The sequence below is a fragment of the Dama dama genome, chromosome 7, assembly GCF_033118175.1.
Source record: "Dama dama isolate Ldn47 chromosome 7, ASM3311817v1, whole genome shotgun sequence".
In the NCBI taxonomy this organism is placed as follows: domain Eukaryota; kingdom Metazoa; phylum Chordata; class Mammalia; order Artiodactyla; family Cervidae; genus Dama; species Dama dama.
Window position 1 is genome coordinate 16,082,713 of NC_083687.1, and position 288,358 is coordinate 16,371,070.

At 46.6% G+C, this 288,358-nt stretch overlaps 2 protein-coding genes and 2 non-coding genes across 10 annotated transcripts; 1 reads left to right on the top strand and 3 right to left on the bottom strand.

Annotated features, from left to right (window-relative positions):
- Positions 1–16,765: 16,765 nt before the first annotated feature.
- DAAM2 (dishevelled associated activator of morphogenesis 2) lies at positions 16,766–143,461 on the top strand. Of its 5 annotated transcripts, none has more exons than XM_061146625.1 (25): positions 16,766–16,836; positions 91,991–92,216; positions 100,421–100,510; positions 103,585–103,659; positions 104,216–104,310; positions 107,394–107,727; positions 109,046–109,156; positions 110,323–110,426; positions 111,553–111,619; positions 112,661–112,778; positions 114,990–115,128; positions 118,951–119,009; positions 119,343–119,527; positions 120,062–120,361; positions 124,618–124,725; positions 128,099–128,205; positions 129,378–129,462; positions 132,464–132,570; positions 132,683–132,771; positions 136,395–136,563; positions 136,964–137,071; positions 137,945–138,005; positions 138,972–139,103; positions 140,130–140,300; positions 140,464–143,461. In XM_061146625.1, the coding sequence occupies exons 2-25, from the start codon at positions 92,049–92,051 to the stop codon at positions 140,683–140,685; spliced, it is 3,204 nt and encodes a 1,067-aa protein (XP_061002608.1). In that variant the 5' UTR covers positions 16,766–16,836; positions 91,991–92,048; the 3' UTR covers positions 140,686–143,461. The 5 variants fall into 5 exon arrangements, with proteins under 5 accessions (XP_061002608.1, XP_061002607.1, XP_061002611.1 ...); XM_061146624.1 differs by lacking the exon at positions 16,766–16,836 and adding an exon at positions 17,451–17,597; XM_061146628.1 differs by lacking the exon at positions 16,766–16,836 and adding an exon at positions 18,960–18,979.
- Positions 51,940–52,012, bottom strand: TRNAG-CCC (transfer RNA glycine (anticodon CCC)). Its single transcript has one exon. It is a non-coding gene; the product is annotated as a tRNA-Gly (tRNA).
- A 670-nt stretch (positions 143,462–144,131) lies between the features above and the next one.
- Positions 144,132–177,853, bottom strand: MOCS1 (molybdenum cofactor synthesis 1). 3 transcript variants are annotated; one of them, XM_061146630.1, is made up of 11 exons: positions 177,663–177,853; positions 169,489–169,615; positions 167,886–168,053; positions 154,814–154,978; positions 152,371–152,432; positions 151,974–152,085; positions 151,445–151,557; positions 150,853–150,933; positions 148,290–148,410; positions 147,744–147,791; positions 144,132–145,621 (listed from the first exon to the last, which is right to left on the bottom strand). In XM_061146630.1, the coding sequence occupies exons 1-11, from the start codon at positions 177,774–177,776 to the stop codon at positions 144,861–144,863; spliced, it is 1,872 nt and encodes a 623-aa protein (XP_061002613.1). In that variant the 5' UTR covers positions 177,777–177,853; the 3' UTR covers positions 144,132–144,860. The 3 variants fall into 3 exon arrangements, with proteins under 3 accessions (XP_061002613.1, XP_061002612.1, XP_061002614.1); XM_061146629.1 differs by having other exon boundaries at positions 150,853–150,963; XM_061146631.1 differs by having other exon boundaries at positions 145,489–145,621; positions 147,729–147,791; positions 150,853–150,963.
- A 29,576-nt stretch (positions 177,854–207,429) lies between these two features.
- Positions 207,430–207,537, bottom strand: LOC133060016 (U6 spliceosomal RNA). The gene has a single exon (XR_009693685.1). It is a non-coding gene; the product is annotated as a U6 spliceosomal RNA (small nuclear RNA).
- Between the last annotated feature and the right edge of the window lie 80,821 nt (positions 207,538–288,358).

The following is a 288,358-nucleotide window of genomic DNA, read 5'->3' on the forward strand; positions in this document are numbered from 1 at the left end:
ACAAGGAAACACAAACCTTAAATGACACAATGGACCAGCTAGACCTAATTGATATCTATAGGACATTTCACCCCAAAACAATCAACTTCACCTTTTTCTCAAGTGCACACGGAACCTTCTCCAGAATAGATCACATCCTGGGCCATAAATCTGGTCTTGGAAAATTCAAAAAAATTGAAATCATTCCAGTCATCTTTTCTGACCACAGTGCAGTAAGGTTAGATCTCAATTACAGGAAAAAAATTGTTAAAAATTCAAACATATGGAGGCTAAATAACACACTTCTGAATAACCAACAAACCATAGAAGAAATCAAACAAGAAATCAAAATATGCATAGAAATGAATGAAAATGAAAACACAACAACCCAAAACCTATGGGACACTGTAAAAGCAGTGCTAAGGGGAAGGTTCATAGCATTACAGGTTTACTTCAAGAAACAAGAAAAAAGCCAAATAAATAACCTAACTCTACACCTAAAGCAATTAGAGAAGGAAGAAATGAAGAACCCCAGGGTTAGCAGAAGGAAAGAAATCTTAAAAATTAGAGCAGAAATAAATGCAAAAGAAACTAAAGAGACCATAGCCAAAATCAACAAAGCTAAAATCTGGTTTTTTGAAAAAATAAACAAAATTGACAATATGCCGATAAAATGGACAACTTGAATGAAATGGACAAATTCTTAGAAAAGTATAACTTTCCAAAACTGAACTAGGAAGAAATACAAGATCTTAACAGACCCATCACAAGCAAGGAAATCGAAACTGTAATCAGAAATCTTCCAGCAAACAAAAGCCCAGGACCAGATGGCTTCACAGCTGAATTCTACCAAAAATTTAGAGAAGTGCTAACACCTATCTTACTCAAACTCTTCCAGAAAATTGCAGAAGAAGGTAAACTTCCAAACTCATTCTATGAGGCCACCATCACCCTAATTCCAAAACCAGACAAAGATGCCACAAAAAAAGAAAACTACAGGCCAATATCACTGATGAACATAGATGCAAAAATCCTTAACAAAATTCTAGCAAACAGAATCCAACAACATATTAAAAAAATCATACACCATGACCAAGTGGGCTTTATCCCAGGAATGCAAGGATTCTTTCATATCTGCAAATCAATCAATGTAATACACCACATTAACAAATTGAAAGATAAAAACCATATGATTATCTCAATAGATGCAGAGAAAGCCTTTGACAAAATTCAACACTCATTTATGATTAAAACTCTCCAGAAAGCAGGAATAGAAGGAACATACCTCAATATAATAAAAGCTATATATGACAAACCCACAGCAAGCATCACCCTCAATGGTGAAAAATTGAAAGCATTTCCCCTGAAATCAGGAACAAGACAAGGGTGCCCACTCTCACCACTACTATTCAACATAGTGTTGGAAGTTTTGGCCACAGCAATCAGAGCAGAAAAAGAAGTAAAAGGAATCCAGATAGGAAAAGAAGAAGTGAAACTCTCGCTGTTTGCAGATGACATTATCCTCTACATAGAAAACCCTAAAGACTCTTCCAGAAAATTACTAGAGCTAATCAATGAATATAGTAAAGTTGCAAGATATAAAATTAACACACAGAAATCCCTTGCATTCCTATACACTAACAATGAGAAAACAGAAAGAGAAATTAAGGAAACAATACCATTCACCATTGCAACAAAAAGAATAAAATACTTAGGAGTATATCTACCTAAGGAAACAAAAGACCTATACATAGAAAACTATAAAACACTGATGAAAGAAATCAAAGAGGACACAAACAGATGGAGAAACATACCGTGTTCATGGATTGGAAGAATCAATATTGTCAAAATGGCTATACTACCCAAAGCAATCTGTAGATTCAATGCAATCCCTATCAAGCTACCAACGGTATTTTTCACAGAACTAGAACAAATAATTTCACAATTTGTATGGAAATACAAAAAACCTCGAATAGCCAAAGTAATCTTGAGAAAGAAGAATGGAACTGGAGGAATCAACCTGCCTGACTTCAGACTCTACTACAAAGCCACAGTCATCAAGACAGTATGGTACTGGCACAAAGACAGAAATAGATCAATGGAACAGAATAGAAAGCCCAGAGATAAATCCACGAACCTATGGACACCTTATCTTTGACAAAGGAGGCAAGGATATACAATGGAAAAAAGACAACCTCTTTAACAAGTGGTGCTGGGAAAACTGGTCAACCACTTGTAAAAGAATGAAACTAGAACACTTTCTAACACCACACACAAAAATAAACTCAAAATGGATTAAAGATCTAAATGTAAGACCAGAAACTATAAAACTCCTAGAGAAGAACATAAGCAAAACACTCTTCGACATAAATCACAGCAGGATCCTCTATGACCCACCTCCCAGAATATTGGAAATAAAAGCAAAAATAAACAAATGGGACCTAATGAAACTTAAAAGCTTTTGCACAACAAAGGAAACTATAAGCAAGGTGAAAAGACAGCCCTCAGATTGGGAGAAAATAATAGCAAATGAAGCAACAGACAAAGGATTAATCTCAAAAATATACAAGCAACTCCTGAAGCTCAACTCCAGAAAAATAAATGACCCAATCAAAAAATGGGCCAAAGAACTAAACAGACATTTCTCCAAAGAAGACATACAGATGGCTAACAAACACATGAAAAGATGCTCAACATCACTCATTATTAGAGAAACGCAAATCAAAACCACAATGAGGTACCATTACACGCCAGTCAGGATGGCTGCTATCCAAAAAGTCTACAAGCAATAAATGCTGGAGAGGGTATGGAGAAAAGGGAACTCTCTTACACTGTTGGTGGGAATGCAAACTAGTATAGCCACTATGGAAAACAGTGTGGAGATTTCTTTAAAAACTGGAAATAGAACTGCCATATGACCCAGCAATACCACTTCTGGGCATACACACCGAGGAAACAAGATCTGAAGGAGGCACGTGCACCCCAATGTTCATCGCAGCACTGTTTATAATAGCCAGGACATGGAAGCAACCTAGATGCTCATCAGCAGATGAATGGATAAGGAAGCTGTGGTACATATACACCATGGAATATTACTCAGCTGTTAAAAAGAATTCATTTGAATCAGTTCTAATGAGATGGATGAAACTGGAGCCCATTATACAGAGTGAAGTAAGCCAGAAAGATAAAGAACATTACAGCATACTAACACATATATATGGAATTTAGAAAGATGGTAATGATAACCCTATATGCAAAACAGAAAAAGAGACACAGATGTACAGAACAGACTTTTGGACTCTGTTGGAGAAGGCGAGGGTGGGATGTTTCAAAAGAACAGCATGTATATTATCTATAGTGAAACAGATCACCAGCCCAGATTGGATGCATGAGACAAGTGCTCAGACCTGGTGCACTGGGAAGACCCAGAGGAATCGGGTGGAGAGGGAGGTGGGAGGGGGGATTGGGATGGGGAATACATGTAAATCCATGGCTAATTCATGTCAATGTATGACAAAACCCACTGAAATGTTGTGAAGTAATTAGCCTCCAACTAATAAAAATAAATGAAAAAATAAATAAATAAATAAAAAAGAAAATCAGCTATACTTTTGTCCCTCACTGACCTTTCGCTCCTGCCATGTGGTAGGTGTCTTATCCCTCTCACTAGGTAAAATCTCAGGTCAAGTGACTTTTCTGGGCATTAGTAGGCAGTATAAAGTTCTATAAATATGTTAGAGGGTAAAACATAGACTTGGTTTAAAATCCAATCCTGTATATTAATTAGCACTTCAATTTATTCAGAGTACTTTTTTCTCTGAACCCCCTACACCCACCTCCTCCCCAGCTAAATTAGCTGCAGTCTAACTGCTTACCTTTGGGGAAAGGATGTGGTTTACATTCTCTTCTCTTTCTGGTCTGATTCTACCCCTCCTCCTCTCCTCCCTCAGGTTTAAAGTTGGGAGGAAGTAGGAAGAGGCAGGAAAGTGAGTTTGTTCTTTTATAAAAACAGTTTTGCATTTTATAATATTCACCCATTGTAAGTGTATAACTCAGTGATATTTAGTAGATTTATAGAGTTGTGCAACCACTATGATTTTAACTCTTCTAGAAATTTCCATCACCCTCAAAAGTTCTCTTGTGCCCATTTGCAGTCAACTCTTATTCCTTTCCCCAGTCCAAGGCAACCACTGATCTCATTTCTGTCTTTGTAAATAATTTGCCTTTCTGGATATTTCCTATGAATGGAATCCTACACTATGTACTCTATTGTGTCAGATTCTTTCATTTGCATCAAGTTTTTAATTTTTATTTTTGTTGCAGTAGAGTAGATTTACAATGTTGTGTTAGTTTCAGGTGTACCTCAGAGTGAACCAGCTACACATGTACACACAGCCTTTCTTTTTTAGACTCTTTTCCCATATAGGTCGTTACAGAATGTTGAGTCGAGCTCTCTGTGCTCCGTAGTAGGTCCTCCTTAGTTATCTATCATACATGTATTAGTCTGTATATGTCAATCCCAAGCTCTCAATTTATCCCTTCCCTCTACCCCTGGTGGGGATAAATCTTAAGTTTGTTTTCTATGGTACATATACATAATGGAATGTTACTCAGCCATAAAAAAGAATGAAATAATGCCATTTGTGGCAACATGGATGGACCTAGAGACGGTCATATTGAGTGAAGTAAGTCAGACAGAGGAAGGCAAATATCACATGATATCACTTTTGTGTGGAATCTAGCATAAAGGTTTTGAAGATCATCCATATTGTGGCATGAATCAGAAATCTGTTCCTTTTTGTCAGTGAATAGTATTCACTTGTATGGATATATCACGTTTTATTTACCCACTCACCAGTTGATGGGCATTTGGGTTATTTCCAGTTTGGGGCTATTATGAACAATGTTGTTACATACATTCACTTACATGTCTTTGTGGGGATACATCTTTTTACTTCTCTTGGCTTTCTTCCTAGAAAAGGAATTTCTGAGCCTAATGGTAAATTTATATTTAAGTTTTTAAGAAATATACTAACTGGTTTCCAAAAGGATTGTACCATTTTACATTCCCATCAATAATGTATGAAAATTTCACTTTTTTCACACTTAGTTTTCTATCTTCTCTATTGTAGCCACTCTAGTAGATGTATAGAGGTATCTCATTGTGATTTCAACTATTTCCCTAATGACTAATCATGTTTAGTATCTCTTTATGTACTTATTAGCCATCTGTGTACCTCCTCTTACAAAATGTCTGTTCAGGTATTTTGCCCATTTAAAAACTGGGTCGTTTGTCAACTACTTATTGAGTTGTAAGGGTTCTTTATATGTTTGAATATTAGTCCTTTATCAGATAAATGATTTGTACATATTTTCTTTACATATGACTTGTCTTTTCATTTTCATAGTGTCTTTTGAAATGTAAGACTTTAAAAATTGACAAGGTCCAGTTTGTCATGTTTTTCTGTTACAAATTATGCATTTAGTGTCATATTTAAGGTCTCTTTGCTAAACCTAAGTTCACAAACATTTTCTCCTATTTTTATTCTAAGAAGTTCAATAGTCTTAGTTCTTTCATTTATTTATGATTAAACCTAATTTTTTTCATATTTGATATCTAGGTGCTCAGCAGCATTTGTTGAAAAAAATTATCCTCTTCCCATTGAATTGTTGAAAATCATTTGTACAGAAGTGTAAGGTTTTATTTCTGAACTTTTAATTTCATCCTGATGATCTACAATATAGATCATATGTAGATTCTATATGTCCATTCTATGTCAACACCACACTGTCTTGATTATTGTAAATTTATAGTAAGTTTTTTAATTGGGGTAATATAAAAACTCCAAATTTGTTCTGCATTTTCAAATTTGTTTTCTTTTTTTTCAGTTCCTTTGCATTTCTGTATACATTTTAAGATAAGCTTGCCAATGTAACTTTTTGCCAAAGACAAAGAAACCCTGCTTAGTTTTTGATAGAAGTGCATTGAATCTATACATCAATTTGGAGATAAATGCCAAATTTATCCCCAACAATACTGAGTCTTTCAATCTAGAATAGTTAAAAGTATGTTGTTTAATTTCCAAATATTTGGGGATTCCCAGATTTCCTTTTGTTGTTTTTTTTTTATAATTTATTTTAGATGATCTGTGATCAGATGTCATATTTCATATAATTTCAATCCTTTACAATTTATTAAAATTTGTTTTATAGCCATGGTATTTTCTAGAGAAGGTTCCAGGTGTGGTACACTAGAAATAGAATTTTAGATAAGGAAAATATTTCCTAATGATAAAATAATCACCCAACGGCTGCAGGTTATCAAGCATGCTTGAGACATTCTCTAGCAAAGACCATAAATTAGGCCATAAAACAAGTCTCAAACAATTTTAAAACATTGAAGTTATACAGAGTATAATGTTTGGTCACAAGGAAATTATAGTATCAGACAAAATAGACTTTAAGACACACATACATACAAAGTGTTTGTTATATCAAGTTGGTTGATAGAGTTGTTCAAGTCTTCTATATCCTTTCTGGTTTACTGTCTGGTGATTTTATTAGCTCTTGAGGGTGTAATAGTGAAGTCCCCGATTGTTATTATTGAGTTTTCCGTCTCCCTGTTCAACTCTGTCACTTCTTACTTTATGTATTTTGAGGTTCTGTTGTTATTCAATATATCTTTCTGATGATTTGACCATTTAGTAATTATGAAATATGCTTCTTTGCCTCATACTATTTCTGCTTTTGAAGTCTATGTTATCTGATATTAATACTACTCTAGATTTTTTTGTGGATGCAGTTTGCACCGTGTATTGTTTTTTTCCAAACTTTTGTTTTCAACCTGTTTGTGCAATGTCATCAGGTTTGTTTGGATATCCTTACTTTCATTTATAAGCTTGGCTTCCTAAAGATCACACTTGTATCTTCCTGGTGTAGTGATAAGTCAATTTCCCACAGCCTCAAGTCAGAACATTAAAGAATCCCCAAATTCTTACCCAAAGTTCATCAGTTTGTAAAGTATTATGTAAAGTGTATGAACACTTCTCAGATTGTCTTTTGCATTTGGTTGATTTCCATACTGTCAAAATGGTTGTTTTTGTTAATTTAATCCCAGTTTGTAGTTGCTTTGTGGGGGGATGAGTTTTGCTGATCTCCTTACTCAGCCATAGGTGGAGGTCCCCTCTTCTGCAGAGAATTTTTTGGCATGGTTGCAAAATGGTTTGCCTATATCAGACTCTTTTCCCTGTGAGCCTTTGGTGTGGGGTGTTTTTTTTTTTTTTTCATTTATTTTTACTAGTTGGAGGCTAATTACTTTACAATATTGTAGTGGTTTTTGCCATACATTGACATGAATCAGGCATGCATTTATATGTGTTCCCCATCCTGATCCCCCCTCCCACCTCCCTCCCCATCCCATCCCTCTGGGTCTTCCCAGTGCACCAGCCCTGAGCACTTGTCTCATGCATCCAACCTGGGCTGGTGATCTGTTTCACACTTGATAATATACATGTTTCAATGCTATTCTCTCAGATCATCCCACCCTTGCCTTCTCCCACAGAATCCAAAAGTTGGTTCTATACATCTGTGTCTCTTTTTCTGTCCTGCATATAGGGTTATCATTACCATCTTTTTAAATTCCATATATATGCGTTGAGTGAGTGAGTGAGTGAAGTCGCTCAGTCATGTCCGACTCTTTGTGACCCCATGGACTGTAACCTACCAGGCTCCTCCGTCCATGGAATTTTCCAGGCAAGAGTACCAGAGTGGGTTGCCATTTCCTTCTCCAAGGGATCTTCTTGACCCAGGGATCGAACCCGGGTCTCCCGCATTGTGTGCGGGCAGATGCTTTACCATCTGAGCCACCAGGGAAGCCCATATATGCGTTAGTATACTGTATTGGTGTTTATCTTTCTGGCTTACTTCACTCTGTATAATGGGCTCCAGTTTCATCCATCTCATTAGAACTGATTCAAATGTATTCTTTTAATGGTGGGTTCTTCAAAGACCATTCAGTTGGGTCTCTCCAACTGCAACTCCTGTGATATGGGCTGTGTATTCTCTTCCTTCAGCTGATTTTCTCCCATTTAGTTGGTTTGCCAGTGGCCCACTCTGTACCAACCCTTGATATCATGGGTCCACAGTTCTTCCAGGTAGTTCTCTTTGATAAGGTCTAAATATGTCTTCTGGCTCACTTTTTCACCCATGTGGCTCACATATGGTTGTCGGGACACATGTATTAATTCTTGTCCTCACAAATGTAGAGTGCCAGCCTTCTCAATAAAGCAACTTCTCTCCTTTGATCCACCACCAAATCAATTTACCATCTGTGTCTTGCCTTCTAGATTTCCAGGCTGGAGTCTGACACTGTCCACAATTCCCAATTTCAGGAATCACTTAGGTCCTTGAGTCATCCCCCTCAAGCTGTTCTCACTGCGGGGGGTGGGGGGGGAGGGGTAAAGGGAAGGAATTTTGGTGCAGGCATCTCAGAGAAATCTTCCTCATTACATTTTTTCTCAACTTCCATGCTTCTGATGCTTCCTATAGGAAGGAGTTTTTGGAGACATGAAAGCACTTCGCAGATACTTCCTTTTGAAAATCCGCTTCTCACTATGAAACATTATTTAAGAATTTCTTATCTATTGCATCTTGCTGCCTCATTAAAAATTCCAATTCAGCATCCCATTACACTTGTGTTTATTTTTAGAGACTTCTTCTGGTCCCCTTCAGACTAAACAATGTTTCTGAAAGTTACGGGATGTTCATAGATGTTATGTGAAAAACAGGTCCTGTGAGGAAAGAACTTTGGGGAGCACTGTGCTGAGCTAAGTTCGGGAGATCTTGTTTGCTGTGGACCTTCTAGAATTTTCCATATGCTAACAGGCACTGTGAAGTTTCAAGGTGTGTGTGTGTGTGTGTGTGGAGTTTTTCTCGAGCTTATTTGATCATGAAAAACACTCCCTCTGCCTTGTTTGGCAAGCCATTTAAAGGAATTAGCATTCTATAGAATGCATTTTGGAAATTGCATTTTGGCCTGGAATCGCAATTGGCCTGGAAGTTACCAGTGGAAAGGGAAGGTATTTTCTTCTTCATCCAAAGGCAGGCAATCTACTACTGACCTTCACTGCATTCGATCCACCATGATTCTGAAAGTTTCATGTGCTTTCATTTATTTTTTAACCTGCATGAAGTTGAGCTTTCTTTCCCACTAGATTAAAATCCTAATTGATGGAAACCCCATCCAGTGCAACTTTGCATCTCCAGGGCTTATCACAATGCCTGAGACTTAGGATGAGTGAATAAACAGCATTAGTGAAGGAGTTCTTTGCTGCTGCTTCTGCTCCTGCTTCTTTCTTTTAAAGAAAGTAAGAAAAAGTCCCTACACTAGAGTCCAAAACCACATATATGCATCCATCAAATATGCCTATTTTGTGTTTATGAAATTCCCCCAAAATATCTAAAAATCTGTGCTCATGATTATCTGCAGGAGGATTCATTAGATGTCCTTGCTTTTTCCAAGGGCAACCAGGGTGGGTTTTCTCTTTCTTTATTTCTGTGTATGATTGTGTACACACAGCTGAAGAGACGAGTCACTGAGAACTTTCCAAAAGAAATGAATGGGATAAAACAGATTGCCAAGTTACTGAGTGGTAATTAAGAACAGATTCCTAACATCATCACTTTACCATGTTTAAGGTCTTTCCTTTAAAAGACAAAACCACTGAATGATGAAACGTGTTATGCTTCTTCTGATGTCCCTTGGCCTCCCCCAAGTCCCTGCTCAGTTGCATATACACACATGTGCCAGCCCAAAGTCACACAGACCTGACGATTCCAAGCAGCCTCCATTTATTCTTCAACGGAGAAAAATGAGTGTGTGTGTGTTTTCCCCATCTCCATTCCCAGTGTAGATCAGGTGGGAAGATTTCTTTCTCTCAAACATTTCAAAAGACAACTTCACCTTGAACTTGATTGCAGCACTCAGCCCTGAGCATGATTCTTCAAAGAGTCTTGAGCTACTGAAGCCGAGACCATCATGGGAGTTTGTATGCAGCCCCAGCTACAAGGACTCTGTCTCCAGAAATAACATAAGCTGCTGTGGCTACCAGTGCCCACTGGTAATGGCCTTTCCCCTGGCTGGGGACCCTAGACTCGGATCACACATTGTCTGGGGGGATCAGAAAGGAATTCCACCCCCTTTCTCAGCTGCTGAAGTACTTTGCACACTGGGCCACATCCCATCCCACATCTGGCCAGGTGTGGAGCCTGTCTGGCCTCTGCTGGGGATAGGAGTAGGGGCACATGCCGGATTAGATGCACGCACGGCCTGCCTTGCTGTGGGGGTGGATGGCTGCCGCCACAATGTCCCAGGATTGTGTGTCTTGTGGTTAAACACTTAGGGTTCTGACGTAGGCAAGGCAGCAGAGCTGACCCTCAAAGCCGCTGCAAACAACCTGAGCAGGCTTCTCAAAAATGCTGTCCTGCGTCTCGGAAGGAGACGGCTTTTATGGGCCCAATTTTCCAATCGCTGCCTATTTGGTGTGGTCATGTCCAAGCCAGGGGAGGTTTCTTAACTCCAGGCAAAGATATTTGCAGAGAGCTAGATGCCAGGAACCTGGTGAATTGTACATTAATGTTAAGTGCATTCTTGGTATTAACTAACAGAAGAGCTGTGTGTGGTGGGGGGTGGGGGTGGAGATGGAAAAGGGCAAAGAGAGGAAGAGGCTTGTAAGAATAATGGCCATCTGTAATTACAAACATTCTGCAATTCAATCCTCACTCCAGCACCATGGGCTTGATCCTCCTATTATTCCATATTTTTCCAGAGAAACTAAATGATGCTCTTAATTAGCTGTAAGATCTTGAACTGGGGTTAGAAACCAGGCTTTTACTGATGCCATATTCTGAGGCCATTCTACAACCCCACCCCATGATGAGAACCTAAAACATCTTTCAGGCAGTTCATGTCCTAATTTCATGTCCTTTCCAGGAAGAAATTGTGGAACCTGACCTTTCTTCTTTAGTTATAGTCTCAGAAGTTACTGTTGGCTAAGTGCGATATTTGAAATGGATAATCAGCAAGGACATACTGTATAGCATGTGAAACTCTGCTCAGTGTTATATGGCAGCCTGGATAGGAGAGGAGTTTAGGGGAGAATGGGTACATGTAAACACATGGCCGAGCCCCTTTGCAGTTCACCTGAAACTATCAAAACAATTGTTTGCTATTCGGCTATACCCCAGTACAAAATAAAAAGTTTTTTAAAAAAGAAGTTACTGCTGGATAATGGAAGTTCAGGAGGCTGGTTCTAATCAATGGAGATTATATGCCTAAATATAAGTGAAAGAAACAGAATGGTCCATGATCAAAACACCTGATGTGTTATATATCTGTGCTGACCTGGGCCCAGTTTACCACCACCTTCTTCTGCCCTCTCGACATTACCAACGCCCTTGAGAGAGAGTTTGGCATTTTCCTGAGCAGAGCCTTGGGTCCGAAGGTGGATTCTGATGGCCTCAGGGGTGGGATGAGAGGGACCTCATGACTCTGAGGGTTCCTCTTTCTCCCCTGTCTTAGAAGAACTCACTGGAGTAGGGACTTTCAATCCATTTGCCTCATTTAATCTTGTCAACAATCCTTTAGGGATAGAATGTTCTTCATTCCATGATATTGTTGAGAAACTGTATTAGTCAAGGTTCTCTGGATAAACAGAACCAATGGGTGTGTGTGTGTGTGTGTGTGTGTGTGTGCGTGCGTGTGTGTGTGTATAGATAGACAGGTAGATTTTTAGGAATCGGCTCACTTAATTGTGGGAGGCTGGCAGGCTGGAGATTCAGGGAAGAGTTTCAGTTCAGATCTGATATGTCATTCTCTGGGAGAATCCTGGAAGTCATGCTTTGTTCTATTATGACCTTCAGATGACTGAATGAGGTCCACCTACGTTATAGAGGTTCCCCAATTTAAATGTTAATCTCATCCAAAAAAACACCCTTATGAAAACATTTAGAATAATATTTGACCAAATACTCGAGTATGTGGCCCAGCCAAGTTGACATGTAAAATTAACCATCAAACACCAAGCTTCAGAAAGTTACCTGTCACACGGCAGTGAGAGGCAAGGTGGGGATTTAACCGGGGTCTCTAACACTTGAGTCCTTATCACCACCTTCTTTAGCCTGTCAGTGTGATTTGGGGAAGGTGATTTTGTACTGATTGGATGGCTATTCATGGGGTTCTCACTGATCCTTTACAAGGTCGTTGCTGAGTGCTCCTGGGGCCTGTACGGTATAGGACCAGGAGGTCTGGCCCTGGAAAGAGGGTGAGGAGGGGCAATTGTGACGCTTACTTCTCCCATGAGTTAGCCGGGCCTCGGAAGTGTACAGTTGGCTTTGGATGCAGGGACAAGCTCCCTGAATTGTTTGGGGGTCCCTTAGGAAGCAGGTGGAATTTTCTAGATGAACAGTGTGTCACACAGAGCCATATTCCTGGGATATACAGGTGACTGACAGGTGAAGGAAGATGGGCCCCACCCCACCCTTGGGGCAGTCTTGAGCATAAGCGATTACCCTCCGTCCTCCCTACATTAGGGTTCTGTGTGCAATAATGTTGGGTGTAGGGGGAAAATAGATGATCTTGGAAGGGCCCCTTCCACTTTATGGGTTCTTCAAGACTCAACAACCTCAAAAACAGTCTCTTAGCATGGAGGGCCATGTATTTTATAAGCTTCACCTGCTTCTGTTCCCAGTAGAACCTGAGTAAGCTTACCTGGGGAGGGATGGAGTCTTTTTTTCCTTGTCTCCTCAGACCTGGAATATTCTGGTGCATGGCCTCTTCCCCTGATCCCATCCTCCTCATGCTTCCCACCTACCACCTCTAAGTCTCCAGCTCTATCTCAGTTCAGTTCAGGTGAGTCACTCAGTCGTGTCCAACTCTTTGCAACCCTAAGGATGCCAGGCTTCCCTGTCCATTACCAACTCCCGGAGCTTGCTCAAACTCATGTCCGTGATGCCATCCAACCATCTCATCCTCTGTCATCTCCTTCTCCTCCTGCCTTCAATCGTTCCCAGCATCAGGGTCTTTTCCAATGAGTCAGCTCTTCGCATCAGGTGGCCAAAGTACTGCAGTTTCAGGTTCAGCATCAGTCCTTCCAATGAATATTCAGGACTGATTTCCTTTAGGATTGACTGGCCCTATCTCACCTCATCTTTAATCCCTTCCTGTCTCTCACTTTGCCTGGAAGAAGTTAATAAGGCTATTCTAAAAGGAGTTAATTCCAAAAGGAGTAAATTCTTTTTTTGACATTTTATCAGACTTTTAATTTTATATTGGAGTCTAGCCAACTAGCAATGTTGTGATGATTTCAGATGGAGAGCAAAGGGACTCAGCCATACATATACATGTAAAAAGGAGTAAATGAGGCTATCTCTCATTAGGTCTGCCTTTTTATCGGGTCTGCTCCTGCTAACTTCCATTAATTCTGCTGCATTTCCTTGTGGCTGGAGACAAGTAGATTGGCTTGTGGCATGATCTTCAAGGTAGGATGATCACACCAAGGCTCCTAATCCTAGAAATGAGTCAGTCACAAAATCCTCTTATGCTTTAGTCACTTCTCTGCATCTTCTTTATAATAATAATTTAAAACATATACCAATTATTTACTACTCACCATATGCTGGGCAATATGGACAAAAACAGTTGGAAAAGCAGGGTTAAGATTGAGAGGAAAATGGTGGTTGGAATGTAGATTTGGATGTCAAGATGATGGTAGACCTTCTCAGACTGTCACAGAGCCTATGGTACAACTAACAAGAAAGGATGAAATCACGTAAGATGGGTTTCATTCTCCTTCTTGGCAAGAGAAGGAAGATGACTGGCAGATCCCTGGGGAACATCCACAGTCAGGTGGAAGAAGGACCTGGAAGAGAAACTGCACAAAGGAAGTTGTTGTGCTGAGATGTCCCTGAAAGAGGGGAGTGCTTCAAAAAAGCGGTGCTCTAAGCATCTTACAGGACATGACCATGAAGATGCCAAGACTTGATTCAACTAAAAGGTCATGTGACCTTAGCAAGAGCAACTATGGGGATTCAGGGCAGGATATCAGAGGGTAGCTGGAAGGTGATGGGGATTAGGGGAGACAATGGACTGGACTCAATTCCCCAAGTGGACTGCAGCACTTTCTAGTTCCAGAATTTACTTTCAGTCTCTTGCATCTTGACATAGACTTAGTATGCATTAGGCATCTTCACTGGGCTTCTTGGTTTTATTATTTAAGGTGTTGCAGAAAATACGCAGAATTGGAATTAGAAGAACTAGGCCAGGGTTCAAGGGTCCCTTATTTTGTAGACTGTGTTATCTTGGGCAGGATATCTATTAAATCTGGCTTCTTTTCTTATATGAAAAATGCAGGTTATTGTGATACTTCTCCAAATTGTGAAGTTTGCCGGGGAATATATGTGGATAGGCTTTGAAAACTATTAAGAGTGATGTCAGTATAAGGTTAAATGGAGGAGGAAATGGCAACCCACTCCAGTATGCTTGCCTGGAGAATCCCATGGACAGGGGAGCTTGATGGGCTATAGTCCACCTCTGTGGCTACAGGGGTCACAAAGAGTCAGACACGACCGAGTGACTAAGCACACATACGGTTAAAAGGAATTATCATACTTGTGAGCTAATCTTCAGGAATCCTTCCAATATTGCATTTTGGTGGATTGATGGAAATGTGTCAGGTAAGGCTGTATTTGACTGTCAAAAAAAAAAAAAAAACATAAGACAACTATTATAACAGGAACACATAGGAGTTTATTTTTCTCGCCTGACAAGAAATCAGAGGAAAGTTCAGCCACTTACGGATGTCATCAAGGGCCCCAGTTCCTTTTACCTTACTGCTCCAGCATTCTTAAGTGAGTGGTTTTTGTTCTCAAGGTTGCAAGATGGTTGCTGTATCTCCAGACATCATATTTACGTCCTAAGAGAGAAGAAATGGAGGAAGGAGAAATAGGGGCTGTCAAGGGGTTGAAGGGGCATGACATCCGAATCTGACTTTTTCTTAAAGAATATTTGTGGAAGCTGACCCCAGCCTTCTGCATGCCAACCTCACTGGATGGAAATCGGTTTCACAGCTATTTCCAGTTACAAGGGTGTCTGGAATGGTGACTACTGTAGACCTCCAGTTTCTTTAGTTGAGGAAGGCAAGGGAGAAGGGGATTTTGGAAGCTAATGTGCAGTGTCCACCACAAAGCAGAGTTCACCGTGGAACCCTGATGGGAGGAAGGGGACTGAGAGATGTTGCTGTGGGGTATGATGCTCAGGAGGACAGCCAGACAGTGACCAAACTGCAGGGCTCTGAGCTCTCTGTGGCTTGGACCAAAACATCTTGGCTGTCTCCCACCAAGAGGCCCAGTCCCAAGACTTGGCTCCTTCTGGCAATCAGCCCTAACCAGCTGCTGCCAAAGGGGTAAACACATTCCAAGTCCTTGAGTCCCTGCTGCACTGTAACTGTGGTTAAGACACACCCCCACCTTTACCCCATCTGGGCTAACGGAATGCTCGCTAGGGCTGTGTTGTTTTAGTGATGATTTGTGGTTATCCTCCTTCTCCTTAATGGGGAGTTGAATACCTACACACTTATGTTATCCAACTGAACAAGCGATTTGCATCCCATGCATCTCATTTTTCAGTTCATTCTCCAGCCCTGGGGCACCAAGTAGGATAAGGCATTACGCTCTCTTTTTTTTCTCTACTCTGGAAAGATGGCCATTAAACCAAGTCATGTCCCCAAACCTCTTCAGCTAGGTAGAGAAACAGACAACCATCAGAATCCAGACCTGAACAGCGAGAAAATCCCACCTCCCGGCTCATCACCCAACGCCAGCTCCATCTGCTTGCTCACTCCTGGGAGAGTGAAACAATGCAGACTCCATCCTGATGATGGTGCCAGTCATGGAGGAGACTGTTGTTCTTGATTAAGGCAACTTCTATCCAGACAAGGAGATGGATCACAATCACATTTAAGGAAAAAAAAAAAAGAAAAGAAATTAAAAGCCATTATATAAAGTATGAATAAGGACTATTGTAAATGGCTCAAACTGTACATGTAAGCAATGAAGTAAGATGAATTGACTGGTACTGAGTTGGAAAAGCTATACAGGGGCAGGGAGTGTGGAACATACTTTAATAAAAATAAACTTTTTTTTTTTTTTTAACGCGCCCACTCCCAAAGAAGAAATGGAAAAGTTGTTGGGGTGTGGACCAGGGCTTCTAATTAGCTGTTCTGTTCTTCCTGATTTATCTCCTTTCTTGCCCTAGCACCTCTTGGGACTTAGTGTCCCGTGAAGGGACTTGGTCGAAGGGCAGAGCTCCCGGTCCCGAGCACCTGACCTCCCAGCCCGCTCGAACCAGGAGAGAAACGATGAGAAACCCACCGCCTCAGGTCACCACTCCCGCCTGCTTGACCCCTTCCCTGTTTCCAAAACAGAGGAAGCCCTGAGAAGGCTCTTTGCCAGAGTTGGAAAACAGCTACCCTCATTGTCTGCCTCGCCCTGCCGGCTGCGTTCTCCTCCCTCCCTCCGCTGCTTTCTGCCTGAAAGTGTGAAAATTACAAATCCCAAGGAACTGCAATCAGAACTCTACCTAGGGAAAATTCAGAGTATCCTGGCCATAAATATCCCGCTCCAAAACGCCTGACGTCAGAGCGGGGCGGGCGGGCGCGAGGCCGGCCCAGGGGGAGCGGCGAGGTCTCGGTCGGGAGACGGCGAGCTCGGCTCGGCTCAGCGCGGAGCGGGCGCGGCGGGCGGGCGGGCGCGCAGCCGGGCGCGGGGCTGCGGGAGCCGAGGACGCGCCATGGGCGGCCCGGGGTGAGTACGGCCGCCCGGCTCTCCTCCCCGCTTCGCATCCGGGGGGCCAGGGGACCGCGGGAGGCTTTCCGGGCCACTTCCCCACTTCTCTCCTCCTCTACTTTTCTTTCCGAGGCTGAAAGGGGATTTGGCGAGGCAGCGGCTCCACCGGCTGCCTGTTTTTGTGTTTCCAAAGTGCTTTGCAGGAGCGACCGGGGATCCCTGAGCGGGGTTCCGGCGGGGGGGGGGGGGGGGGGGGGGTGCGTGCGCCTCGGTGCCGGCGGGTGTGATGTGCGTGTCTGCTCTGTCTGGATGGGCACATCTGGACACAGGAAATGTCTTCGGAAAACTTAAAAAAAATGTTTATGGCTTTGAAATCCGATTCCTTCTTGTCATAAGTGGACAGACAGAGCCAGTGCCCTCCAAACGGACAACTTTTTGGTGGTGGCTTTTCCTGGTTCGCTTGTGCCTGCCTTTGGGTGATTTAACTCTTCACACGCCCCCAGCTCCCACTTGCAAGCCTGGCCCCTGGCCAGCAGGCCAGGCCCGGGGGGTGGGGGTGGGGGTGGGGGGGCTTCTGGCTCTCAGAGCAAACTCTCAGAGCTTCTTGCTCTCAGAAGCAGCGGGACCTGGGAGAGGGAAGGAGCGTCCCAGGACAGGCGTCCTGAGTAGGGATCCCAGCACCTGCGGCTGCTGCCCGTCCGTCTGCCTGCTGGGGCCCTGACAGCGCCGGGCAATGGGGCTTTGACTTAACCCGAATGAAGGAGCTGGGCTGGAGGCAGGTAACTGCAAGGGGGAGGAGAAGAAGGAGGGGGTGGGCAGGACTGAGACTCTGTGTCCAGCCGTGCCGGAGAGTGGAATGGATGTGTCTGCCACATGTGCCCACTGTGGGGGCCATTGGGGGTTTTCTGGGAGCCCCTCGGTGCCCCCAAACAAGATGCAAGCTCGTAACATAAAGAGACATGTCTGAGTTGTGGGGTGGAGGAAGGGGGGTGGTGGGGGAGAGGGAGAGAGATTTTTATCAAAATTGAACACAGATTGTTGAGGTCTGGGCTTGATTTAACTCTTCTCTCTCTGCCTTGGCCACTTTTCCAAAGTCCTGTGGTGGTTTTGCAAAGTTCCTAGGAAGATGGGAAAGGGGTGGGGGTAAACCACCTCTCCAGTAAAGAGTCCCTGGAGACTTTCCTTGAACCCTACAAGGGAAAGAGAGCAACTTTCTATCTTTAAATAGTTTCAGGTTTTGTGTCCCCCTCCTCCTTCCGAGTTTGGTGTCAGTTTCTTGAGTTTCTCTGAAAAGTTGGCTGAAGAAGGGGATGGATTTTCCCTAGGTCTTAGAGGGGGAATTGTGCTCTTTGAGTGTGGGAGGAAGTGGGCCGTATGGACCCACCAGCCGGGGGTTGCCCAGTGCACACATTGGATGTCCATAGCTGTTCAGCAAACCAGTGACCACAAAGAGAGCCCTTGCAGCGTCATCCTACCCGGGTCTCTGGTTTTATATTTTGCAATAGAACCAACCTGCAATATTTGGGTGGGAGGAAGATTACTGGACTCTCCCTGTGTCCTAGAAAAAAGGAGAGAATTAAAAAAAAATGGGACAGGGAGGAAATGTGGATATAAAAAAACGGACCCACAGGAAGTTGAAGATTTGGGAAGGGTTTTAGAAATTATACAAATTGACCCCTGGAGAAGAGCTGCAAGAGACGGAGCAGACTGCAAGTCAGCTCTAGACTCCTTTAACTTCAGGAGTATGTCTTTAACTTGAGTGCAGTGAAGGAGGAGGAAATCACGCTAAGGGCCGTCTAAACAAAAGTGCTTGTAAAGGGGTAGTGGGGTGCCCGCCGCGAAATGCATGCGTAGGCGCCTGTTTATGCACTGGCGACTGCGTGGGGATGGTCGTGGCCTCAGGCCTGGAAGCATGAACGGGCCATTTCTCGGTTGCTCTGGGAGCTGCATCGACCTTCATCTCTCCATTTAAAAAAAAAAGAAAAAAACAGCTGTGCTATTATTGTCTGGTTCCCTGGTAGCTGCACAGTCCAGCTCCTAACTCTTAGCTGCGTTTCCAGGGTTTTTCCTCCAGATCCTCAGATGCCGAGGGAATACTCGTGCCCCCATCAGGACAAACAGAGGAGAGGAACTTCTCCTGGACCTCAGAACTGAAAAGAGAGTGAGGAGTTCAGGAAGGGGGAGGGTGTGTGTGGGGGGGGGCACCAGTAGAAAGGCCGGTGGAGGTGGAGGGTTTTATTTATTTATTTATTTATTTTAGGTGGAGGGTTTTAGTATTGGTGATTGTGGGGGAGGTTGAAAAGCCACGGCCTTCTGTGGAAAAAAGTCTCCTCCCCAGTCTTCTTCCCCAGCCCCTTGTCACCAAAGTTTTTTTTTTTTTTTTCTTTTTTTAACACAAAACAGGTTAAACTGTTGCCATGACTGAAGAGCCTGGGATCCAGGGCAGGGTGAAGTGTAGGTGGTCAGGAGGATGCAAAGATAATCAGTGAGGCAGAGGCTGGCCTCACAGTGGAGCTGATTGAAGTAACGACTAAAATGTCCCCACTCATTCCCACCATGTACAAATAGAAGACTGACTATCCAGGGGTGGAGGGGACCCATCCTGGAGTCTTGTTCAGTCGCTCATTCATGTCTGGCTGTTTGTGACTCCATGGCAGACTTCCCTGTCCTTCACTATCTCCTGGAGCTTGCTAAAAAAAAAAAAGAAAAAAAAAAAAATTTGGAGTCTAGGGTGGCCTCTTGTCCCAGCACAGGACCCCTTAGGGACAGCTGAGGTTGAGATCTGGCCTTTCAGCTCTTTCATCACCCTCTCTGGAGGGTCATTGGGATCCTGACCCTTTAGAGTTTGCTCAGGGGGACATTTCACCAGATTCTCAGACCACTGATGCTTGGGCTGATAATGGAAGCCTTCTCATTGGCCCTTCTATCAGCTTCTGACCAGCTCATTGGTCATCTCTGAGATCAGAATACTTAGGGTACATTCTCAGGCTTTCCAGAAGGTCGAAAGGTCAAAGGCACCTGGCAGAAAGAACCACTTGGAAGGTGTCCTTTGCTTTGACAGCCGTTGACCTAAGTCTCCACAACTAGGGTCTCTGTGTTCAGGGATCTGGTGTCCTTCAACTCTGGACTTCAGATGCAGCCTGGCGCAATGGAAAGAGGACCGACATCAGAGCAGTCTGCCTGGGAGAGAATTAGTAACCTGGGCATGCGTGCTCAGTCGTGTCACTCTTTGCAATCCCGTGAACTGTAGCCCGCCAGGCTCCTCTGTCCATGGGATTCTTCAGGCAACAACACTGGAGTGGATAGCCATTTCCTTCTCCAGGGGAATCTTCCTGACCCAGGGATCGAACCTGCATTTCCTTCTTTGCGCTTGGATTCTTTACCACTGAGTCACCAGGGAAGCAGTAACTTGGGCTACATTACTTATTCTTTCTGAGCTTAAGTTCCCTCACCTGTAAAACGAGAATGATACTTACTGCTCAAGGTTGTTACAAATATGGTATTTATGCAAAGGGGCTAAAACAGGGCGAGGAATGTCATAGACCTTTCATAAAGGGAATCTAATAATTTTATTTTCTAGTTTTTTTAGCCATCAGCCACCCACGTGGTTTGGAAAGGACCTCTCTCCAAATCTGGCTGTGTTGTTTTCTGTTCTTGAAGACACCTGGGTGGAGATTCAAGGGCTCAGGTCACCCTTACTTCCTCCCTGTAGAAACAGTAGCCAGCGGGGATTATCCAGGAGCATGGCTGCTCCGTTATCCTGAGGGCTGGGAGGGGGCACCAGGCATCCTGGATATCTGGCCTGGACACCACTCTTGTGTTTGAGTTTTTGGGAGGGAGGAGGCCAGCAGAGCCAGTTGTATGGATGGGGTGGGAAGGTGGGAGTGGGGTGGGAAGATCAAGGAGCAAAGGCATCCTGAAGGACAAGCCCCAGGTCAGAGACGGTCACTGCTCCTCAGGGTGAGAGGGGAGAATCTGATGGGTGGTAAAAATGGAAGCTTTAGCCATTTGTAAACAGCTTGGCGGGTATGGGCTGGGGGGGCTGCCCTCTCCCTGATGGACATGCCCTCCAGCTGTGTGGGGTGGCTGATCCAGAGGACTGAAGGACCATCTGATGTGGGGAAAGCAGCTGCAGGTTCTCTTGGCCCATCTCAGCGCTTCTCAGTTATCCTTCAAGTTGACATTTAAGACTTTGAAGATCACATTTGTTTCTGTTTTGTTCAAGCTCTCTCTTTAACCGTGGCCTGGGATGACTTTTCAGCTTTTAAGAGGCTCAGCCAGTGGCCAACTTCTCTTGAGATGGCCCAGATTGGGGGTCGGTGAATTCCTCACTCCTGGCAGTATCTATTTCTCCAAACTCTCTCCTCACATTTTTTTGGTTTGTTTGTTTTTTTGTTTCATTATGAGGTTATAAAACTGCACCATCCGAATGCTGTGCAGGAAGGAAATGCCTTTTTCTCTGGACCCGTGGGTCATCCTGCTAGTGCTGAGTGAGGCTATCGGAGTATGGGCATTAGCAGGTGTTGTGGGGTTCTTTCTGGGTTCCCCACCACCCCCCCCCCCCCCCGCACCTGCTCCAGAAAAAGAAAAGGAAAGGAAAAAGAAAACCGAGAAAAATAAACCTGAGGCAGTTGGGTAGCTCTTTGAATCCTGGCTACAGAGGAGCTGAATTTGTAGGATGCCCCATGGGTCTGTGCAAAGCGCTGCAGAATCAACAAGACCCAGGTGTGAGTCCAGTCCTGGAACCATGGGGTCACAAGCTGTTCAGCCTCTCTGAGTCTTCTTCTCCTGTCAAATGAGAGCAAGATGTGTTCTTAGGGGTTGTTCTGAGGATGAAATGAAATAGTATGTGGGAAGGACCTAGCACACTGATCAGAGTTCAGCAAAATGGTAATGCCCTTCACTTTCTAGGTCTTAAGCTCTTGAAAGTACCTGGATTTGGACATTTGTCCATGAGTCACAGTAAATAAGCCACTTATTCAAGGCTTCACAGCAGTGCTCAAAGGTCAGCTGTCTCTGCCTGGAGATGGAGACCTTCACTACAAAAGTGGGGCACGGACCAGCGCTCCCCATGCCAGACAAGTGGCAGCTCCATGCGAGGCTCTACTAGCATAAAGGAAAAGGCCACCCACTTGCTCACCCATGAACCCGGGCTATTAGTGAGCTACCACTCGAGCTTGGTTTAGAAGTCCCAAACACTGTCTTGGTTCAAAGAATTGAGGTCAAAACTGGAGAGGGAAACCACTGATGTAGGACCCAGCATTAAAGTTGAATGATAATGGCACAATGACAGTCGTACCTCACGGTTGAAAAGCATGTAGCCTCATTTTATCCTCATGACAATCCTATGAGACAGGTATAATCCACATTTTACAACTCAAAGCGGGAGGCTTAAAAGACTTCCCCGATTTCAGATCATAAATAAGTGGAAAAAACAGGAGGCAAACAGCTATCCAAGCAGTAGGTCTCAACCCATCACCTTGGAAGCTTGTAAAATTATCAGTACCTGGGCCCACCCCAAGCTGATTGAATGAGAATCTCTGGGGTGTGGGGCCCAGGCACTGGTTGTTCTGCAAGGTCCCCAGGTGATGTGGGGTATGAGTTGAGAGCCATGGGTCTAAGGGAAGCGAGAAGTGGACCAAGGTGAGGAATTAGTCTTATCAGGCAGAGGTGAAACACAGAGTCAGATCTTTACTAGGGCTTCAGCTCCGTGGTGGTGGAAACTTGTGTGGTTCTCCCTCTGCCTGGAACCTAGAACATGCCAGATACAAGGTAGACATTCGATCCATGTTGGCTGAAGGAATGAACAAACTGCTGTAGATTAGGAGCTGACAATCTCAGCAGCCAAGTCCAGCCTGTCATCTTATTGTGTAAGTAAAACAAGCCTTGTGTGTTACTGGAACACAGCCATGCTGTTTGTGTATGTGTTATCTGGGGCTCCTTTCTTGAGAAAAGGGTGGAGTTGGAGTGTTGTCATCGAGGCCGTATGGGTTGCAGAGCTGAAAATATTTACTGTCCGGCCCTCTAACAGACAAAGTTTGATGGCTCCTGCCCTGGTTCTTAGCGTGAACAGACCAAGTACAGTTTAGGGAAGGTTGTTGTAGCTTGGTGGTCAAGAATATGGCTTCTAGAATCAGATCTATGTTTGAATCCTGGCTCCGCCACTTAACCTGTTGTAAGACCTTGCATGTTATTTCACCTGAGCCTCAGTTTCCTCATCTGAAAAATGGGGATAATAATAAATGCTACCATTCTCAAAGGATGGTTGCCAAGATTGCCAGCCCCTGGCTTAGAGTAAGCACTCAATCATTGTTAACTATCCCTATGGTGGTGGTAAGTGGTTGTAATTCCTGGCAACTAGCCAGCTAGAGGGAAAACAAAAGTCAAAATCTAAATCCAGTATCACTAACAGAATAAGGGATGTGGTGGGAAAAAGTAATCAGTTGGTAAGCTGGTGTGAGGAAGAAGGAATGATGTGAGGTTTTTGAGGCAAAGGGAATCTGTTTAAGATAACACAAGACAGGCTCCTGGTGTGCGAGTTAGGTGCGGTTTGGCTGATGGCTACGTGGCTGTCAGCCGTCAGTCCCATCATCCTCAAGGGTTAGAGTTGTGCTGTATTCAGTGGCTCACTCGTGTCTTCCTCTTTGTGGCCATTTGGATCGTAGAATTGCCAGGCTTCTCTGTCCATGGAATTTTCTACGCAGGAATACTGGAGCAGGTTGCCATTTCCTACTCCGGGGGATCTTCCCAACCCAGAGGTTGAAGCCTCATCTTCTGCATTAGCAGGCAGATTCTTTACCAGCTGCACCACCTGGGAAGCCCCTTCTCTCCCAACCCTGCCCTAAAAGGGTTAACTTGGGCTTTATTGCACTGAGCTTAGTTACAGGCATGTCCCACCTCTATTCCCGTGCTTGTAGTTTGTTCTGCCTGGATGGCCCGTCTTCCTGGGACTACTTGTCCTACCAGACCTGCTCTGGTGCCCCCTTCTCTCCCCCTTTTCCAGGCTTCCCCTTCCCGCCCAGTCACTCCCTCCTCACTCTGCAAACTTAGCAGGCAGCTCTGACATGACATCTCACACGTGGCATCAGAATCCCGGAAGGACTGAGTCTCTGTCTTGCCTTCTTTGTATTTGGAGCTCATAAAAGCCGAATTACATTGTAGAAGCCACACCTGGTAGCCAGTGTCAATTAAACCCTTGGTTCGACTCTGACAGCTGAGTTAACTCTTGAGGAATGCCTATGGTACGTGCCTGGGTGCTGATAGGATGGCAAGAGCAAATCCCCAGAGCCAAGCAGATGGCGAAGAGTGGTCCAGTTTATAGACGACGTGGAAGCTTTGTGTCCTTAGCCTCTGTTCCATGGTGGCTCCTGCCCTCTGGAGCACCTCTCCTAAGGGGTAGCCGGGGACAGGGAAAGGAGGAAGAAACTTGAAACCAACCAACCCTCTGACTTCTTGTCAGCAGATGCGGTGAGAAGTTGGGTTTTGGCTTCTCTGGGCTTTTCATGTGTACGTGCCAAGATCATTGGGAATTGGCTTGGGACGGTCAGCTTTCATTATCACGGTAACAAAGAGAGGCATGGTCATGCATAATAGCAAAACAGCAGATAATTCACAATGTTGCCATCTGAACGCAGAATGTGTTGCGTAATTTTTAGGGATTTTAGTGGCAGATGTATACTCATGGCAAATGTGTGTCATATATGGAATAATATTAAAGTTGTTATTTCCTAATGATGGAGAAGGCATAGAAGAATGTTGGCCTTAAATTAAATATTCCTCTTTGAGCAACCCCAAATGGACAATTAGGAGCTGATTTCTAAGAGGGCAAGGAAGACAGGGAATGAAATCGTATTGTTAGTAGGTCCCACTATGCACATAGCACCATGTTGATAATTTTTTTAAAACGTATTTCTTATTTGATTTTTCAAAATTATGATGGTAATTCTCCCTTGTTTAACCATGTGAATCAATATCATGCAGAGATACAAAAGGACAAGTGGAAAGCGAACAGCATCTCCATCCCTCCTCCACACCCTGGGAATTAATGTTTACAGCCTAGAATTAATCCTTATCTTTTCCTTTGTCCATACAACTACTATAGGTGTGTATACTGTTATGGTGGGGTCTTGGCCCAGACGGTAAAGCATCTGCCTGCAATGCAGGAGATCCGGGTTCAATCCCTGGGTTGTGAAGACCCCCTGGAGATGGAAATGGCAACCCACTCCAGTACTCTTGCCTGGAAAATTCCATGGACGGAGGAGCCTGGTAGGCTACAGTCCATGGGGTCGCAAGGAGTCGGACACGACTGAGCGACTTCACTTTCACTTTCTTGTTGTTTGACTGTTTTGCACTGAAATCGAATCTCTGTGTATTACCCTGCAGCATACATTTCTTCTCTTTGGACCATTTATCAGGGTCATCCCTATGGTGAATGGAACCTTTATTTTTTCTGATTTCTTTATATGCCTAGACACACACAGGCGCTTCCTAGGTGGCTCAGTGGAAAAGAATCCCTCTGCAATGCAGGGCACACTGATCCCATCTCTGCTGCAGTATTCTTGTCTGGGAAATCCCATGGACAGAGGAGCCTGGAGGGGTTGCAAAAGAGGCAGACATGACTGAGCGACTGACTATACAGACACACACAGCTCTATATATCTGAGGTCATGCCATTCTTGCAGCAAAGCTCATTATTATTATTTTTTTCATCAGTCAGCTGTTACATGTGATTTCATCCTGGGTGACCACCAGCTTGGGTACCTGAGTCTAACATACCAAGCATCCATCACCCAGGAAAGATGAGTGACTGTTGTACCCTAGCCGGTGACCATCCTGGGTGCGCCTCCATGCTGTCTGTGGTCTTTGTTTGTCTTCTAGGAAAGCTCTTGAGCATCAGTCCCTGTGGCTGATCCCTCCTTCTCATCAGATTTAGTCTTCCCTCCTTGGGTCTCCTCAATCACTGAATATGCAGGAAGAGCCGGAGGAAACGTCAAAGACTGATACATTGGATTGGAGAACAACGGTGATAGAGCAAGTCAGGCAGTGCAGGCTAATGGTCATGTGTGTGGACCCTGCCTTCAGATCACCAGCCCCCAGCAGGACTGGTTCCCAGCAGCAGACAGTGCTGGCCCTGGTCAGCCCTCTTTAGAATTGCCTCAGCTTCAGTCTCTCCTACTGGGTCCCCTCCGCCCCAGTGTGGGGGAAATTCTAAAGGGCATCCTGGCTTCAGAGCTCCCCATGGGGTTGGCTGAGGCCTTCACTGATACTGCGTGACCACTGTACTTCCCCTCCTACCTGAACCTCGCTCCCATGACTGGTTAATTTAAGAACCCTTCCTAATAACCCGCTGCCTGCCCCCAGAAGTTTTACTTACTTTACATGAAATCGCTTTGGAGCAGCCCATTATTATCCAGATAATTGTTCCACGGCATGCAGGATCTTAGTTCCCCAACCAGGGATCGAACCCGTTCCCCCTGCAGAATCCTAACCCCTGGACCACCAGGGGATTCCTGAGAGTGGGAACTGGGAATTTATGAGGGTGTCAGAGAAGAGGGCGTCAGAGGAGAAGATGGGTGGATGGTATCACCGATGCAATGAACCAGAACTTGGGCAAACTTCAGGAGATGGTGAGGGACAGGGAGGCCTGGCGTGCTGCAGTCCATGGGGTCGCAGAGAGTCGGACACGACTGGGTGACTGAACAACAAAAATGTCACTATATGAAAAAGTACATTTTTTTTTTTCTTTTTTCCCTTGTGCTCTATTTTGTATGTTTTCTAGGTGGGACCCAGCTGATTTCTCTTCAGTAGAGTTGTGTTATAATTGGGAAGGCTGAGTACATGTTTTGATTTTATTGCCAGATTTGCATTGGCGCCTGCTGCCTCCCTCAGATCCTCAAGTCTAGGCTAAGAGGTGTGGGTATATCAGGTCGGAAGCATGACCGGATAGCTTTGTTGCTGTCCTGCCTGGAGATAGGATCTGGACAAGCTGACCTTTGGGAATTCTTCTCCATCTTACCAGTGCATCTGCTGTATAAAGGGGGTGGTCTCAAGGGGCTCTGTTGGCTCACTGGGAGCCAGCTTCCTGCCTGTCTAGGTTTTCATGCCTGCCTGGGTCTCTGCCAGATCTGATTTGTTCTTATGGGGGTGTTTGTTTTTTTGCTGCTTTGTCCCAAGCAAGGGAGGTCTTTGGGGCTGTGCATTGAACATTCCACCTTCTGCGTTGTGTACACTGATCGCCTGCCCCAGTGCCAAAGCAAAGCTTGCCTGCATCGTGGATTCCCGATGTGCCAGACTGACAGTTCATGTCTGACCGAGTTCCTGGGGGTCAGTGTCAACACTCCCTCCATCACTTCCTCTTGGACACCATGGCCCCCAGCCTCAGGTTCCCCTGATAAGGTAATGAGGGGAGGGAGTGATTCCAGGTCAGTGAGGAGACCCATCAGCATTTCCACAGTGCCAGAGGCAGCTCTGAAATTCGTTTGAAGCAAATTCAGAGTTTCTGTGGACTTTGGGCAATAGAAAGGCCCAGCCATTTTAACTTTTCTCTTTTTAAAAAAGTCTCCATCAATATATTTATCAGTCTGTTCCCGATCATGTGACACTGAGCTGGCAGCTGCCCAGAGAAAGAGAGTTAGGAATTGCCTCTGCCTTTCTGAGACACTCGGTTGATAACTTAACCATTACCACTTCCCTGAACAGAGGTGATGTTATTGATGACTGTGGTTCCTACATGGGAGCTGGGACTGACAGCTGATAAACAGACCAGACTTCTGAATATAAAGCTGTGGGTCAGAGCACGGGCACCGGCTTCAGGTTCTGGGTCTACTTCATACTAGCCGTGTGGCCTTGCATCAGTTACTTCATCTCTTTGTGCCTAAATTTCCTTATCTGTAAAATGGGCTGTTATGAAGGTAAAGTTAATGCGTGATTTGGTAAAAAGAAAAAAAAAAACAGAACTTGAAACCATGGCTGTCACATAGCACTAGGAAGTATTAGTGGTGGAGGTGATGGTGGTGAGCACGAATCCAGTCTCATTAGCCCTGTTCGTCCTTCATCCCCCACGGTGCTTGGCACAGATCTGGGTCCCACCAAGCATGTATCAAGTGAAACACGCCACTGCCTTCTGCCGCGTGTCCACTGCCTGGTTAGTCTGCTCAGCTCTCTACTGAAAAAATGTTTTCCATTTAATATTTTTATTTCAGCTGTATTAAAGGTCGACATGGTTCAGAAAAGTGCAGTTTGTAAGTGTATATCTCAGTGGGTTTTTACACCTGTGTAACCAGCATCTAGATCAAGAAACACAACACTCCAAAACTCCTATCTCTCCTGCCCCGATAAGTCCCCCAGGTCCCTTTCTGGTTACTCCCCTTTCATAATCCTAACTTCTAATGTCAAAGATTAGTTGTGCCTGTTCTTGAACTTCATGTAAATGGAATCATATGTTGTGTACTTGTTTGTAGGTGTCTATGTTTGTTCAGCACGATGTGTGGATGACTCATTCTTGTTGTTGTGTAGTATTCCGCTATGGGGCTATCCACTATGATCCACTCTTCGGTTGGTGAGCATTTGGGCGGTTTCCAGGTTTGAGGCTGTTGTGAATAGCCTTGCTGTGAACACTCGTGCACTTGTTCTCGGATGAACATAGGAATGTTTCTCTGTTGCTGTGTTCCCGGGACTGGGACAGCTGGGTACTAGGGACTACATATATTCAACTTTAGGAAATATTGCCCCGCAGCTTTATGGAGCGGTTGTACTGTGTTTTCCATTTCCTGTGAAGATGAATAAGCTGTTCCAACTTGGTAGTGTGGGGGCATGAGGCCTGGTCGTATCCTGGGGCTCCTGAAATGTGCATCTTCTCCAAGCTCTTGGTTGTAGAAACCTTGGGGAGGGAGGCATGTCCTTTTTAACCAGGTGTATCACTTATGTTCCTTCACCAAATCCTCTCAACCATTCCACGAGCTGAGACGCTGTTATCAACCCCTCTTACAGATGAGGCAACTGAGGCTCAAAGCAGTTGAATGAAATCCCTGAGGTCCTTCAGGAAAAAACTGTGAGGACGGAAAACAAGTGTGCCTGCATCTGAAACATGTGCCTTTTAGGATCCGACGGTGCATTGTTTTGCTTTTGGTGCTAACAGCAGAGAGAAACACAGACCAGTCTAGAAACCTGTGCCAGCTGTGAGTGGTGGTCATGAGAAGATGGTCTGTGAGAGGGAGCAGAAATAAGCAACTTGGTGACCTTGGGAGGTCAAATTGTTTTCCTGCCCAGGGATGGTTGGAGAAAGTCATAACTTTCCTGGAAGGCAAGGGCGACCATGTAATTTACTGTCTAAACCAGGACTCGTTCAAGAGTGAAAGCGTGCTATCCGGATAGGACGCTGGGGAGGCAGGCGTAAATTGGGACCCTCCCAGTGTTGCGCTCCCCCACCCCCCAGAAGTCTAAGTGGGGGCGGGCGGGGGGAATGGCTCTCCTGCTAAGTGGGGCCGCAGAGGTTCTTTTTAACTCTTTCAGAACACTGTCTGTCTGCACTCTGCCCTGATGTAATGTCTTCTGGCCGCCTCTGTTTATACTAAAAGCAAGTCTGGTTTTCTTCTTCCCTTCTATACAACATTCCCTGCCCAAATGGGGCTCTGACAAGGTAAGCTTCCTTTAAAACAGATCCTGTCACACTGAGATGCATACGCCAACAGATGAGAAGCTTCTAGAAGCCTCGGACTGTGCCTTAGTCACTGTGCTTTCTACAGCACTTAGCTGGGTGACAGACGTAGAGTGAGCACTCCAGGAATGCTTGACTGTATATGATGTTTATCCATGTGCTTCTTCGTTCATTCTTAGTTCATTAAGAAAGAGCTTAGTTTAGATCCTAGCCTCTTTTTTAAAATTTATTTTTAGTTGGAGGATAATGGCTTGACAATGCAGTGTTGGATTCTGCTGACAACCACGTGAATCAGCCATCAGTATACATACATCCTCTCCCTCCTGAACCTCCCTCCCAATCCCCACCCCATCACGGAGCACTGGATTGAACTCCCTGTGTTATATAGCAGCTTCCCACAAGCTGTCTATTGGAAAAGACCCTGACGCTGGGAAAGATTGAAGGCAGGAGGAGAAGGGGACAACAGAGGATGAGATGGTTGGATGGCATCACTGACTCAATGGACATGAGTTTGAGCAAACTCTGGGAGATGGTGAAGGACAGGGAAGCCTGGCGTGCAGCAGTCCATGGGGTTGCAAAGAGTCAGACACAACTGAACAACAACAACGTATATGTTGATGCTACTCTTTCAATTCATCCAACCTTCTCCTTCCCTTTCTGTGTCCACAAGTCCATTCTCTCCTTTTGCATCTCTGTTTGTGTCCTGTGAATAGGTTCATCAATATCATTTTTTTAGATTCCACATATAGGTGTTAATGTACCATATTTGTTTTTCTAACTGATTTCACTCCGTATAACAGGCTTTAGGTTCATCCAGCTCAGTTCAGCTGACTCAGATTTGTTCCTTTTTATCCTAACCTCTTCTTTTTTTTATCTGACTCCGATTCCACTGATGCAGAAAGATGTCAGGGGTGTGTGTGTGTGTGTGTGTGTGTGTGTGTGTGGTGGGGCGGTGCATGCACACAAAGAATGAAGAATCAAAGGGATCAACTTAATGAATAGCAAACACATCATGGAATTTGATGTCAGGATCTAGGTTTGAGTTTCAGCCATCCACTAATGAGCTGCAATGGCTTAGATAAGTGATACAGCAGTTTAACGTTGCTGAGCCTCTGTTTCGGCCATGTGTGGAGTAGAAACACAGTAATGCCAGGGGTAAAGGAGTGAAATGTGTCTGTGGAGCAGGGTATAGGAAACGCTCTGAGTATGCTGTGAATCATTGTGTAATTCCTCGTTGTTAGTGGCTGTAGTGGTTCGGCCGCTCTCTGAGGAGCACCAGTCTGGGAGGTACTGTGTGCTGAGGCAGGTCCTCCATCAGCTGAATGAATCCCCCATCAGCTAAATCTATTTCTGCCCCCCAGGGCCTCTGGTCTCTCAAAGTGAGGCATCAGCGTGTACGTGGCAACCCCATGTGTCTGGGAACTCATATTAATAAACCAGGAAGCACTCAGCAAATTCTTCAAGGTCTTAGGGGTTTGATGTGGGTGTCGAAAGATAAGGATGCAAAGGATGATTAATTTCTCATTAAGCCCACAGCTGCATTTTCCCCAGAACAACAGAAAGAAGCATTTAAGGGCTTAATGTGTATCCCGCAGTATCTTTGGCATGGTTTCTCATGTAGATTCTGGGGTCAAAACTGCTGGGACCCAAATTTAAGATTCCACTGTTTATTAGAATTGCAGCCTCGGGCAAGTATTTACCTCCCCTGAGATGCAGTTTCCTCATCTGTAAAAGGGTGATAGTATTATAATAGTACCTACCACTAAATGGGGTTCCCTTGTGGTTCAGCTGGTAAAGAATCCACCTGCAATGCAGGAGACCTGGGTTCGATCCCTAGGTTGGGAAGGTCCCCTGGAGAAAGGAAAGGCTACCCACTCCAATATCCTGGCCTGGAGAACTGTGTAGTCCATGAGGTCTCAAAGGGTCAGACACAACTGAGCGACTTTCACTTTACCGCTGAATGAGGACAAAAATAAGACTTGAAAAGTACTTAGAGCAGTGCCTAGAACGCAGTATATACACTGTAAACCTGTGTTGTTATTATTGGCCGAATAATATGTGGTCCATTGGAATATGACGTGCTGATGCAATACATAGTTAGAGAAGGGAAGGTCGTTTTGTGATGGGGATATCTGGGAAGACTTCATGGAAAAGAAGCATCCTCAAGGTTGATTCTTTTACCCTCAGAGCAGAAAGTTCATGCCCATGATTTCTCTGTTCTTTAAGCTTGGAAAAGAAGATTTAGTGTAGAAAAAAATCTTTCCTTAAGAGACATAAGTTTAGACTTCCCTGGTGGTCCACTGGTTAAGTATCTGCCTGCCAATGCAGGGGACACGGGTCTGATCCCTGGCCCGGGGTGATTCTGCATTCTGTGTGGCAACTAAGCCTGTGTCACAACTGCTAAAGCCCGCATGCCTAGAGCCTGTGCTCCACAGCAAGAGAAGCCACCGCGAGAAGCCAGTGCACTGCAACTAGAATGTAGCCCCTGCTCGTTCCTTCCAAATTAGTTCCTCCATCCTTGTGTCAGGGATGGGGGGATATTCAGATGAGTCCTGCAGGTACTAACAGTGTTGTCAAGAAAGGATCTAGAAGTGAAGAATACTATCCCATGTCATCAGTGCCGTGAGTGGGAGATGCTCAAAGCTGAGAAATTTAGGTTCCACTTAAGAGTGTTAGGTTTCACCTTCCAAGTTTCTGTTGTGATGATGGGATGGTAAATGTATGGTGCTTCCTGCAGCAGCAGCAGGATGGACAGATAGTACCTGTGGTTCCTTCGGTATGTCTGTGATGTCCCACAGGTAAAGGGCACGATGAGAAAACACTCTGAACTTTTCCTAGACAGTGTTGACAAAGTGAAAGTGAAGTCGCTCAGTTGTCTCCGACTCTTTGCAACCGCATGGACTGTAGCCTTCCAGGATCCTCAGTCCATGGGATTTTCCAGGCAAGAATACTGGAGTGGGTTGCCATTTCCTTCTCCAGGGGATGTTCCCGACCCAGAGATCGAAGCCAGGTCTCCTGCATTGTAGGCAGACGCTTTACCATCTGAGCTACCAGGGAAATGCCCCATATTGTTGTTGACAAGGTCTACACAAATGTGTTTGTCACAGTGCCCAGGGACTGTTGGAATTTCTGCTTCATGGGCTTCATCTCTAACACTGTGACTTATTTTAAAATTGTCTATCTCATTTTAAAATTGCCAGTTTAACAAAAGGAAGTCTTCCTGCTGGCTCCAGCCATAGATCTTTCTCCCTCTCCCAAGTTTCCTAGTGAAGAAGTGATGAAATACTATCCGACTTATTCAAACTTTCATAAATTAAAAATTCTTGGGGTTTTCCAGAGCATGCATATGCAGTGCTAACACTGCAGCGATGCTGTAGAATAATAAACATATGAAAAAATGTTCAACTTGACTTGGGATCAGGGAATTACCCTCAACTGAAGTCTTTGGGAGACAACCATTTCACACTCATCAGATTGGCCCCCAAATTATACTCCTCCCATTGTATGTAGTTCAGTTCAGTCTCTCAGTCGCATCCAACTCTTTTCAACCCCGTGGACTGCAGCATGCCAGGCTTCCCTGTCCATCACCAACTCTCGAAGTTTACTCAGACTCATGTTCATTGAGTCGGTGATGCTCATCCTCTGTCGTCCTCTTCTTTCCCAGTATCAGAGTCTTTTCCAATGAGTCAGCTCTTCGCATCAGGTGGCCAAAGTAATGGAGTTTCAGCTTCAGCATCAGTCCTTCCAATGAATATTCAGGACTGAATTCCTTTAAAGAAACCTCCCATTCACTCATGGTAGGCATTAAATTGTTATAGACAGTTGGGGGAGCTATTTGGTGCTATTCAGCAAAACCAACGATATACTTACCCTACAACCCAGGAATTTCATTCTTAGGTAAGTCTAATACATGTGAAAAAAGAAATATCCAAGAATATTCATGATAGCATGTTTTTTAAGAGCTAGAGAACTACCCAAATATCTATCATCAACCAGAAAACTGGTTACATAATTTGATATTTATGTGTGATGAAATGTGGTGAAAAAAAATGCATAGACTGTGCTATGGAGACATAATCTCCATAATCTCAGAAACAAAATGAAGTGAAAAAGGCAAGTCACAGAAGGATGCCATTGCTATGAAGTTTAAATCATACACACTAATACTTTTATTTACATATATTTACCTGTGTAATTAAAGTATAAGAAACACATTATGTTGGAATAAACACCGAATTCAAAGAAGTAGCTCCCTGCAGGGAAGACAGGAAGGAAGAGCTGGGAGGGTCACATAGGGCCTTTGGGCCTATGTGACCCTATTTGTGTCCTTGATATCTATGGCTTGTGATGGCTACACAGATGTTTATTTTATTATTATCTACATTATTATATATATTTTGTAGATATGTAAAATATTTTCTAATCTAAAACAAGGTAACTTTATAAAATGGGCACAAACTCCTGTTCTGTCTCCTCTGCCTGTTTGCACAGAGATGCTGTCCAGTGAGTGACTGGGAAGTTCTCCCCATTTGCTCTAGGTCCATATGGGAAATTTTAACTAGATGTGACCATCTTCAAAGGTTTCCCTGGTGGCTCAATGGTAAAGGGTCTGCCTGCAGTGCAGGAGACACACAAGAGACACAGGTTCAATCCCTGGGTTTGAAGATACACTGGAGTAGGAAGTGGCAACCTGCTGCAGTATTCTCACCTGGAAAGTCGGATGGACAGAGGAGCCTGGTGGGCTACAGTCCGTGGGGTTGCAAAGAGTTGGACATGACTGAGTATGACCATCTTCAAATGGAACATTCCCCACACATCTACACTGGACCCTGTGTGCATGTGGTAGTCACTATTTTTTGAACTAAACATCTTTTTTTCCCTGACTTGTGGGGTTTTGGAGATCTTATTTTGATTTGTTGGTGGAGATGCAGAACAGGGCCATAGTAATAGAAACCAAATGGCATCTCTCTGGCTTATTCTCCAGCTAGCAAATCGTTGGAGCCTCCTCACATGCCATCTCTTCCTTGTTACTGGGATGCCTTGCTAGTGCTGGCAAGTGACGGCCATCCTGACATCCCTTTGACAAGGACATGGCACTGACATTCATAAGTGTTTCTGATTGCCCAAGGTTGGGGGGGGGAGTCCCCCCTCCACCATAACTGCCTGGTTCAGTGAGGCTCTCCAACCCTTCTAAGTTCCATTAGTACAGCCCCAGCTCTGTTCCTGTTGCAAACATTGTGAAATGGGAAAGTACCCACCACTGGGAATTGCTTCACTTTCTTTTGCTTGCCAGTGAAGCCATGCTGACTTCTCCTCTGGGTGCTCATTGACATGCAGTTGATCCGTCTCTTTTATGTGCCTCTCTTTTTATTGCAGCCCCGTCTCCCTTGGAATCTGGTCCAAGTTCAATCCTGGTGACACATACTGCGTTGCCCTTGAGTGCCCTGTCTTGTATTGTGCAGGCGCTGTCCTTGACCGAGCCCGTGAACCTCACTGCTCGGTGGTTCTGCAACAGTGAGCCCCTTTCTGTAGTTCCCATGGTGTTTGCAGCTAGGGATTGTGACTTTCCTCTCTGCCTTCGGCTTATTTATACATCATATAATTCATCTTCTTTAAATGGGAGAAAGTCGCTCAAAGCTAGGACTTTGGGGAGCAAGTCCTAGGTTGCTCTGAGAATGGACACTATAGTCCACATCACTCAGGCTCCAGGCAGAAAGCAGTTGGCATGCCCCAAAGGGTTAAACTGATAAGAATGTAATGAGAGGGATATTTGCAGAGAGATAAAGGGCTAAGGAGATGATGAGGCACCCAGGGGCCATCAACAGCAAGAAGCTCTTAACACTCCTACGCCTGCAGAGGCCAGAGGAAGTTCTGGTGTTATCACTGAGCCCTGTGCCAGCTGAAGCCAAGGAGGAGGGGCTGCATGGCTGGAGATGTGGCCCTAGAGGAACACAGCCCCTGCCAGAGCCGTGGCTTAGCAGAGACCTGAGATCTCTTTCCCTCTGCCCTCCAGCCACCTGCAGTTGCTTCCCACTGGTTGAATCCCACTGGGTACCAGAAGCCCAGGAAGCTGAGTGATGCATTCTGGAACAGTCAGCCCCCAGCCACCCCGGGCAGGAGCATGGCAGAGAAGGGCAGGGAGTAGGCAGAGGAGGAATGTATATTTCTCTGTGCTGTTACCATGTAACTAGGAAGACCAGGAGTAACTGGTGTTCAACCAGTAATAGCATTTTGGGCGGCTTGGGCTATGGTTCTGGGACTGGTTGACTCCTGCCTAGGTGGGTGAGCCAGGAAGGAGATCTGGGAGGGAAAGGGACTGATATTCAAGGATATGGGTCATGTTCTTTGTTCTGTGCTTTGAAAAAGATGATTTGAATGAGACCCGAGGATTGGCTGTTTTTCATGCTCCAGGTGGTTGTTATACCTTAAAAATGATTGAACTTGGTCATCTCAGGTGGCAAATTTTAGCCTTGAGACCTTTTCTGAGCCTAACCTAAGTAACACACACCAGGCTGGTCATGAGTGCCCAGACTATACGCATGCACGTGAGGCTGATGATGCTCTGAACTGAAGATGATCTTCCTGGAGTTTTCCTCCTGGCTCCACCTTCATTCACGTTATTCATTACCTTCACCTGGAGGCTCACTTGAGCACGTTTTACCTGTGAAGGCTGTGATACATGTCAGAAGGGCAGCTTTGATCAAATGACCCTGATTACGTAGACAAGGTCTCTAAACATTGTGGCAGGATACCCAGGAAGGAGAAAATAAGATAGCTGAACTCGGGGGGATACAGGACCTGCCCTCGAGAATTCCAAATGTAGTATGAGAATTGGGATGTACCCACCAAAGATAAGGAACCCCTGTGAAGGAATACATCATGAGAAAGTTCACAATATGCAAGCAAAATGTGTGCTTGGTAAAAGAGGGTCGGAGATAGAGCCAATGGGAGCAGAGAATAATAGCCCTGTGGGGGGGGGGGCTGGTTTAGTTGCTAAGTTGTGTTCAACTCTTGCTACCCCATGGATTGTAGCCCACAAGGCTTCTCTGTCCGTTGGATTTCCCTGACAAGGATACTGGAGTGGGTTGCCATTTCCTTCTCCAGGGATTGAACCTAGGGATTGAACCCAAGTCTCCTGCATTTGACAGGTGAAATTTTTCCTGCTGAGCTTCCAGGGAATCCCCCTTGCCCTGTAACCTTAATTAAACATTTGACATCTCTCAGCAGGCCTCAGTTTCCTCATCTGTAAAATGGGCAAACTAAAGGTCTATTTCTCATTAGGCAGTTGCAGGGGTTACATGGGAACATCATATGAGGCACAGGGCCTAGTACACAATAAATGCTCCATAAAGGTTGGTGATTATCAGCACCATCATTATTCCTGGAGGTGAATACCAATCACCACTTGGGAAAAGGAGTAAGGACTCCAAGATTCCAGAGGACTTGGCACCTCTTTGAATCTTTTAACTGACCTAGGTCAATGCCCTTTTCCAGAGCACCTTGCAGCCCTCAATTCTTTGACTCCCACTCACATCCCATCACAGGTGACATGGGTGCTTGTGGACCTGGCCATCAGCTTGGTCCCCTCTAGGTGGGGAATTGTGAAGTGTTTGGAAGGAAAAGTCTGAAGGGCCATCTTGACTTGTGTTTCCCAAACCTCATTTGATAAACCACTGGGTTCCCACAGTGGCCCTGGGAAGAAAGTTCTGTGGTCAAAGAAACTGAAGCAGCCATTCCATCTTTGCCCTTCTTTTGCTCACAGAGCCACAATTCTCAGAGAGGCACTGTAGTCAAATCTGGTTTCACATTGTTTAAATAGTGTTCTCCCAATTTCTTTATCTGAAGAGGACTTTTTCCATAGGACACCCCATAGAACTAGTGTTTTTAGACGTGTATCAGTTAGAATTTTTGTTCAGCTATGTGGTGATGGTGGTGGTGGTTTAGTTGCTAAGTCATGTCCGACTCTTGCAACCCCATGGACTGTAGCCCCACCAGGTTCCTCTGTCCATGGAATTCAGAAGCCCCACTAGAGTGACTCCATCAACTTGGGTTCTGTATTTTTCTCATTTTCAGGACAGTAGATGCAGTCCTGAGTTGGCAGAGTAGCACCACAGTGCTATGAGGGACATGAGCTCCTTCTGTCTCTCTACTTCAGCCTTCCTTAGAATAGATTTTTGTTTTTGTGCTTATTGTCTCATGGTTACAAGATGGCTGCATCACCGCTAGCTTCACATCTGCATCCCAGGCAGGAAGAAAGAGAAGGGCAAAGTACAAAAAGTGCCTATCAGCTAATTCGTTCCCTTTAATAAGCTTTTCTGAAAAGCTTTTAACAAGCTTTTTTCCAACCTCTAGAAACTGGTTGAAACTCTGTTAAGGGGACTTCAAACTGCAAGAGTCTGAGGAGAAGCTAAAAACTTTTAAAATGGGTATTTTGATGCTTCAAACCAGACCAGGGACCTATTAGTATGGAAAAAGGAGAGAATTAATGTTAGGTGGGCCGTTCACATCATGCGCCACATTGATTGATCAAATCTTTGCTTCTCTCTTCGGCGGATTTATTCTAAAAGCATCCCATGCCAAAGAAATAAAAGCAAGCAAGGAAACCAACTACTCTTTGTAATCAATAGAAAATACTCTAAGCAATAAAGCGCTTGGGCTCACCGACTCATTGGGAAGATGCTGTTGGTGCCCTGTGCAGGTCCCTCTGCCCCTCCGGCCGCCGTGGGTGTTCCAGCTAATGGCTCACACCTGTGGGGACTGCCTTGGGGTTATTGAACCTTCTCACCCCGAGGTGCCTGGGAATTACATCATACTTACCACCACCTTCCCCTGCATCCTGTGGCCAATGACTAACTGGGGAAAAGGTACAAAAGCCCCACTCCCTCGCCCCAACTGGGGTAGATATGGCAATTCCCTTCCTTCTCCAGAGCTCCCCCTGAATTGGGCTGAAGCTCGACTTCTCCTAAAACCACATTCTTGGCAGATCCTTCCCCCTTCTTTCCCTTATTCCCTTCCTGGTTTCTCCTGAGAGCATGACCTCAGTACATGCCATGTATACGAACCTCTGTCTCAGGCTCTGCTTCCAGGGAATTGGATCTAAGGTGTCCTGGGTCAAACAGCTTGAGGGGTGGGTAGGGTCTCCACTTCCTTCTGAGGGATTTGGTATAAAACCTGACCCCTCAGCCCTGTCTGTGGCCTCTTTGGCTTGGCCTGGAGGCTGTGGGGACAGCTCTGCATTTCACCCTGGTGATGACTGTGCGGCCGCATCTTTGCCAGTCCTGTCCAGTATGTTTGGGGAGGACTCGGCACAAGATGGAATCCAGTACTGTTATCTTCTCAAGGCAGATATTCTTAGAAACATTGATTTGCATTCTTAAGCCCACGAACTGTTTGAGAAGGCTTGTCTTGTGTGTGTGTGTGTGTGTGTGTGTGTGTGTGTGTGTGCGCGCGCGCGCACGCATGTGCGCGTGCACGATTTTCCATCTTGCGGCAATGGCAGTGGGGTATTTATAGCTGGATCTACAGGGCCATTCTCACGTGGCTAAAGCAAATGAAAACCTCATGTGGATTTTGTTTTGTTTTCCCCCCTCTGCCTTTGCCATTGCAAACTCTCCTGTTCTTAAACCCTTGTTGTTGTAACCAGAGCCGCGCGGAGCATCGCTGCAATGGGGAGGTTATGTAAATTTACTATTTCAGGCAAGAGTGCCCATTCTCCTGCAGTCGGGCCACAGGGCCTAAGAGAGGGGACTTTGGGGGGGAGCTGGTGGGTGACCCTGAGTGGCTGCCCCACCCAGCTCCGCTCCCCCTTGAAAGTCTCCCCAGATTAACCATGTGGACTGTGGATTCCCCAGGTCAGCTCATGATCCCTCTGCGTACATGAGTGCCTTGGAAAGACAACTGTTTTCTTTCCCCCTTGTTTTTCTGTATTTCTTAAGCCTTTCATGTCTATGTTTTGCCTTCTCAGTTAGACAGAAAACACCCTGGGGGCCTTGTCTGTTTGCCCAGGTTGTAGAGCTTTTGGCAGGAGCTGGGGGGGGGGGGGGTGGGGGGCAAACACTCAGGCCCCTGCTTTCTCTGGTTGGATGAAGAGCTCCTGGGGTTCTCTAGACGGCAAGGTTGGAGTGTTGGCCTGATCTTTATGGAGAGGCCAGCATTTTAAGCTGAGGAGGCCAAGGGACCCAGGACCCCTGTAGACCATCTACCATTTCTTTCTGGTGACCTGGAACCCACACATTAGCACTTTAGATGAAAGCAGCTGGGGCTGCACTGTGGCCTGGGGAGGGGTGGCCTGGCCCTAACCTGTCAGAGCATCTGGAGCCCCCGAGGGGCTGGAGGACGCGTAGGAAGCTTGGCTGCGCTGACCCCGGGAGCTGCATCTTCCTGCTGCTGGGCCTCCTGCAGCTGGCCTGCCACACAGAGAGCTTTCCAGACTCTTCCTCCTCAAACTCCCTGAGTGATACCTGCCATACGTCCAAGGCCTCCTCTGTGCCAAGCACTGGGCTCAGGACTTGCACACTTCAGCACGCCTCATGCTCACAACAGATGTGCAAAGCGGGTGTTATCCCATCTTACAGAAAAGAGAACCAAGTTTCTGAGAGTTAGGCACCTTTCCTGAAGCCACACAGAGGGCCTGACTTGAAGACCCTAGTCCTCTGTACTACTCCCTGATATGTCATAACCCTCTCCTTTAAAAAATATATATATATATTAAATATTTATTTGGCCATACCAGATCTTTATTTGCGGTACTCAGGATCTAGTTTCCCGACCAGGGATCAACCCTGGGCCCCCTTCATTTGGAGCATGGAGTCTTAGCCGCTGGATCACCAGAGCTAGATCACTGGATCCCCATCTCCTTTTATAGTGAACTCCCCACTGACCACCAGATCAGAAGGCACCTTCTGCACTGTGATTAGACAGGTGCCTGGGCAAGGGGCATGCGTGCTTAGTTGCTAAATTGTGTCTGACTCTTTGCAACCCCTTGGACTATAGCCCGCCAGGCTCCTCTGTTCACGGGATTCTTCAAGCAAGAATACTGGAGTGGATAACCATTCCCTTCTCCAGGGAGATCTCACCAACCGTGTTACTTTCACCTTGCTATAACTCTGTAGCAACAGCAAGCATTATCCTGTATTTCTACCTTTCCACCCTTCCCGGAGGCTTCCCTGGTGGCTCAGTGGTAAAAGAGCCTGCCTGCTAATGCAGGAGATGCAGGTTCGATCCCTGGGTCAGGAAGATCCCCTGGAGAAGGGAATGGCACCTCGCTCCAGTATTCTTGCCTGGGAGATCCCATGGTCAGCAGAGCCTGGTGGGCTATAGTTCATGGGGTCTCAAAGAGTTAGACACGACTTAATGACTGAGCCCACACCCGGGTGGCCATCTAGTCACAGCATGGAAGGTGTCTTCTGATCCAGGGGTTAGTGGGGAGCTTCTGGAGAACCTGGGGCTTTGAACCCTTGGGTCCTGCATCTCAGTCCTGCCATTGCCTCCCTATGGTGCTCCCCATTTCCACCTCCCCTTCTCTTTCTACTCCTGTGAGTTCTAGAGGGTTTGCAATCCTAGGATAGAGCCAGCAATCTGTTTGTGTTTGTCCTGATTCCAAGAATCCCAGATATACAAGAATTCCTCACTGAAAAGTCAAGCATTCTTGGGGAAAGTGTGTGTCACCAAGAGAGCGAGATTCCTCTCATTGGGAAATGAGATCCTAGGCCAGTCCAGGCAAATAACTGTGGATTTCAGAGCCAGAGGGAAGTGGATTGGCTCCCCCCCGACACCCATCTCCCTGGCTACTCACCCCCTCACAAACCACAACTGGCGAATTTGCCTCCCCAGTTCATCTGAGGGCACTAACCAGATGATAATTTCCTCCAGATACAGAAGGAAGGAAGAGGCAGATTGGGGTGTTGCATGCATATGTGTGTGTACACAGTTCTCCTCACTGCTGGTCTCTTTCATGTAGCTGCTCTTGGCTTGAGCCACTCACCTCATGAAGAACATGCTAGTGAGGTTTTTTTTGGGGGGAGGTGGGGGAGTGGATCCCAGGATACCGACAGTTAGATCAGCTGCTCATCTTCTCCTACTTTGGGGCAGCTGTGCTTTCCAGAACATCTCAGGTCAGTGCAAGGAAAGATGCTCAGTTGAGAAAGGAACCTCTCGTGGCTGCAGATTCAGGTGGTGGTGTCGCTGAGTTGTGTCTGACTCTTTGTGACCCCATGGACTGTAGCCCACTAGGCTTCTCTGTCCAGGGGATTTTGCAGATGAGAAAACTGGAGTGGGTTGCCATTTCCTTCTCCAGGGGATGTTCCTGACCCAGGGATCGAACCCACATCTCCCGCACTGTAGGCAGCCTCCTGCATTGCAGATGGATTCTTTACCACTGAGCCACCAGAGAGGACAAGTGGTCCCAGGGAGGGCACGTGACTGAATGATGGTGTTTTCCCTAGGGAGGGAACTCGAGCGCCTCAGTCCTGGTGTCTAGAGTGGGCATCAAACCAACAAGTCCAGTGTCACCACTTCTCACCTCTCGGCTCTTCCTCCAGGAAGTCTTCCGGGCTGAAGTCTAATTGCCGTCCGTCTGTCCCTTCGTCCATCCTCTTCAGCATTAGCCTTCTTCAGTTTCCAGCTACACAGTAGACAATACTGTGGCCAGATGTCACCTGGGCAGCCCTGTCTCTGAGACTCAGAATAAATTAGCTGGATCCAGCCCCCCAAAGCACAGGGAGCCCCACATCCCTCCTAAGCAGCGGTGTTTCTTAAAGAGTGGTTCTGGACCAGCAGAATCAGTATCCCCTGGAGCTTGCTAGAAACGCAAGTCCTTTCCCTGCCCCCCCCCCCAACCCCCACCCCAGATCTGCTACATCAGAAGCAGCAGGTGCAATCTGTTTGTGTTTTATCAAGCCCAGGAGGTGATCCTGATCACAGTAAAGATTGAGAACCACTGGGCTAGAGATTCCCAAGTAAGAGGTGATGGCTTCAGTTTTTCCTGTCACCTCCAGCTCTGAGTTCCTATTTCCATCCAACTAGTATGGAACAGTGGTAAAGAATCTGGCTGCTAAAGCAGGAGACTCAAGAGACATGAGTTCAATCCCTGGATCAGGAAGGTCCCCTGGAGACGGGATTGGCTACCCACTCCAGTGTTCTTGCCTGGAAAACGCCATGGCCAGAGGAGCCTGGTGGGCCACAGTCCAGGGGGTCGCGAAGAGTTGGACATGACTTAGTGTGTGTGTGCACGCACACACACAGTTGAGATTATTAATTACTGTGAGTCATGAGCAAGGGTGGCTGTGAGGTTAAGAACTTGGGCTCTCGAGCTGGACCACTTCGATTTGAATTCTTGACCTCTACTCACTGTGGTCCCTGAGTGAGTGGCTTACATTCCCTCTCCTTCAGACCGCTTATCCCTAATAAGGTTAACATCACATTCCCCACAAGGCAGCTGGGAGCCTTTGGTGTGTTTACATGTCAACTATTTGAACAGTGCCTGGTGCATAGTAGGACTGCAGTCAACATTCACTTTTTTTTTTATTGCTGGTTTTGTGCAGGCGGACTCTCTTTTGCAGTGTGTTGACCCAGATGTGAAATTTAGTGCTTATACCCTGATTTACACAACACACACACATACACACACACACACACACACACACACACACCATTTACACAAGGGCTTTGTGAACATGGTAAACTTGAAGGAGATTTGAGGAAATGGATGGTGTTTACATTACAACACTGCACACAGTTGAAATTGAAGATTGGACAGCCTTGTTCTAAGAGGCTGATGGCTTGGTGAGCAGTCTTATGGTTTGGACTTTTTAACTTGCTCCTTTCTTGGGCTCATCAGAAACTTAACCAGCTCCCTCTTTATTTTGCCGAGTGGTTTGGCTGCCGTTCCTCCAGCCCCACTTGTAAACTTTTCTCTTTGCCTCCTTTGTAAATCAGACAGCTTTTGAATAACGGACCTTCTCATCTGACCTTTCTGCCTTTCTGCCTCTCGGGGAAGAGAGAACAGCAGGGAAATATATTTCCCTTCGCATGTAAACTACATCATAGTACCTCTCAGAGTGCCTTAGTGGCACAGCCAACTTTGGTTTATCTACATATGTGTATGAATATTGAGTTGGATCTGCTTATCTTATCTGTCAGAGCATGTTGTGAATGTTTTCACAGACAGAACATCTGTGAATGTTTGTCCTGCTGTTTCTTGTAAACCATCACGCCTGTCCAACTAGGGGTTTAGTCTCAACCAGGATCTCTCAACCTTGACGCTACCTGGATAATCCTTTGTTGAGGAGGGGTGGTGTCTTTCTGGGCTTTATAGGATGTTTAGCAGCATCATTGGCCTCTGCCCATCAGATGCCAGTAGCGTTCCCTGGTCGTGACACCAAAGTTGTCTCTAGAATTGCCAGGTGTCTCTGGAACTGCCCGCCACTGCCCCTCACCCCCGACACACACTCAGTTAAGAATGGTCTAAGCTAAATCTTCTGTAGTAGTTTAAGTCCATTATACCTTACTCTCTCCCAGAGTTTACCTCTGATAGTGTATTTATGGTTGTTGATGTTGGTTAGTTGCTAAAATGTGTCTGACTCTTTTGCGACCCCGTGGACTATAACCCACCAGGCTCCTCTGTCCATAGGATTTTCGCTGGCAAGAATACTGGAGTGGGTTGCCATTTCCTCCTCCAGGGATCGAACCGCGGTCACCTGCATGAGCAGGCAGATTCTTTTCCGAGTCACCAGGGAAGCCCTATATACATGGTTACTGGACTGGATTTATCCATTGAGTAGAAGGATGCAGAGTTCCAGCAGGTCCTGGGTCACCAGCGATTCCTAGGGAGAATTACCAACACTTTGTAGCTGCATCTCCTGGAAGGCTCCACACTTAACCCACCTGCATTTGAGCCAAGGACATCTCGCTCTCTCCCCAGTACCTGTTTAATCTGCTTCTTGACTCCCAAGCCCCCACCCCACCCCCCTGCGACAGCAGGAAACCTCACAGGAACTAGGAATGGCCTTTGGGTTTTGGCTTATAAATACTCATGGTCTCATTTTTCTTACTGAGAAAAAAATTTTTTATCGTGTTTAACATTCTTGTTGCCGTAGTGGAAACTTTTGTTCTTTGGCGAGTTTCCCATTTCAGGCATAGGGTCAGATTCCTCAGTGGAACTCTGAACATTTTCTAGGGAAGTTTCTTTCACCAGGGAGATTGTACCTTTGGTGCACTTTCATGATGGAGGTTGTATTCTGCGTTAAGACTTTGCAGGATCTAAGGCAGATGAAGAAAACTAGAGGAAGAGCCGTGTGTCTGGGGCTCCGTGGGAGGCCATAATGAAAATCCTTTTATGGCTCCATTACTTTTCTGATTTTTTTTTTTCTCCCTTATATTCTAGCATCTCAAATCTAAGAGGAACAGCCAGTAGTACTTCAGCCGGTATGAGTTAGACTATGCTGTGGTAACGCAGAGTCCCCAGAGTTCAGTGACATCAAACAGAGGTTTCTTTCTTACTCACACTACTTGTTTGCAGTGGGTCAGCGTAAGACCTGCACTCATTATAATAAAACTTAGGAACCAAGCCTGGCAGAACAGGCACCTCCCCAAGTGTAGGTGATCGCTGTGCCAAAGGGGAAGAGGATCCGGTTCTGACAATTAAATGCTCTAGAATCAAGATCACTAATGACACTTGTATTGGTCAGGGTTGTCCAGAGAGAATTAATAGGATGTGTATATCTCTATCCCTGTATCCCTTCCTCTCTCCTCCCTACCCTTCTCTTACTTACCCTCCCTCCTTCCTGTCATTAATTTATTTTAAGGAACTGGCTCACTTGACTGTGGGGGCAGGGAAGCCCCTGCAGGCTGGAGACCCCAGGAAGAGTCAGTGTTGCAGCTCAAATCCAAAGACAGTCTAGGAGCAGAATTCCTTCTTGGAGGGTGTCCATCTTTTCTTTAAGGCCATTTCATTTCAGATGATTAGATGAGGCCCACCCACATTAATTCATGGGGTTGCAAAGAGTCGAACACAACTGAGCAACTTAACTGAACTGAATCCACATTATGGAGGGTAATCTGGTCTACTCAAAGTCTACCAATGTAAATGTTTATCCTATCTAAAAAAAAAGTTACTTTCATGCAGATATCTAGTTTTATCAAATATCTGGGATCATACCATGGTCTGACCCAGTTGACACATAAAATTAACCATCATAATTAACCATCATTAACACTCAGCATCTATTGTCAAGTCATGGGCCAGAATTAGTCACATGGCCCCACTTAGACACAAGAGTCCAGGATGCACGATCTATTATGTGCCTAGAGGGAGGAGTGGAAACCAGTGATGCTTGATGAAGCAGCAGTAACGATCACAGCTGTGAATTCGGTTACCTGAGAGTGAAAGCAAGCCTCAGTCCATGTGGTCCCCATTCCAATGCATTCTGCAAGGTTGATGTAGAAATCGTTTTATTTTTCAGTTGTTTTATTTTATTGGGATATACTTGATTAACCTGGTTTCCCTGGTGGCTCAGTCAGTAAAGAATCTGCCTGCAATGCAGGAGACCTGAAATCAATCCCTGGGTCAGGAAGATCCCCTAGAGAAGGAAATGGCAACTCACTCCAGTACACTTGCCTGGAAAATCCCATGGACAGAGGAGCCTGGCAGTCTATAGTCCATGGGGTCACAAGAGTTGGACATGACTTAGTGACTAAACCACCACTTGGTTTACAATCTTGAGTTAGTTTCAGGTGTGGCAGAGTGAATTAGTTACACATATACGTATATCCATTCTTTTTCAGATTCTTTCTCATATAGGTCATTATGGAATATTGGGTAGAGTTCCCTGTGCTATATAGTAGGTCCTTATTGGTTATCTGTTTTATAGATAGTGCATATATGTTAATTCTGAACTTCTGATTTATCCCTCACCCCCATCTTTCCCCCTTGGGTAACCACAACTTTGTTTTTGTGATTTCTGAGTCTGTTTTTGTTTTGTAAATAAGTTTATTTGGATCACTTTTAAAAATAGATTCCACATATGAGTGATGTAGTGATATTTGTCTTTCTCTAACTTATTGCACTTAGTATGGTTAGCTCTGGGTTCGTCCATGTTGCTGCAAATGGCATTATTTCATTTTTTATGCCTGTTGTAGTTATTTCATTGTACATATGTACCACATGTTCTTTATGCATTCCTCTGTCAATGGACATTTAGGTTGCTCCTGTGTCTTGGCTATTGAAAACAGTGCTGCAGTGAACATGATGGGGGGCATGTATCCTTTCAAATTATGGTTTCCTCCAGATATATGCCCACGAGTGGGATTGCTGGATCATATGGTAACTCTCCTTTTAGTTTTTTAAGAACCTCCATACTGTTCTCCGTAGTGGCTATACCAATTTTCATTCCCACCAACAGTGTAGGAGGCTTGCCTTTTCTCCACACCCTCTCTAGCATTTATTCAGTTCAGTTCAGTTGCTCAGTCGTGTCTGACTCTTTGCGACCCCATGAATCGCAGCATGCCAGGCCTCCCTGTCCATCACCAACTGCTGGAGTTTACTCAAACCCATGTCCATCGAGTTGGTGATGTCATCCAGCCATCTCATCCTCTGTCATCCCCTTCTCCTCCTGCTCCCAGTCCCTCCCAGCATCAGGGTCTTTTCCAATGAGTCAACTCTTCACATGAGGTGGCCAAAGTATTGGAGTTTCTGCTTCAGCATCAGTCCGTCCAATGAACACTCAGGACTGATCTCCTTTAGGGATGGACTGGTTGGATCTCCTAGCATTTATTAATTGTAGACTTTTCAATGATGTCCTTTCTGACCAGTGTGAGATAATACCTCATTGTGGTTTTGATTTGCATTTCTCTAATAATTAGCAGTGTTGTGGGTCTTTTTATGTGCTTTTTGGCCATCTGTATGTCTTCTTTGGAGAAATGTCTATTTAGATCTCTGATCACTTTTTGATTGGGTTGTTTGTTTATTTTTGATGTGGAATTAGTTTTAGACTGAGACCTGCCTGCCCTTATCACTCACAGGAGAGGTTATGAGAGGTAGGTTATGACACGTCCTGGCCTCCAAGAGTACTACATTTTAAGATTCCTCTGTTAACATCTTCCTCTGTTACTTCTTCACTATTTCCTTTACTGTTTTCTGTGTGTGATGTTGCATTCAAGAATCCTTGCATGTTGTGAAGAATGCCCTGAAACAGTAATTTGGCCTTTGTGGCTTTCTTTTAGTACAGAGTCTTCAGGTTGTGTTTTTTCTTGCTTGGATGAGAAAAGGCTCAATTGTTAGCCCTCAATTTGCCACTCACGCACGCTATACTTCTGACAAGTCCCTCCCTAGTCTGGGCCTAGTTTCCCCAGCTACCTAGAGGGGCACTGAGCCCTGGGATCTCAAAGTTTCCTTCTGGATCTAATGTTGTGGGCATCTTTGGTGCATACCCTCTCCTCATGACCCGCCCCCTCCAGAGCCAGGGTTTGTGGACTGGCTGCCTGGTTGGGTCCAGTGGGGGCTGCATGACAAGGTTCTCCTCCCTGAAACTGGCAGGATCACTCTGGGTTCTCACTTGAAGCTGTGGCCTCATTAGTGCTCTGGCCATGCTGTGTCCATGAGCCCAGAGAGAATCCACTCTTCAGCCCAGCGTGGAAGCACCATCCCCCTTCCTGGTTGGTGGGGGAGCCCAGGGCGAGGATGTGTCACACTGGAGCTCTGGGAAGCATGCAGAGGACAGGACCAGGAGATGGGAACCATCCGTCTTACCTAAAAGTGGGGTCTGGGAGCCAGGCCAGTCCTTTATGGCCATCCAGGCAAACCTAACCCCCAGAGAGCAGACTTTTAGGGGCCTCAACATGACTTGGTGTCACAGTCTTCTTATTTGATGCTTCCAGTACCACCAGTTGTGTTGTAGCTCAAGTGAGATAATGTTGGAGAAAGGACCTGGAAAGCTATACATGCTATTCAAACATTAATTAATATTATCTATCAGGACTTCCCTAGGGGTCCAGCATTTAAGAGTCCGTTGTGAAACGCAGAGAATGCAGATTCAATCCCTGGCCCAGAAACTAAAATCCCACATGCCACGGAGCAGCTAAGCATGTGCACCCCAACTGGCGAATCTGTGTGCCATGTTGCCCTGCATGATGCAACCAGGACCCAACGCAGCCAAGTAAATATTAAAAAAATAAAAAGAATGTTTCCTCTGAAGGAACCTGTTTCTTTCAGTCAGAAACTAGAGGATCACAATAGCCTCCTTAAAAAAAAATCAATATCGTGTGCTGCCTTATTCCATAGATATTTTGGCGCTAGCAATGGAAAAGTGAACAGAGACACTAAGTTCATTAGAATACACCGTAATGCCAGATCTCAGCATGCTCTGGATGGGCAAAGCTTATAGGAGCTCAGAGAAGGGATCAATCGATTCTGCTCGTCAGGGTGGAAGCCTCCGTAGGAGCGGTGACTGTAAGCTGGGTCTTAGTGTCAAGGACTTTGTCGGAGGAGATGAACGGCACCGTAGGCAGAAGGCTCAGCAAGCAAAGGTCAGAGTGCTGGCTAGGCTTAGGCAGACCTTGGGAAGTCTGAACTGGCTGCTGGGTGAGGCCAATGGGACCAAGTGAGGGGCAAGCAGCAGGGTGCTGGTGATCACGTTGTGAAGGGTCTGGAAGAGCTTAGGAGTTGGGTCTTTGCTGAGTCTTGTTTTCTTTTAATTACCAGATGCGGAAAAACTTTCTAATTTTGGTTTTGGTTGGGGAAAAAAAAAAAAAGCTATTGCTCTAATTCTATCTACAAGCTATTGCTGCCTGTAGATTGATAATGGGTAAAATGTAGATTTCATTACAGAGTTGCTGCGCTGTCCTATTCATTTTGCTACTCTCCTACCTCTTAGAACTTCCACTATTCTCTGGTCATTTGAAATATTCAAGTAGGAGATAGGAGGCAGAATCTTATTTTAAAATTTTCTCTTTAAAATTTTGTTCAGTTGCTAAGTCATGTCCGACTCTTTAAGGAATAAGTGCTTATTTTAGAAAGTGTAGGAAATAAAACAGTAAAGAAGAAGAAAAAAATACAAGTAATTCCACCTTCCAGACAAGTTTGGTGCTACTATCTGGATAATTCTTTCCAGAGAGCATTTGAGGGCGGACACCTCGTCTTGCATGTTGCCTTTCTCACTGCATGAACCTGACCCTGGTAGGAGCTTCATCTGCGCTGTCGATTGATATCGGGAGGTTCCCCTAGACCCCTTTAGGGAAAACTGGTTGAGTAGAATCAGATATGTTCAAACCCAAAATATTTCCATTTACTACCCGCAACATTTGGCAGCTTTCTCTCTAGGCCTCAATTCTTCATCAGTAAAATAGGAACAATGAAAATAGCAGCATCTCCACACTCAAGTATGTGTGTGCTAAATCACTTCAGTTGTGTCCAGCTCTGGGCAACCTTATGGACCGAAGCCTTCCAGGCTCCTCTGTCCATGGGATTCTCCAGGCAAGAATACTGGAGTGGGTTGCCTTGTGCTCCTCCAGGGGATCTTCCCGACCCAGAGATGGAGCCCCATCTCTTACGTCTCCTCTTTGGCCGGTGGGTTCTTCACCCCCGGCCCTACCTGCTTGTGTATACAAGTGGAGACCAAATAAGTTCTTTGGTGCAAAGGACATAGGAAGGGGTCTTGCACACAGGAAGTGGTTCACATTTGTTAAGGGTTTTTGTACTGCCCTCTGGGTGAGTCCAGCCCCCCAGCCGGGGTTGGGGGGGGGGGAGGTTTGGTGGGGGGTGTTGCAGGTGGAGAAGTCAGACTGTGAGAACTGTCTTTCAGTCTCATTGTCCTACACAGCAGGAGAGGGTCAAGCCTTTTAAGTCCCAGGATTAGGTTTGTGAACAAGCCAGGGTCCTAGTGCTTGTTGCCAGCTTTTCTCTGAGTGGCTCCACCATCCCCACAGCCTCCTTCCTCTGTATATTTCTCCCCATGGGCTTTTCAGGCAGGCTGTCCCTTTAAGAAAGCAGCCGCAAGCTGTGTACTCCACTGGTAGTCCTGCCTCCCCTGCTGGGTGCCTCCTTAGGCTGCAGCTGGGACCCTCCTGGGCTGGATTTGTGGGCTGGACCCTCCCTAGGAAGGAGGCTGCTTTGTGTCAAGTGCACACCCCCAGGAATCCATGCCCAAGGAAGGACTTTCTGGCCAGAGCCCCCCACTGCAGCCCTGGGCTCCCATCCCTCTGCCCTGGCTCTGGGACATACAAGGATCATTCTTAAAGGCTGAGCTCAGGATCCCTAAAAAGAAAGTTAGAAAATAGCTGGATAAACTTGGGAAGTGAGAGAAACCTCCGATTGTGGATTGCAGTTTTGGGATTGAGTCTGGTGATTCTTGCTGGATGGAATCTGATGGGTAAATGTGGGAAGGAGGAGATGGGGGCGGGGGGAGGGCCGGCTGGGATTCCCAGTGGGTAGGGAGCCTTGGACTTGGGGCTAGCCCCACCCCTCTCCTAGTGGTTGTCACCCCTGAGGCAGGGAGCTGAGGATTGACATCTGGAAACATCTGGAGCCAGGCCCGAGGGGTGAAGATCAAGGAGGGGCAGATGTCAGTTTTCTCTCATTTGGGAGAGAAATGTGGCCTGGGAGGGCTGTGTGCGAAGATGCTCCAGGCCAAAGGCAGTGAGTGACACTGTGATTCTGTCTCAGCTGGGGACTCGGGCGGTGGGGACAGACCAGGCCCTGGGCTTGGTCTCCAGGTCCCTTGGACCCGGTCAGCTGCCCGAGCTACAGTAGGCAGGGCTGGAGCGGGAGGAGGCAGGTCTACTCAGGGTTGGGAAGAATGAAGGCCTGTTGTTCTGAAGCCTGGGAACGTTGCCCTGGGCTGCCCCAGCTCAGCCTGAGAAGGCATGGGGGAGGGTTCCCCAGGCAGAATGGGACTGAGCTGGTGCCTCCCCACTTTGCAGGTCCCCCAGCCCTGTTTCCTGAGGCCTGGGCACAGGTGAGCTGCCTCGCTGAGAATGCGCAGATGTTATAGTTGGGAGGGCTGGGGTCTGTGACCCCCACAGAGGATGCAGGCTACAGAAGCAGGTTCAGTCCCTGAGCCCCAGATCAGAGATGCTACTGCCGAATTCTGCTCCAAGAGTCCTTTCCTCTGTTCCATCTTGTGCCAGGCTGTGGCTGAGGGTTTACTGAGATTAAAAAAAAAAAATGCCATGATGGAATTGGCAGGGTGTGAAGATCTAGAAAGATGTTTGGATATGAGATTAAAGCTGTCTTTGACAAGTGACAATAATAATTACCATTTATCCTGTAGCTTGAATGTGCCAAGCACAGTGCCAAGGGCTTTTGGGGTACCATTTCGTTTCATCCTCGAAGTAATTGTTTGAGTCATGAATAGTTTTGGAGATTTTTTTTAGAAATATATCTATTTTATTTATTATTTATTTGGCTGCGCTGGGTCTTGTGGGATCTTTCAGTTGAGGCATGTGAACTCTTAGCTGCGGCATGTGGGATCTAGTTCCCTGACCAGGGTTTGAACCAGGGCCCTCTGCATTGGGAGTGCAGAGTCTTAGCCGCTGGACCACCAGGGAAGTCCCTGGAGATTTTTATGGATGAATTAACTGAGGCTCAGAGAGGCGAGGGACCTTGCCTAGGGACACAGAGCTGGTAAATTGCAGAACCAGGACTTCAACGTCTTCATTCATTCAATCATTCATTCCTGTGTTGGTTTAAAAATGTTGAGCCTGAGAGCCTTCTGTGTGCCAGCGATTCTGATGGGCACTGAAGACACGGCTGGGCACTAGGCTGGGGAAAGCCTGACCAGCCTGACTCCACAGCCCAGTGCTCAGCCCGAGGCAGAGTCTTCCAGATGAACCCAGAGACCCTGGGAGAGAGTCGTGTTGAGAACTCTGCTTGTGAATGTTCTTTGCCTTAAATGTTTCATTTTGTTTTCACTTTAATAGTCATCTTAAAAATGAATGCGTTCATTCTGAATCATCTGAATAGGCATCACAGAACCTACTACTGGCCTGAGATTTTAGTCCCCAAGTTTATGCTTCTGTGCGAGTTGGCACCAAGTGGTTTCCTAAAATGATAGTGTTTAACGTTAATGCTTTGTTTCTTAAACCGGACTCTGCATTGTGTGCTTGGAAGGCCCAAACACCCAAGATTAAGAAAGGCTACACTGACTCTGCTGCAGGAGGGGGAGGTGCAGTAAGGGTATCCCGGAGGAGACGGTTTAACCTCCCTTCTCCCCCTCAGGACAGAGTGAACTGGACTCCGTCCAGGGCAGGGGGAGTGAAGCTGCATGGATTTCTGATCTCGCAGGATCAGGGGGGACCCAGTCCAGAGATTCAGAGAAGAACATGCAAGTCAGGAAAGAGGAAAGTCCCTGAATTAGGGGCAGGGAGCCCCATTTCCAACACACCCTCTCTGACCTCTAGCAAATGGAAGCTCCTCTGTAAGTCTTTCCAGATGGGGCAGCTTGTGCCGAGGCTGGGAAGGGAAAGTGCCAGGCCTCCTGAGAGCGCTGTGTGGTTTCCTCCCAAAGAGGGGTGTTCTCTGGCCACCCTAGAACTTCAGACCTCTCCCAGGGTCCAGCCCTTGGGTGAGAAGGCCAGAGCAGGCTCCCTGACATCCGGAACTGTGGATGCAACCCAGGCCTCAACCCCCTGGACACGAGCAGGCGCACTGTGCTGGCCTCGAGCCTCGGGCCTTGGATGTGGGGCTGGGTGGCCGGCCCCCCATGTGGATCGGAGAGCCCCCCAGCACAGGTGGTCAGAGATGAGACCCAGGACCCAGACCGCCCCCTCCTCCTCATCCACCTCTTGTTCCTCCTCCTCCTCTTCCTGCTGAGGTCTTGGGTCTTGCTGTGAGGTCACTTGTGGTCACACCTCCCTGTGAGCAATGCTCTCATTATCTTTATCCTCCGGTTCCTGTCCTTTCCCTGGATCCTGACCGATCATCCCGGGTTTCCTTTCGCAGACCTCTCTCTGGCCCCATCCAGCTCCTGCGTTAGTAGTCGGTGAGCCGGGAAGACCTGAGGGCACAGAGTTTGACTTTGGGGGCCACAAGGTCTTTGTTATTCTCACTTGGCTCTAACAAGTTGGTTCCCTGTGGCTAGCTGGACTCCTTAACGTGTTGCGCCCACCCGCTTCTACATCTCTGGGCCCAGCTTCAGCACTGAGTCCTTCTCATCCCCCCATGAGCCCCACTCTCCAGCCGCCCCACCCAGCCTGCCCTTCCTTGAACTTACTCGTCTCTTCCCTGCCTCTGAACCCCTGTCTGTGCAGTCCCCCCAATCGCTGCCACCCTCCACCCCTCCCAGTCCTATCTACTCATAAGATTTTGATGCCTTGTTCAGGCCAGCTGTTCCCTCTTTTTGTCCTGCCATGACCCTGCACCCCTGAAACCTCTCCAACACAGCGAATGCTCCTCTGTGACTCTGTCACTTCATACTTGCCTTCACACCCTGCACTTTAGTTATTTGTCCCTCACTGTATCTTTTCAAGGGCAGGAATCAATAGACTTGGCTATTTCCACTGCCTCCCCCATCCCTGGCTCCATGCCTGCCAGGCAGCAGGCGGGCAGGAAGTCCTGTTGGCACAAAGGCTTATGACCTGTCCTTTCCCCACCTCCAGAGCCCCTGCCACAGCTGGTGGCTTTCTGGGGTTTAGCAGAGCCATTTTGGGAAATCAAGATCTCGTCACATGTCAGGCCTTGAAACATCCCAGAGCCAAATCCATCTCTGGGCCTGTAACCTGAGCCTCCCCATTCCCTGCACCCCATGATCAGGTGGCCCTGTTTGTTTTGACATCCCGTGAGGGGCCCAAGTGGGGACACGAGAGATCCTGATTTCAAAGCAAGAATTTTCTCTGGTAGCCGCTGTAGGCCAGGCCCCTGCCAGCTCCCGGGCTCCTGTGTTAGCATTTTCAGTTAATTAAGAAAACAAGCCCTGAATCCCTCGCTGCGATGGTTCTGCAGATTCAGGGCAGAAGGTGCATGTCAGCGTGCAGCAAAGGCCTCCCAGCTTCTGTAGGCAAGGTGAGCTGGAGAGGTGCTGACGTGCCTTCTCAGGAAGAGAAGATGCTCTGAAACTGCATCCTGGGCAGCCGACTCCAGGCAGGGCCCAGAGTGTGAATTTCTGCCCTACCTGCCCCTCTCAGGGTGTTTTCTGAACGGATGGAGGATGGATCCAGGCCAGAGGGATGAGGGTAGCAGAGGAGGATTCAAGAGCCCGGAATTCGCTGGTCGTCTTCTCCAGAACTAGGTTATTCCATCTTCCTGGCTGGTGGAAGAGAGCAGTGAGGGGTGGGTCAGGGATAGCTTTAGCTGGGCTGACCTGCCAGGGGGTCAGGGTTGTTGCTCACCCATGCAAAGCCTTGGTGTGAATTTAAAAGGGTATCTTTTCTTAAGGGAAATGTAGCTAAATATCAATAGATTGCTGCAGAAGCTGCCCAGCCCACCCTCTTCCTGGCCCACACTCCCTAGGGTACCTGGAAGTAATGCGAGGCCTCCACCAGTGCCCTTCCCTGACATAGGCGTCATTTGACATCTGTGGGGATTGGACTTGGGCTTCTGGGCGGTACAGGAGAACAACTGCCTTCGCTTCAGCCCCCGTGAAGTCACACAGCCCCGTGGAAGGGGGATTCTCTTGCACAGCCTGGACACTGCATGCAGTGGTCCTGCTGCCCATGGGCCAAGGGTGGCAGGATGGAGACCCAGTCCTGCACTACCGCTACCAAACAGTCCAGGCAAATCATTTGGGCTTTGTGAACCTGGTTTCTAATGGGAAATGGGGATGAGGCACACATAGAATGTGTGTCCAGAAGGTGTAGGTGTGTGTAAATGTTGGATAAAGTGTTGCTCAGTCATGTCCAATTCTTTGTGACCTGTGGACTGCAGCCCACCAGGCTTCTCTGTCCATGGAATTCTCCAGACAAGAATAATAGAGTAGGTAGCCATTCCTTTCTCCAGAGGATCAGTCTTCCTGACCCAGAGATCGAACCCGAGTCTCCTGCTCTGCAGGCAGATTCTTTACTGCCTGAGACACTGGAGATGTTCCACATATTAGATAAGACATATGCATACCCGTCCTGGGTCAGGGAACCTGGCTTCCTCCCCCACTGGATGTCTGTCTTATTCCATCCTGCCTACTGGCCAGGTATCTGGCTCCCTGAAAAGATGCTGGGGAGGAATAACAAAGATGTGATTAGCTCCTGCTCAGCCTGGGGATGGAGGGGTTGTAGGGTGAGCTCTCTGTATCTGGTTTAACTGTCCAAATGATCAACAGTTGGTGGCAGATATTTTTTGACTTTTGAGACCCTTGCCTTTATCCCCTGGGGAATCTCAGGGCTCCTTGCCTTCCCCAGGTAATGACTACTTCACCCACAGGGAAGGCCATATTCGCAAGAAGGTGGGGTCATTTGGGGAAAGCACATCTCTCAAAAAGTGAGAATCCTTGTGGTGCTCTAAAGTGGGATACAAGTCATTTGAGGTTTTGAGGGGGAGTTTCCGATCTTTCTCTGTTTTTTTTAATTTCCTCCCTCTTTCTCTTGCTCCTCCCGTGTCCCACTTATTTTCCCTTTTAATTTCCAAATCAATCCTTATGTTTTATAGCTGATATGACCAATAGCTCTTATTTCCTGGAAAACCTATTCAAAATGCCACCTGATCCTCCCCAACCTCCCAAATCCCTGGACACCAGGTGGATTTGTTTGCTTTCAGCTTCTGTTGCTAATTTTTCTCGCTTTGCCTTAGGACCATTTGCATGCAAAAATTGAGGAAATTTTTTTTTAATTAAGGAAAATATACTATAAATCAGGCGTGGAATATGAGACCGTGTACTGATGGTAGATGAATAAAGCTAATTGTGTACGAAGTCACAGCTTTCTATAACATTGACTTGGCAGGTCAGAACCTTTTGGACTGACTGTTGGGAAGACCATCTCTTCTTTAAAGAGTTTCTGAATATCCTCCAGGCTTTGAAGAGAACGTTTGAGATAAAGACCAAAAGAAGTTGTGAATTTGTTTCTAGACTATTAGGGAACATCTTCCAGAGGGAGAGGCCCTCACAGGATTCACAGTCTTTAGGGAAGTATTCATTGAGGAATCTGGGTGAAGGTTTTCAGAGTTTTTTATTTACTACATTGTTGTAGTTGTTGTTTCATATACACTATCTTCAGGAGAAACTATTTAGAGGAAACCAAGAACTGAAGAACCAAGCCAGTGTTTGTCCGCTGCTGAGAATTTGAGGATGGAGTTCTAGCTGTGGGGTCTCATGAGTTTGCTTTTTCCCAGGGGCAAGTGGCCTTGCTTCTCAGGCCTCAGTTTTCTCCTCTGTAAAGTGGGCTTGAAAAGGAGAGTCACCTCCACTCTCAGCACCCTGTGCTTCTGCGAATTTGAGTCAGTTCTAAATGAGGTGGATGAACTGGAGCCTATGATACAGAGCCAAGTCAGTCAGAAAGAGAAAAGCAAATATCGTGTGTTAATGCATATATATGGAATCTAGAAAGATGGTACTGATGAACCTGTTTTTGGGGCAGCAGTGAAGATGCAGACAGAGAGAACAGACTTGTGGACACAGTGGGGGAAGGAGAGGGTGGGGTGAATTGAGAGAGCAGCATGGAAGCATACACGTTATCATATGTGAAATAGACAGCCAGTGCGGATTTGCTGCATGATGCAGGGAGTTCAGACCAGCGCTCTGTGACAACCTAGAGGGGTGGGAAAGAGGTTTAAGAGGGAGGAGACCTGTGTATACCTATGGCTGATTCATGTTGATGTACAGCAGAAACCAACACAATATTATAAAGCAGTTATCCTCCAATTAAAAATAAATTTAAAAAAAAATCCTGTGGTTCCCCAAATCCTTGAGAGAGCCCCCTGCAGGATGGTCAGAGAAAAGAGGAGTCCCGTTCCTTACCCAAAGGCTGGGGGAGTGGGAACGGTGGAGAGGGAGGTGGAACCATCCAGAAGCAGAACAGAGTAGTCTTTCCCAGGGTCAGATTTTTGCACCTGAGCTTGTGGAATGGCACTTGGTCACTCCAGAGACAGTGGCCCTTTTGCCTTGGCTCTCTGAGTGGGGTTCCACTGAGACATCCCTGTGCTGGCTGATTGTGGGGCGTGAGCCTGGGCTGCCGTTCAGGGCCTCTGTGTGCTTCCCCTTGACCTCCTTGGTTTGAGCATGGATCCTGTTAGGACCTAAGGAGAGTTTGGAAAATCCCAAACCCAGTTTCAGAGTCCAAGGAGGGTGGTCCTCTCAAGACCAAGTCCTGGGCTGCTTCTCAGGTCTGGCCACACCCATCTCTGCACGCCCCTCCTCTCACCGGCTGTATCTTCACTATTGCCCTTCCATCCCCTCTGCCTGAAGATTGATACCTGGTGAGGTATCTAGCCCTCCCTCAAGGCTCAGTTCAAACACTCCTCCCACTTCTATAAAGTCTCCTGCACCCCCTTCCCCTGGTTTCAGGGAGATGAAGTTCTCCGTCTGCCAGCCAGACCTACCACTGATGTAGCACTTAGCAGGTTGCTTGAAAACCACTCTTCTGCTTGACTCTCGTAAACCAGGAGCTTCCAGAAGGCAAGGATTCCAGTAGCTTCCACTGGGCTTTCCTAGTCCCAGTGACAGGTTCTAGTCCATAGTAGGTAGGTCTTGGTTAAACATTGGCCAAATGACAAGTGAAGGGAACCTGTGCTCTTTGCGGTTTTTTTTGCAAATAGGTTCACCAGTACCATCTTTCTAGATTCCATATATTTGCGTTAATACACGATACTTATTTTTCTCTTTCTGACTTACTTGGCTCTGTATAATAGGCTTCAGATGCAAGCAGGCAGGAGTGGCTTGTGTTTGGGCCATCTCCCCAGGGCCCAGCTCCATGGTGGTGTCTGAACAGAGCGTGCTGATCAGCCCCCTGCTCCCCTATATCCCTTCCATGCCCGGGACTGAGAGCTGGGCTGATGGGCGTGTAGGGAGCCCGGGGCTGGTGTAGGTGGCAGCACCGTGCTGTCCTTCTCTAGGGACCAAGGTGTGACAACATGCGGCTCTTCCTTGCCATCGTCCCCAGGGGCCTGTGATTCCAGCAGCACTTGGGGAAAACCACACGGTTTGTGCCTGTGATAGACACCTGTGTTGGAGGCTGAGGAGACAACTTACTGGGTACCAGTTAGAGAGTTCTAGTGGGTCAAGCTTTACATGCTCATCAAGAGAAACCTGGGCAATGTCAACCTGCATGAAGGCCAGGGGGATCAGAGGAGAGCAGGGGTTGCTGAGAGTCAGGAGTGAGTTTGTTTACACTCCAGCATTTTCAGACCCATTTGCTGAGTGCCTCGTATGTGTGTCCATCACTGTTCTAAGCTCTGAGGGAGCAACCTGACCATGTCCCTGCCTTCAGGGAGGCTTACTTTCCAGTGAAAGTCCCGGAAGACCAAGAGGATGGGAGCTGAGGCCCGTGCCCCGCTCCAAGGCTATTCTGAGCTGGCCTCTTGGTGAGGGGTATCCTTTCTCCATTCATTAGTCCCTGCATTCTTCCCCAAGATGTTGCCTGCTAGAAGCACCTTGGTATCACTCTTGCAGATTATCAGCCCTCCCTCCTTGCCCAGGGAATGTTAGAGACCCCTCCCCTAGACTCCCACCATGCCCTGCACAACTCTGCCCCCTCCCCAACCTGCTTACCTGTGGACCTTTTTTCCCTGACCAACCGAGAGCCTTTTTGGTAACCAGGTCTATGCTTGTTTTGTTTGTTTCTTAAAAAATATTTATGTATTTGGCTTCAGTGAGTCTTTTTTGCAGTATGTTGTTTAGTCGCTAAGTTGTTTCCACTTCTTGGCAATCCCATGAACTGCAGCACACCAGACTTCCCTGTCCTTCACCATTTTCCGGAGCTTGCTCAAACTCATGTCCATTGAGTTGGTAATACCATCCTACCATCTCATTCTCTGTCGCCCACTTCTCCTCTTGCCTTCAATCTTTCCCAGCATCAGGGTTTTTTCCAGTGAGTTGGCTCTTGGCATCAGGTGGCCAAAGTATTGGAGCTCCGGCTTCAGCCTCAGTCCTTCCAATGCAGCATGCGGGGTCTTTTAGTTGCAGCCTGGACCTATAGGGTCTAGTTTCCTGACCAAGGATTGAAGCCAGGCCCCCCTGCACTGGGGGCGCAGAGTCTTACCCTGGACCACTAGGGAAGTCCCCAGGTCTGTCTTCTATTCATGACCACACCCCTGCAGCATGCTGTGCCTGGCACGGAGTGGGGCTTCCACATGTGACTAGAATTAATGACCCATGGGGCAAACGCTTGGTTTCATTTGTCCATCTTCCCCATCCACGCTCAGCTTGCACATCTGTTCTCCTCTCTTTCCGGGTGAGCCTTGGAACAGGGTGAACTCTTGGGGAAGCTGTCAGAAAGTTGGAAAACTGGGGGAAATGGGACAAGACTCTGGCTGGAGTCAGCTCCTCTGAGTGTACTCTCTGCGATTTGGCCACTTGAGGCTCATCTGCCTTTGAACTCGCTCCCTCCCCCGGTCTGGGAAGGCGGGTAGGGTTCAGGGCCGACAGAGCTGAGCCATGAACGTGGACCCTCCTTGCTGAGGCCTGTGTCTCCCTCCTTGTGGGTGGGGACGAGGCAGTGCTGAGGGACAGACCTGCCCCAATGGGTCTCCGGTTCAGTCCACCCAGCTGGGCCTGCTGGAGAGCAGGCGCCTGGGAACGGCTGGGAAGTCAGGCCCGGCCTTGGGCCCACTTCCCCCAAGGCCAGGATGTGGCGTGGGACCCAGGCAGGCGGAGGTTCCCACCACTTGGCTCCTGCACCCGAAACGCTCCAAGCCCAGGCGGTGTCTCCCAGCAGGAGGGGGTGGGGGCAGACTCCAGCTGCCTGGGTCAGGACCCAGCGTCAGGACCAGGGCAGCTCCATAGGCGCCCACCTCTGACATCTCTCCGCCACCTGGACAGCTGCCAGTGGCCCTCCAGTCCAGCCTTGCCTTGCCACAGGGGAAGAGATTTGGGGATTAACCATTGCAGGCCCTGCCTGAGCCAGGCTGAGACTGGTCCTCCCAGATCAGCTGGCATCCATCCACCATGTGCCAAGGACTGGGGAGGATGTATTCGCAAATGTCATCTCATTTCATCCTCATGTCAGTCCCATTTTCCTGATGAGTAGACTGAGGTGTGTGGAGTTACATAATCTGCTTATGCTGGTGGTGGTGCTCAGTGGTGTCCAACTCTGCGATCCCATGGACTGTAGCCCGTCAGGCTCCTCTGTCCATGGGATTTCCCAGGTAAGAATACTAGAGTGGGTTGCTGTTTCCTACTCCAGGGGATCTTCCCAACCCAGGGATTGAACCTGTGTCTCTTGCGCCTCCCACATTGGCAGGTGGATTCTTTACCACTGTGCCACCTGGGAAGCCCCTGTAATCTGCTTAAGGTTATACAATTAGTAAGAAAATTTCCTGGATTCATCCTTTGTTACAGAGTCTGCTATGTGCTAGGCAGTAATTCTGGGCCCTGTGGATATACAATGGATGATGGACAAAAAAATGATGGACAAACAGGGAGAGATAGAAAATAATATATATAGCATCTCGTTTGGTGATAAGTCTATGTGGAAGATAGGAGGAGGGAAAAGGGAGTGGATGGTGTTGGAAGAGGTTTGTTTTTTTTTAATTTTAAACTTTTATTATTTCTGTTGTTGCATATTCATCATTGACTATATTTGTTGCATTTAAATTTTTTTTCATTTAAAAATATTTTTATTTTATATTGGAGTATAGTTGATTTACAATGTTGTATTAGTTTCAGATATACAGAGAAGTGATTCAGTTACACATATACGTATATCTATTCTTTTTCAGATTCTTTTCCCATATAGGTTATTATAGAATATTGAGTAGAGTTCTTGTGCTAGGCAGTAGGTCCTTGTTGATAATCTTTATTATCTATACTAGTGTGTATATATTAATCCCAAACTCCTAATTTATTCCCTCCCCACCTTTCTTCTTGGAAACCTTACATTTGTTTTCTGTGTAAGTCTTTCTTTTTTGTAGATCAGTTCATTTGTATCATTTTTTAAGATTCCACATTTAAGTGGTATCATATGATATTTGTCTTTCTCTGACTTACTTCACTTAGTATGATAATCTCTTGGTCTATCCATGGTGCTGCAAATGCATTATTTCATTCGTTTTTTATGGCTGAGTAATATTCCATTGTGTGTTTATATGTCACATCTCTTTATCCATTCCTCTGTTGATGGACATTAGGTCGCTTCCATGTCTTGGCTATGGTCAATAGTCCTGCTATGAACATTGGGGTGCATGTATCTTTTCAAATTTATGGCTTTCTGCAGATATATGCCCAGGAGTGGGGTTGCTGGATTGTATGATAGTTCTAGTTTTAGTTTTTTAAGAGACCTCCATACTGTTCTCCACCGTGGCTATACCAGTTTATATTTCCACGAGTGGTGTGGAGGGTTCCCTTTTTGCACTGGAAGAAGGGTTATTTTAAGTAATCTCATTGAGAAGGTGAGTAGTTATTGCTACTTACACAGTATTTGCTGGGAGCCAGGCATGACCCTGATCACCGTGTATAAGACCACTAACCCACTGACTTAATCCCTGCAACTACCTTCGGAGGCAAATTACTATTATTTACATTTTCAGAAGGGCACAGAGAGGCAGAGGGAGGCAAAGTAACTTGCCAGAGACAACGCAGCCGATCAGTGGTGCTGGGATCTGTACTCATGCAACCTGAGTTCTGGCTCGTTACCACTATGCTGTCCTTATAGGGCTTCGCAGACAGTAAGTGGGTGGGCAGAAGAGTGGGCCTGCAGGACCCTATTACAAGGCCGGCAGGTGCTAAGTGAGTAAGTGTCCTGGTGCCCCCTCCTCTGTAGCCCTTTTGAGGGGGAGGAAAGGGCAGAACGATAGGCAGATTCTTTAGAGTTAAACCTGACTGAGAAGGGAGGGCTTGAGTATGTTTGCATATAGAAACGTAATATAGAAAATAATAGAAGGTAATAGAGGGTAAACACTCCAGATGCAGCTCTCCCTCCCCTCGCTCCCAGTTCTTTCCTTGGTCCCTCCAGGCTCCTTCAGCTCCAACTCAGATCTGAAACAAGTAGGACTGTTTCTTGCTCTTGTTCTAACCTGCCCTCCCTCCATACCAGTCTGGGAAGAACTTACTTAGTTATGATGATGAAGGCAGCTAATATTTATTGAAGACTTCTTGAAATGGTTGGGGAACATGTGTACATTACAACTCACATGTGCAAGAAAAATAATTACTTGCTGGAATTGATCACTTGCAATAAAAGAAATCTTAGCCTAGTCAATAAAGGTCTCTTCGTCTTTTCTGTGATGTGAAACAGAGACTTATGGTCCAGTGAAGTCAGGATTCAGTCTTCCAGGGCCCCCCTCCTTAGTGATCTGCTCGCTGGGGAAGCTACAGTTTTCTCAAGGCCGCAGGTTCCCCGCTGATATGCACTGACACGTGTTCTGTGTTCCCTCTGTGTCTAGGGTCCTGGTGCTTGTCAACTCAAAAAAGATGCACAGCTCGGGAGTTATGAATTCAGTTTTATTGGGGGCAAAATGAGGACTGCAGCCCAGGAAACCACCTCAGAGTGCTCCGAGAGACCACTCCAAAGAGGCAGTGGGGGAAGGTAAACATATAAGATTTTGGTGAAGGGGGAGTTCAGTACAGTCAAGTGCTTACTTTACAGAAGGTTTTCTGCTAGTCATGAGGAGCTGATGTTACCATGAAGGGATTTCGTGCTTTTCTAGTTACGAAAAGATGCAAAGATTGGGATCATGCAATCAGTTCCTGAAGATATCTGCCTATCTAAACAACTGTTGCACCAGCTTCCGTGGAGCCCAGAGCGCCTCACTGCACCCTGAACTCTCTCCGGGGGTGTTGAAGGTCAACAGCTGCAGCGGCACAGGGTTTAGTCTCTGCGGCGGCACATGGCAGATGCCTGTGTTGTTGTTCAGTTGCTGGCAACTGTTCTTGGCAAGTGCCAGTTTGTAGTCGACGTACTGAAATCCACTGAAGGGGCCAGGTCTGCTCTTGTCCCTGGGGCTTTTGAAGGGTTCCCTGACACCTGTTGCTGAAGCCACGGCTTCTTTGGGTCCCCCACTCTCCCAGACACCCACCTTCCCCTGGAGGGCTCGAGTGTCCAGCTGTTGTGGGAGAATGGGAAGGCCCATTCTTGTGCGGGTCCGAGGACAGCCCCTGGTCCTTCCCAACCTACCCCTGGCAGAGCCCTGTTGCTCTGAGCCCAGTGGAAGGTGGGGCTTCTCCAAGGGGCATGGTGTTTCCCCAGGCATGCGGTCCGTCAGGTGTGGAAGTGAAATCCTGGTCATTCCTCCCCCTCCTACTCCTAGAAAGCTTCTCTATTGCCTCCTCCTGTCCAGAGTAAACAACATTGCCTCTCAGTGACCCTTCCCTGCTCAGCTGGCCTTTTTGTTGGGGCGGGGTGGGGGGGTTTATAAATCTTCTCTGACCAGAGAAAAGGCTGTGGCTTAGCTCTCATATTAATAGAAGGATATAGGAGGGACTTCCCTGGTGATCCAGTGATTAAGACTCCTGGCTCCCAATGCAGGGGGCACAGGTTCGATCCCTGGTTTAGGGACCCTGCGCTGCTGCATGAGGCGGCCCAAAATCAACAAACCCACAGCAACAATCAGAAGGATACAGGAGAAAAGGGAAAAAAAAATTAAACATCTGGATTTCCCAGAGGCAAAATATATTGGGAAATATTTTCCTCCTAAAATACTCTGTTATACAGACCTGCAATATTATTCCTGAATTTGTCAGTTACTCCTCATGACAACCCTGTGGGGTGTGTCCTGTCCTGATAAAGAAAGTGAGGCTTTGGAGGAAGCAAGCTTTCCCAAGGTCTTAGAGTGGGTTACTGGCAGAGCCAAGTTTAGAAGTTCAAATTCTGGATTCTCGGCTCCATTCTATTCCTAGGGCCTTTGCTTCTCAGAAAGGAGTCTTGCGGTCGAAGTTTGTTAGCCCTCAGTAAAAATAAAATGTTGCCCCTTGAATGACATATAATCCTCCCCAGAGAAAGGGGGATTGGCTTCAAGTTGACTCAGCTAAGGGTGAATATCAGGGCAAACCTCTCATGTCATAGACAATCTCACTCCATGTTAGCAAAGGCTGTCTTCAGATTCTTTCCTATTCCTAGGGATGTAAAAACTTTCATCCTTCTTGTTTTTTCTTTTCTTTTTTTTTTGCTGTGTTCTGTTGGTTGTGGGATCTTAGTTCCCCGACCAGGGATCAAACCTGTGCCCCCTGCGTTGGAAGCAATGATTTTCACTACCTGTTGGGATGATGACTTTGCTTGACAAAAAGTGTGATGTGACCGCCTCCTTCTCACTCAGCTTCCCTAGCTAAAGAGGCCTTTGACTCACAGCTGTAGCTGCTTTGTGCAGAGCCTGGTACAGCCCTGACTCAGCTCACAAGTCAGCTGAAGCCCTGCCCTTTTCCATCTGCCAGTAGCTGTTTTCCGGCTCTGAAGACCGCGGTGCAACATTTGAAAATTCAGCTCTGGCCCCTGGTTGCACTGGCGTTGAATAGGCCGAGGCGGGTATCTGAGCACCACCTAAAAATAGCCAGGGGAAATAACCTTTTGCTTTATATATTTAGCTTTTATGACATAATGAAGTTATTGGTATTGTAACATTTTTTCCCTTTGACCACATGCACATGGATTCATTTTCCCAGAAGTCCCAATACCCGCGACATTCTGAGATGCAGGGACAAGGAAGGGAAGGGAGCGAAGTCAGTGAGACGTGGTTAAGATGATCTGAAATGGCAGGAGCCAAGCCACTGCACAGGCTCAGTTGAAGACTGACTACTTCTCTTCATTGCCTCCTCCAGGAAGCCTCCCTGGCATCCTCCAGGTCAACAACCAGACTGTAGCAGATGCCTCTCTCCACTCACATCACAGTGCCTTACCTGTGTCCATCCCATATAGTGCTAGACTAGCTATTTGCATACCTGGCTCTCCCACTAGACTGTCATCATTAGGTACCTTATTCAGCTCTTATCTCCCATGCCTGGTACATCCAAGCAGGTTAATAGATGTCGGTTAAGATGGTCCTTAAGGTGCCAGATACAGAGACTGAGTGAGTTACTGAAGATGACATGCACTGAGGCTCATGTTTCTAAAGTCAGACATGTTTCTAAAGTCCACAGGATGGAAAGCAACATGGAACCACGAAGGACGTTATATGGGTGTATTTTCTTTGGTGTGATTTTTGTGTGTAAGCAAAGAAGATGCTGTCTCACCTCTGCCTGGGAGGTCTTTTCTGATGCCAAAAAAGAGGATTGAAGAGCATGACCGTGAACTTGAAGATCATGTCAAAGGGACACTGTTACCTCCTTTCAACTGTGAGCTCCCACTCTAGTGCTCTTTTCCTTAGGCTGTAGGAGGGCAGGGACTGGAGTCCGGGCTACCCAGCACGTGCCTAGTCAGAGGGTCACCAGGTCCAAACACCAGGTCACCAGCTTACTGTACAACAGGTCAATAAATCAAGAGATGATTTTGGGGGGTAAGGAATAGAGGTTTTATTCAGAAAGCCAGAAAATTGAGAAGATGATGGACTAGTGTCCCAAAGAGCTATCTTACCTGAGTTAGAATTCGGGCTTGTTTTATACCCCAAGAGCAGAGGGTGTGTCTGGTCGTTGCAAATCTGGTGCAGTAATCCTTCGTTCTTGCAGTGGTCCATGTAGGTCTGATCATAGTATTCCTATAAATATCCAACATTAATTGGATATTTATTGATAATTGTTTTCTGTTCTACTTTTTATCTCTATATAAATGGAAAAGTATTATACCTGTAAACATCAGAGCCTTGAGAATGGGCTGTTATGTATATTTCAGGCTGTAGGCAACATTCTTTTACAAATGTACAGAGTCATCATGACTAAGCTCCGGCAACAGCGCACAAGGGTTAGAGCTAAAGAAACAGATCCAATATGGAGTCAGGTTTGTTCTCTGTTACAAGAGCAGATGCTGAGTAAACATTTGTGGAATGAATGGATGGGTGGATGGATGCATACATGGAGGAAGAAGCTCTTACAATCAAGTGAAGTTCATCTAGGGAAGGCTTCAGGGAGATGAGCTTTGAGTCTAGTTATGAAAGAGGGAAGGACATGGGTTGGCAGAGATGGCAGGGAGGACTTTGTGGTTGGGTGAGGGGAGGCAGGCCATTGGTACCAGTTAGCTTGGATACTTCTAACCAGATGCTGACTCTGGATGCCCATCTCTTAGGGGAGTGGAAGACTTGGGGGGCTCTGGGAAGCCATACAAAGACACAAGCCTAGAGAGAGGGTTTTTCCCTTTTTACTGCGCTTCTTTTCCTCCAGCACTTGGAACTGAACACATTGCTAAAATTCCTTGAGTCCCTAGGGCAGGGGTGGGGGTGCAGTTGGGGGGGGTCAGTTCTAACAAATGAGTCTGGACAGAGGCATGTGGAGTGTGGCCCAGAGAGATGGGGAGGGGAGGGGGAGAGCATTGAGGACTTGGAGAGAAGGGAGTTCTATTTTGGGCAGCTCTGACTCCCAGCCTCTCTCCCAGCCAGGTCTGCAGCGGACCCCCACCCTCTGCACACAGTCTGCCTGTCCCTTCCGTGCACCGGCTTCTGCTCCATTTCTGGCTCCCCTCCTGCATCCTTTCAGACTTGGCTGTTTCTCTCTTTGGTGTTCTGCCTCTTGGTATTCTCGCTTGCCTCCCAAAACCTCCTCCCAGTCTTTTCAAAGAAGCCATCCCTGAAAAACATCATCATCTACAAATAATAATCAACATCGACAACTTATCTTCCGTCCTACTAAGTGCCAGGCGCCACACCAGGTGCTCCACGCGTACTGGTTCAGCTCACAAGAAACACACGAGGTCGTTGTTCCGTTGTGATGGCTGTTTGAAGAAACCGAGCCCCAGAGAGATTGCGTGAACCCCAGGCGAGGCCATCGTTAATGCTGGTGCCAAAGATCTCCCCAGCTGGGAAACCTGTGCCCTTCTCTTCTCACAGCTGCCCAGCCCTCCCTCTGAATCAGAAACTCTGGGACTGGCGCCCATTGAGCTGCATTTAACAATCCCTCCAGGAGATTCCAGAACCACTGGTTTAGCTGATCTGGCTCCAACCTGGCTGATCAACCTCCAGGTCTACCCAAGATTTGGAGAAAGCTGATTCATTCCCTGCTATTATTCATCCTTAGGATTCTGGTGACTGGCTCTGGGCAGAAGGCTAGATGCCCAAGTTTCCCCAGACCTCGTTTCCCTGGTTGAGAAATAGGAGCAACCTCCACCCTTGGAGGGGAGCATCTCTCTGGCTTCTCATTTCCAGAAGAGGATCTCCCCAAGAGTGGTTACTCAACACAGCACCTTAGCATCACCCAGAGAACTTTTATAAACATAAGATATTAAAGCCACTCATGCCCTGATCCCACCTGCAGAGATGCTGGCTTGGTCCGAGGAGGCAGCCAGGCTTTAATGGACATAGGGGTGGAGAACCTTGGCCTCTCCCTCCCCATCACTTCCCCAGGGGAAGAGGCGAGGCATCTTTGACCAGTGACTCTGGGAGGTAACGAGCTGGGCTGGCCAACACTCCTCCCTTCTCTGGGTTCTGCTGTGTGCAGGGTGGGCGCATCTGGCCAACTCTGGGTGGTGAGGTTGGAAACCTCCTCCTATGGAAGGGTCCATGGTCACCCTCCTCTGCCAAGGACTGGACACGTCAGCTGGCCTCACTCATGGGTGAAATATCAGGAAGTCCATTTGTCTAAAGAGACAGCCGCACACTCCCACAGCTTTATCAGGAGCGTGGCTGATACTGTGACCTCCATCTATTTGCTCCGTGTATCTCTTTCTCAACTGGCCCTGAACTTGAGCCAGAAGAGGAAAGTTTCATAGATGGACCCTGCAAAACCCCAATACCATAGGCTGGACAGGGTTAGTGTTGAATTTCATGAGACGTCATGAACACGCCAGCTAGTTTAGTTAGTGGTCAGTAAAGGGTCAGTGCGTTTGAATCAAAACGCAGCCCACTGTGGTCACCACTACACCTCTCCAGGGAGAACTGAAACCTCCCAGCCTCAAACCTCCACCACCAGTTAACTCCTTGGTCCTCACTTAAGTCAATGAATGTCGGTGGCTCTGGGTAGGGTATCAGAGGATCCCTCTGTAGCTGTCTGTTGTTGTTATTGTTGTTTGGTTGCTTTAGTTGTATCTGACTCTTTACAACCCCATGGACTGTAGCCCACTGGGCTCCTCTGTCCATGGGATTTCCCAGGCAAGAGTACTCGCGTAGGTGGCCATTTCCTTCTCCAGGGGCTCTTCCTGACCCAAGGATTGAACCTGTGTCTCCTGCTTGGCAGGCAGATGCTTTAGCACCCAGCCACCAGGACAGCCCTCTGTATTCTATTTAGAGTTGGCTCTACCTTTTTAAAACAAGTTCGCAGTTGACACTGGTGCTGCTGGCCTAGAGACATATTTTGAGATTAGGTGAGCTGAGTGAAAGCAAAAGGCAGGTGAGCGCAGATAAGCTCCAGTGTTTGGCGAGCTTGGCTGCAAATTAGAATCACCAGGAAAGATTTACACCTCGCCCCACCCCACTCCCACCCAGAGCCCTGTAGGGTAAATGACTGATCCTGTTTTCCTGGGACTCAGAACTTCCCAGGGATGTGGGACTTTCAGGATTAAAACTGAGACAGTGTCGAGCAAAGGAGGATGAGCTGCTCACCCCAGTGGCTCCCCAGCACCAGCCCAGAGATTCTGTTTTAATTGGTGGTTGGGATTCAGGCATAAATATTTTCAGAATGCCCTGTGATTCCACTGTGCAGCCAGGGATGAGAACTTGGGGGATTTGAGCACTACTCTGGACAGTAGGGTGAATTGTGGGAAAAAAAAAAAAAAAAGAGAAGAATCACATCTCTTTACAGATGTGACAGAAGGGAAGGGGATGAAGGGTCGATGAAACCACCTGCATCCCAATCCCTTGAAGAACTTGTTAAAATGCAGATTTAGGTTTACCCAGATCTGCTGATTGAGAAACTCTGAGAGCAGGGCCCTGGGATCTGCATTGTTGAGAAGCCCCTTAGGATGGGATCCACTGTCCTTGGGGTTCTTCTGTGGCGAGTGGGAAAACCAAGAGCTAAATTGAGGGAAGAGACCTGGAAACAGTGTGTGCTCCAGGTGGGGAGGCTGTTGACGACTTTGGGCCTGAGGCCAAGAGGAGCAGTGAGTGAGGTGCAGGTCCAGGGAAAAGGGGTCAGCCTCTGCCTGGGCTGGAGGTCAGCCAAACTGGTAAGAAAGGATGGAGCCTTGGAAAAAATCCTTCCAAGCTGTGAGCACAAGGTGAGGTCAGCGCTGCTGGCCAGACGGGCAGGACCCATGGCCTCCCATCTCCCCCCTGCCCTGTGTCTCAGTTGGGTCCACATGGGAGATCAAAGGGCCCATGAAGGAAGCATTTCCAAGTGGAAATTGTCTGGGCTTGGAGATTGATTGGATAATTATAGCGTAAAGGAGGGAACATCGTGCATTTGTGTGTGTGTGTGTGTGTGTGTGTGTGTGTGCGCGCACACGTGCTATGTGGTCTTTTGGACAGCCCGTCAGAACCTGCCTCTCATCCCAGCTCAGTCAGTTACGTGCTTGTGACCTTGGGCAGGTCACCAGACTTCTCTTGGCCTCAGATGTGAAAGAGAAGGGAAGGGGATGAAGAGTTTCCCAGTCTAAACTCAGGAGGCTGATACCCACTTCTCAGAGATTGATGTGGTCAAGAAATGAGATAACACGTGTAAAGGCCTGGCATGTGGCACTTCTCAAGACAGAGGAAGTTAAGGATGAGTCTGTGGTTTGAACCTTGGACCATGGCATCACTCACAGAGGAAGGCTGAAGTGGGCTACGGGCAGGAGGAGTGAAGACGGTTTGAGAGGAAGTTGGTGGGAATGGTGCCCGCATTTCAGAGCAGACCTGTGGGTCGTTGGAAATAAGGAGCTGGAGATGGGGAGACGATGCTTTGGGAGTGACCACTGGCTGAATGCATCTGAAATGAGATGGAAGGTTTGCTGGGAGGGAGAAGGGGTGAGGGAGAAGGACAGAGACCGGAGGTGTGACCCTTGGCCAAGGCCCAGCACACCAGCTTCGGGACCAGCTCTGCTGGGTACAGGGCTCCCAAGAGACCATGCGACACTGGTCCAGAACTCAAGGATGTCGTAGCCCATTGAGAATGACACTATTTAGGAAGCAGAAGCGGCAGCGGCAGCTCTGATGTCTGATGGGAGAAACACAGGATGCTAAGGAGGGGCGCCTCACCACACCTGTGGGCAAGGGCGCAGGCTGCCAGGTGGGTGGCCGGGAGGAGGGGGAGGGTCCAGGAGGGGTGCTCCAGGCAGGGGGACTAGCTGTTTGAAATCAAGGAGAGGAGAGAAAGTGGAGTGTGGGGAAAGCTGGGTTGGAAGTCACATTGTTCTGAAACACCATGGAGAAGAAACTGGGAAGACAGCCTCTGGTCGGGGGCGGGGAGACAGGCTGTATAGAAGCGATGCTGATGTGCAGAAGTACAGTTTCCAGGCGAGGTGGACGCTGAGGAGGGAGGCGAGGGGCACGTGAGGGGCCCTCGGGTGAATAAAGTTCCTTCAGTGGAGAGAATCCGGGCACAGCTTACAGGGGTATCTGGGTCAAAGGAACGTGACTTAGGGATGGGGGAGTCCACGCAGAGACTGGGCTTGAAGCTATGGAGGGATGGTCTGGGTTCCAAAGGGGAAACCCCAGCTTCTAGAGCCTGAGGTCTCCTAGCCAAGGTCTCACTTCCCTTGGAGGAAGTATCCCGTTCTAGAAGCACAGGGGGCAAAAATATCTTACGCCTTTTACATACGAGATGTCTTTGGTTCGCTGGAAGGGAGTGAGGGCAGCAGAAACAAACAGGAATGAAAATGGCCAGCGTTTCGTCTGGGAATGCCAAGACCTCATTTAGCCACACAGGTCTGTCAAGGCGCACGCTTTTGCCTCTTGCTAAGTGCCACTTGAGACACCTCTTGATGATGTCTGGCCAAGGTCTGGATGCCTTTGACCTCCAGTGAACTCTTAAGAAGAGAAATGGTTGAAGGACCTGAGTTCACTGGGTTTGCTGTGAAGATTTTATTTCTGGGGTTAATAACTTTCTCCTCTCTCTATTCCCTACCCACACTCCCTGCCGTCAGATGGCTTTCATTCATGGCACACATGGCATTGTGTCATGTTCCTGGGGCACTCAGTATAGATGGTGGAAAAGCTCATTGGCATAAAAAAGATAAATGAATTCAAGACGTCAAATAACAGGAAGGGCCACAGAGTAGTATATGATGCAGCATCCTTTAAAAAGGGTAGAGAGCAAGGGCTCTGAGTTTATTTGGAAGAATTCAGATAGCTGAGGATGGTTAAGAAGGCTGCTTGGAGAAGGTGAGACCTGCACAGGGAAGGGAGAGGAGGAGGAAGCAGAGGTAGGCGTGGGCTGGGGGACAAATGTTGCAAACTCAAATGTAGAGCAAGCAGAACCAATTTTTTTTTTTTTAACTCTAGTTCAAAGCTAACACATTTTTCTGGCTTTTAATATTTATCCAATTGCAGAAGGACCCACAATCTTTGTGTCTGAGTAAAGTCATCACATTGATGATAGATCCTGTAACTGATGGGGTCAAGAATTCAGGAAATACACACTGCAGTGTATCTAATCCCTCCGCTCCCATCAAGTTCCTGCTGTGTGTGCAGAAAGAGCCCGGGTCAGGGGAGTTGGAGATAGAGCGGAAGTGTCCATGCCCTCCAGGAATTTTAATCCCTTGAGCAATGGTGTGTTTAGGGAGGAGTGACCAGGGAGCATGCGGCCGGAGGGGTGAGGTGGAATGGGGAGGAGAGAGCAGGGTGGGGAGCAACCCAGCAGTTCCTGCATTGCCCCATCAAGGCCGTTAGGGCCAGGAAGCCACCCCAGATTAAAGTAACTTCTGTCCTGACCATTCGGGGACTGTGGGTAACATTTTTGGAAACACGCAGGGAGTGGCTGGCTGGGCTGCTCTTCCTGGGAAAGGCTGCCCGAACTGGCTTCCTTGGAAGATGGGCAGGACCAGCTGCAAGATTCATGGGCCCTAGCGCAAAATGGAGAGGCAAGGCTGCTTGTTCAGAAATTACTGAAGATTTCAGGACAGCGGCGGCAGAGCCTTAAACCAAGCCAGCGGCCTTTGTGAGAGTGCCTGGCGCTCATCCTCAAGAGGCTGGCCCTGAAGATGGGTAGCCTGGATCTTTCTGTGGCTCAGCGTGGGCGGTAAGATGATGGGGCCCGATTGTTGCCTGCGGCCGGGGCACAGGGCTTCTCTGTGCCAGTGCTCAGTTCTTCCCTGGGAGTTGGGGTGGGTGATGGGGAAGGGATGGGAAGGCTTCCATGGCTGGGGGGCGGCGGGGGGTGGGGAACGACAACTGTTTACCATGATGCTGCCATCTCTGTGCAGTGGGAAGGCTGTGTCTGAGTTTTGGAATCCATTAGACTGAGGTTCCCGTGTTTTATGAACTCTGCTAACTTGGGCAAGTTGCTTACCTTCTCTTAAGCTTTAATTTCCCTATGTATAAAAATGCCTAAGATCACCTTTGCAGGCTGCTGGGATAACTAAGTGAAATAAAAAAGGCGACTGTTTGAGCCCAGCCTCGCTCTTAGTAAATGTTAGCATCCTTCTTTCTAAAAGTGTGCTGAATGTCTATCTTGTAAACTATGGAGTGTGGTATAGTTTGAGGACACATTATTGTCAGCAATTTTTTTTTTTTTTTTTTCCATCTCAGGCTTATTGGGGGAAGGGCTAAACTATAACACCAGAATTTCAAATAGAGGCAGAGGGAGTATACACATTGTCTGTTTTTTTTTTTTTTTTTAAATTGGAGGATAATTGCTTTACATCCTTGTGCTGGTTTCTGCTGTACCACAGCTAGAATCAGTTGTAACTGTATCAGTCAGCTTCCTCCTGCGCCTCCCACCCCTCTAGTTTATCACAGAGCACCGATTGAGCTCCCGGTGCTATTCAGCAGCTTCCCACTAGCCAGCTCTTTCACACGTGGTGGTATATTCATGTCAGTGATGCTTTCTCAGTTTACCCCACCCTCTCCTTCCCCCACTGTGTCCACAAGTCTGTTCTCTGCATCTGCAGCTCCATTGCTTCCCTGAAGCTAGGTTTATCAGTACCATTTTCCTAGATTCCATAGATAGGTGTCACTGCTAAGTCACTTCAGTAGTGTCCAACTCTGCGCGACCCCATAGACGGCAGCCCACCAGGCTCCGCCGTCCCTGGGATTCTCCAGGCAAGAACACTGGAGTGGGTTGCCATTTCCTTCTCCAATGCATGAAAGTGAAAAGTGAAAGTGAAGTTGCTCAGGTGCGTCCGACTCTTCGCGACCCCATGGACTGCAGCCTACCAGGCTCCTCCATCCATGGGATTTTCCAGGCAAGAGTACTGGAGTGGGGTGCCGTTGCCTTCTCCATAGATATGTGTTAATAGGCAATATTTAGTTTTCTCTTTCTGACTTACTTCACTCTGTATAATAGGCTCTAGGTTCATCCACCTCACTGCAACTGACTCAGTTTCGTTCCTTTTTATGACTGTGTGATATTCCACTGTATATATGTACCACAACTTCTTTATCCATTCATCTGTTGATGGACATCTAGGTTGCTTCCATGTCATGTAAATAGTGCTGTGGGGAACCCTGGGGTGCATGTGTACACCTTGTTAATATACACTAACGAAAACCCAATTATGTCTTCTGTGCAAACACCTACACCCAGAGAAATACACACATGTATGTGTACATACACATTACAGAACTGACTTGAAACTGGGTTGGAATGAGATGGTGTATGACAGGAGAGTGTGGGTGTCATCTCCTGGTTTTAAACCTCAGTGTCCTTATCAGTCAGAAATACTGACCTTGCTGGGTTGTGTTGAGATTCAGTGAGATGCTGAATGTGAACACTATGTTTTCTGGCCCATGGCAGGTATGAGCGTCTTTTGGTGGATCTCTGTTCCCAGGCCGTAACGTGGCTCACGGGAAACTGAAGACAAGACAGCATCTCCCCCACAGTAACATTTCCTGAATGTTACATTTGGGCAGCTCCTCATAAACCAAGTGTGGGCTGATTTTAAATTGGCATGGAGGCTGATTGTCAATGATATTACTGTTTCCTCTGCTCATATTCATCAGGGAGCTACCTGGGTCTTCTCTCTGCAGAAACTTGAAAGCCAGTAGAATTGTGTGTGTTTATTTCCTGGGAATGAACACACATATACATACACACATCACCTATACATCTGTACCATGCCATATACACATATAAACACACACATAACACTATCAGTTCAGTTCAGTCACTCAGTCGTGTCCGACTCTTTGTGACCCCGTGAATCACAGCACGCCAGGCCTCCCTGTCCATCACCAACTCCTGGAGTTTACCCAAACCCATGTCCATTGAGTCGGTGATGCCATCCAGCCATCTCATCCTCTGTCATCCCCTTCTCCTCCTGCCCCCAATCCCTCCCAGCATCAGGGTCTTTTCAAAGGAGTCAGCTCTTCGCTTCAGGTGGCCAAAGTATTGGAGTTTCAACTTCAACATCAGTCCTTCCAATGAACACCCAGGACTGATCTCCTTTAGGATGGACTGGTTGGGTCTCCTTGCAGTCCAAGGGACTCTCAAGAGTCTTCTCCAACACCACAGTTCAAAAGCATCAATTCTTCGGTGCTCAGCTTTCTTTATAGTCCAACTCTCACATCCATACATGACCCCTGGAAAAACCATAGCTTTGACTAGACGAACCTTTGTTGGCAGAGTAATGTCTCTGCTTTTTAATATGCTGTCTAGGTTGATCATAACTTTCCTTTCAAGGAATAAACGTCTTTTAATTACATAACACTATAAACACATGCACATATACCACCCAGAGTTGCACCCTAAAGAATGCTGAGTGCTGTAGAACTGATACTTTTGAATTGTGGTGTTGGAGAAGACTCTTGAGAGTCCCTTGGACTGCAAGGAGATCAAACCAGTCAATCCTAAAGGAAATCAACCCTAGATATTCATTGGAAGGACTGATGCTGAAGCTCTAATACTTTGGCCACCTGATGCAAAGAGCTGACTTTAGAAAAGACCCTGATTCTGGGAAAGATAGAAGACAGGAGGAGAAGAGGATGACAGAGGATGAGATGGTTGGATGGCATCACCGAATCAATGGACAGGAGTTTGGGCAAGCTCCGGGAGATGATGATAGACAAGGAAGCCTGGCGTGCAGCAGTCCATGGGGTCGCAGAGAGTTGGACATGACTGAGTGACTGAACAACACCACCACACCTCTGTACCACTGTGTCATCCACACACCTCTGTACCATGGCATCACCTCTGTACCACGGCGTCCTCCACACACCTCTGTACCATGGCGTCAACCCCTTTCACATGCCAGCATGCATTCATATCTTCCTTCCCTCTGTTTTCTGGTCATTTCTGAGTATCTCCTATACTTGTCCAGTGAGCAAGGATTGGGTATCTCCCCCACGCCTGCCCCTCATCTCTCCTGATGTCTTGTCCTAGAATCTCCAAGTCATGGCCACCTTTCTCAATCCCCTCTGCTATGTCATCTGTCTCTAACAAATTCCAGAACTGCAACCTTGGCTGAAGGTGCCTTATTTTTACCCACCCAGAAGCCTGGGACTGCCTTCAATTCAGCTCTACCTTCAGAGGCATCCAGGTAGAATCAGGCTTGTGCTTCACTAGGCTTCTGGGGACCCCTCAGCTTTTCTCATGCTTTGGTGAAGCCCTGAAACATAACCAGTCCTGGGAGGAGCCTGGGGTCAGAACAGAGGAAGGGAACCCTGATGGAGGGCCTGCGATGTGCTCAGAGCTGTGCCGGCTGCTTGATGCCTGCTGTTTGTTTGATGCTCACCTCTGGGAGGGGGGCTTTGTCCTCCATGTGCCTATAGGAAAGTGAGGCTCACAGGTCCTAAGTAACTTAGCCACAGGCTTAACATGAAAGCATACACTCTTTACAAGAAACCACCCTGCCTCCTGGAAGACCAGATGCGATCAGCTGAGACTTAGACCTGGAGAGAGTTCTTGTTCATCTTCCCAGCACCTCTGGGCTGTGAGTTCTTTCCTAGAACCTGTAGAGAAGCTTGTGATACTAGTGGTCTTCTAGAGCAGGGGTCCTCAGCCTCCGGGATCGAATGCCTGATGATCTGAGGTGGAGCCGATGTAGTAAATGTAATGCACTTGAATCATCCTGAAACCATCCCCCACCGGTCCATAGAAAAACTGTCTTCCACAAAACCAGTGCCTGGTGCCAAAAATGGTTGGGGACCACTGCAGGAGATGCTCACCTATGAAAAAACAATTCGTCAGGTTGATTCTGGTTTGCCTAGAGGAAGTAAGAAGGCAACCAAGAGCAAACCAATGAAAGAGGAGGGGACCTATCCTGCCAGACACCTGCTTTTCTAGAGGGTTGCCACCTGCAGACACCAGAGCCCTTGGTGGCTGGGTATTGTGAGGCTATGAATGTCTCTGTTTTGTTTGTTTTTAAGCAATGTCATTGCAATTTAATTGAAGTACCAAAAACTTTACATAATTAAAGTACATAATTTGATATATTTTGGCATATGTGTATACCTTTGACTCCATCACCGCCCTCAAGATCACACTTGACCATCATTCCCCAAAGTTCCGTTAACCCTTTTATAATCTACTCCCTCCCTTCCCCATCTCCACCCCCTCCATAAGCAACCACCCAACACAATCTTTACGAAGATCAATTGATCAAAAGATCAATAGATCTTAGTCTTAGTTTTTAGTCACTATAGGTTAATTTGGGTTATCTCAAATTTTAGGTAAGTGGAATCATACAATATGCATGCTTTTATCCTCTGGTTCCTTGTACTTAGCATAATTATTTTGAGCTGCATCCACATGTGGCACATTACAGGAGTTCATGCCTTTTGCTTGCTGAGGAGTATTCTATTTTATGGACACACTATACAATTTGTTTATTGATTTGCCCACTGATGGACGTTTGGGTTGTTTCCAGTTTGGAGCTATTACAAATAAAGCTGCCCTGAACATTCATGAATAATGTTGTATGGGCACATGCTTTCTGTGTTTGGGGTAAATACCTAGGAGTGGAAAGACTGTTTCATGAGGAGGTGTGAGTTTAACTTTTTAAGAAACAGCCCAGCTGCTTTCCACCAGCAGTAAGGAGAGCTCCAGTTCCCCCATGTCCTCAGTGGCACACGGATGTAGCTCTGATTTCAAGGCTTGGTTGGTATGGAATTTGTGAGCCCCGTCAAATGACCAAACCTGGAAATTGAACCAATTGGCTTTCAGTTTGGCCTGGGACCCCCGAGTGATGCTGAACCTAAGAATGTAGAATTAGGTGCTCCTAGAAATATTATTCAGATGGCTGTTTGCAGAATGCAGGGAGTGGGGGAAAATGAGAGGTCGGCACCCATCCCAGCCTGAGATCCTGTGGGACTGGACCAGGTCTGGAGCTTGGTGTTTGGGAATGAAACCAATGTACCTGAGGCATTTGGGGGAAAGGTGGCAAGAAGCATTAAAAGGATGGGGCATTAGGGAGAGAAGACAAAGAGCCATGGAAGGGGACCTTGACCTTGGGAGGCTATAGCTCTGTGAGGGCAGGGGCTGCCCTTAAATCTCCAGTACTATGAGCAGGGCCAGCCACAGAGTGAGTGCTGAAAACAGCAGAGGTGGATTGAATGAACAATTGAATGGAGGATGAACTATCTAATGGGAGCTTGGGGGTAGGATTCCATTCAACCAGCATCATTTAGCACCTCGTGTGTTCTATGGCACAGAGCCGAGTGTCCAGGATGGAAGGAACTCTGGAGAGCATGTGGTTTGACCTCCTCATCCACAGACAGGGCTCAGAGAAATGATGCTCTCAGCCAAGGTCATTCCTGTCTTGCCCAGGTCACCTGCTGGGGCAGAGTTGGGACTCGCTTCTGGGTCTCCTCAGTTTTACTCTAAGGTTTATCTCCTTTTAAAAATAATAGTGTCTTTTCTGATCAATCAATGCTTATTGTTGGAAATTTGGAAAAATCCAGAAAAGGATAAGAAAAATAATCCTAAACTCCCAAAGATAATTTACTTTGGGAGTAAATAACCCTAAACTCAACAGATAATTATTTCAAGTTGTCATATATGTATATGTGTCTGTCTGCATCTATCTAACCAGTCTTTATGTTTTAACATTTTGGATGTTTTCAGTCTTTTATAGTATTGGGTTGGCCAAAATGTGTTCGTTCAGGTTTTTCCATAACACCTTACAGAAAAACCCAAACGAACTTCTTGGCCAACCCAATATTCGTAGCCCTGGGACGGGTATCTGGTCCTGAATCCTTGAGGGCATCTCTGACTGTCTTCCAGTGCTCTGGGCATACATGATACCGTTTGTATGAACAGAGAGCTCAGAGGAGGATGGAACCCCACGCTGGGAGAGAGCTCTGCAAACATTCCCAGACGCAAGCACCAGTACTGCCCCTAACAGAACCACGTGGTGGTGGCTGAGTCACTAAGTCATATCCGACTCGTTTGCAACGCCGTGGACTGTAGTCCACCAGGTTCCTCTGTCCATGGGATTTTCCAGGCAAGAGGACTGGAGTGGGCTGCCATTTCCTTCTCCAGGGGATCTTCCCAACCCAGGGATCGGACTCTTGTCTCCTGCGTTGGCAGAAGCCACTGCTGAGCCACCAGGAAAGTGGTGGCTTTCCACTTTCATAGCCACACTTTATGATGTTCGTTTGTCTCCCTTCCCCACCAAGCTGAACTTTTGTTTACTCTGGTATTTTTCCAGTTCCTAGCAAGGCACTTAGGTGCTTAACAGATATTAGTTAGAATGAATGAATGGGTGAAATTGTATGAATAAGACTGAGGGACAGGGGAGGGGAGGGGTCCACGTTTTCAATCGCTTGTCCTCCAGGAGTCAGCTCATCTCCCTTCCCCCAGCCCCTGCCCTCCCCCGTTCCCTGAAGAGATGGAATGTGCCTGCGTCCAGGGTTTATGTCCGGCTGGGCCGGGGCACATGCAAGGCCTTTTCTGGTGTGAGCGAGGACGCAGAGAGGGGCTAGCAGGATTGTCAGCCCGGGGTCCAGAGCGTGACCAGGCGCACAGGCCCAGCGAGGGTCCCAGGGTCAGCTTGCCTCGATGGGACTTCGAGGTCCTGCCCTCACGAGTGCTAGACGGCCTTCGTGCGGGACCTCAAGAGGAGTGGCTGTAGGGAGCTGCTCCCAGGCCGGGGGTTGCCTCGAACAGTGTGAGTTCTCAGCTCTCTGGCATTCTGGCGGGAGACCTGGAGGAGCACGCAGGAGGAAGCTGGGGGCACTTTTCCCTGCCACCCTTCAATAAAGCCTCTCCATCCCTGTGGCTGGCTGGAGGGGGCTCAGCTTCCCGGAAGCAGAAGGGGGTAAGGACGGGTTGTCATGTGTGGGGTGGTTTCCCTTTGGCCGGGAGCCTCAGGCCTCTGGCTCTAATGGGTAGCAGAGATTTGGGTGTTGAAATTCCTCCTCCTCTTACTTCACAGCTGTTGCTCAAAGAGCTCCCCTCTGCTCCCTCCCATTCTCAGCCCAAGCTCTTGCTTTCTGTGCCCAGTCCGTGTCTTGCCAAAGCCCCCGCGTCCGTTCACAGCTCGTGCACGTGTGGGCACGCACGCCCGTCCATGACATGCTGGGCATCCGGCCCCTCCTGTCTTCCTGGGCTGCTCGGGGACTCGTTAACTCTTACTCAGAGCTGCTCCAGGCTCTTCCTCACTTCTGTCCCTCCGATAATCCGCGCTGAGACAGTGCCACCAGAATTGTCCGTCTGGATACTACTCAGACATAGGAAGGAACACATTTGAGTTAGTTCTACCGAGACGGATGAACCTAGAGCCTATTACACAGAGTGAAGTAAGTCAGAAAGCGAAAAACAAATATTGGATATTGACACATATATATGGAATCTAGAGAGATGGTACTGACAAACCTATTTGCAGGGCAGCAGTGGAGACGCAGACATAAACAGACTTACGGACAAGGACAGGGGAGAGGAAGGAGAGGATAGCATGAATGGAGAGAGATGATGAGAGAGAGAAGCGTGGGAGCACATATACTACTGCATGTAAAACAGATGGCCCATGGAAATTTGGTGTACGACCCAGGAAAGTCAAACCAGGGCTCTGTAACAACCCACAGGGGTGGGAAAGGGTGGGACGTGGGAGGGGAGGGTCAAGAGGGAGGGGGCACATGTATGCCTGTGGCTGATTCTTGCTGATGTATGGCAGAAATCAAACCAATATTGTAAAGCAATCATCAACCAATTAAAAATTAAAAAAAAGTTGTCCATCCAAATCCCAGCTCAGAGCAGGCCTCTCAGACTCCCCTTTACTGTAAGCCAGCCGACTAATTGGCCAATCAGCCAACCAGCCTGGAGCTCCCACTGCACCCCCGCCCCCCCCCTGCCCCTTCTACCTGCCCTGCAAGGTCTGTCTTTCTTTACCTGGTTGCCCATCTTGTTTCCCACCGCACCTCTCTGAGTTCTGTGTTCCAGCCTGGTAAAAGGAACCCCCTCTGCCCCTCACTCACCTGGATGCCAAGTCCTCACCTTGGCACACCTTTGTCATGAACGGGTTTCTCAGACCCTCCCAACTAGCACGTGTCCACCTCTTTCCTCTGAGTTCTGGCTTCAAGGCCACTTCCTCTGGTGAATGTTCCAGACCACCCCGGCCAGAAGCCACTGTCCTCTCTCTGCGGTCCCAGAGCCTGGAACTCCCTCCCTCCGCCCCCTTAGAATTCTGGTGGTTTATACACAGACCTCCCCAACAGCACTGTAAACTGGGGTGAGAATGGGATTTGATGTGTGGTTCATCTAAAGCACCTAGAAAACTGCTTTGTGCATGGCAGTCCCTTGGGGGTTGAGTGGATAGGTGGATGGATGAATGAGTGAATGAATGAATGCATGCATGCATACTTGACCCTGGTCTTGGAGAGCTACTATCTGCTTGTTTTCTGTCCTGCTGAGACAAAGAAACCTATGTTCTCTTCAACATTTCTCGAAATGAGAAAACCCATTGGAAAACCCACAACTTCCACACTTGCCCCCACTCCTGAGTCAGAGAAATGTCACTTTGGGGGACGTTTTCAGTTTCACTTTCCCAGCAAGATACCCCTTTCCCTCCCTCTCCTCCTGCCACCTTGTGGGACTGGTGGCACAGGGGGGCCCCTGAGGGGTGCAGAGGGGCCCCTGGGGCTGTGAGCATTTACTTTTGCTTTCTTGCTTTTCCCAGAGCCGAGGGGGAAACCATCATTTAGGCAGCTGCTAAAAATAGCTCCCCCAGTCCTGGAAAGAGAGCTTGCTTATTTTTGAAAGCGTTCCCGGCCCCCTCCCCAGCCCTGACTGTGGCTCACAAGACAAGTCAGATTGTTCGGAGTCCTGTCCTGAGGCCGACAGGGAAGTCACAACTGGGCCCCATCCACCGTGTGGCCAAGTGCTGTCTGGGAGGTGGACCTGCAGAGAAGCAGGGAGATAGGAGGGCCTCAGGCTGTCCATTTTTTTGTCCTATCAGAGATGGATCTCACTCCCAACAGCCTCTTAGACAGCACCCAGTGGGAACGGTATGGTAGGTGTGGAGTCTGGAGACCTGGTTTGGATCCTCAACTCACACTTTAACATCTTTCTGAGCCTCAAATATGGGAGGGAATCAGCGCAGTGATTGTGTTTACCCTACAGGAGTATGGTAGAAGTTCCAGATAAACCTTGAACATGGTAAGTATTCAAAGAATGATCATTATCACTTTATTATGATCAGAATCATTGGATTTAAAGCGCAGCACTCCTGTTTTGGGCTTCCCAGGTGGTGCAGTGGTAAAGAATCTCCCTGCCAATGCAGGAAGCACAAGAGACTCAGGTTCCATCCCTGGGTTGGGAGGATCCCCTGGAGGAGGGCATGGCAACCCACTCCAGTATTCTTGCCTGGAGAATCCCATGGATAGAGGAGCCTGGAGGGCTGTAGTTCATAGGCTCGCACAGAATCGGACATGACTGAAGTGACTTAGCACGCACGCACGCACTCACTTCTGTTTTAGTGGGTAAGACAGGGTGCATGATGAGCCAGTATGCTATACTAAGTTAAACCATATGAAATGTATGGTTTTGTGGGTTAAAAACAATTGAGCAGTCAGTTACATACGATTTAAGCTAATAATACAGGGATCAGTACACTTTCTGTAAAGGGCCAGGTAGGAAATATTTTTGGCTTTGTGGGCCCTAGGGTCTCTGTTGAATAAAGCGTTTATAGATGATGAGCGAGTATAGTTGTGTTGTTGTTGTTTTTAACTTTCATTGGAGTATGGTTGCTTGTAGCTGTGCTTTAATCAGACTATTTCCAAACACAGGCTGCAGTTGGATTTGACCCCCACAGTATTTGCCCACCCCTGTAATAATATGTGGGCTTCCCTCATAGCTCAGTTAGTAAAGAATCTGCGAATATGTAAGAGCCATTCACACAGAGAACCCATCTGTAATATATACAGTCATATTGTAACAGTAGCTTATCTATGTAGCTATTAAGTGTTTACTATTACTGGGTGCTATTCTAGATTCTTTACAAATATTAGCTAGTTTAATGCTTATGACAACCCTATGAAGTGTGTTGACACTTCAAGGACAATAATGACAACCCTATTATTTCCCCATTTTACAGATGAGGAAACTGAGGCTCAGAGAGCCTAAGTAACTTGTCTGAAGTCACATAGAGTTGATGGCAGTTGAACAGAACCCAGTCAAGTTTGTGGGGTAGAATGGGATGTCAGCAGTTCAGGATGGGAGCAGGGGCAGGCTTGTGAGGGGTCTTGAGTCTGTTTGCTGTCCGCAGAGCTTGAGGGGAGGGTCTTCAGAGACTTGAAGTGGAGCAGCTGTGGTATAGGTGAGCAGTGGGGAGATGGGTGGGCAGAAGGCCTGGGAAGTATTGTGGCCTGGGATGGAAACGCATAGACTGTTTGTTGGGAAGCCAGGTTCTGGGTAAGCTGGGCTTGGGGCCACTTCCCGGCTGACACCCAGCACCTCGTGAAGGGTCAGTGTGTAGGGAGGAATCTACCAGGGGAACAGGACGTGGCTGACATTCTTTATGTTTCATGCAGCCACTCTGGGGAGCTCTGGGCCCCGTTCCCAGACCCGGACCCCGGGGATCTGGTTGAGAGAGGAGGGCAGAGGAGCGCCGCCCCCCTCTCCAGGATGTCTGGTCTCTGCCAACAAGTCACGGCACTCAGATACCCTGTTGATTACCTTTGCCCATTAGTTTAGCCTCAGATTAACAGGCAGCTGGTCGGGACTCTGACCTCACGTATTCTGTACTATTGCTCCCTCTGCGCCTTTGCTTATGCCCTTGCCAGGAATGCCTTTCCCACCTCTAGCACCCTTCCTTAATTCTCTTCTCTCTCTTTCAAGATAAGGGGGCATGAATTTGATCTTTGGTTGGGGAACTAAGATCCTGCAAGCCATATGGCCAAAATAAGAAAAGAAAGAAAGAAAAAAGAATTCCCTGCCAGTCCAGTGATTAGGACTGTGTTCTCATTACCAAGGGTCCAGGTTCAATCCCTGGTCAGGGAACTAAGATCCCACAAACCATGTGCCTGGGCAAAAAAAAAAAAAAAAGACATTTCTCAAAGCTAGCCTAATGTCACCTTCTCCTGGAGGCTTTCCCTGACCTCCTCGTCACCCCCAGGCGTACCAGGTCCCCTTTCTGACTTTCTCGCTCCACCTTTCTGTATGGTCACTGCCTCGACTCCCCCAGCTCCCCCACCAGGAGGGGTCCTGCTTGAGGAAAGGGACCAGACTGTGTTTACTCCTGCACCCTCCCCACACAGGTCAGCATCCAGCACAAGGGCTGGAAATGGGTTCAGGGCATGTGTGTTCTGGGGCAACACTGCTGTGCTCAGGATGTGGTTGTTGAGCAAGTTGCCTGAACGTTGGGGTTCAGGTGAGAAGGGGTAGTCGGGCTATTAGAGGGTTGAGATAAAGCACAATATTGTCGGCTCAGTGCCTGGCTCCTGGTTGGCACTGGGGCAGTGGCTAAGGGGAGATGCCACGGTACACCCTGCCATTACCGCATGTGTGGAGCTTGGGGAAGGGGATGGAGAAGAACATCCCAGGGTCCTGGCATTGGTTCCAAGAGCTAAAGGAAGGGTCCATGAGTCAGCTTTGCTTCTGTGACAAGAGCTCTGAACTTGAAGTCAGAATATTTCCTTGGGGTTCCAGCTCTGTCCCTTAGCTGCTGGCTGTCACTGATAAGCCCTGTAACAGCTGCTGAAGCCTTAGTCTCGTCATCTGTGAGGGGGGATAATAGTAATAACCACCTCACAGAGTCGCTGTGAAGCTGAAATGCGATGGCAGAGCTGTGAAAACACCTGGCCCAGCCCATAGGAAATGCTCAGTCATGAATTATTGAGCCTAAAGAACACTCGAGAAAGCTGTGAGTGGGTCTCAGATCAGGACATGCCTTCCATGCACATGTGCCCTCTGGCTTAGTGGTCTGTAGCTTTAGAGTCAGTCATGTGTTTGAATCCTAGCTATGACATCACTAGCTGTGTGTCTTTAGGCAACTTACTTAACCTCTCTGAACCACAGGTTTTGTTCCCCCCCCCCCCACCCTTAAATAACTTTTTTAAATTAGTGCCTTCCATCTCAGAGCATGAGGGGTAGCTATAGCCCCGTGGCCAGCAAATACCAAAGTCTTAAGTACTAATATTGTTTTGCTTTCACTTAAGACTTAGGAGTAAGCACTAATGATACTGGAATTTTGAAGCTTTAATTAATGTAAATAAAAACTGGTGAGTCGAGGACCTAGGGGCCAGAGTTTGGGGTTAAAGGTTAGGATTTTCATCTTTAAAAACCAAATGGGAGTTCTGGATTCAAGTAAGAGGAAGCACTTCCTGGCCTGGGGTGGAATGTGGGAGGAGCGCCCAGGGGCACTGAGGACAGCCTCTGGGGGAATCTTTGTGAAGGAGGTTGAGCCAGGCGGTATGGACGGTCAGGGCTAAGGGGGCCCTCGGAGGCCTTCAGTCCAACACAGACACAGCACGGAGGGGAAACTGAGGCCCAGAGGGGACAGCATTGTGGCCCCTGATCCACCACTGCCTCGTGACTCGCCCCGTCCCCTGAGTTAAGAAGCTGTGTTTTCTTCACAACGTGGAGGATGTGATCATGAGGAAGTGAAGTCTGGTCACAACCAAAGGTCTAGAGGAGACCCCGAGAGAGTTACAGGAGGGCCCGTGGATGGCGACCCGACAATCTGACGTTGTAGGCCAGTTGGTCTGTGTTTAGGGGCTGACGGTCTGGGAAGGCTTTGTCCCTACAGGGATATGGGGAGGAAGCAGGCAGACGGGAAGTGTAGGGCATGGAGCTGTTGGTGTTGGGGAAGTTTCCATGGAGACAAAGGTGGGTGGTGGGGGCGGGGCGGGCATAGGTCCAGTTTCTCAGACCCAAGTCCAAGTCCACTGGGTTTTGTTCTGTTGTGGCTTCCTGTTCTTCCATATTGCTTCTCAGTTCTCCTCCATTGCTCCTCTTTGTAAAAGAGATTTTGCAGAAATGAATGGCGCTGGCCACTTCCACCTCTCCACGTCCTGCCCAGGGTCAGTGACAAGGGTTTATCTTTCCAACTAGACGTCACTCAGAGCCTGAGGAAGGGTCCTGACCCCTCTGGTCTAGGCTTCCCAGGTACTGAAGGCAAAGGTGGGTGGCTGCTTAAATCTGGCTAAGCAAGTTCCTTCAACGCCAGGCCTCAACGGCCCACCTGTGCTCGTGGTTCAAACTCTGGGGAGAGCCAGTCTCACCTTGCCGGTCATGGTGATACCGAAGCCACAGCAGCGGTGTCGGCCTTCTTAAATGAATGTCTGGGGTACTCCTGGCATTTTCCTTACATTAGATCATTTATTCTTCACTGAAACCGCATGAGGAAGATGCTATTGCCTTGGTGTCACAGATGAGGAACCTGGGGTTCTTGGAGGTTAAGACCTTATGCTCAGGGTCACCCAGCTGGAAAGGCAGAGCCAGGAGTCAAACCCCAGTCCGTCTGACTTCAGAGCCTCTGCTGGAGTGGAGGAAGGATTAGAGTAGGGGTAGGAGAGAAATTGGGGTGGTGGGTGATGGAGGCAGTTTCCCCCAGTGGAGCAGAAGCAGGCAGCCTTTGGAATCTTCATACCCTCTCCTGATCTACAAGGGGCCTTGTTTACTGGAGCTATTTCTTTTTTTTTAAATACTATTTTGGTTTTTATTTTTGTTTATTTTTTGGCTGTGCCATGCAGCTTTTTGGATTTCAGTTCCTCAAACAGGAATCGAACCTGGGGCTCGGCTGTGAAAACGCCAAGGCCTAACCACTGGACCACCAGGGAACTCCATGAAGCTATTTCTATACTGAGCCGTAGGGTCTGGTCTTCGCTGGGGGGTTGAGGGAGGCTGCTGGGGATGCTGGGCAAGATGGGAACAAAGGGTACTAATGTGGGAAGAGACGCCCTGGGGAGGCAGTGACCGGACCACAGCCTGGACGCTGGCATCCTGGTTTTCAGCCCCAGCTCTGTCCCCATCGTTTTGTGGCCTCAGAGAAGACATTTCCTTCTTGGACCTCAATTTTCAGCTCTCTACCATGAAGCTAGATGCTTTCTAGCTCAGGGCTTCTGGTTTTAGTCTTGGATGTTCGGAAGGGGCCCCAAGAAAAGGAGGAAGGGACAGACTTAAGAAGGGCTCCTGGGGAGGAGGACACCCTCAGGAACATAAACACTCGGGAGCGGTGGAGCAGGCCGCCCTTAAAAGGGCAAATATGCAGCGCGGCCTGGGGGTGGGGGGGAGGGAGGGTTGGTTAAGGCCCTTCTCTGTGGGGCCGGCACTTCCCGTTTGGAGGTCTGTGTCTCCTTCTTCCTTCTTCTCTCTCTCCTAAGGCCATCTTACTCCTTATACTCAGGCAAGACCTTAAAAATATTTAAAGATAGGTATGGACCTGGTGCCAATCAATCAGGGGTCACAGCTATGAACACGGGTGTAAGACTGTCAGCCCTGCCCCTGATGCCCACCCCCGCCCCCCCCCCCCCCCCAGGCCTGGAAAACCTGATTCAGGCATTGAAAAGCAAAGAAGAACCAGGAGGGAGTCTGGGGCAAGAGAAGTCAAGAAGGTGAAGACAGAAGAGAGTTCGCAGGGACAGTGACTGCAATCTCTGAGTCCCAGTAGTTAAGCCACCAGGAATCCTTGAGGGGAGCAAGGGGACAGTCTGGAGGTAGCGGAAGCAGCTGGCAGCCTAGTGCAGATTCCTGGCATATGTTGGCAAAGACCTGGAGCAGGCCTAGAGTTTGCAGGTCCTCCCAGATGTCAGCCATCCCTCCTGAGAACCCCGTCATGCCGTCCAGCCCATCTCATCACACCTCTGGGACCTGCCCTTCCATGCTCTGTGCCCTCAGCAAAGCAGTCTTGCCCACGGGACCTGGCCTGGACTCTGCATCAACATCCCAAATGTATGATGGGCAGGGGACCCAGGGAGGCCCACCCCTATCTACCTATGGCATTAGTGCTTTGCTGAGCCTGACACTGGGAGGCCAGGGTTTCGTCCCATCCACTCCTGCCCATTGGCTATCAAGTCCCCTGGAAAGCCTCAGTGTCTCCCTTCTTCCCTTGATGTCCTCAGCTCCCAGCCTGTTCCAGGTCTTTGCTGACAGAAACCAGGATTCTGCACTAGCCTGCTAGCTGCTTCCTCCACCCTTAGCCTCGAGACTGTCCCCTTGTTCCTTTCAAGGGGTCTTGATGTCTTAACTACTAGGAATCAGATTTCAATCAGTATTTTTTGACTGATTGATAAAGACCCCTCTTTTCTCTCTCCATGAGCACAGGTTTTTTCCCCAATTGACCAAAAAATATTATTGAGCACCTACTAAGCACAAGGCCTTTTATTAGTTGTAGAGGGGTGGGGGGTTGTCAAATAAGCAGGAGGCATGGCCCCTGTCCTCAAAGAGCCTTCACTGTAGCTGTGGAGACAATGTGCAAATCTAGAAAAGATGGCCAGTAGTACCAGGCAGGCTCAGATAGTGTGTTATTTAGGTATCCCTGGGTCTACTAAAAAGTCTTTCTTTTTTTTAATTGAGGTATAGTTGATGTACAATGTTGTGTTTGTTTCACATGTAACAGCAAAGTGATTCAGATAGTGTGTTATTTTAGGTATCCCTGGGTCTACTAAAAAGTCTTTTTTTTAATTGAAGTATATAGTTGATTTACAATGTGTTAGTTTCAAGTGTAACTGCAAAGTGATTTTGGTTATACATACATATGTATCTATTTTTTTCAGATTGTTTTCCCCTATAGCATGTTACAAATATTGAATATAGTTCTCTGTGCTTTACAGTAAATCTTTGTTGGTTATTCATTAATATATAGTAGTGTGTCTATGTTAATCCCAAACTCCTAATTTAATAAATTGATAAGTAAAGGGAAGGAAGGATCAAATCCCTTTGAATGAATAACCTAAAGTTTATATATTTAAAACATAATTCTTGGATTGTATAGGGTAATATTTCTTAATATCTTTGAAAAATAATCCTTAGAAAAATTTTTTTAAAGTTCTATATTCAAATACATTTATTAATGTAACAATATATTTGTTCTTTTTTAATGTAGCAATATGGTTGATTTATTCTTTTTCTTAACATATGCATGTATCTATTCTCTTTCAAATTCTTTTCCCAATTAGGTTGTTATAGAATATTGAGCAGAGTTCCCTGTAATATATAGTAGGTCCTTGATGGTTATCCATTTTAAATACAGCAGTGTTTACATGTCAGTTCCAAAATCCCTAACTATTCCTTCCTCTCCTCCCCCAACCATAAGTTCATTCTCTAAGTCTGTGAGTCTACTTGTCTCTTTTAAATAAGTCCATTTGTATCATATTCTAGACTCTGCATGTAAGTGATATATGATATTTCTCTGTCTGACCTCAGTCAGTATGACAATCTATAGACCCATCCATGTCCCTGCAAATGGCATTACTTTATTCTTTTTAATGGCTGAATAATATTCCATTGTAGATATGTACCAAATACATTTAATAAATGCTAGCAAACATTTAAAATGTCTGTCACAAAGTTAATAAAGATAAAGTAGGGACTTCCCTGGTGGTTCAGTGGTTGAGACTTCACTTTCCAATGCAAGGGGTGTGGGTTCAATACCTGGTGGGAAAACTAAGATCCCAGATGCTTTGAGGTGCACCTCCCCAAAAAAGAGATAAAATGGAATCAATAAAAACACCTCTTGAATGATGAGTAGCATGCATCATGCCTTATATGGGAGGCTAGCTCAGATGACTAACTTATTAGCTAGTTTGTTAGGGTTTAGGAGATAAAGCAGTGTTCTCCTTGAGTTACCTTGGGTTCACTAGGAACAAGTTATGTCACAGTTATCTTTTTTCGATAAGGTTCTAGAACTTGGTTCAAGGGAATGCCTTATATTTGACATATTTGGAGCTTCCCCAAGGATGCAGGAAACAATCTCCTGTGGTGTCCTTAGGAAAAGAGGGCAGGGACTTCCCTGGTGGTCCAAGGGTTAAGACTTTATGCTTCCAATGCAGGAGACACAGGTTAAATTTCTGGTGGGGGAACTAAGATCCCACATGTTGTGCAATGCGGCCAAAAAGAACAAAAAAAAAAGAAAGAATCAGTGCATGGGGTTCAAAGCTGGTTGAAGGACTGTCCCCTGAGAGTGTTAATGACTAGTTTTTTGGCATTCCCAGACAAGGAAGCTGTGTCATCTGGGTTTGTCTGTGTCCTTGTTGTGGTCAACATTTAGAGCAATGATGTAACTAAAGGCCAGGGGGACATTCTGATCATTCCATTAATGACCCAGATAGAGGAGAAACAACTTAAAAATACCTTGACCCCTTTGGGTATATTACCCCAAGCACTGAAAGCAGGGACACAAACAGATATTTGTACGCGTTGGTAGCAGCGTTCTTCATAATAGCCAAAAGGAGGAAGCAACCCCAGTGCCTGGCAACAGATGAATGGATAAACAAAATGTGGTCTCTGCATACAGTGGAATATTATTCAGCCTTAAAAAGGAAGGAAATTCTGCTACAGCTTGTATGAACCTTGAGGACATTATGCCAAGTGAAATAGGCCAGTCCCAAAGAGACAACTGCTGTAGGATTCTACTCATATGAGATACTGAGAGTTGTCAGAGTCTTAGAGACAGAGAGTACAGTGGTGGTTGCCAGGGGCTGAGGGGAGAGAGAAATGGGAAGTGATTGTTTAATGAGTACAGAGTTTCTGTTTTACAAGATGGAAAAAGTAATAGAGGTGGATGGTGGTGATGGTTGCCGAGCAATGTGAATGTATTTAATGCCACTGAACTATACGTGTGAAAAATGGTAAGATAGTAAACTGCATGTTATATGCATTTTACCCACAATTTAACAAAATCTTGTCCCCAAACCTGTGATTTATCACAGATATTACAAATAAAGGTAGAATTTGATTTATATTCAAAAATTAAGATATAAAAGCATGGGGAGAGTATGTTGAGCAACAGTGTGGTGGGTAAACAGTGGTCTTTCTGCTGAACCCACCTAGATCTGAAACCGTGTTTTGAAAGCATTGGTCAGGGATCATTTGGCCCGTTTGGGAAGCCCATGTGTGGATAATTGGACTTAATCCATCTGGAAGCTATGTGGCCTCAATGACTAGGGCCAGCGTTCATCCTTAGGCTGGTCATCATAGAACAAGGCTTTCCCAGAGGGAAACCAAACACTCAATCCTTTCTGCTCCAGTGCCCACCCATCTCTTGGGTCTCTCAGTTCCGGGCTTTCACCATAGTGGTGTCCTCTGTTCTCAGTCTGCATGGAAAGCAGATTTGACCAGATTCCCATCACTCTTGGTTGAATACCATTCCAATGATCAGCCCCATTTCTTTACCCAGGGTTCACTCTAACGGCTTCCCCAGGTCACCCCTTCTTCTGGATGGATGGGTAAACCCACACTCTATTGATATTTCACATTCATCCAGACATGCCTGGCTACAGCAGACTGGGAAGAAAGCTGTGCAAGCCTTCCATCCTCTGCTCCCGTGGAGGCCTGCACTGCAGAAGCCCAGCCATGTGATTAGCTCAGTGTCTCCCCTGCCGTCTGACTTCAGCCCTTCCCTCCCCATTGGATGATGCTTTAAAGCAGGTATCCCCAGACCCTGGATTAATCACATGAGTAAGGAAGCCATGCTGGAAACTGGTCTGCCCATGGACGGGGAACAGGATTTCGATCTGTACAGTCAGAGGGGGGTAGGCTGAGTGCCAGCTCTGCCCTGGAAGTCACATTCTGTGACTGCAGCCCTCCCATCTTCTCTCAGGGCACAGAGGGAGAATCTGGAAGTGTTTGCAGCTGTGGGAGAAAGTAGGAGCTTGGCTGTGGGGTCAAAGGCCCCTGAGAGTTGGCCAAAGAAGTTATGGTGGCAGAGTGGCCACATCCTGGCCCACCTGGCTGCCAGGCCTGACCACTCTGTCCTCTCTGTTCTACCCAGATCACGATGAGGACCTAGGGCATCTGCCTGCGGACTGTCCCCCTGGCCTGCAGTGACCATGGCCCCCCGCAAGAGGAGCCGCCATGGCCTGGGCTTCCTGTGCTGCTTTGGGGGCAGTGACCTGCCTGAGATCAACCTCCGGGACAACCACCCTCTGCAGTACATGGAGTTCTCCAGTCCTATCCCCAATCCAGAGGAGCTGAACATCCGCTTTGCAGAGCTGGTGGTGAGTGAGGGGGCGGGGCAGAGTGAGGGGGCAGGGGCAGAGTGAGGGGGCGGGGCAGAGTGGGGGGCGTGGCAGGGTGAAGGGGGTGGGGCAGAGTGAGGGGCGTGGCAGAGTGACGGGCGGGGCGGGGTGGGCTTGGCCATGGAGTGGCAGGCCCCGGCTGGAGCAGGAGGAGCCAGACAGAGGACGGGGGCCTGTGTGCCAGGATCTTCACCTGCTGAAACTCTGCTTTTGGCTGAGACTGGTCCCAGAGCACCTCAGCTGTGGGGGAGAAACAGTCAGCACTGGGGTGGACACCGTGAAGCCTGTCCCCAGAAGATGGTCCTTCATCATATGTCCACTGGCCTTTAGACCTCACCGGGCAGCGGTAGGCTCCCATGAGAGGAGCAGGTGCAGACTTTGTGAAGTCGGCACCGAGGAGCCTCAGAGAACATCAGAGCGCTTGACACCTTTTTCTCATCTGCTGGCTGGAATTTCCCCGGGATCCTCTTATCTCAGACATAAGAGACAGGGTGGATTCTGTAGGCAGATTTTGGGTACCTCGGAATGGGGGATTTTTAAAAAACTTTTAATTTTATACTGGAGTATAGCCGATTAACAGTGTTGTGATAGTTTCAGGTGAATAGCAAAGGGACTCATCCATACATATGCTAGTGTCCATTCTCCCCCAAACTCCCTTCCCATCCAGGCTGCCATGTAACATTGAGCAGAGTTCCATGTGCGATACAGTCCTTGTTGGTTATCTACTTTAAATATTGCTGTGTGTACATGTCGATCCCAAACTCCTTAACTATCCCTTCCTCCCATCATCCTTCCCCCTGCCGCCTGCTCCAGCAACCATAAGTTTATTCTCCAAGTCTGTGAGTCTCTTTCTGTTTTGTAAGTTCATTTGTATCATTTCTTTTTAGATTTAGGGGATGGTTTTTTAAATTGAAGTATAGTTGATTTACAGTGTTGTGTTAATTTCTGCTATACAGTAATGTGATTCAGTTGTAACTATATACACCTTCTTTTTTATATTCTTTTCCATGGTGGTTTATCACAGGATATTGAGTATGGTTCTCTGTGCCGTGCAGTAGGACCTTGTCATTTATGCATCCTATATATAATAACTAGCATCTGCTAACCCCAACCTCCTGTTCCACGCCTCCTCCAACCCTCTCCCCCTTGGCAATCAAGTCTCAGATTAAGGGATGATTGACTAGAAATAGGGAGGTAGAGACGTCTGCAAGACACCTGGAACGCGGGTTGGGACTGGGATGATAACACCCCTTGTCTAGTCTGGGGCAGACAGACCTCTGTCATTCACACTGGCGGCAGCTTTTCCGGATTCTCTGTGATACCCATTCAGACCACAGCAGCACCCTGTGTGTGAAACATCCTATTCTGACCACAAAGAGACAGAACAGGAAGAAGGCATGATTCTTCTCTTTGGAGGTCTGGTGGTGAGACAAAGCCTGCACACCAAAGAAATTCCCAGACGGGGGAGCAGGATCCGTGGCCATTACTCGGGCCTGAACCCCTGGGAGAGAGACCCATAAACACGGGGTCATCTACCATCAGCTCTCAGTCACTCATTCTCATGGCTGGCCTGCAGAGAAACGGTACAACATGATTGGAATGGGGTTTCCTACTTGGATTCAGTCATGGATGTATCTGATGAAGACAATCCAGCTCTTCAAAGCATAGGACCACTGTAAGATGGGGCCATGCCTGTGGTGAGAATAAATGACCCACCTTCCTTACCACATCAGGTTCAGAAAAACTCACTGTCCTGAGTTATGCCTTTCCTTCAAGTGGAGCCAGGGGTGGGAGATAGGAAATGGCAACCCACCCCAGTATTCTTTCCTGGAAAATCCCATGGACAGAGGAGCCTGATGGGCTACAGTCTATAGGGTCACAGAGAGTTGGACACGACAGAGTGACTAAGACTTTGCTTATATAGAATAATATTTGGAGCCTGATCCGTGTTTGTCAGTCCTGCTAAGATCAATATTTCACTCAAATACTGCTAACACCATTTTCCACATTAAGCAGTTCTTCAGTTTTCTATGGACACCAGTGGATGTCCTGCAATGCAGCTCCATTCTGACACTTACTGCCCAGAGTTAGCACAGACCCCACAGGTTAAGGGCTCAGATCCATGAGACTGCCCCTTACATCACACACCCATCAGAGGTGGTGGGTCCCAGGTTTCCTATGCTTCTGTCCAACGTGGCTACAAACCAGGAGTCCCCACGATCTCCTCTGCAAGCTTGGTAATTTGCTAGAACTGCTGACAGAACTCAGGAAACACTTTGTGTACTGTTACCAGTTTAGTATAAAGGAGATGATGAAGAATACAAGTGAACAGCCAGAGGAGGGCGTACGGAGCATAAAGCCCAGAAGGGTAAGGTTCCTGTCCTAAGCCCAGGAGCATCTGTCCCTGTGGGATTCGGGGTGTCCCACCCTACCATCATGTGGATGTATGCACCCACCCAGAAGCTCTCTGAGCCTTGCCATTTTGGAGGCTTTTGTGGTGGTTTCAGCAAAATAGATTTTTTTTCCACTTTTTATTTTATATTGTAGTATAACTGATTATGGGGCTTCCCTGGTGACCTTGGAAGAAAAGCTATGACAAACCTAGACAGCATATGAAAAAGCAGAGACGTTACTTTGCCAACAAGGGTCTGTGTAGTCAAAGCTATGGTTTTTCCAGTAGTCATGTATGGATGTGAGAGTTGGACCATAAAGAAGGCCGAGGGCCAAAGAACTGATGATTTTGAACTGTGGTGTTAGAGAAGACTCTTGAGAATCCCTTGGACTGCAAGGAGATCCAACCAGTCCATCCTAAAGGAAATCAGTCCTGAATATTCATTGGAAGGACTGATGCTGAAACTGAAACTCCAATACATTGGCCACCTGATGTGAAGAACTGACTCATTGGAAAAGACTCTGATTCTGGGAAGGATTGAAGGCAGGAGGAGAAGTGGACGACAGAAGATGAGATGGTTGGATGGCATCACCGACTCAATGAATGTGAGTTTGAGTAAACTCCAGGAGTTGGTGATGGACAGGGAAGCCTGGTGTGCTGCAGTCCATGGGGTCACAAAGAGTCGGACATGACTGACCAACTGAACTGAATTGAATTGGTAAATCAAACAGTTAAGAATCTGCCTGTAATACAGGAGACCCTGGTTCGATCCTTGGGTTAGGAAGATCCCCTGGAGAAGGGAATGGCAACCCACTCCAGTATCTTGCCTGCTTCTCCATGGACAGAGAAGCCTGGCAAGCTTCCACGGGGTTGCAGAGAGTCAGACACAACTGAGCGACTAACATACTACTACTGCTGCTGCTTATAGCTAATTAACAATGTTGCCATAGTTTCAGGTGCATAGCAGAGTGACTCAGCCATACACGTGCATGTATCCACTCTCCCCCAGACTCCTATCCCATTCAGGCTGCCACATAACATTGACCAGCGTTCCCTGTGCCATATGGCAGGACCTTGTTGCTTATCCACTTTAAATACAGCTGTGTGTATATGTCCATCCCAAACTCCCTAACTATCCCTTTCTCCCACCCTTCCCCACTAGTATCTATAAGTTCGTTGTCTGAGTCTGTTTTGTAAATAAGTTCATTTGTAATGGCATGATAGATTTTTATTTAGCTCCATCTATAGCCCTTCCCTCCTCAGAGTCTGGGGAGTAGGGCTGAAAGTTCAAGGCTTCTAACCAAGGCCTGATCCTTCTGGTGACCATCCTTCTAGGGCTGAAAGTTCAAGGCTTCTAACCAAGGCCTGATCCTTCTGGTGACCAGCCCCCACCCTGAAGCTCTCTAGGGTCCACCAAGAGTCACTGCAGTAGGAGAAAACGGGCTCCTATCACCCAGGAAATTCCAGCGGGTTTAGGAGCTCTATGTCAGGAACAAAAGATATTCCTGTCAGTTCTATCATTCATGAAATTCCGAGGGATTTAGGAGCTCTAAGATAGGAACTGGGAATGAAGATCAGAAATATTAGGTTGACACTGCTATATTTAAAATGGATAGGCAACAAGGACCTACAGGGGACTCTGCTCAGTGTTATCTGGCAGCCTGGATGGGAGGGGAGTTTGGGGGAAAGTGGATACATATATGTGTATGGCTGAGTCCCTTTGCTGTTCGTCTGGAAGTATCATGACATTGTTTATTAATTGACTGTACCCCAATACAAAATAAAAAGTTAAAAAAAATAAAGCATGATGGCATAAAAAACCAAAACAGATTTTTTAAAAGAAGAAATGTGGGGTTGGCCATAAAGTTAGTTCAGGTTTTTCCATAGCATCTTATGGAAGAACCCAAACGAACTTTTTGGCCAACCCAGTATATTTCTTACATTATCCCAGTCAGGGACATCTTCCTGAGAAGAGTGCATGAGTTTTGAAAGAAGGACATGGCAAGCAGTGTTCCTTCCGTTGGCCCTTTTAGTCTCCAAATATTTATTGAGCATGTTAAGTGGCAGGGTTTCTTACTAGGTAGTTTGGCAAAAAACAAGAATGAGTCAGGCTTGTCTCGTCCGCAGGCTAGCGTGAGGTATTGATCAAACAAATGAAAAATATTTGAGAGACTGACGTGTGCTGGGTTCCGTGGGCTGCCAGGGATTTAGTGATGGATCCACAGGTGCAGCCCATCCCCCCCCAGGAATATGAAGTCTAACGAGAAGGCGGGTCTTGAACAGTATTGACACGTGTATAGAGTGTCTTGAGAGGGAATGTTTTGGGGAGGGAGTGGTCTGTGGGAGTGTCTAGCAGAGAGCCTTATTGTAGATTCAGGGTCCTGATGGGTTCCCTGAAGCAGTGACAGATCTTAAAGCAGAGTGATGGTCAGATAAGTGAATGGAGGTGCAGAATAATGCCATGGAGTCCCTGCCAGAAGAAGCAGCAGATGTGAGAGTCTCAAGTAGGAAAAAACTGGGTCCTTTGGGGGGTACCATTATGATGAGAATATCTGAGGATTTGGGATTCAATCCTAGGCGTGATTCAGAAAGCCAGAGGTTTGAGGTTCTCCAATATACTTTTCTAAAAGACCATCTGGGGTACTTTATTGGAGTACCAATGGGCTCCAAGGGCACTGTGTAGACCATTGTGGGGCTCTTGGTGCAAATCCAAGCTGGGGAGGATGGTGGCTTGGACTAAAGTGTTAGCCATGGGCATGGGGAAAAGTGGACAGATTCAGGAGCCACTGGGAAGGAAGTATAACAGGACTTGTTGGGACTAATGAGTGAGTAGGAGTCAGGGAATACCAGGTTTCTTACATGAGGATCTGGGTGGATGGTGAGACCCTCAACAGGACAGGATGTGCCGAGGAGACCCAGGCTGAAGGGACTGGGATGATGAACTCAGTTTGCATGTGTTTGCTGTACATCAGTTTCCTCATCTGTAAAATGGGTCGTTGCAAATGTAATGAATAAACTTTAAACACTGATAATAGTGCCTGGCATGCTGTCACACTTACATGAGTGTATGAGGTACTTGAGGGTCATCAAGTTGATTGGTGCAAAGGCATTTGGGTGCCAGGACTGGGCACTCAGGACACTGGGGGGCTGGAGGTACAGGCTTGAGAGGGTTTAGGATTGTCACTGAGTCCTTGGGAATGACTTGCAAAGGATTCACCAGAGGAAGCATAAAGGGAGGGGAGAAGAGGCCCCAGGATGGTGCCCTGAGGGACTTCAATGCTGGGTGATAGGAGAGAGGAGAAGTCAGTCAGGGGTCCCAAGAGGAGCATAGCGCAAAGCAGGAGGGACGGCCCAAGGGTGTGATTGTTCAGGAAACAAGGAAAGAGACTCAAGAAGTGTGGATGGTCCACAGAGTCATAGGTTACCAGGGCTGAACCAACCAAATCACCAAGAAATGCCATTTGATTTAGTGGCAGAGACCACTGGTGAGAAAACACAAGGGTCTAAATAACCAGAATACAAAGTTGAACACAACAGCTCTGGATTCAGGTAGGGAGGGGTGTTCCTACCTAGGAAGGGCTGTAGAAGGCTTGCTGGAGGATGCTGACTTTGAGCTTGGGAATTAGACCATGGGGTGGGTGGGCCAGGAGCGCAGGCTGGGTAGAACTAACTTATAAGCAAAAGCAGAAGAGGGTGCAGTATGTGCTAGGCAGTGTCAGGTGAACGGAACTCTTTCTTTAATTTCTGATTCTGACCACAGAAAGGAAATGCTTCAGAAACCCCGAGCAGGGTCTGGAAACATTCCTGGCATATGGGGAGAGTGGTTTCAGGGAAGAACTTTTCTTTAGCATTTGATCTACAGGAGTCTTTAGTTCAAAAAGCAGGTGACCTGGTGGGCATAGATTCAAGTTGTCTTTGTAGGTGCCACTCAGGATGGCAGCCGCTGGTCACATGGGGCTGGTGACACTTGAAACATGGCTGGTCTGAACCAAGATGGGAAATCCACAGCAGATTTTGATAACTTTGTTTGAAAAAAAGAATGTAAAATAGCTCATTGATTTTTTTTTTTAACATTGATTACATGTTAAAGTCACTCTATTTTAGATATTTTGGGTTAAATACAAGGTACCCAGGTGATGCTAGTGGCAAAGAACCTGCCTGCCAATGCAGGAGATGCAGGAGACACGGGTTTGATCCCTGGGTCGGGAAGATTCCCTGGAGGAGGGCATGGCAACCCACTCCAGTATTCTTGCCTGGAAAATCCCATGGACAGAGGAGCCTGGCGGGCTACAGTCCATGGGGTCACAAAGAGTCAGACACGAATGAATCAACTTACCACACATTATTAAAGTTAATTTCAACTATTCGTCCTTAATTTTTTAATGTGACTGGAAAAAATTTTTTTAAAACGTGGCTCATATTTCTATTGGACAGGTCAGATCTCTGTGAAGGAAAGTCTAAAAGGTTCTCATTGAATACAGGTATAGATATACTTAAGACTCTTGTACTTTCTTAGATATTGCTTTCACTATCATTTTAGAAAATACAAAGATTAGTAATATGCTTTTTTTGGTCTTAATGTAAGTTTTGCTTTTATTAAAAAAAAAAATGCTTTCAAGAATCATGTTGAAAGGCCCATTATGCTTCCATGGCCCATTAACTTTTTTGTTGTTGCTGCTGCTGCTGTTGAGTCCTGGCATAGCTCATGAATCACAGGAGAAGAATTTTCAGTAAAAGAGCCTTTTAGGTGCCATTCAGCACAGCTAAACCTATAAAAATCATCCCAAACTACCTACAGAGTTACCCGAAACTTGATGATATCAGAAACTTCCCAGTCCCGCTCCCAGGGAAGTGTGAGTTCGCCGCTGGAGCCCAGCCTTGTGTGTGCAGGGCATGGTCTGGGTGGTGGTGCAGCTGGAGGGCTGTCTGTCGGGCACACCTCCACGGGAAGCAGACCAACACCTCCCATGGCACAGGGTGCCCTTCCTTAGCCGGAGGCTGAGTTAGATGAGTTGCCCAGCTCCTCATCTTTACCAGGCCTCCTCAACCATGCTGGAGTCAATGCTGGGGTTGGGGAGCCCAGAGACTTTCTGGGGGACACACTTGAGGGGACAGAGACTTGAAGGATGGGGGGCCAAGAGGGAAGTGGGTCAGGGGACGTGCCTGGTGGTCTAGGGGTTAAGAATCTACTTTGCAATGCAGGGGATGCAGGTTTGATCCCTGGTTGGGGAACTAAGATCCCACGTGCTGCAGGGCAGCCGAAACCTGCGCATGGCAACTCCTGAGCCCCATGCACTCTGGAGCCTCCGCGCCACAACTAGAGAGCCCGTGCTGCTGCAGGGAAAGATCTCGCATGTTGCGAGGAAAATCCCAAGTACCGCGACTAAGATCAGACGCAGCCAACCCAGTAGTGAATTAATAGTAAGAGACTGGATTGGTAGACTGATTTCTTTCTTTATCCAGCCTTGGTTTATGGTGTTGACCAGCCCAAGAAGGACAAGAGGAGGAAGACACTCCAGGCAGGAGGACTCAGGAGATGGGCGGGGACAGGGCCTGGAGGGGGCGGAGCCAGGGGCGGGGAGAGGAGGGGAAGGAAGCCTGGATAGAAGCTTGAGGGCTTGATGCAAGGGGATGGGAGGATGGGGCTGTGCTTCTAGAGAAAGAATTGCCCTAGAGTATCTTTGAAGGAAGACGGCAGGCTGAGGAATTTGAGGAAACTGTAATTTCCTATAGGCTGAATATCCTAAGATCAACCATCTCTGGGTTTCAGGCGTGTTTTGTGTCTTTGCAGGATGAGTTGGATCTCACCGACAAAAACCGGGAGGCTGTATTTGCACTGCCCCCTGAGAAGAAATGGCAGATCTACTGCAGCAAGAAGAAGGTACCCTCTCTGACCCCTTCCACTGCCCCGCAGGGTCCACAGCACGGGCAGCCCTTGCTTCCACGCTCGCTCATTCATTTCACAAGCTTTTGTTCCACACCAGCATCATTCCATTCTAGGTGTCGGAGGAACGACAGTGAATGAATTAGGACAAAAATAATCCCTGCTCTCATGGAGCTTACATGCAGAGGGTTAGGATTCTGCTCTTCTGGGTTCCAAGAAGGGTGCTGGGTCAGGGAGATGCAAGATGACAAGTCCAGATTTCCTTTCTGTGCCTGTGTGCACGCGGGGAGGACGTGCCACCCTGGGCGGTACCTGGGGGCAGCTCTGTTGGAAGGACTGGTTTGGGGGAAGTGAATGGTCTCTGCTGGATCTTTAGCCTGGGCCCTGTGTCCCAGGCTGTGTCCCTGTCCCAGGGCAGCATGCAGGTCAGGGACACACATCAGTCTCTGCTCTCCGCCCCACCCCCCGACCCCCGCCCTTCATTAAAAGGTGTCAGTCTCCTGACTGCGGTCCTCCCTAGCAGGGCGGGCCGGGCTGCAGTCAGGACAGCTGGGTTTCCTCTCTCCCCTCCACTTTCCCAGCGGCTGTGCTTTCTTCTCCCTTCCTCCCTCTCTCTACCTCTCTCGCCTCATCTCTTTCTCTCTTAGCCTCTCTTGCCTCCTCTCTGTTGGGTTGGCCATAAGGTTCGTTCTGGTTTTTCCATAACGTCCTATAGAAAAACTCAAACTTTTTGGCCAACCCACTGTTTTAGCCTGGCTGTTTCTTTCACTCTGTTTTTCTTTCCTTGGCCCACTTTCCTCCCTGTCCCTCCATCCTCTCATCTCCCAGGCTTGCAGCTTCATCCCTTCACTTCAATGTACAGGTGTTTGGGAGTTGGGACCTGTTATTCCAGCACCCAAAGGCTTAGAAGTCTCCCTCCCGGGAGAAGATGGGCAGGTCTGGGGCAGTGTGGGACTGCTTCCCCTTCATGCTCCCTGAAGCCCATTTTGGCTCTTCTCTTAGTCTTTTCGCTCAGGATATTTGTCCCATCCTAGGCTTCCATACTGGGCCAGAGCGAGCTTATAAAGTTGGTCACTCTTCTAGAATTAGAAGGAACTGAGGAGCAACCCAGTCCAGTTTTTTATTCTACACAGGACGCAAGGAAGGCCTGGAGGGGTGATGGCCTCACCCAGAGTCACCAGCCAGCATGACAAGGGGCTGCACTGACGCTGGAATGCCGGCCTGCTGAGAACCTGCAGGCTCTGCAAGCCACCGTCTAGTACACTCAGTGCATTTATTAAGCAGCTGCAGAATACCATGCTCTGTGTCCCGGAGTCTTATTATGAGGAAAGCAGATCTTTAAAAAACTCACACTATAGAAATAAAGAAGGAAAGGAGGAGAAAATGAATTTCAGGAGTAATTCATCTTCTCTCGTGATTCCCCACTTTCCAAATCGATTTACGATGGAGATCCCTGACGTTGATTCCTTATGCAGCTAAAATAAAAATGCACTAAAATGAAAGGACACCTCTCACCACCTTCCAGACCAGACCGTGTCATCTCCCAGTACACTTTCCCACTCCCCGTCTTTCCACATGGCACTTCCGCTGCCTGTAACACTCTCCCCTTGTCTTAGCCTCAGTAATCTTGAATAACTCAGCTCAGTCCTCTCAGACCCCCCACCCCATCTTCCCCATTAGCCTTCTGTGTTAGATGACCCCCACCCTGGTTTTCAGGGCCCACAATGGACAGTCCCACCACAGGGCACTGGTCACCCTGCCTCTGGTATTAGACAGGCTATTCCATGGATGGCTTTTTGTTCAGTACTTTCAGGGCTCAAGCAGTGATTGGCATGGAGTAGATGCTCATTAAATGCACATGGAGTGGCTAAATGGGAAGCCAGTGAGGGCAGGAAAGTGTGTGTTTCATGACACATTTGTTTATGTGCTGTGATCCCCTCTGCAAGGCAGAAGCTAGAATTTGGAGGCCTCAGCTACAGGGGCCTCATGGCTTTAGGCATACAGCCAGGTGAAGTCACAGAGACCCAATCAAAGCAGGTTTCTCACTGATCTAAAATTTTAAGATTTAAGAAATTTAAAATCTTGGATTTTAGGAAACAAAATCATGAAACCCAAGTGGATGGAACTGAAAGATGCAGGGCAAAGTCCAGGCTGGCTGGCAGGCGGGTGGTTCATCAGGAAGGTTCTTGGGGAGGTGAATGCTTCATGCTAATTTGAAAGCAGGAAATTGGTAGAAAGCCAGTAAAGGGGAGCGTCCAAATGGGAGGGAGTGTGAAGAGCAGACCCAGGGGCCGGAGGAGGGGTCTGAATTTTCAATCAGCATCAATGCTTATCCAGTTCCCATCATTCCTGCCCACCCCTGGGGAGGAGTTGAGGCTTTCTCTTGGGACCTGAGGACTGGCTCTGATCTGGGCTCTGCCTTCCGGCTGCGCAGACCCCATCCCCCACCCCCTTTCCAAAACCCAGGACCTTGGCGGGGGGTGGGAATCTCTTTCTCTCCTTTTTTAAAGTTACAATTTATTGAGCACCTACTCTCTGCCAGGCACTACACCAAATACATAATATCAATCAGTATTTTTCACAACTCCGAAAGACCAAGTGTCTTAAAGGTCCAGACTGTCACAGACCGATACTATTTTATAAAATATAGTGAGAATGATATCAGAAAAAATGAAACTTGAAAAAAGTAGATGTACAAAGTACAAGTGTACATTTTCATTAGATTCCACAGACTTAAAGTCGTATTTCATTAAATGGAGTCAGAACAAGTATGACAGGGGAAAAAAAATAATTTATTTTTAACCATATATATTGTTCATTGAAAGTGTGTATACCTGCATGCTTTCTGCCCGGTTTCTGTCATTATCCGGTCCTGAGGTTCGGATGTTCATGATCTGCGTCTTGCTGAGGAAGAAGTAGAAGCCTATGGAGCTTCTGTGACTTCCTCAAAGTCACCCCGTCTAGGTGGGGCTGGGAGATGAACTTGAATGCTGACCTGGAATGAAGCTCAGGACTCCAGACTGTGGGCCTGTCTTGCCAGGTGGTCCATACAGCCCTTCCTCATGTTCTAGGAGCAGGAGGACCCCAACAAGCTGGCGACCAGCTGGCCTGACTACTACATCGACCGCATCAACTCCATGGCCGCGGTGAGCCTTGCACCTGTCCTGCTCCGGCCCCACCTGGAAAGGCTCCAGGGGAGAGTGGCCCTCATGTTCCCCTGCAGCCCACTTCTGGGGATCAGCAGCTTTCCAGTTATTCCCGAGATTGTATCATGACCCCTCCCTTCCCTGTGTGACTTTATAGAGTCCCCAAACCATTAAAACAGTGATTAATGATGTGTAGATCACCCAGGCTTGAGAAAGAGGCTAATCATTCTCCTCATTTTACAGATGAGGAAAGTGAAGCCCAGGACTGGAACCTGGGTCTTCTCAGAGCCTGACACTCTTGTCTCAGTAAACCGTTTGGTGGGGCCTCAGCCTTCCTGAGACCCACTCCAGTGTTCTTGCCTGGAGAATCCCAGGGATGGGGGAGCCTGGTGGGCTGCCATCTATGGGGTCTCACAGAGTCAGACACGACTGAAGCGACTTAGCAGCAGCAGCCTTCCTGAGGCCAGGGTGGCCCCTGGTTCACAGGCAGGCTGGGCGTGCAGGGAGCTGGGACAGAGGCAGCCCAGCGCGACCTCTGTGCTTTCTCTGGCCTCAGATGCAGAGTCTGTACGCCTTTGACGAGGAGGAGACGGAGATGAGGAACCAAGTCGTGGAAGACCTGAAGACTGCCCTCCGGACACAGCCTATGAGGTGATGCCCCTTCCCTCGATTCCTCTTACGTCGCTCCCCCAGCGGGCCCCTCAGTTTCTGGAAGCTTCACACAGAGCTCTGCTCCGTCCCAGGCCCCTTGGCCGGCTTCACTCTCAGCATCCCCTATGCTTGCTTTGCCCTCTTTCACATGTGGGCTCCCATTCCCCCGCGCCCCTCTCCCTCTGAGGAGCTGGGATGCTTCCAGAAGATGAGCATGTTGGGGAGGGGAGATGAACACAGGAAGATGGGATAAACCTCCGGCCCAGAGGTGGGCGTACCGGCAAGGGGCTCAAGAGCTCTGAGAAGGGAGGAGCCCCACCAGGGAGGTGAGAGTGGGTGGGAAATACTCTAGCCACTAGAGGGCGATGTGCTGTCTCCAGATGAGATTTCTCCATCCAGCGTGGGAGCAGGCAAGGAAGCAGGTGGTGGAAGTCTCCAGGGCAGAAAAGAACCTCTCCCTGCGTCCCAGGCCACATTGTGAAAGAGCCCAGGAGAGCCATAGGCTCCTCTCGTGTCTAGCAACTGGCTCTTTCCAGCTTAGGGGCGGCAACTGTTAAATTTTCAGCAGTTTTGCAAGCTGCTTGTTAAACAAAACTATGATTAAAATGTAAATCATATCAACTCATGATTTAAAAAGTGATATAAAAACCAAAGGTAATTAAGAACTTGAAACTTATCACTCCTTAATTACCTAATGATTTGATGATATTTTACTATACACTGTATGTGTGCTCACTGAAATTGCACCCATTGTGTGTGCCTGGTGGGAATATGTAAACGGTACATGTCTTCCCAGCTGCACGTTCAGTGACATCACATGACTAACTTGAAGTCAGCTGTGCTGGGAGTATTGATACCATGGAAATTGGCAAACAGCACAGTCAGTCAGGCCTTTTCCTTTCTCCAGAGTGCAAGTTGTTACGAACACACTAGTCTGCCTCTGTGTGTGTGTGTGTGTGTGTGTGTGTGTGTGTGTGTGTGGTCTGGGCTGACCTTTCTGCCCCAGGAGCCTGGAAGCGGAGCCTCAAGGAGAACAGGGGCTCCCTAATCCCTGCTTGTTGCTCAGGTGGGGTGGGGGTCTGATTTAGAAAGGGGATACAGGAAGGTTGAGAGAGTCAGGAAGTAGAAGGGTTGAGGGGATGTTACCCGGTTCATCTCCCACTTCCATCTATTTTTCTTTCTCTTAATAAAATTCTGGTTACAAATGTCATATATAGTCATGGTGGAAATTTTGTGCGATACATAAGAGTGTATAATAGAAAAAAGTAAATGATACCTATTTTTAACAACTTAAGAATGCATTCTCTTTTTCTAAGTATATTTATATAATCATGTAGAAATACTCACAGATGCCCTTGGAATCAAATGTATTCATTATATAGAGTGCTTCCCTCAGCTTCATTTATGGCATGTCCTCAGGTCATTAGTTACTGTTCTATAAATCAAGGGTTTTAAGCCTGTGTATGTGTGTGTGTGTGCGCTTGTGTGTTTATGCATTTACACGTGCCATGGATGACTTTGGTACTCAGATGAAACCTATTGACTGCTTATTCGAATGATGTATTTAAATAATAGATAGAAATAGATAAAGTTTAAAAATGAACCAATTAAACTGAAATACAGCCACCAAATTTTAAACATTTGTGAGATAGCAGTAAATGTACTGCTTTTATGCCTTAAATAAAAAGAAATAGCAACCACCGTAACTTTGAAGTGCTGATGAGTGGAAATGATATTTTGAGATATCTGTAACAGCTGCAATTTGAGATGAAAATAGCTGTGATTTCTTTGGGTGAGAAAGTCAGAAATTCTGGTAATGCCACTATATTTTATTGCTTACATTCATCATTGAGAGAAATGCTAAATTCAAGGTAGGGATTACCAAAAAAAGTGTATTTTTTGTTTCCCATGGAAGTTCATTACCCATAGACCCCTTAGGGGAACACATATTCCAGGTTAAGAACTCCCACACTAAATGGTTTTTAATGTTTTTTGCTAACATTTAAGCTAACGCAGATGTTTTCTTAGGGATCCCTTAAAGAGTGCCTTCCCCAGCTTTGATCCCTTGATGCAGTGACTCTGATGGCTCTCCTCTCTGGAAGTCTTCCTTGTTGTCTGCTTGTAATTCTCTTCATTCCCATCCTTACTGGTGATGAGTCTTCAGGTTTAACAGCCATGATAATTATCCTAATAATTATCATAATCATCCCTGTCACATATACCTTCATAGTTGTGTCACTGACAGTGATATGCAAATGCACAATATTTAAAATGCAAACAAGATGTGAGTCCCTTGTGAGGTGGTAAGGATTTTAGAGCTTTCTTGTTGTTGTTCAATTGTTAAGTGATGTCCAACACTTTGCGACCTCATGGACTGCAGCACACCAGGCTTCCCTGTCCTTCACTGTCTCCCAGAGTTTGCTCAAACTTACGTCCAACCATCTCATCCTCTGTCACCGCTCTCCTCCTGCCCTCAATCCTTCCCAGCATCAGAGTCTTTTCCAAAGAGTTGGCTCTTCACATCAGGTGGCCAAAGTATTGGAGCTTCAGCATCATTTTTTCTAATGAATATTCAGGATTGATTTCCTCTAGAACTGGCTGGTTTGATCTCCTTGCAGTCCAAGGGGCTCTTTAAGAGTCTTCAACAGCACCACAGTTCTAAAGCAGAAGCTCTTCAGTGCTTTGAAAGTGAAAGTGTTAGTTGCTCAGTCATGTCCGACTCTGCAACCCTGTGGACTGTAGCCTGCCAGGCTCTTCTGTCCATGGGATTCTCCAGGCAAGAATACTGGAGTGGGTTGCCATTTCCTTCTCCAGCAGATCTTCCCCACCCAGGAATCGAACCCAGGTCTCCTGCATTGCAGGTAGATTCTTTACTATCTGAGCCATCAGGGAAGCCCTAATAAGTTGACCAAATAGCAACCACGGGGGGATGAGTGCTTTAGATAAACTTTATAAATGAACCAAGTGGCTTCTGTAGGTGGGACACAGTGGTCCCTAGATAAGGGGTAGCTATTTGCAAGATGCAGACAGAATAATATGCCAATGCAGGATACCTGTTTGGCTGACGGCTCTGGTCTGGGCAGGTTTGTGACCCGCTTCATCGAGTTGGAGGGCTTGACCTGTCTGCTGAACTTCCTCCGGAGCATGGACCACGCCACCTGCGAAAGCCGCATCCACACCTCCCTCATTGGCTGCATCAAGGCGCTGATGAACAACTCCCAGGGGCGGGCGCACGTGCTGGCGCAGCCCGAGGCCATCAGTACCATCGCCCAGAGCCTGCGCACGGAGAACAGCAAGACCAAGGTGGCCGTGCTGGAGATCCTGGGCGCCGTGTGTCTGGTGCCCGGCGGCCACAAGAAGGTGCTGCAGGCCATGCTTCACTACCAGGTGTATGCGGCCGAGCGGACACGCTTCCAGGTCAGGGCCTGGCGGGGGGCTTGTGTCAGAAGCCCCGGGGGGCCTTAAGAGGGGAGTTTGGCTGGGATAATGCACTCCCACCTAGACCATGGGTTCCTGGAGGCTGGAACATTGCTCTGCTTCATTTTTGTGGCTTTACAACTCCGAGCCCAGCACCTGGCTCAGATAGGGGCTCCAGCAAGAATTATTGAATTGAATGCCATTGTTGGAATTAGGATTTTAGGCCTCAGAACTTCCCTGGTGGTCCAGTGGTTAAGACTGTACTTCCACTGTGGGGACACTGGTTCAATCCATAGTCAGGGAACTAAGATCCCACATGCTGCTCTGCGTGGCCAGGTAAAATAAACGGTGTTAGGTTCTAAGCCTGGACCAGTGTCTACTTTGGCGACACTGGGACCAGTCCCAGGAGCTCAGGCCATACTAGTGCCTTTTCTTCTCCCTGACTGCACCAGTAAAGAGACAGACAATAAGTATAGTGTCTTGGTACAGAGTAAGTCTCAATAGATGTGACCTGTCATCACAAACTTTATGGTTTGTCCACCAGAATTGATTACATGTTTATTCTGTCATCATTTAAAGCACATTTTACAGCACCCACTCTGAAAAGTGACTCTGGACCCTTTGCAGAATATACAAAGGAGATAAAAGGTAGTGGCCATGCTATTAAGGAGCTGAGAGTGAATACAATTACTCTCTGTATCCTCTGGGGTTCCTCCTCCAAGACCCTCACAGGTACCAAAATCTGTGGATCCTCAAATCTCTTACGGTTGTGCAGTATTTGCATATAGCCTATGCACATCCTTCCGTATACTTTCAGTCATCTCTGGATTACTTATAATACCTACTATAATGTAAACGCTCTGTAAATAACTGTAAATAAAATATAAATGCTATGTAAACAGTTGCCAGTGCACAGAAAATTCCAATTTTGCTTTTTGACTCTTTCTGAAATATAAAATATATATGTATATTTTTATTTTTTAATGTGGAGTTGGTTGAACCCGTGGATATGGAGGGCTGCTGAGCTGTAAACAGCTGTAAAGGCTGAAACAGCATTTTGGCATTGCCCAGCAAAATAGAGCAAGTCCCCAAAGCTGAGTGGAGAGGAATAAGGCAGGACTGGGGCTGAGATGTGGAGAGGCAAAGGACGCTTCTTGGAAAAGGTGAGCTTAGAGAACATTCGAGATGAGTTGGATAGACTGGGTACAGAGAATGAGTGCAGCATTCTGGGTGGTTGGGATGGTGGGAGCAAAGGTGTGAGGCTGGGCCTGTAGGATCCTGATCCCTCCCTTCTTTTCGGTCCTGCCTTTCCATCCAGACCCTGCTGAATGAGCTGGACCGAAGTCTGGGCCGATACCGGGATGAAGTGAATCTGAAAACAGCCATCATGTCCTTCATCAACGCTGTCCTCAATGCTGGTGCTGGAGAGGTGAGGCCTCTTCTCCATTTCCTTGCTGTGCCCTGACTTTCTGGACCCAGGAAGAGGGCGTTAGTGCCACCTGGGGAAGAGGCAGAGGGTTGGTGTGGCTGCCACCGCCATCCTCGTGTCTTTAGATCGTCTGTGTCACGTCTTGCCCCCTGCACTGGACACCAAGAAAAGAAGGGTTCCTGGGGAGCTTCCTGCATAGGTGGCATCATGCATTATATGTGTCATGGTCAAAACCCAAGCTTGTCTGGCTAATAATGGCTTAGGATGGCGGGGGATCATTTATAGGAGGAGGACAAGTGTTGGCCCTTCTTTCTAAAGCTTTCTAAAGACCTGTTTCTGGACTGATTTCTGAGTTAGCCAGTCATTGTCTTCTAGCATCTTCTGTTAGGATGTGTGACTTCTGATTTTCCTTCAGAATGGGGTCAGAAATGGGATTCCCAGACCACGAAAATAGCAAAAATACAAGATGAACTTGAAGAGCAGGTGAACTTCCCAAATTCTAAGGCAGTCTGATGCCTTGGTGAAGGTCAGCTTGTGGAAGGTCAAAAGGGGCAACTTAATGATCTCTGCTTTCCTCTGTTTTCTGCCAGCATACTTTTTTTTTTTTTTTTTTAACATCCCATCCTGATGACCTGAGTTAGGTGAGGTAGGTTGAGGGAATTACCTGTTCCTAAGATGCTGACATCACCTGGGTCAGTACCAGCTATTTATACTGACATCTGTTCTGATTAGTTGCTAACCATATCTCATTAGGTAGTTTTTATGAATATCATTCCTGTTAGGTAAGTAATGTCATGCCCATTTAACTGATGAGAAAACTAAGCCTTCTGCAGAGTCACAAAACTGCTAAGTGACAGAGCAGGGATTGGAACCAAGATCTGTCTGATTTCCGAAGCATGTGCTCTGTATCACTCTTCAGCTCCGCTCTTTGAGGCCAAAATCTTAGAGAAAGCTGGTGAAGTGAGCAGGAGAGTTAAGCGGGTGACTAACGAGGTGAAAGGATGTCTCCCCTCACCCTTCCTTGCTGCTCTGGGACCTGAAGCAGTTCTGATGCATTTGCTGCTGGGGATTTGGTGGAACTGGAGTGGCCGTGAGGGGACCACTGGGGGACTCTTGCAGAAATGGATACCAGCCGGTGAGCCTAGTACCCCCTTGGTGACCCCCAGGATAATCTGGAGTTCCGTCTGCATCTGCGGTACGAGTTCCTGATGCTGGGGATACAGCCTGTGATTGACAAACTCCGGCAGCACGAGAATGCCATCCTGGACAAGTAAGGCCCAAGCCACCCATCCCCACCGCAAACCTATGGGGAAAGTGCCTCAGTGGGGGATAGTCGAGACCCTCAGAGAGGCTTCTGTTCCCTAGGAGACCACCTGCCACACCCAGCATCGATTCAGGAGCAGCTCTGGGTCTGGGGGAAAGGTGGACGACAGCTCTCCCACCTCCTTGTTCCACATCATCTATGTCCCCTCCTGTCCTCCTGGCCAACCTCCTGTCTCATCTCTGATGTTAGAGGCAGGTGGACCCAGTAGTCCTCTGCCATGGCAGTACCAATCCTGGGGGGAGTTTGGAAATGTAGGGGTGTTCTTCGGTTTTCAGACTGGCTGGGGGAGGCACTATTGCGTTGGTTGTAGGGAGCCAGGAATGCCAGACATCCACAGTGCCCCCCTGTTCTGCAGAGACACGCCCCTCAAGGTGCAAGCCATCAAGGCCTTTGTTGACTAAAGAGCACAATGAAGCTCCTGTGTATCACCAGTGGGCCCCTCTGGTCCACCCTATTCACACAGGCTATTTTATTACACTAGGTCTTAAGGGAGAGAGGATGGATGGGTGGATGGATCCTTTTGCAGTGGAGTGGAGGAGGGGACGGGGTAGAAAATGACAGATTGGCTTTGAGCGGAGACCTAGGATGGTCTGAGAACACGGGAAGGTCAACCTAGGGTAGTGATCCTTGACTGTGGGGGATCTCACCCCCCATCCCCACCCAGGGGACATCTGGCAGCACCTGGAGACATTTTTGGTCATCACAACTCAAAGGAGGGCACTGCTGGCTTCTGGTCAGTAGAGATCAGGGATGCTGGTTCATGTCCTTCAACTCACAGGTCCACCTCCCCCCACAGAGTCAGGGATGATCCAGCCACCAGTGTCAACCTGGGAAAGCCTGATTGAAGGTGATGATAGGACCCTGGGTTGGCCTCCCCAAGGATGGGCGTGAGATTGTATAAAGGACAAGAGTGTTGACGTACAGGAAGCTAACTTCTTTCTGGTTTTGCCTTGGCCTTATTTGCATGAAGCCTTCAGATTTAGTCATTTCAGAGGCTTAAAGGGGCTATAACCCTCACCCAGGGCTGACCTGGCAGTGATGTCTACTTCCTCTATCCCCCTATCCCGTCTAGGCATTTGGATTTCTTTGAGATGGTCCGGAATGAAGATGACCTGGAGCTGGCCAGGAGGTTTGACATGGTGAGGAGCCTGCAAGGGCGGGGCTGCTGCCGTGGGTCCTGACTCCTGTGCTGTGTGTTGGCCTGGTTCCCTGGTGGGGCCACCCTTGCCAGGTCTCACTTCTGGAGCCCTGGCACTATAGTGGCTCTGCAGGGCCTCGCCTTAAACCGGCAGAGCATCTCCCCTGGAGGAAACTGCAACCCCCAAAGGAAGGAGAGACAATTCTTACACACAGCTGCCCTTGAATGCCTCCTCTGGGATGACTTTCTCCCTGTCTTCCAGTAATCTCCTGAGTCACCTTTCCCCATTGCTAACTGAATCCTGCTCAGCAAACAAAATCGTTTCCATGTGAGCCTTGGTAACCCTGAAAATACACACACCTGCTGCTTTAATATGGTGCTAGAAAATCCCTGTCCAAATAGAAACCTACTTTGGGCTGCTGCTTCAGGGGCCAAGCACCATCCTTTTCGATTCTAAAAAGAGCCCCAAATTTAAAGAGAAGGAAACTGATGTTTGAGAGGACCAGCAGCTTCTTGCTGTCACACACCTGCAGAGTTGGTCTGGCATTTGCACCCAGGCTGTGTATCTAGGCCACGTGCTCCTCGAGTCAGCCAGGCTCTGATTCCTCGCCTTAGTTTGAATCAGTAGTTCTCAAGCAGGGGCGAGTTTACTTCCCTTGGGGGCATCTACAATGTGTAGAGATGTTCTTAGCTGTCACAGCAGGTGTGAGGAGGATGCCCCTGCATCCGGTAGATGTGAGACTAAAATGCTGCTAAATCATCCACAGTGAACAGGGCAGCCCCTCACCCCCACCGATAAAGAATCATCTAGTTCAAGATGCCGGTGGTGCCAAGGCTGGGGAACCCTGGTTTATATAATTAGCACATGTCTCTCCTCCTTTTCTCTGCCCGTCTCTTTTTTTAAGCCTGGACCAGAGGCAGGGAGGGAATGCTGTCCTATAGGATGGGGCTCAGTGGATGGAGACAGGGTCATCTCCCCCTCTATTCTCTTCCCCTGCTCCTCCCTGCCTCGCCCCATTCACTGTGCCCCCCACACCCTCAGGTTCACATTGACACCAAGAGTGCATCCCAGATGTTTGAACTGATCCACAAGAAGCTGAAGCACACGGAGGCCTACCCCTGCCTGCTGTCCGTCCTGCACCACTGCCTACAGATGCCCTGTGAGTAGTACCCTGCCCTCGGCCAGTCTGAGCCCTTGGCCCGGGGCATCTTGAGACAAGGTGTCAGAAGCTCCCAGGGTCGGGGTGTCTCCCCGTGTATCCCTCCTGGCCCAATTGTACCCCAGCTCCCAGGAGGTCAGACTGGAGGACTCAGACCCCTACTCTACCCGTCCTTCTTGGAGTCAGGACTTTCATTGTCCCCAGCACAGGGGCTGCGGATTTAGCCCTAAGCAATGCCAACATCCTGGACCAACAAGCAGAACTTGTTCCCTGCTAAATCAAACAGCCCTGACTGCCAGCTCATGGCAGCATTGTGATGGGCCTTCTCACGGCGTTCCAAAAAGAAGTTTTGTGCTTCCAGGAGCTGTACAACTGTGGAATGGAGGTTGTGGCAATCACATGAAAGCACACTCGTTGCTTTGTTTGTTTGTTTTTAAAGATTTTATCCACTCTTCCATCTAGCCCTTGCTGGCTCGCACCCTTGTTCCTGCCTGCCTTTACAAATACCAAATGTCTGTATCTATAGGAGCAAATGCTAAACTCTTAAGATCCAGTGTGTACAGTGGCCAAATAAATTATACATAGTTACTACTAGCCACCCCAGTGTGAGATCTGAAATGAGTTGTAACTGCACCATTTGGTATTTAAGCTCTTCATAAAATAGCAGATTTGGAAACTGGGATGGACCAGCAAAATGGTCAACCTAGACGGACTCTCTTTAGTGGTGGTGATGTTGGTGTTGGTAATCAAGGTGGTGGTGAAAACTACAATTTCTTGTTGCCGACTCAGGGCTGGGTGTGATGGGAGATTAATATAGTGTCTCTAAACCTCAAAGTGGCTTAAGGCATGTGTTTTAGTATCTCCATGTTACAGTGGGTGAGCCTGAGGCTCAGACAGTCTTTACATATGAAAGAATTTTGTTTCTTTGGGGTCAGGACTTAATTTTTTTAAGAAGAATTTTTTTTCAAAAATATTTATTTGGCTGTACCGGGTCTTAGTTGCAGCATGCAGGATCAAGTTCCCTGACCAGGAATTGAACCCAGGCCCCCGCCCCTGCCCAATTGGGAGCATGGAGTCTTAGCCACTGGACCACCAGGGAAGTCCCCAGGGCTCAGGGCTTTAGATGAATCACGTTCTACTTCTGTGAACACAGGCTTTACGCTGTGTTCCTGGATGAAAGGCAAATGGAAGACATTATCATTTTGCAATGCATGTGCCAGTGGAGTGATGGGAAGATAGAGTGCCCTGGACCAGGGAGCTGCCAGTTCTCCAAAACCCAGTCTAGAAGGTCTTGGTGAAAGACTTGGGAATTCTGACTTCTCCTCCCATGAGTGTTTGCTGTTCCAAGGGTATTGTAAATGGGTCCCCCCAGTCTGCCTCAAAATGGAGTTGTGCAGACGTGACCTTCCTCCTTGTAGGCATTATGGTCTGCCTTTGAGGTCAGGATCTAGCTGCTTGACCCCCCCCCTTGGTGGTCAGTAGGAATACAGTACTTGGATCAAGAACCCAGGAAGAGGAGCTTGTGGCGATCCCATGAAAATAAAGTCCTTCTCCAGTCAGACTATGATTCGGGCGGATGGCAATAGGGCCCTGTGGAAACAGGCACAGCATGCACAATGCCTTTGCCTTCACAGTCCAGGGTCACCTTCACCAAGAAATCTGCCTGGATTCCAAGACTGCTTCTCCAGCCCATTCTGACCCCCCTCCCAGGACACACCTGTAATTATTTTCCATTCATCTTTCTCTGTAGGACAATAGCATTGATAATCCTAGAGCCTTTGCTTTTTTTAAAAAAAAATTTCCCTAGAGACTTCATTATTCAGCATGTAATGTTTGGAGCAGATTTACTTTCTTGAATGTGCTTTTCTAAGATAATTGTTAAAAAAAAAAAAAAAAGCAGTTTGCATTCCTAAGGCATGGGATGCTCAGGGTACCAACAGGGAAGAAGGCAGCCAGAAAGCATTTCAGGGAGTAGAGAAATATATCTAGAGGGTTGACACATTCATAAAAGGTCAGTTGCAAATCAGCAAGAAATGATAGGATTTATGAGCCTTCATTATCAGCAATCACATTTCCTCCTCCATTGGCCGGGGAGCTTGCCGAGGGAGGTCAGGCGCTCGCCTCCCCAGCCTGGCCCCAGGCGGTGACCCTAGGGCAGGGCCCCAGGGGGCTCTGTAGCTCAGTCAAGATAGGATGCCTGTCCTCCCACAGACAAGCGAAACGGTGGCTACTTCCAGCAGTGGCAGCTCCTGGACCGCATCCTGCAGCAGATTGTTCTCCAGGACGAGAGGGGCGTGGATCCTGACCTGGCTCCCTTGGAGAACTTCAACGTCAAGAACATCGTCAACATGTGAGCAGTGGCCATCCCTCGCCTGTCTTCATCTTCCTTCCCCATCTCTCTCCTACTTGGCGTTTCACCAGCAAAATCTCAGCTGCCTCTCGCAAACCCAGACAGGGCTCCAGATGGGCCCTGGGCCGCAGCATCCAATAGAACTCCCCGAGATAGCGGAAATGGTCTCTCTGCACACTGTCTAAACGTGGCTACTGGGCTCTTGATCTGTGGCTAGTGGGACTGAGAAGCTGAGTTTTACGTTTTATTTCGTTTTCATTAAACTCTAGTAGCCACGTGCCATGTGGCTGGTGACCACCATATTGGATAGTAGAGGTTTATAGAGGGTGCTTACTGCACCCCATGATCCGCTGCTTGGAGTGGATTGAGGGAGACGGTAATGTAACATGGAGGAAGAGTCAGCAACCTATGGCTGTGGGCTAGCCTCCATCCTCCAGTTTGTTTTGTGTGGTCCGTGAGCTAAGAATAGTTTTACATTTTAAAAGAGTTGTTAAAAACACGCACAAGACGCTGTAGCAGAGACCTCACATGTGAAACCTAAAATAGTTACTCTGGCCCTTTAGAGATGGTCTGCCGACCACTGAAAATAGAGCATGACAATTGAATTATCGGAAAAGGATGTCAGAGCCTAAGGTCTCTGGCATATCATCTTTGACTCACCCTGGGTGTAAAGAAACACCAAGAAATGAGTTTACAGTTGCATCAGTTAATAACCAGGCCTCATGTTAACACAGTGATTTTTAATTTTAAATTTTTGCTTTCAGTATCAGTCTGAGTCTGTTGCCCCTAAGGAGATACATTGGCTCTCAATGATTCATTGTGCTACATTGCAAAGCCAAGTAGAAAATGATTTTTGAACTATTCATGATACTGTTTTCATTTGCACAAATAGCTGGGTGTTATAGTCAAAATCCTAACTGGTACACTGGAAGAATACAACTAGTAATCAAAAGGCAGCTTTATTAGGAAACCTTTTTAATTTAATTTTTATTTTATATTGGAGTATAGTTGATTTACAATGTTGCATTAGTTTCAGGAGTGCAGCAAAGTGATTTAGTTATACGTAAACATGCATCTGTCTATTCTTTTTCAAATTCGTTTCCCATATAGGTTGTTATAGAATATCGAGTGGAGTTCTCTGTGCTCTACAGTAAATCCTTGTTGACTGCCTATTTTATATATGGTAGTGTGTATGTTAATCCAGAAGACCTAATTTATTCCCTTCACCTTTCCCCTTTGTCAGCCTTAGGTTTGTTTTTTATGTCTGTGAGTCTGTTTATAAGTTCATTTGTGTCATTTTTTTATATTTCACATAGAAGTGATATCACATGGTATTTGTCTTTCTCTGCCTGACTTACTTCACTTTGTATGATAATCCCTAGGTCTGTCCATGTTACTATAAATGGCATTATTTCATTCTTTTTTGTGGCTGAGTAATATTCCATTTTCTACCTATACCATATCTTCTTTATCTATTTCTCTGTCGATGGACATTTAGGTTGCTCCATGTCTTGGCTATGATAAATAGTGAAAACAGCTTTATTTTTTATCATCTGCTCATTCTTTACACTATTTAGTGGGGAAGCTTCTCCCCTGCTGAGGATGACAACTCCTCAGGTGCAGTGAACTTTTTGCTGCTTCTTGGACAATAAGAGTCCTAGGCTCACTTTCAGCCACCAACATAGTCTCAATTCTGCAAGTAGAAGGGCTAGTCTTAGATGTGAATCAGCATTCTAGATTTGATTCGGCCTTAAATCTCTTTCCTTCCTTGGTTGGAGCTGGAAGCTGCAGTGGGAAGAGCATGTGTGTGAGTGTGTGTGTGTGTGTGTGTGTGTGTGTGTGTGTGTGCGCATGAGTGTGATGATTTGCTTCTTTCTCTGTTTTCTTTCTCTTCCAGCCCCTTCTATCCCCTCCTTTCCTCTAGCTAACCATTTTCTGAACCCCCACCAGAGGGAGCATGGGGGCAGGAAGGAAAAATGGGGAAAGGCCCTGCTTGAATCAGGTAACTTAGTGAATAGGTTTCCTGCTCTCTGGGTTTAGCACGTGGATAAAGAGATGACGTATATCCCTGGGGTCTTCAGATGTTCCTTGCTAGGCGCCTGTCACCACAAAACCCCAGTCACTGGCTAGGCATGTTTTTCTTTTTTCCCTCCAAGCCTGCCTAGTACCATCCCTTCTATGAGACCCTGATTCACTGGCAATACAACACACTGACTCAATGGACATGAGTTTGAGCAAACTCTGGGAGATGGTGAAGGACAGGGAAGCCTGGCATGCTGCAGTCCATGGGGTCACAAAGAGTCAGACATGACTTAGCAACTGAACAACAACAGTACACTTAGACTTATGTTGTCGAAGTGTCCACTTTTCTCCCAGGTGCATTTTTTGGATGAGACTTACAACAGCTTCAGCCTCGTTCCTCCATGATGCTCTCTGACTCATGAGCAACCCTCATGCAATCTCTCATTCTGACAAATTCTTGGATTGCCATGGGTGCCAGCCCACCCTCTGGACCTGCCTAGTCCCAGTCCACCATGCCTCCCTCCCAATAGCAGGGGACATGGGTCAGACTCTCTGCATGGGTGCCAGCCCACCCTCTGGACCTGCCTAGCCCCAGTCCACCATGCCTCCCTCCCAATAGCAGGGAACATGGGTCAGACTCTCTGCATGGGTGCCAGCCCACCCTCTGGACCTGCCTAGCCCCAGTCCACCATGCCTCCCTCCCAATAGCAGGGGACATGGGTCAGACTCTCTGGATGGGTGCCAGGAGGTCACCTCCACGAGAGGGCAGTGAAGGAGAACCTCCCTGTACCCCACCTCCCCAAACCTCCCCACCAAGGGAGGATGGCAATAGCTTGCTCCAGAGAAATCTCTTCATAAATTATTTCCTCCTTCATACCTTGTCCCCTCTTTATTTTATTTTATTCTTAAAAAATATTTATTTGTTTATTTGGCTGTACTGGGACTTAGTTGCAGCATGTGGGATCTAGTTCCCTGACCAGGGATGGAACCCGGGTCCGCTGCATTGAAAGCATGGAGCCTTAACCACTGGACCACCAGGGAAGTCCTTCCTCCTCTGGAGAAGGACACATGTGCATTCACATCCTCTCTTCCCATTTCCTTAAACACTGGGCTACCAAGGAAGTCTCTGTCCCCTCCTTGTATCCTGATCTGGTCAACCAGATCAAGGCCTCCTCAAGGAGGCCAAGAATCATGGATCTGTCTCCTTCATGCTTCCAGATAGGGATGATCCCAGATGATTGGGATCTTACCTTGGAACTTCACCTCTCATACGTTGATGTGTCTGGGTACAGCCCTCATTTTAACCCCACATAATGAGAGTTTGACATGAATAGGGCACATGACTTAGATACCCTCTGCCCACTCACTCTGTGTTTCTGGGGTGAGTGATTTCTCTTGCTGTAACAGACTGGAAGTCCGAACCATGGGTAAGGCTGATATTTTGACTTCTCTCAGATGCAAGGCCCTATTATTACAAAGGGGTACAAATCATTGTACAACTAGGGGAAACCTTGGACATCTTCCTAGCCTAACCATGAGTTAGCTGTCATCTTCTTTATCACAGAGGGGTTGGACTCTAAGGGTGCTTTCACTTTCTCAGCCCACAGAGAGACAGGTGATGAGACCTTCTCAGGGGTGGGATCTGGAAAGGCATCTGGAGAGTCAGAACCCTAGCCTCCTAGCTGCACAGACTGGAAATCAGGGTACCAGTGTGGGGAACTGGAAGGTGCCATGCCCTCTGGGAAGCTATGAGCCAGCAGTCAACAGATCCTTCTCTCAATCCCCTCACCCCAACCCCAGGCTCATCAACGAGAATGAAGTGAAACAGTGGCGAGACCAGGCAGAGAAGTTCCGGAAAGGTGAGGGGCTCTGCCTAAACCCACCACCTGCTCCCCACCCTCCCCTGCCCGGCCCAGGATCACCCCTTCTCCTACTTCTTCTTTATTTATTTATTTTTTTTTAGTTTTAAATGTAAAATCTTGTTTGTTTCTAAAAAAATTTTTTTTGGCCACATCACGGGGCATGTAGGATCTTAGTTCCCAGACCAGGGATTGAACCTGCGATCCCTGCAGTGGAAGGGTGGAGTCTCAACCACGGGACCACCAGAGAAGTCCTTCCCCTTTAGGAGAAGAAGGCACACACATTCACGTCCTTTCTTCCCATTTTCCCTCCTATCCCACTTCTACCCCTAGAACATGCAGAGCTGGTGAGCAGGCTGGAGAGGAAGGAGCGGGAATGCGAGACCAAGACGCTGGAGAAGGAAGAGATGATGCGGACGTTGAACAAGATGAAGGACAAGCTGGCCCGTGAGTCCCAGGAGCTGCGCCAGGCTCGGGGACAAGTGGCCGAGCTGGTGGCCCAACTCAGTGAAATCTCGGTGCGTGGCCTCGTCTCTCCTTTTGCAGAGTTGAGCTGGGACCTTCAGGTCAGGCGGGGAAAAGTGGGTGTGGGAGGGACCAAGGACCCCCGGGATGAAGGAGGGGAGAGAGAGGATCTCAGACCAGGGTAGAGGGCACCCTTGTCTGCAAGGTCGGCGCCTTTGTGTTAGACAAACCATGCTCCTTCCTCCGGGGCAGGAGGAAGTACACCTTGGAAAGCAGAGGGCCCTGGGTGTTGGGTCCCCTTCTCCTCCCAGCTGGATGACCTTGTGCAGACCGATCTGTATCAGTCCTGCTGTTGCCGGCAATGACTGACTTTGTCCACTGTGTGTTTGACTTGTGGGTGCACCTGAGTGTTGGGTGTTCAGGCTACCGGGTGAGAAAACAGGGCTCAGCGTGTGTGGGAGGTGAGAGCAGACTTTGGGGTCTAGTCTAGAGGGAGAATAAGAGTAAGGGAAGGCATAGTGATTGGGGATTTGAAAGGTATCCTCATTGATGGCTTTGCCTGCCTGATGTCTCTGTTTCCCCCACAGACAGGGCCTGTATCTTCCCCACCTCCCCCTGGGGGCCCACTTACCTTGTCTTCCTTGATGACAACCAACGACCTGCCTCCACCCCCGCCCCCTCTTCCGTTTGCCTGCTGCCCCCCACCGCCACCCCCTCCTCTGCCCCCCGGGGGGCCTCCGACTCCCCCCGGCGCCCCGCCTTGCTTCAGCATGGGGATGCCCCTCCCCGCAGACCCCTTCCCCAGCAGTGACGTCCCGCTCAGGAAGAAGTGTGTCCCCCAGCCCTCACACCCACTGAAGTCCTTCAACTGGGTCAAGCTGAATGAGGTGAGTAACAAGGAAGAGGTCTGTCTGTGGATCCCTTCTACAGGTCGGGGCAGCCAGCCCCATAAATCCGCAGGCTGCCCTTTGCAGATCTCCACGGCGAGTGCTTTCTTTGGTAGGGGTAAGGGTAGACACAGTGGATGCAGAAGAAGGGGCTGCAGATGACAGGCTGGCTGTTGGGAAGAGCAGAGGGAGGAGATGCTTTGGCATGTGGTGAGGCTCACATTGGCAGAGCCACCTACAAGTGGAATATGAGTGTGCTGAGAGTTCATGGAGTAATGTAGGGCCAGTCAAGGGTGCTTTCTAGACAAAGGCTTGGCTAGAATATTAAGGATAGGGTTGATTTGAGGAAAAGGGTGGAACACATCGGTGAAGATCTTTGGCCAAGGCCTAGAGATGATCAAGACCAGTATGTACAAAGGACTGAAATGAGGTGGCTATGACAGGGTAACAGGAAAAGGACAATGAAGAGTTTGATGTCAAGGTACAGCCACTTTGACATCCTATTAGGGGAAGGTGCATGCACTAACCACTTCTCTAGACTGCTCAGCAGTGAGAGGTCCTCATGAATATTATCCACTAAGAACCTCTCACCCCAGGCTGACATGTGGGACTTGATTTCTCTCTTGGATTCTCATGAGTGTAGAGATGCCCTGGATCACATTGGATCTCCAGTAATTGAAGGCCAGTCCCAACCTGGTCCAAGCCCTGCTCTGGCTCTGTGCTATGTTCTCTTGCAAGGACCAGTGGCTTCATCCTTGAGGTAAATGTTGAGTTAGCCAAAGAGTTTGTTTGGGTTTTTCCATATCAACATGGAAAAACCCAAACAAACTTTTTTGCCAACCTAATAGATACAGTAGGTTTCCCTGGTGGCTCAGATGGTAAACAATCTGCCTGCAATGCAGGAGACCCAGGTTTGATCTCTGGGTCGGGAAGAAACCCCAGAGAGGGGAATGGCTACCTACTCTAGTATTCTTGCCTGGAGAATTACATGGATAGAGGAGCCTGGTGGACTACAGTCCATGGGTCGCAAAGAGTTGGACACGACTGAGCAACTTTGACTTCAGTGATCAAGGGAACTGGCCTCAGTTAGCCTGGCCCATTCACACTGCAAAAACAGTTTGGAACTGGGACCAATGAAAGCCCCAGAGGGGCACCACCTTGTTGTATGGACCAGGGGCTAACTCTTGAGGAAATCATTACTATACAACTCTGAGCTTAAATTAGCTCAAATGGAGACTTAAGTGGGAAGAGAGACGGATTGCTAAGTAGATGGTCAGCTGTTGCCAGGTGCCTTCTCCTGGTGGTAGACCAGCCAGCCCATCCGTCTGAGCTATGCTTTATGTAAAGCTTGCTGTCATGGTGGGGAGGGGGCTGTGATGATAACAAAAGGTGAGACATAATATTGCCCTGAAAGAGCTTTGGATCTGGCAAACTAGGAAATATGTCCAAGGAACTACCTTGAGGTCCTAGGGATGGGTTGAAGGAATGGTTCTAACTTCTAATCAAATCAGGTTTGGCTCAAACTGACTGTGTGGTCTGCAGAAATCATTCATTTTGTACCTGTTTGCTCATCTGCAAGATGATCTCTGATTCCTTTTACCTCTGGTTTTGTCATCTAAGTGGAGAGAAAGACAAAGTATGAATATAGCCCATCCATCACTTCTTGGAGTTCTGATAACATCTTCACTCTGCGTTATTCAAATTGTAGAGCCACCTGCTAGCCGCACTTTGAAGCAATATCGTTAAAGTTTGTGACAGCTGCATCGCACACTTGTGCCCTGTAGTTGCTTCTCTGTGGTCTTGAGACCAGCCAGAAAGACCAGCTGCATATGAGCAGGCAAATGGTTCTGCAGAATCGAAGGCTGTAGGCTGTGTAGAAATGTTTGTTGTTCATGATCAGAAGTAGTGTTTTTAAGTTGCTGTTAAAAAGAGAATTTTGCTTTTGCCTCCCATGCTTGCAACTTAAAATTTACGGTTTTGATCATGTAATGAAGGATTGATTAGGCATCTCCACAATTAAGGAAGACAGATAAGGCATCTAATATTTTTGTAATGTTTTCATCTTAAAGAACTTTGTGCTTAGGATTTTCTCTGGGGTCTAGCAATAATAAAGTCTATATCAATTCCTCAGGGACCCAGAGATGGCCAGAGTCTCGTTCCTAGACTGGGAAGTCCAGGTTTGATGGAACACGTGTTGAGGAGCTCTTGTAGGGTGTGGGAAGTGGGGGGGCTTTGAGTCATATTTGTCATCCCAGCCCCAAGCTTCTAATTGCTTGACTAAATTCAGGTCATCTCATCATGTGAGCTTTGGTTTCCCAATCTGTAACATGGGGGTGATTATGATAACCAGATCAAAAGGTTGTTGTGACGATTGACTTAATACATGCAAAGCGACCGACACATAGAAAGCCTTTAAAATAAGAATAGCAGATGAGTTACCATGAGTGCAACCACCACGTGTGCCATAAGTGTGCTCCCTCACTTCATCCTCACTGCAGCTCAATCAGGTAATGTGAGTGAGACTCAGTTTCCTTTCATGGGACGAGGGAAGAGAAGAGAACCCCTCTGCTTGCCAACCGCCCCACTTAGAGGCTGTGTGACCCCAGATGCTCAAGGGAAACATACTGAAATGCTTTCTTGAGCAAAATTCCCTGGTAAGAGGTGTCCCTAGAGGGGCAGAAGTTTCAGGTATCTGGACTGGAAGTGGTAAGGTCTTGGCTGGAGCCGTGTGATTAAATTTGAGAGTGATTGTGTGACGAGACACATTGGGTGGCATGGTGGTGTTTAAGATGTGGAAGATGTTAGGAAGAAATGTACGAGTCTCTGGCCCCAGACCTCAACTCCACCTTCACAGAGTCCCAGGTTCTCCGGGTGACCATGGGGCAGGGGGAGTGTTTGAGAAGCAGTGAGGGGGAGCTGGGTCCTCAGCCTGTTGATGCATGGAAATTTTTCCCCGTGTTGACCTGCCCTCCCTGCCTTTCCCAGTCCAGTTCCCCTTCCCGTCTCCTCTCTGCCTCCCACGTACCCTTGTCCGGGAGCCTGGCTCCTCTCCCCCGTCCCCTACCCCACACGTGCTCCTGTACACACACGTGCCCACCCACCCACACACACAGAGTGGTTGTTCCTGCCATGAAAAGAATGTGTCTGTGTTGGGTTTGGCCAGTTGCCTGCATCCCTTGCTGCTCCGAGCTTCCCAGCCCGGCATTCCACGAGAGGGTCCCTGGCCTTAGGAAGGCCGCAGGAATGTCCCCACTTCCCCCCTCCCGCTCTGGCCTTGCCTCCCCTTTGCAGAGTTTAAGAAAATAAGAGTGAGTGAAAGGTATGTTTCTCTCTTCGAGCCTTGCTGAGGGGTGATGGAGACAGGAGGAGGCAGTGGCGTTAGGAAGGTTCCCGGCTGCCCCCTCAGGCAGAGAGCTGAGGGAGGTCCAATTTTAAAGGACAGCACAGCTCGGGGTGAGGTGAGGGGTCCTGGGCGGGGGCCTCTTGTCTCAGCTTCTAGGCCATTATTGGGATGTTGCAAGACCACTAGGGCATTCCTGGCATGGGTACCAGATCTTGTCCAGATCCCCGGAGTGGGGTTCAGGGCAAGGATCCTACCCAGAGGTGGGCATTGCCTCAGTTAAGAGAAGGCCTTGGAATGTAACCCTGGGTCCATTCCAGTCTCGAGGGATGAGCCGGCCTCTGACCATCAGGAACTCATGGCACAGTCTTACTGGCCGGAGCAGTCACTAACGGAGCCAGGGTGGCCTGGCCTCTGCCGTTTGGCCGCTTTCTGGGAATCTGGGCAACTGGGAGGAAGACCCCTGGGAGAGAAGATGACCGTCTCAGACACAGGAAACGCAGGCAGCCCTGGGGACTTGTGGATCCCCGAGTATGTGGGGGCACTCTTCCTGCCATCACTGCAGCCACCTCGACCTTGCGGAGGGACGTCTACTGAGAACACTGGCTTGGTTTTTTTCTGGAAGGAGTTTCATACCCCTCTTTCATGCTTGCCCACCCATCACTCCAGCGCTACTTTTGATTTCTGGGGTGCGCTGACATATGGCCCCAGGTGAAAAGGAGGTGGTCTCTCGTCTCTCCCTTGGAGCGGAGTATTGAAGGGGGGCGCAGGGAGGAATCATCCCCCTTCTGAAGGCCTAGGAGCCTGGCTGCCAGCGTCTGTGCGTCTGGAGGACAGGTGGGGTTGGGGGGCACCAGTATCTCCATCAAGAAGGAGCCGAATCAACCACGGTCTCCTCCTTCCCCTTGAATCTTAGGAACGTGTCCCTGGCACCATATGGAATGAGATTGATGACATGCAGGTGTTTCGGATTCTAGACCTCGAGGACTTTGAAAAAATGTTTTCAGCTTATCAGAGGCATCAGGTAAGACCCTGCCCGCTCTGGTATCTTGAGTCTTGACCTTGAGTCTTGACTTGACGCCACCCCTTGAACTTGACCCTCAGCCCCTCCTTGCCTTTCTTCCTCCCTCCCACATACACTGATTGATTTTATTCTTTATCAGGTACCATGTTCTTTCTGGGACATGAATTGGGGGGAGGGGTGGTGTGCACAGGGAAGCATCCCACTGTATTAGTTTGTATTTGCCCATCACGGGATGACATAATATGTTGTCCGTTTCTCTCCGTGGTCTTGGAGCCCTGGAGGTGGAGTAGCAGGGTCCGACCACTGCGGACCTTGTTCTTTTTCTGGCCCGGGACCTAGGAATTATACCTACAAGGCATGATCACTTTTCCACCACTCTTTCCACTCTGCTGTCATATCCTGACACTCCCATGAGTGGAGCAGAGGACGCTAACGTGTCAAGGACATTGGCGCTGCTCCAGGTCACATTGAGGGGTTGAAGCTGGGCGGGGAAGGCCAGGAGAGGCCCTGGGCTTTGCTCTGCGGACCCTGTGCAGAGGTGGGCCAGCAAGCCTGCTCTTCCCGAGACAGGACGGGGCGTGGGGTGGATAGCAGGATGCAGAGCCAACCCGAGGTGGTGACTGCCGGGATGACCACAAATGCCGATTCTTTGATCTCAGCCTCCCATGAGTACGAGGGCCCAGGAGTCTGCACAGCAGAGCTGGGGCCTTCCTCGGAGGTCCAGTGTGGGAAGAGGCCTCGGAGCCTCTGCTTTCACTCTGGCCCTCCGCCCAGGGTTTGTTTATTTTCCGGGCTGTGCTGTTTTCTTCCGTGTTTTCTCCACTGAGTCCAGGGTTCCAACCCCGAGGACTTCCCCCAGTGCTCATGAGAAGGCTCTGTGCCCTCCTGGGTCTGCGTGTCTCGGCCGATCTCCCCACTGCTTTCTGCCAAGCCCGGAGCTGTGGGTGACCCCTTCTGAGGGCAGACAGGACCACGGGCACTGTGACAGCTCCGGCGGGGGGACTAGCCAAAGGGCTGTGGTGGGGATGGGGCTCTGGCCCTGCCTTAGGGTTCTAGAAAAACCCGACGGGTGTTTTTTTAGCTTAAATGTAGGTGCTCAGGGTGTCTGATTCTGTATCCCTAATTCCAGGAAGCAGTTTTAGCCCCACGGGCATGTCTGGCTGGCCTGGCCCGAGCAGCCACTGCGGCCTGGCTGGAGCCAGAAGGGGTTCTTCAGGGCATTTGCTGCTCTTGTGATCAGTGCTCCAGAGTGGGCACCAGGGAGGGATGCAGAGGGTGTGTGGGGGGTGGCAGAGGATCAGGCCTGGCCTCTCCCTGATTTTGAGAGTCTTCCTCCAGGCCAGGGTTCCAGCCTTGCCTGCCCAGTCTCCAAGGTCCTGGGGTAGGACCAGGGTGGGGTCCAGTAAGGTAGGCGAGACTCTGGGGTGTAGGACAAGCGGGGCCTGCCCCCACCCCACCCCCAGTTTGGGGGTGGGGAAGAGTTAAGATGGACAGCACCCTGCTCTTTCTCCCTGTGTCTCTCTGAGCCCACTCAATCTATCGCCCTGTTTTAGAGTTGGGCTCACTCAGAGGACTGTCAACTCTGCAGGTCACCCGGACTCTGGGGGATTGAATTCTCACAGCAGATCTGGAGAGATCCCAGAGGCTGCATTGCCTCGGTGGCCTCCTCTTTCTCTCTTGGGGTCCTGGGCACATAGGGCAGGGACCGTCCTGTGCCCTCTGCCGGTCCTGAGTTGGTGACTTCAACCCCACCTGGGTCGGGAAGGGAGCACCAGCTGTGGGCTCTGCCCCCTCCGCTTCCTTGGAAATCAAGAGACAGACCGGGGGCAGAGGGCAAGGGACAAAGTTCAGGGACACCTGCTTTTCTCTGTCTCAATGAATGCAACTTCCACGTGCTTTCAGCTCAAGTTCAGCTGTGGTTGTGTCTTCTCCCCTGTTTTGGAAGAGTGAAGCTGTGCAGGGTTACTGGGATGCTCTGTGTAGGAGAGGGAAGAAGTGCAGTCAAAGCCTGGGGTGGGGCAGCTTGGGGGCCTGGTCCGACCAGGAAGTGGTGGTCTCCCTGGGCGCAGGGCACACAGATGAGGCTGCCTGTCCTCCGCTTGGTCTGGCTTCTCTGTGAGTGCATGTCTGTTGGAAGTAGCCCCTGTTCGGTGCCACCTACAGTCTCCATCTCCAACCATGGGGGTCTCCCTTCGGGTGGGGCAGACAGATCAGATGCTAAGGGGTCCCCGTACCTTTCCTACTACTCTTGGGTCCCCAGACCTCTTGGCTAACGTTGTGCATGTTTGATTCTCTATTGGCTGTGGCTGCTACCTGCCTAGGAGCTGATAACTAATCCTTCCCAGCAGGTGAGTCACTCTTGGGGCTCTGGACACTGTAACTCTTAACCACTGTCCTGGGCTGCTACCCTGTACTGGGCTCAAAAGAGGGGGCTTGTCAATTCTACCTTCTGCCTTATTACTCATCTTAACAGTGTGGCGTCAGGTTGGGTCCCCAAAGAAAAAGCAGACATGTAGGGAGAGGAGCTAATGCAAACAGACCCCTACCACAAGGGAGGTAAACGTCTACAGGAGTGAGGAGGAAGCTTCTAGGTCTATTGTCTTACCCACAAGGCCCAAGGCAAGGCCGTCCTGTAAGACTGCACAGGTTGGGCACTGCACAATTCCAGGGGCACAGTTCACAAAGGCAGTGATGTGAGTGGCAGCCCCTGGAGCATATGCATGGAACGACCTCCCAGTGGAGGAACCAGCCTCCTGTCTACCTCATCAGGGGCCAAGAGAAGGCAGGGGGGGGGGGGTCTTTGATTTCTTGGGAATTGCCTGCTAGAACCCCAGAGGAGAGAACTTTGCAGGGAATTGTGCCTCAGTTTCCCCACCTCTGAACTTGTGGATGCTCTTCCTCCTGGGCACCTTGGGCAGCACCCAAAGTCCTCAAGGGTCCAGGAACCGTGGCCCTCTGGGGACTTGGAGCCAGCTTCTCACCATAAGATTGGGGAGGCTCTCTGGGTAGGGTGGGGGGAGTGGGGGTTGATTGTCTGGGACGTGACATGGATCAAATCCCACTGCCCACAACCATAGGGATCAGTCACTCCCCGTCTAGACTGCCCAGGGAGGGCAGTGTTTGAAAAGGGGGCTTCTCATTGTCCCCAACCCCTCTAGCCCAGACTGAAGTCCCAGAGAGCCCTATTTAGAGTCAGATATTAACCACTCTCCTCTGTCCCCAGTCTTTTTCTTTCCCTTTCTTTCTTCCGCTCACACCAGGAGCATTCCCTGGTTGGCACGGGGGCGGCTTATGGGCTGGGGTGGGGGGTGGGCAGGAAGAGGACTGGGGGAAACACACACCTCACCCTTTCTGCTCGGCTTGTCGGTTGCAGAAAGAGCTGGGCTCCACCGAGGACATCTACCTGGCCTCACGCAAGGTCAAAGAGCTGTCCGTCATTGACGGCCGGAGGGCACAGAACTGCATCATCCTTCTCTCCAAGTAGGTGCCCACCCTGGCTCTGCGGCCCCTGCTTAAGGTTGTGGGTGGGAGGGATGCGCCCCCAGAAAGTGGAGGCCTGGGCTGGGGCTAGAGAGGAAGATGAGGGAGCTGAGTGCCTGGGGAGAGAGGGGCGCCTGGCAGAGGGATGGGGCAGTAGTGACCTCTGGGCTCCCCCCATCTCCCAGCTATCCCCTGGGAATGGCAGGGGCCCCCTGATCCAAGCATCCTCTCCTGGGAGCCCTCGTGGAGCAGCAGTGCAGGTTCTGCAGACGGGAAACTGCCCCAGTCATGAAGCCCCTGACCTGCCTGGTCAGCGTCTGGCAGTGGCGTTGCTCTAAGCCCGCGGAGGGCCCCGCTTGGCTTAGGCTGCAGAGCAGCATGATGTCAGCCCCCAAGCATTTCCCGCGGCTGCAGAACAAACAGGGCAGTATCTGGGCTAACAGCCTAGCTTCTGTGCGGCGGCCTCCCGCCTGAGCTGGGGTCAGAGGGCACCACCTCCCTTACTATTCTTAGCGCTGCCCTAGGACATCCATCCCCTCTTTCCTCCCACAGGGCCCCAGGGCTCGCTGTCTCCCCCTTGATGGCAAAGGAGACTTCTGCTTCCCCAAGACTCCCAATGGGTGTGCATCCGGAGGGACTGTGTGCATGTGTGTGTGTGTGTGTGTGTGTGTGTGTGCAGGCAGTGTGTTCAGGGGCTTGCTCCTCCCTCTCCCAGTGTTGGAACAGCTCTGTGGGAGCCGAGGGGCTGCTGGAAGACTGGGAGCTCTTCTGTCTTGAAGGAAGCAGGAGCCTGCCCTCTTAATGGCCTGCCCATATTCCCATCCTCCCGTGGAGATGATGTGGGCATGAGAAGAAGGATCGGAACTCTCTGCCCTGTCTCAGTCTACACTGAAGAGGGCCCTCTTCTTCCCAAACGTCCCCATCAGTGAGGATACAGACTCAAGCAAGAGACCAGAGTACTCACGTCTCTGTTTAGGGACTAAAATAGCTCAGGCTCGAGTTATAGAGGGAAGCATGTGAGTTTAGTCTGGAAGGTTTTACCAAGCAGGGAGTGCTATCAAAGGTAAAGGAGAGAGAGAAGGCCCCGGCTCTGGCTTCGGAAGGAGGAGGCCTGGGGTCTGACCTGGGCAGAGGGGCCAGGCCAGGCTGCTCAAGATGGGGTTTTGCTGTAGGTTGAAGCTTTCCAACGAGGAGATCCGGCAGGCCGTCTTGAGGATGGACGAGCAGGAGGACCTCGCTAAGGACATGCTGGAGCAGGTGAGGCCCCTGAGGCTCAGGGGCGGCCATGCCCCCTCCCGACAGACCCCGGGAGGCTGAGACTCAGGTCAAGGAAAAGTCAGGCTGGAGGAGCAAGGCAGAGGTTTGTAGAAACGTCCCTGGATCAACCTCTCTGAGAGGAGAACCAGAACAGACTACATCTTTTCAGGGGCTTGAGGCCCCTAGAAAGGAAACACGATGAGTGATTCCCCCATGAGTCTCAGAGCAAAGACAGTGACTGCAGCCACGTGCTGCTGAGGCCTTCCCTGGTGACTCAGCAGGTTAAGAATCCGCCTGTGGTGTAGGAGATACAGGAGAGACAGGTTCACATCTCTTCCTCATCAGTTTGTTGTGTCCTTCAAGAGAAACCCAGAAAATACCGAACAAAGCCACAGTTAGTCGGACATTAAAATTAAGAACGCTGTTAATCAAAAGGCACTATTACCAGAGTGAAATGGCAAGCCAAGCTTTAGATCTTTGCTTTATGTGTAGATCACAAAGATCTCATATTCAGAACAAAGGACTTTACAAACCAGTGAGAAAATGACAAACAACCTAAAAATGAGCAAAAGATTTGAATAGGTACTTCATGAAAGAGAATCTCCACATGGTTCAAGACTATCACTCATCAGAGAAATACGGTAAAAGATGTTCAATACTACTAGTCCTCAGAGAAATACAGTAAATCACAGTGAGGGAGAACCACCACCCACTTAAACAGCTAAAACTGAAAAGGCCAACAATGCCAGGTATTGGCAAGGATGTGAAGCAACTGGAACTCTCATTTGGTAAAACCATTTTGGAAAACCATTTAGCAGTACACACTATTCTGTTTCCTATTCTGTTTCCCAGCAATCCCACTGGGTACAAATACTGACTATAGGAATATTTATAACTATTCATAAAACCCTCAAACTGTGAACAGACCAACTGTCCGTCAATAGGAAAGTGAGTAGATTGTGATGTATTCCCACGATAGAATAGTGCTCAGCGATGAATGGACTTTCCTGGAGGCTCAGATGGTAAAGAATCTGCCAGCAATGCAGGAGTCCTGGGTTCAATCCCTTGGTCAGGAAGATCCCCTGTAGAAGGGAATGCAACCACTCCAGCATTCTTGCCTGGGAAATCCCATGCACAGAGGAGCCTGGTGGGCTACAGTCCACGGGGTCAACAAAGAGTTAAACACAACTGAGCAACTAACACCTTCACTTTTCACTTTCATCAATGAATAAAAAATGAATCACTAATACCTAAAGGTGAATGAGTCTCAGACATTCTGTTAAGTGTAAGAAACCAGACCCCAGAGAGAGCACACAGCATCATTTGTTCAAAAAAAAGTTCAAGAATAGCCAAATTTTGGACTTCCCTAGTGGTCTGGTGGTTAAGACTCTGCACTTCCATTGCAGGGGGACACAGGTTCAATTCCGGATCAGGGAACTAAGATCCCACATGCTGTGTGGCATGGCCAAAAAAAAAAATAGCTAAATTTGATCTAAGGTGATAGAATTCAGTTGAGAGGCTATACTGGAGGAAGAGGTGGCTTTGCTTATTAAAGTAGCACAAGGGAACTTGGCAGGGGATGAAAATCTTCTGTATCTTAATCTGGATGGTTCAATTAGTGGATTTGTTGTTGTTGTCCAGCCACTAAGTCGTGTCCGACTCTTTGCAACCCCATGGACTGCAACATGCCAGTCTTCCTTGCCCTTCAGTATCTCCTGGAGTTTGTTCAAACTCATGTCCATTGAATCAGTGATGCCATCCAACCATCTCATCCTCTGTTGCCCTCTTCTCCTTCTGCTTTCAATCTTTCCCAGCATCAGGGTCTTTTCCAATGAATCTACTCTTCACATAGGTGGCCAAGTATTAGAGCTACAGCATTAGTCCTTCCAATGAATATTCAGGGTTGATTTCCTTTAAGATTGACTGATTTGATCTCCTTGCTGTCCACGGGACTCTCAAGATAGTTTTGTCAAAATTCATTGAGTTGTACATTTTAAATGGATGCATTTTATTTTATGTAAATTATACCTCAATAAATTGATGGAGAAGACTCTTGAGAGTCCCTTGGACTGCAAGGAGATTCAACCAGTCCATCCTAAAGGAAATCAGTCCTGAATATTCATTGGAAGGACTGATGCTGAAGCTGAAACTCCAGTACTTTGGCCACTTGATGCAAAGAACTGACTCTTTTGAAAAGACCCTGATGCCAGGAAAGATTGAAGGTGGGAGGAGAAGGGGACGACGGAGGATGAGATGGTTGGATGGCATCATCGACTCAATGGACAGTGAGTCGATGTCCAGGAGTTGGTGATGGACAGGGAGGCCTGGTGTGCTACAGTCCATGGGGTCACAAAGAGTTGGACATGACTGAGCAACTGAACTGAACTGAAATTGATGGTAAATAATCTTCCTGCAATAAAAAGATGGTAAAGAATCTTCTTGCACTGCAGGAGACCTGGGTTTGATCCCTGCGTTGGGAAGATCTCCTGGAGAAGGGAATAGCTACCCACTTCAGTATTCTTTCCTAGAGAATTCCATGGACAGAGGAGCCTGGCGGGCTACAGTCCATGAGTCCAAGAATCAGAGGAGCCTGGCGGGCTACAGTCCATGAGTCCAAGAGTCAGACAGAGGAGCCTGGCGGGCTACAGTCCATGAGTCCAAGAGTCAGACATGACTAAGCGACTTTCACATACCTCAATCACGTTGGTTTAAAAAGAAAAAGCTCATTGAGCTGTACACTTAAGAACACTGTATATAAGTTTACCGTATGTAAGTTACAGCTCACATTTAGAAAGTGAAAAAGAAAAAGAAGGAAGTGTGGAGCTGGGTGCCCTGGATCCCTTGGAGCAGGTGAAACACAAACCACCCACATGAGGATGCGTCTCTCTGACAGAGTTGGGGGCCCTCCTCATCTGAGCCTGGTCAATGTGGGAGGGTCCCACTGGCTGCACCCCTGTGACAGCCTCTCCCTAGTTTCCTGACTTTCAACTCCCCTTTGCAGCTCCTCAAGTTCATCCCGGAGAAGAGTGACGTTGACCTCCTAGAGGAGCACAAGCATGAGATCGAGCGGATGGCCCGCGCGGACCGCTTCCTCTATGAGATGAGCCGGTCAGAGCAGCGGGCGTGGCAGGAGGCAGCGGGGGTGGGCAGGCCAAGGGGGGGCGGCCTGGAGCTGGCCGGGGCGGGGGCTGCCTCACCATGCAGCTTGCCCTGTCCACAGGATCGACCACTACCAGCAGCGGCTGCAGGCTCTCTTCTTCAAGAAGAAGTTCCAGGAGCGGCTGGCTGAGGCCAAGCCCAAAGTGGAAGGTACAGCCCAGGGCTGGGGAGCAAGCCTGGGGGCGGTGGGAGCCAATGGACAGGCACAGAGGGAAACTCCTTCCTTATTCTTGATTCACCCCCCAAACCAAGGACAGGATGTGCATCTATGCTTTTTGTAGATGTGGCGCTTGTGTATATGAGCACCCATGCCAGCCACGCACCCTGTTCCCTGTGACTCAGCATGTAGGTTCTCCGAGGCCAGGGACCTGATGACATCTGCTCTGTCATTTCTGTCTGGGATGGAAATGCTAAAAAAAAATGATGATAATAGTAAGCAACTAGCACCCTTCTTGGCATGGACTAACCCATCGTTACCCTGCTTGGGAGAGGTCTGAGGTGCAGAGAAGACCTCCAGATACATTATTTGAAGTGTGAGCTACTCAGAAAGTAGGGAACTGGGTTGGGTGAGGTGATCCCCAGAGGCATCTGATTTTCTGGCCTGGGGAACCCCTTCCACCTATTTCAGGTGGAAACTCTGTCATTAGACCAGAACCACAGGTCAAGCACCATGTGAAACACGGGCCGTGGATGGTCTCATTTGGGGGCCCCTCTCTCACCTCTCAGATGGATCTGTGTCAGTGGCCCAAGGCTGTGTTACTGTTGGTCTTGGTGGAACCAGGACTGGAATGCAGATGTCCTTCTTCAGAATCCAGTGCTTCCCTCTCATCCTGTCCCAGGGGTCATGTGGAACTGCCTGGGGAGGGCAGAGGATGGAGGGGCAGGGAGCCGGGGGAAGGGCAGGTGCTCAGGAGGTGGGCAGCCATGAGGAGGGGGGAAAAGCAGGAGAGGCCTTGGACCCCTCTGTGGCGAGAACAGGCTGAGCAGACTGGAGACAGCCTGTGTCCTGGATGCTGGGGGGGCAGGCTCGGGGCAGGGCAGAGCATGGGCCCCCTCTGCTGGACACCAGGCTGGCCCGCATGCCCTGGGAGGCCAGGTCCAGAGAATGGGCCTTCCTGGAGTTTGATGAGCTGCTTCGGGAGGACTCTGGGGGGGTCAGGTGGGGCATGACAGAGCTTGAGGCTGACATTTTCTGTAATCTGGACACACACGCACTTGTGCACACACACAACAAGGGGTCTGCAGGCTGTGTGATCACAGATAACACGTCTGAGCGGGAAGCAAAGGGTTGAGCCGTTGACGCTGCAGGGCTGTGGTCTGGAGGCACCTCCTGCCCTGCTGATGGGCGAGTCCTTACTTGTTCTGCTGCTGCCTGCCTTTGGGGCATGAGGCAGGGACACGGGTTCAGCCCAAGACGTGCTCAACTATTTGTGTGTCTTGGGTCAGCGGAGCAATTGTGAGCAATGGCCTGCAGTTTGGTGCTGTGGAACTAGTTTAGCCACTGGGTAGATTTAATCTCAGATAATTCTGTTCCCAGGAGCTCACTCCTAAACTCTCCCTAAGAAACATTCCTGAGAAAGCTAAGATTTTGCCTGTCCTAACTGGTTGATGAGCTGTTAACTCTCCTCCCTAGCATCCGTCCATCCATCCCCAGGCAAGGCTTTTGGGTCAATTTGCCAAAAGTCAATTCATCAAATCTGACAAATTTACCAATTCTCCTATGAATATATTCATGAACATAGTCTTCTTGTATATATTCTCCTTATAAATATGCCAAATTCACCAATTCTCATTATGAACATATTTACTGAGTATAGTCAAGATGAATAAGGCTTCACATGGAAATATATTCTTATGAATATATGTATGAATACATTATTCTTATATCTAAAATGTCTGCATTGCATATGGCAGTTTTTCCATTTATACTGATTCCCTTTGAATTCTTATCATTTTCTGTTTTGTCAACATTTTAGCATTTTTAGGATTCCTCTGCAGATTTTTCAAATAGCATATCAATCTAAGAAAAACTACCACAACCAATATATGTTGCTAGAAATTTCCCAGGTGGCACTAGTGGTAAAGAACCCGCCTGCCAAGGCAGGAGACATAAGAGATGCAGGTTCGGTCCCTGGGTTGGGAAAGTCCCCTGAGGAGGGCATGGCAACCCACTCCAGCATTCTTGCCTGGAGACTCCTACAGACAGAGGAGCCTGGCGGGCTAGACTTCATAGGGTCGCACAGAGTCAGACACAGCTGAAGGAACTTAGCACGCATGCATGCACTTAAACTCATTACTGAAATGTGCACTTTGAAAAGTACACAAATTCTAAGAGTCCTAATTGATGAACCATCCCAAAGTGAATTCACCTGTGTGATCATATGCTGGTCTCTTGTTCAGCATTATTATTGTAAGGAACGGTGGGTTATTTATTTTCAGTGCTGCATTTTATTCCATTGTATGAATATACCATAATGTACTTAACTAATCTAGATGTAATTTTAAAAAAAAGGCAGACTAGGAACTACTCAAATACCTTTCAAGAGTAATGCCGCTGTTAGGTGGCATATGTTTGAGTTTAGAAGCCACTGACCAACCTTACTTGTTGTTTTTTTAACAACTTTTTGACAGTTACGTACTTTAACTGCTTTTGAAGAGTTTTGCATACTTTTAGTCAAATGATTCTCATTTTATCTTCATAGCAGCATCTTAAGGAATGTTCATTTTGGCAGAGGCCAAAATCATAATACAATGGCTTGGTCTTCTCATCACATTTAATAATCCAAAATCATATTATTTAACCAGTAGCCTAATTTTCAGTGTAGCTTTTGTGTCCCAATTCTGCACACCCACCATAAATACAGAATTGCTGAGGGAAGGGCCAAAACAGCCTGTCAGAATGAAATACTGAAGTTTTGGTGACGGGTTAGCCTTAGATTGTATTTCCAGCAAAGGTATCATTTAAGGCATTAGAGGGAAATTTTTAAATGTCTAAAGGTTGGAGAACATTTTTAAATGCTATTCAACAGGCTGTCACGTAACCTATTTAATCAAATCTAAGACACCATCAACTGCAAAGCATAATATGAAACTTTCAATTGATGTTTTAATTTGACAAGGATTTTTTTCCTTTCCAAAAAAATCAACAAAATACAGCACTTCAAAAGAGGCAGAAATAGTCTCATAGTATGTAACATGCAGAAATTAAAAATTTTAGTCACTAGGTTTATAAAAGTAAAGGACTTCCCTGGTGGCTCAGATAGTAAAGAATCTGCCTACAATGCAGGAGACCCCAAGGTTACATCCCTGGTTGGGAAGTTCCCCCGGAGAAGGGAATGGCTCCCCACTCCAGTATTCTTGCCTGGAAAATCCCATGGACAGAGGAGTCTGGTGGGCTAAAGTCCATGGGGTCACAAGAGAGTCACTGAACAACTAATACTTTCACTTTAGAAAAGTAAAAGCATTATATTCTTGCATTTATCCATAGGAAAAAACAGTAATCTTTGTATGGAAGGAAAGATACGTTCTCAAGTCTAGTCTTAGGAAATGTTGGCACATTTTGAGAGAGGGTTATGTGGTTGAATTGGCTTTTGGTGAGTTTGTCAACTTCCCCCTGGAGGCAGGCAAATATAGAGAAGAGCGTCCTCTGGGACATGGGAATAGCCTCTGCCCCTCTGAAGTTGATGCTCCTTTTCCGGGCTCTGTGGTGGCGCCATCCTAGGGTCCCAGAGCCCCGGTGTGAGCAGGGCTCTGACCTGTCCCTCCTTCCCCAGCCATCCTGCTGGCCTCACGGGAGCTGATCCGCAGCAAGCGTCTAGCACGGATGCTAGAGGTGGTCCTGGCCATCGGCAACTTCATGAACAAAGGGCAGCGTGGGGGCGCCTACGGGTTCCGGGTGGCCAGCCTCAACAAGATCGCTGACACCAAGTCCAGCATCGACAGGTGGGACCTAGCGGCTTCCGGCTCCTGTAGCCTCTGTCTCACCCCGCCCTGGCCTCTCCCTCCTTCCTCTCCTGTGCATGTGTGCTGTTGCTTTGGGCGTGTCCAACTCTTTGCGACCCATGGACTGCAGCCCACCAGGCTCCTCTGTCCATGGGGTTCTCTAGGCAAGAATACTGGAGTGGGCTGCCATGTCCTTCTCCAGGGATCTTCCCAACCCAGGGATCAAACTTGCATCTGCCTGTGTCTTCTGCATTGCAGGTCGATTCTTTACCCACTGAGCCACTGGGGAAGCCCTGCCAAAATAGGTCACAGCTTTCCCCTGACACCTCAGCCTAATTTCTGCCAGACCCTCGTTCCCAATTCCCTTGGCCCCTGACCCTGACCTGACTTTCACCCACAGAAACATCTCTCTGCTCCATTACCTGATCATGATCCTGGAGAAGCACTTCCCTGACATCCTGAACATGCCCTCTGAGCTGCAGCATCTTCCAGAAGCCGCCAAAGTCAAGTGAGGGGACCCCGAGTCTTCCTTTTCCCTGTGATCACGTACTCTCTCATCTAAATTTCCTCCTTCGGGGCTACTCTGGGCTCACTAGGAATGAACGGTGTCTTGGGGTTTGCTCTGGGAGAACCCAACAAAAGACACTAGTAGTTGTCCTTTAGTCGCTAAGTCGTGTCCGACTTTTGTGACCCCATGGACAGTAACCCACCAGGCTCCTCTGTCCATGGGATTCTCCAGGCAAGAATACTGGAGTGGGTTGCCATTTCCTTCTCCAGAACAAAAGACACTATTTGTTCTCAAATCCTCATTTCGGAGATTCTCCCAGGAAACACAGTGGGGAGTGGGGAAGGGAGCCAGGGATGGGAAGAATGCCAACAACAGGAGTGTTGTTAAGTCAATTACCACTGCAGGCAATCAGAGCTTAATCCTGCCTGCAGAGTGTGGGTGACAGCATGGACACTCACTCTGCTTATCCCCCCAAACTGCAAAGGAGGTGACCATCGTCTCCTGTCAGTCCCTGGCTGAGGAGTTTTGGGGGGGGCAATGACTCTGTGACCCCTTCCCCCAGAAAAAGTGCTCAGTGGTTAGAAATCAAGGCTGTGCACTGGAATGGGTGGTCCAAGGAGATATTAGGTGGGGGCACCAAGGCCATCTGCTACAGGCAAGAAGTACGTCCTAAACATATACAGGCTGATAGAAGCATCTCCAAGAGACGCACAGGCAGAGCTCAGAGGGGAGGTGATTTGCCAGGGCCACATGTTAGTAGTAAAAGCGGAGCTGGAACCCAGGCCCACTGAGTCTCAAGGCCATTGGTGTTGACATTGCCCTGAACTAACCCCAGCTCCTCTCCCTCCCTTTGTCCCCTCCCCACCCCCCCAGCCTGGCAGAGCTGGAGAAGGAGGTGGGCAACCTCAGGAGGGGCCTCAGAGCAGTCGAGGTGGTGAGTACATCTTCTGTGCCCGCCTGGGTTTGACGGGATGCTGCCTGGGTTGGCGGCTGCCTGTCACTGGGCCAGAGGGTGGAACCCCAGCTGCAGACCCCGTCAGAGGCATCTCTGTGACCAAAGCTCCTGGCGGGACTGACAGAACAGCTGGCACAACAGATACAGCCTCCAGCACAGAGTGGGCCCTCAGGAAAGGATAGCTGAATTATCCAAGGCTTAGATTTAGACTCCTGAAGAGGGGACAGATGGATGCGAAAGAGGATCTGCATGGAAATGGCTCAGGGCAGGTAGCATCCAGTGTGACATTGGGGACCACTCTCATTTTTGCTGGCGGTCTGTTCTATTCCTGCTCTAAGGGCTTTTCAGATGATATGCTATCTCTGACACCCAGTATGGGGATGGCCCCTATATCTAGAAACTAGAGAGCCTTCTCATCTTCACCATGTGGGCGTTGGGTAGGCAGCTAAGGGAGTAGAGGGTTTAGAGAAAGCAGCAGGAGAAAGAACCTTTTATTGCCATTATGGTGGCAGGAGGGGGCATGCTTCCTAATTTATAGCTCTTTAAAGCACCACCCGAAATGTGGTCCATGGACCAGCAGCATCACATGGAAATTTGGAAATTCTGCTCACACTTTAATCCGCACATGAATTGCCTGAGGGTCTTATTAAAATGCGGATTCTAATTCTGAGTGAGCCCAAGAACCTATTTCATAGAAAACTTCCCAGTGCTGGTCCCTGGACCTAGAGAAAGATGGCAGGGGAGGAGGGAAGGATCGAGGCAGGTGGACTGACTGATAGCTCACAATCTTTGCCACCCCTGGAATTGGAGGCTTGGGGTGTTCCCCCTTCCTAAGGAAGGCTCAGAGCCCTGCAGCTGGCAAGAAGGGTGGGGGATGGGGTGAGCCGGGATTCCTGACTCTCGTCCTGGCACAGGTCTGACCAGCCCTTGGCTCTCCCTCCTCAGGAGCTGGAATATCAGAAACGTCAGGTGCGGGATCCGAACGACAAGTTTGTCCCGGTCATGAGCGACTTCATCACGGTCTCCAGCTTCAGCTTCTCAGAGCTGGAGGACCAGCTCAATGAAGCCAGGGCCAAGGTAAGCTGACCCCACCCTGACTCCTCTCCACCTGTACCACTCCCACCACAGAGGGCCCAGAGGGACACACCCAGAGGCACAGAGCTTTGAGGAGAAACCCTGTCCTCACACCTGCAAGAAAAGCAACTCTGTTGTAAAACTTACCATCTGTGACCAGTGTCAGGCACCTTGTTGAGTGTTTTCCACCATCTGCCTCACCACCCGCCTTATGGGTCTGTTGAAGGGGTACTGTCCTATTCAACAGATGTGCGAGATCTGGCGAGGTTAAGTAACTTGCCCAAGGTTGCCCGGCTGTGTTAGACAGAGTTGGGTTGAGAAGCCTGACTTCGGAGCCCAGCTTCGCTCTCAGTTGTTCTGCCTCTCCTGCAGGCATGCCCCTGGACCCCTGCTGCGAGAGTCATTGAGATGTGGGTCCTCATTCAAGGTCTGGGGTGGGGCCGAAGATTCAGCCTTCTAACCAGCTTCTGGGAGATGCCCGTGCTGCCAGTCCAAGGAGCACGCTTAAGAGTTGCGAGGGCTGTCTTAGAGGGTTTTCAGCAGGTTGACTTAGAGACGTAGCCGTCAGTAAACAGTGCCGGGCACGTGGCTAGCGCTCTACATCACTAACTCATTGAACTCCCCCAACATCATGAAGTAGTCCTGTTATTCCCATTTTACAGATGAGGAAACTGAGGCACAGAGTGGTTAAACAACTAACCCAATAACTAGATGATCTGACATCCTTTTGGGTTCTAACCAGGCAGGTCCTGGCCTGCAGATGTGCTTCCCTGACTGTAGCTCCTGGTCCTATATCTACACCCTAACAGACCCAGAGGTGGCTTGGGTCCTTCACCTCTGGCAGGTGTTAAGCCTTCCCTTCAGCCTTGCCCTTAACCCCTGATGACAATGGGGGTCTCCCCTCTCTCGTCCTACCCCCACCCTCCAAGCCCAAGGTCCTCCACCTGGATGAGCTCTGCTGTGGCTGGAACCCACCTGCCCCACTGGGCTCGGGTGGGGGACTCTCCATCAACCCTTCTCTCCCAACAGTTCTCCAAGGCCCTGACGCACTTTGGGGAGCAGGACAGCAAGATGCAGCCGGACGAGTTCTTCGGCATCTTTGACACCTTCCTGCAGGCCTTCTCGGAGGCCCGGCAGGACCTGGAGGCCATGCGCAGGAGGAAAGAGGAGGAGGAGCGGAGGGCGCGCATGGAGGCCATGGTAAGGGTGCCAGCGCGAGAGCGGGCCGAGCCGGGCGCGGGGGCGCGCGTACTGGGAGCCGGAGGCTCGGGGCGCCCTGGGGGCCAGGGGGCAGACGCCGCCCAGGCGTCAGTCACCCCGTGACTGCCAGCCCCTCATCTTCCTCCTCGCCTCCCCCCCCCAGCTGAAGGAGCAGCGGGAACGTGAGCGGTGGCAGCGGCAGCGGAAGGTGCACGCGGGCAGCGCGCTGGAGGAAGGCGGCGAGTTTGACGACCTGGTGTCGGCCCTGCGCTCTGGAGAAGTTTTCGACAAGGACTTGTGCAAACTCAAACGCAGCCGCAAGCGATCAGGGAGCCAGGCCCTGGAAGCCACCCGGGAGCGGGCGATAAACAGGCTAAATTATTGACCCGAGGACTGGCCAGCAGCGGGAGACTGGGAGACAGGGATGGGCCCCCCACCCCGAGGGGGCGAGTGGAGGAGGCGGCGAGAGTGATACTTACACGACTTGGTGCTGGGCTTAGAGCCCTGGGCTGGGTCCTGGGGGCAGGGCTGTGTGTGGCAGGACCCCGGTGTCTCCCCACCTGAAGGGGTTCCCCTCATCTCCACTTCCCATTATTCTTCCTGCACCCGGGCCCCAGGGGTCACTCTCCTGAGACTGACTTGGACATCCCTGGCCAGCCCCAGTTGAAGGGGCCCTGTTTCCCACCCTTCAGCATGGGCACCTGTGTGTGGGCACAGAGCTGTTCCTGATCTAGACTGGAGAGAGGTCCACAGACCGTGTCCAGATTTCCCATGCCATGGGGAGTTAACAGTGGGCTGGGGGCACCCAGGCCCCCATCTCTCAAGAGTAGGGTTAATGGAACATTGATCTGGGGTGAAGTATCCTATCAAATGGAAGAGGCATTAGAGATGCCAGCTATGTGTTCCGGAAAAAATAGTGCTGGGAGGATGCTGTGGGGACCAAGTCATCACGACAGGGTGGCAGTGCCCGTTTCCTAGATCACAAGTCTGCTGGCCCCTCTCTGGCATGTCATAAGTCTCTTTCCCTTCCTTCGTGCCATCTCCAGTCTACTAATCCAGAATTTCAAAACTCCCCTTTGGGTTCCCATGACCATAGCTCACTATCAGGTATTTGATGGATCTGGTAAGGGTTCACGAAAGACCCCATTCATCACCGCACCTTGGATGCTGGGCACAGGGATCCTGGAACAGAACTCTCCTTCCCCACCCCAACCTGGTACACCCTGACCGTTGTCTTGGAGACAGTGACCTCACAGGTTGGCTGGGGGTTCCAGAGGCCAGCACTTGAACGGCTAGGTTCACCCTAGTGCTCCTGGGTCACCAATGTCACTCAGAGCCCGCGCTTCTCTTAACATCTGCAGTGAGCTCCTGCTCTGTTCAGCCTGCATGGGACTGCTTTAAACTGCCTGTATCTGGCTGAGGCTGGTCCTGGGGCATCGGTTCCTGAGAGGGTCCCAAGGGCAAGAGCTACCCCTCTGCCACCTCTAAGGGGGTAGAGCCCCCCCCCACCACCCCATCAGTGGCATTCAGACATAGGGCACAGCAGAACAAGGCAGGAGAAGCCGGCAAGTACACTGCCCAGTGGAGCCAATGGTGGAAAGCTGAGGGGGTCCCACTCGCCCATTTCTGGTGCCTGATTTAGTCCACCTGACCTTCAGGGGGCCCATTCTGGTTCTCCTGTCCACACTCACCTTCATTCTGTCCATCTAGAACTGTCCTCGTGGGGCAGGATGATGACTGGTATCTATAGTTTTCTCTCGTAAAAGGACAGAGGGTAAGCCCAACGCCAGCAAGGTTCATACTTTTAATACATTTCCTATCTCCTAGAATTAACCCCTCATCCTCAGTGTCGGACACCTGCCTGATCCTCCCCCTCACCTCCCCAATCAACAGGCTCCCTGCCCTTCCCCTTCTGAGTCTCACCTCCGACCTCCTCCAGCTCAGGGTTATTGCCAGTGGACAGACTGGTGAGCTGGGGCCCACTCTTCAGCTGCCTTTTCTGGCGGTGGAACCAGAGTAGCTGCAGGGTAGGGGAGAAACACAGGGTTGGTGAGCCCAGCACGTGTTGGTTTGAGGGGGAGGGACTGGAGTAAGTGTGAGTGTGACGGGGACAGGTGTGAAAAGGCCACTGGAGTCCATGTGAGGGCCAGGGGAAGGCCTCCAGGAAGACTGGCCACAGAGCAATGTACCCACGAGCCCCCACTGTTAAGAAGCTGGCACTGGGGTGATGGGAAGGTTGTGGTGGGGGCCTCTTAAGGCCCTCCCCGAGCCTGGCCAGGCCGGAGTCCGCCTCACCCATGGGGTCAGGGAGGCCTCCGCTTCTATGCAGCAGGCCCATCCAGATCCCAGCGTTCCCACCCACCATGGAAGACTAGATACGCACCAGGAAAAGAAGGGATAATGGAAGCGTTTGGCAAGACACGTTGGGAATCACAAAAAAAGCACAGTTTGGTTTAACTGTTTACAGAGGACACATATATTGTTCCAGGGCTCAGGCGTCTCACTTCTAAAGGTTTTGCCTTCTCTATTTATTATTTTCTAGATCTGGCCAGTGGCTCTGACACCAGACGCTGCTGTAGCCAGATGGCCAACAGTGCCTTGGACCGTGGACCATCATGGCCGACTCAGCAAGAAGGGCAGGTGCCTTCGAGACGGCCGAGTTGGTCCTCGATACACTACGTGTTTACGCCTGTTATATTTGTTCCTTGGTCATTCCCCCATGCCCTTCCCGCCCGCCCCCCCCCCCCCACCTGCCACCTATGGGTTAATTTCTCTAGCTGTCTTATTTTGTGTCCAGTGTAAAATTCCAATTAACCTGATGCAACCTGTCCCTTTCTCAGCAGCAGCACCCACTGCCCACCCCCTCCTCTCAGAGATGGAAGTAGGGTGTGTTTAGGGCGGCAGGAGGAGAAAATTCTCCAGGTGGATGGGGAAGGGTCTGATCCAGGCTTCACCCTCCCACTTTGCACCCACTGGTGGGGGGCGGGGAGCATGACCATCTCCCCCACCTCTACCACCTCCACACCAAGGCTGTTCTCACCAGCTCTTTCAGACGACAGATGAGGCTAATGTACAAAATCTGCAGTGTCCTTTTTGCCTGCACCTTTTTTTTATAAGAATATATTGTAATACTAAAAAACATTAAATCCGTACCACCCTCACCTAGCCTGCCTTGAAACCTGTGCCCCCTTTCCAAGTGGGGGTGTGAGATTGCTGGGGAGGGGGCAGAGCCCGTGGGGTGTTGGGACCAGATCCTACCAGCGCTGGGAGCACCGACTGTTCCAGACTCAGGGATTCCGCAAGCCGGTTCAACATCGTACAGTACCTTGAGATCAGCCAAGGTGGGAGGAGTTGGAAAAGAAAAGGCCAGTTTCCACGGTTTAAGAGCTGGGTGGCTGTTAATGGTTTACCAGCAGACCTGGGTGTAGGGCAGACGGGAGGCAGGTAAAGTGGGGTGAGAGTGCGGGTCACACTAAGACGAGAACCAGAGGAACCTACCCACGTCGAGAGAGCCCAGCGAGCGCGTCCGGTGTTTGCGGGGGGATGTGAAAACCAGGAGTCTCTAACTGCACCCCCGACCTCTATCGGTGACAGAAGGTGCTTCGGACGCCCCCAGCTGACGGTGCTACGGGAGACGCTGCATCTCCATGCCTCCCACTCCGTGCCTCCCTTCTCCCCCAGGGAAGGCGGGGGCACGTGGAGAGCATGCCCCTTGACTTTTCCAGCATCTCTGGGGTGCCTCTTCCCCCAGGGGGTGCGGCTTTGGGCCGCTGGGGAGACCCGACATCACGGCTCCGTGCCCTCAGCACAGACAGTCCTCACTCCCACATCTCCAAAGCTGGAATCGTGGCTTTATTTTGTGCGCCGTGAGGGTGAAGTCAAGCTCCACCGCTCCTCCCCGCCTGGTGTGTCCCAGGATGAAGGCGTACAGGAGGTGTGCTCGGTCAGGAGGCCTCGGGGCTGTGGCCCATGGGGGATACTGCTCAAGAGGAGGAGGGGCCAAGGCAAGAAGCTGCAGGACGGTACAACCGATAAGCTGGAAGCCTGTCTGATGGCACAGACTCAGGCAACGGGAGGGGGATAACCTGCTTTTTCGAGGGAGCACGGCAGAGAGGCCAGGGCTGCAGTTAAAGAGAAGTGATCCATTCCTAGGACGAGCCACGCTCCCTTCCTCAGAGTGGGTTTCTCTGCTTATGAGCCCTTGTTCCTCCTGGGAAAAGGAGGAGAAAAGAAAACCCACTCAAGAAGTGGAGGTCATGGGCTCGACTGATTGTCTCCAAGAGTTCACAAGTCACACTGTGATTATCTAGCAAGGTTAGATAACCCTCCCAGGCACAACCTTAGGGTCCAGGAAGCCTGAAGGGCCTGCTGGTTTCCTCTTGGAACACAGGAAACCCTGAAGGTCAGTGAAGGTCATCTAGCAGTGAAGGGGTGGGCTAGCTTCAGGTTCCTACCGGCTGAAGGTAACTGGTGAAAGGAACTTGACCTCTTTCCCTTGGGTTGAAATCGCATCCCATTGCTTGACCTTGCCGGCCTGGGGGTGAGAGCGGGGCAGGAGCTCTATGTTCGGTGGAAGTCCCCTCGCTGACCCCCGGTCTTGCTAACGAGCTTGATCTCCGCCAACACGATGTCCCTGCTGACGGCCTTGCACATGTCATACAGGGTGAGGGCGGCCACAGCAGCCGAGGTCAGGGCCTCCATCTCCACCCCGGTGGGGCCCCGGGCCCGGCAAGATGCCTGGATCACTGCGGCGTGGCGCACGCCGTCCAGCTCCAGCCGCACCTGGACGTGGCTCAGGGCCACGGGGTGGCAGAGAGGGATCAGCTGGCTGGTCAACTTGGCTGCCTGAATGCCTGCCAGCTGGGCCACCGCCAGGGCATCTCCCTTCTTGAGCTGGTTCTCCTGGATGAGCCTGAAGGCCACGGGCCCCAGGAGGACCACGGCCGAGGCCACAGCCACCCGCTCTGTGTCTGGCTTCCTGCCCACGTCCACCATAGCCATCCGTCCTTCTGTGTCCACGTGTGTCAGTTGGTCAGAGGCTGGCAGAGGTCCTGAGGCAGCAGCAGGAGCCCGGGGCTCTGTTGGGCTAAGGCACTTTGGGTTGGCATCTGAGTCCAGGTGGGAACTGAAGTGTCTCTGAGGGAGGCTGGCCCCCAGCCACTGCTGGGCAACAAGAGGGGCCTGAGGGACCCCGCCTCCTTTCCATGAAGTCACCATCTGGCTGGAGAAACTCACTCTGCGTCTCAGAACCTGAACACCGAGAGAGTTCCTGAAAGTGCTTGGAAGGGCTGGTGGGGAATCTTGGTGCATCAAAAATAACTCTAGAATGAAGACGGAAGAGGAGACTCAGTCCGAAAGGGTCTTTTGCAAAACCACCTCCTCCCCCAACTCTCTCCCCACCCCACCCCGAGTTTCCCCATTCATGTTAGGGAACGTGGAATGAAGGGCAAAGAGCACAGTGAGAAGACAGAAAACAGAAGATCCACAGAGGAAGCGTCCCCAGAATATAAGTATGCAGGCTTCCTCACCAGGAGGTACAGACAACAAGGGTCCCAGGGTCTCTACCTGTCCTGCAGCGGAGGGTGGGGGTGCTCCCACCTGAAGCCTTGATCACATGACCACTCTGTCCCTTCATTTTCTTAAAACTATAGCCAGGCCTCAGCCTGAATTACCAATTAGTTACTCTCATCTTCAAAGTTTTCAGGAAGGGCTAACAGTAATCATCTGCTTTGCAGACAAGATTCTAAGGGAAATAATGAATCTGTTTCAATGACATCTCAAGCACATCAGAAGTGCACACGAAGCCACAGGCTGACTCACATGGTCCCAGGGGCCTCAGGGACTTTGTAGGCTCTTGTTACTCAAAGGGTGGTCCAGGGACCAGCACCATCTGAGAACTGTTAGAGACACAGCCTAGACCTCTCAAATCCAAGTCTGAAACAAGATCCCTACGGGATTCAAATGGGTGTGAAAGTCGAGAGGCCCTGTTCTGGACAACTCCCAGTTTTATGCAAAATGAGACCACTTTAGTTACTCTATATCCTTGACAGTAACCTTACTCCTTGTGAATCAATCAGGTCTCCCAACTCCCAGCCTTCCAACATGCTCCGGGTCCCATAACTTGTCAATGTCACAGATACAACCTCCCTCGGTGGGAGGGCGGGGGTGGTTATCCAGGCATCCCCCACTCTCTGCCATCAAGACGTGTCAGGCTGGGTCAAGGCCCAACACAGGAGGAGGAGGACGTGGAGGTGAGGGCAGAAGACAGGTGACACAGCTTTCCTCCCGATGGCACGCTGTGGTGCGGGAGGCTGGTGTGGTCCCTGGGCTGCCTCAGGGCACTGGCTGGCTCTGCTCCAAGCGCTAAAGAAAAGAACCCCTGCCCCTGGCTGTTCTCTCTGCCTTCTCTTGCTTAGGGCACGATTCAGTGGCCCAGATCTGCCTGTAGCCAAGGGGGTGAGGCCTCCCCTGCTCTAGCCTGGGCATGTGCTAGCGGGGTGATAGCATCCCTAAAGCTCCTCGTGGAGCGGCCCAGTCCCCAGGGTTGGAGCCCATATGCAGCTCAATAACAAGATGCTTCTGCTTGAAGCATCCTATGCACTGGAGAGACACCTGCTGCTGCTGCTAAGTCACTTCAGTCGTGTCCGACTCTGTGCAACCCCATAGACGGCAGCCCACCAGGCTCCTCCATCCCTGGGCTTCTCCAGGCAAAGATACTGGAGTGGGTTGCCATTTCCTTCTCCAATGCATGCATGCATGCTAAGCCGCTTCAGTCATGTCCAACTCTATGCAACCCTATGGACAGCAGCCCACCAGGCTCCTCGGTCCACAGGATTCTCTAGGCAAGAATAGTGGAGTGGGTTGCCATTTCCTTCTCCTAGAGACACCCTGGACACATACATAAGTTCCTGGGAGTTCCGGAATTAGGTAGTTGCGATCCTGGCTACGTCCTTCATGGAAAGCTGAGCAATACGCTTGCTTAGCTGCCAAAGCTCTGCCCAGCACAGAGACATAACAACACATGGACCAGTGGCACTGATGGTCCACACACTCATGGCCTGGTCCACGGGGCAGAAGGGAAGGGACAGACAATGACTGTATCTGAGCGGGGAGATCCCAGAGCCGAGGACAGGTCTCTGTCTTAACCAGAAGCTCCACTCTCAGGGGACAACTAACGCAGTGATCATAAACTTTAGGGCCCCTCCACTCCCAGCCTGATCTCTTGTGAGACAGAATGATGACTTCTGTGGACGTGTAGTGAGGGGGAGTTGTGGAAGGGAAGAAAAGAAGCAGTAAAGGCTGGAAGGGGCAGGAAAAGTTGAAGGATGAGAACCTCAGGATAAAGTGCAGGATCTGAGGAGGGGGTTGCCTTATGGCAGGGGCCCTGCCCCAGGGGACCCCCAATGACAAGGGTGCGTGGTTACGTACTGATGGGTCACCCACCGATGAGGATCATGGGCCGGTTCTTCATCTGGGAGATAGTGAACATGCCTGGAGTGAGGGGAGGGTAGGAGAGGAGAGGAGGGACGGGGGTAGAAAGAGGGCAGGGGAGAGAGTTCACTGAACGCATGACGGACACAGTGGTGTGAAAGCCGCGGGCCCACGCCCTCACCTACATGCACCCCAACAAAGACCCCCGCAGGACACTGCGAGGGCGCCCATGACAGAGCCCAGAACACAATCTGGGTGCCCGGATCCCGCCTTGGTAGAAGACAATGTGTGGGATGACAGAGAGGCAATGACACCCCTCTTTTTCCCCCACCTGATGAAAATGGCCCCAGAGCATCTGGGGTCCCCTGTCTTGCACAGGCTCTGCTGGGCCAAGAAGCATCACCACACCCCAAGTCAAGAGGTCCAACAGGAGTGATGGAGAGCACAGACCACACGGGGTCCCCAGGCTGCCCCTCATCCTCCTGCCCCAAAACTACAGACCTCCCTCCTGCTGCCGACAGCCCACTCACCACCCAGCCCGGCCTTGCTGCACCCTACCTGCATGCTGCCGCTTCTTTCTGCCCACCGCAGCCCCGATGACCCTCAGCAGCTCCTCCTCAGAGGCCCCAGCCCGCAGGTGGTCCCGTAGAGACACCTCTGAGCTCCCGAAGAGGCAGACCTGGAGAGGGTCACACGGTGGGTGAGGCCAATGCACCCTCTGGATCCTGAGCCCTGGCCCCCATCCTTAGAGGAGTACCCCACCCTGGGCTGAGCAGGAGGGCCTTCCACGGCTGGTCAGACTCCAAGCAAGATTTCCTGCAATGAGAGGCCGAAGGTGCTAGATGGAGTAGTCAGAGGGGCTGCAAGGGCAGGGAGCAAAACCAGACAAGGCCTGTGTCTGATTTCCAGTCATGCTTCTTTCAGCGCGTAGAGTGTGCTTTAAAAAAAAATTAATTAATTGCCAACAGAGACAGTGCATCAAAACCTAGATGCATACCTTCTCCTGAGACATTCCATGGAATGGCCTCTTTGCTGCCAGAAGAACAGATCCCAGAGAGGGGGAGCCATGTCCCAACGGTCTCCTGGGAGACCAGCAGGCACAGACCGTTTCCCCTCCATCCTCTCCCCGTCCCTTCGCTCCTGGACCCTGCCCGCCTGTCCTGGCTCTGTCTGTGGGCCCTGACTGGCAGATGAACAGTAGAGGGCTGGTGGAGAGGGCATCCTGGGGTCAAATTTGATTCAACGCTCCCCTGCTTCTGAGCTCCTCTGCTCAGGGGGGATGGGGCGGTCCCACAAAGCGAGATGCCTACTGCCTCCCACGAAGCTACATAAAGCCCCTACTAAGTGCCAGCTCTGTACACGGCACTCTGGACACAGGCACCGAAGCGTCTTTGACAGACTGAGATGGTCGGAGGGGATGTGAACGAGCACTCAGTGGAAGGCACAGCCATCTCCCCGTGCGGGCTGGTGCCCTCCTCGCTCCCCAGCAGCCCCGAGGCTCCACTCTCTGCCCTTCTCTGCAGCCGGGGGGGGGGGGGGGGGTGGGGGGGCACTCCAGCTGCCTTCTGCCCAGGGGACTGGCTGTTGGGAGGTCAGAAGGAGAGAGGAGAGAGAGGCCGCGCACTTCGGCAGTGGAACTTCCACCTACAGCCCCGGCCAGGCGGCCACTCTGCCAGGCTCCAGCTCTCCCAGGGCCCCAGGGACACCATCTCCTCCTGGGCCCCTTCCTCCCAGGGGTAGGACAGCAGTTTGCTGTGGCTCATCCAGTGCCTCAACACCCCTTAACAGGCCCCCGGAACCCTGCACTATAAACAGCCTATTCACTTTCTGCTCAAAATCCTCACTCCAATTCCTGGGGCCGGGGCCAGGGCCCGGGCAGGTGGCTGACACAGTAATCATCTCTCATCTACAGCCCAGTCAGTCCTATGCCTCCAGCCCAGATAAGCCTTTGGGTTTTTTTTTTTTTTTTTTTTTGGCTGAGCCACGCCATGCAGTATGTAGGAGTTTATGAGTCTGTCTGCACTTCCCTTCCACCCCCAATCCAGTTCCCCAACCAGGACTGAACCCTCAATCTTGCAGTAAAAGTGTGGAGTCCTAACCACTGGACCACCAGGGAATCCAGCCGCTGGCTTTATGACAGTCTGCCGCACAGCTCCGTTCTGATGTCCAACTTGATGGTCTAAACCCGCCCACCAATACCCCCGCCCCGAACCCCAGGCAGGTCCCAGAGCCCCCCAGACACCCGGGCGCCCCTCTCTCCACCCCCACCTGCATCTCCAGGTTCTTTCTTCCTTCCCACCTTCACCTCAACTCTTACATGTTTGGAACATCACTAAATGGCCATCTAACTGTCTTTCTATTTCCAAATTCAAGCTGGGGGTGATTCTTCCTAAAATACGAATGGGGCATCCGACCTCCACCTTGTACTGAAACTCTGCACAGCATCCTGCTGCCAACAGGACACGCTCTGTACCTTCGAAGGGGGCGCTCGAGCCCTCCACGTGGTCTCCCCAGAGCTGACCGAAGCCTGCCCTGGCCCAGTTAGGGTGAACCTCAGACATGCCTCCTCCCCCGCACCTGGAGGGAGGCCTGTCCAGCCGCTCATTTGACAAAGAATCACATGCTACCACCCTTAGCTCCTTGGTCTCAGAAGGAGCCTTTGTGCCCATAGAAAATGGGCCTGTCTGCGCCTCCCTTCCACCCCCTATGCCCAGCGCTGAACACACAGCACACAGCATGTGCTGCTTAGATATGAAGAACAGATGGTTTCAGGGACGAGCCGCTGGCCTGGTGGGAAGGGCAACTGGGGTGGGGGCTGGGGGTAAAAGGCACATTGATCCCTGCCTGGCCCCCTGCCTTCCATAGCACCGAGTCCTGGAGAGGGGCTCCCGATCAAGCAGAAGCGACTTCAAGGACCCAAGCAACAACGGAACCAGGGAGACAGTTCCATAGGAGCCACAAGTTCACCTCCATCTGCTGCTCCCATGACCCCCCTAAACCTGACACTATTTCGCCATCACCCCCATGTACCCTGCGAGCCTCCTTCAAACAGGGGGAGCGGCTGGGAAGGCACATACTGAGCGCAGAGGGACGGGAGTCCCGCAGGGGAGGAGACACTCACCTTGAGGTTCCCGTCCGCTGTGATTCGCAGCCGGTTGCAGGTCCCACAGAAATGCTCAGACATAGACGTGATGAAGCTGACCTGGCCTCGGAAACCGGGGATTTTAAAGGCCTGTGGGCGGGCGCGGAGGAGGAGATGGGGGTGGGCCAGCTCTCCCTCCCTGACATCAGACCTGACACCATTTCCTCTCCGTGGGAGCCCTGAAGAAAGCCGCCTGCAAGGCCCTCAGACAACAGAAACCCTGAGCTCTCTGCCCACACCTGGCCTGCCCAAGATGAAGGCTCCTAAAGTTTCAGGGAACTGGGGGCAGCATGGCCAGAGATGGCCACGTGGGAGGGCCAGACAAGCTCCCATCCACCACTTACTCTGGTGTGCCCCACAACAAGTTCCTTAACCCAGGTCAGGCCTTCCTGTCTGTCAGTGAAGCAGGGAGTCCGCTATGATGGCCCTGAATCGTTTCCTGCTTAAAGAGCACTGTCCTATATCACTGACTCCACCCCCAGCACGGCCCTTGCCAGCTCTCCTGTCCGAGGGTCTTAGGGTGGTGGCATGACCCTCTTCCCAGCCCCGGCCCCGCCATCCTGCCCCCAACCTTGGCTGTGCTGGATTCCTCCTCGGGCAGCTTCTCCAGCTCTGGCCACTGCTGCCGAAGGGTGTCCAGCATCTCCTTATAGCTGACCATCTTCTTAAAGTTCCACTTGTTGCCTGTGTTGGGGGTGGTAGCCACTGAGTTGCACGCTATGGGGGTGCTGGGGCTTTAAGTTCACCCTCCCGCAGCCCAGGAACCAGCTCTCTGCCTCTGGGCCAGGAGAGCACGAGGCTCAGCCTGAAATGGGGGGATGGAACCACACCTACGCTCTCCACGAGAAGCCTCTGGTCTCCACCACGGGCCTGGTGCCAGCCAGACCCCTCCCCACCGTCCCTGGAGAAATTCTACATGCACAGCCGGGTCTGAGGTCAGCAGCATCCACAAGGGTGGCCTGACCTTGTCTGCCCACTCAGCCCTTCCCAGGGTCCTTGGCAGTGTCCCCGCTGTGTTCTCAGTGAGGCCCTGGCCAGGCTCCGCGGACAGGCCTGGCCTCCTCTTCCCCCACCCACTCTGCCCTGTGGCACCCACTGACCGTCAAAGGGCATGTACTCGATGAAGCGCACGTCCAGGGGGAGGCCCTCGGTCAAGGCCACGAAGTCCAGGAGTTCGTCCTCGTTCAGGCCTCGCATCACCACGCAGTTCACCTTGTCGGGGAACGAGGGAACCGTGAGGGTTAGCCCTGTTCTTTCTCCGGGACGGAGGGCTGGTTCTGGCACCTGCCTCGGCTCTCCGCCCAGGGTCCCATTCCTTGCAGCTCTACCCCAGTTCTCCATGGGGGTGGAAGATCCCATGGGGTCACTGGTTTTCTTTCCTCTCTTGCGGGGAGCAGGAGCAAGACTGGAGGAACTGGGCCAAAGGCAATGGGGGCTACCCTGCAGCTGCTCCAGCCAGGGATGGAGGCTGTCTTGGAGGAGCCAGGAAGTCCTCACCTTCACGGGGCTGTAGCCCAGCTCAATGGCCTTGTGGATGCCCTCCATGACCTTGTGGAAGCCTGTGGGAAGGGAGAGAAGCAAGGGTCCAGGCACCGCCTCCCTCTTCCCCCGACCCCACACCCACAGTGAAGTGCCAGAGCCATCAGGAGCCTCAGAGACCACAGAATCCAGGGACCAGAGAGTAGATATTTTAGGCTCTGTAGGCCAAGAGGCAAAATTGAGGGTATTGTGTAGACATGTATCATAAAGGCTTCATTAACTAAATTCAGAATATGACAATAATTGAGTATGACTTATAACACAGCTCTGCAAATAGAATGGAAGAGTGAAGTTCTTTTTGCAGGGACCATATTTTGCTTAATTGGGATTCATGGCGAATGTCCCTTATCATTAAATTCATGGCAAATGCTATCAGCAAAATCCATTCCTGGCTCGCAGGCTGTAAAAAGCCAGGCACAGGGGCTGGACTTGGCTGGTGGGCTATAGTGTGGGGAACCTGATCTAGATAAGCCCGCTGATGGTCAAGAGGAAGAAAGCGAGGTGCAGAGAGACAGTCAGTGCCCACTGGGGCTGGGGGCAGGAGTGGGAGTTGGCTTGCGTTTGTCCTTCAGAATGCAGGTTCCCCAACTCCCTCACAGCGCTTCCTCCTCCCCAGTGCATCCATTCACCCACTCTTCACGTTCTCCTCAAGCACCTAAGAGGCCCAGACATTGGGCCGGGCTGGTGAGCACATCCCACGCATGTGGGTCTCACCCATCTCTGTGGTTAATGCAGTGACTGTGGACCCAGGCTGCCTTCTCCTCCTGCCCCAGCTCACTCATGCATCCAAACATCTAGGTGCCTACAGACCCTCCCCTGCCCCCAGCTGGCCTCCACGGCTTCCCCGTAGCGTTTCTGGAGTAAGACAGCCGTGTTCAGCTGCTCAGTCATGTCCGGCTCTTTTGCGACCCCATGGACTGTAGCCAGCCAGGCGGCCCTGTCCATGGGACCCTCCGGGCAAGAATACTGGAGTGACTTGCCATGCCCTCCCCAAGACGGCAGGAAGACATGGCAAAGGAAAGAGTGGGCAGCATTTACACAATGAGTTGTTAGGAAGTTCTCTCTTCTGTAAAACACTCTCCCTCCAAAAGGAGGCAGGGGACACAAGAGGGGCAAGTGGGAGGGCAGATCTGATGTTAGCATCTACTGTCTCCAATCTTTGTTCCAGGAAAGGAGTCAAGGAGGCAGGGGGTGTGGGGAGGTGTGTATCTGCTGGTGGACGTTAGGGGTAAGTGGGTGCGAATAAAGCTCCCAATTACACATTTCACCTCCCCGCCTCAGAGCCCCTGCAGGTTCAACTGATGCTCTACATCAGTGAGCTCCCTTGATTCGAATGCTCCATCCCTCCAGGCCCAGCAGTAACGCCTCCTCCTTGAAGCCCTCCCAGTATGCCCCTGCTAGGAGAGACAGCCCTAATGGGAGAGAGTTCTCTCGTCCCCTTTGCAGGCCTGAACTGACACCACATGACCAGCAAAGGTGGTCCCCCGGCATCACACTCTCAGCCCCTCGTAGTCTATAAGGCAGAGCAGCGTCCTGTGTCTGTCCCTCCGCTGAGCCCGGAGCGGCCCTTCGCAGGAAGCAAAGACTGTCCCAGGCTTCCTCAGCACACTGCTGGGTATAAACAGGAAGTCACAAGCTGGGGGGGTGGGGAGGTAGGGGAGAGAAGGTGGGGCTGAGAGCTCCAGGCTGTTTCCAGAGAAGGGGAAGGAGAGCCAGATCTCCCCAGCCATCTCTCTGATCCACCAGAGCAGTCTCGGTAGTATACCGCCCTCTCCAAATCAAAGGGCGTCCGACCCTCTACAGAACCTCCCACCCAACCCAGGGCTCATGGATGGCGGGTGCCAGTCTAGTGAGACCCAGGGCTCGGCCCCTCCCTGACGGAGCCTGGCAGAAGGTGGCTGTGGGTACGCTGGCTGCAGGGGGTGAAGGAAGAGGCTTGCTACATCAGGAGGGGCCCAGCGAGCACCCCTGGGTGCTGGGGGACCCCCCACCTGGCAGCGCTGGCCCTGTCCCTGGCATCTAGGATGGCAGCTTCCACCCCCAGGCTGCCCCGCACTTCCTCAGACCTCACTACAGGGTAAACAATTTGTCCCAGCGTGCCCAGGACTGTCTTGGTTTTAAAATGGAACGTCCTGTGTTCTGGGAACGCTCTCTGTGCTGGGCAGGGAAGAGGGAAGGCTGGTCACCATGGTTCATTAGCATCTGATCCCAAAATGTCCTCAAGGGGGTGGCCACAGAGAAAAGGGACATGCAGCAAGAGTGAGGAGGGAGGAATAAACGTCTAGGCTTCGTGAGAGCCCAGACACGGAGGGGGAGAGACCAGGCCCCTCGCACTTGACACGGCTCCCCCGCTACGAGGGCCTGGGAAGGTCACCCTCCACCGTGAACCCCATCCGATCACCTTTCCTGCGGACGATGAACTCAAACTTGGCCGGTACCAGCGTGTCCAGGCTGATGTTGATGGCGCTGAGACCAGCCTTCTGAAGCTGAGGCAGCAGCCGGGCTAGGTTGATGCCATTGGTGGTGATGCCGATGGTCCTCAGGCCTTCCAGGCGACGGAGCTGGGCTGGAGAGAGAACAGGGAGGGGTGTCAGCCTGCTTGCTCTTGGTGAGGCCGGGAGAAGGGCTGAAAGAAGAAACTCTGCAAGATGGATAGAAAATGGGCTCTCTGTGGACTACTACTGACCAGGTTTAGCTTAGCAAGAAACGTAAGGATAAAAACAATGATCTAAAAAAGCAACCAAAAGATCAAAGACCGAGTGCCCCCTTTGCTAGAGTGCAGATGGGACCAGATGGATTAAGGAGACCAGAGCCCAAAGAGCACAGAGGAGGAGGTTCTGCACAAAGTGGGAGGGAAACTAGCTTGCACCAAGTGAGCAGTCACCTAGACAAGGAGCAGGAGCGGGGGCGCTGCGTGTGGCAGGGAGGCCGCCTTATAGGGAACTGTATAGGGATGATTGGGTGTACTGGCCGCCCTCGCATCCCCACCAGCAGGGGGAAGGCAGCTTTTATCCCAAGGCTACAGCACTTTAGCCAGCTGAAGGGGATGGGGGCAACCCTGAGTAGCTGCAGACAGTCAGAAGACAGTGAAAACTATGACACACAGATGAAAGAAACGGAAGATCACGCAAATAAATGGAAAGATATTCTCTGCTCGTGGATTAAAGAATGGACATCGTTAAAATGCACCATCCTAACCCAAAGCAATCTCCAGATTCAATGCAATCTCTATCAAATTTCAATGTAATCTCTATCAAAATTCCAATGGCATTTTTCAGAGAGAGAACAAACAATCTTAAAATATGTATGGTACCACAGAAGACTCTCAATAGTCAAAGCAATTTTGAGAAAGGAGAACAAGGCTTGAAGCATCACACTCCCTGATTTCAAACTATATTACAAAGCTGTAGCAATCAAAATGGTATAATATTGGAATAAAAAAAGACCCGTGAGGGATTCCCTTGATGGTCCAGTGGCTAATAAGACTCCACACTCCCAATGAAGGGGACTTGGGCTCAATCACAGATTGGGGAACTAGATCCCACATACCACAACTAAAGATCCCACGTGCTGCAACTAAGACCCAGAGCAGCCACATAAATAATCCATGGATCAATGGAACAGAACAGAGTCCAGAGATAAACCCATGCATGTGCGGTCAACTAATTCACAACAAGGAAGCCAGAAATATATAATGGGGAAAGGACAGGGAAACTACATAGCCAAGTGCAGAGGAATGAAACTGGACCACTCTATTATGCCATACACAAAAATCAAACTCAACTCAAAACAGATTAAATCTTGATGTGAAACCATAGGACTCCTAAGAAGAAACAGGCAGTAAGTCAAAGGGGCTTACTTTGACACTGACCTTGGTGATGATTTTTTTTGGATCAGACACCAAAAGCAAGGGCAACAGAAACAAAAATAAGTCAGTGGGACTACATCAAAGGATGTAGTCCTGCACACAGCAAAGCAAATGGTGGACTTGAGTCCGCCTACTGAACAGCAGAGGATATCTGCAAGTGATACGTTTGATGAAGGGTTAACACCCAAAATACACAAAGAAGTCATACACCTCAACACCAAAAAAAAAAAAAAAAAAGAACAAACAAAAACCACCACCTGATTAAAAAATGGGCGGAGGATCTGAATAGACATTCTTCCAAAGAAGATCTACAGATGGCCAACAGATACATGAAAAGGTGCTCAACATTAATAATCATCAAGGAAATACAAATCAAAGTCACAATGATATCACTTCACATTTGTTAGAATGGCTATGATCAAGAAGACAAGAAATAACAAGTGTTGGCAAGGATGTAGTGAAAAGGGCAGCCCTGTGCATTGCTGGTAGGAACGTAAATTGGTGCAGCCCCCATGGAAAACAGCGCAAAGATTCTTTAAAAATTTAAAAATAGAACTACCCTGGGATCAGCAATTTCACTTCTGGGTATTTATCTGAAGAAAGTGAAAACATTAACTTGAAAAGATATATGCACCCTATGTTCACTGTAGCATTATTTATAATAACCCAGACTTGTCCATTAATGGATAAATGGATAATTAAAATGTGGTATACACACACAATGGAATATCATTCAGCCATAAAACGAAGGAAAACTGGCCATTTGCAACAGCATGGATGGACCCTGAGAGCATCATGTTAAATGAAAATAAGTCAGACAGAGAAGACAAATACTATATAATCTCACTTAAATATGGAGTCTAAATTAAACCAAAAAACTAAAAAAAAAACAAAACAATAATCATGGATGTGAACAATATCATCAACAAATATGTATTGATCAATGAGCAATACATAATAAAAGGAAGTAGGAAAACATCCAGATGGTCAAAAACAGACAACTGGTAAATTATGCTTTGTCTAGATGATGGAATATCATGAAATTAAAAATGACTCTGTACCAAAATATGTCAGGTTGTTGGGAAATACACAAAGTCCAGAGGGCAGGTTAAAAACAGTAGTTAAAAATTAGGGAGAGAAGAAAAAAGGACAGGCAGGTTGCCAAACCAAAATGTTGACAGCCGTTTCAGTTAGGCAGCAGTGATATCATTTTTGCTTATCTGAAATAAACACGTATTACTTTTGCAATAAGAAAATGAAAGTGTAAAAATAAAAGTTGTTGTTTTAAAAACAAAGTGAAGAACTTTACTCTGGGGACTCTGCCAATGTGAAAAAATTAGTAGTAGTTCTTGGCTCCCTCCAACAAATCAACCCTGAAGAAACACAGAAATCTAGGAGCTTAAAAAAATAGACAATCTTGAGAAACTCATAGGATGATGAGTTTTGAGCTTTTGAGCTGGTATGGGGGAGGGGGCGTGGAGCTGAAGGGGACTGGGAATGAAAGCAGTTAAGAGGAAGCCAGCGGGGGTGGGGGGTAGGCGGGTAAACTTTCTCCCTGCCCTTATCCACTGATGCCTCAGCATGATAACTGCTTGTCCCCTTACTGAAGAATCTGGTGATAGGTGATAGGAGCACCAGAGAACTAGCTCAGGAATTCACTAGAGGTCAGGTGGGTGGTGGGGGTGGGGGGGGGGGGGAGCTGTCAATGTCCTGCTGGGAGTTGAAGACCACAGTGGGGGACCGTCTGACCTCAGGCATCCATTCCTCCACTTTCCTCCTCCAAAGCCCACTGAGGGTCACTGCTTCCTTCCAACCTGCTTCTCCCCGAGGGCAGAAGGCCTGCTGGACCACTGTATTACATCACTCCAGGATTACATCACTCCAGGAGGTGCCGTTCTCATCAGGCTCTAGGTGGACAGCATCTCCTGGAGTTGCCCAGTACACAACCTGCACAGTCTGACGTTAGCATCCTTAGTTAGAAAGGGCCTCAGGGCCTCAGTAAGGGCCAGCATCAGGGAATTAATAGTGCCAGCATCAGGGCATTAGTTAGAGCCATAGTCAGGACATTAATTAGGGCCAGCCTCAGGGCCTTAGTTAGGGACAGTATTTGGGCCTCTGTTGGAGAAAACTTGAGGGCCCTAGTAAGAGACAGGTTGTTAGTTAAGGACAGCATCAGGGGCTTAGTTAGGGATAGGATTAGGGAGATAGTGAGGGTTATTTAAGGCTATTAGGGACATTGTCAGGGCCTTTGTTGGGGCAAGCATCAAGGCTATAGTTATGACCAGAGACAGGGAGTGAGTCAGGACAGCATCAGTGTCTTTAGAAGAGAGTCAGGCCTCTATTATAGGCAGTGTCAGTGACCTGAGTAGAGACAACATCAAGACCTTATTTAGTGAGAACGCCAGAGACTTGTTTTGGGTTAGGGTTTAGGGTTAGGCTGGTCCCTGGTGGGGAAGATTACAAACATAAGTGAATAACTGATATTCTGGCATCTTGAGCTCTCTGGGCCTATCAAAGACTACGATCTGGCCTTGAACCTTTTCCCATTGTGTCATACAGAATAGCTCATATCCTCAGGGCAGTAAATTTACTGGCTAAACTAAGGAGACCCTTGAGAAGTACATCTCGTGCCTCCCCGACCAAAAACAAACAAAAAAACTCCAACCCTCCATTCATATCAATAGAAAAAAAAAATGATCAAACAGACCAAGACTGTAAGAGAAATACAAATATAACAAAACAAATAACAGAGGATTTTAACAAAATGAAACAGAATTTTTCATGGTAAAAGGGAACAAGGGGAAGCAGTAGCTAAAAACATTATTGTGAAATAAATGGCACAAGAAGATAAACGGTAACATCCACACAGAAAGAGAAATTGATGAGCTGGAAGGTAAGACTAAAGGGCTCTTCTAGGAAAAAGACGAAGAGAATAAGACACCAAAATATAATTTAAGAACAGTGGAGAATCTAAGTAGATGGGTCAACATCCAAATAGAGGTTCCAGAATAAAAAAATTAAACTTGGGAGAAGGAAGGAATAGAATAATGAAAAAAAATTTCCCTATATCAGGAAAATTTCATTGAATGCCAACAGGACAGATGAGGAAAAGCTTATCCTAGACATACTATAGTAAATTTAAGGAAATTAGACAACAAAGGCAACACTCGACCCAGAGAAGAAGAGCATATGACCAACAGCAAAAATCAGACTGACATAAGACTTCTCCCAATAGCCAGACTGATTAAGGAGACAATGCAGTAACATTCTTAACATAATGAAGGAATGAACCTTGAACACAAAATTGTATATGCATTCAAATATTATAAAATTACTACTTTAATATTATAAAACTGTGGTGTTGGAGAAAACTCTTGAGAGTCCCTTGGTCTACAAGGAGATCTAACCAGTCCATCCTAAAGCAAAGCAGTCCTGAACATTCATTGGAAGGCCTGATGTTGAAGCTGAAACTCCAATACTTTGGGCCACCTGATGTAAAGAACTGACTCATCTGAAAAGACCCTGATGCTGGGAAAGATTGAAGGAAGGAGGAGAAGAGGACAACAGAGGATGAGATAGTTGGATGGCATCACCGACTCAATGGACATGAGTTTGAGTAAACTCTGGGAGTTGGTGACGGACAGGAAGGCCTGGCGTGCTGCAGTCCATGGGGTCGCAAAGAGTTGGATACAACTAAGTTGACTGAACTGAACTGCTTTAAAACCTTATAAAAACTACTTGGCACATCAGATTTAATTAGATTCACCATCAATATTGGAGTCACCATTAGAAACCACAACAAAAATATTCATAAAAGAAGAGAAACAAATCCAAGAGATAATGCAAACAATGTGCATTTACACATGATCAAACATCTTGGTAAAGTTATCTTAAAAAGACAGAGAGGGTGCTTACAAGAGACACAGCGGGGCAGACTATTCGTAATAACCTGAAAGTAAAATTCGAGAAAACATCAACAATAACAGTGGGAAAGGTTGAAAAAAAAATCAAAGGCCTAAGGGTGTGCTAAAGCTTTTGCCTTGTTTGGAAGAAAAGCGGGTGGTCATTTATGTAAAAGCCAAAAAGGAGGAAAAAAACACAAAAAAGTACAACAGATTTTTTAAAACTGTTGAAATGAGCCCAACTATCTCAATAATTACAACAAAGGCAAACTAGAATAAACTTGCCAGTTAAAAGTCACAGATTGTTAAATTTGATCAAAGTAATAGCTCTGTGCTATTGTAAAAGACATACTGAAGGAATAAGAACACATAGCGGTTAAAAATGAATAGATGAAAACAGATAAAATAATCTTATGAAAGCTAAAAGCAAGCTGATATAGCTTTAGTAAAATCAAATACATAAACCTTAAGACCAAAAATATCATTATGGAGAGAGACCTACTACTTAGTGATAAAAGATCCAATTTATGAAGAAGACATAACAATTCTAACCACATATGAACCTAATAAAATCACCTCAACTATAGATAAAATAAAAAGCAATAGGACCTCTGAGAGAAACCAACAAATCCACCCACTTATTTATCAGTGGCAGGCCAAGCAGATAGAAAGTCAGCAGAGACTGACATAACCAAAGGTTTAGACAAGAAAATTAACCTGCTGGGTCCAATAAACAAATATAGATTTCTTCATGTAATAATTAAAGGATAAACTGCTCAAGAATTAAAAAAAAACTCATAAAAATTGCCAATATACTAGGTCATAAAGCAATCCTCAATAAATTTGAAAGGATAAGTTTCATACAGATAAGATTCTCTGGCCATATAATTAAATTACACTTTAATAAAACTATGAATTAAAGTCCTCATCTCTTGTATCTCCTGCATTAACAGGCAGGTTTTTTTTTAACGACTAGTGCCAACTGGGAAGCTGACTTCCCTACAAACAGTGCTGAACTTCCTCAGAAAATTAAAAACAGAATTACCATATGACCCAGCAAGTCCACTTCTGGGTATACACCCAAAAGAATTCAAAGTAGAGTCTCAAAAAGATATTTGTACATCCGTGATCACAGCAGCATTATCCACAACAGCTAAAACATAGAAGCAATCCAAGCTGATCAATGAATGAATTACCAAAATGTAGCACATTCATCCAGTGGAATATTATTTAGCCTTAAAAAGAAAGGAAATTCTTCAATACACTACAACATGAATGAATCTTGAGGACCTTTGCTAAATGAAATAAGCCAATCACACACATACACACAAACCCAAATACTACAGGATTTCACTTCTATGAGGTTCTTATTCAGTTGCTCAGTTGTGTCCGGCTCTGTGACCCCATGGACTGCAGCACGTCAGGCCTCCCTTCCCTCACCATCTCCCAAAGTTTACCCAAGTTCATGCCCATTGCATGGTGATGCCATCCAGTCATCTCATCCTCTGACATCCTCCTTCTCCTTCTGCCCTCAATCTTTCCCAGCAGCAGAGACTTTCCCAAAGAGTTGTCTGTTTGCATCAGATGACGAAAATACTGGAGCTTCAGGTTCAACATCAGTCCTTCCAGGGAATATTCAGAGTTGATCTCCTTTAAGAGTGACTGGTTTGATCTCCTTGCTGTCCAAGGGACTTTCAGGAGTCTTCTCCAGCACCACAGTTTGAGGCATCAATTCTTCGGCTTTTTGCATTATCTATGGTCCAGCTCTCACAACCGTACATGACCACTGAGAAGACCACAGCCTTGACTATACGGACCTTTGTCAGCAGAGTAATGTCTCTGCTTTTCAACACACTGTCTAGGTTTGTGATAGCTTTCCTGCTATGGGTCTTAGAGCAGCCCAAACCATGAAGATAGAAAGTATAATGGTTGCTAGGGGCTGGGGAAGAAGAGAATGGGAAGTCACTGTTTAATAGGAGTAGAATGTCAGATGTACAATAGGAATAGATGGTGGTGATGACTACATAATAATGTGAATGTACTTACTACCACTGTGCTGTACATTTAAGTAAGATGGTAAATTTTCTGTTATGTGTATTTAGACACAATAAAAAAAGGGGGGGAGGGGAACGTCCCAACAGAATTTTCCAGGGAACATGGTAATCAGATTCTAAAATTCTCATAGACAAAGCTTGGTATAGCTAGCTAAAGCACTGTTCAAGATTAAAACGGACTTCCCTTATCAGATAATGGACTTAGGAAACTACAGAGATTAAGACTCTGTGATACTGGCATACAGATAGACAAACTAGATAGAATAAAACAAACCCAAAGCAGACCAATCCACACATAGTCTATTTATGGAGGAAGTAGAAATTATTCAATAGATGGAACTAGAAAAAGTGACTATTCACACAGAGAAGAATGAAACTGGATTCCCCGAAGTTACTCACAGATTAACTAAGGACTTAAATGCAAGAACAAAACTTCAAATATTTTAGTAAAACCATAGGTATTATTCTGACCTTGAGTGACGTATTTCATTAAGTACAAAAAGCACTAACCATAAAAGACAAAACTAATAAATTCAGGAGCTCCTATTGATAGTATGGCTTGTTTTTTCAAACTGGGAGAAGATATTTGCAACACATATCAAGAACTTGGACCATACCAATATGAAAAACCAAAGAGAAAAATGGGCACATGACATGATCTGGTATGACACACAGAAATAAATAAATATATATATAGCTAATAAACACGTGACAAGACGCCTGACCTCATTCTCAACAGGGAAGTGCAAAGCAAGACCACAATAAAACGGCATTTTATACACAGTCCACTGGAAAAAATCCAGAACGATAATACTGAATGCTGGGAAGGATCCAAAAGATACTTAGGTACTGCTAGGGACAGTGTAAAGTTGTACAACCACTGTAAGACAATGCTGAATTGTTTGCCAAGGTTAAACATTCACATATTCCATACCCTGGCAATTCCATTCCTACAGAAACTGTACACCAAGATGCATGAACGAGGATACAAGTGTTTAAAGCAGCAGTGTTTATAACATCAAGAAACTGGAAACGATCCAAACATTTACTAACAGGAAGTGTGGTATAGTCACATAATGTAACAGGAGACCGAAGAGAAAAGGAGATCGAAGTGAAAAGGAACGAACCACAACTCAGGGTGACGTCTGTGAATTTCAGTTGCGTCAAAAGAGTAAGTCCTGAAAGACTGCACACGGCACAATACTTACAAATTCAGGAACACGATCTCATTCTTAAAAAGGCAAAGGAATGATAAACACGGCATTTAAAAGTGTTTTCTTAGGAAGGAGAAATACAAGGTAGTGAAGTCCACAGAGGTGGTCAAAGGTTTTTGCCAGGGATCTGATTCTTCCAAAAAAAAAAAAAAATGATGAGGTAGCGGGTTTCCTCAGGAATTCATAGCGTTATCAAAACATGTAAATATATTTGTATGAATAAAGTAAAAAAGGCCATGCATGGATCAATAATGGGATTACTTAATGAACCCAGGATTAGGATTTACTCTAAAATTCTATGTAACTAGAGTCCATCAAAAATAAATTGAAAAAACTTCACCCCCTTTCAAAAAATCGTTCATGCCTCTTCATTGTATCAGGCCTCTTACTATGGGCTCTAAGCTTTGAAACCTGGATGCTCCACATTTCATTTCTTCAACATAATGAAAGAACAGAACGGAGGACGGAAGAACAAAACAGAAAAGTGAAAGCCTGCAGGACTGAGCGATTGTCCAACTAAGCTGTTACCTACAGCGACAAGTCAGCGTTGAAGTCAGAAGCCAAACAAGTGCCCTGCAAACACTGCCAACACCATCACACGACTTGTGTGTTCATAGGCACATCCAGGGATACTGTGGGGCTGATACCTCCACAGGAGGCTCAGGCCACTGTACTAAGGCAAGCATCACAATAACGCAAGTCACACAGGTTTTCCTGGTTTTCCAGTGCATGTAAAAGTTATGTGGGACTTCCCTGGTGGTTCAGTGATAAAGAATCTATCTGCCAATGCTGGCGACATGGGTTCAATCCCTGGTCTGGAAAGATCCCACATGCCACGGAGCAACTAAGCCTGTGCACCACAACTACTGAGTCCGAGCACCTAAAGTCCGTGCTCTGCAATGAGAAACCCATGCACCGCAACCAAGAATAGCCCCCACTGGCCACAGCTAGAGAAAGCCTGTTCGGAGCAATGAAGACCCAGTGCGGTCAAAAAAAAATTATGTTTACACTATCCTGTAGTTTGTTAAGTGTACAATAGCATTAGTCTAAGCAAATGTACATACTTGAATTAAAAAATACTTTATTGCTAAAAATTACTACTATTAAGCCTTCAGGCAGTTGCAGTAGCAACATCTAAAACAACCGATCACATGGGATTTCCCTGGCAGTCCAGTGGCTAACACTTTGAGCTCCCAAGGCAGGGAGTCCAGGTTCAATACCTGGTCAGGGAACTAAGATCTCACATGCAGTAACAAAGACTGAAGATCCTGAATGCCACAACTAAGGTCCAGTACAGCCAAATAAATAAATATTAAAAAAAAAAAAAAATAACTGATCACAGATCACCATCACAAAGGTAACAACAAAAATAAGAGTTGGAAATATTGTGAGAATTACCAAAATGTGACACAGACAAAGTGAGTGAATGCTGTTGGAAAAATGTCACCAATGGATGTGCTCGATGCAGGGTTGCCACAAACCTTCCATTTGTAGAAAAACACAGTATCTGTGAAGTACAGTAAAGTGAAGCATCATCAAGCAAGGTGTGACTACTGGATGCTTCCTTTTTTTGAACATCGCAAACCGTCCCCATCCAACAGTGGCAGCTGCTAACCACACATGGCCATTTAAATCAGTGAAACTGTAATAAAGTTAAAAATTCAGTTTCTCGGTCACAGTAGCAGCATCTGAAGCCCAAGGCTGCCTACTGTATCAGACAACACATAGAACGTTTTCATCATCCTGGGAAGTTCTATGGGCCAGCACTGCCCTAAACCCACGACAAGAAGCGAGGAACTTGCTCATACACAGGCCAGGAGGAGCAGTGCAGGATCAGCTCTGGATTGTTGGAGGGGCTCCCAAGCTGAGCTGTCTTCTCAGGGGCAGTTCTGCAGCACCAGTCCCAGGGCTGACAGCCTCACGCAGGCACCCGGAGAGACCAAGACGGCTGACTTAGTGAAACCCACAACCCCTTCACTCTGCCCCCTGGATGGAGTCCCTAAAAACTCTCATCTGGAGGGTGGGGGACAAGTGCTTGTGAACATCTCAGCTCTGCCTGCTGCCCCCTCCCCTCCCCCTCCAGCCTTTCTTCCTCACTAGCCCCACTTACCCTGACCTGCAGGGCAGTTTTACTCTGAAGTACCACTTCTGCCAATCAAAGGAGCTGGGCTGGGAGATGTCAAAGTGGCAGCAAACACAGCAGCACAGGAATTCAAGGCCCTACGACTGCCATGGTCTCAGAACACTGGGGGAGGGTTGGGGGAGAGCTGGGGGGGGGCGCGGTACAGTCCCCCCGCCCCACCCCAATACACACCCTTGAAGAAAGAGACAAATCATTCGCAGTAGGTCACTGTAGCCCGTTCCTTGCTCAAACCAGCATCTATGTAGTGATCAACCCTTGACTATCTTCACGCTACCAAGCCAGGACCAGTAACCCAGGGCCACCTGAGCAGGAGAACCCGAGGTAACCACTGTGTGGATCATGACACTGAGCCCAGAGTGGGGCGGGAACCTGCCCAAGTTCACACGGAGAGGGGGTGGAAGAGCCCAGAGCAGCAATGTGGCTGCCACCTCTGCTGGCTCCCTGGCCTCTTCCTCTGCAAGGAGAGCTCTGTGTCCCCCTGACTGTGCTCAGCCAGCCCTCTCTGGCCAGCAGTGATCCCCACCCTCTGGCTCACCCACAGGCCCTGGACAGACAGCAGAGGTAGCGCCCCGACCGAGGGCAGCCAGCCAGGTCTGGCCCCTCCCTGGAACCCAATCTGCCCGTCAGGCCCTAAGAAGTGGCCTGGAACAGGGCAGGTCAGGTCAGCTCCCCTTGGCCAGCGCATGCAGCCCAGGAATGATGCCAGGATTCCAGGTCAAGTGACCAGCGGGGGTGGTAGGGAGCTGGCCTCAGGGCAGGGGGAGGAAAGAGCTGGCAGAGGTCCCTGGGCCCCTCCTCAGAGCCCCCACGGCAGCTATTCCCGCCAGTGGGCTGGGATCCTCGAAGCTAGGGCCTGCGATCATTCCCCTTTGACCCCAACACAGTGCCAGGCACACAAACAGGCACTCTAGAGAATGTGCATTGAACCAGCCAATGAGGCGGACAGCAGGGGCGGGGGCCTCAGCAGTCAAGAAAATGAAACCTTATTCTCCTCTGACTTCATCTTCTATAATCGCACACTCAGTCCCTGCCCAACCTCAGGGCTTAGAACCAGCCTACGGCAAGGGCCACCCCATGCACAGCACTTGCCACTTGCTGGATATTGCCTTTTTATTTCTTCCCCAGCTCCAGCCTATAAAGTAGGTTACCCTCTTCATCTGAAGGCTCAGGATGGACTTTAGAAGTTTCCCAAGATATACGACTGTTAACAGTAGTATACAGGCGCAGCTGAGATCCCCACAAGGGCGGATCGTACTTCAGAGATTGCACTTGGAACCACCTTCATTCATTCAGCAAACACTGGTGAGCACCAGCTGTGTGCCAGGCACTTTCCTAGGTGCTCAAAACACAGCTATGAACAGAACCCACCCAGATCCCTGAGGGCGCTCAGGCTTGTTAATAAGAAGACAAAAACCAACCAAATAACATAATGTGGTAGAGTAGGGTCGCCACACCTTTTCTGTCCGAAAGACCAGAGAGTAAATATTTCTGACTTTGCCAGCCATATGCTCTTTGCTGCAACTCCTCAGCTCTGCAGGGGGGGGCGGGGGGGGTGGTTATGTAAATGAGTGGGTGTGGTTACATGCCAATAAAACTTTATTAATGGATGGTGAATTTAAAATTTCATATAATTTTGATGTGCCACAGATGTTATTCTTTTGATTTTCTTTTTCGATCACATTTAGAAACAGAGAAACTATTCTTAGCTTACAGGCTACACACAAGCATGTGGTCGCCCTGTTCTGGCCGGTGGGCTGTATCTTGCCAGCTCCTAGGAGGCAGAACGGTTGGGGGGTGTCTGCGGGGAGTGACTTTAGACAGAGTGGTCAAGGAGGGCTCCCCTAAGGAGATGACACCGGTGCAGAACCCTGAATGAGGCAGGCTGGCAGCCCTCTGCTCCCGGTGAGGGGCAAAGGCCCGTGGAAAGGCTTGGCTGCCTGAATGCGGGGGAGGATGGGGGCAGAGCGGCAGGAGAGAGGTCTCTGCGGTTGATGGAACCAGATCACACGGGCCTGCAAGCCCCGGGGGAGGACTTTAATCTAAATCTGACGTCAAACCACTGGGCTCTGGCCCTTCCTAGCTTTGCGACCTTGGGCGAGCTCTCCAACTGCTCTGTGCCTCATTTCTTAACAAAAATGAGAATAACAATGGTGCCTATTTCCAGAGGGTGGCAGGACTCTGTAAGCATAACATCCCAAGGGAGTGTTGGCTTCTGATATTTGTATTTGAATCAAAGGTCCTGCTGGATGAAGCGGGACCTGGGAGAGGTGGTGACAACTTTGGTCAACTCACCCACGATGTCCACCACGTCCGGCCGGATGAGCGGCTCCCCGCCCGTGAGCCGGATCTTGTCCACGCCTTCTTTCACAAAGAGCCGGGCCAGGGTCAGAATCTCCTCTGTGGTCAGCAGGTCAGCCTTGGGGGTCAGAGGGACCCCCTCCTCGGGCATGCAGTATTGACCTGAGGGAAGGGAGGGGGCGCGGAGGAAGGAAGTGAGTGCGGCGGTCAGACCACGAGGCCTCCTGTCTCCAACTCGCCCACCATGCTGTAAGTTTCTCCGGAAACCCAACCCGGCCAGGAGGAGAGACCCGGCCAAGTCTGAGGTGGCACAAACCCCAGGCCAGGTTCTCTCTGAGGCTCACCTTCCTCTTCTACAGCCCTCCCCATCTGGCCCTGCTGTCCCTCCGTGGGTTAAAGATGGTAAACGAGCCGCCAGGGCAACCTGGCTGGAGGTAGGGGCACCGACTCCCTCCGTGAGGGGCCGCTGGGCGGGGTCTGCCCGGAAGGCCAGGGCTGGAATCATTCAGTTCCTTCACCTCATCTGGTTTTGACCAACAGTGAGCCCCGCCCTCTGTGTGTCTTGAGGTGCAGGAGGCCAGGAGGCTTTGCCCTGCCCTGGGCAAAGCCACGCCCCTCTGTGGCAACACGTGCTCCCACACCCAGGCTAGGATCCTCCAGGTGACCGAACACCAGTCCCATTTCACAGGCTGGAAGACTGAGGTACCGCCTGTTCAGGGCAAGGCAGCAAAAGGGGAGAATGAGGGGATCCCTGGCTGGTGAGCGGGGCACCATTTCCTCCCTTCAGTTCCTGTGGGACAGGTTTAACAGCGCTAGTGGTCAGGACCTGCGAGGGAGTCAGGCAGGTTAGGGAAGGGTCTAGAATTGGTCTTTGAAGATGGAACAGATTAGGTAAGAACATCAGAACATCTGCATGGGGTAAGTATTGTTAGGTTGAACATTTATGACACAGGCATGTGTTTATTGGGCCATGAAGTAAATACATTTCTTACTGTGAGTTACAGTAGGAGGAAGGGAGAGAGGGAGGAACAATGGAAGAAAGGCAGGACAGATGGACGCACACACTTTGGAAGTCCCTCCAGCAGTGGATCCGCCCCAGAGCTCTCTGTATGATGTTATGCAACGAGGACTGTGTACCAGCCTGGCCCCAGACGACTTGTCTGATGCAACTGGAGTGTTTTGCTATACCCGGCAGTGCTGGCCGAGGGCACTGGCCTCTTTCACCTGTTTACAGTGCCCGGCGGGCCCCATGCCATGGCCTGCACTGTGTGCACCTCAGGGAAATAGGAGGGAGGGAGGAAGAGTCCCGAGCCCGTGGTAGGTCCCAGGTCAGCCTCGATCCTGAACCCAGCAGCAATTCTGTTCTCCAGCCTAATTCCAAGGAGAACCCAGCTTCCAGGATCACAAAACTCACTCTTGATCCCCACCTTGCCCCTGAACCCCACTTGACAAGCAAGGAAGAAGGCTGGGTGGAGTTTTCTAGAAAGAGGAATGGGGAGGAGGATTCCTGGACTGGGAGGGATTGCAGGGGCCACTGCAGCAGAGGGACAGGTGTCCAGAGAGGGCCCCCCGGGGGCGGGGCGGGGGGGAGACTCACATCTGAGGTTGCACCTCTCGGTGAGGGAGATCCGCAGGTAGCTGTGGCGCCGGCCAAAGCTGTCGGTGAGGAAGGCGGAGAAGGGGGCGGTGCGCTCCATCAGGAACGGCCTCGGCCTGGACGGCACCTGCAGTGGGGTGGGAGGAACCACGGGCTGGGGGGCAGGTGTGGGGAGAGTCCCCCTCTGGGACATGACCCCCCCATCAACCTCCCCCTCCCTCACCTCTGACACCCGCACACACTGCCTTTCCATCCATATGTGGGCTCTGCAGTTCTGGGGGCCCGGAAGTCTCCCCTCATTCACAGGATGAGAGACAGATCTAGAAGGAAGGACCTGCCCTGCAAGCCTCACGCTTAGCCCTGGGGGTGCAGGGCCTCTGCTGGGGTGCAGCTGCTTGGGCATCAGGACAGGGCAAAGGGCACTAGACCCCACCCGGCCCCCACCTCCTCCCTGTCACGCCTCCCTCAAAGGACGCCCATCTGGGAACAGCCATCCCCAGCATCTTTTGGACGGGTCACCGGGAGGTCATGTGCCTCTCAGTTCCCACGAAACACATCCAGAAACGAGGAGGGAGGAGCAGGCAGCTGAGAGGGTCAGTGGCTTGGAACCAATTCTCCAACCCAGGCTTCCCCTTCCTTACCTTGAAAATGAAAGTGAAAGTCGCTCAGTCGTGTCTGACTCTATGCGACCCCATGGACTATACAGTCCATGGAACTCTCCAGGCCAGAATACTGGAGTGGGCAGCCTTTCCCTTCTCCAGGGGATCTTCCCAACCCAGGGGTTGAACTCACGTCTCCCATATTGCAGGCAGATTCTTTACCAGCTGAGCCACAAGGGAAGCCCTTCTTACCTTGAGCTCAAAGCAATTACTCCTTGTGGCAGAGGTGGTCACACAAGCTGCCTCCCCCTTGGCGATGGGGGGGTAGGAGGCTCTCTGGAGCCCTCCCACTGCCCAGGAGGACCCAACAGACTACACCCCCAGAAGCAGCTAGGGGCTGCAGCCAGCCAGGGTGGGTACACCTACGATGGGGGTTTCCCCTCCTGTAGAAGGCCCTGGGGTAAGGACAGTACAACCAGGGGGACCCACAGAGGGAATGAGGCCACCAGTCCCCAGGAAGGGAGGGTGGAGGTGCCAGGATGGCCACCATGCTAACCCCATGCCCAGATTACATCAGTCCTTACCCTTCACCCACCCACTGCCAGCAGAAAGGATTAAGGACCCACTGAGGGGGTGGGGGGTGGAGGGGATTGCTGAAGACTGCTCACAAGGCACAGACTCATCCTGGGGGAGAGAAAGGAGGCATCCAACCTCCCTCCCCCTTTCCCAAGTCTGAGATCATCTGCTCTCTCTCTCCCCCCCTCCCTTTAGAGCAGGGGTCTCTGAAGTCCAGGCTGTGGACCGGTACCTCCTATAAGATCAGTGGCAGCATTAGATTAGAAATAAAGTGCACAGTAAATGTAATACACTTGAATCATCCCGAAACCACCCGCCAGCCCCCAGCCCCAGTCTGTAGAAAACTGTCTTCCATGAAATTGGTCCCTGGTGACAAAAAGGTTGGGGACCCCTGCTTTAGAACACAACCCTGGGTCATGACAGATGTTGATGATAACTGCCCCACAGAAATAACATCTGCAAGGCATCTTGAGGTTTCCAAAGAATGTTCTCTGCTCCATCCCCACACCTGAAAGGATTATTATAACCAATGCTTGGATGGGACCCACGAACACCCCTGGTGGAACCGGGACTCAAAACCAGGTCTTCTAAGTTCTGTAGTCTTTCCCCTAACTGCATAGGGTGTGTCCAAGAAGGTACACAGGATGGAATACAGGGCAGGGAGAAGTCATTTCTCTGGAGTCTTTAGAACAGTGAAATCATGACCGTGGTGGTCATCTGTGAGGTCTACGGATAGCGCTCTGGACTGGGGGCAAGAACCCTGATTTCTGGGCTCTGTGTGCCTTGACAGACTGGCAAAGCTCTCTGACTCCTCTTGGTCTGCTGTCCCAGCTATAAAACAAGGCCAGTTATGGGCTAAAAGTGTCCTGCTGTAAAAGAGGGGGTTACTCAGGATGCTGGCAGAGAAACACCCCAGATTATCACCATCTTATAACCGAATAAAGCAGGCCTCTGGAATGGATAAAGAAGATGTGGTACTTAGACCCAATGGAAGATGACTCAGCCATAAAAAAGAACAAATAATGCCATTTGTAGCAACATGGATAGACCTTGAGACTGTCATACTGAGTGACGTCAGACAGAGGAGGACAAATATCAGATCAATTACATGTGGAATCTAAAAAAAAAAATGGTACAAATGAACTTATTTACAAAATAGGGAAAAAAGTTACAGATGTAGAAAACAATCTTACGGCTGCCACGGGAGAAAGGGGGAAGGGATAAGTTGGAAGGCTTATGAAGTATGTGTGCCCGTACACTGCTGTGCGCGCAGTTGCTAAGTCACGTCTGACTCTCTTGGACTCCACGGGCTGTAGCCTGCCAGGCTCCCCTCTCTGTCCATGGAGTTTTCCAGGCAAGAATGCACAGCTGAGCTGCCGTTTCCTTCCCCAGGGGATCCTCCTGATCCAGGGATCCAACTCACATCTTCTGCATCAGCAGGTGGATTCTCTTACCACTGAGCCACCAGGGAAGCCCATACACACACTACTTTTTATACAATAGATCTAGCAAAGACCTACTGTATAGCACAGGGAACGCCACTGTGTCATGGCCTATATGGGAAAAGAATCTGAAAAAGAGTGGATGTATGTATAAGTGATTCACTTTACTGTACAGCACATTGTAAATCCACTATATTCCAATAAAAAATTAAAAAAAAAAAAGTTTAAAAAAGAAAGAAAGCAGGTCTCTGGGTCTCCTGCAGTCCAGGAAAGAGAAACATTTACTTCAGGGACCTCCCCAGCCCTGGCTGCATGTTAGAACCATCTGGGGAGTTGAAGAAAAACATTCCCGTGGAGACCAGTTGAATTCAGATCTCCAGGTGCCTGTGTTTTTCATCTCTCTGGGCGATTCTAACGTACAGCCAAGGTCAAGGGCCACTGACTGACTCAAGAGGCAGAAGGAATGAGAGAGAGAGAGAGAGCGAGCGAGCAGGGGGTGCTTTGGGCTTTTCCTGGGTCCATAAAACTGACCTCACTCTGCTCACTCCAGGACCGGCTTCCCAATCCTCTAAGAAACTCTGCTTATGGTCCAGGGACCAGAAAGTAGCCATCACTTCCCTGAATTTCAGTCTGAAATAATCACAAGAGTGCTCCCTCCTCTCTCCCTGCTCACCCCACTGCCTTTCCACCCATGCCCTTGGGGGTGGGGCAGGGACACACAGCAGAATCAAGAGTCCCATCCCCACTGCCCACCAGAGTCCAGGAGCACAGGCACCCAGGAATCAACAGCTATTCACAATTCAGTAACTGGTTAATCACTCCAGGGCCCCTCCTCCCTCGATGCCCTCCTCACCCTAATCTGAACATCCTGGGGGAGGTGGCTGGGTGAGGGAGGAACCTGAATGAATCTCAGAATGGGAGCCAGTGACAAGCCAGAGGCGCATGACTCAGCAGAAACCAGAGAGGGGGTGTGGAATGGGGCAACCCAGCAAGGAATTGGGCCCTCTGTTCTGGCCAAGGGTGGGGCAAGCCTGATTTCATTTTTGAAACCAAGAGTGACCTTATCTACAATCTTTCAGATCGTATAGCCAGTACCTGAGGCAGCCTCCTAAACACACACAAAACACATTTCTCGTCTCCTTCTCCCAACCAGGACTGCAAACTCATCACTTGGATATTAACACACCTCATCCCTGCCTCCTCTCTCCTCCAACACTGCATGTCCTACTTTCATTCTTCCATTTTTTTCTTTTTTTCCTTTCCTTTAAACCCCCTGAAGGGAAAAAAAAAATATTAGCACCAGTCAAAGGAGATTGGAATCCAGGAGGAATTACAGGGCAGATTAGACAGTGAAGCCTCTTGCCCAGGAGAGGCTAGGACATGTCACAAGCAGAACACCCTTGGCTGCTCAGACTCCCCGGGCCCCGCCTGGGGTGGGAAGTCTTCCTGCCTGACTCAGCATCCCCGTGTCATAGCAGGTGTCGAACCACCTGTATCAATGGGCAGACAGGCAGGTCCCCAATCTAGAGAGAAAGTTGGTGTGTGTAAAACCTAGTTACACTGAGGTAGCCTTTCATTGCTAGGCTGGTCTCTACTGTCAAAATGCTTTAGTCCCACGGAGGGCCAAGAGGGAAAGAGTAAATGTATACAATAGCTCACTCACTTTGTCGTACAATGCTGTAAAGCGACAATGTGTGTTAATCGCTTCAGTTGTGTCCGACTCTTTGCGACCCCATGGACTATATAGCCCACCAGGCTCCTCTGTGGGATTCTCCAGGCAAGAATACTGGAGTGGGTTGCCATGCCCTTCTCCAAAGTTTAAAAAAAAAAAAAAAAAGGTTTAGCCTCTAACAGGGACTCTCAACTCTTGTTACACGTTAAAATAACCTGAAGAACTTCTGAGCAGTACTGAAGCCAGAGCCCCAGACCAAAGATTCTGTCTCAGCTGCTCTGAGTTGGGGCCCTGGCTTTGTTCATAGCGTTCCTAGTCTTCTCTGCAGCCCAGGTTGAGAACCATTGGCCCAGCCACACCAGAATCCCGGTGCCACGTTAATCAGGGTGATTCCAGTTCTCAGCATTGGCTTTGGAGGCAGGGAAACCCGAACGACAGGCCCGGCTGCCTACTGCCCTTTCAGCTTTAGCTTCCTCATCCATGAAGTATGGATAATAATCCTACCTAAGTCAACTGGAGGAGCTCCTGGCACACAGTAGGGGTTCAGGAAGAGACTGTTCCCATTCACTTACTCTAACTCCTACTTAGAAATATCCGGTCATCATATATCCATGGAAGGGCACTAGTTGTATACACTAGGACTAGTTTTCCCACTCACATCAGTTTCCCTAGTCTTGCAAAGCCCTACTTAATGGCAGAGGGCCCAAGGCTGGGGTTTCCAGAGCTGCCCTCACACCACTCGAAGCAGGGCAAGCAGGGTCTGAGCCACCCAGGGACCATGGACACCAGTGTGAATAACTGGGCACAAGGCAGCCGGCCATATGCTACTGGTTACATGTCATCTCCCACCAGTGCAGACTGGGCGAGGTGGGGAAGGGTAGTGGGAGGAGTCAGTTTAGGGAGAGACCTGCCCCCCATGTGCCTTCCCTGGTATCCACTAACATCGGGCCTTTGATTTGACTGATGAAGGCCAACCTCCAAACAGCTCTGGAGGGTAGGTACCAGAGGAACCGGGGGACAAAGAGACAGGCCAAATCCAAATAGCACTGGCCCAATTTATACCCTCTTTGGGAAGAGCTATACCCAAGGATGTTCAAAATTCATCTCTATTAAATGAGGGAACCTGGGCAAAGTGCCCAGCCCCAGGCCTTGACCTCCACTCGCCCTCCAGCCCCACCCTAAGTCTGAGGTCTTCACATCTGTACGGAGAGTCACACTTCACTGAAACAAAGCCTCTGAGGAGCTGGGCAGGTTGGATGTTCAGACAGGCCTCCTGAAAAATATGCTTTCCTCCCGAGGGTGACTGCCCCAGGCCTGGCCCGGCCATCCTCCTCATGTGCCCAGTCCCTCCCTGCATGAACCTGTCCAACACGTGTTCTTCCTGGCTCCCTGAATAACTAGGTGCTGCTGGCACGGAGCCAGCCTCTCCCCTGAACCAAGGCAGCAGGCTCGGGCCCTGAGGCCAGCACCGTGTCACCCCAACAGAGCCTGCACGGAGCCTGAGACGGAGAAAAAGGGGTGTAGTGCTTGCAACTGTGGGAAGCCCTCTGTCCTGACTGTGCCAACCAGGCTGGCAGGGAGCTCCGTCTCCCCTACCCACCTCCCCGTGCACCCACGCACCTCCCCTGTGCCCCTGGAGAAGCTCCTCAAGCTGCCAGTGGACCCAGCCCAAGGCCCCTTCCAGCATCCTCGCGGCCAGCTCCCGCCCACACCCTGACAGACAGACACCACCTCCTGGCTTCCCCTTGTCTCTCCCAGCACCTCCCATCCCAAACCAGACCTCCAGGGCCTGGTGTGGGGAAGGCGCCCTACTGGAAGGGAAGGGAGGTCAGGGATTCCAGGACCCCCCACCCTTGGTCCCACCAACTGGCAAGCTCAGCGGATGGGCAGAACACACCTGTCTCCAAGACTCGCTCACCTCTGAGTCTCCCTGAAGGACATTCTATGCCCTCCCTCAACTGCGTACAGATGGCCTGGTCTTAAAGACATGAAAAGAGGGGAAGCCACAGGCCCAGGAGCTGGGTCACTCTGGGGGCACGGCGAGCGTGAAAGCTTGGCCCCATATATCTGCTGCCTCCATGGCCCAGAAACACAGGGGAGCAACCTGTCTGCGGAGGATAACCCTGGTAGGGGATGTCCAGGGTGGGGGGTCTGTGAGCAGACAGGTGACAGAATGAATGTTCTGAGTGTCCAGGTGGGAGGGGACTTACGGGACACAGCATGTGACAATGTGGCAAGGATAATAATGAAGACAAACATGAAATACACATGCACAGCATGTACACGGGCCAGACTTTTCAAGTGTGTATACACATTACATTAACTCCTTTAATCTCTACAACCACCCTAAGGAGGAGACACTGTTATTCCCATTTTACAGAGGAGAAGACTGAGGCACTGAGGGGGAGGGACTTGCGGAAGTTCACACACCTAATAAATGGCAGGGCTGGGATTCAAATTGAGGCATTCTGCTCAAGTCCACCTTCCTACCTGCTAATGATCCCTCCTCCCTCACAGTGCAAAGGAAAGGGCGGGACCAGCCTCCCCCACCCTCCCTGCGGAATAGAAGCCAGAGCGGAGCACAGATGCGAGCGTTTGAGCCTCTGCTCACTTACTTTACAGCTCAGGGGGTCCAGGGAAGTTCACTTCCATGGGCTCCCTCAACTGAAGATACAAACTACTCACCTCAGGTGGTTTACTGTGAGGCCTCAGTGAGACCATCAATGAAGCCTCTTAGCACAGGCTGAAAAGTACAACGTAAGTTAGGGGCTGGGGGTGGAGAGGAGAAACTTCCCTTTTCCTAAGTTCTTTAAAGACCTCTCAGCCATCTTGGTTTTCCCATTTTTCCCTCCATGACGTTCAGAGTTCAAGAATTTGGACACACTTCTTCACCTCCCAGCAATGCAAACTGCTTATCTAAGGATCCTAAGGGTGAGGAGGGAGGTCAGAATTGGGGAAAGCCATTTAACCTGAGACTCTCCTCCTGATTGAGCAACAGCAGGTGCTCAATCTGTTGACCTGCTGAGCCCCTGAACCTGAAGTCCTGTGCCAGGGGGTGGGAAAGGAATGACCAAATGGACCCAGAAGAGGTTCCACCAAATAAAAAGAGATGCTTCTCCCAAAATGATACCCTGACAAGATGGGCAAAACAAATTGAAAACTTGTCACGCCAAAAATCCCTCTGAGATGCTGCTAAGGACTCAGGGGTGGGGGTGGGGGTGCTATCCTAACCCTAAAGAGACAGCAGATTCCCAAACCTGCAAGAGCCCAGGTTCTGGGCTCCACTCTGCTCCAGGATCAGGCTGAACCCTCCTAAGGGAAATGAAGATGTAACACAAAGAGCCAGTGAAGGACGGGTCACACAGCCAGGTGACTACAAAGTGACATTTTTAGTCAGTGCCACATTATGAAGTAGGTGTCACAGAAACACCTGATCACACAGACAACCTCCCCGGGGGGTACAGGGTGGAAACTGTTTCAGGAAGAAGTTGTTTAAGGGTGTGAGGCAGGGCTGAGAGGGGTGCTAATAACATCACACTGGCCCCAGAGTCCTGCCCGCCTGCTCCCCCATCTCTGGGAGTCACTCAGACCTGGAAGGAGGTTGCCTGGCCGGGTGGGCAGGGAAGCTTTTGAGTCAGACCCCAGGGAGCACCCCCACCCCGGCACCTCCAGTTGGGATTCCAGGTGGGACTGGGCGGTCGATCTAGAGAACATCTTTCCACACTTCTCCCTGTGCCCCTAATTAAGCGCCGAGGGGGGTCCCTCCCAGGAGCGGTCACCACTTTCAGAAGCAGCTGCCGCGGAGGGGCCGGGGAGCTTCTTCTGGGCAGCTAGCTGCCTGGCCACTGCCTCCCCCAGGAAAAGTGTGGATGCGGACGGGCTCACCTCCACGACAGGCTCCCCAGGGCATGGCTGCGTCACCGGAGCCCCCGAGCTGCAGCTCCGGACGCCGGCTCTCAGGACCCGCCGCACCACCCCGGACACTGGCTGGGCCGCCATTGAAGCCTGCCGGCGGTGCAAGATCCCACAGGGTAGCCGATTCGGGAGAACGCTAGCCCGGGACTCGCCGCCCCGGGTCCTCGAGGCAGGGGCGGGGCGAGGGCGGGGCCCGAGCAGCCAATCAGCGTGGGCGCCGGGTCGCACGGCCTTCTGGGAATTGTAGTCCACTCCGGCGGCTCCCTTTTCCTGGCAGGCTGTGCATTATCTAGGAAGGGCTTGGAAAACGCCAAGTGCAAACTCAGCCAAAGATCCTGAGTCTTCCCCTACGGGTAGCTCTGGACTTTGTGCCAATCATATACCACGACCTAAGTGCTTTAGGGCCAGGTGAATGAAATTTAAGGAGGTGCCAAAAAAGTAGGTTTTCAAGATAATGTTTTAATGAAATATCTCAAAAAGCCAGAATGCCAAAACAAAAACAAAACAAAACATAATGAACAAAGTATCAACGTTTTACATAAAAATATCTGAGGAAAAAACACATAGATAAGTAATAGCTGTAGGCTTTTCCCTCACCATCTTTCTAGCATTATCACCCATTTCTCCCCAAAGTATGTCCTGCATTCCCTGACACAGGATTATTGGCCATTTCCTCAACTGTGCTTTCCTACCTATCCACCTCCACCCATCTCTGCCGATTTAAAGGTCATCCATGCTCAGACACAGAAGAAATTCCATTTCACTAATCTCAACATTGCCCTCAGCCCTAAACACATACTCAACCAAATGTTCTCTCTGTTCCTGAAACTTTTAGGCTTTTATTTCTTCCTTTATCACAAATCCTTTAACCTATTATGGTAGGTAGTATCCTTTTATATGTATTTGTAATGCTCCAGTACCCAGTGACTGCAGTCTTCTAGAAAGAAGGGATCAATGCTCACGGTCATTTTTTGTATCACCTACAGTGCTCAGTACAGTACCTTTCCCATAGTGTTTATTGAATAGTTCTTAATCAATTAAAAAAAAAAAGCAATATCTGAGCCTGCACATTTACGACTTATCTAAATCCTTTCAAGGAGTCTAGGCCCTGGTTGTAAGATGGTCAGCTCCCTCCTTCAGGGTACGCTTCTCCAATTGTTAGTGCCCATGTTCAAAAATGTATGTAGCAAGAAGTCATAGAATAAGTGGATATCATCTCTGGAATGCTCCCTACACACCAAACACCATGCTAAGCATCACTTAGTACTTACAATAGTCCTACAGTTAATAGAATGTCAGCTTTGCAACTTAGGAAACAGAAGCTTGGAGAGGATAGGTAATTTTTCCAGAGTCACGTGGTTGATAGCTGGTAAAACTGGGCTTTAAACCCAAGACAATATGATTCCTAAAGTCAAGATTCAGTATGTATCAGGAATTGGGGAGAAGGGTCCCTTTCTCTCAAAAACAAAGAGCATATATTTAAAACTTTCCATAGAATGCACCCTCAGTAATGAATCTATGTACTAAGAATCCTTATACTCAAATAGGCCACCTGTCTGTTACATCACTATAGAACTGCCAGAACCAAACACTGAAAAACATCATTGGAAACTCACCTTCAGTTTAAAACTTTTCTGAAAGTCTCACTGCATTTGTACAAATCAATTATTGTCAGTTATCTTTTCCTCTCCACTAGTCTATCAGCTTTTTAAGACCAGGAACTATATCCTTATTTCCTAATACACACTTGGTAGGTAGTATGTTTCAGTCAAAGTTCAGACAATATATGTAGGGGTTGAAGGTGTGTTTGGGTACATTTGAAACAGTGGGACAGGCCTGATGGAAATCTATTTGAAAAGGGCCTGAGAACCCATGGAAGACTGTTCAAGCTCTGTCCACAGCTAAGTTTGATGCCTGTCTTTCCTCCTCCCAACCTCCCCCTACTCCCAAAAAGGACCCAGGACAAAACTTTTGAAAGCAACCAAGATGTCCTTCAGTGGGATAAATGGGTTAATAAGCTGTGGTATACCTAGACAATGCAATATTATTTCAGTACTAGGAAGAAATAAGCTAGTGATCCATGAAAAGATATGGAGGAACCTTAAATGCATGCTACTAAGTGAAAGAAATCAATCTGAAAAGGCTACATATGACTGTATGTTTCCAACTATAGAACATTCTGGAAAAGGCAGAACTATGAAGAGAGTAAAAAGATCAGTGGTTGCCAGGGTTTAGTGGGGAAGGATCAATAGGTGGAGCACAGAGCATTTTTAGGACGGTGAAACTATTTCCTATAATACCGCAATGATGGTACAGATCATTATTCATCTGTCCAGAAACATAGGATGTATCAAAACAGCACTAAGAATTAACCAAATTGTAAATGATGAATTTTGGATAGTTATGTTGTGTCAGCATAGGTTCATCAGTTGTAGTGTGTACCACCCTGGTGGGGGATGTTGACGGTGGACAAGCCTGTGCACGTGTAGAGGCAGTAGGTATGTGGAAAATCTCTGTAACTTTTTCTTAATATTTCTGTGAACCTAAAACTTCTCTAAGAAACAAAGTCTTCATTCAACAAAAACCCACAAATGGTTTTCTGACTATATGCCCATTGCCTCTCTCTCTCATAATAGAAGCCTCAAGTATGCAGCCCTCTACACTCATTCTAATCCCTCTTCACTCCATCAGTAGCTGTGGACTCTGCAAATGTAGGCATTTTAATTAAGCAAGGAAATTTTAAAAAGTTTTGAAAAATATTATTTCAACAATTCATTTAATGTCTATGTTGTTTGGACCTTATTCATGCTTCTCTCCATTTGCCTCTCCAGATTCCCTGTGACCCTCCCCACCCCGCTCTGAGGACTAGTATGTTGGTGTCTACCAGCTGTTTGATGGCACCCTTGTCTCTGGTTTCCTGCCTAGCAGGAGACATAGGCAGGAGACTAGAGATGAGAAAGAGAGAGAAGTCAGAGTGTTTATTCCTCCTGCCTGTTTTGCTGTGGGCTGGCACTGACTGTCCTTTTCTACGACTATGATTAAATGGCCCTTCCATCATGAGTCCAGTAACACCAGGTCCAACAACACCGTTTCTAGCCATTGTCCCCTCAAGCTGGGGTGGGGTTGGCTTTCCTCTCTTGATGGTCACAGATGCCTCAGCATCCCTGTAGCCATTTGGACTCTGCCCACACCTCAAAAATGATCCCTGTGAAAATCCCACCTAAATGTACTGCCAGTTTCTAGCTGGTTCCAAGACTGATAAAGGATTCAAGGATGTTTCCCTCCCATAGTAGCCTAGATTCACCCTTATTGATAGTGATAATTACAATAGAGCAACAGTTTATCTACGTACCTTCTGCAATGTAAGTTCTTTGAGGGCTGCTGCCAAATTTAAGTCATCTGTAATCACAACACCTAGCATGGTGTTTAATGCACAGTAATCTCCCAATAAATGGGCATTAAATAGTACATTCTATGCCTTTGACTTGCCTTTCCAGTGAGGTGGCTGTATTAGTCAGGATGGGCTAGATTGTGCTCGTATAACAACCAATCCCAACATCTCAATGGCTGAAAACCACAAGTGTTTCTCAAGCGTGTTACATACCCAGTAAGGGTTAGCTGAAAATTGTTTCCCATTGGTGTTATCCTGACTCTGAGGCCCAGGTTGGTGGGGAAGCTGATATCCACACAGAACATGTGGAGAGAGAAGGAGTGTGCAGAGGAGCAAACCAGCTCTTAGAACCTCTTCCTGGAAAGGCCACACATCATTCCACTTCAAGGAAGTCATGTGGCTACATATAATTTCAAAGGGAAGAAAAGTTTAGCTTCCTGGCAGAGAGGGGAAGCAGATGTTGGTGAACAGTAAAAATTTTACCAAGGGAACAAACTTCCCCTTGTGTTTTAATGCAATATCATTCAAGCTGTTCTGTTCCCCTGGACAACTCTTGCCTTTATTCATCCCTGTGGTTTGCATTATATACTGAAACCAACCATGGAGGTTTTATGTGTCTGCACATGTCACCATAGTGCCAGTGCTAGGAAGTGCTGACTTCACCATTCAGTTGTCTGTCATCAGCAAAATTAGCGGGGAGAGTTTGTAGTATGTCTTTAATTCAGTGGTTCTTAAAGTAGGTTTCCAAGGTCAACCGTCTTCCTAATACTGCTAAGATACTATCTGCCTTTTCCATTCTCATGCTCCTATGGTTCTATGGACGAATTTTAAACAGGTTATGCAATAGTGGTTCAAAACAGATTGAATGCAAAAGCAGATATGAAAATCCAGCTTTTCTATGAAGCTCAACAAAGAGATCTGCAAAAATAGAACACAATACCACCTTTCTTCCTAATTTTTGGAAAATATAGATATTTTAATAAAAATGCTTATAATAGGTATTGATTTTGTTATTTTTAAATGAGTTAAATATTTTTAAATTTCTGTCTTTCTAATATGATAAATATAAATTAAATTGGCATACTAAATATATATTAAATAAAGATAACACATGGAAGCAAAAATTCTATGGGTCTTTTGTACTTTTAAAGAGTAGAAAGGGTTCTTGACAAAAAGGTTGAGAATTTCTGCCTTAATATATGCCTTTTCATCTTCTGCAGACCCAGAGGCATCCTAATAGTGCTTTATAATTACTCTCTGATCACATCATCTTACCTAAACCGTAAAAAAAAAAAAAAAAAAAAAAAACTCAGACCAATTCCCTATTTCCCTGGGCTCCTGGTGGGCTATCTGTTTTATGAAGAGGATGGTGGTGGGATGATGGTTTCAGGGAATCCTCCCTAGGAAACCAGGTTCAATGAAGGAACCCCACACTGGAAACCAACCCCACTTCAGATATAACCTCTGCCATTTAGTCACTTTCTATTCGTTTGATTCAGGTTCCTCATCAGTTAGGAATCATAAACAGGTTTTCAGTTTCCCTAGGATTAAATCATAATGCATAAGCAACCGCTCTATTGTTTTTATAATTTGTTTAGGAGCAAAGAGTGCCTTACCAGTGTCACCAAAACCATCTTCGCCCCACATGAAAGAGATTAGATTGATTCCATTGGGTTCATTAAACCTCCAGGGGTCTGTGAGTCCACACCATGAACACTCCAAATCAAAATAGCTTAACTGCTTTCCAAGGGTAGGTAGCCAATAGCAATCATGGGAAATGAGGTAGGTATGATAATGAGTTGGGAAAGTTGAGAAGGGATTGCCAGGAAGGATGGGTCCCAGCAGCAAACTACCTACCAGGGAGCCCTGAGACCCTTGGCATGTGGGAGAAGAGGAAGGTGTGGAAGGGTGCGGAGAACCTTGTGAGACCTTCCCACCCCTGCTAGGAAGTTACTCTGAACTCTTTCTCCTAATCTCTTTCTGACTGTAAGGTGGTTTAGGATTGGCCCATATTTTTTTAAATTTTATTTATTTATTTTTGGTTGTGCTAGGTCTTCATTGATAAACCAGGGCTTTCTTTAGATGCAGTGAGTGAAGGCTACTCTCTATTTGCAGTGCATGGGCATCTTGTTGCGGCGGCTTCTCTTGTTGCAGAGCATGGTCTCCAGGGCACACAGGCTCAGTAGTTGTGGCACATGGGCTTCATTGCCCCCACGGCACATGGAATCTTCCCAGACCAGGGGTCAAACATGTGTCCCCCTGCATTGGCAGGTGGATTCTTAACCACTGGACCTCCAGGGAAGTCCCATAAATTCTGAAATACTCCTTACTTCAAAAGGTGGAGCCTTTTGAAGGAATTCCCTGGCGGTCCAGTGGTTAGGACTCAGCGGTTTCACTGCCAGGGGCTCAGGTTCAATCCCTGGTCGAGGAACTAAGATCCTGCTTGACATGCAGCAAGGCAAAAAAAAAACTGAGAGGGTAGGATGTATGGAGAGAATAATGTGGAAACTTACATTCCCATATGTAAAGGAGATAGCCAATGGGAATTTGCTGTATGGCTCAGGGAAGTCAAACTGGGGCTCTGGATCAACCTGGAGGGGTGGGATGGAGAGGAAGGTGGGAGGGAAGGTCAAGAGAGAGGGGACTATGTATACTAATGGCTGATTCGTGTTGATGTTTGGCTTAAAGCAGCACAATTCTGTAAAGCAATTATCCTTCAATTAAAAAAATAAATTTAAAATAAAAAAATGAACACACTAGTTTTCTGTTTTTGTTTAAGGTAGAGCCTATTTTCCCTTCCCTTAAATGTGGGCTGGATTTAGGAAGAGTAGCAAATGGAATGTGGCAAAGGTGATGGTATTAGGCTTCTGGAGGGTAGTTTGTGAAAGGCAAGCAGCTTCCTCCTTGCTGTCTCATCACTCACTTTCTGGGAGAATCCAGTTACCATGTTGTGAGCAGCACTTTGGAGAGGCCCACAGACCAGGAAAGGACACCTCCTGCTGACAGCTGGTGAGGAACTGCGCCCTCCAGCCAACAGCCTTGTGAGTGAGCAATCTTGAACTCAGACCCTTCACCCCCAGTTGAACCTTCCAATGACTGCAGCTTTTGTGGGTATCTTACTGCAATCTCTTGGAATACCCGAGCCAGAATCACACTGCTGGCCACTGCAAGAGTCCTGATCCTCAGAAACTGTGTGAGAAAATGTTTGTTTCAAGCCACTACTTTTGGGGTAACTTGTTACACAGCCATGGATAATTAATACAGTATGCAAATTCCTCCTGTGTGTTATTATTTGGCTGATTCATGTCAATGTATGACAAAAACCACTACAATATTGTAAAGTAATTAGCCTCCAACTAATAAAAATAAATGGAAAAAAAAAAAATATATATATATATACATTGCCTGGCCCAATTACAGGAAAGGGGTGCCCTTTGACAGCATATTCTTGCTAAGATGGCAGAGTAGAAGGACATGCACTCATCTTCTCCTGTGAGAACTCCAAAATTGCAACTAACCGCTGAACAACCATCAATAGGAGAATGTTGGATCCCACCAAAAAAGATATCCCACATCCAAGGGCAAAGGAGAAGCCCCAACAAGATGGTAGGAGGGGCAAAATCGCATTTAGAATCAAACCCTATACCTGCCAGAGATGCTCAGAGGGCTCAAACAAAACCTTGTGTGCACCGGAACTCGGGGATCCCACAAGAGACTGAGCTGACCTGCCTTTGAGTGTTTGAGTGTCTCCTGTGGAGGCACAGGTCAGCAGTGGTCTGCCACGGGTACTGGGGCTCTGACTGCTGCAGACTAGGGAGGTGTGGCCTGTGAGCCCCACCATAGAGCCACCAAGCAGACAATCTGAAGAACAATTATACCAAAGAAGTTCTCACACTGTTCTGACAGTTCTAGGGTGCACAACAGATTTCCCAACCTGGGGATCCAGCAAAGGGGCTGAGAACCCCCAGGGAATTTGACTTTGAAGGCCAGTGGGATTTGATTATAGAACTTCCACAGGACTTGGGAAACAGACTCTTGGAGGGCAGAAAACCTTGTGTGCACCAGGACCCAGGAAAAAGGAGCAGTGACCCCACAAGAAACTGAGCCAGACTTGCCTGTGAGTGTCCAGGAATCTCTGGCAGAGACTTGGGTCAAGAATGGCCTGCTGTAGGGTCAGGGGCACTGATAAAACAGTCTTGGCATAAGTCCTTTTAAAGGAGGTTGCATATTACTGCTATTATCCCTACCATAGTTTGACCTCAGGCCAAACTACAGGAAGGGAACACAGACCCACCCATCAACAGAAAATTGGATTAAAGATTTACCAAGCATGGCCCTGCTCATCAGAGCAAGACCAAGATTCCCTCACAGCCAGTCCCTCCCATCAGAAAGCTTCCACAAGCCTCTTAGCTTTATCCATCAGAGGGCAGACAGAATGGAAACCACAATTACAGAAAACTAACCAAACTGATCACTTGGATCACAGCCTTGTCTAACTCAATGAAATTATGAGCCATGCCAAGAAGGACCACCCAAGACAGATGGGTCATGGTGGAGAGTTCTGACAAAATGTGGTCCACTGGAGAAGGGAATGGAAAACCACCTCACTATTCTTGTCTTGAGAACCCCATGAACAGTATGAAAATGCAAAAAGATACGACCCTGAAAGATGAACTCCCCAGGTCAGTAGGTGCCCAATATGCTACAGGAGGAGAGTGAAGAAATAGCTCCAGAAAGAATGAGGAGGCTGAGCCAAAGCAAAAACGATGTGCAGTTGTGGATGTGATTGGTGATAGAAATAAAATCTGATGCTTTAAAGAACAATATTGCATAGGAACCTGGAATGTTAAGTCCATGAATCAAAGTAAATTGGAAGTGGTCAAACAGGAAATGGCAAGAATGAACATCAACATTTTAGGAATCAGTGAACTAAAATGATCTGGAATGGGCGAATTTAATTCAGATGACCATTATATCTACTACTGTGGGCAAGAATCCCTTAGAAGAAATGTAGTAGCCCTCATACTCAACAAAAATGTCTGAAATGCAGTATTTGGGTGCAGTCTCAAAAATGACAGAATGATCTCTGTTTCCAAGGCAAACCATTCAATACCACAGTAATCCAAGTCTATGCCCCAACCACTAATGCCAAAGAAGCTGAAGTTGAACGGTTCTATGAAAACCTACAAGACCTTCTAGAACTAACACCAAAAAAAGATATCCTTTTCACCATAGGGGACTGGAAAGCTAAAGTTGGAAGTCAAAAGATACCTGGAATAGCAAGCAAGTTTGGCCTTGGAGTACAAAATGAAGCAGGGCTAAGGCTAACACATTTTTGCCAAGAAGGCTAACACAGTTTTGCCAAGAGAATGCACTGGTCATAGCAAACACCCTCTTCTAACAACACAAGAGACAACTCTACACATGGACATTACCAGATGGTCAATACTGAAATCAGATTGATTATATCCTTTGCAGCCAAAGATAGAGAAACTCTATTCAGTCAGCAAAAACAAGACCAGGAGCTGACTGTGGCTCAGACCATGAACTCCTTTTTGCAAAATTAAGACTTAAATTGAAGAAAGTAGGGGAAACCACTAGACCATTCGGGTATGACCTGAATCAAATCCCTTATGATTATACAGTCGAAGTGAGAAATTGATTCAAGGGATTAGACTTGATAGAGTGCCTGAAGAACTATGGGTGGAGGTTTGTAACATTATAAAGGGGGTGGCAATCAAAACCATCCCCAAGAAGAAGAAATGCAAAATTGTTTTCTAAAGAGGCCTTACAAATAGCTGAGAAAAGAGAAGAGAAAGACAACTTTTGTTGGAAAGAAAAAATATATCCATCTGAATGCAGAGTTCCAAAGAATAACAAGGAGAGATAACAAAGTCTTCCTAAGTGAATAATGCAAAGAAATAGAGGCAAACAATAGAATGGGATAGATTAGAGATCTCTTCAAGAAAATTAGAGACACCAAGGGAGCATTTCATGCAAAGATGCACACAACAAAGGACAGAAACAGCATGGACATAACAGAAGAAGATATCAAGAAGACGTGGCAAGAATACACATAACTATACAAAAAAGATCTTAACGATCCAGATAACCATGATGGTGTGATCACTCACCTAGAGCCAGACATCCTGGAATGTGAAGTCAAGTGGGCCTTAGGAAGCATCACCATAGACAAAGCTAGTGGAGGTGATGGAATTCCAGCTGAGCTATTTCAAATCCTAAAAGATGATGCTGTGATAGTGCTGCACTCAATATGTCAGCAAATATGGAAAACTCAGCAGTGGCCACAGGACTGGAAAAGGTCAGTTTTCTTTCCAATCCCAAAGAAAGGAGTGCCAAAGAATGTTCAAACTACCAAAAGTTGCACTCATCTCACATGCTAGCAAAGTAATGCTCAAAATTCTCCAAGCGAGGTTTCAATAGCTTGTAAACTGAGAACTTCAAGATGTTCAAGCTGGATTTAAAAAAGGTAGAGGAACCAGAGATCAAATTGCCAGCATCCATTGGATCATCAAAAAAGCAAGTGAGTTCCAAAAAAAACCCATCTACTTCTGCTTCACTGACTATGCCAAAGCCTTTGACTGTGTTGTTCACAACAAACTGTGGAAAATTCTTAGAGATGGGAATACCAGACCACCTGACCTGCCTCCTGAGAAACTTGTATGCAGGTCAAGAAGTAACAGTTAGAACTGGACATGGAAAAATGGACTGGTTCCAAATTGGGAAAGGAGTACATCGAGTGTGTATATTGTCACCCTGATTATTTAACTTTTATGCAGTGAACATCATGCAAAATGCCAGGCTGGATGAAGCATAAGCCGGAATCAAGACTGATGGGAGAAATATCAATAACCTCAGATATGCAGATGACACCACCCTTATGGAAGAAAGCAAAGAGGAACTAAAGAGCCTCTTGATGAAAGTGAAAAAGGAGAGTGAAAAGCTGGCTTAAAACTCAACATTCAAAAAACTAAGATCATGGCATCTGGTCCCATCACTTAATAGCAAATAAATGGGGAAACAATGGAAACAGTGGCTGACTTTATATTTCTGGGCTCCAAAATCACTGCAGATGGTGACTGCAGCCGTGAAATTAAAAAACACTTGCTCCTTGGAAGAAAAGTTATGACCAACCTAGACAGCATATTGAAGAGCAGAGACATTACTTTGCCAACAAAGGTCCATCTAGTCAAAGCTATGGTTTTTCCATTAGTCATGTATAGATGTGAGAGTTGAACTATAAAGAAAGCTGAGTGCTGAAGAATTGATGCTTTTGAACTGTGGTGTTGGAGAAGACTCTTGAGAGTCCCTTGAACTGCAAGGAGATCAAACCAGTCCATTCTAAAGGAAATCAGTCCTGAATATTCATGGGAAAGACTGATGCTGAAGCTGAAACTCCAATACTTTGGCCACCTGATGTGAAGAATTGACTCAATGCAAAAGACCCTGATGCTGGGAAAGATTGAAGGCAGGAGGAGTAGGGGGTGACAAGGATGAGATGGTTGGATGACATCACCGACTCAATGGACATGAGTTTGAGCAACCTCTGGGAGCTGGTGATAGACAAGGAAGCCTGGCGTGCAGTAGTCCATGGGGTCGCAAAGAATTGGACATTTCTGAGTGACTGAAGTAAATTTGATATCTGTATCGGTGGAATTCTGAGTTGTTTGCTCTCCATTTTACCCCACCCTTATGTGGGATCATTTTCCATCTGTCTGCTCTTCTCTTAAGAGATTGATTGTGTGGATTCCCTTGCCCTCAGGCTTCTGGTTGGATCCGTCTACGGAAAACACTGGTAGGGGAGCAGAAGGCAGGACGAGAGAGGGGTCTGGACATCTACCCCTTTGACTCTGATTTCCTTCCCACCAGCCTAGAGAGGCAAGAGATGATATTGCACGTGGCTTTGTTTTACCCAGACCTGCAGAGCAAGGACCCTGTTAAGGTTCATGCATTTAAAAGAAAATCGACTCCCTCTTGATTCAGCTCTTCTTTTGAACTGGAAAACAGCCTGTAATTCCCTGATGACAATCAGATCCACTTAAGGCAAACCTGATTCCTCTGCAAGCAAAATTAAGACTCACTCTCTAGATTATGTGATTGTTTATTAAATTAAATTGGGGTAATTATCAGGGTGGAGAAATGAAACAAGGAGTATCAAAGACAGATACTTCTGCAAATACCTCAGAAGGTCTTCCTGCTCTTTGGGACTTAGCTGAGATTGACTGAACTGAGAACGCTGCATGTGACATATTTCCTTGCTAGAGCAGTCAGGGAGGGGCAAGCCTCTGAATAAGGTGGGTGCTAGATTGCGAAGTGGTTTGGCTTGGCAGCAGGGAGACCTGGCTACCTGTCCTCACTTGCAAGTTCCCTGCCTGGCCGTGGGCAAATAACTTCTTGGGTTTTCAAAAGGAAATTGGTTTGTCTTATCTACTTCATGGGCAGGTTGTTATGGAAAAAAATCAGTTAAATATAATTTTGCTGGGTTATTATACATAAGATGAGGCACAAAGGGCTTAAGGAAGTAGGCCAAGAACACATGGATAGCACGTGGTGAAGCTGGGATTTGAACCCAGAAAGTTTGGCTCTAGAATCCATGCTCTTAGGCACTCTGCCCTGTTGGTAGCCTTGACCTTGACCACATCCCTCAGAGAGTCCCTTCAGTTATTCCCCGAGTGTCTCTCTAGAGCTCTCACTTCTTTCCTGCTGTAATTCTGCATTATAGTCTATGGTTGTTCACAATCTTACAAAAGATGAAAAAAAGAGACTGGAAATTACTTTAAAAATTAGTTTTGAGTTAAAAGAACTTTACATTTTATATCAGAGCTGAATTCTAGGTAAAGTATATTAATTATAAATGAAAAACATAACATTCCCTTTTTTCCTAAATTTTATGAAGCTAATGTGAATGAAAATGCAAGTCCAAGAGCTCTTATTGGAAGGCCTAGAGGCCAGATAGATTTCAGAATTTAGGAATGTTTCTGGGTTTTGAAAAGTCTTATTTAGTATATTATACACTTATGTGTACACAAAAGTATATGAATATGTTACATAACACAGGGTCTAGGGAAGCCTTCAGAAACCCAACATTTTTTCTCAAGAAAACAGACATTCACACTAAGTGGAATAGGTCATGGTGATAAGTAGTTCATATCAGTAGGTTATGTTATGTTGGCAAATGGAGAACTTTATTTTTCAGAAGTAGCTTGGCTTGGAGAATTAGAGATAAAAGATTGTGGGCATGAGGTAATACAGAATCAGAATCGGGCCAAGGGTAATAAACCTAATAAACTTATATCAGAGGGAGGAGCACATTCTTCCCCCTTCTAGTTCTAGTTACTTCCTTGGGAAGGAGGATGTAGTTTCCGGCTCTGTCCCCTCCCCAGGTCAAGATGAAAGAGACCTTTTTTTCCCCTTGTAGTTTGGTAGACTGGGGCAGTCCTTATGCTCTGAAACACTGACCCTAAGAAAGACATCAGAGTGTTTGCTTTTGGAGGTGGAAATAGCTTCTCTTTGCACCTCCAGACCCCCTTCCATCTTCTCCACCTTGCTCTGGGCCTCAGAAAGCTGACCTACAGGGGCAACCTTTGGCCTCTAGCTTCTGATGGGGCTCATCCAGCTGGGAGCCTAGCAGGAGCTGGGAGTGGGGAAGGGCAGTGGCGGGGTGCTAGTCCCTGGGCTCCTGAGTGGCGCCCTGGGAAGCCCGAGTCCTTCAGCTGCAGTCACAGCCTCTGTCAAGGCATCCTCTCCAACATGACTTTCTCCTTGCTGGAGTCCACTATCTGTCCCCTCTTCCTTGTTCCTTCAGGCCTACCCCAACACACACACTCACACACACACACACACACTCACACACACACAGTCACCAGCTCCAGGACACTGCACTTTCCCTTGGAGCTTCACCTATACCTTTATGTTTATGATTTCCCTTTCCCATTTATCCCTATCCTGCAAATAAGCATGCTTCTTCCTCATGTGTTGTTACCCCTCGGTCTATTTTTTGAGACACAGGAAGGGCCCCCAGAAATGTGTGAGGGGTCCAGTGATCAGGCAAAGATGTCAAGGGCAAGGTCATCCAGGACAGACCCAAGAGGGCAGTTATCCAATTACTCAATTCCCTTCCTGTGGCCTCCGCAGGAATCGCTCTTCCTAAGAGATGACCCCTTGGTCATCTGGCTTTTCATTCTTTGGCTGTCTTTCCCTCCCTCAGACTGTATATAGTCAGAAGGCATGGATGTGCCCTAGAGTTCTGCCTGTACGATACACTAGAAGGGAGACCTTCTTCTGGGCAACTGGAAATTGTTCATGAGACTCAACGCTCTACCAGCTTTCAGCCCTGCCAGCCTCTTCCACCCCCACCCCCCGCCCCAGTTTTACTCCTTCCCCAGTCACACCTTGTCTGTCTTCTACCCTTGACCCTCAGGAAAAGGGATAAAAGTGGAGAGAGAAAAAAAGAGTGATTGACGCTGGCTAGTTCATCTGGCATCTACGCTGGCTTCAAGGCTGTGTTGCCACAGATCTGCAGCTGCCATTTCTTGGTTCGTTGCTCACTTTTAAGATAAACTTTTTCCCCAGCTCCTAGCACATGGTGCATGATCAATTACAGTGCAGGTATAGTCAAGAAAAGAAAGATCAAGTCATCGGGTTCTCTAATTGAATGCAGAGTATACAGAGGTCAGTCACAGGGAGGAAAAATGTGGGAAGATGACCTGACAAACAAGGGGATGACCATGTGTCCCCGTGTTTCTGCAGCAAAGGGTCAAAGGGCAGAGCACTGCCACAGCCTCTGCACCTCCCCCTCCTCCTGCCCCAGTTCTAAAAAGAGAACAATGCAAGGCTGAGAAAACTTTTTATCTACAACCCAGATCAGACCTCTCCCACCTCTGCCCGGATTCATCTCCTGCTGGCACGCTGTATTTCTCCTCTCCTCAATTATGCTAAAATCTCTCTCTCAAGCCTGCTTCTAATTACACTTCAAAAGGCTCCCTCCTATTACTTTAACCATGTGACTGATGGGGTCATGTGTGGGCTGATGCCCGGGTGCACTGCAGGTGTGGTTTTCAGCCCCAGCACAATTCTTCCAACCTGGAGCCCGAGGGTTTTCTCAGAAGCCAGGGGAGCTCACTTGGCAAGGGTGAGGTGGTCAGCTGGTCATTGTTGGTGGTGGGGACGCCCAGAGGCTACCCTCACCCAGCGGGGTCACAGGAGGCAGCAGATCCATGACTGGAGGAGCCATTCAGAGGCCTGGTTCACACAGTTCCCGAGGGGGTGGGCAGAAGGACTGCACCCTCGTTGTGCATGGCTGTCCTGCCTTTTCTTTCATCCCCGCCTCCTTCACCCTGCTTCACTGTGCTTCCAGTTTCACCTTCCGAATACCACCTGTAACCAAATACTCGTCCATGGTCTATTTTTGAAGAAATCTAAACTAAGGCAGTTGGAGAGGAAAATAAAATCATTGCCAGCTTCTCTCTCCTCTTACGTCTCATTTACTCTCCCATCCCACTGAGAGTTGACTCTGTCCCTGCCACTTGGAATCACCAGGTCTTGCCAAATCCAGGGATCCTGTTCTATCACACTTGACCTCCAGGTCCCAGTTGATGGACCATTTTCTCCTTGGCGCACACTCCTTTCCTGACTTCAGGGACAACCTTCTCTCCCATTTTCCTCTTATGATGGAAATTTCTGGTGGTAAGCTTTTCTCTTCCCATGGTCTCATTCAAAGATGCTTTTTTCTTCACTTTCCACTTAGGCATCCACATTCCCCAAAGCCCCTCCCTAGCCCTCTTCTCTTCTCACTCCTCGCGTTCCCTGGGGGACCACAAACTCCACTGGCTTCCATTCCAACAAATGCCAGTGATGCCCCCAACCTCCCATCCCAGCCAGACCTCTGGGTTGAGCCTCCTCCTATGCAAACCTGCCTACTGGATGGAGCCTCTTGAATGTTTCGCACGTCCTCAGATAGGGCTTCACAGGTGGCTCAGGGGTAAAGAACCTGCCTGCCAATGCAGGAGACTCAAGGGTTCGATCTGTGGGTCAGGAAGATCCCCTGGAGAAGGGAATGACAACCCATTTCAATATTCTTGCCTGGAGAATTCCATGGACTGAGGAGCCTGGTGGGCTACAGTCCATGGGGTCGTGAAGAGTTGAATAGGATTGAGTGACTGAATATGCATTCACCAACTGAAGTCTTTGTGGTAGTACATTTTCCCTCTAAGAAGTCTGGAAGAGAAGGATAGAAGAAGAGAGGCAGGAATGTGAGGAGGTGGGTTTGGACACGATTCTGACCATCTCTACCTTGGTAAATTTGCTAACCGAATGAAAGGTGAATGGAGGAAACTAGTGAAAAGAAAGGTGGCAAAGATATGGGAGAAGCTGAGGTTCTGAGAAGGCAGAGGGGAATGATTAAAAGGAAGAAGGAAGGTTCAGATTCAGATACTTGCAGGGGCCAGGGAAATATGCTGATGTCACCCCCACTAGTTGGCCTGTTTCCTGCTTGAATCAGGAAGCTAGATCTTTTGCTGGGGGTAGAGTGAAACGGAGGACTTTTGGAATGGGGCAGTGGTTAGGCTGTGACAATGGAAAGCACAACACAAGCTGGCTTTAAGAAAAGAAGTTGGAGGGAATTCCCCGGTGGTCCAGTGGTTAAGAATCCACCTGCCAATGCAGGAGACACAGGTTCGATCCCTGGTCCGGGAAGATCCCACAGGCTGCAGAGCAACCGAGTCCGTGTGCCACAACTATTGAGCCTGCACACCGCAACAAGAGAAGAGCCCCTGCTCAACGCAACTAGAGAAAGCCCGCATGCAGCAAGGAAGACTCAGCACAGCCATAAATAATAGAAGCAAAATTTTTTTTATAAAAGAAAATGAGTAGATTGACTGATACAACCTGACAGTCTAAAGGCAGACTTGGATGCAGGCATCATTTGGCTTAGAGAGTCAGGATTCCGTCTGACTTCTGAACCGCACCTTCTCCCCTTCACAGTTATAAACACCACGTCCTCACTGCAACACCCAGAGGGATGTGGTCTCCTCTGGGACTCCAGCAGAAGACAGGGGATGCTTATTTCCCAGAAGCCCCTACAATTGTCTCTTGGTGTCTCATTGGTCCAAATTGGGTGATGAACCAATCACCATATCCAGAGAAACAGGAGAGCTGATTGGCCGAAGCCCACTGCTGGAAATGCAAATAAAGCCAAATCCACCCAAATCACAGCACTGAGACTGGGGGAGGGACACTGCCTTAAAGGAAAACTTGGGTGCTTTTGGAGGAAAAGGTTGAGGTGGAGGGTGGCAGGGAACAGATGCAGTAAGTCAACCAACAAAATGTCCACTATAGTTCATTTCTGGGGAAAATGTGAGCAGCAACTGTTGAAACATTTGTCAAGGTGACAGGGGTAGAGTAGGATAATTAAGTAGTTTAGAGACTGCACTAGGGGATTAAGGACAGAAAGGAAATTTTAAATGAGTTTAGCGACTGTTGTAAGCTAATGACCCCTCAAGAAAGAAACCCAGTAACCTAGCAACAATGTATACTACCTTAAAGGAAGACCAGGTGGATTCAAGCACCAAACATACTCAAACCACAAACCCTGATGGTTAAAATACAAGACAATAGATGTGGGTGTCTGAATCTTGTTACATGAAGTCAGAGAGTTATAGTCCTTGAAGAGTAACATTTCTGCATGGAGCCAAGACAGAAATATAAGTAAAAAAGAAGGTAGGTGAAAGGGGACATTATGCTGAAACCTGAAATGAATTACCATATTTTCATATATGTTACCACCCGGTTGCTATTATCATATATATATATATATAAAATATACATATACATACATATATATATATATATATATATATATATATATGATTTAAATGAGTTTCTCTGGTGGCTCAGACAGTAAAGAATCTGCCTACAATGCAGGAGACCTGAGTTTGATCCCTGGTTCGGGAAGATTCCCTTGGAGACGGAAATGGCTACCCACTCCAGTACTCTTGCCTGGAGAATTCCATGGACAGAGGAGCCTGGCAGGCTATAGTCCATGGAGTTGCAAAAGTTGGACACAAGCTGAGTGACTTTCACACATGATTTAAATACCACCATGGCAGTCCTGATTAGACCACATAGGGCCAAAGGAAGAACTAATTATGTCAGCCTTAGTGTCTGCCCAGAAATGAGGAAGAAGGTGGTCTTCTCCTCTCCCCAGCTGTTTCTTTTATTATAAAAGAGTAGCCCTCTTTGTTTTGGGGGCCGCTGAGCTCCCTTGCCTGCCTGCTTGCATTAATATCTCCCACACGCATCCTATGCTAACAAACTCACTCTTTGCCACTTTGCCTCATACTGAATTCTTGCTGCAACGAGACAAAAGACCCAAGCATCAGTAAGTTCTGACACCAAGTGAGCGGTTGTAATCAAAAGACAGTGGGTTATAGTCCCTTTCTAGTCAGGGATCATGGGTTCAAGTCTCAAACTGAGATGTGGGTGGGTTCAAGTCCCAGTCCATAGGCTTGAGTCCTAATCTGAGTTTTGGCTGGGTTCGAGTCCCACCCAAGAAGGAGGGTGGCTTCAAAGGTGTGCTGTGCTCAGGTACGGTTCTGATGCTTATGGAACAGAGAAATCTGTAGTGGCTGCATACCTCTTGGTTTTATGACTGTCCGCAGCAGGCTGGTGGTAGGAGAGGAGGTGAATGACAGGATTGATCCAAAGTTGGAGGATTGGCCTGTGAGGACAATTAGGCAAGGTACAAGCTGAGGGTAACAGAGGGCTTGAAATGATGGATGAGGAAGCTGGGAATTCAGAAGGGAGCTGATACAGTAAGATAAAAATGAAGCAGTTCAGGGACTGAATGTTCAGAAGAACTCATCGAAGGTTGGGTGTGAGGAAGAGGAGACTGTAAATGCTGCCAAGAGACAGTGAGAGAGATGCAGTGAGCTAGAGAGACAAAGCTAGCAAGAAAGGAAGAGGGTGGGATACTGGCATTTAAAATTCAGAGTGAGACAGTGATGGAAGGGGGTTTCCCAAGGTCCTGTTTTCTCAATGAACATATTATGACACACAGGTCATAGTAGGCTTGACGTTGCTGTCGTTTCAGTTGCTAAGTTGTGTCTGACTCTTTAGCGACCCCATAGACTGTAGCCCACCAGGCTCCTCTGTCCATGGGATTTCCCAAGCAAGAACACTGGAGTGGGTTGCCATTTCTTTCTCCAGGGGGTCTTCCCAATCCAGAGATTGAAAACACGTCTCTTCCACTGGCAGACAGATTACCACTGAGCCGCTGGGGAAGCAGCGAACTTGATAACAACCCAGTAAACATCTAAAAACCTCCCACCAGCCTCAGAAATATGAGACATGTCACCAAGGCTTCATGTGCCTGGGGGTCCTGTCAGTGCAGCTGGATTCTTTGGACAGAAGCGTCCCTGGGGGTTATTGGCCATCCCTCTGTCTCCAAAGTTGTCTATAAGACTCTGAGACCACCTCAGTTTTCCTCCAGTCAGGGGTTTTGAAAAAGTTTGTTTTGTTTTGTTGTTCTTGTTATTTTGCCTTCTTCTTCCAGGATGGGTGAAGTCACCCTAGTTCTTGAGACAGTAAAGAATGGAAAAGAGGTGTGCCAGGAATAGCATACATACTATATGTTCTAGCTTTTTTATTTTTAAAGCAAACACATACTCTAGGCTAAGTAGATGTGTACAGAATTTCTAAAAGCATGTGCAGGCAGAAGGAGTCTTAGATGGAATCTAAATTTCTAGCTGACTGGCTTGACCAGTGACAGGTTCTGTGAATCCAGTTGTTTAAATATACATACAGGGTCTATAAATAGACCCTCAGTTTCTATATATATGCAATGAACTTAATTATGGCTTTATACCATGGGTCAGCAAACTTCTCCTCTAAAGGGCCAGAGACTAAATATCTTAGGTTTGGTGGGTGTCCATTGCATCTACCCTGATGCTATAGCAGGAAAGTGGCCACAGATAATATGCTAAACTATAAGTGTGGTTGTGCTCCAATATGACTTCATTTACAAAAACAGACAATCACAGACTAATTGTAAAATGCAAAGCTATAAATCTCTAGATGATAATGAAGGAGAAAACCTAGATGGCCCTGGGTATGGTGATGACTTCTTAGATACAACACCAAAGACACGATCCATGGAAAAAATAGACTTCATTAAAATTAGATTATTTCTGCTCTGTGAAAAACAATGTCAGGAGAATGAGAAGATCAGCCATAGCCTGGGAGGAAACATTTGCCAAAGACACATCTGCTGAAGGATGGTCATCCAAATATACAAACACTCTAAAAACTTAACAGTAAGAACACATACAACCCAACTTAAAAAATGGGCCAAAGAGCTTAACGGACACCTCATCAAAGAAGATATAGAGGTGGCAAGAAGCAAATGAAAAGATGCTCTACATCGTAATTCATCAGGGAAGTGAAAATTAAAACAATAATTAGATTTCTCCACACACTTACTAGAATGGCCAAAGTCCAAAACAATGACAATGCCAAATGCTATTGAGGATGTGGAGCAATAGGAATGCTCATTCATTGCTGGTGGGGATGCAAAATGGTACAGTCACTTTGGAAGACGGTTCAGCGGTTCCTTATAAAACTAAATGCACTCTTGTTACACAGTTCAACAACTGTGCTCCTTGGCATCTAGTCAAAGGAGTTCAAAACTTGTGTTCACACAAAAACCTGCATACAGATGTTTCTAGTGGCTTTTTTCATAATCGTCAACCCTTGAAAGCAACCAAGAGGTCCTTCAGTAGGTGAATAAATAAATAAGCTGTGGTACCTCCAGACAATGACCTGCTCTGCCAGGTGAAAGAGCAGGGCACTACTCAGCCCTTTAGATGCCAAGTCCCCTACCTCTTGCCCTCACCTGTGTCTGGTACAACCTTGCACTACCAGAGAGTGGCATCGTTTGCTTCTAAAAACCACACAAATTACACTATATTCATAGCAAATATAGTCGAAAGCTTCTCATGTTGTAACATCTGCATGCATGCTAAGTCACTTCAGGCGTGTCTGACTCTTTGCGACCCTACAGCCTGTAGCCCACCAGGCTCCTCTGTCCATTGGATTCTCCAGGCAAGAATACTCGAGTGGGTTGCCGTGTCCTCCTCCAGGGGAACTTCCTGACCCAGGGATTGAACCTACATCTCTTAGGTCTCCTGCATTGGCAGGCAGGTTCTTTACCAGTACTGCCTGGGAAACCTGTAGAGGGCTATTAAAAAGAAAACTGATACTGATGCCCATTTAGGCCTGATGGACAGGGAGAGAAATGAGGAGAGAGATTTAATATGGGGATGACATATGGGTAAAGCTGATGTATTATTTAAAGTACCTATTGCTCACTTCAGTTCAGTTCAGTTCAGTTCAGTCGCTCAGTCGTGTCTGACTCTTTACGACCCCATGAATCGCAGCACTCCAGGCCTCCCTGTCCATCACCAGAATTAACTTTTATGGTCGAGCCACTAAAAAGTCTTTGGTTTATTTTTCGTCTGCTTCACAGTTTGATGCATATTAGGGAAAACTCCATGCAATCATTCAAGGACCAATTGTCTTACATCATAAGACTCCACCATCTTTTAGGAAGATGCCCTTTTCTGCATTCAACCAGAGCTAGAAAAGGGTGGGAAAATGAGGGCACAGAGAATTTTGTAGGAGGGTTTATGGCTCATGCCTAAAGATAGCAACATCACTTCTATTTATGTTTCCTTGGCCAACTAATTCATGGCCAAACTTCAAGGGAGGTAGGGAAATCTGTCAGTCCAGACAAAAAAGAAACAGGTTTGTTGGACATATAGGAAGACTATGACAGTTGGGGACCAAATGAGGGACAGACATTACTCTCTACTCAAAATTACATTCCCAGTTGACAACTGAGCCTGTGTTCCTGTTGGGAAACAATTCTCTGTGGGTACCGTCCTCTCAGCAGAGAACCTGACAGCACTCTGGGCTATCTTTTTGTGAAGGTCCTACAGATCCTTGGAAGATGGAAAGAGTATCTCCCTCCAGAGCTGAAGGCACATTAGTTTGATGTCCAGGATAAAAAAGATAATGTCTCCCTCTGGGGCAAAAGTTAGACACATTTGCCTGCACCCCTTTAAAGACTGAAGATCCCTATGCTCGGGGCTCCTCAGGGGTGAAGGAGAACTATTATGTGGCCAGCATCCACTGGATGCCCTGCATTGCCCCATGGCACAGGTGGGCAAGGGGAACCTGTGCAGACTTGGAGCTCATGCTGCCTGCTTTGCTATGAGTAATCAAGTCCCTTGTTTCTACCCAGGCATTCTGTGTCTCCTGGAAGCAACCATCAAACTTGTACCAGGCTAACTTGTCAGCTTTCCAGTAAGGTAACATCTCAGGTCCTTCTATTTTTGAGAGTTACCTGATCAAATGTATCACGGTTAGCATCGAGTAGATGCCTCTGGCTCAGTAACCTTCGCTAGATTTAGGGAACCCCAAGTGGCAGACTTCACTCACACTTAAGTTGAACACCCTGTGTGCAGTTAAATGAAATGACATCAGTGCTGACAGTATCAACTATGAAGCCCCTATAGGCACTTGTAACCTAATATCAGGGTCTCCACTTTGTGCAACTTCAGGGAACTATTCACATAACAGTCTAGAAATATACAATGTGGCTGCTCCCACTATTGCAGGATTTCATTGTTCCTAACAGTCAATGGGTGTATTTTCCCATTATTTTGGGTGCCACTGTGTTTGGGGGGGGTGGGGTGGGGTGGGTGGAGGGAAGCTGCCAATTAAGCCAAGACAAAAATGCTCTTTTATTATGACTTTTTACTGTATATTTATTTAAAGAACTCTTTAATACTTATTGAGACAGATTTAGCATATCTCAATATCGTATATACATAGGAAAAAATATTCAACATTACACTGGAAGATCTAGCTAGTACAATAAGAAAAAAAATAAAGGGCATAAAAATTGGAAAGGAGGAAATAAAACTATCTCTGTTTGCAAACAACATGATTGTTTATATAGAAAATCTTAAAGAATCTAAAATAAAAGTTGGTAGTGTATTTATCTTGTTTGGAGGATAGAAGGTGAATATATGAAAATCAAACATATTTTCATATGCTACTGATGAATTATTGTAAATTAAATCAATGTCATTTGTAATAGCACTAAAAAAAGCCCATGAAATATTTAGAGATAAATCAAATATATGCAAGGTTATGCTTAAAACTATAAACATTGCTGAGTGAAATAAAAGACTGTGTTAATGGTTGGAAGACTCAATATTGTCACAGTATCAATTTCTTCAAATTGATAAGTTCAACATAACCCCCAAATTGCAAAGTTCTAGAGGGTTGCTTTTTTTGTGATAGAAATGGAAAGTTGATTCTAAAATTTATGAGGAAGAGCAAAGAACAAGAATAGTCAAGACAATTTAAAAAAACAAGTTTGGGGGACTTAACACTATTTCAGGATTTACTATAAAGCTACAGACATCAAGATAATATGAAACTGGCCAAAGTTTAGACAGATCAGTGGAACAGAACATAGACTCACATGTTCCATTGATTTTCAATAAAATTTGAAAGGCATTTACATGGAGAAAAAGTTTTTCAATAAACAATAATGAAACGATAGGATATTAACCTATAATCTTGAACCATATACAAAGCATAACTTGAAATGGATTATAGACCTAATTGTAAAAACCGAAAACCCAAAAAGGGGCTTCCCTGGTAGCACAGCTGGTAAAGAATCCCCCTGCTCTGCAGGAGACCCTGGTTTGATCCCTGGGCCAGGGAAGATCTCCTGGAGGAGGGCATGGCAACCCACTCCAGTATTCTTACCTGGAGAATCCCCGTGGACAGAGGAGCCTGGTGGGCTACAGTCCATGGGGTCACAAAGAGTCAGACACAACCGAGCGAGTAAACACTTAGCACACAAAACCCATAAAACTTCTACAGAAAACCCAGGAGAACATCTTTGTTACCTTGAGTTTGGCAAAGATTTCTTAGATAGGACACAAAAAGCATGAGCCATAAAAGAAAATAAACTTGACAAACTGGACTTCGTGAAAACTAATTATTCTGCTCTTGGGAAGACAGCGTCAAGAAAATGAAGCTAGACCACAGACTTAGATAATATTTGCCAAACATCTGGTAATGGATGCCCAGAATATAAAGAACTCTCATAACTCAATAAGAATATAGTCCAACTAAAAATGATGTGAGGGACTTCCCTGGTGGTCCAGAGGTTGAGAATCTGCCTCCTGATGCAGGTGACAGGGGTTTAATCCCTGGTCTGGGAAGGTCCACGTGATCTAAGCCCATGTGCCACAAGTACTGAAGCTTGCACTCTAGAGCCCATCCCTGCAACAAGGGAAGCCCCTGCAACCAGAAGCCCCAGCCCCACAACTAGAGAGTAGCCCTGCCCCCTTGCTGCAGCTAGAGAAAGCCCACTTGCAGCAACAAAGACTCAGTACAGCCAATAAATAAAAATTTAGAAAAATGATCTGGACAGACATTTCTTCAAAGGAAGTATATAAACAGCAAATAAGACCATGGAAAGATGCCCAACATCATTAGGAAAATGCAAGCTAAAGACAGAATGAGATGCCACTATAAATTAAGAGAATGCTTGTACTTTTAAAAAGCTGATCATACTAAACCCTGGTGAGGTTTCAGAGTAACTAGAATTTTTGTTCATTGCTGGTGGGAATGTAAAATAACGCAGACACTTTGGAAAGCAGTTCAGCCATTTGTTATAAAGTTAAACATAGACTCACCATATGACCCAGAAATCCTACTCCTAAGTATTTACCCATGAGAAATAAAACTGTATATTCATATTAAAACCCATACCTAAACATTTATAGCTTTGTTCATAGTTGCCAAAAATGAAAAGCAATCCAAATGTTCTTCTATTGTGAATGGATAAACAAACCCTGATATAATCACATAATGGAATACTACTCAACAATAAAAAGAAATGAACTGCTGATAAATGCAAAAACATGGTGCTCAGTGAAAGAGGCTAGGAACAAAATGCTGCATGACATTACAGAAAAGAGAAAGCGATAGAGATAGAAAACAGTGGTTGCCGAGGGCTTGGAGTATGGGTTGGGGACTGGATATAAAGGGGGAATAAGGAAATTTTAAAAATATTCTATCTCTTGATTTCAGTGGTGGATATATGACATTATACATTTTCATAAATTCATAGAATTGAACACCTAAAATGGTATATTTTATAATATGTAAAGTTTACCTCAATAAATCTGACTTAAATTTGTAAATAGTGATTAAGGGATCCCTAATTTTTTTCCCATAGAATTCAAGTCTTCTGAATTATCTTCAGTGAGAGTTGATGTCAGAGTATTTTCACACTCTATCATTCTCTGGGGAATCAGCACCTATTCTTAAGAGGGCTCTAATATTGCATCTGTGATTTTCTTTCAAGCTGCTGATGCTCATCCTCTAAGTTTTGATGCTGGATCTTTATTGATCTAACTAAAAGATATCAAATAAAATGTTTGCAGACCATGAGGACTCATATTCCCGGTGGCATACCGGTCAATTGCAAATCCTCTACATTTTGGCCAACAGAGTGTTTAGAGACAATTTAAATGTGGGCTAACATCTAAAGTTTGTGCACAGGCAGGCAACCATAACTGCATTGCAGCTGCCACCTGGATAACAGCAATTGTAAGAATCTGTTAAATTCTCAGGTATTAAAATGTGAATGTGCCGATCTTCAAGTTGGTCAGATTTTATTATGGGAGAAGTCTACATGGAGAAGCTGGACTCCAGAGCTCCTTTTGAAAATCCTGTTGCAACAGTGATGTGATAGAATATTTTTAATTAGTTTTATAATTTTTTTCAGAGAACTACGTTTTCAGTTGGTTTAGGTAATGTGTATGCATGATACAAAGTCCAAATTGTAAAACAGAGTACATGAAAAGTCTCCCTCCAACCCCTTGACCCTCAGACACCAAGTTCCCTCCCTGAGAGAAGCACTGTTGGGGGACCCTGTATGTCTGAATGGTTTGAGAAGGCAGAGGCTAAAGAAGTGGAAGGAACAAAAAGCCATTTGTCAGCTAAGAAGAAAAGACAATAGTCTGGTGGCAGAGGTGCAGGAAATAAAGCCATAAGTTCAAATAGTGGGGATGTATATCACTGAGAATTGAGCTTAGTTACAAATGCAAGCAATCCAGGAGACAGTGACTTAAGACAAAGGTTTATATTTTTCTCATATAAAAGAAGTCTAGGTGAGCACTTAAGGGCTGATATACCTGTTCAGTTATGTCATTAATTCTCAGGCCTCTTCTATATTCCTGCTCTACCATCTTTAGAAGGTAGTCTCAGGTAGCAAAAGTGGCCAGTGTTGCTCCAGCCATCATATCCAGATACCAAAGGAAAAAGAAAAAGAAGAAAGGGCAACAGTGCACGCGCTTGCTATCCCCTATTTACCCCGATTCATTTCAGCTTTGTTCTTCTCCTTTCCCATCTGCTCTTTGTTTCAGCAGGCTGGCCTGGGTGGGCTACATCAGTGGCTTTCTTGCCCTTTGTATTCTGATAGGTTCAGCCCACAGGATCCATTGCAGGAGATTAGAATGTGAGAAGAGAATGGGCTCAGGGTTTTTTCCTTCACTGACTCCCTGTCTACAAAGTCACACCTGGCTGGCTGCCACCTGAAGGGCCCTGTTCTCAAGGCAATCTGCTCTGCCTGAACCTCCCCTTACCCGCACAGAAAGAGATAACAGTTTGGCTGATCCTGATCTTGTGTCTGTGCTTGTGCTCAGCAGTGCCCGACTCTGCAGCCCCATGAACTGTAGCCCTGCAGGCTCCCCTGTCCATGGAATTTTCCAGGAAAGAATAGTGGAGTGGGTTGGCATTTCCTACTCCAGGGGATCTTCCCGGTCCAGGAATTGAACCCACATCTCCTGCATCTCCTGCACTGGCAGGCAGATTCTTTGCCACTCCACACTCTAATCTTGTACTCCTGTTCTATTATTCATGATTTCTATATATTCTGCTCACATGTTTATCAAGCCCCATTATATATAAAACCTTCCATGTTATCCTAATTTCAGTGTTCCAGCTGCTTCCCTGCTGGAATTCAGAATGATATAAGTCACAGGCCTGCTGAGTCAGCCTCTTTTAAGAAGTCTTCCTAAAAGCTTCACCCAACAATTTCTTCTCGCAATTATAAGTTAGATGGCCATTCTGCTGAAGGGATGTAGGCATATATATATGGCTTATTGTTGGTTGTCAGGGGACTGGTCATTAACAATAAAGAAGGAGGACTAAACACTGAGTAGGCAGCTAGCTGGTTCTCTTAAAAGAGGGATAGAGGGAAAAATAAAGATGCCCCTCAATCCAGTGCCCTGTGACAACCTGGAGGGATGGGATGGGTGGGAGGTGGAAGGGAGGTTCAAGAGGGAGGGGACATGTGTATACCCCTGAGAAACATTGTCATTAACCAGTCTGAGGAGAGAGGCACAAAGCCCCAGTCATTGAATTTCCAGTAGCAGTCACATTTTAAAAGTGAAAGTCATTAGACATGTCCGACTCTTCGCGACCCCAAGGATTATACAGTCCATGGAATTCTCCAGGCCAGAATACTGGAGTGGGTAGCTTTTCCCTTCTCCAGGGGATCTTCTCAACCCAGGGATCAAACCCAGGTCTCCTGCATTGCAGGCGGATTCTTTACCAGCTAAGCCACAAGGGAAGCTCCACATTTTAAATGTCACTGTCAAATTCATAGGCAACTGCCCTTGAAGTTTCCAAACTTTGAAGGTCTTTTTCTCCCCTCTCTTATACAGCCTCTTGTAGAATCTGATTAAAAATAGACCTTTTTAACTCTGAAAAAATACATGCAAACCATATGCACAATTGTTTACGAGTATTCTTTCTGCACAAAAATCCAATGCAATAAAGTTTTTTTTCTTTTTTTTAAAGCATAGCATAGTTGTTATGAAATTGTGTCCTGGAACTGAACTACTTAAGTTTGAAATCTGGCTCCACATATACCAGTGGCGTGTCCTTGAGCAAGTTATCTAGCCCCCATGTTTGTCTCCTTATCCATAAAGTAGATAGAGTGGCCCTGAGGAGGTACTTGGCAGACCTTCTAGTTCAAGGAGCATAGTGGCTGAGGGCCCCCGCTGCTGCACTTTGGAATCCACTGTGGCATTTGTGACACAGCCACTGCTCCCATGGGCTTCTCCCCACCAATGATGGGATATGGCAGGGATACCAAGGCGGGCTCACTTCTGGAAGATACTAGATTCCATCAGCTAACATTAGCTTGAAGACAACCCCTTCCTGAGCTTTGGTGAACTTCATTGAGACTGCTCTGCCATCCAAGACAATTCTACCAGCCTTTCTTCTCTCTTTCACTCAGGGTTAAATGGGCCATGGTCTAGTGACGCTCCCAGCCTTTACCAACTCCCCCTTCACTTCCTTTCTCAAAGGCATGTTCCTTAATAATACCTTTGCACGCTTATTCTGGTCTTGGTATCTGCTTCTCAGAGGACCTGGACTAACACAGTAGGGATAATACTAGTTCCTACCTCTCACTGAGTTGTTGAGAGGATAAAGGAGTTAATTCATTTACTGTGCTTATGATAGGATTTGACAAATGGTAATAATTCAATACATTTCAGTTATTAAAGACCAGATCTTACATGGCTATTATTATAGCATACTACATAATCCCCCAAGTCTTCCATTATTAAATACCATAAAATTAGGTTGAAATACAGAAAATAGTCTTCTAACCTGCATAGTTGAACTTATAAAAAATAAAAAACCCCAGGGGCGAAATGGAGAGGGACCTAAACACCAGAGCAGCAGTCCCGAGTTCACAGTGTAGCTGTCACCAGGGAATTTCATGACAACTTTGAACGTAAAGATGAGAATTGTCAAAGAGCTTTAGAACAAAAGTGGGGACTAAAAGCCAAACTATCAGCAAAAAGACATCAAGGAAGCTTGTCTATCTTCACTTATATCTGGATAAAGGGAAAAGATTCCTCAAGACACCTGCCCTGGTGGCTCAGAGGTTAAAGCATCTGCCTCCAATATGGGAGACCCGGGTTCAATCCCTGGGTCGGGAAGATACCCTGGAGAAGGAAATGGTAACCCACTCCAGTATTCTTGCCTGGAGAATCTCATGGATGCAGGAGCCTGGTAGGCTACAGTTCATGGGGTTGCAAAGAGTCGGACACGACGGAGTGACTTCACTTCACTTCACCACTCTTGTGGCTGAGAACTCCCAAGCTGGTAATACCAGTGACAGAGTGAATACAAGTCCTCTTGGAGGGATAAACCCTCAGCAGATTCTCAGGGTTCTCTTCGACAGAGCCCTGAAGATGATCTCACAACCCAAAACTGCAGAACCAACAAGGAAATAATCCACCATGAGTGAGCTTTAGTAGTGTGAGGAGCAGGATTAGATTCCCAACAACTTAAGGTAGTTATTTAAAATATTTTATTTAATCTCTGATATAACCTATCACATTAAATAATAGAATTAAAAACAAAACATAACCAGAGATTGAGACTCTCGAAAAGAACCAAACAAAAGTTTTAAAGACTCTCTTGTCTGAGGTTCTTTAGAAAGCAGAGCTGAAGGCAAGGATTAGGCTATTGATTTGTTATTCAGGAGATGAATCCTGTTGAGAGTAAGGCAAGGAAGAAAGGGGAAGTGGGCCAAGGAAAGACAGGAACCAAGGTGATAGGGTATGTTACAGTGCTGGCCACTATTTGATAAGCCATGGAGAAACAGCTGGTCACTTAGCAGGAATTTTGCCTAGCACCCAGGACTTCTCTGGAAAGTTTTCAGAAAGAAACACCATCTTTATTTGGAAGGAGAATTTAACTCCCCAGCTCCCTCTTTTTTCCTGTTTCCTATTGCTCAAATCCACTCCATGGAGAGCTAACCCATAAGTGCAGTGTTGTTCATCCTTTGATGCCACTCAGTAAACAAGATCCTCTGTCCAGAAGCAGAGGAACAACTCAGTGCCGACACCCTAGCATGTAGAAGGTGAAGCATTGTGATCCCAGGCCTCCAGCCAACTTGGGGAGCTCAGCAGAGATAGCAGAGTACCCACACACTTGTGGAGTTACTAGGAGTTGGAAGAACTTTGAGGATTGAGAGGCAGTTTAACTCAGAGGAGGTGAACAAGCTTAGATTCTGATATGAAATTAAAAGTAGAGTCATTGAAATGAAATACTTCCCAGTAGATAGATTGAATAGTATATGAATACAACTGGAGATGAAACTGTAGATTGAAAGAGATAATTTAAGAAGTTATACCTCTATGCTATATATATATATTTATGGAATGCTTCATAAATTTGTGTGCCATCCTTGTGCAGGGGACATGCTAATCCTCTCTGTATCATTCCACTTTTAGTCTATGTGCTGCCCTAAATAAGCATCTCTATGCTATATTCTGAATAAAGAAAAAAAAATGAGGCATGAAAGAGTGAAAAGATGAAATTTATATCCAATAGGAATTTAAGAAGGTGAGAGTAGACAGGAAGAGGTTACATTGATAAAGAACATGAATCCGGAGATTCAGTTTCTATGTGATATTTTTGATGTCCAAGGACAGCTTTTGTATGCAGAGAAGGTGATTTTCATTTATTTGGGTCTGATTTTTTTACAACTTTACCTACTGCAATTATAAATTTAAAAGCCTAGTTTTTCTTAAACTCCTAAATTCATGTTATAAGTTTTATTACACAATTTTATATCCAGTAAATTTTATATAAAATAGAGACAATTTTCAGGGAAACTTTCATTTAAATGGACTGGTTACGTAAGGGAATTTGATTTTGAATAATATTAAGTAAACTTGAATAGGACAGACTAATTATCTTTAAATACTTCAAATAATATTTATATGTTTAATGTATTCAGTTTTCCTTAAAACTTGGAATGTCCAAACTCAACAAACTTATAACTCAATAAGCTAATCCTTCCGACATTGTTAAATAACTCTCTAATGCAAGTTCTTTTAACTACTCTACCACTGTTTATAAACCAAGTCACTTTATATCATTCAACTTCAAATTGTTTAATTTGGAATCACAGGCCAATTTGTCATACATTTTAATATGCAAATTCAATTATATTTTATAAATATTTTAAATGCCAAACAGTCACTATCTTGATTGTAATACAAAATGATTAATGTCATGGGTTTGACATATTTCATAATTTCATATCTCTGGGGTTGAGAGACACAACCCACTGAGCTTTACTGTGACTTTAAAATTCCTGAGCCAATAACTCAGGATGTTGGGCTTCCCAGGTGGCTTAATAGCAAAGAATATGATTGTCGCTTGGGGCAAGTTGGAGTTGCTTATTGAACAGACACATTTGTTTCAGGAATGCCAGACCTGCAGCTGCCTATGTCCAGTGTGGTCCTTCCTGTATTGCACACCGACATACTGAGTCCAGTTTTATTAATCTCGAAATTACAGGAGACTCCATGTCTATACCCTTCAGGTGAGGTTGATACCTCTTCTTCCAATTACACAACCACATAATAATCTTTGTAACCTCTTTCCCTTTTGAGGACTTGATTTGATCATCTGAATTCTTCAACCTCCAACCAGATTGCAACTGATTTTGCTCACTCATCTCATTACTGTCTGGCTGAACTCTATTTTCATTTTTTTCCACTATGTCTTTGGGTCACAGGTTTTGGCAATCTGTAGTCTTTGGCTTTATGATTAAAACAATTGTGAATGGCATGAATAAAAATAGATGCACACGGAGACACACTGAAGCACAGAGTAACAATAAAGACAGAGAGAATATCTTGAAACAACCAGAGTTGTATGCCGATAGTGCTCCTAAAAACAAGGTGAACATGCCTAAAATCTGCAGGATTTTCTGTAGGCAGGGTTGCATGCTCCAACACCTCAAAGTGGTACACTACAAGAAGGGCAAGAATTATGCATATGTCCAGGGGAAGTGGCATTATGAAAGGAAGCAGAGTGGCTATGTGAGCAGACTAATCCAATTGTCCAGGAAAAACTAAAATCACAAAGACTGTGCTGAGGTTGTAGATCAAAGGACTCTTGCTATTAAGAATGTAAACATTTTGAACTGGGAGGATTTAAGAAGAGAAAGGGTCAAGTGATCAAGTTCTAAGCATCATTCTTTGCTCTTATAAAGATAATAACGTCTTGAAGTAAAAAAAGTAGAAAAATTACATCATCAAAGTGGAGTGATAGATAGCTGACTTCTAATTAACAACAGTTGAATAGTATCTTCGAAGCAAGAGAAAATAGTGAATCTATACTTTTATACTCAGTCAAGCTACCATTCAGGAGTGGGAAAACAAAAGTCATTTTTAGAAAGGCGAAGTCTAAATTCATTAACAAACACTGAAAAAAAACTGCTGAAGTACACGGATCCTTCTGTATGAAAACCCTTGCTATTTGCTATCTGAAACTAAGGAATGAAAAAGATTTCATAACATGGTGTACTTTTCAATCTCAATACCCAAAATCATCATCCAAATCTAGGAACCCAAAAATTCAGATGACGAAAACAACTTACACTAAAGAAAGAAATTAATTCACAAAGAAAGAAGTGAGTCTCAAGAAGGAATGATGAGCTAGAAAAATGACAAAGCATATAGGTAAATCTAAGTGATCCTTGACTGTTTAATAAAAAAACAACTGTTTTGGGGGAATACAAAAGCTACATAAATAAAGTATGCACTGAACATATAAATTAGGGTAGGTGATGTGAAAGAACAAGTTCAAGACTTGGCAAAAAGCAGTCAATGTTTAGGAATGTTGATTGTAGTAGACACCGTTGTCATTCAACCCCTATTCTCCACCTAAGTTCACTTATTAATGGGATAGACATTTTAACAGGCTGCCAGGGGTTGCTCAAGCACATGTGTCTCTCTATGCCTGATGTCTTTTTTCTGCATCATAGAACTTTCTCTGCCTTAAGCAGGTGTAATCTGAACATGCAGGGGAGTTAACACTTCCAGGAATGACTTTCAATCAATGGAGGAGTCAGTAGATAAATGTTCCTCACAGGAAAACTCTGAACCAAGCTTCATGTGGTCGTTCAGAGGATTTGAGCACCCGTCACCCACAACAATAAACTGCTCATGAGCATTTCCTAGACCTGCTTCTCTCTTTCCCCTGCCTCACTTCCACCTTCCTTGTTAGCCCTTCATGATGTCACCTCCCAAATGGCTGTACTCAAGGTCTGGTCCTAAGGGCAACTCTTGGGAGAATCCAACTTAACACACTGGTTAGTTTTAGCATTTATGTGTGCTTGTGACAATTTTAAGAGTAAATCACTAAAATGGTACAGATAGAACGTGTAACTTCCAAAAAAATATAGGTGAAAAGGAGAAAATTTTTTAAAAAGTCTTAAGTCAATAAAGATAGGAAAGTGATGGAGGGGGAGAGAAACTTAAGGGAGTAAATGCCACATTTCATAGAATGTAAGATGACATCACTTGTAAAATACACCTAAAACTTTGCATGCTAATAAGGAAGAAAAAAGCTGCTAATTACAACTTCAATTATGCAGATATTATAATTTCAAAGATGTTTAAAAGTGGGGGAAAATGTGTGTCTTAGAGTTGATGAAATTTGGTAGTGCAAAGTAAGATTTCAGAAATAAAGGCAAATATTCAATAATCACAATATGAAGGGGCTAGAATCATTTAGAAGATCAAATTATCTAATTAGGTTTGTATTTTTTTGAAAACTAGCTGTACACAGTTCATAAGAGACATACTTCAAACATAAAATATGAGGTCACACGTAAAAGAACTGAAAAAGATAACACCAAGCAAATACTGACCAAAAAAAGCTGGTGTAGCTAATTAAAAATGAGACAGACTTCAATTCTAGAAATGCTTTTTGTTGTAAGGAGGGTCAGTTCATAACGACACATTTTCAATTCATAATGAAGAAATGATATTTCTAAATATTATATACCTCAAACATAGCCTCAAGATACATAACACAAAAATTGAGAGACCAACTAGGAAAAATGTCAAATCAACAGAAGGGAAATTTGGGGTATTCTGGTGGTCCAGTGGCTAAGACTGTGTTCCAATGGAGGGGGCCCCAGTTGGATTCCTGATCAGAGAGCTAGATTCCACCTTCCTCCACTAAGACCTGGTGCAGCCAAATAAATAAATGAATGAATAAATTAGGAGGAGATTTTTCACATATCTTAGTTTTGATGGAACAAATAAACAATAGGTATTTAGAAGCTATTAATAATATAACAAATTATTAAATGTGATATAATGAACTTAAGCACCGAAGAATTGATGTTTTGAACTGTGGTGTTGGAGAAGACTCTTGAGAGTCCCTTGAACTGCAAGGAGATCAAACCTGTCCATCCTAAAGGAAATCATTCCTAAATATTCATTGGAAGGACTGATGCTGAAGCTTAAGCTCCAATACTTTGGCCACCTGATGCGAAGAACTGACTCACTGGAAAAGACCGTGATTCTGGGAAAGATTGAAGGCAGGAGGAGAAGGGGACGACAGAGGATGAGACGGTTGGATGGCATCACTGACTCGATGGACATGAGTTTGAGCAAGCTCTGGGAATTGGTGATGGACAGAGAAGCCTGGCATGCTGCAGTCCATGGGGTCGCAAAGAGTCGGACACAACTGAACCACTGAGCTGAACGAACTGAGAATATATTGAACTCTATACCTCAAATTTAAAAATACAAATTTACTCAAACATAAATGGAACATTTATGAAAATTAGCTACATATTAGTCCACACATCAAATCTCTACAAATACTAAAAGAATCAATATCACACAGATTGCATTATCTGACTATAGAACCGTTAAGCTAGAAAGCAATAACAAAGATCACATAGAAATATATTTGGAAATTTAGAAACCTCACTGTTAAGCAGTTTTGGGGTCAAAGACAATATTGTAAGGGACATTAAAAAATATTTCAACTGAGCAATAATGAAAATCTACATATCAAAACTCATGGGGTACAGCCAAAGCAGTACCTTTAGAGAAATTTACATCCTCACATACTCAAAAGAAGTCTGAAAATTTATGAGTTAATCATGCAACTCAAGAAGTCAGAAAGAACAGAGTTCAAAGTAATTAAATAGAGGATAATAAAGATATGATCAGCAATTAATTGTAGTAGATTGGATTATTAGTCTCGGTATTTCATTCTCCTGTAATAGGATTATACATTGACACCCACACTCACTCATCAGTCTGTGACATTACCCACCCCTATAAAAACTGACAACCCCTTTTCGGATAGCCCAGTCTGTCTGTAGAGTGTGTTTCTCTCTAAATAAATCCACCTCTCACCTATCACTTTGTTCCTCCCTGAATTTTTTCTGAGACATCAAGAACCCTGGCTTCGTTAAGTTCTGAGGCCAGGTGTGTGATCTTAGTTCAAAGACCATGAGTTTTGGTTGGATTCAAGTCCTGGCCATTTGGGTTCAAGTCCCAAGGTTTCAGGCTGAGGAGGATAAGACATGAACAGAACCTGAAACTTGGAGTCTAGACTGGATTATAGCCAAGCCCTGCTTATGTAGCTGACTCACATATCCTTTAGAAAGAAATCTTGTTTTTTAAATGCCGAGTTGTGTGGTTTGATATGCAAAAGAAGGCTGAGTGCCAAAAATCGATGATTTCGAATCATGGTACTGGAGAAGACTCTTGAGAGTCTCTTGAACAGCAAGGCGATCAAACCAGTCAGTCCTAAAGGAAATCAACCCTGAATATTCTTTGGAAGGATTAAACTTAAGCTCCAACACTTTGGCCACCAGATGCAAAGAGCCGACTCACTGGAAAAGACAGTGATGCTGGGAAAGATTGAAGGCAAAAGGAGAAGAGGGTGGCAGAGGTAGAGATGGTTAGATAGCATCACTGACTTAATGGACATAAATTTGAGCAAACTCTGGGAGATAGTAGAGGACAAAGGAATCTGGTATGCTATATAGTCCATGGGGTCACAAAAAGTCAGAGATGACTCAGTGACTGAACAACAATTACAGCAAAATCTAATTCATTTGTGAAACAGAAAATATACAATAGGGCATTGCCAAACCTAAAATCTGATCTGAAAAGACGTCTATCAGAAACCTTTGCCAGACATGATGGATGATTGGAGGTGGGAGTGGAAGGGAGGGAGGGAGGAACAGAGTGGAGGAAGGAAAGAGAAACAAATGACCAAATGATGAATAAAATAGGAGACCGAGCTATAGATACATCAGTGAGCTTTAAAATGAAAGCCTGCTGTGAATAATTTGATGCCAATGAATTTGGAGACTTAAAGTAGATAATGTCCTAGAAAAACTTACTGAAATCAACTAGAAGAAAAGAGAAAATCTGAGTAAGTGTATAACTAATTTTTAAATTAACAAGTAATTCAGACTTCTGATGAAATACATGATGGAATAAATATACTTTTCCCTATTCTCTACTCAGAGTGCCACCAAGAACCCTGAACATTAAATATAAAACAAACCTAAGACGACTCTGAAAGGTAGAGAGTAGGCTGATCGGCTAGGGACCACAAAGTAGTGAGTTTCCTGGGTTTTCTTTTTGCCTCATAAACCCCAGATTTGAAGCTGAATGTTCCAGAAACCAAAAAGCTAAAGTGTGCTAGCCGATCAGTCGTGTCTGACTATGTGCGGCCTCATGGACTCTAGCCCGCTGGCTCCTCTGTCCGTGCGATTTCTCAGACAAGAATACTGGAGCAGGTTGACATTTGTGCAGACAAAAGAAGTTCTGACAATGTCATACTTAGCAATACTAATCAGACCACTAATAATACTAATACTATATGATAACTTAGTCTAAGGTATCTGTACTCAGGTGAAGGGTGGCGTCAAATTTTTTTTCTAAGAATGAGAGCTGCAGAAGGAAATGGCAACCCACTCCAGTATCCTTGCCTGGAAAATCCTATAGACAGAGGAGCCTGGTGGGCTACAGTCCATGGGGTCACAAAGAGTTGGACACGACTGAGCTACACACAGACACACACACAAGAATGAGAGCTGGGTTGTTTCATGTTGGAGTATTTAAAGGTTCTAGTTTTACACTTTTTCTTTTTTATTTGGCTGCACCTCATGGCATGTAGGATCTTAGTTCCCCGACTAGGGATCAAACCTGAGCCCTGGCAGTGAAAGTGCCAAGTCCTAATAACAACTGAATCACCAGGGAATTCCCTACACTTTTTCTAAAATAACGTATTTATTCCTGAAAGGTTTTTTATATGGTTAACATCTTAAAATGACAAAAGTTAATCCATGTATATAGCCCAAATAATGTAGAACACAGACAGTCTCCGACTTAGGATGGCTTGACTTACAATTTACAATGGCACAAAAATGATATGCATTGTATGGCAACCAAACTTAGAATTTTGAATTTTGATCTTTTCTTGGGCTAGACTTATGTGACACGAGACTCTCCAGTGATGCTGCTGCTCCCAGACAGACATGCTGTCATGAGAGTAAAAAAAAAAAAAAGAATATATATATATAGATATATATATGTGTGTGTGTGTGTATATATATACACACACATTTAACCATTCTGTTAAGAGTTATTATAAAAATACAATCTTTTTTTTTACTTTCAGTACATTATTCAATAAGTTGTATGAGATATTCAACTCTTTATAATAAAGTAGGTTTTGTGTTAGATGATGTTGCCCAACTGTGTGTTAATGTAAGGATCCTGAGCACATTTAAGGTAGATTAGGCCAAGCGCTCATGTTTGGTAGGTTCGACCCCGAGATCAAACCTGCATCTCCTGCATTGGCAAGCGGGCTCTTTACCGCAGAGCCACAAGGGAAACCAAGTATTTAATTGGTGCCCCTTGAAGGGGACTGGGCCAGGCTCTGAGGTTACAGGCACTTTCTTTTTATAATTACTCAGCTTCCTTTGCTGGTTCTGGGATATACTCAGAGGCTGCCATGTCTCAGATTTCACTCCATCTTTTTGGATTCCCTTTGGTAAGGTACATCTTTCGTTTTTCACACACAGGGCTAGTGGGTAGCAAACTTTCTGGATCTTTATACATCAGAACACATGACCAGCTGTCACGAGGGCACACCCTTCGGATCTCTGACTGCAGAGAGCATAGTGGACCCGTGGTCCCCACTGCAGCCTGTGAGATCCATCACAGATCTCATGCTAAGCCTTCCCATAGGCTGCCTCCAGCCTATGATGAGCAGGGAGACCAGGCACTCCATTTGAGCTTGAGGACGTTCTGGAAGCCTTTTTGAACTCTTCTAAACTTTCTCTGCAGTCTAAGACACTCCCACACACCCTTTCCCCCCCCTTCCTTCTCCCCTTTCTCTGGAGTCAGATTAGCCTTGTGGTCTGAAGCCTCAGACACCCTCTTGGGTGCCTTTGTCTCTTTAAGTGTTTGCTTCATACACTTCTTACACAGTTATGTCTTGGCATGTTTCTTACAGGACCTGAGCTTTCACAACAGCTTAATTTCACCTCACATTTGATTTTTTTGCACCTAGAATCCTATTCCCGGTCATTTTCTTCCCAGTTTTTGATGGCATTGTTCCATTGTCCTTTAGTATCCAGAACTGCTGATGAGGTCTTTATTGTTTCTTTGCAAAAACATTTTGAAATTTTCTCATTCTTCAGATACAGGAACCTCAACTAGTAGGTACCTAGGTGTGTGCATTTTCAAATTTTTGCCTGCTTAATACCTGCTGGGCTCTTTCAATTTAATGACATATTCTTAGCTGTGATTTCCTTTCCCCTTGTCCCACCCTCAGTTCCTCTGTTCTGTTCTTCTGAGACTTCTGTGAGAACTTCTCGGGTTTACACTCATGAGAACTATGTGTCTTGGCAAAAGAGCTGGGTTTTGTTTGTTTTTCTGTAGTAGTTGGTTTGGGAATATGAGAAGTCCAGGTCAGCTGGTAGGACTAGAACAGGATCTGCGGGGCGAGAGGCCCTGAGAGACACACGGGAAAGCGGACACCAAGCCAGGTGTGTGTGGCTTTGGGCTCTCACCAGGTAAGGCTGTGAGCTTGCAAACACTACCTTTGTGGTTATGAGGGTATTTGTTCAGTACAACCTATGTTTTCTAAATTTATGGAGATGAGAACATATACTTGAGTGATGGAAAATTCGCTGCATTGGAAAGCCTTCCTCTCACCCCTTTTCAGGACCCAGTGAGCTGAGCTCTGTGTGGGAGGAGATGGTCTGGAAAACATCAAAGGTCATGATGTTTCAGCTGGCCTTGAAGGCTCCACTGGAGAATCCAGGCACAGGGATTAGCTTGGCCCGTGGTCAAGAAAGTACACGGCAGTTTTGGAGATTATATACACCTGTGGAAGAAGTGGGGATCATCTACTGCAGGAGATGAGGCTAGGATGGAGGGCTGGGGGGTCAGACAGCAGGGGCCTGACCTGAGGGCCCTGCAATTAATGTGGAATTTCTCCTGAAGGAATTCCCTGAAGGTTTTTTTGAACAGGGAAAACACTGTGATCACTATGTTTGGGTTTTATTAAGATACTTCTGGTAGAAGTTAAATTTAGAGAGGGATATAGGAGCCCGTCCACATTAGGGCAAACCTGTATTTCTGTTTCCATGACTGGGACTGGGCAGCCAGTTCAGGGAAGGGTGAGTGGTTGGTGATCTGTCCTGGGAGCTGGGAGGCTGGGATACTGAGAATCAAGGTGGCGAGTGTAGAAAGGCCCAGAGAAGAAAACTAGGAGGGTATTGCTCTGCTCCTCTGATCTAAGAGGGAAATAAGAGCTTGCTTGTGAGATGTGATGACATTGGTGGGTGGGAAAGTGGAAAAATACTGTAGGACCTGGCCAAGAAAACTGGAGAGGACTAAGAGGAGAGTTCACTTGGGGCAGGAAAAGATGAGTGTGTGGGAGAAGTGAGCTCCCTAGCCCCATGGATTGGCTCATGATCTTAATAGCTGCCCAGCAAGTATGGAGAAAATCAAAGGTTCCTTTCTGACATCTCCTTTCCTTCTAGGGCCCTGTGTTCACCTCGTTTTCCTTCTACCCTCTCTGACTACTTTGCCCCAGTCTTAGTTGGCTCAGTGGGTCCACTCTTCCAGACCCCTAAATATAGGGGTATTGCTGAGGCCCCCGCTCTGGACCCCCTCTGTGTACTTCCGCCCCTTGGATGATCTCCTCTGGCATCTTGGTTTTAAACATCATTGGTAATCTGAGGATGCCCTACTGATACTGTCTATCAAATGGCCCACTTAATGTCTCTACTTGGATATCCAACAGGCATCTCAAACAAGTAAAAGGAGCGACTTTTGATTCCCCCTTCATCCTCTGCCAGCCCGCTCCTCCCCCATGATTACCCATCTCATAAAATGACAATTCTCTTCATCTTGGAGTCACCCCTGAGTCTGTCTTGTCATCTTCCCTTCTGAGTCATGTTCAATTCATCAGCAGATCCTGTCAGTTCTCCCTATGCATCTCTGTCCTGTCCCTGAGCGCTCTATCACTCCCAATGACAGCCGTCTTGTAATATGAGCCAATATGACACTCCTCCCCAGCATTCCTGCAATAGCGCTCAGCTCTGTTCTCCAGTGATCACGTCACTCTCCTACTCAAATTCTCCCTCTGGGAATGACTTCCCATCACAGTTAGAAGAGAAACTCAATATGGCCCCCAAGGCTCCATCTGAGCTGGCCCTGGTTCCATTTCCTACCTCCCTTCCTTTCCATCAATACATCCAACCATCCCCATTTAGAATCCATCTGCCAATGCAGGAGATGCAGTTTCAGTTCCTGGGTTAAGAAGATCCCCTGGAGAAGGAAATGGCAACCCACTTCAGTATTCTTGCCTGGAAAATCCCATGAACAGAGGAACCTGGTGGGCTAAAGTTCATGGGGTTGTAAAAAGTTTGGCACAATTCAGTGACTGAACAACAACAAATATACCAACCACATTTTTCACCTCAGGGTTTCTTCCTGGAATTAAAAAAAAAAATTTATTTTAGAACACTACCTAACACCATGCACAAAAATAAACTCAAAATGAATTAAAGACCTAAACATAAGACTGCATGCTATAAAACTCTTAGAGGAAAACATCGAAAAAACACTCTTTGACATAAATCACAGCAAGACCTTACTTGACCCACCTCCTAGAGTAATGAAAATAAAAACAAGAATAAACAAATTCGATCTAATTAAACTTAAAAGCTTCTGCACAACAAAGGAAACCATAAATGAGATGAAAAGAACCCTCAGAGTAGGAGAAAATGTTTGTAAATGAAGAAATTGACAAAGGATTAATCTCTAAAATACACAAATAGCTTATGTAGCTCAATATCAAGACAACAAACAATCCAACCAAAAAATGGGTGGAAGACCTAAGTAGACATTTCTCTAAAGAAGACATACAGATGGCCAAAAGGTATATGAAATGATGCTCAACATTACTAATTATTAGAGAAATGCAAATCAAAACTACAGTGAGGTATCACTTCACATTGGTCAGAATGGCCATCATCAAAAAAAATCTACAAGCAATAAATGCTGTAGGGGGTGTGGGAGAAAGAGAACCCTCTTGCACTGTTGGTGGGAATGTACATTGATTCTTCCTGTAATGTTCTAATCCAAGATATTCTCCTGCCTCACTCTTCTCTACTCCCTTCAGGTTAAAAGAGCCTTTCCCTGGCCACTCTTATTTTTTTTGTAGCCCTAACCACCATATGACATTGTATTATTTGCTTACTTTTTACTATATATTTATTCCTTTAGTGAAAATTATCTACCACCAGTAGAACATAAGCCCCAGGAGGAGTTTTGCTCCTCACTGATGCAGCTTCAGCACATAGAAAAGTATCTAGGCAATAGCAGGAACCTGTTGCTTACTCGCCGACTCATGTCTGACTCTGTTTGCGAGCCCATGGACTTTAGCCTGCTACCATTGAGCCACCTGGGAAATCCAGTAGGTATTTAATAAATATTTATTCAAAGAATGGAAGGCAGCGTGGTTGAGGCCAAACCAGAAACTGGTAACTGGCAGGGTAGAGAGAGCAAAGCCAAGGGCACTGGGGAGTTGAGGGAGTTGGTGAGAATATAGCTGGCACAGCTGGCCATGGATTCCAAGGTAGACACGAAGGGGCAGAGGTCGGGAGCCTGGGTAAACTTGGTGATGGCTGGTGGGGTGGTTGGTGATCAGTAAGTGTGGGCAGAGGGTGGGATGGAAGAAAGGAGCTTAGTCAAAAAAGGAATGTTGGAGTTGGATAATCTGGAGAAAGGAAAATGTGAATACATTGTATAATTATGAATTTTTTCAGAACAGGAACTTTTTTTTTTTTTTAAAGCTTTCTGTAAATAGTTTAGCACATACCAGACAGTCAATCCATTGGTGAATGAGGACACCCAGTCTCCAGGCTCTACAAGTATGCATTCTTATTTTGGCTCCTAGGGTTTTCCAAAGACTGCAACAAGGACATCACATTCTCTTGCCATGTTAATGTCTCACAGTCAACAATTCCTTCTACTCATTGCCACACGGGCTCCTCCGGCCTCAGAGGAATTTCGGACAATGCAAATCAGGCCACCTGAATTGGAGGTAGAAAAATTTGCCTGATGTTGCCCAGAAAGCGGTGTCAGAATCAAGACTCAACCACCTCATAGGCACAATGGGTAGGTTCCACTAGTGTTTCCCCAATTCTCCTCAAGTTCCAACACTGTAGGATTTCAGATGCATACTATTTCTAAATGCCTCTGCAGAACCTTTTGAAATTGCCCTTCCAATTTCTGCTGCTCTGAGCTACTCACTCCAACTGCTGAAATGCTTCCTCCTTTACTGATGCTACAGTTTTGGATACACGTCCAGATTCATCTTCTAGATATCTTCTCCTAACCATGACACTCTGCTGACATGTAGATTTCTTGCACCCAACACAAGTCCTGGCACACAGGAAGCATGCAGTGAGAGCTTGCCGAATGAACAGTGGTCAACGCAGGGCAGTGATTCAACAGAACAGCTAAAAGCCAGGTCTTCTGCTCCAAGGACCTGACCATTTGCCTCCCCTCAGACCAGTTCCACTCCTACCTCAGAAAATCCTTTCAACCCTCCCCTCCCCTCTTTCCATGTTCTTTCCCTAGTGATGGAAAGAGAAAACAGGCCCAGAATCTCAGGAAAGCAGGGTGGAGTCCTATGCCGACAGGAGAGCAGAAACATAATCCTTGGGATTTATGCTGATAATGCAACCTTGCAAAATCATTCCCCAAAACAGAGGGAAGGGTGTTTGTTTTGTCTTGCTTTTTATTGCATCTGTTTCACTGCTGGCAGAACTGAACAGACGGCAAGTCAGTCCATTTCAATGATTTCCTAAGTGTTAACTGAGCTTCACAACTCAGAGGCAAAGGGTACATTCTTAAAGGACAGGGAAGGTCACAAACAAGATCTCTGCAGGTGGCAGTGGGCCTCACATTCACAAAAGTCCTCAACTGCAGACTTTCAAGCCTAACTTCAAATAAGATCGTCTATACTAAAATCCTAGGCACATCATAAACGGATGGAAAGATGTTTGTGGAATTTAAAATTAGTGGCCCAATATCAGACTATTTTCAGTATTCTATGACCTGATTGTGTTCTATGAATCCTGAAATTATCTTGGGCATAGTAAAATATTTGCAAATTCCTGTATTACATTCATTAATAGATTAAGTATAAAAAATTTTCATTAGTAGATTAAGTATAAAAAAATTTCAATGATTTCAATTTCACACATGAAACAAGTCATGTTAAGAGATCAACAAATGACTTCAAAGAGCAATTTTTTTTCATAAAATTTTGACTATATCCTCTTTGTCTTTGTCTCTTTCTCTCTCCTGCCAGCTCCTCTCTCCCCTCTTCCTCCAACTGAGATTCAAGCTGAAGCAGATGATGTTCAAGGAACTTCCTGGTCCTAGAAATCCACCAGGAGTGGTGCCAGAAGTCCTGCTCAGTGGCTCCTGCATCACCTACCCTTTTCCCAAGATGAGGGACAGACAGACAGACATAAGGCACGGCTCTCCAGTTGTTCTTCTCCTTCCCGCCTTCGGCCTGGCTATGCTCCAGGTTTAAATTGTCGGGAATGGAAGAATCACCTTGCTGGGCCGGAACTGTGCCCTAGGCCGCTAATAAAGGTATTGCTATTCTGACCCCAGGGCGAAAAGAGTTGTAAACAGAAGCTGGAGTCAAGAACTGGAAATATGGATCATTTTCCTCTTCAGAAATATTTGGACTGTAGAGCAGACACCTTATCCTCTGATGCCCTCCTAAGACATGTGTGAGCATGCTATTGGTCCCGACTGCTGGTGGGGAGGAGACATGGGGGAGGGGTGTTGTCTTGGTAATAGCAACTTTGGATAGCCAGTGTCCTTGACAACGGCATCAGTATATCAGACATCATGGCATATCTAGTGACGGTGGCCCTTTCAGCGTAGACATAGGGCCCCTAATATCTCACATGGGCTTTGGTAGCTCATCAAGCAAGGGGAGCGGGGTGGTATTCATGAATGAACTGCAGAAGGACACATCAGCCCAGGGAGCTCGAGTTTGTTTTTTTATTTTTTTAAGCAGATATGGCAGACATTACTGTTACCAAGATGACTGGAGCTGTTGACTGGCACTGACAATTCCCAAAATCACTGAGAAGGAATAAGAGGGGGCTGAAGGTCATTCAAAATAGCTAGTGAGGGACCCAGAGAAATGCCACGTTCTGCTGGTATTGCCATCTCTTGTCTACATTAATGACGGGGGCAATGGAGGACGGTAAGTGAGCAGCGCTTGCAAGTTGTAGAGCCCCATATTTCCAGGTAGAGAATTGTGTTCATGTGCACAAGAGTGAGAAAACTAGGGGAAGAGAGCCTGAATTTAGAGAGACAATCAGTGAGGGACCAGGCAGAGAGGACAGGGTATCCCTGTCTCCTAGGTTGATGAGGTACAGAGGCGGCTGGAGGGGTGGAGGGTGGAGCGGGGGTGGTGATCCTGCAAAATGATTTCCAAAGGTGCCCACTAGATGGCGGCGTCAATCAGCACATGAGTCTCCAAAGGTTTCTTGGAGAATAGCGGGGGCTCAATGGAAAAATGTCATTTCACAGATGGGAAGATGGAGGATGGGGAGGTGGGGCAATTTCCTCCGAGCATACTATCGACTGTCCCAATTCTCCTTGCCTCAGACTTTTAGGGACAATGCAATGACTAGGTTCTGCTTCTAGAACTGTAGAAGCTTTGTTTTTTTCAGAATCAAAACAAGAAGTGCCAATCTGAGCAGATCAATAAGAGGTCATGAGTCTTAGACAGCAGCTACAGTGAGGTTCCCTTTGACCTGTGGGATAAAGTTCAAATCTACAGCATGACTTGTAAGATATTCCCTATGTTGCAGGATTTCCTTCGTTTTACATCTCTACACTTAAACAGCACCATGCAGGGTTTAAGCAGCTTCGTCTCCAGAAACCTATGTATTAATGGTCTCTGAACTGCTTCTTTGGGAAGCAATCTCTGGCCCACTTAGGAGATTTGATCACTGCTGGCTCTGTGCCACTGCTTTATTTCCTCTATACTGTTAAGGATGTAGGTTTGGAGGTGATATTATGGCCGGGGTCCCGGCGGCGGGTATGTGGGCATTTCTAACAGTCCCCTGCTAGATGAGTAAGGACTCTCTTGGTTGTGATAGAAATTCAATTAAATCTACCCAAAACACAAAGAAGATATCACTGACATCAGGAAGGGTGCAGGTGCAGCTGAGGGAAGATTGGAAGCAGGGATTTCATGATCTCCCTAGAAGATTCTCATGGCTCTTCTGTGCTGCTTTAAGTGTCAAATTCATTGTGCCCTGCGGAAGGCTGACTTTCTCCATGCATCACTTGTCAATTTCAGTACCAGAAAGGACAGGCTCCTCTCAACAAAGACTTAACAACAACAAAAAGTGATACTGCAGAAGAGGGGCATGTGATCAAAGCAGGGCTAATCAGTCCTGTTGCCAATGAACCAGCTGCCCTGATTGGTCTATCTTGGGTCATGTGTCCACCCATAGCCTATGACTGACAACTTACTGCTCAAACTGCCTAATTGCAGTAAAGGAGGAGAATTCTTCAAAAGAAAAGTGTTGTTACTAAACGAAAATGGTATTTGGGAGGGAGGAAGGATGCTGAGCAAGTGAGGATAGATCTCTACTCCTCAGCTCCCCAGGGACCCAAAGGACACATTTACAAAAAGTAGATGAAGTGCTTCTTCTATTAGCTAGGTCAAGGACATGGAAACCTGAAACAGAGACCTGAATTATGCACAAGGCTTGGGTTTGAGGTTTAAGTAGAACTAGTGCCCTACCCCATCCAGTCAAAAGTCATAGATCAGTAATCGATGTGCTTAGAAAAAGAGACAGCAGAGCTTCAAACTACAAGGAAGAATTTGATGAAGTTACCCACACAATGGGCTTCCCTGGAGGCTCAGTGGAAAAGAATCTGCTTGCAATGTAGGAGACCTGGCTTCAATCCCTGGGTTGGGAAGATTCCCTGGAGGAGGAAACGGCAACCCACTCCAATATTCTTGCCTGGGAAATCCCATGGACAGAGGAGCCTGGCAGGCTACAGTCCACGGGGTCACAAAGAGTCAGACATGACTGAGTGACTAAACAACCACTACCCACACAATAAAGATCACAACACTTCCTGAAGGCCTCGCTCATTCCAAGTCACAGAATCGGTGCAATAAGTCAGGAACCCCCAGGAGGCCCAGTTCTGCCCCAACTAGTAAATGAGACCCAATCGACATCTCAGCTATCAGGGTAGATAACAGATCCTCCTGGGTGGTGAGTAGGATTAGGAAGAAGCAGGTTGATTAGTGGAACTCTTTACTCTGTATTTACTCACTTTCAATTCTGCTGGCCCAGTGAGCTCAAGGTTATGGTTTTCACTCATGGCTCTGGTCAACCAGGAATGAGACAACCTCCTTCAGTGGGGGAGAACAGCAGTCATCAAGGGAAACCTCTGAGGCTATGCCCTAACATTGACCAGTAATTTTTATAAACTCTTGGGACTAGAGAAATGAGCAGTTCTCTTGTTGATTCTAGAAACATCTCAAATGAATAGAATAAGACATTTTAGCCACAAATCGGAGAGTTACCAAAGGTTGACCTCCTATTGTATTTCCCAACCAAATAATTACAAGCCTATGACAAACCTAAGACAGCATGTTAAAAAGCAAAGACATTACTGACAAAGGTTGTCTAGTTAAAACTATGGTTTTTCCAGTAGTCATGTATGGATGTGAGAGTTGGACCATAAAGAAACTTGAGCACTGAAGAATTGATGCTTTTAACTGTGGTGTTGGAGAAGACTTTTGAGAGTCCCTTGGACAGCAAGGAGATCAAACCAGTCAATCCTAAAGGAAATCAGTCCTGAATATTCATTGAAAGGACTGATGCTGAAACTCCAATACTTTGGCCACCTGATGCAAAGAACTGACTTATTAGAAAAGATCCTGATGCTGGGAAGGATTGAGGGCAGGAGGAGAAGGGGACAACAGAGGATGAGATGGTTGGATGGCATCACTGAGTCAATGGACATGAGTTTGAGCAAGTTCCAGGAGCTGGTGATGGACAGGAAAGCCTGGCATGCTGCAGTCCATGGGGTCACAAAGAATTGGACATGACTGAGCGACTGGACAGATAGAAAAATCTAGAGCAGCAAAGTTCACTAGAGCAGCAAGGTAACACATGTACAATGGCCGCAATGTAGAAATGGTCCCAAATTGAAACCATATGAATCCCCACCCTTTATTAAATTCCCTCAGAGATATTTAAGTTCTAGCAACAAACTCTCCCTTTCTTTGTTGCCATGGAGAAAACAGAATCTCTCATCCCTGGGGGAAATTAAAAGTCTCAGAGAAATTAGAAGCAAGTCTCATTGTAATTTTCTAATTTATCTCAATCAACTAGAGGCAGCCTTGCTGTGTTGATTCTGTTTACATCCCTGCATGCGCCACTCACCTTTCTCAGGTCCTTTTCTGCCCTGGGAGGTGGTCCCTGGAAACTGCACCATTGGAGGTCCCTTGCTTGCTGGCTTCTCATTAGGTTCAGCCAATGAGCGCCATTGACAGACTGGAGGATTGGAAGAGAGATTGGAATATTTCTTCCAGCTTTCTCCCTGCTTTGGGACACATTTCCGGCAGTGGTTTTTTGCTGAAACAACTGTAGATTTCTATCTGGCAGCCCCTTCTCCCCAGTTCTCTCTCATGGGGCTAAGATAACATTTTTTCCTCTCCTTCCTAATTTAAGGGTATTACCAGGTTCCTGCTGTTGACAGTCTTGGGTGGCTCAACCTCCCTGCTGATTCTCTTGATTCTGTCCATACCTTGGATAGTCCTTTAAGTACATCCTCTTCCTTTGATCCATTGGTGTTGCATCCTGGTACTTGCTGTGATCTTGACTTCACACTTCAGTACCTATCACCAGGCAGCCTAGGTCCTTCTCTAGCAGCAGGATTCTGGGATGTCTTCCACCAATGTAAATGGAGTCATTTCAGCACCTGCATTGTTGAATTACTTCCAACTTGAAGTCTCATCTGTTCCACTTTCCCAAAGTTCCAAAGGGTAATAAGACACACGGATGTCATAGAACCAATCCTAGATCCATGCCATTTAGGTACAATAGCAGTCTCTAAACAAGAGTGATGTTTCCAGAACACAGTGCTTATTACAGTCTCTAGACCCACATTGCTGTTGCCAGCTGTCGACACTAACACAGACAAAGTGCTACCTGGGGGGAATTAAGGTAGACAAGAAAGCAAAAGGAGAAGAGGAAATCTGAGTTTCAGCTTCACTAGATGCCAGAGCACTCATCAATAACGCTGTTCACCAAATATTTACCTATCTTTCCTATTCCTGGTTCCTTATGGTTGGTCAGGGTGTTATAACTTGACTAGTTTAGCCAATGAATCTTGAGTAGGAATGACTGGGAGTGACGTGTGTCTGTCTGTGGCTGAGCATTGACTCTCTGGTGTGAGACTCCCCAGGAGAGCTCTTTGCTTCTGGTGAGATGAGCTGTCAAGTTCAAAATTTTAGATGCTTCACCGATCTGGGTCCCTGAGTGACTATGATGAGAACCACCAAGTTAATCCATTACGAACATGATGTATGACAGAAAAATACATCTTTGAGCCACCAAAATGGAGAGATTGTGTGTTTTTACAGTACAATCTAGCTTGTGTGTGTGCTCAGCCACTTAGTCATGTCCAGCGTTTTGCAACTCCAGGTACTGTGACCCACCAGGGTCCTTTGTCCATGGAATTTTCCAGGCAAGAATACTGGAGTGAGCTGTCATTTCCTTCTCCAGGAGATCTTCCTGACTCAGGGATTGGATCTGCATCTCTTGTGCCTTCTGCATTGGCAGGAAAATTCTTAACCACTGTAACACCTGGGAAGCCCAAACAATCTAGCTTATCCTGATTCAATTTTTTTTTTAACATAGTAGTAGTCCAGTGAATTCAATGACCTTTGCCACTTCTTTCTAAACCTTGCAGAAACCCTACTTGAAGAGCTATAGAACATGTCCCCTTGCTTATTCTCCAAAAACCCAATGCAATGCATCAGGCTCTCAGGACCATAGTCTTTCCTTAGCCTTTGGATCCCCCAGGCCATGGCTGACTTTAATACTCCAAAGACAGCACCCAATCTCTCTTTTCTACCAGTGTGCTGGCAGCATTGGTTCCCCACTGGCAAAGCAAAAAATATCCTGAGAAGCATCTAAGAATGAGAATTTTGAGATGAGGGAGGAAGAGTTGTGATGACAGAGCCATTCTACCCACAAAGATTAAAGGGCTTGTTTGGAATTGAATTTTCTCTGGCCCAGGCCACAGCTCTGCCCTCTCCAGGTGGAGTAAGATTAGTCAGCAGAGACTCATAACAGGTGCAGCCACTTCCACAATTTAACGTCTCAGAGAGTCTCCCCTGACCCTAGGATTTCCCTGAAACCCTGCATGTCTAATACAGGCCATGATCCAAGAACCAGTCATAGACTAGAGACAGTGTTAGCCACTCAGTCGTGTCCAGCTCTTTGTGACCCCAGGGACTGTAGCCCACCAGAGTCCTCTGTCCATGGAATTCTCCAGGCAAGAATACTGGAGTGGGTTGCCATTTCCTTCTCCAGGGGATCTTCCCGACCCAGGGGTCAACCCTGCGTCTCCTGCATGGCAGGCTGATTCTTTACCATCTGAGCTGCCAGGGAAGACCACTAGAGACCATAACCTTTTATTATTAATAATATAGTGATTGGTTCCCAGATTCTGTGAGAGTACCCACATTGTCTGCCATGGCTGTCCAAGTGTTATAAGCAGAGGAGGAGTTTAATAACACTAGATGGTGTTTCCATGGGACTATGGCGTGTCAGTGATTCCCCCAGTTCACAATGTTCCTTAGAGAAGCACAAGAAACAGGAGCTGAACTGAAAAGCATAGCAATTATTCCTTGATTTCTAGCTGGACCAGGGCCTCGTCCTTCTGACACTTACTCTTTGCTAGGTAGGATGATCAAGGAGGATGGTAGCCAGCTTCCAATGTGACCTACAGTGATTCCCACCTAGTGATATCCAGACTCAAACACCCTAATGATTCCCATGCCTAGTGATATCCACAGTCTTGCATCATCTCCTCCTACCTTGTGTCAGGATTGGTCTGTGTGATTAATGGCATGCAGCCATAGCCACCTCTAGTTATAAAAGACCCTGAAGCACTGTTTTGGGTTCTCTCTCCCTTTTTGGATCACTTGCTCTGGAAGAAGCCAGTTGCCATGTATTTTGAACCCAGAGGGAGCCCTTTGAAGAGAGAGGTCCCTGTGGTCTTCTTTCCAACAGCCTGGGAGGAACCAAGGCCTGCCAACACCCACGTGAGTGAGCTCGGTAGCAGATTCTCCAGCATCAGATGTCTGGTGCCCTGGTCAGCAGCTGACTGTCACCTCGTGGGCTGGAGCTACCAAACTAAGCCACTCCCGAATTCCTGGCCCTTAGAAACCATACAAAATGCTGTTTGTCCTTTTAATCTAACTTCTGCAGTATTTTGGTACATGGCAATCGATATTGATAACTAACAAAAAGCCAATGGCTCTCTGGACCCTGGGACCTTCCCAAGCCTCTGGTGGCCTACATTGTACCAGTATTTGAAGCAATATTCAGCCTCTTGGTTCTGCCTTCTGGAATTGAGCACCGTGACCTTGGGCAGTAACAGACGTCATCAACCCATCAACTCTGTCTATCCATTGGGAAGCAGAGGGGCAAGAGAATAGAAGAGGAATGGTTATACATTCTATGATGGAGAAAGGAGGCTGTCTGAGATTTCTACTTTTATTCATACCTATGCAAATGCTTCTTTTTATTGTCTGTGTAATGTCTTGTTGTTGGCTGAGTTGGGCTTTTCTCATTGTGCAGATTACGCCTCCACTTCCTCTCCCCTAAACATACCTGACTAAGCACACAGATACCAGATGAGAGATTTTGCTTTGCAAATTGTGGGAGCAGTTTTGGCAGGAAAAGAAAGTCTAAGAAGCAAGTGTAAACAAAGGTAGCATGAGGTCTGAGTCCCAGAGTCACAGTGACAGAGGATGGGCCTGCTTCTTGAGAGAGACTGTGATACACAGAGGGAAGCTCTGGGCCCACGAGAACCACTTTCGACTTAGAGAGGAAGCCTTTCTCCCTCTTGGTGCTGTTAACCCAGGAACTCATGTATCTCCAGGTTGGGAAAACCCGGGATGCATGCCCCTAGCAGTGGTGGGTCACTGTCCCTTCCCAGACAGAGACAGGGTCAAGTTAGATTAAACCATCACAAGTAGAGAGCTGACACCCACCTGGAGTTAGGTGTCTAAAAATCCCATTCTGACACTAGCAGCTGAATGGAAGAGAAGCGCAGGGCAAGATAAGGATGAGGGGCTGCCCAGCGCCCCATGCCTTCCCCAGATGTGCCACCCACCTAGCCCCTCAATGTGTTCACCAGCTGCGAAGTCCCTTGCACCTCAACATTTAAGGGTCTTTTGGCTGTTTCATTATGTGGGTAGGATTGATTGAATCATTGGTCATTGGTGACGGAACTCAATCTCTTGTCCTTCTTCCTTCTCTGGAGGTTGAGGGGTGGGGCTGAAGCCTTCAACCTTCACATAATGTGGTTGGTTTTTGTGACAACTAGTCCCATCCTGAAGCTCTCTAGCGACCTCTCCTCCAGCCCAGGAGTCATTTCACTAGCACACAAAAGATAGTAAATTCCAAAGGTTTTGGGAGCTCTGGGCCAGGAACCTGGGACCAAAGTCAAATATTTACTATGCTACAGCAAGAGACTTTAGAATAAAGTGACAGAGTTGGGGCGACTTTTGCATCTCACTAGGAATACACAGAGGTCATAGTGTTGAAACTCTAGCCTCCTTCCCCGGCTCTCCAAAATGGGCTGCTCCAGGTTGCAGATACATCCCACAGGTGAGCTCTCTCATCACATGGGAGAGGGGGGGAGCCAGAGACAGGACATGTTTTCCCAAAGGAGTCACTTTGGGCAGAACTGAACTCTCAAAAGTGCCTCCCACTACCTGCTCAGGGGTGACTCCAAGCAATGTCCCAGGTGAAGTTTCCTGTACACTAGGTATGGAAACCTAAGGTATGGAAAAAGTACAGACTATTCCCTTGAATGCTTAATATTTTTCACTAGGAGTGTTGAAGCATGAAAACAAAAATGAGAATGTGCAACGTATGAAGCAAATGATCTTTGGCTCCAGGAAAAATCAGACTAAGCATATTTTGATTTCAGTATTATAAAGGCAATATAAAGGTAATTTAATTGCCTTTATAATACTGGAAATACCCCTACAGGAAAACTATAATTTTCCTTTTAAGAGGTGGTTTTATTTTTTTGTCCTTCTTACTCAGTTTTAAAGATCTTGAGTTGAAAGCCCTTTTACTAATACTAAAACCCATTGATGGTTTCTTGGCACATTTGACTGGATAAAACTGATTGCACTGGATTTCCCATGCAGCCCTATTGTACACTGAGGGAACCACGTCTGTGTTGGCTGTAGGAGGCTACAGGCAGGAGTTGGTCTCATCCTTCTCTCGGAGTGGGACTGTCTTCATAGGATAAGGGGACTTCCCTGGTGGTCCAGTGGTTAAGAATCTGCCTTGCAATGCAAAGAACATGGGTTCAGTCCCTGCTCAGGGAACTAAGATCCCCGATGCCAAGGAGCAACTAAACACACATGCTACAACTTCTGAGCCCATGCTCTAGGGCCACAACTAGAGAGTCCATGTGCCACAACGAAAGATGCCATGTGCCCCATCTAAGACCTGATGCAGCCAATTAAGTAAATCCAAAAAAATAAAGGTAATGTGAGGTGCACTGAAGTGAAAGAACTGAAGTTATGTTACTTATTTTAGCAATTTTCTGCAAGGTAAAATATCCTGGAAGCAAATAAAACAGTTCTTAAAGACGTGCCTTATGCTGTTTCAATGCACACAAGCCTCTCCAAAACTAAAATGCACCAATAAATGAGTTACTTTTTAATTTCCACACCTGGGGAATTGCACAAGGTGATGGTAATATACCTAGTCCCAAGCATGGCAGTTGGTAATGGCAGTTTTCATATGCTTGCAAACAGTTGAGATAAAAGCCAAAAGTACTTCAATCTTGTACTCTTTTTGTATCTGCAAAGTTCTGTATGTGATTCTTTTACTTACTAAAAGTCTGTAGTTTTTAATATGTGATTTGTAAAACTTAATTCTTGTTTGAGGATTTAAAAAGAAAGTTTACATTTTTGCCCTCCAAATCTTGCTTTTATTGTTTATAAGGAGGCGGTCAGGACACTGAAATATCAAGATGTTTTTAAGAATTAAAGAGAGAACAAGGCCATAAAAATTTCTTTTAAGTCAGGCAATGAAATGCCTGGTACATTTGGGTCGCACACATCTGATTCTACATCAGACAATGGCTTATTAAACGCTGTCTGGGTATAGACACCAAATATTTTGCATATTTTGCATATTCAAGAATATTCAATCAGCTATTTGACTGCTGAATGTTTACCTATTGGGATTTAGCTTCATCATTTGTCAATTGAGAGTCCTAGATAAGACTTCTAAGACCAGTTTTAAAAAACACTTTAAGGATTAGAGCTTCCAGCTTCTCAGACAACCGTTTAATAGTGTCCTCTCTATTAGCTAGGGTCAGGTTCTCAAATTTGGCCTCACACTGCAATCACTTGGGAAGTTTTAGAGCCTCTGAAAGCCCAGACATCACTCTTGGATTCTGCCTGAACTCGTCTTAGGTGTGGCCTGAGAACTGGGAGCATGAGAGGTGGTGAGGAACAGTGGTTGTGGTGATTAGATGCTTTTCTGGGTGATTCTATTGTGTTGCAAAATTTGAGAACCATGGGTCTAGGTCATGTATTAAAATCACCCAGACTGTTTCCTAACAGTGCAGATACCCTGCTCTCAGGCTCAGATTCAGTGGGCGGAGGATGAAGCCCAGAAAGCTACTTTTTTTTTTTCCATTTATTTTTATTAGTTGGAGGCTAATTACTTTACAATATTGTAGTGGTTTTTGTCATATATTGACATGAATCAGCCATGGATTTACAAGTATTTCCCATCCCGATCCCCCCTTCCACCTCCCTCTCCACCCGATTCCTCTGGGTCTTCCCAGTGCACCAGGCCTGAGCATTTGTCTCATGCATCCAGCCTGGGCTGGTGATCTGTTTCACCCTAGATAATATACATGTTTCAGTGCTGTTCTTTTGAAACATCCCACCCTCGCCTACTTTTTAAACAACTTCCTCCCACAGTTGGTGCAGTGGTTCTCAGACCCACAACTGAGAGGCACTGCTTTAGATCAGAATTCTTGGGTGCTCACTTATGGTTTAGGTGAGTGGAACCAGCCTTTAGGAATAGCTCCTCCAAATTTTGTGAAGAATATTGGGGCAGATGGTCATTCCTTGCAATTATCATAGATAGAGATTTCCTTGGGAAAAATTTGGGATGCTGTCAAGAGAGTGGGAGAATCCCTCCAACAACACGAAATCCCCGGTGACAGCAGAGACCCAGATCTGGACTGCTTAGACGGGCCATAGGAGGCCATACCATAGGCTAGTGTCTTGGGCTCAACCAACCTCTTTTTTCTTTATAAAGATCCATCCATTTCTTCTGAGTCCTTACAATATTGGACATAAGCAAAGTACTCAGTGATATTTTGCAGTAAACTCTGTGGCCCCATGTCCAGTCCTTGGCTGGACTCATCATATCAGGATACCCAGTGGGCAGTACTTTCCAGATGGGCTGACCCCATGCAATCACCAGTGTCCTCTTCTGCCATCCACAACACCCATTCCATCTGGGCTGTCTAAATAATGGTAGAGAGAACCAGAGGTGTCTGGTTGGGTATAGCAGGAGCTGTTGGTCCTACCCAGATTCCTGCTACCCCTTCTGTTTCAATGCATCCTGGTCCAACTTCCTTCTCCCAGCACCTGCTTCTCTGCCTGAAGACCTTTTGTTCTTTCCTTGGATACAGTAACACACACAGATGAATCTCTTAACTGATGACTGATGGTAGCTGGTGTGAGCTTCCTTGCCTCATGGGTGGGATAACTCTGAGGGGCGTTTCCTGCAGTGGTTCCCAGAACCCTTCAATGGGATTAAGCTTCAGGGCCCCACAATGGCAAGTAACACACCCTTTATTGCTGCTCTTGTTTTTTGTCTCATTTCTCCACTCCTCAACCTGGGCTTCTTGGGATCACATCCAAAATAAACAACTTGCCCTGGAAACTTTGAGTTCCTCCACAAACAGATGCTGAGACAAAGACATTGGGATTGCCTACTTCTTGTAACTAATCCCCTATGTTTATAGCTCAGCTACTTCTGCATATTTAAATGTGATGCTCTCAGATAGAAATAAGCATTATCTTCCATCACAGAGAACGTTTCCATGCTCAGATATCTGAACTAAACACCTTTAATTGTCTATAATACTCAAAGGGCTTCTTGAACTTTAGACTTTATATAAAGACAAGAGAATGGCTTTATAAATTGCAAATATTTCATAATATGCATAGTCACTCAATCATGTTTGGAACAAATAGGTCTGAATAAATTTAAAGTGGCTGGTAGGCTACAATATTAAGCTTAGTTTACAAACATAATTTCAAGCTACAGATGCATGGTGTGAACCTAGTATGGCTGATCCTTTGCACCAGGAAATCGATTAATCCCATGCAAGCCCTCCCCTTTCCCAGCTGGGTGGGTTTATTGGATGATCCTCCGCTAAGCCCATGCAGTTCCAGATCTTCTACAGGTCTATGTTAAATCCTTTGTTACAGTGCACGAGACAGGCAGGAGGTGAACTTTGCACATATAAGTGATTATTTACACACACCCACACATATAAAATAGATCACTGCTCAGCTTGCATCAGCTGTGGTTTCGTAGTCCTTAGTTATTTGCAATTTGCCTACACAACCCCATGATTTAGAACATAATTTACTTCCCTTTAATGTACTTTATGAAATGAGTGACAGCCACGAGTGTTGGTGTTTCTGAACTGTGGCTCTCATTTGGGGGCAAAAAGACCACTTTTTGACTAACTACTGTCTGAAAGCCCTCCCTGCTGGGCAGGACGTTAGTGGACATTTACTGGCTGAAGGCTGACCTTTGAAAGTTTCATTCAGGGGCCACTGTGATGGGTACCACTGCAGCACGTGTGGACAACCTACAGCAAACATGGTGGGTTTCGGGGATGTCACCTGTTTTCTCAGAACCAATTGGAAAATAAACACCAGTGATCGAGCTAGAATCCTATTTGCTGGTAGTGGTGGACTGGAGGATGTCGCTTGGATCTGAATCTCAATTTCATTAAGATCCTCCCCACTCCGGCTCTGCAAGTCTAGACCTTACACCCATAGAGGAGTGACTAGGCGTACAGAGCAGATACACCTGCCCACAATCACTGGATGGAATATATGACCTGAACATAGGATGGGTCCTGGCTCAGCTGACCAACTCCACCCATGGATGAGGTTGGCCAGCCTGTCTTAGGAGGCTTCTAGATGTGAAAAAAGAAGGAAAACTATTCTAGGTAAAAGCACTGAGGCAGTGACTCTACCCCACTAGGGAAGCATGGCCCATGGATGCTGGATTCTGACCTACTGTACTAGCCATTCTCCTCCCACAGAGGAACGAGGTGATGCTGAAGGGTATTAGACATTCCTCTGTCCTCATGCTCCCTCACGGAGGTGGAAAGGAGGTCCCTTCTTTCATGGCCCACGTCTGTGGTGCTCTTATGCCCATTCTTCCACTGATCACAAGTCTACTCCGCAGGTAGACCTATTAAATCTCTTTCACATCACCACATGTCTTTGTCTCCTGGGTCATGCCCCTAGCCCAGGCCACCAAAATGCTGGGATCACCACCAGAGCCTCATGTGCAAACTTTTCTTCACTTGCCCCTCCACATCCTTCCCTGTGCCCCAGGAGGCTGGCCCCCACTGGCCACATCTCTGAGGTTCTCATGACATCTGTCTTCTGGTTAGGTTAGGCTAGGGGGAAGCATGGACTGAGCTCATAGGGGAGGGGTCTCCCCTCTGTTTCCCTCAGGGCATTGGCTGCATTCTTCTACAGTCCCAGCTTCTGTTCGATGGCCCTCTTCCTCTGACTCCAACTCTCTCCCCTTGAGCTTTTGGGTTTGGGGTAATAAAGCCTCTCACCAGTGTTAGTCCCCAGGTGCTACACCATCCTTTCTGGGTTGTATAAACAGTCCTTCATTAACTTTTCTTCAATAAAAGCCTATAAATGCTTCATGTGTTTCCCATGGTAAGCTGAGACACCCTCTAAATGATCCCCCTGCGACACACCCCTATAATCCACTCTGCACACAATGGCCCAGAACCATTTTTCTAAAAGGCAAACCTGCTATTTTCCCCCTGATTAGCACACACCAATATGATTAAGTGCCCTCAGGCTCAAGTTCAAACTCCTACATGATCCTGCATGATCTGTTCTCATGTTTCCTCTTGCCATCTTCCCTCTTTCTCTTCTCAGTTCAGCCAGACCAAAGTTTATAGTTGCTCAAAACCTCCTTGTCTTGAATGTTGACACACACAGCTGTCTCCCATCATCCATGGCTTTGCTTTCTGTAGTTTCAGTTCCCCATGGTCCACTGTGATCCGAAAATACATGAGATGAAGAGTTCCAGAAGCAAACAGTCCATAAGCTTGGAACTGCAGCCATTCTGAGTCGTGTGATGAAAGCTTGTGCCATTCTGCTGTATCCTGCTTGGCACGTGACTCGTTCCCTTGGCCAGAATGATCACATTGTGCATACTACCCACCTACCAGTCACTTAGCAGTCACCTGGGTTACGGGACTGACTGTCATGGTATCACATCCACATAACTTTTATTCTGATATAGTGGTGTCACTGTTCTATGTTATTATTGTTGTTAATGTCTTACTGTCCCTAGTTCATAAATTAAGCTGACACGTGTGTATGTAGAGAAAAAAATATAGTCTATATAGGGTTGAAGGCATCTACTGGGGAAGGTCTTGGAATGTATCTCCTGTGGTTAAAGAGGGATGACTGTACTGCTTTCTGCCTGAAACTTGCCCTCTTTTTCAAGTATCTTTTATCCCTGAGCCCCACAATTCCAACTCTTTATCTGGATGAATTCTACTTGTGCCTTAGGTCTTAGCTTGACTGTCACCTCTTCTCCCATCAACAGTCTGCTTTAGGGATTTGGTTTTCAAGGCACTGGTTTATTTGCCCTTGTGTCCCGGAAATTATAATTTCCCTGCCTTCCCAAGGTCTCATTCGTACCATCCTACTTCCAGTCTCAGGAACAATGCCTGGGAAAGGAACAGCATGGTCAGCAGGTCAGTAACCATGATACTTGTTCATTGGTTTTATTTCCTGCAGAAATTATCTCCTGCTCAGTCTGCAACTGTGGTATACAATTAAGAACCTTATGAGGAAAGGAATGATACAGGAACTCTCAGGCTGACAGGGATCCTATAAAAAGAACAACAAATAGAATGATCCTCTGGCTTCAGGTCACCCTACTCTCAGGGCTTAATGCTAATGGAGGGTGCACATCCATATTGCTTTTAAAGTTCATTTCTAATTGGAGGCTAATTGCTTTAGAATGTTGTGTTGGTTTTTGCCATACAATAACATGAACCAGCCATGAAGATACACATATTACTTTCCTCTTGATCCTCCCTCCCACCCCTCTAGGTTGTCATCAAGCACAAGGTTAAGCTCCCTACACTATACAGCAACTTCCCACTCGCTGTTTTACACATTATAGTGTGTATATTTCAGTGCTACTCTAATCTCACAGTCCGTCCCATCCTCTCCATCCCCCATCTGTGTCCACAAGTCCATTCTCTGTGTCTGTGTCTCTATTCCTGCCCTGCAAATAGGTTCATCAGTACCGTTTTTCTAGATTCCATATATAGGCATTAACATATATTTGTTTTTCTCAGACACACTTCACTCTGTATGACAGGATCTAGGTTCACCCACCTCCATGTTTTAACTCAACCTCTGGATGTTTGAAAATCTATCCACTTATATAGCCCTCTTTTAAAATAAAATCACAATAGAACCAGTCCCATATGTTTTTTTAAAAAGCCAATCTCACATAGAATTGGATTACAGATTAGCTGTAATCTTGGTTTACAAAGCATTCATCATCAACCCATGACTGACTTAGCATTTAGCTATTTTAATAATATAATACTTATATTCTCTACCTTCCACCCCCCCAGTCACCTACATCTAACAATGCAGATTTGCCCATCCCCTGCCCTCGTTCTTCCTGCTTCAGGGAACCACCATCCTGAATCTTGTGTTGATTACTTTTCTACTTTTCTGCTTTCTTTTTATTATAACTATTGGCATAGAGAGTCTATGTTTGCATTTTAGTATTTTTAATTTTATAAAAAGGCATCTTGATATAATTTTCTATACTTAAAAATAATCCTTTGGATTGTTTCACTTTACTTACTTGGTTAAAGTTCATATGTATTGTTATATGTCACTACATTTATTCTGTTCTTTCTGCTGAATAATTGACCACAGTAAATATATCATAATTCATTCATTCTCCTTCAGGGGACAGGTATTTGGATGGTTTCCAAAGCCACTGAGAATAATAGTGCTATTAACAGTCTTTTACATGTCTCCTGTTGTGTATGTATCAGTCAGAATAAGCTATAATTTGCTACAGTAACAATCTTTAAAATCTAAGCCTTAAAACACCAAAGGTTTATTTCTCACCATGCTATGTCTCTTTGTTGTCAAGAAGAAAGGCTCTGCTTATTACAATCACTTAAGGACCTAGGCTGGCAAAATAGTCACCACTTCAAACGTTGATGGTAGGTATGCCAGAGGGAGAAAAGGGAGCCCTGAAGGTTTTGGCATCAGCATTTCAGGGCTCCGGTATTGTAGTGACATATCGCTTCCACTTAGAACTCATTGGTCAAAGCTAGACCTATGGACCACCTGGGCTTCCCTTGTAGCTCAGTTGGTAAAGAATCTGCCTGCAGTGCAGGAGACCTGGGTTCAGTTCCTGGGTCAGGAAGATCCCCTGGAGAAATGGACCAGTAAGTTTGTTTTCTCAGAAGAGGTATATTTAGACAACAGCTTTAGGAGATAATGTCCAACACTTTACAACCCAGTCACTCCCCTCCTGTGTGTATATGCAAAGAATTTTGCACACTATGATATTTATTAATGCTATCTTCCAAAGTGATTGAACAAAATTATACTTCCACTTGCATAAGAAATTTTGTGGATGCATAGCGTTTTCAACTCTTAGTATTGTTAGATTTCAAGACTTTTTTTTTGCCAATTGGATGGACATAAAATGGTGTTTCATTGTGATCTTAATTTGTACTTTTTGGATCACTGATGACTGTCTTGTTTTATTGGTTATGTATCTTTCATCTTTTGTGAAATATCCATTTATATCTTTGCCTATTTGCTATTTACTTGTAGGACCTCTTTATATATACTGAATATTAGTATTTTATAATTTATATGTATTACAGAAATCTCTCAGTTTGTAAACTGTTTTTTCACTTTAATGAAAAAGTCTTAATTTTAGTCAGGTTTGTCAGTTTTCTGTCATGGTAAATGCTCTTCCTGTTTTAAGAAAAATCTCCAGTTTTATTCCAAGTTCCAAAGAATGAAACTTTAAAACTCTCAGTAGGAAATAAGTGAATTTTTTAATTCATGTAAAGTTACTGGATGCATATGTTTTTGAGACTTGTGTGTGGTACAGTTCAATTTGGTTTTACTATACGTGGTTAGAATTTTGAGGGGATACTTGTTGAAAAATTGTTCCTTCACCTATAACATGACATACTATTGTCATGGTATGTTTCTGGGGGTCCCAATTCTATTTCATCTATTTGTCCATTTTTTTTTTCAGTACCAGCCGGTTTAGATTAATGTAGCATCATGCTTAGTAATTATATCTGATATAGAAACCTCCTTCTCCCCCCTTTTTTTTGGGAGATTATTTACCATTCCATATAAAATTTGCAATCATCTTATTGAGTTTTACAAAACCCCAACATTAAGCTTTTAATCAAACATGCTATAACTCTCTAATTGTTTAAATCTTTCAAAATATTTCTTAAGATTTATGTTTATATGGGTTTACATCTTTTTGTTGGATTTATTCTTAAATCCTTTATATTCTCTGGTAGTGCTGTAAATGGTTTCTTCTCTTCAACTACATTTTCCAATTGTTCAATGCTGGTATCTAGAAATACAACCAAGTTTGAATACGTATACCACCAGGCTTCTTAATATATGTTGTTTCTAAAGTGCTGCTCTCAATATGCCAGCAAATTTGGAAAACTCAGCGGTGGCCACAGGACTGGAAAAGGTCAGTCTTCATTCCAGTCCCAAAGAAGGGCAATGCCAAAGAATGTTCAAACAACTGCACAACTGCACTCATTTCACATGCTAGCAAAGTAATATGCAAAATTCTCCAAGCTAGGTTTCAACAATACATGAACCAAGAACTTCCAGATATTCAAGCTGAATTTAGAAAAGGCAGAGGAACCACAGAACAAATTGCCAACATCTATTGGATCATAGAAAAAGCAAGGGAATTCCAGAAAAACATCTTCTGCTTCATTGACTACGCTAAAGCCTTTGACTCTGTGGATCACAATAAACTGTGGAAAATTCTTCAAGAGATAGGAATACCAAACCACTTTACCTGCCTCCTGCAAAGCCTATATGCAGGTCAAGAAGCAACAGCTAGAACTGGACATGGGACAATGGACTGGTTCCAAATTGAGAAAGGAGTATGTCAAGGCTGTATATTGTCACCCTGCTTATTTAACTTATATGCTGAGTAGATCATGAGAAATGCTGGGCTGGATGGAGCACAAACTGGAAATATCAGGAGCTATTTCTGGAAATGCCAGGAGGAATATCAATAACCTCAGATATGCAGCTGACACCACCCTTATAGAAGAAAGCGAAGAGGAACTAAAGAACCTCTTGATGAAAGTGAAAGAGGAAGGTGAAAAAGTTGTCTTACAGCTCAACATTCAAAAAACTAAGATCATGGCATCTGGTCCCATCACTTCATGGCAAGTAGGTGAGCAAACAATGGAAACAGTGACAGGTTTTATCTTCTCGGGTTCCAAAATCACTGCAGATGGTGACTGCAGCCATGAAATTAAAAGACGCTTGCTCATTGGAAGAAAAGTTATGACAAGTCCAGACAGCATATTAAAAAGCAGAGATGTTACTTTGCTGACAAAGGTCCATGTAGTCAAAGCTATGGTTTTTCCAGTAGTCATGTATGTATATGACATTTGGACCATAAAGAAGGCTGAGCACTGAAGAATTGATGCCTTTAAACTGTGGTGTTGGAGAAAATGCTTGAGAGTCCCGTAGATAGCAAGAAGATCAAACCAGTCAATCCTAAAGGAAATCAACCCTGAATATTCATTGGAAAGACTGATGCTGAAACTGAAGCTCCAATACTTTGGCCACCTGATGTGAAGAGCCTGCTTATTAGAAAAGACCCTGATGCTGGGAAACATTGAAGGCAGGAGGAGAAGGGGACGACAGAGAATGAGATGGTTGGATGGAATACCCGACTCAATGGACTTGACTTTGAGCAAGCTCTGGGAGATGGTGAAGGGCAGGGAAGCCTGGTATTCTGCAGTCCATGGGGTTGCAAAGAGTCGGACATGACTAATGACTGAGCAACAACAATATACAGATTACCTTCTATAGTCAATGATGTTTTAATTCCTCCTTTCCAGTCCTTATGCCTGAATTTTTCTTGTCTTATTACACTGGCTAAGACTGTCAATACAATGTTGAATAAGTTTGTGAAAATTTTTGTTTCATTTCTAATTTTAAAATAAATGCTTTTAATGATTCCATTTAAAAATTTTCAATCACAAATGGCTACAGAACATTATGACATGCTTTATTATGAGCTTTTTAGATAATTGTCATGAACTCTGAGGGTTTGAGATTTTAATCCCCATGCAAGCTAGTCAGTGAGCCTACCATGGCTTTATAGACTCTGGAAAAAGGCAAGAGGCTCTTATAAGAAATAAGGGACTATTATTCATGGTATGCAAGATGCATTATCTTCATGCTAACATCATATCCCTTTGCCTCTCAATACCTCTAGGAACAACACAGGGCAGTAAAGATGAATGATGCACATGCAGTGGATTTGCATTATAGCTGAGAAAACCTGAATCTTTTGAAATAGGCTACAAGTGAATCTATCTAATATTTGATCTGAAGTGAGACATTATCTTTATTATATTGGAGAGTGAAAATTCTGTCATCTGCTACAAAAAGACAATATCTTTCAACCTCTTTACACAATGATCTTGAAGATATGGGAGATCTTGAAGGTCACAGGAGTTTCTGCTCACAAAAGATGCATAAATATAAGATCCATGGAGGATTGTCTCTCAATATTTTCTGTTAACCTAGTATGTGGTGGGTTGTACTTGAAAGTAAAAGTCACTCAGCTGTGTCCAACTCTTTGCAACTCCATGGGCTATAAAGTCCCTGGAATTCTCTAGGCCAGAATATCAGAGTAGGTAACCTTTTCCTTCTCCAGGGGATCTTCCCAATCCAGGGATCAAACCCAGGCCTCCGGCGTTGCAGGTGGATTCTTTACCAGCTGAGCCACAAGGGAAGCCCAAGAATACTGGAGTGGGTAGCCTATACCTTCTCTAGGGGATCCTTCTAACCCAGGAATCAAACTGGGGTCTCCTGCATTGCAGGTGGATTCTTTACCAACTGATCTATCAGGGAAGCCCAGATTGTATTTATGTGTTTTCTAGTATTGACAGTTTTCTCCCTTTCCTCTTTTGGCATTTCCTGCTTTAACTTTGCCAGTGCTGATCTTGGAGGAAGGAGTTAATGTTGGTTAGTTCAGCATATTGGTGGCTTTTCATCCTTCAACATGGCTTCAAAGGTTCTCTTTACCTACAAGCTTGTGTGAGGAGGTCAAAGTGTATTCCCCACCCAACTCCAGATGGGAATTAAGGCTTACAACATTCAGTGACCAGCCCAGAGACCAAGATGATCTTCACAGTCAAGCCACCCCATTCGAGGTCTGGGCCGGTTCTTCTGACCTTCCACCTGCATCATCCTTCTCCTACTTTCCCACTCACCCTCAAGATAAAGGAACACACAGCTTGTCAGGAACCATATTCCTGTCAACTCCCTCTATTGCTAACCCATGGCTGTCAAGATCATACCTCCTCTTAGGCAGTTTTAATGAAATTTCCCACACCGGCTAAATGAAATGCAGAATAACCATCACGAGGCTCTGCCCCATGCAGGTTTCCAGTGGAGACGTGTACCAGGCTCAGTTGGATAAGAATGAAACCAAGACATGAATGGGCAAGTAACCATTACATAAGTTCAAACCTATTGATCTCCATCACATGATTCTTCCTATCTATCCAGAACCCTCAAGCTGCAAAACTCTCCTTAATCTGCATTCAACAGCCCAATATTTTTTCATATTTTCCTCCTCCTCCCTTTCAAAGCTTGTCAATCCCTTGTTTTACCTTAATAGCATAAAGAACCATGTATACTGCTAGGAATAATAGACCCTGGTAGATTTATGATCTTCCTTTCTAATATAGGTATTTTATCAATCTTATTTTAAAATGCTCATAATTCCATAAGAGTGTTGAAAATATTTAGAGGCAAGTAGGTACCTTTGAGAAGTATATATTAGGGATTGATTTTTTATTCTTCCCTAGGATTGATTCTGAGATGCTAGAAACTACTGCCATGAGAGAAACAGCCTAAGGATCAACAGGAAGAGTATTTGGGGCTTTTATCACACCTGCAGGTACCAGAGATGGGAGCTCACACATCTGTGCAGGCAAGAGCTGCAGAAATGATGTAGTCTTCCATCTCTAGACCCCTAAGGATGCTCACTCTAATCTTGCACAAATCTGTCTTTTCACATCTGACTGTCCTCCTGGCTTGACAGACACCGGAAAGGAGGTGGAAGGAGGGATGGAGAGATCTAAACAGTAACCTGGAGCTGTTAACTCAGACATTTTGGATTTGTCATCAGCTGTGTGGGTGTCTGACCACACAACAGCTTCACCAGTGCCTCCCCTCACCAAATACCCTGTTTCTTACGGAAGTGGGTAGGGAGGAGGGGAAGATCTGTTTTGGATATGTGTCATTGAAAAGGACATTTTCTGATTTCCTAAAGCCTTTGCAACCATGTCAGAATTCCAGCCATTCCCCAGATATGGCATGCAGCCAACCCCCAGGTGTATCCACACACCTCCCCCTCTACTTAAGTTCCTTTCCCCACTTCACCTAGGTAATGCCTTTCTCCCTCTAAATCCAGTCTAGCTGTCATCTATGAAGTAGCCAGTAATGTCCTCTCCTTTCTGACCCCCTTCCTAAGAGGGGGGCTTTAACTACTCTCTTTGCTATCAACGAGAAGCACCCACAAAGTGTCAGATGTGATGTACCATTATACTGTACCACCTTTGGTAACTGCTTCCCTAATGGTTCAGACAGTAAAGAAACTGCCTTCAATGTGGGAGACCTGGGCTCAATCCCTGGGTTGGGAAGATCCCTTGGAGAAGGGAAGGGCTACCCACTCCATATTCTCTTTCTTTTTTTTTTTTTTACTTCTTTTTTTTAAATTGAAGGATAATTGCTTTACAGAATTTTGCTGTTTTCTGTCAAACTTCAGCATGTATCAGCCATAGGTATACATATATCCCATCCCTTTTGAACCTCCCTCCCATCTCCCTCCCCATCCCATCCCTCTAGGTTGATACAGAGCCCCCATTTGAGTTTTCTGAGCCATACAGTGAATTCCCCTTGGACATCTATTTAACATATGGTGATGTGAGTTTCCATGTTACTCTTTCTGTACATCTCACCCTCTCCTCCCCTCTCCCCATGTCCATAAGTCTATTCTCTATGTCTGTTTCTCCATTGCTGCCCTGTAAATAAATTCTTTAGTACCATTTTTCTAGATTCCATATGTGTGTGTTAGAATATGATGTTTATCTTTCTCTCTCTGACTCACTTCACTCTGTATAATAGATTCTAGCTTCACCCACCTCATCAGAACTGACTCGAATGTGTTCCTTTTTTATGGCTGAGTAATATTCCATTGTGTATATGTACCGCTACTTCTTTATCTATTCATCTGTTGATGGACATCTAGGTTGCTTCCATATTCTAGCTATTGTAAACAGTGCTGCAATGAACAATGGAATACATGTGTGTTTTTCAATTTCAGTTTCCTCAAGGTATATGCCTAGGAGTGGGATTGCTGGGTCATATGCTGATTTTATTCCTAGTTTTTTTAAAGGAATATCCATACCATCTTCCAGAGTGGCTGTATCAATTTACATTCCCACCAACAGTGCAAGAGTGCTCCCTTTTCTCCACACCCTCTCCAGCATTAATTGTTTGCAGACTTTTTGATAATGGCCATTCTGACTGGTGTGAGGTGATATCTCATTGTGCTTTTGGTTTGCATTTCCTGGTAATGAGAAATGTTGAGCATCTTTTCATGTGTTTGTTAGCCATCTGTGTGTCTTCTTTGGAGAAATGTGTGTTTAGGTCTTTTCTCCACTTTTTGATTGGGTTGTTTGTTTTTCTGGCATTGAGTTGTATGAGCTGCTTGTGTATTTTGGAAATTAATCCTTTGTCAGTTGTTTCACTTGCTATTATTTTCTCCTATTCTGAGGGTTGTCTTTTCACCTTGCTTATTGTTTCCTTTGATGTGCAAAATCTTTTAAGTTTAATCAGGTCCCACTTGTTTACTTTTGTTTTTATTCCCTTTACTCTAGGAGGTGGGTCATAGAGGATCTTGCTTTGATTTATGTTATCGAGTGTTCTGCCTATGTTTTCCTCTTAGAGTTTTATAGTTTCTGGTCTTACATTTAGGCCTTTAATCCATTTTGAGTTTATCTTTGTGTATGGTGTTAGGAAGTGTTCTAATTTCATTCTCTTACATGTGGCTGTCCAGTTTTCCCAGCACCATTTATTGAAGAGGCTGTATTTGTGCCCCATTGTATATCCTTGACTCCTTTGTCAAAAATAAGGCACCCATAGGTGCATGGGTTTATTTTGGGGCTTTCTATCTTGTTCAAGTGGTCTGTATTTCTGTTTTTGTGCCAGTACAATACTCTCTTGATGACTGCAGCTTTGTATTATAATCTGAAGTCAGGAAGGTGGATTCCCCCAGCTCCATTTCCAAGACTGCTTTGGTTATTTTGGGTCTTTTGTGTTTCCATACATATGAATTGTGAAATTTTTTGTTCTAGTTCTGTGAAAAATGCCATTGGTAATTTGATAGAGATAGCATTGAATCTGTAGGCTGTATTTGGTAGTATAGTCATTTTCACAATTTTGATTCTTCCTACCCAGGAGCATGGACTCTCTCTCCATCTGTTTATGTCATCTTAGATTTCTTTCATCAGTGTCTTATAATTTTCTGTGCACAGTTCTTTTGTCTCCTTAGGTAAGTTTATTCCTATATATTTAATTCTTTTAGTTACAATGGTGAATGGAGTTGATTCTTTAGTTTTTCTGATTTTTTATTGTTATTGTCTAGAAATTCAAGTGATTTCTGTGTATTGATTTTGTATCCTGCAACTTTGCTAAATTCACTGATTAGCTCTAGTAATTTTCTGATCCTATCTTCAGGATGTTCTATGTATAGTATCATACCATCTGCAAACAGTGAGAGATTTACTTCTTTTCTGATTTGGATTCCTTTTATTTATATTTCTTCTCTGATTGCTGTATCTTGGACTTCCAGAACTATGTTGAATAATAGTGTTGAGAGTGGACACCCTTGTCTTGTTCCTGATCTTAGGGGGAATGCTTTCAGTTTTTCACCATTGAGAATAATGTTTGCTGTCAGCTTATCATATATGGCCTTTACTATGCTGAGGCAGTTTCCATCTATGCCCATTTTTTTTTTTTTTGAAGAGTTTTAATCATAAATGGGTGCTGAATTTTGTCAAAGGCTTTTTCTGCATCTATTGAGATTATCATATCATGGCTTTTATCTTTCAGTTTGTTACTATGGTGTATCACATTGTTTGAGTATATTGAAGAATCCTTGAATTCCTGGAATAAACCCAACTTGATCATGATGTATGAGCTTTTTGATCTGTTGCTGAATTCTGTTTGCTAAAATTTTGTTGAGGATTTTTACATCTATGTTCATCAGTGATATTGGCCTATAGTTTTCTTTTTCTGTGTTGTCTTCATCTGGTGTTGGTATCAGGGTGATGATGGCCTCATAGAATGAGTTTGAAAGTGTTCCTTTCTCTGCATTTTTTGGAAAGAGTTTTAGAAGGATAGGCATTAGCTCTTCTCTAAATGTTTGATAGAATTGGCCTGTGAAGCCATCTGGTCCTGGGCTTTTGATTTTTGGGAGATTTTTGATCACAGCTTCAATTTCAGTGCTTGTAATTGGGTTGTTCATAATTTCTATTTTTTGTTGGTTCAGTCTTGGAAGATTGATCTTTTCTAAGAATCTGTCCATTTCTTCCAGGTTATCCATTTTATTGCCATATAGTTATTCATAATAGACTCTTATAATCCTTTGTATTTCTGCATTGTCTGTTGTAACTTCTTTTTCATTTCTAATTTTGTTGATTTGATTTTTCTTTTTTTCTTGATAAGTCTGGCTAAAAGTTTGTCAATTTTATCTTCTCAAAGAACCAGCTTTTAGTTTTATTAATCTTTACTATTATTTCTTTTATTTCTTTTTTCCTTATTCCTCTGATCTTTGATGTCTTTCCTTTTACTAATTTTTTTTGTTGTTGTTGTTCTTTTTTCAGTTGTTTTAGGTGTAAAGTTAGGTTGTCTATTCAATGTTTTTCTTGTTTCTTGAGGTAGGATTGTATTGCTATGAACTTCCCTCTTAGAACTCCTTTTGTTGCATCCCATGGGTTTTGAGTTGTCGTGTCTTAATCATCATTTGTTTCTAGAAATTCTTTGATTTCCCTTTTGCTTTCCTCAGTCACCTGTTGGTTGTTTAGAAATGTGTTGTTTAATCTCCATGTATTTGTGCTTTACACTTTTTTTTTTTCTTGTAATTGATACCTAGTCTCTTAGTGTTGTGGTCAGAGAAGATGCTTGGTATGATTTCAAGTTTCTTAAATTTACTGAGGTTTGATTTGTGACCCAAGATGTGGTCTATCCTGGGAAATGTTCCATGTGCACTTGAGAAGAAGGTGTATTCTGCATTTGGATGGAATGTCCTGAAGATATCAAGGAGATCTATCTCATCTAATGTAGCATTTAAGACATGTTTTCCTTGTTAATTTTCTGTTTTGATGATCTGTCCATTAGTGTGAGGGGGGTGTTAAAGTCTCCTACTATTATTGTGTTACTGTCAATTTCTCCTTTTATGTCTGTTAGTGTTTGTCTGATGTATTGAGGTGCTTCTATGTTGGGTGCATGGATATTTACAATTGTTATGTCTTCCTCTTGGACTGATCCCTTGATCATTATGTAGTGCCCTTCCTTGTCTCTTGTAATCTTCTTTATTTTAAGGTCTATTTTGTCTGATATGGGGATTGCTACTCCAGCTTTCTTTTGCTTCCCTTTTGCAAGGAATTTTTTTTTCTTTCATCCTTTCACTTTCAGTCTATATATGTCTATATAGGTCTTTATAGTCTTATATATGTTAGGTCTGAAGTGGACTTCTTGTAGACATCTTATACATGGGTCTTGTTTTTGTATCCATTCAGCCACCCGTGTCTTTTGTTTGGAGCATTTAATCCATTTACATTTAAAGTAATTATTGATAGATATGTCCCTATTGCCATTTTCTTAGTTGTTTGGGGTTGATTTTGTAGATCTTTTTTCTTCTCTTTTATTTCTCGACTATATAAGTTCCTTTAACATTTGTTGTAAAGCAGGTTTGGTGGTACTGAATTCTCTTAACTTCTGTTTGTCTGTAAAGCTTTTTATTTCTCCATCAATTTTGAATGAGATCCTTGCTGGGTACAGTAATCTTGGATGTCGATTTTTCCCTTTCAGTACTTTAAATATATCCTGCCATTTCCTCCTGGCCTGCAGTTTCTGCTGAAAGATCAGCTGTCAAGCATATGGGGTTTCCCTTGTATGTTACTTGTTGCTTCTCCCTTGATGCTGTTGATATTCTTCTTTGTGTTTAGTCTTTGTTAGTTTGAGTAGTATGTGTCTTGGCATGTTTCTCCTTGGGTTTATCCTGTATGGGACTCTCTGTACCTCTTGGACTTGACTATTTCCTTTTCCATGTTGGGGAAATTTTCAACTATAATCTTTTCAAAAATTTTCTCATACCCTTTCTTTTTCTTGTCTTCTTCTGGGACCCCTATAATTCAAATGTTGGTACATTGGATATTGTCCCAGAGATCTCTGAGACTATCCTCAGTTCTTTTCATTCTTTTTACTTTATTCTGTTCTTCAGAACTTATTTCCACCATTTTATCTTCCAACTCACTGATTCGTTCTTCTGTTTCAGACATTCTGCTATTGATTCCTTCTAGAGTATTTTTAATTTCCATAATTGTGTTGTTTGTCTCTATGTTTATCCTTTAATTCTAGGTCTTTGTTAATTGATTCTTGCATTTTCTCCATTTTGTTTAAGGTTTTTGATTATCTTTGCTATCATTATTCTGAGTTCTTTTTCAGGTAGCTTGCCTATTTCCTCTTCATTTATTTGGACTTCTATGTTTCTAGTTTGTTCCTTCATTTACGTAGCATTTCTCTGCCTTTTCATTATTATTTTTTTTTAACTTATTGTGTTTGAGGTCTCCTTTTCCCAGGCTTCAAGGTTGAATAATTTCTTCCTTTTGGTTTCTGTCCTCCTAAGTTTGGTCCAGTGGTTTGTGTAAGCTTTGTATAGGGTGAGATTTGTGCAGAGCTTTTGTTTGTCTGTGTGTTTGTTTTTCCTCTGATGGGCAAGGCTGAGTGAGGTGGTAATCCTGTCAGCAGATGATTTGGTTTGTATTTTTGTTTTGTTGTTTAGATGAGGGGTCATGCACAGGGTGCTACTGGTGGTTGGTTGATGCTGGGTCTTGTATTCAAGTGGTTTCATTTGTGTGAGTTCTCACTGTTTGATACTCCCTAGGGTTAGTTCTCTGGTATCTAGGGTCCTGGAGTCAGTGCTCCCACTCCAAAGGCTCAGGGCTTGATCTCTGGTCTGGAATGAAGATTCTGCAAGTGGTTTGTCATGGTATTAAGTGAGATTAAAACAAATATCCAAAAACAAGAACCTAAAGATGAACCCCAGACAAATGACAGTTACAAAATCAGGCAAATAATATTTAAAATAATGGAATATACACATATACATATACACCCATGAGCAAAGTCAAAACAGTCCAACAAAAATAAAGTAGAATAGATTGACCTGGCAAACAAAGGAAATAAAAAATTACATTTACCAGTTAAGAACAAAACTAACTAAAGCATAAAGTGGAAAACAAAACTAAAGCAAGGTGCTAAGTGGGGAGCACAGCAATGAAACCAAAACTAACAAATATATTGAGAGGAAAAGAAAAGAAGAATAGATGTGCAAAGTTAAATAGAGATAGATGAATAAGATTTATGCACATTAAAGATTAACTGCAAGGGGAAAAGAATAGTAGGAAAGGCAAAGGAATAAATTTAGACAGATACAATAGGTTTAAAAGATTAAAAGTTAATTTATGAAAAAAAGAAAGAAGAAAGAAAAAAGGGGAAAAGAGGAAAACTCCCCAGAACTGCAAAAGCCCAATGTAGAGGCAGGGGTTTATGACAACAATAAAAAATGTGACTGAAGAAAAAAAAGAAAAAGCTCAAAAGCTTAGATTTCATAGTGCCAATAAAATTTAAAAAACTACAACAGAGGTGTAAAAAAAGAAAAGAAAAGAAAAAAAATCCGAAAGAATCTACAGAACAAGTGAAAACATAAGAATAATAAGTGTTTTTCTTGAGTCTCTGCTGTCAGAGTCCTTTCCCTCGCTGGGGTCACCGTCCACCTCCCCTCCCTAGGATGCCCTCCAGTGCTGTGCTGGTCTCTGGACCTGCTCTGGGGGCAGCTCAGATTCTAGTCTGGTCCTGGTCCTGTGTGTTCTTGCCTCCAATGTCCACAGCTATCAGAACCAGTGCGTTTTCTTTCGCGAGAGCTCTCCATGACCTTTTATGTATTCCATAGACACAGCGTCTGCGTACTTGATCGTGGGGATTTAATCTGCAGCTTGTAGGGCTGGTGGGAGGTTTTGGATCTTCTTCCTTAGCCTCACTACCCCTGGGTTTCAATTGTGGTTTTATTTCCACCTCTGTGTGTGGGTCGTCCACTGGGGTTTGCTCCTGAGGCTGCCCTGGAGGACTTGGGTTTGCCCCTTTGAGGGCCGGGTGTGGAGGTGGTGCAGCTGCTTGGGTCACAGGGGTTCTGGCAGCACCAGGTACTCAGGGGAGGGCGGCAGGAAATACAGCGCTCCAGAAGGGTATGGCAACCAGTAATGGCCAATTCACTCCAGTGTTCTTGCCTGGAGAACCCTCCTCCCTGCCCGAGAAGCCTGGCAGGCCACAGTCTACAGGGTCAGAGTTGGACACTACTGAAGCGACCCTGCACGCATAGACGCAAGAGTGTTTTTGCCCGTGGCAGCTCTGCCCCAGAAAGAGTTGAGAGTGAAGGTGGCGCAGCTGCTTGGCTTACGGGGACCCTGGTGGCGCCAAGTGTGCAGGGACATGGACTGCCTCCCCCGCAGAAGTTATGGCCCCATCAGAGTCTTTTATTGAGCCTCTTGTAGCTGGTGATCAGAAGGCCTCTTTGGCCAGTCTTTCTCCATAGCTCCGACTGTTCAGGCACTCAGAGGGCTCCTTTGCCTGGGGTCCTCCTCTGTTGTTTGGAGCATCAGGCACATAAAAGGGCACCCTGGGTGGGGTCCGGGTCTGTAGTTCAGTGCATTAGGCATTTGATGGGCCAGCCTCTCTATTGTTCAGCTGCCAATGCTGGTGTGCGGGGAGAGAAAGGCTATGGTGATGGCTCCACCCCCCATGTGTGACTCAGCAGCATCGCCTTTCTTCCTTGCCTGCCAGGCCTTGCTCCACAGGCATTTCCCACCACATTCTCCTCCCTCACACCCCCTTGATCCATCCTCCCACAGTCAACAGCAGCCCTCACCCTGGGATTGCTCCACAATCCCTAAACTGCAGCTCCCAGCTGCTGCACCTTCCAGAGGATCTATGTCCCTGTCTGGGGTATGTATAGCTGCGGCAAGGACTGTCTGATTCTCATTCTATTTAGGCTGCCACAGATCAGCTGTTTCAGTCTCAGCCTTAAATGTTTCTCCTCTGACTCAGACAATTGTCCCGATGTGGGGGTCGGACTCCTGCTTCAGTTCCCCCACCCGCTGAGGGCAGGTCCAGTTCTACTAACACTCCTGTTTATCCCCCTAGTTCCTCCATCTTACCAAGCTTTGCATGGCTCTATATGTTCTTTGCCGCTGGTCAGGTACTCCTGTCCGCTCTCAGCTGGGGGTTCTGCATGCACTTCTGTGTCTGAAGGTGTATTCCTGGTGTATCCGAGGAGAGAGATGTACTCCACGTCCACCCACTCCTCCGCCATCTTGTTCTTCCCCCACCCCTACTTCATATTCTTGCCTGGATAACTCCATGGGCAGAGGAGCCTGGTGGGCTGCAGTCCATGAGGTCACAAAAAACTGGACCTGACTGAGCAACTAACACGTTCACTCCCTTTCTAAGCAGGATTTCTGGGAATCAGGGCATCCCTTCCCCTTTCTCTCCCTGGTGCCTAGCATGGCTGCATTCTATCCATTTGTTCAGAGGACATTTCCCCAGGCAGCCAGTGGGCTATGCCTCTCCTTGTCAGGGCTCCTCGCGTCCTATCAGACTGAGGGTGACAAGAGCTCCACTGTGACTGCCACAGTGTAGCAGGTCACCCTCGCCTGGCAAAGAGCCCCTCCACAAATCAACCTTCCTCCTGATGGGAGTTCTCCTAATGGGAGCCATCCGTTTCGGTTGGGATCTTGACTGATATTTATAACTTTATAAAATATGTTTATAAGTGCAGTTTGTATAATGTTATTATAAATATGTTTCTTGGGTTTCATAGCTTAACATTTTATTACTACACTGGTACAATTTTTCTTCTGAAAAGTGATGGTTTGTGGTAAAGAATCCGTCTGCCAATGCAGAAGACACAAGAGAGACAGGTCCGATCCCTGGGTCAGGAAGATTCCCTGGAGTAAAAAATGGCTGCCCAGTCCTGTATTCTTGCCTGGAGAATTCCATAGATAGAGGAGCTTGGCAGGCTACAGTCCATGGGGTCAGAAAGAGTCGGACATGACTGAGCATGTGCACACACACTTGCGCGTGCATGCACACACACACACACCCCCCGCAGGGCCTGTGATCATACATTGGCATCTTGGAGAAAGCAGAGGATGAGAAGCCACTTGACCTTTAAGGGGGATGCTAAGCCCTGCCCCGGGCACAGGCAGCCCTGCTTCTGGGCTGGTGAGCAGCTTGGACTGGAACCCGCTAAGCAAGGGCAGAGCCACATGCAGTCTCTGGTTGGACTGAGGACTGGGCACCCAGTGCCATGCTGGCTGAGCAGAGGCACCCTCACCCAGGTTCTCTGTGGCAAGGTTGCTGAGCCCCGGCCCAGGCCCTGGGCCATGTGAGGGAGAGGAGGAGGTCTGCTCGGTCTCAGCCACGGACTGTGCAGCCTGCAGGCAGTTTGCTTCCCCCTGAGGTCTCATCCGTGGGAGACCCACAGCCATCTGAACGGTGCTGACATCCTTGTTAAATATTTAAACTTCATTTGCTGGAGCAGCAGGGAAGATGCAATTAGATTTTACGGGAAAAGATGCTTCTGAGAGCTAGTTCGTTCTGTGTCAGGGGACCCTGAACTTTCCCTTCTACAGGGCAGCATCCTCTGGGAGGCTTTGATTCCTCTCAGGCTAGGGTAACAGTTCGCTTGGGATGGGAGACTGGCTGAAGGAGAGGCTGTGAGTCCTGATGGGGATGGGAAAGAGTTAAAGAAGGGGAGGACCACATGCTAGACAGGACGGGAAGAGAAAGTGTTGCACGTGCAGGACAGAGGATGAGATGTGTAGGAAAATAAGTGCTTGCATTTGGGCTGAATGGGAAAGGGTTAAAGAAGGGGAGGACCACATGCTAGACAGGACGGGAAGAGAAAGTGTTGCACGTGCAGGACAGAGGATGAGATGTGTAGGAAAATAGGTGCTCGCATTTGGGCTGAATAACAGTAGATACTTATCAGTATTTTAAAATTCATAAAACACTTTCATATTCATTCTTATTGACTCCTCAACAGAACTGTGAGGTCAGATTACCAGTTGTAAATCAAATGAGCATAGAGTTTGGGGAAAATTTCCCCAGAGTCTCAAAGCTGGTCCTCCAATTCCAGTCTGATGACACCTCTCTCTGGGCCATGATATCAGACCCTCAGCCTCACAGGGTCCAACTCTGTCACGTTCTGCCCAGAAGTTCCTCTCACTCCTGACCCTTGCAGGCAAAGCTGGGCACCAAGCAGTTGATGTCCAAAGGGGCATCAATGGAAGAAGGAAACAAGAGGGAGCTATGACACAAAGGCTCATGTGAAGACAGAGACTGGAGTGATGTAGCCACAAGCCAAGGCATGCCTGGAGTCACCAGGGCTCCTTGACTAATGAAAGAAGGGAGCCAGGAAATAAATGCTCTTTAATTTTGCTCCTGGGATGGATGATTCTGGGGATCCTGACATAGTTTCCTAGAGCCTCAGGAAAGAACACCTTCATCGCCCACGTCTGTGACCAGTTTGATGAATTAACACATGCTTACCTTGGGATCCCTTCTTCTCCTGTTGCATGTAATCTGTTTCCTCACTCAGCTTCTTGGACTCACCTCTCCAACTGAATTGCCTACACATAAGCCCTTGCTTTAGACTTCCATTTGTGTCTCTCAAGTTAAGACCATCATAATTCCTTCTTCTACCGGTGCAGGTGGTAGGGGTGGGAGCAGGACTGATATAGATGGTTTGTTAATTACTACCTACATTTTTTTGTTTTCTTTCCTGAGGCTGCTGTAACAAGTTACTACAAACTTGGTGGCCTAAAAGAACAAATTTATTCTCATTAGTTCTGCAGGCCAGAAGTTCAAAATCAAGGTGCTGACTGGTCCACACTACCTCTGAAGCTATATAGGGGACCCAGTATAGGAGACCCGGGTTCGATCCCCAGGTTGGAAAGATCCCCTGGAGAAGAGAATGGCTATCCACTCCAATATTCTTGCCCAGAGAATCCTATGGACAGAGGAGCCTGGTGGGCTATAGTCCATAGGGTCAGAAAGAGTCAGACATGACTGAGAGACTGTTTCATTTTCAAATAAGTTTACATTCTCAGGTTCTGTGGGTTGGGATTTTGACATATTTGGGGGGCATTATTCACCCTATTATATAATGCCTTTGCAGAAAATGTGGGGATATATAGGCACCTTGAACTGAGAATCTCAGGATCTGAAAACCTAGAACAGAAGTCAGGCAAAGAGAAGGTGCAATTATAGAAAAAGAGCTGGAGGGAGACAAGCCTCATGGTATAGTGTGCACTAGTGGCCAAAATGCACGGCTGAGAAGCTAGATGTGACCAGTGTGTGGGTACCTCTCTTGGCACCTAGGCAACTTTACACCTTCGTGGAAGATGGAATGCGCAGGTCCGGGAGTGTAGCCGATTAGATCTGATAATTCAAAATTATCTAGATCTCAATTAACTAGATCTCAAAATCCATGCTCTAAAGGAAATACAAAGGCATTCCTTTCTGGATTAATGGTGGCCGTGTATTAATGAGTTGGAAATACAAGGTTTCTGGGTTTGGTCCAGAGAAAAGTACAAGATTAAGAGGCTGGATGAAAGGAAAAGAAATGAATGAATCAATAGGCTCTAAGTATTGGCTGTCTAGACACTAGGCGCTCAGATATCTGAGTCTAAATAAAAATGCTCAGCAACTAGGTGTTTTGAAAGTAATAAACACAGATTATAGGCACATCTGCTATGTACTCTATAGAACCTGGAAAAGCATAAATGTTGCTTATAGTAAAATCAACCTGAAAAAGTCACTATTATATTTAATGCTTGCAAAAATGAGGTTACACTGTTTTTAAATTACGTCTTGTATTTTCACATGTCAAAGTACATCAGCATTTTTCCATGGTGGTAGAACATTCTATTGTATAGAGCTACCATAATTTAATCTCATTGCCAAGTATTTAAATAGTAATTTTGTGTATTTTTTTCCCTATTATAAGCACTACAATGACTGATTTTAAATACTTGTCTAATGACATTAATTTTCAAGAGTAGAATTTGCTAGGTTAAAAGGGTATGTGTATTTTTTCCCTTTCAAGCCTAATTTTCTTTTGTCAGATGAGGTCTGAAGTGTACAATCCAATGAATTTTGACAAAAGTGTACACCTACTCAAGGTATAAATCATTTGACTCACCTAAGAAAGTTCCCTCACATGCTCTTTTAGTAGTCAACCCCTAACCCTACCTTTCATAGGCAAACGCTATTCTGATTTCTTTCCTATTAGCTTTGCCTCTCCTTGAACTTCTTAAATATGGAATTCATATGGTTTCTCTTTTGTGTCTGACTTCTTTCAATGAACCTATTTTTCAAATTCACCCATACTGTCCTGTGCACCCACAGATCATTCTTTTTTACTTTTATATTTATGCATTTATTGTAATTTTTATTTCACTGTAGCAAAAATGCTGTAATTTGTCTTCTGCTGATTTAATATTATTGTTACTTTTAAGAAGATTTATTTATTTGCTTAGAGCTGCACTGGGTCTTTGTTGCTGCTCGTGAGCATTCTCTAGTTGCAGAGAGCGGGGGCTACTCCCGGGCTTCTCATTGCAGCGGTTTCTGTTGGTGTGGAGCGTGGGCTCAGTAGTTATTGCACATGGGCCTAGTTGTCCCACAACACGTGGGATCTTCCTGGACCAGGGATTGAACATGTGTCCCCTGCACTGGCAGGTGGGATTCAAAACCACTGAATCAGCAGGGAAGCCCCATATTGTTGTTATTTTTATTGTACTGTATGGCAATACAGTCAATTCTCCATATATGTGGGTTTTGTATCCACAGAGTTCGGGGGAGGCAATGGCACCCCATTCCAGTACTCTTGCCTGGAAAATCCCATGGACGGTGGGCTGCCGTCCATGGGTCGCAAACAGTCGGACACGACTGAGCGACTTCACTCTCACTTTTCACTTTCACGCACTGGAGAAGGAAATGGCAACCCACTCCAGTGCTCTTGCCTGGAGAATCCCCGGGACAGGGGAGCCTCGTGGGCTGCCGTCTATGGTGTCGCATAGAGTTGGACACGACTGAAGCGACTTAGCAGCAGCAGCAGCATCCACAGAGTTAACCAACTTTGGATTGAAAAATTTTGGAAAAAACCAATTCCCCAAAGTCCTAAAAAGCAAAACTTGAATTTGTGGTGTTCTGGCAACTATTTACACAGCTTTTACACTGTATTTGCAATGATTTACATAGCATTTATGTTGCATTAGTTATTAAAGGTAATCTAGAGATGATTTAAAGTGAAGGGTGTGTGTGTGTGTGCTCAGTCATGTCCGACTCTTTGCTACCCCATGGACTGTCGCCCACCAGGCTCCTTTGTCCACGGGAATTTCGAAGCAAGAATACTGGAGTGGGTTGCCATTTCCTTCTCCAGTGGATCTTCCTGACCCAGAGATTGAACCCACATCTCCTAGATTCTTTACCACTGGGTCAACTGGGAAGCCGGAGAGCATGCATAGGTTATGTGTAAATACCACACCATTTTATGGAAGGATTTTGAGCATCCACAGATGTTGGTATCCATGGGGCTTGTGGGACCAATTTCCCCACAGAGACCAAGGAATGACTGTACCACAGTCCCATAATTCTGATTTACAGAGAGGGTACAGGAAAATGGTTAAATCGTAGAATGCCAGGGTCTAAAATATCCCCACATCTTTGCCCCTGAAAATAAGCTAGAGACGATCTAATGTCCAAGGGGTTGGGGATTTTCTTGGTACAATTCTGTAGGTTCTCTGAGAGGCTCTGGAAGCTTTAGGTTAATCATCACTCATTTACAACTTCCTTCTGAGCAAGACAGGGAGTGGAAGAGAGGCTTGGGAAGATGTAAGAGTTGGGCTTTTGGATAATAGCGTTTCTCCCTGCCTGGTAATTTAACAACTCCAATACTCCCAGGGGCAGTAACTCTGGAGGAGGTCGGTTAATTACTGCCAGACTGCAGAATAAAATTTCCCCAAGACCCCCCGTTTTCTGAGCTGCACTTCATACCAATTAAAAGTTTAATCCACTGGGATGCTTTCCTGGCAAATTAACATCGTGGACTTTGATGAACTGATGCTTTTAATAGACTATGGTATTTTGGTGGACTTAAGTCACAGCTGTTGCTCCTCTCCCCAATGAGGTCAGCAAGGCTAGGTCTGGGGGATTTTGGGTCATTGGCACCAGGTGGACCAGAGCGGTGAGGGTGAAGGAGAGTGAAGTTTGGTTAGGAACAGTCCTTTCATTGGGCTCATTCATTTTTGACCAATCTATTTATGATCAGAAGCAGCTGACAGGAATTCAATTATTCTGTAGAAGTTCATTCAATCATTGGAGTTCTTATAATGCCAGACACTGGGGACAGGAAGATAAATATGACTGTTTCTATCTCCAGGAGCTAACAGTTCAGAGGGAAAAAGACCTCAAATACCCTCCTGCCCCCATATACATATGTTCACACCCCAAATCATGCCCCATTGCCTGATTTCACAGTTATGCCTAATGAACCAAAGCTTTATATCTAGAATGTTCTGGTTAAAAACCTATTACAATGGACACATTCTAAGTGTCATTCTGTTTTTCTCCTGTGAATTTTAACAAGTACTGTGGTGTACCTTTGTTGGCAAAGTGTCTCTGCTTTTTAATATACTATCTAGGTTGGTCATAACTTTCCTTCGAGGAGTAAGCGTCTTTTAATTTCATGGCTGCAATCACCATCTGCAGTGATTTTGGAGCCCAGAAAAATAAAGTCTGACACTGTTTCCCCATATATTTCCCATGAAGTGATGGGATTAGATGCCATGATCTTAGTTTTCTGAATGTTGAGCTTTAAGCCAACTTTTCCACTCTCCTTTTTCACTTTCATCAAGAGGCTTTTTTAGTTACTCTACACTTTCTGCCATCAGGATGGTGTCATCTGCATATCTGAGGTTATTGATATTTCCCTCAGCAATCTTGATTCCAGCTTGTGCATCTTCCAGCCCAGCATTTCTCATGATGTACTCTGCATATAAGTTAAATAAGCAGGGTGACAATATACAGCCTTGACGTACTCCTTTTCCTATCTGGAACCAGTCTGTTGTTCTATGTCCAGTTCTAACTGTTGCTTCCTGACCTGCATGAAGGTTTCTCAAGAGGCAGGTCAGGTGGTCTGGTATGCCCATCTCTTTCAGAATTTTCCACAGTTTATTGTGATCCACACAGTCAAAGGCTTTGGCATAGTCAATAAAGCAGAAATAGATGTTTTTCTGGAACTCTCTTACTTTTTTGATGATCCAGTGGATGTTGGCAATTTGATCTCTGGTTCCTCTGCCTTTTCTAAAACCAGCTTGAACATCTGGAAGTTCACGGTTCACATATTACTGAAGCCTGGCTTGGAGAATTTTGAGCATTACTTTACTAGCGTGTGAGATGAGTGCAATTGTACGGTAGTTTGAGCATTCTTTGCGATTGGAATGAAAACTGACCTTTTCCAGTCCTGTGGTCACTGCTGAGTTTTCCCAATTTCCTGGCATATTGAGTGCAGCATTTTCACAGCATCATCTTTCAGTATTTGAAATAGCTCAACTGGAATTCCATCACCTCCACTAGCTTTGTTCGTAATGATGCTTTCTAAGGCCCACTTGACTTCACATTCCAGGATGTCTAGCTCTAGGTGAGTGATCACACCATCGTGATTATCTGGGTTGTGAAGATCTTTTTTGTACAGTTCTTCTGTGTATTCTTGCCACCTCTTCTTAATTATCTTCTGCTTCTGGTAGGTCCATACCATTTCTGTCCTTTATCGAACCCATCTTTGCATGAAATATTCCATTGGTATCTCTAATTTTCTTGAAGTGATCTCTATTCTTTCCTATTCTGTTGTTTTCCTCTATTTCTGTGCATCGATTGCTGAGGAGGGCTTTCTTAACTTCCCTTGCTATTCTTTGGAACTCTGCATTCAAATGGGAATATCTTTTCTTTTCTCCTTTGCTTTTCACTTCTCTTCTTTTCACAGCTATTTGTAAGGCCTCCTCAGACACCATTTTGCAAAAATTGATGCTTTTGAACTGTGGTGTTGGAGAAGACTCTTGAGAGTCCTTTGGATTGCAAGGAGATCTAACCAGTCTATCCTAAAGGAAATCAGTCCTGGGTGTTCATTGGAAGGACTGACGCTGAAGCTAAAACTCCAATACTGTGGCCACCTCATGCGAAGAGCTGACTCATTAGAAAAGACCCTGATGCTGGGAGGGATTGGGGGCAGGAAGAGAAGGGGATGACAGAGGATGAGATGGCTGGATGGCATCACTGACTCGATGGATGTGAGTTTGAGTAAATTCTGGGAGTTGGTGATGGACAGGGAGGCCTGGTGTGCTGCGATTCATGGGGTCGCAAAGAGTTGGACACGACTGAGTGACTGAACTGATGGCGTACCTAGCTTCCCTCATGGCTCAATGGTAAAGAATCTGCCTACCAAAGCAGGAGACTTCAGTTCGATCCCTGGGTAGGGAAGACCCCTTTGAGATGGAAAGGGCAGCCCACTCCAGTATTCTTGCCATAAAAATCCTATGGACAGAGGAGCCTGGAAGGCTACAGTCCATGGGATCACAAAAAGAATTTGACACGACTTGGCAACTAAACAACAACAATGGTATACCTGCTCTTACCAGCACTGGGGGGTAGAGAATATAGAAGCAAGGGGAACTCTGCTTAAGAGTCACTATCCTTTTAGTCTGGAGGATGGCCTCTTAAAATCTAGAATATTGGATTGCCTTAACTTCAGATGGGCCCCCATCTCCAAGTTATTTCTGGACTCCTCTAAGTACAATCAGATACCAGGAGATTGGGTGGATAATTAGATTGGAATAGCTCAAAGAATTCCAGTTGTCAGATGTTTTATCATTTTAATAGCAGTGTCTATTTTCCAAATGAAAAATCAGACTCGGGTCTAAAGTCATATGTTTCCTGCTCCTACAACTTGATCCCATTCCTTCCCATCTTAAGGCTGGTGCAGGGACTTCCCTGGTGGTCCAGTGGTTAAGACTTCATGCTTCTACTTCAGGGGCCGTGGGTTTGACCCCTGGTCAGGAAGCTAAGATCCCTCATGCTACATGGCACAGCCAAAATAGAAAAAGACTGTGTAATGAAATGGAGCCATGGACACTACCTACCTCACTGATAATAAGGTTGTGGTGGGGATCTCTACCTAGTTGTCCTTCATTGAGGAGCTGTTGAGGTTCTTAATAAGCCCTTTGAGGGGTCCACTCAGCTCAGGGATCTAGTCAATTATCTAAGACCACCTTGGGAAATTCTCACTCTTGCCAACAGAAAAATCAAGGGTGTGTGAGTGCCCTGCACTTCCTCAAGCTAAGCTCTCCACCTTTTCTGTAGCAGGTGGCCACATGGACACATCAGTCAGGCTGGATCCAAAAAGTGTGGAACAAATGACCATAAGTACCCTTCATTCCCAAATCCTCACCATGGGTATAGATCTGTCATAAGGGAGTTTTTGCCTTAAAATGTCTTGTACAAATATTTAAATGCATGGTAAATATTCCTGCTTTCCCTATCCCCACTTGAATTCATGAAGAACTTTATTTAAAACAACACCTTCCCCCTATTTCTCCAATCCTTCTTTTCATGGCTAATTGCTACCCATTCTTTAAGTCTTCAGAGAAGGCAGTGGCAACCCACTCCAGTACTCTTGCCTGGAAAATCCCGTGGATGGAGGAGCCTGGTAGGCTGCAATCCATGGAGTCTCGAAGAGTCCGACACGACTGAGTGACTTCACTTTCACTTTTCACTTTCATACATTGGAGAAGGACATGGCAACCCACTCCAATGTTCTTGCCTGGAGAATCCTAGGGACGGGGGAGGCTGGTGGGCTGCCATCTATGGGGTCACACAGAGTCAGACACGACTGAAGCGATTTAGCAGCAGCAGCAGCAGCTTTAAGTCTTAAGTCTTCCAGACTTCTGGGAAGACTAATACCTCCATAGCAGGACTGCATAGAAAATAGTACCACTGCTCACTGATTTCATTAAGAGCACTGTACTCTCCCATGTGTGTCCATGTGACATGATTTGGTCAATGAAACATGTTGTGTCACTTTTGGGTAGAAACATTTAAGTCCCCATGGCTGATATACCATCTCTCTGGTTCCCCTGCAAACTCAGTCAATAGTGGAAGCAGGTGTTGATGTCGAAGTTCAGAGTCACATGAGAGAAAGCTACTCTGGATGGTCCCACCAGAGTAGATTTTAACATGAGTGAAAAATGAACTTCTGTCATTTAGAGACCCTAAGATTTCAGAGATGTTTGTTACTACAGCATAACATAGCATATCCTGCCTACTACGTGGTGTGCACGTGCTCAGTCGCTGAGTTATATCCCACTCTTTGTGATCCCATGGACCTCAGCCTGCCAGGCTCCTCTGTCCATGGGATTTTCCAGGCAAGAATACTGGAGTGGGGTGCCATTTCCTACCCCAGGGGATAGGAAATCCCAGGGATTGAAACTGTGTCTCCTGCTTTGGCAGGCAAATTCTTTACCAGTGCACCACCCAGGAAGCCTCTGTTATGTAGTATCAGACTCCAAATATTCTAAGCAGGTATTAACAACTCATTGTCTTACTTCCTGTGGCTGCCACTTTGAGTTGCCCATTCATGTTTTTATTTCCCAAAGCACCGCAAGCCTGCTGTATCTGTTGCACATTGTGAAAGCTCAGTCACTTAATACATTAACATTTTAACTGGTGCTCACATCAAATACAGTATAGATTGGGACAGCACTCTTAGAGCTGTACCATCTGAAACACTTGGTCTTCAGCATGACTGTGGCTGGAGAAGAGAACAAAGAGGAAAAAGCATCAGATGTTTATATCAGTACATGTTAGATCCATTCATTCCATTGGCCAGAAATTGTCCCAACCTAATCGCAAGGGAGGTTGAGAATATGAGGAGCACATGGACTGTTTGGTAGAAGCCCGCTGTCTCTCGTTCACCCACTATCTGTCCTGGTAGAATCCCATGGTCTCTAGTTCAGCCACTATCCACCCTGGTGGCAGTCCGCTGTCTCTGGTTCACCCATTATCCATCCTTTGCTGAAAAGTTGGGGGTTCGGGAAGAGGGATTATACCCCTGCAAAGCTGCAAGCAAAATGTTAAAATCCTTCTTGAAATCCTCAGCTAGCCCCATTCCAGGAATTTCTTCGTGTTCCCTTGGAACCCATCTGCTAACATCTCCTGTAAATATCCTCTCCTTCCCAATGAAGTTCATTGGATACTCACTCTTCATCCCACATGGTATTTATTTTGCTTTCTCAAAGTCTTTGCAAAGAAGGGAGGTACCGATTCTCTTGCCTATATGGAACCATCTGTCACAGTCTCCACTCAAAGCAGAGCAAGACTCTGTGGGGCCCTCTGGGGCACTGAAGCCCTCTGTGTCCCTCATTTCTTGTTCCTAGGAAAAATGCTGTCAGACTCCTAGACCTTCCTTGAGGTCCAAATGGTAGATCCACCCTTTGGTTGGATTGGTTACTAATTAGGAGAGTGAATGAAGACAGACAATAGTGCAGGATGGGGCTGATCTTGTTCCTCCTTGGGGGATGTGAGTAACAATTTGATACACACTTGAGTTCTACAGAAACTAAGGCCCCACCCAGGAGGAGTCAGGTTTAGCACAATCCCAGACTGGTTGAAGGCAGAAGGTTTATGATTAAGTTTCCTGGAACACTCCCCTGTTACCAATCAGTCAGAGGAGGGTTATACACCCTGCCGTCCTATAAACACTTCTTCCCTGAAACCCACCAGGTCTTTTGAGGATGAGTCACTGGTTCTCCTCATTTACTGGACCTGCAGCAAACTGTTCTCTGATACAAACGCCAATGTTTCAGTTTGCTTGGCTCCCGTGCATCGGGCATACAAACTTGGGTTCGACAACACTCTCTTAGATTAATAAATCACAGAGCATTTAAAATTGATTTTTCCAAAGTTGAATTAGATCAACTTCTCCAACAAAATCCTCTCTTCCTAGTTGTTTCTAAAACAAAGGGAATTGATAGAGTCTGGCTTTTCCTTTAGAGCAGGTGTTAATAAACTCTGACTGTCAGTCTCAATGTAGTCTCAAACTACTCATCTGTTTTTTTTTTTTTTTTTTTTTTTCTTTTATTCTCACGGTGTTTCTTTTTTTTTTTTTTTTTTTATTATTATTATTTTTTTCCAGTGGGTTTTGTCATACATTGATATGAATCAGCCATGGATTTACATGTATTCCCAATCCCGATCCCCCCTCCCACCTCCCTCTCCACCCGATTCCTCTGGGTCTTCCCAGTGCACCAGGCCGGAGCACTTGTCTCGTGCATCCCTCCTGGGCTGGTGATCTGTTTCACCATAGATAGTATACATGCTGTTCTTTTGAAATATCCCACCCTCACATTCTCCCACAAAGTTCAAAAGTCTGTTCTGTATTTCTGTGTCTCTTTTTCTGTTCTGCATATAGGGTTATCGTTATCACCTTTCTAAATTCCATATACATGTGTCAGTATGCTGTAATGTTCTTTATCTTTCTGGCTTACTTCACTCTGTATAATGGGCTCCAGCTTCATCCATCTCATTAGGACTGGTTCAAATGAATTCTTTTTAATGGCTGAGTAATATTCCATGGTGTATATGTACCACAGCTTCCTTATCCATTCATCTGCTGATGGGCATCTAGGTTGCTTCCATGTCCTGGCTATTATAAACAGTGCTGCGATGAACATTGGGGTGCACGTGTCTCTTTCAGATCTGGTTTCCTCAGTGTGTATGCCCAGAAGTGGGATTGCTGGGTCATATGGCAGTTCTATGTCCAGTTTTTTAAGGAATCTCCACACTGTTCTCCATAGCGGCTGTACTAGTTTGCATTCCCACCAACAGTGTAAGAGGGTTCCCTTTTCTCCACACCCTCTCCAGCATTTATTGCTTGTAGACTTTTGGATAGCAGCCATCCTGGCTGGCGTGTAATGGTACCTCATTGTGGTTTTGATTTGCATTTCTCTAATAATGAGTGATGTTGAGCATCTTTTCATGTGTTTGTTAGCCATCTGTATGTCTTCTTTGGAGAAGTGTCTGTTTAGTTCTTTGGCCCATTTTTTGATTGGGTCATTTATTTTTCTGGAATTGAGCTGCAGGAGTTGCTTGTATATTTTTGAGATTAATCCTTTGTCTGTTTCTTCATTTGCTATTATTTTCTCCCAATCTGAGGGCTGTCTTTTCACCTTACTTATAGTTTCCTTTGTAGTGCAAAAGCTTTTAAGTTTCATTAGGTCCCATTTGTTTAGTTTTGCTTTTATTTCCAATATTCTGGGAGGTGGGTCATAGAGGATCTTGCTTTGATTTATGTCGGAGAGTGTTTTGCCTATGTTCTCCTCTAGGAGTTTTATAGTTTCTGGTCTTACATTTAGATCTTTAATCCATTTTGAGTTTATTTTTGTGTATGGTGTTAGAAAGTGTTCTAGTTTCATTCTTTTACAAGTGGTTGACCAGTTTTCCCAGCACCACTTGTTAAAGAGGTTGTCTTTTTTCCATTGTATATCCTTGCCTCCTTTGTCAAAGATAAGGTGTCCATAGGTTCGTGGATTTTACTCATCTGTTTTTGTATTTTTATTAGAACATGGTCACAGCCATTCTTCTATGTATTGCTATGGCTGCATTTGGGCCATGGTGTTATGATGAATATTTGAGACACAGACCAACTATCTGGCCTTTTAAGAGAAAATTTGTTGACCTTTAGAATAAACTCAAGGGAGTGTTTTCTTTGTATACACCTGACTTCTTTTTTTTTTTTTTTTATTTTTTTTTTATTTTTATTTTTTTATTATTATTATTATTTTTTTTTCCAGTGGGTTTTGTCATACATTGATATGAATCAGCCATGGATTTACATGTATTCCCAATCCCGATCCCCCCTCCCACCTCCCTCTCCACCCGATTCCTCTGGGTCTTCCCAGTGCACCAGGCCGGAGCACTTGTCTCGTGCATCCCACCTGGGCTGGTGATCTGTTTCACCATAGATAGTATACATGCTGTTCTTTTGAAATATCCCACCCTCACATTCTCCCACAAAGTTCAAAAGTCTCACCTGACTTCTTTTTGAAAGTCTCTAAACCCCCACCCCGTGTAGCCACCCTGCAAACTCCCTTTTCACTGCCTTTCATGTTTATTGTGACTGGGACCAGGCAGCCTCCATCTGCTTAATGGCTTCATCTCCAGGCCTTGCTCATGAAAGGCACCCAAGACATTTGTTGAATGCCTGAGCTTTAACATTATCTCATCAAGGTCTGGCCTGCGAAAGTAGTTGCTTTCCCTTAATTTTTTTTCATGGAAATAGAGGCACTGTGGGAACCACTAGTAATGAAGACTGCTTAGAAGGATGCTTTCAGATGGGAATGGGTTACCAGCGAACTGAATACAGTTCCCTGCAGCCCAAGGACAGCAGCCAGAATGCCCCGGCCAGGGGCCTTCAGCGGCCACAGTACAATGATCATTTTCTGTGAGTTCCTTGATGTGTAAAAGGGATGGAAAGACTGACTTAGAACTGAACACAGGAGCCAGGGACATGCCAACACCCCAATCTAACTAGGGTACCCTGGTGACCCCAGAGCCATTCTGAGTTGAAAGCTCCTCTTTCACAAATGAGGGAGGTTTGGACTGATAAGAATCAAAAGAGCTGGACCCTTATGGATGGGAAGACTGAGAGAGAAAGGAGGATAACCAGGAAGATGAAAGAGACCTGTCCCCTTTTGCAAACTTGGCTGCCATCTCCACCTCCAAACAAAGTATAAAGACCAAACAGGTCATTCGGGTTTTTCTGTAATGTCTTATGGAAAAACCTAAATGAACTTTTTGGCCAACCCGGTAGTTCATTGAGCCAGGCCCTTCCCTAAGCTCTGCCTAAGCCTTCACATGTCAGGGCTGTAATTATTTCTCTCCTTCACAGGGCCTTAACATTCACAGAGCCCCGCTTTCTGAGCTCACCTCCAACAGCCCAGACAGCCCCCTGGAGTTTCTTTACTTGTTCAAACATGCATTTTCTGAACAAAAACGTGTATCACATTTAATTAAAACATATTGCTTGTCACCAGGGAATAAGGATGAAAAAGACAGTCCTTCCTAGAGGAAGCTTACAGTTTTACATAGAAATTTGCAAACTGGTCCAGCTCCCTGGTGCTGGATGATTTGCTCACCCCTGGATAAACTCTGCAGAGCTTCACTATAACCCCCATCAAAAGGACCACAGGAGGGAATGGATGCTAAAGACTTGCTATGTGACCCTGGTCATCTATACCTGGTCCATACACATTTCTCTGGGGTCAAGTGGTAAAAGTCTTTGTCATTCTTCACAATTTACTCACGTCCTGAGAGGTATACCCTTAGCAAAGCTGATCTTTCTCCTCCTCCTCTCCCCACAACAAGACTTGCTCTGAAATTTAAATAGGGGAGGAATTTTTGACAAGAACATCCCCAAACAAACAAACAAACAAACAAAAACAGACTTCCCTGGTGTCCAGTGGTTAAGAATCTGCCTGCTAATGCAGGGGATGTTGGTTCAGTCCCTGGTATGGGAAGATCCCACAAGCCTGGGGACAACTAAGCCTGAACACTACAACTATTGAGCCCATGCTCCAGAGCATCCTGTGCTTCGCAACAAGAGAAACCATTGCAATGAGAAGCCTGCACGTGGCAAAGGGTAGCCCCCACTTGTCACGACTGGAGAAAACCCACACACAAGGAAGAGCCAGCAGAACCAAAAATAAATTAATAGAAGTCACGGGAGCCTGGTTATGCAGGTGGGGAAATTGGAGGACTTGCAGGATCCCAAGCGTGCAGAACCGAGTGCGCTCTCAGCAACCTCCCTGGGTTCCTCCTTCTTTTGCCCCCTTCCTCTCCATGATGCCACCTGAAGTGCCACCTTGTATTAGAAGTCTCCTAGATGCCACGCACAGAAGGTAGAGGGGGCAGTTCTCAGTACTTGTGGAAGCAGGAAACCAAGGAACTGATTGATGTTTCTGGTGCCTTTGGATATAACTTGATACACCGGTAGCCAATTATTTACAAATGATGTTTACTTGTAAGGGACTGGACACTTTCAAATGGACAGTCCAGAGTTTTCCTCGTACAGATCAGTTGCTTCTCCTCTGCTCCTTCATCACTCCATCATTAAACCCTACATCAGCTTTATGCAGAAGGGGAGACGGAGCTCACAGAACAGGCCTGTCACACACCCTAGACTACCACATTCTCCTCCTCAAAAAGTGAAATTCTTAATGTCCCTGGTACACTGCATCCATGGATGGGAATGGGAGGGAAGTAGAGAGAATCCATTATCACTTTGAAACCCCAACCCCAGTGCCCTGAGGCCTCCTAGGATCTTCTGCCTGAACTCCCACCTCACCTTCACCCAGAAGAAATTGACTTTGTTACAGCCTGAGTTTTACTTCTCTCCAGATGGGGCAGCCAGCATGCTTTCTAGGATTTGTACCAAGAGGATTAATTACTTTGTCAACAGTGATGACAACAATAAGCAGAATCACTATTAATATTAGAGGATGGAGGCTCAAGAAGTGGATGCCTTTTGTATGAAAAGATCAGTAGAATTAAAGTATTTTGATAGGAACTTCCATGCCCTTTTTCCATGTAGCTGCCTCAGTCTCCCACAACTCTCCCCAACTGTCTGTGACCTCCCTTTGGCGAAACTATGCATTTACAGTTAGGCATAAATTTGCTAATTCTTCAGTCCACAAGAAAAAGAAGCCCCCTCTAGCCAACCCCCCCCAATTTTGTGGGCATGGGGAGAGGCAGTAGTACTGTCTGGACATTAGAAGAAAAGTTCTCCTGAGGGATGCAGTGGCAGACATCCATACAGCAGGTCCCTGCAAAGGGCCTATACAAGTCACAGATGCTAAAGATTCACCTTAAATACCTAGAAGAATCCTTATACCTTTCTGGGACTGGTTAATGGGCATTTTTCAGGGGAATTCATCGTAATTGCATCCGTCCTACCATCTTGTTGCAGCTTCTTCTTTGTCTTTGGACATGGGATATCTTTTTTTGGTGGGTTCCAATGTTGTCCTGTTGATGGATGTTCAACACCTAGTCACAATTTTGGTCTTCAGAGGGTTTCATATCGGAAAACTCTTGAGGCATTCTGAGTAGTCTGATTAGTCTTAGTCAGTTGGGATTTTCGGATATGGTAGTCTTATTTTATCAATGAAAATTGGGCAAGACCATTCTACTTTCAAACCAAAATCACACAACAACTAAGTGGCAAGATCAGATGCTGGAATCAGTGGTCTGAGCTGAGTCTAAGACTTTAGGATACCCCAAGTTGAAGTGCCCAGTGTCTTGGTTGGATCCTGTCCAGGAAATAAGATCCTACACGCGGATGGGCAACTGAGCCCATGCGCCATAACTACTGAAGCCTGTGTTCCACAACCAGAGAAGTCACCACAATGAGAAGCCTGCATACCACAACTAGAGTAGCCCTCACTCAGCAACGAAGGCCCAGAGTAGGCAAAACCTAAAGAAATGAGGGGCCGTTATTTGGGAGGTGAGCCCAGGAAAACACTGGTAAGGGAGGGGGAGAAGTGAGACAAAGAAGGGAAGGCAGGCAGTGAACGACGATGCTGCCAAGCTCGGCACCAGTCCGGGGTGTTCAGAGAGCCCAGGCATCTCAGGCAGCCAGAGTGTTCATCCATCAGCTCCAGTTTGTCCATCACCAGCTGAGGGCTGCTCCCTGTGGTGCTAAATTCCTGCCCCTTCAAGCCGCCATGTGCCAGATGTCAACAGCCAGAGAAAGCCCTCAGATGAAGAACCATAGGTGCAGTTGAAGCCAAACTTGAGTCCACTGCAGTGTGAAAGCCAGGCCATCTGGGCAGGCCACCAACACCATCTGACCTAAATGGGCTGTCACACATGGCAGCTTCCGTAGCATCTGTGTAGAGGGCACTGTCGCGTGTATTTAAGAACCAGGCTGCAGAGCCTTGGAACCCCTAGCCAGGTGACATCTTGAGACTCAGAGCCTGGCGCTAGCTCCTGTGGGAATGGGCTCAGCTCAATTAAGGGGCCTCTGGGGGTGTCTTGTCACCCAGGCCCATGGCCTGCTGTAGATGTGGGGGTTGAACATCTCTGTGTCTCCTCTGGAGTGGATTCTCACCATAGACCTATGTCAAGGGTTGGCAAGTTTTCTGTAAAGCGCTAAACATTTTAGGATTTAAGGGCCATCTGTTCTATTTGAATGATTCAATTCTCCTAATGTAGAAACCCTATAAGAAAGTCATAGCCAATTATATAAGAAGTCCTGGGATCACCAGGATGAGTTGGTCACCCTCATTAGAAGTGTGTACCAGCCGCCTCGGGAGCAGATCCTCCAGCCCCAGTCAAGCCTTCAGAACTGCTGTGAGCCAGAACCACCCAACTTAGCTGCCTCCGATTACTGATCCATTGAACCGGATACAATGTTGAGCTGCTAACTTTTAGAGTAACTTGTTGCACAGCATGGGTATGTGCCCGTTAACAGTCCTGTCTGACTCTTTGCCGTCCCATGGACTAGAGCCCACCAGGCTCCTCTGACCATGGGATTTTCCAGGCAAGAATACTGGAGTGGGTTGCGGTGGCCTCCTCAAGGGGATCTCCACCCAGGGATCAAACCTGCGTCTCCTGTGTCTCCTGCATTGGCAGGCAGATTTTTTACCACTGAGCCACCTGGGAAGAACTTGTTGTATAGCAGTAGATGACAAATAGATGCACAGAGGAAAGCAGCAGATTTTCTGCCAGTTCTTGGGAGTGAAATTTGATCGGGGTATAACCGAAATGAAGAGAAAAATGGGAGAACTTGGCCCTAGATGTGTTCCTTGAGATGCATTCATCCCCTACCCCCCATGCCCTGGGAGGCTGATCTGTAAGGACTGACTCCATCACTGCTGTCTGAAGGGGCTCATTCCATAAGGAGCCTTGACAGAATATCAAAGTAGGGGAGGGAGGTCGTTTCTCCTCGGCAGTGCCCTTGACCAAAGGGCACTGTGAAGAAGAGCTGTGATTTTTCTCTGGGACTCTTTCACCCTCCCCGTCCCCAACCTCCAGGCCCAAGGGTGGTAACAGCTGTGTGGCTTGTTACTGACCACTCCTGTGGTTCCTCTACTCCGACCCAGAGCTCTGAAATGAGCTCTTCTGGAAAGAAATCCTCACCAAAGGATCCAAACTTGAGTGAGACACCTGTTCCCTATCGGGACCCCACGGACAGATGCAGAGGGATGAGCTGCTACTGGGCTCTGATCTCAGCATCAAGAGCCTCACCTGGCCGGCAGCTCTCTGGGGCAGTGCAGGGGGCAGATCTGGGAACTGGTCCAAACTCTGACAGGTGGGAATGAAACAGGAATGGCCTTAACATCTGTCAGCACTATGTCACCACCCCATTCAGATAAGCAAATATATTTAAATTTATATTTAATTGCAGGATAATTGCTTTACAATATTGTGTTGGTTTCTGCCATACAACAGTGTGAATCAGTCATATGTATACATATGTCCCCATCCTTGTTGAACTTCCTCCTCATCCCTCACCCCATGCCATCTCTCTAGGTTGTCACAGAGCATGGGGTTGAGCGCCCTGTGTTATATAGCAACTTCTCTCTAGCTATCTACTTTAAATATGGTAATACATGTTTCAATGCTATTCTTCTCAACTCATCCCACCCTCAATTCCCCCTGCTGTGTTCACCAGTCTGGTCTCTATGTCTGCATCTCTGTTTCTGCCCTGCAAATAGGTTCATCAGCACCATTCTTCCAGATTCCATAAATAGGCACTAATATACAATACTTGCTTTTCTTTTTCTGACTTCACTCTATATAACAGGCTCTAATTTCATCCAGCTCATTAGAACAGACTCAAATTCAATCCTTTTGATGGCTGAGTAATATTTCACCCTATACATGTACCACAACTTCTTTATCCGTTCATCTGAGAGTTAGCAGAACGGCAGCACTTCCTGGAGGGGAGAGCGCTTCCCTTTCTCTTGGTTGGTTTTCTCTTTTACGATCACCTAGGTTGGTGGTCCTGGAGCTGGGGGAGCTAGAGAAGTTTGTCCTTTACCCACGAGTGCTTCTGACCAGCTCCCAGCTCCCATTGATTCCTGCTCTTGAGTGTTGAGAGCAGGAGAGCCCTGCTTGCCCTGCTGTCTGACCCAGTGGCCAAGGAACGGCCAGGCTGATATCAGGAGCATCAGGATTCCTCTAGAGGTAGATGGGCATGTAGGCTGTGATAAGCAATATTTTAAGCTGTGCCAGGAGCCCCTAAGAGTGGGACATACCCTAAGTGTAGCGTATGGCACAGCCAACTGCAAGGAAACAGCAGCTCTTAGGACAAAGCCCGGGCAAGGTTCAGGTCACAGAGCCTTGAGAACCCCAGCCAAGTAGGATTCTGAGACTCTGGGGAGCTTGGACTCAGCACCTGTGGGGATGGGCTTATCTCATTCCAGAGGGTGTCTTGGGGATTTCTAATCACCCAGGCAATCCCCTAGCTGCCTTCCTGCCTGGACCTGGGCAAAAGAAGCAGGCAATATGGCCTTGCCTGTCCAGACTTCATCTCAAGGAGACAAGGAACAGGGTGGTCAAGTGGCTGCAGCAGGGGCCAGGTGGGGACTGATGCAAATGGATCTGGGGTCTAGTTTCATACACAGCTCAGCCTCCAGTCCAGCACTCACAGCTGGAGGAAGGCAGGCAGAGCACCTCTATAGGAATCCTGACCACCACGGCTGCTGATATCAGCCTGGGCTTTCCTTGGCTCCTGGATCAGACAGCAGGGCAAGCAGGGCTCCCCTGCTCTCAACTCTCAAAAGCAGGAATCAACAGGAGCTGGGAGCTGGTCAGAAGCACTCGTGGGTAAAGGACAAACTTCTCTAGTTCCCCCAGCTCCAAAGATCACCATCCTAGGTGATTGTAAGCGAGAAAACCAACCAAGAGAAGGGAAGCATCCTCCTCTCCAGGAAGTGCAGCAGTTCTGCTAACTCTCAATTAATTACCGATGTTTATCTAATTACCTAGTTCCTTAATGCATTTACTGCTCTGTAATCACTAGCTCTCTGTCCAAGAAGGATTCCCATGGGCCTCAGTCCTGCTCTCTCAGCCTGAGTCTGGCTGTTTTTGGAAGGAGGGAAGATGGCAAGCCAGCAGAAGAGGCTACGAGTTTGATTCTGGCTCATCCCTTCAAAGCCAACTTCAAGTAGCACCTTGATTCAGATCTATGTCAGGAGATACTGAGGGGACCCATGACAAAACCCCACTGTTTCTTATGAAAGCAGCAGGGACCCCCATCTGCACCCTCCCCGGGGATTCACGAGTTGTCCTCTTGACTTCCATAGCCTGGAGCCAGAACAGAATTGGCAAAGAGCAGCCTCCTAGGAAAGAGTCTTAGAGGGGGGATCTGGGTGGTACATCTGCATATCAAGGAGGGACTTGAGGCCATGCCTTTCCAGGGGAGTTTGTGCCCAGTGACAGCGGGTATCCATATAATACCCTGGTCATTTTGGCCCCAAACTGATGGGCTGTAGCGCACCCTGCTGGGTCGCTACGGGCTTTACGTTGGCCTCACAGCTCTTCCTCTGCCCCACCCTGCTTCCTTTCTTCTTTTCTTAGTTGCTGATCCCTAACAAACTTGCACCCGTGATGGAGAAACGACATACAGAGGAGATATTCATAGTCCGTCTTTAAAGGAGCTCCATCTATGGTAGATGGGATCCACAGCAGGATTTAAAAGGCTATTTAAATGTAAGAAAATCTAGATGAAATGCAGAATCATTCAAACAGGCCATGGAGGTGTGGTGGGGGCTGGTTAGGGAAAAGTGATATAGCAGTAAAAATTGTGACTCTGCCCTTAAGTTCACTTCAGTCTAACAGTTCCCGTCTTCAGCCCGAGGTGCACAGGTCACCCCCCACCACCCCTCCAGACTGAGAACAGCCTGCCTACCAGCTGTGCTCCCAAGGACAAAGGACATTTGCCTCCGTGGGCCATCAGCCCGCTCCCTTCACTGGGACCCCAACCCGACTCAGACTGGTCCTCAGAAGCCTCCTGCCCTCCCAGGGAGGATGCATCACTGAACTGCTTAATCACTTCACTCAGAGCTGCATCATTTAACATCACTGCGGCAGTTTCCTTGATAGCACACAGGGCGTTGCACACAGGGCTGACGTCCATGCACGCCCCTGGAGACAGTGTCAGCCACGTGTAGGTTCCCACACAGCTGGTGGGGAATAGAGGATGGGGGTGGGATGCAGAGGCAAGCCCACGTTCCAGTTGCTATTCACATCCTCTGCCTGGGCTCCCTCACATCAAAGGGCACCACGTTCGCTTTAACTGCACACTTTAAGGGGAGGAATGGAGTAGTAAGAACATAGGAATGGGAGGTGAGTATCAATTATTGGCTATTTGTGGGTTATTCTGTGTTTACCCCTCAGAGCTACTCTGTTTTGCTGTATGTGCAGGTGGCTGACCTGTGGGGACTGTGACACCCATCTTGCTTGATGCCACAGGTTGAAATGGAGTTGAGGGTGCAAGGTTGTTAGGTAGTTAGAATAGGGCAAAGGAGTCCAAAATGGCGGTGGCTAAAAGACCTGGAAGGGAAAGCCCGAGAAAATAGAACAAAGGAAGGTCCGAGGACCAGAGTGAGAACCTCAGGTAAAACAAACAACGCTCCTGCCTAAGTCCAATTTGCATAGGACAGGCCCAGGGAGAACAAAGAAACATAAAACGAGGAGCCGAAGCCCTCTTCTCTCTCTCTCTCTCACACACGATGGGGCACTCTTCTCTTCCCGTCTTTGGATCGAAGTGCCCTCACACCTCGAAGATGGATTTTCCTTCTATCATCTAAATAAATTGAGCTGTAACACTGAGCTGTAACAGTGATTTATTTAAGAGCTATAACACAGTCTGTCCTCCGAGAGCTGTGACCCACCGAGGGGCTTTAATGTCCGTCACTCCAAATCTTTGTTGTGACGAGACAAAGAACCGAGGAGAATACACTCGCCTGACATCTATGGTGCCGTGACTCGGGTTTAACCTGGCTGAAACAACCTCCACACGGAAGAGGCCAAGCGCAGCAGGAGCCCAACTCAGCGAGGCTCCTGCGGTAGAAGCGGAACTCGAAGAAAACCCAGCGCAGTGGAAGGCCTGTCGTGCTGGAAACCGGGGCAGCGAAAAACGAACTCAGCAGAAAGCCCACGTGGCCCAGCCTCAGATTCCAGCAGACCTCCGGTTAAGGTAGGAGGTCCTCGCTCCCATGGCTGGAAGGACATGCCTAACAATTTCAATTTCTCATTTCTCATTTCCTTGAACCCCCCCGTGAACAGGCAGGCGGCAGTGGGCGCAATTGAGGGACTCTGGAGACGCTACTCTTCAGTATGTCCCAAAGGCTCTCTCTGCTGAGCCCCAGTAGCTGTTACCCAAGCCTGTGGGGGTCCTTCTGTCCTAAAAATCAGGCCAATGGAAACTGAGCACCGGTCAGATATCTAGCAAATTTTCCAGTAGTCTATGAAGGGGATTCCTTGGCATGTTTTTCCCACTGCTTTTTCCTCTTTTCCTTCAGCTCTTTCTCCCGGGACTCGAGACCACCAAAACCCAGGATGCCCAGGCTGTGAGGTCTTATTGCAACATTCAGTGAGAGACAAAGTGATAAGTGGGAGGTGGATTTGTTAGGATTCAGAGAGAAGCTTCAAGGTGTGGGCCATTGCTGAGGGCAAGGGTTAGGGTCATGGAATGAGGGCCTAAGTTTTGCCAGCGAGGGGTTAATTCATATGCTAATGAGTGGGAGGATCATCCCAGCCATTGGGGAACCACCCACTCCTCCCTCTGTTGACAGTGCCTTAGAGCTGTTCTGCCACCTCTGGGTGTGTCTTTTGGCTTACAGACTGGGGATTAAGGTTCGCTCGAATTTGACTTGTCCTGTTGGACCCAATTGACTTTAATCAGTTTACGTTATGCCCTGGTGCTATGTCATTATTCCAAAGGTTGTGCTCTGCACCCCTCCCCCCCTTTCCTGTTTCATGCTCCTTTCCTCAGCCCCATCCGGGCCCACAATGTTCCCTCTACAATTTTCTAGAGGGATAACCTTCTCCTCCCAAACCTGTACCATTTTGGGTGCTACGGGAAAAGCAACTGCTAAGATTCACCCACGCACTTCTTTGTTGCTGGGATGGACAGATATTCTCCCACCAGTTTCTGGTGGTCCCTGAGTATCCTACTCCCTTAATGGGAAGAGACATACTCACTAAACTGGGGACCACCCTTGTGATGGGATGCCTTTCAGCCCCTAGGGCCCTACAGCTTCTGGTTACTACTGAGGAACCCATTACACCTCCAATAGAGAGAGAACAAAGACTATGGGAGGACAAAATTAACCCCCAGGCATGGGACCAGGGGATTCCTGGACGAGCCCACCAAGCTGAACCGGTCATCATTGTCCTCTGAGATCCCACTCGGTTTCCTAACTGGAAACAATATCCTCTCAAAAGAGAGGCTTGGGAGGGACTACAGCCTTTAATAAATAAATTCCTTGCTTGTGGGCTATTGGTCCCCACCAGTTCGCCATGTAACACCCCAATCCTCTCAGTAAAGAAAAAAGATGGAACCTGGCGAATGGTTCAAGATCTCCAGATCATAAATGAAGCTGTAGTCCCCCTCCATCCCACAGTACCCAATCCCTATGTAATCTTGGGGGAAATCCCACCCAGTGCCAAGTGGTTTATAGTCTTGGATCTCAAAGATGCATTTTTTTGCATACCACTGGCTAAAGAATCACAATATCCCTTTTCCTTTGAGTGGGAGGCCCCAGGAGAAAAACACCAACAGATGACTTGGACAGTATTACCTCAGGGGTTTAGAGATAGCCCCCACTTGTTTGGACAGGCCCTTAGCCGGGATCTCCTAGATCTGGACCTGGGGCTTAATGGGAAAATATTACAATATGTAGATGACCTACTAACCTGCTCTCCAGATGAGAAAAGTGCCCAACAACATGCAATTCAGTTTCTAAACTTTTTGGGAGAAAGGGGATATAAAGTCTTCTGTGCTAAGGCACAGATGGTCGAGACAAAGGTCACTTACCTGGGCGTTCAGATTACACATGGGTCCAGGAGGCTGTCCTCTGATCGGGTACAAGGAATCCTCCAGTTGCCCTCCCCCACGACTCGGAAACAATTGTGAGCTTTCCTGGGGGTAACTGGGTACTGTAGAATCTGGATACCCAACTATGGTCTAATTGCCCACCCCTTATATAAAAGCTTAAAGGGACGAGATGATTCAATCCCACTGATGTGGGAAACTCCTCAAATGGAGGCAGAGGCTACACTAAAACAGGCCTTAACTCAGGCACCTGCCTTGAGGTTGCCAGATCCAAAAAAAGCATTCCAACTTTATGTCCATGAAAGAGAGGGAATAGCCTTGGGAATGTTAAATCAAAGGTTGGGATCTGAGCCCCAACCTGTAGCTTACTTATCCAAGAGACTTGATCCAACCACCCAAGGCTGCCCCCCCTGCCTTTGAAATCTTGCAGCTATTGCAATCATGATAGAAGACCTTTAGTTTATGTCAATGACTTCTTCCTAGATCCAGAGGTTCAGACGCTCCAGTCTTATACCATGGCCTTTGGGCAATTCCAACAGGATATATGCTTGTGGGGTGTGAACCAGGACCCAGAACACTCTAGGGAGTCACCAATGTATGCTCCAGGGACTCAAGTCCTAATTAAAGTCTGGAAAGATGGGTCCCCAAAGGCTCAACTCCAGCCCACATGGAAGGGCCCCTACCCTGTAATACTTTCTACTCCCACAGCAGTCAAAGTGCCAGGACATGACTCCTGGATTCACTACTCACAAGTCAAGCCATGGAAGAACACAGAAGAGGACACTCAATACACCTGTGAGCCCCTGGGAGATCTCAGATACCTATTCAGAACTACAAATGAGTGCCCTTCTAATAAACAACCCCAAAATCTGGTCTCTGGGGATAAAGATTTCTCAAGACAGCTCTAAAGAGCCAACACAGCTTGGCAGAGATTGTACTCCAAAACAGACAGGAGATCTTCTGATCCCTGAACAGGGAGGGACTTGAGCCATCCTGGCGATGTGAATTTGAAACTGGCTAATGCCCCTACTACTCCTTGTTGTGCCATACTGATGCTGCTGCTGATTGTTCCATGTGTTGTCAATTGTCTAGCCTGTCTTGTCTCTGCCCAGGTCAAGCTACGACATGCAGCACCAGTTCAACAAAGATATAAAACTACAGCCAACCACGGAAAATATCAGTTACCCTTAGATGGACACTGCTATAAGGACTCTGAGGCCTGAGACTAGCAAGAGGGGAGGCCCAATGCCCCTTACCATCCCAGTTCAGCAGGAAGTAGCCAGAGAGACCTCGATGCCCCATTCCCAAAGAATTGGGCCTCCCATCTCTTGAGGGGGGAATGTTAGGTAGTTAGAATAGGGAAAAGGAGTCCAAAATGGCGGTGGCTAAAAGACCTGGAAGGGAAAGCCTGAGAAAATAGAACAAAGGAAGGTCCGAGGACCAGAGTGAGAACCTCAGGTAAAACAAACAACGCTCCTGCCTAAGCCCAATTTGCATAGGACAGGCCCAGGGAGAACAAAAAAACATATAAAACAAGGAGCCAAAGCCCTCTTCTCTCTCTCTCTCACACACGATGGGGTGCTCTTCTCTTTCCATCTTTGGATCGAAGTGCCCTAACACCTCGAAGATGGATTTTCCTGCTATCATCTAAATAAATAGAGCTGTAACACTGAGCTGTAACAGTGATTTATTTAAGAGCTATAACACGGTCTGTCCTCCAAGAGCTGTGACCCACCGAGGGGCTTTAATGTCCGTCACTCCAAATCTTTGTTGCGACAAGACAAAGAACCGAGGAGCATACACTCACCTGACAAGGTGTTACTAGGTATCAACAGTTGTGAGAGGGAGGGAAGGAAGCTGGACTAAAACAGAAATCAAATTGTAATGTACACCCAGTGAACTCTGGCCAGGCTGACAGGGACTTCTGAAGTCTTGCTCAGCTATGCCATCCTCACAGGGCACATTGAATAGGACCTGTGTACCTCTGCCTTGGTGAGTCACTGGCTAGGGACTGCTGAGGGTCAGCATGACCTTGAATGATGGCTGTCTGCTCCTGGGAAGCAAGGTGGGCCTTGAAAGGGGACACATCTCTATCTCCCATACCTTCCTTCTGATGTCTAGTGCTTTCAGCCCATGGAAGGCACCTACAGAGGAGGGTCAGAGTGGGAGGAATGAGGTTGCAGAGTTTATTCTCCAGGCTTCCTGATGTGCCATCATCTCTGGAGGGACTGAGTCCCTCTACCAAAAGCCACAGCTCTTATTGGGCTGTTGGGGCCATTATGAGGAAAGCAGGAGAGACTCCATCTTGAAGCCGGTCATCCGTCTTAAAGGAGAGGTTGCTAACATGTAACCAGTCACGTGGTGGGGGGTATAAAACTAAGTCTCTCAGAGACATCAGGGTCCTTGTTGAGAACCGATTCCCCCTTGAACCCGCTGGTGTGCTAAACTGTACTGTCTTGAGTGTCCTCTGAGGTATCTTTTGCGACTCTGGATTCCACAACAGAGCTATCCTGGACTAGGTTCCTGTAACAACCTTCTCTCCACACCCCACCAGGTGCGGTGGTGGTTACAGTTCTCCTCTGTCTATACGGCGTTGCTGTTTCACTATTATTTTGTTAGTTTCCTCAACCCCTCCTCTCTTTAAGGACCCCTTTACTGACCACTCTGTAGTTACATTCACGAAGGATGCCATCTCCTTTCTGCCAGGATCTGATTGGACCAGTAATCCAGGGATTCTCCTCATACTGGTTGTCTTGTCCTACGTTCCTTTGTAACATCTAAGATAGTAGCATACTATACCTTTGGAGGTAGGAGATAGATGGGTCCCAGGCTGAGCAGCTGCAACTTGTCTCCTGATACTTTGAGATAAAATACTAGTAGAAGCATTGGGCTCTGATTGGATAAATGACAAAGCATCCACAATTTTCCCATTCTTGTGGTCAAGGGGATTTCCTAGCCCACATCTGCACAGAGAAGGCCCTCAGTCTAGGGAAGGGGTAAAAGGGAGAAAAGAGATACCAGTCAACTCCCCCAAAACCCTCAAGCTGGCGTCCATCATGGCTGAGGGAGGCAGACGCCTACCAGGAAGGCCCCTGAGTCAGGTCAGATACAGCCACAAGCAGGATGACTGGCTAGAGACCACCTGGAGGACTGCCTCCGTACAAGCGATCTAAGCTGCCCGAGTTGGGCGCAGCTTACTGTATTCGCCCCTCTACGTGTACTTGCTTCTAATAAATGCTTTATCTACTTCATAATCTTGGTCTCCTATTTTTTTTTTTCCAAAGAAGACAAGGACTGAGGTTCTGCTTCTAGTCGACTTGTAACTGGAAAGGGTTAATTTTGAATTTATGCCGGATCTGCTTTTGCGACTTTAACCCTCACCTTGCAGCTTTTGTTGTAGGCAGACACAATGGCCTGCCCCAGGGAGATTACTTGAGCCACCCCTCTGTGAAGGACTGTAACGAAGTGAAACTAACACGTTCCCCTGCGCGTGGCTTTCTAGGGGACATTTGCAAGGACTGAATAGTCTTTTTACTTTGTTTCCTCACCCCACTGGCTCCCAACCCCCACCCACCCATCTCTGATCCACAAAAGTACCTGGCAACCAGGTCCCGACAACTTGGTTATTTTGAGGCGCTAGCCTGCCACCTTCTTGGTCAGCCAGCTCCTGAATAAAGTTCTTCGTCTCAGATTCACTGTCCTCTCTTGCAGCTAGCAGAATGAGCCTGGACTTGGTAACAGTCTTGCCCCCAACCCCTCACTCTAAACCAGTTTTTTAATCTCAGTAATCTACATGCTGCTGTTTGTAGAGTGAAAAAACAAAAAAGGCAACCTACACTTTGGATCTCAGTTACCTTTACTAGAAAGAGATCCTGAGATGAAGATAGGGGTACAAGTGATTCACTAAGAAAGGGTTACAAAGAGGATAGAAAAGAGTCTGGGAAGCAGAAAAGGGAGGGAATCAGAGTAGGTGTACGACTCAGGAAAGGTCCCACATAGGGGAGCAGCAGCCTGACCCCACAAGGGAACTCTAACGGGAACTGTGCCTCCAAGTTTGATGGGTGTGGATCACCTTTACCCCAGGGGGGCACAGTCATTGACTAGGGACTTTCCTGGGGAAGCAAACTCCAAGCTGCTGCGGGTCTCTTCCTGTAGATGAGGCAGTTTCAAGCTTGAGGGCAGCCCTCCAAAAAAGAGTTGGTAGAGGTACAGGCTGTTGGAGGCAAAGGCTCAAAGCCTGGTAGAAATGGACACAATGGTGAAAATGGGTTGGAGTGACATGAACAAGATGGCAGAAGAGAAAGCACCAGTTTTTCATCCCTGCTTTGGAAACACTGAATAATAAGCAGGCCAAAGGAGATTTACAAGAGCCCTAAAACCAAGTTAAACTGCAACAACCAACCTAACCAAGAAAAAGCTGAAGTCCTAACAGTAGAAAATTATCTGGAATTTTTGTTTGCATTACTCTACCCGCTTTGTGGTCAGTAAGGAGGAAGCTGCCCAACTCCTGGGTCATCCCCCAGGAAGGAAGGAAAATAGAACTTGCTTACAATGTTCTGGCTTACCTGAGGGCTGCTTGAAGGATGGCTTCGGTCTCACTCGACTTGGAACACGGATGGAAAGGGCAGAATAGTTTGGGTATCAGGTTAGAGGCCCCTGAAACCAGTGGCAGTTACCACAAGGTGAGAACTGCTGGGGAACTGCAGGCACATGGGCTCCTGGGGGCGGGAGATTATGGGCAAAGGACTATAATAGAACATTAGGAGTCCCTTTGGGGGTGAGGTTCTCAGGGACCTGAAAACTTCTAAAGGCAACTCTGCATATAGAGAATTGAAATAAGAGCACACATAGGAAGATGCATCACCGAAGAAGGTTTGAGGGAAACTTGAGCTGTTATATTGCACTGATTAGCAAAGTTTTTCTTACATAAAACTCTGCAAAGACTGGGAGAAGTGTTTTTGCAAATGCCCAATTTTCAAGAAACAATTATAATGCATGTGAAAAACAAGGAAACATGACCCATTAAAGGAACAAAATAAATCTCTAAAAAATGACCCTAAAGAAAAACAGTTCTCTGCATTACTTGAGGAAGACTTCAAAAAATCATCTTAAATATGCTCATGGGCTAAGTAATAATACACAACTAAACTAAATCAGGAAAATGATCTATGAACAAAATTAGAATATCAGAGATAGAAACTATAGAAAAAGCAAACAAGTTCTAGAGCTGAATTACAGTGACTGAGGTGAAAATGTTACTAGAGATTCAACAGCAGTCTGAATAGGCACAAGAATTAATGAACTTGAGTGATTCGAAGTTATTTTTTTTTTGCTTCTCAGAGTCAAAAAAAGAAAAGTGGCTACAAGCTCACTAGCAGAAACCCATTGTCAAACCTGAGGGCCTTACTGAACAATATCAAATGGGCCGATATATGCATTATGGGAATCCCAGAAGAGAAAAGAGTCAGAGAGCTTATCTGTAGTACTAAGGGCCTAAAACTTCCCAAGTTTGAGGAAAGAAATGGATATACAAATACAGGAAGTTCAAACTCCAAGTAGGATAAAGAGACACACACTGAGATGTTATCAAACTGCCCAAAGAATCTTGAAAACAGCAAGAGAAAAACAACTCATCACATAAAGAGAGCACCCATAGACTATCAAATTTTTCTTCAGAAAACTTACAGACCAGAAGGCAACAAGATAAAGTGCTGAAAGAAAAAATTGTCAGAATACTCTATCTGGCAAATCTGTCTTCAACAATGAGGAATAAATTCTTTCAGATAAAAAAGAGCTGAGGGAATTCATGACCACTAGACTGTCCTTGTGGAAACAGTTGAAGGAGTCCTTCAGGCTTAAAAGAAAGGACGGTAGACAGTAACTCAAAGTCACCTGAAAATATAGAGTTCTCCGATAAAGGTAAATGTATGGACAAGTATAAAAGCCTGTATTATATAAATTTCATAACTCTTAAGTTTTATAAGAAAAACAGGAAAATTAAATGTTGGGCACACACTATTTAATGATATTGTGATATATCAAGTATGGGATACTCATGTACCTATGGTCAACCTATGACAAAGGAGGAAAGAATGCATGTGGAGAAAAGACAGTCTCTTGCAAAAGTGATGCTGGGAAAACTGGAGAGCTACATAAAAGAATGATAAGAGAACATTTCCTCACACCTTATAAACTCAAAATGAATTAAAGAAATAAATGTAAGACCTGAACCCATAAAACTAGGAGAGAACACAGCAGAACGCTCTGACATAAATCATAGGAATATTTTTTTTTTTTTTTTTGGCTCTAAACAAATAGGACCTAAATAACTTGAAAATATTGGACAGAGGAAACCATTAACAAAAAGACAACCTATTGTATCAGAGAAAATAAATGTAAATGATATGAAAAATAAGGGGTTGCTATCCAAAATATATAAATGGCTCACACAACTCAATATATATCAATTTATTGATTAATAAATGGGCAGAAGACCTGAATAGACCTTTATCCTATATATATATATATATATATATATATATGCACACACACACAGATAGTCAATAGGCACATGAAAAGATGCTCAATATCATCGTTCAGAAATACAGATCTAAACCATAATGAGGTATCATCTCATACCTGTCATCACAAAACCTACAAATAAATGTTGGTGAGGATGTGGAGGAAAGGGAATCCTAGTACACTAGTGGTAGGATTGTAAATTGATGCATTCTCTGTGCAAAACAGTATGGTTTAAAAAAAAAACAGAACTACCACATGATCCAGCAATTCTACTCCTGGGTATATATCCAAAGAAAATGAAAATACTACTTCAAAGATATATGCATCTCAATGTTCATAGCAGCATTATCTATAATAGCCAGGATATGGAAGCAACCTTAAATGCCCATCAGTATATGAATTGGATACTAAAAATGTGATGTATATCTGTATCTCTACAAACAATGGAATATTACGCAGTCATAAATAATGAAATTCTTCCATTTGCAATGATGCAAATGGACCTAGAGTATCATGCTTAGTGAAATTAGTCAGAGAAAGGCATTCTCTATACTATCACTTCATGTAGAATCTAAAATTAAATAAAAGAATATAAAGAAAACAGAAATAGATTCATATAGAGAACAAACTTACCAGTGATGAGAGAAAAGGAGGAGCCAGAGAAGGTAGGGGATTAATACAAACTACTGTGTAAAAAATAGATCAACAAGGGTATGTTGTGCAGCACAAGGGAAAAATAACCATTGTTTTGTATAATTTTAAGTAGAGTATAATCTATAAAGATACTGAGTCACTATGTTGTACACTAAAAATAGTATATTATAAATCAACTATACTTCAATCAAATATGCAAAAACAATAAAAAAAAAAAGACCAAATGTGGGAGTATAATGGAGTAGTTTGTATTTAACGGAATGTATCAATTTAGATTGTTATAGTTTAGGATGTTTAATGCATCCCATATTAGCCATAAAAAGTATTTATAGGATATACACAAAAAGAAATGACATGGAAATCAGAGCATGTCACTACAGAAGTAAATTCAATTACACACAAAGGAAGGAAGTAAAAAGGAAAAGGAGAATAAAAAGCTACAAGATATATTGTAATTGTTTAGTCTCTAAGTCCTGCCTGAATCTTTGCAATGCTATGGACTGTAGCCCTCCAGGCTCCTCTGTCCACAGGATTTCCCAGGCAAGAAGACTGGAGTGAGTTTCCATTTCCTTCTCCAGGGACTCTTCTTGACCCAGGGATCAAACTCATGTCTCCTGCATTGGCAGGCAGATTCTTTATTGCTGAGTCACCAGGGACCCCCCCCACCCCCCACAAATACAGAAAACAACAAAATGGCAATAGCAATTTGTTCCCTATCAGTAATCTAAACATAATGAATTAATGTACTTGATCAAAAGACAGATTGGCAGAGTGAATAAACACAGGATACAACTATATGTGGTCCACAAAAGACTCAGTTTCTTCTTCTCTTACTCCTTCTTTGATGCTCTTCCCTTTATAGGTAGATTTGAGTCTCTGGCCTATATTTTTCTCCTCTAGTTACAATTTTATTATGTGAATTATACCTCAACGAAACTGGAGGAAACTCAGGAACTCTATCTTTTAAAGTTAGGGAGAAAAGTCTTTAATGACAGTCGTGCTTCCAGTCTCCCAGAACTGACTCCTCATCTCCAGAGGCCTTGTTAAGGGTCTGTGGAAGGGGGTCAGCCTCCTCCACTTCTGCCATTTCCACAGCCCAGTGAACTACAGGAGCAGCTCGGCAACCCCTGCTAGCTGGCCTTGCCCAGGTCAGCCTCGGAGGGGCGGTGGGGCCTCCAGCAGGGGTTATGTCACTTGCCACTGGGGTAGAGGGGGACTCAGCCCTCCCCTCTACTCAGCCAGGGCCCAAGCCAATCAACCTAGCCGGCTTGGACTCCAGTTCTTAAAGTTGGTCTCCTAGTCCATCCCATCCACCTAATTCCGGAATCCATCAATATTACTGCGGATCACCAGGTGTATCAGAAACCTCTATGTTCCTGGACAAAATGATGGAATGAAGAGAGAAGGCGATGCTGACCTCTCTCCATACTAGAAGTTCTAAACTATCTGTTCATTAAGTCAGGTGATGAGTGTTGTGATATAAACAACATTTCTTGCCGGTAGACCTGCCTTGCAACCAATCCCCTCAATTTTGGGGGGAGAAAGTCTTAATTTTCATTTTTATTGGAGTAAGTTCTTTCACAAAGTTGCATTAATTTCTGCTGTGTAACAAAGTGAATCAGGTATACGCATATGTACATGCCCTCTTTTTTGGATTTCCTTCCCATTTAGGTCATTGCAGAGCACTGAGTCGAGTACCCTGTGCTAGACAGTAGGTTCTCATTAGTCATCTATTTTATACATAGTAGTGTATATAAGTCAGTTCAGTCTCCTAAGGGATGTCTTGTACGGTACATAATTCTAGGTTGGTTCTCATAACTTTCTCAACACTTTCACTCCACTATTTTCTTGCTTGAGCGGTTTCTGAAGAGAGCAAGCAAACTAAGTCGCTTCAGTCAAGTCCGACTCTATGTGACCTTATGAACAGTAGTCTGCCAGGCTCTTCCTTCCATGGAATTCTCCAGGCAAGAATACTGGAGTGGGTTGCCGTATCCACCTCCAGGGTTCTGAGGAGAAGTTAGGCCTAACTCTTATCTTTCTTGCTCTATAAATAAGGTGTTTTTTCATTCAACTTTTAAGTGTGTTTGTTTGCTTGGCTTTTAGGATTTTCTTCTTTATCTGATTTCCCAGTTTGTAAATGGTTTGTCAACATTATGCCTGGGTGTAAGTTTTTAAGGCAAGCATTTATCCTGATCATTCTGAGCTTCCTGGATCTGTAGTTTGGTGTCTGACATTAACTTGGGGGAAGTTCTGAGTCATTATTGCTTCAAATATTTTATCTGTTCCCCTTTCTTCTAATATTCTCATTATACATATGCTACAGGTTTGGCAGTTGTCTTCCAGTCCTTGGATTTTAAGTCTTCGTTTTTGCTTTTTGGTTTGAGGATTCTATTGGTATATTCTCTAGTTTGGAGATTCTTTCCTTTGCCACGTCTATCTAGTCTATGAAGTCCAAAGACATTCTTCATTTCTATTAGTGTTTTGATTTTTCTCTCTAGCATCTTTGTTTTCTTAGGATTGCAGTCTCTAAATACATTGCCATCTGCTCTTACATGCTGCCGACTTTATCCTAATGAAATACTTAGCATATTAATCATAGCTTTTAAAATTCCTGTCTGATATTTCCAACATCCCTGCCATGTCTGGCTCTAATACTTTGTCTCTTTAAATTGTGCTCTTTTGCCATTGGTATGCTTTGTTTTTAATTGAGTTATAATTGACATAACATTATGTTAGTTTCACATATACCAGGTAATGGTTCAATATCTGTATGTATTGTGAAATCACATTTCTCTTGACAGCTAGATATGATAATATACTATGTAAAAGACACTGTGTTCATTGGCCTTTAGTAATGTGGTGGTGAGTTATGGGGGTAGAGAGTCGGGACATTCTATAGTCCTGTGACTGAATTTCCCAAGTGTTTCAGTTTTTCTCTACCCTGAGGTGGACAGATTGTCTAGTAGAGTGGGGTACTTCCCTTCCTCAGGTCAGTTAGGTTCTAATAATATGCCAGCCATCTGGGCTCTAGTAACAACTTTCCCATCAAAAAGTTTACAAATAATAAATGCTGGAAAGGATGTGGAGAAAATGGAACCCTTCTATAAGATTGGTAGGAATGTAAACTGCTACAACCGCTATGGAGAACAGTATGAAACTTCCTTAAAAGACTAAAAATAAAACTACCATATGATTCAACAATCCCATTCCTGGGCATATATCTGGATAAAATCATAATCTGAAAGAAAGCATGCTCCCTAGTGTTCATTGCAGCACTATTTACAGCAGCCAAGATATGGAAGCAACCTAAGTGTTCATCAAAAGAAGAATGGATAAAGACATGGTATACATAGCCAATGGAATATAACTCAGCCATAAAAAGAATGAAATAATGTCATTTGCAGCAACATGGATGGACGTAGAGATCATTATACTAAGTGAAGTAAGTCAGAGAAAGATAAGTATATGATATCACTCATGTGTGGGATCTTCTTAAAAAAAGAAAAGAAATGAACTTCTTTGTAAAACAGAAACAGACTTAGAGATATTGAAAATAAGCTTACGGTTACCAAAGAGGAAATGTGGAGGGGAGAGAGAAACTAAAAGCTTGGGATGAACACACACACAATAAGGACCTACTGTATAGCACAGGGAACTCTATTCAATATTCTGTGATAATCTATAGGAGAAAAGAATCTAGAAAAGAGTGTATATATATTATTATATATAATATATATAATAATATATATTATATATATAATTATAATTTTTTAAATTATGAAAGTATGTAACACATTAATGGGAAACTTGGAAAATACAGAACAAGGTTACATATAGTTCCACCATATAATTATTTTAAAAAATTAGATAAAGGTTTGAGTTTCAGTATCAAACTTTCAAAAATTACTAGAATGAATATACAAAGTAGAAGGATATAGTAGACCTGAAAAGCACTGTGAGCCATGAATATATGTATAACTGAACACTTTGTGGTATAGCTGAAACTAGCACACATTGTAAATTAACTATATTTCATTGAAAAAAAACAAAACTAGTTTCCCCTGAGGGCAAGTCCTTGTTAAGAACAGATGGCTATGGTATATTTCTAAATAGTGGCTCTTCTCTTTCCCTCTGTGAGAATTCTTCACTATTTACTGTGGAACATGGTTGAACACTTAAAGAGGTAAGTTTCAATACAGTATCCCCTGAAGTTTTTAATAGAGTTGTCCACATTAAGCCCCTAGCAATTTGTCAATCATAGGCTTTCCTACTCAAAACTGGATCCCCGCAGTTTTTACTTGAGAGTCTTGGCCCAGATAAATCATGACTGCCTGATTTCTCCTGTCTCTCCAGTCTTGGGGAGAGCAATGTGCCCTGTGTCTTACCCTCTCTTATAGATTCAAGAGGAATTGTTGACTTTTCAGTTGACAGTTTTTCACTTGTTAAGACACAGTGGTAACTGCCAAGCTCCTGACATGAGGAACTTCAAATTTACTTTAGATCTAAGGACATGTGTAGTATAAAAAACAAACCAACCAAAATACCCAACAAAACTCAATTAAAAGACTTTGAGGCCAGAAGGGGGGGGGGGGGGGCTCTCATGCTCTGAGGACTGAATCCAACAGGAAATTGAAAGACTTCCTGGAAAAACCTCAGCCAATGAGACCCCATCACAATTCTACCAATAAAAAGCCACTCTAAACTCTCAGCTCCTCCAATGAACTCTGTTTACCATAGGGCTAACTTCACTTTTCCCTTTCCTTGTGTTTGACTTGCACATAGCTTGCCATGGTTGTAGATTCCAAATTATAATTCTTTCCTGATCCCAAGGAAACTTTTTTTTTTTTGGCTAGATAAATAGCTTGCAGACTATTTAAGGTGAGAAAATGGTTCAAAGTGAAAGGATGAAAAAAAGATATTCCATGCACAAAGTAACAAAAGAATAGGTATGCTATAGCAATATCAAACAAAATTAAATGAAAAACTGTCACAAGAAACAAGGACATAATGATAAAAATATCAATTCACTAAAAATTAAACATATGCATCAAACATCAGAGCTGTTAAATA

Bases quoted from the DNA above. Each gene is read 5' to 3' on its own strand.
- DAAM2 (XM_061146625.1), top strand. From the start codon at position 92,049: ATGGCCCCCCGCAAGAGGAGCCGCCATGGCCTGGGCTTCCTGTGCTGC. The intron at 120,362-124,617 runs GTGAGTAACAAG...CTTGAATCTTAG, and splicing joins ACTGGGTCAAGCTGAATGAG to GAACGTGTCCCTGGCACCAT. The intron at 140,301-140,463 runs GTAAGGGTGCCA...TCCCCCCCCCAG, and splicing joins GGGCGCGCATGGAGGCCATG to CTGAAGGAGCAGCGGGAACG.
- MOCS1 (XM_061146629.1), bottom strand. From the start codon at position 177,776: ATGGCGGCCCAGCCAGTGTCCGGGGTGGTGCGGCGGGTCCTGAGAGCC. The intron at 169,616-177,662 runs GTGAGCCCGTCC...ACCCCACTGCAG, and splicing joins CTGGGGAGCCTGTCGTGGAG to GTGCCGTCCAGGCCGAGGCC. The intron at 148,411-150,852 runs GTGAGTGTCTCC...GACCCTCTCCAG, and splicing joins CAGCGGACGGGAACCTCAAG to GTCTGCCTCTTCGGGAGCTC.